Raw genomic sequence first — 288358 nt, 5'->3', positions numbered from 1 at the left:
CTGCTTGAGAAACCACATCCTGTCATGCATCATGTTCAGATGGTTTTCTGTCAAAAGACAGAGCCCAAGTTCAACAACCTTCCAGGACCGCTGCTGATCTCGTAAGAGTCTACTGCAAGCATTTCTTTGCAGCCCAACAGCTGGGTCAGATCTGATGAACTATAGAAGTTCACATCACCCAGGACTAACTCTCTAACCGAGCAGATGCAGGAGTGCATTTATGGGCCAGATACACTCAGCATCCCCTGGGAAAAGGATTCTCTTTTTTAAACACAGAACTTCTGTTCAGATGGACGACTGTTCATGTTCTTTTCTGTACGTCCAGCAGTGTCTGGAAGCACCGTGCATTAAATCCACTGAGGCTTACCAACCAGCTGGGCACTGTGTTGATATTCTGACTTGAAGGTGACTTTCATCCTACCTGATAGGGCCAGCACCTGACTGAAAGTCAGGCTCAGCTCCCAGTTCTGTGCAGACATCTGCCAGGTATCAGGTGAATGGGATTTTGCTGTAAAAAAGGAGTATGACTTGGAGGTCTGCCCCATCAATCAGTAGGAAACAGAGTTTTCAATGCACAGGCTGTGCCATCCCATCACAAGCAGCCTCAGTCAAATGTATCTATTTATGGTGGCAAGCTAAAGGTACTATGACTCAGGTGCCAGAACAGGGATCTCTAATAATACCTTCCAACTGTATGTGATATGTAAATACATTCTGTGGGCAGGAAATCTATGAAATAAAAAGGCATTTGTTATAATTATTTTAAAGGAACTTCTAAAATATGTAACTAGTTTAGATTTATTTACAGCATGGCCAAAGCTGGTGGAGAGAGAGCTGGACGAGCTTTTCCCCAAGGTTTCTTACAGGCCACCTGGCAACATGAGATGAATTCCACATTACTGCCTCAGTTTCTATATTCTTGCAGTTACGGCAGGAAATACTTAGCCACTTAATAGAGTGACTTGAGTTGATGAAAAGGAATTTACAAAGCATGACATACTTTATAACAATATAAATACAGGGGTGTTTAAACTGTGGCCCTCAGGAGAGAGTCTGGGATGACAGCATCTCATGACTTGAGTACCTGCTTAGTAGGATCAACACTCATGCCCACCACTGGCCAGGCCAAAGCTCCTCAGGGACATCTCATTCTCCTCCTCTGTTCCTGAAACATAAAATAGCAAACACCAGGAGATCCTCCATCCAGAACAGACATAATATGACTGCTCAACTGAAGGAGACTTCCCAGTGGAGTGGAGAACGTTCAGAGATATTTGAGTGGGCTCTCTTAAGAAGGGTCTGAGTCCAAGAGATGTTTTTGGACAGTGACTCATGATGCCCAGTGCACAGCTGGAGTAGAGCTGCACATAGAATTACTGTGATTAAAGTCAGTCAGCTACAAACAACAGCAGCTTCAAAGTGGGATCTGAGAAACCACAATTATTTCCCGTTCAAACTGTAGCAGAAAAATGTGGTATTTTTTTGGTAGTAGCATGCAGCCGTCTTTGCAGCAGCTGTACAAGCTCAACTGAAAGGGAAATGATGTTTTTTGATAAATTTCATCTCTGATATGAAAAACGTGGTCAGCACAAGAAAATCCATCAGCCATGATGCAGATGCCTTACAGATGCAACTTTCAGACTCCTTCAGAGCCCCTTGTTTGCAGGGGCAAGATTTGGATGGGTCTTGGAGCTGGCTCCTCTCCAGAGATGAAACTGGGAAACTCCTTGGATGGGGTTGGCATAAAAGGTTAATTGCAAGGTTTCCACTCAGAGGCCTTCTATCAGTCGCACTACTGAGAAAGAGGCTGAGCTGTCCCTCATACCCCTTGGGCTGGGTAGAGCTGTTGGACAAGAGAAGACATCAAGACAGGGAGTTATGAGCAAGGAGCAATCACACCCAGCATTCCTGGGTCATCTAAGCTGAGGTGTTTCTCATCCAGTTAGTAACTTGTCCAACACTTTGGCTTTATAAGCCTTAAATAGTTGGTCAGGCTGAGGTGGGGCAGGGAGGAGCAGTCTGACATAGCAGTTGGGCCTGTATCGCGCTTTCCAGTTTGCTCTGGTAGAAAATAGTGTCTTTTGGAGGGCTGGTTTGGTAGCAGTTACTAATCTAGACCTTTTACTCTACTAAATAAGTCCAGGATCTACTTTGGCTTGCTGGAGTAACACATAAAACAGGTAAAGGAAACTTAAGCTTTGAGAAAGGCTGTTCCAGGGTACCCACAGGAGAGTTTCCAGTAAGCCCCTGAACACCTTGGTAACAGACTGATTTTGGTGGAGTGATAGGCTCTCCATCCACTCAGCAGCCACCAGTTTCTATTGGGATTTCTCACTTTCTGGGGCCTGTGGAGATTTGAATTCTTTCTGAATTTTGAGTGGGAAAAACAGCACTTTCTCAGCACACAGCTCACTTAGGCACCACAACAAGGACTACAGTGCTCCTAGTGCAAAGTTCTAATGTGACAGCCACAGAAGTATCATTTTGCCAAGAGCAATGTCCATTTCCACCGACTATTCACATGGCAGACAACTCTGCTATCCTTTGAAGACCAAATGAAGAGGTTAAGTACTCTGCAGTTCTTAGAGCGGAAGGCAGGGTACCCCTCTGCCAAAACCACATTGGACCTGGAAATATCCACAAGGACCTTCTGTGGTCAAGGTGCAACCATAGTTTCCTCACCTGGTCCCATTTGAATAGTCCAAGATTTGGTGGGTGGCATTTTAACCACATTTAGTATTTCCATTCTATTATTTTTGTTATAGGTGGTGTCACAACCAGCTCTTTGTTACCAGTCCATAGACAAAACTGCTGGGCCCTGAGCTACCGTTGTGAAAGGTTTTCCCAAAAAGCATCATGGCACTCAGATAGGAAACCAAATGTTCCTCAATAGCTCAGATGCAATGGGAGGACTCAAACACCTGCAGTTTGCAAATGAACAACAAAAAAGCAGAAATTAGCACAAACAAAACTCAACTGAGTTCTGATAGAAGATGAAGTGCAGAAAGTAATTTTGCCAATATAGAGACAGTGCAGGGATTGTGAGCTGTTGGGCCACGCATTGCTTACCCTTACCATTGAATTGACAGCCATGGGTAGGCTTGCCACAGGCTCAAAGATCTGATCTTTACAGACACCTAAACCAGTTCAAAAATCCCCTAAAGAAACAGATTTTAAAGCAACACTCAGAAAGGCAAAGAGAACGAAACATTTCTAAATACTGAGGGCTTCCAGTTGTTGTAGGATGAAAGAAAGTCTATCACACTAAGAAACTCAAGCAATAGACAGTGTGCCTGAACAAAATGGGAGGGATAAGAGTGACTAAACTTCAAGAAGAGGATCAAATTACTTGGTTTTGCACACTGTTGCCATCCATTACAACTGTTAATTACTGTATCTCACCACAGAAAATCAAAGCTGTGATTTAACACTGAGAACCATGTGGCTTGTGGACTGAGGGCAATGGATGAAGCTGACTGAAGAACTGTGAGCAGGAACATCACACGCTGCCTATTGAATCAGTGGCACTGACTGGCAAACTGCTGTATTGGACAGAACTTGTTGCAGCAAAACAAATCTATCATAATAATACACACAGTCAGAGCTAGATCTTTTCTAGAGAAGACCGAGAAGCCCCTTTGAAGTGACCTGAAGGGAACAACAGCGCTGCAGAAAGTCTCCTAAGCAAAGCTGAAGGAGCTCTCTGCTCAGAATGCATATTGCTAATGGTTTGGCTGAAGATATATCACCTCTACACTACAGAGAGCAGTGCTCAATCATCCTTAAAGGCAATAGAGCAGAGTTTCTCTTGTACGTGACAAGGAGGATGCCAGAACTGGCCCCACTAAGACAGAGGAATTTGGTCTGCAAGCTCACTCACAGAGGAAACAAGCCAGGTTTTCTGTGAACTGGAAACTTCTGGCTATGAGAAGACAGGAAAAGCTTCGTTGCTTCATGGGGTGAAATATGTAGGGCTGGCCATTCTCTTTCAAGTCTACATCAACCCTCGTGATGGCCCATGGGTTTCCCAAGAAAGCACTGGACAGCCCAGCCACATTCAAAGCCTGAAACAATCCTAGCCTGCTTAGGAATGGGAACTGTGAAAGCAGCAACATAGTTGGAAACCTGGACCTCTGGAGGGCACCAATGTCTAAGCACATCATATAGTAAGGGATGACCTCTTGGAAAGTGACTTCCAAAGCATCTACCAAGAGCAGCAGCCAAGTGTGGTGTTTCAGGGCACTACTTAACTTTTCTGGACAACTGTATCTCTGGAGCTGGTGCCAGTCTTAAATTCCTGCAAGAGATACCAGACACAGAAATTCAGGAGGTCTTAAAGTGATACAGATACCAGTCTTGAAAATGGTTCTTTTGAAACTTGTGCTGAAATTATTTGCAAGTATCCTCACCTCCAAAGTAACATAATCTTGTTGAGACATAGCATAAGGACTGATACCTTGAAATATGGAATCAAGATGAAGATGAAACTTTCCAAGGGGAAAAAAATTAAAAAAAAAAAAAACTAATTAAAAAGAGAGAGAGAGAGAGAGAGAAATTAAAAAAGCTGAAGCTGTTGATGTTTCTTTATAAGATCTTGGCTTAAAAACCCTCATCACAAAATGTTCCCCGTGTACTTTTACCTGAATAACAAATACTGGCAAGATTCATTTGATGATGTGAGATGGCTGACATCAGGAATAGCTTAAAGCCTTTACGCAAAGCCACGCACACCAAGACAAGAAAGCTAATTTTTATTTATCCAGAAGTTGGATAACCCCGACTCAGCTGAGCAGTGAGAAGAACAAAGGATGAAGGTATCCTACAACCACAAGCACACAACACATTCAGTAGACTGAGGAGCAGAGAGGAGAGAACTGACATAAGTATTGTCAGGAAGAAGTATTTGGCTTAAATATTAGGCACAAACATGCCCTTAACACGAATGGTCACATGAAGGCCGATCTGAAAGTAACACATTCTATTTTATTATGTTAGCCCACAGTGTCAGAGGCAGATGGTGGTGGGTATGGCAGTAGAGGTTGAACCTTCTCACCAATATCCCATTACATGCCATTGCTGCATGACAGATGGCAGCAGAGGGACAGTCTGACAAAATGGCGTCTGACATGGAAGTGTGCCTGAAGCAAAAGTGTGTCACCGAATTCCTCCATGAAGAAGAAATGTCACCCACCGACACCAAACACTGATGGAGATCAAACAGTGGGTGTGAGCACAGTGAAGTGGTGGGTGACATGTTTCATCAGCAGTGACAGTGAGGCATCTCCACTGATGCAGATGTTTATGAGCGTGGCAAGCAGGCTTTTGCTGCACAGCTAATAGTGGTGACTGTGTTGATACATAGTGTTGGGTAGCTGGGAGTCTGTTCTATCGAATAGTACTATTGTGATCTTTGTTGTAGCTTTCACAGAAAAAAAAAAATAGGAGGCATTACTTTCAGAATGACCTACATACAAGCAATCACTTGAAGGAAAAGTCTGTTTTTTCTCTTCTTGGCATATAATGAAACTGAAGACAAATGGTGTATAAATAAAACTGCGTGCTTCAGTAGTACAGAATGATAACAATCTCAGCAATTCATTGGCTCCCGCCAGGAAATTCTCCACACACACTACTTGCAGGTTATCAGCTTTATCAGATTGGATACAGAAAAAGACAAAAGGAGTCAAATACAGTGCCCCCAAAACAGAGTTTGCAAGGAGAAAAAAAGCACTTGACATGGGGAAATCTCACAGTCTGGTTCGACAAAAGGCTGAGTTGTGAAATAAAAGGCAAACAGCACTCAGAACCCTACATACCTGCATATATTGTATGTGTCACGTCCACAGCAGTCAGTTACCACTTGAGCAAAAACTATCACTTAGATACTGAGTGGACGCACACCTACCTCACATCTCCTCAGTGAAGGACGAGTGTCAGACATCCCCAAATAACACACCTGTTCTATTATGCTGCTTCTTGCTAGAGCTCCAGGTCTTTCACAAATGGCTCGAATATTGTCATTCTTACTTCACTTAAGGGAAACCTGAGATAGAGAATAGGACAGCGTCCAATTCAACCCACATCTAGCAAGTCCCAATTTAAGTAGCATTTTTTTTACCTTAAAGTTAGTCTCCAGCTCTTAGAACTGACATGAATTCTACACTTCCCTCCTTTCAACAGATGAGAGCTACAAAGAAAAGTATTCTGAAGATCAGAGACCACGTAAACAGCACTTGCTATTCTCTTAAGAGGCTACAAAAATCCCACTGTAGGTTTATAGCCTTGACTTCCCAGATTTCACAGGACATCTGGTGGGACAGCAGAGTGAGAACAGTCAAACAGGTCTCGTTAACACCGTTTTTCCCACACCTAATCAATCAATTCCTGGGAAACCTGGATGTGGAATTGTTTTAATGCTTCTCAATACCACCAGCTGCTTCAAAAGTAAATCAACATCATGAGCGCTCCTCACAAACTCATTTGTCCAGGTCCTCTGAGTTCAGTGGCATTAATGCTGCATCAGGAATCTCATGAGCAGATGTGGATGACCACATATGTAGACAACTAGAAGCCCCAGAAACATCCCATACAGGTACACGATCTTTTTCACACAATTACTGCACATTGCCACGTTCATTCTAACATCTTCCCCACACCTACCGCATATGCCATATGTTCTGCAGCACATAACTCACAGACTATTGACATACCACACAGGCCCATGAGCAGCTGAGATGGGCTCCTAAAATCCCCTCCTCTCAGGAAAATGACACAAAGTATTGATGACACAAAGCTTCAGACCAGCTGCATTTCTAACTCTTATGGAATGTTTCTGTTAATTTTCAATGCAACACTTGTACCTCATTTAAATACCCCAATGATTTAATCACTTCTATTAAGAATAACAATCTCTGCAACAAATATAGCACAATTATAGTCTCACATTTTAAATATGTCACCTATAAGAGGCAAGTTAATTTCTTTAATTTTCAATGATTAATCAATTATCAACTCCTTTTAGCAGAATTTAAGAGGATTAACCTGCAAGTTTCAACACAGCTAAAACCACAAAGGCAATCTCCACACAAAGCAGCGGAAACCAGTTTTGTTTTCTAGGACTCCACTAGTGATGATAAAACTCTCTAATGTGCAGCTCTCACAGTTGGCAGAAAACATCTCAGACTGGTCCCGTCTGTGCCAGTGGGGCTGTATGCACCAGTGCATGTGTACATAAGCCCATAACAGGGGGCGGGAGGGTGGGAAGATCTTGAAATCTATGTAAAAATCCATTAAATTAAGCCCTTGCAGAGATCTCTGAGTGTGATAAAACTTCTAAAGAGGATAATTATTGTTCTCGATCCCTTTGCTCAATTATTTGAGATGCAACAGAAGCAGACTGAATATCAACATGAGTTGATTATTTTCATCTACCAGCTACTTATCCCTTTGACACGTACAGCGGCTAAATATATGCAGAAGTATCCATTTTAAATTATGCTGCAAATAAACTCATTACACCCACAACTTTCTGCTCCCAAACAAATATAGAAGGAAAACAGTACAGTAGTTCATACCCCATTTATTAAGACAGAGCCATCTATTACTTAATACACCAATCGTGTAGCTATAGATCACATAATTTTCTCACTACTAAGATGCAAGACAGTTTGGCAACCGGTTAACAAAGACAAGTTCGGCAGCATGGAGACACATGGAAGCTGCAGAGGGTAAAGAACCACCTAAGCCCATGCGACCCAGAGAAGCTGGCACCAGGCAAGTGCCATCGTGGCACACAGCAGCCGGGTGCTGCTGGCATGCTCAGGAGCCAACTCCTCGAGTGCCCCACAGGGCTGCCAGGGCCCCTTCAGCTGGAATGTTGGGAACGGGTCCAGGGACTGTCCGGGTGCTGCTCTTCTGGACACCTACCAACGAGTGAAACACCGAAGCTACAGTTTTCTGCGCAGGGATGGCATAGTTTTGTAAGAACGAAGGCTTCAGGTAAGGAAGTTTATAGTGCAATCTGCATTCATTTGTGCCCACAGTGTCATTATTCATTCTCCCCAAACAGTTTAAATAGAATCACGTAAGAATTTGCCACCTGCATAAGGATACTACAAAGTAGTGCTTATACGGTTAGTGACTACACATACTCATTTTTAATAAATTTCACTCATCATGCTTTTTCAAAGCCAAGGAATGAAAGCAAGAAGTGGCAAAGCAGTCAAGAACTTCTGCACCTTTCAGAAGCTATTAAAATTCCCCGGGACTCTGAAACAAGGACCATATCAAAACAGGAAGTGCACAGCACACAACTGAGAGGCTTCTTAAGAGTTTTAAGAACAAAAGCTAATCTTGCTTCCTCTTTGCCACTGTGCCACCACACTGTAACTCCTGCTGGGAAATCAGAGCTTGCCTTACTCCACATGAGCAAGTTCAGATATGTTTCTGCATGTCCGCGTAGCGGTGTGCTTCACAAGTACATCTGTCACATGACCTACATCACACATACACAATTAAGTACTTTTTCCTTTCTACCAAAGATGGGGGGAAGAAAAGGTCAAGCACCAGGAGCTTCAGCTCAAAAATGCGCTGTGTTGGCCCCAAGAAACCTGTCTGATTAACGGCTGGAGTTTTAATGCAAATTTACATAGTGAACATTTCTTCCCCTTGAAGTGTGTATATACACAAGAGTTACCTGGGTAACAATGAATGGACAGACTTCATTGCATTGATGCCCAACTGACATACAACTTTTGTAAATGGAACATCGTATAAAAATAAGAAAAATGGCAATGCTTCATTGAAATACCAGATTTAAATCAGTATGGCAACATGCAAGCAAATTAAATGAAAGGACACGTTTATTTCCATTCTCTAAATGTAACAAGAGACAACTTCCTTTTAAATCTTCAGACATAGCAAAAGGGCTAACTACTCTTAAAAAAGAATCCTCGGCAGATCATTACCTCATTGCAACACATTTGCTTTAACCATCTTAATGTTAAGACATCGAGGTATTTCCTCCTCAAAGTTCTCACTGCTATTTTTTTTTTTTAATGGAAAATAATGAAACTTCATAAAATACAGACACCTTAAGTCAAGTGCATTTGGCACGTGCAACCAATGGTGAAGCTAAATGAGTCTTCCTATGTCACTGCAAAAAGGGAGAGCAGCTGTGTTACAACGCACTTTGTAAGAGTTAACACTTTAAAAGCCAATCAATTTCATTTCTAGCCTTCCTATCATTTTTTTTCAAAGCAGTTATGAACAAAACAATCTCCTTCATCCACAGCCTGTAGAAAACTGCCTATGTATTGTGGCAACTGCAGCAAAACGCAGACTGAGCTGTTGGCCACAATACGCAATTACAGGTGAAGATAAAAAGAACACAGCCTTTCTCTATTTGGAACACGTTCACCAGACAGGAAGTTCAAAAGATTTCTTCAAATTCCATTACATTAACACTCACCATATCAACGTACTTTGGGAAGCTTCAATAAAGACCATCAGTGCACATGTGCCTGGAGGCATCTTACTGACACCACATACATTATCTATCTGCGGGCTACGCAGATTCGCGTAGACCAAGATTTGGCACAAATGAAATTACACAAAAATACTTCAGGAAAATAAGAGTTACAAGTACTTCAATTATTTTAAATGTGAATTGTTTTCAAAATGAGACAGGCTTATTTTAGAAACGCTAACAGAAAAATCAGCTAATATGTATCTACTGAACACTGAGTTTCATATCATCTTTGAGAAAAAGACGCGCGCTCCCTACAGATTAATCTCTGTACAGTACTCAGCACCTCTTAACTTTACAGTTTCAGTCTTGCATGCAATTTCACAGCAAATACAGGCTCCAAGGCATTCTGCAAATATTCTGTAGAAGCCTGGCTTGCACATGAAGACTAAAGCAAACAGGTTTCTCACTAATGAAGCACAGAATATTTGCTTGCTTCCAAATGATGCAGAATCTTAAATACAGACTTTGCAAAATGAGTGACTGTCAGTATGAAGTCTAGTATAGGAGAGATACTAGATACACACACAGATCTTTCGAAGGCTGTATGCTTCTAAGTCAAAGACTATCCCGTCATAAGCAAAAGGTCTTCAAATACACAAAAACTGAAATACATAAATGCCAAAAGATGGCTCTGCAATTTATTTTCTTAAGAGAAATTTCATTCTGTCAAGAAAATTGTTTGAATCACAGCTGCCTATGTCCTTAACAAAACTCATCCAAAACCACCAGCAACAAAAGGCCCTCCGTTACTGTCAATAGATTACATTTCTCCAATTCCAAGGGGATAGGAAAAGAATTCTAAAAAAGATTTAGATTTAATATCTTTTTTTTTTTTTTTTTCCTAATAACTNNNNCCCCCCCCCCCCAGTCACACCCCCCAACGGTGACATTGTTCTACTTACTCAATACTTTTTCGATGTTGGGAAAACACTGAATGGAAATTATGATTATCACGATTTCCATCTTCTGGTGAAGTAGAACTGCCGCTGACTTCCTAATGTCTTACAGTGCACTTATTTATATGTAACAAAACCCCCAAGTTGTGCTAAACATTCAAAGATCTGAATTCCCACGTAGCACCTGTTCATTTAAACCATGGCAAAATATCTTTGCAAGGTTTTCGCAAAATAATGCCACTGAGTAAACCCTACCTCTAGCCCTTTCTACAGAGATAAGAATCACATCCAAAGAATACTTTGCATGATTATTAAATACTCAACTGTCATGTAAGCAGATTAGAATCATGCAAGCATACCTTATTACATTGAATCTTACAGTAAGAAAAAAAAAATTAGTTGTGCTCATATTTTGATGAGGACATTTACAACATTTTCTACAGCAGATCAGGATGCCAAAGTTAAGCTGAAGTCCTCAAAGGAGTCAAGTACTTGCATTCTCAACATATCAACGTTTCAGTGACTTTAGAACTGAAATCATCAATTAGAAAAATATTCAGCAACACGAGTAGCCAACACTCCAGTCTATCAATCTTTAAAATTATGTTTACATATTTTAACATAGGCACACTAGCAAGTTATTCTGTATATTTCAGTGAAGCAAAGCTTTAAAACGGTTGTAGAGAAATATTCTTGTGTGTCTGTCTGTCTCAAGGGAGCAACAAATCCTCTCCATAAAGACCACTTACACAAATACACATTTTGCAAGGTTAAGGTTTGAGTTGTTTTTTAATTTTTTTTTTCTCTCAATATTTACTACACAAAAATCTGAAATGAATGTGTATTCCTGACCACACTGCTAATGTTACAGCGAGGATCTCATCAGCCAGTTTATGACTAGCAATACTGCAACTGCTGTAAACAAAAGACAGGTCCTTACATTGGGATGAAACTTGGTTGCAGGTTAAACTGTGTGCTATTACTACTAAAAGCAAGGTTTAAAGTAATCTCATCTGGAATTCAGATCTGATCAAGGGAACAGTGAGAACGACACAATGAAGGGACACTTGGGTGCAATTTCATGCTGGTGAATTTTTTCCTCTTTCAATGCTAAGAGTAGGTTTTAAACCAGGAGTTGCATATCCAAGGACACACATACACTTTAAAACTGAAGTGACCATTAGCACATTTGTACACATACCTACATAAACTTAGTATTTACATACAAAGTTTCACCGTAACAGTTGAAGTCTTAACAGATAAGAAAGAAGATAACCTACTACAAAGAATGTGTAACGGGATCACAGGTTTTCCACGACCATACAAACACATTTTAAAGTGCTTTCTGGGTGCTCCAAATCAACCCCTTTCAGTATAATGTTCTACGTAGTGCTGTTCCAGTCATTACAAAATTATTTAAATCATTCTTCTTCAGATACATTGCGTATTCAAGAAACAAAATGATGACACTCTTGACGTAAAAGTTTCAAGCTCCACCAATACAAACGTATACATTGCTTAAGTTCAGATGAAGTTGTCAACAAATGCTTTGGTTTATTATTGTAGCTCAGGTTAAATATTTGATAGACCAGAAATTGCACCTTTCCACTCTCAGTTTTTCACTATAAAAATACCCCAACATAAATTGACAGTATTCTTTGGTAAAAACAGGACATTTGGCCAGTTTGTGTATACATCTATTTATTAAAATAGTCTAAAAGTGAACAAATGCCGCTGCTGTACTGTCAATTTACAGGAATAATCATTCCTTACTCATTGGGGAGTATCAAAATCCTAAGCTAAGCAGTTAGCTACGTAACAGGCTAAAACACATTCAGCAACTATTACAGGGGACCGATAATGTTTTAAGAATATTCTTTTGCTAAACACCGATACTTTACAAAACCTTCAAAATGCTGGATGCCTGCAGACAAGTTCATTATTTCGCAGTGACTACAGAAACATTCAATGATGTACACTGTCTGGTTTCTGATACACAACATAACAGAACTCAGGAATACGGTGTGCCGACCAGTACTCAGCTGCACAGTATTTGTGCATTACCTACACTAAGAAAAGCCTATTAAAAATTCAGTTAACTGCTACAAGTTATGTGAATATATAAAAACGGAGCAGATATACAAGTATAACACTGAACATACTGTACTTTATTAGCACAAAAAGCCAGAACAAGGCACAGCAAGCAGAAAAATACATCAATAGAAGGGTTAGTGTAGCATACAAGAATAATGTTTATTGTACTTGCAGCCAGAATGTTCCCTACCTCACACAGGTCACTGCCATAGAGAAGTAAGTAATAACATACTGTAGCAGCTGGTAAAGAAACTAGGGAGCACTCATAATTCGTACAAAACACTGAACAGGGGACAGGGCATTCCAACAAAATTTTAGTGCAAAAATGTCTAAGATGGAACTATTTGAAGTTCCATCTCCAATTAAATAAGCAAACAGAACTCAGAATTTTGCTTCCAAGTAATCTGTTGAAACTATTATCAGTGCATATTACTTTTAAAACATTTTTAAAAGCACAAATTGAAAGATATTTACAAATAAAGTGTAACAGTACCTTTGAAATCCGACATTTCAGATATGTCAGATTATGTATTCTGATTATAATTCAACCACTTGTAATTTTCTCCATAAAAATATCAGACAGTTTTAAATAAAAAAAGCAAACATTTTCTCTTCACTATTACCTTCCATTGTAAATTACAAGTAGTTAGGCTCTAGAAAAATACAAAAACTTTCATTTCATGGCTATAAACCAATTCTGCATCCTGCCACTGAATCAATAACTCACACTGGAAGGTATTCAGCTGTCCAAGACAGCATTACTTTTGCTAACAATGCCACTTAAATCTCCAAGTGTTTAAAATAGAAGTACAGTACTGAGCAGGCATATTCAAGTCTTAATCATTAGGAAACCCTATACACTGAGAAAAGCATGATTCATCTGCTAGCATCCAAAAAACCCCATTAACTCTCAATGGACTGCAGGTTATCCCTGCTTCTTGTGAACTGCTCCTGATAAAAAGAGAATATACTCTTATTTATTATTGTTCGGAAACTTAACTGTGAGCTCAATTAGTACTTTGAGTAGTGGAAATATTTAAAGACGGTGCTTAAAAAAATACTTTAAATATGAGCAAAAATGCTCCTCCAATAAAGTCTTTCTTCATTAGCATTACACGAATGCCCCATGGAAAATGCCTCATAGTTTCTTCATCCAATTACTACAGCTATAAAAACAAAATATTTAGGAATTAGCAAAAATATTTTCACTAGGCCTTAATGAAAAACGTGCAGAATTGTGTCTGCTTATTGTTTCCAAGAGGCATCACGACTTCGTTTGATTAACAGCAGGCAGCATCTGACAGGATACTAACACTCAGCTTCAATAGGATATTGCAAAAAAGCTAGACGTTGTTGGTGCGTTCGCTGCAGTTAAACTGTAACACACAAGAAAAAGCATGTTCTGTAAGCTTACTGGAGACTCTGATTTCCTTTTACTTTGTCTTTATAGGTTCCCGCTCCAGCCATCGCACCCTGACTTTTTGTTTATAGTGATACTCCTTTAAAAAGTCTTGCAACATTGAAGGCAATGGAAGGTCATCAATTCCATCATACGTAGTGCACCTGCAGATTACTGCCCGGCAGATATACTGCAGACTAAAGGGAAAGGTCCTGTTCAGAGATACAGTTAGCAATGGTTCAAAGAACATGCAAGAGCTAGGGTCTTTGTAGTGTTCCAGAAGCCCTGTAACAGTGGAGGAGTGAAACACACAAGGATCGTGGGCATCAAAACTGAAGTTGTGATTCCACTGCTCAATGCGTGCATGTAGCGATCGGTTATAACGACGGAAGCTCACAGAGAAGAGGTAGTCCTCCTGCGCAGAATCCCTGAGCAAAAAAGTGCCTTCGGGTTTACCCTCCAGAAGTGCTTCTGCTTCGTAACGGTCCATTACACCCCAGTAACACGGGTTACCTGTGATCTGAAGTAAGTCTGGCACAAGGCAATGGATGTAATCGATCTGAGTGTGCACCTTCCAAGCCCCCTGCTTGCTGATATGGCCGTGGCTCTCTCCAGACATCTGGCGCTGCTTCTGCCTGCGCGACTGTAGACAAAGTGTTGTCGTGTCTTCTTCAGAGTCGCAGTTTCCTGGAGGAGTTGCATTTTTGTCCCCGGCCAGCTCAGTCATACCGGGGGCTAACTTTGGTCCCAGTTTATATAACGGATTAACCTGTGCTGTAGCTTCAAAAGTATGTATTTGGGCATTGGGAGGGGGATCAACCCCTTCTTCGATACTGAGTCTACGCCTCTCTCTCAGCCTGTCTTCTTCGTCTTCTGTGGAAACCAAGGAAGGATCAAACGTATCAAAAAATGTTGAGTGCGGACTCACGGGAGCCGTGTGCTGTTTAATCAGATGCCACTTCTGAGCCAGGTCTGAGCCTGCAGGAAAAGGGCATTTCTCAAGCATTAGTTCAGAGAGATGGATCTTTCTTTTGTTAGAAAACAGAGGTTTGGACTGTTTGCTGTAAGTTCGCATGGGAAAACACAGTCCAACAGTATCCTGTAGACGCTGTCGCAGAGAACGGCTGCCTACTGTCCTGTTTGACACTGCATCCATATCATGGACAGAACTGACTCCATACCTCCTCTCTCTCCTCTGCAAGCCACTTCGCGTTCTACCAAATCTTTTCTCAGTATCCAAAGAGCTCTGGGTTTTGGTAGAGCAGGAATGTTTCTTCTTCCCACCCCAAGGAGCATGACGAGAATAAGAGTCCCTTCGAGCAAGCCTAGTTCCTGTGGTGACACACGAGTCGTTCTCCTTCTCAATACTTATTTCAACAATCTGAGGAATCTCTGTGACACAGTTTTGGTTCCGCCTGACGGAATTCTTCGAAGGACTCAAACCTAACTGCAAAGCAATGTTTTCTCTCAGAGGGCTGCTGGGTTGCTGTTGAGCCAAACCGGTTATCTGGACAGTTCTGTCTTTAGCAGACGAGCAACTACTGGAGTTAACAACTATGTTTTCGTTTTGGCTTCCACCTTCATGACTGAAGAGATTCTGGCACCTGTATTTGAAATTGTTCCACATCTTTCCCACTTTATCCATGGATTATGTTATCTAAGTTCAAGAGGAAAAGAAATATTAAAATAAAAACAGTTTAAAAAATGAGAATAAGCCCTCAGTTATCAATTAAGTTACAAAGATGACTTTGCTAACTGAACACAATATAGTTGAAGAAGTGTCCTCAGCACTGTATAGTTGTATAGCACTGACATGCAGCACATCATTTTGTGACACAGAAGAATCACCAAGAAAAAAAAGCCTTTGGGAAATTATAAATATAGAATTTATAAGTAGGCCCATCTTTGTTTCTATTGCACTATTAAAAACTTAGGCAAAACTGCAGATTTCTACCTGATAGACTGGAAATATGCAGTTTTAAATGCATCACTTTAAGTTGTCACGTGTAATGTAAAGCCAGATAGGCTTACAGTAAGAAGCAGTAAAATTCTGACAAAAAACAATTCAGATAACTCCCAACAATGAAAACTGTTAGCAAAAGCCAACAAGCATACTACAAAGCATCTAGATATACCATCCAGAATTGAAAGCTCCAGATGCAGGGAAGGAAAATTTCGAGCTACAACAAAAGAAATGTGGGGCAGGGAGGGAAAGAAATGTTCAGCATACTTAGGTAAGGCAATTACAATTAAAAAAAGAAAAAAGAAAAAAAAAAAAGAAAGAAAAGCAGTAAGATATCAGCAGAACTTCAGAATTCTGAAGTCTCTGATACGTTAGTAAAGCCATAGATACAAAACATCTAAAAACCATCTGGCTTTATTACTTAAGCCATGAAAGAATGAAAGAGCCCAGGGAGCTTTTCTATCTTTAGCAAGGGCACTTAAAAAGAAAGCAGCTCTGCAGCAAAAGCACAGTGACAGTGAATCACAAAGTAAGAAGAGAAACATTAGTAGTGTGTATTCTGCAACTGCTTCTTCAGAAACCAAGTCTGATAATTGGAACAAGACTGCCAAAAATCACAAGACTGCCCCAGGACACAGAGAAATAGGCTAATTCTGTACCAAAAATTCAGGCAATGCCAAGCTAAATTAGATCTAATTAAGCTCTGAGAGAAGTGCTAAACTTAAAGGACTTAAAACATGTCACCTTGTTTAACTCCCAGTAAAAGCTGCTCTGTTCTACAGATACGCATTATTCTGAAGCAACACTTCTGTTGCTGCAGTTCTTCCCCGTTAAGAGTTAGAAAGAACTCTAAAGCAGTGATTAAATCTCATGAAATAAGGCAGACGATAGACAACAGCCTTGTGCTGTATTCCAGAAGTTCCTAAAGCACAGCTGAAAACCTATTACTGTGGCAGAATTTACTGAGATTGAGAAAGAGATGGAGGTACAGTTTACAAGAGATTCATGATTACATAATTAATTTGAAATCCCTCCTAACTGATACGTGAATGGAAAGCAAAAGGAACAAAAACTTATCCGCCCACCTCTTGCTCAAGTTCTTTAGCAAAAGCAGTAAGTTAAGCATCTACACCTAATTACATAATCAAACATTAAGAATCTAGTGTAGACTCAGGGAAGAGCACAGAAGCGGAAAAAAATAACTAGATCTTAACCATATCTGGGGCACAAGTTACCTAGAACATGGTGCTAATGCTGATCTCAATTACATCCAAGCAGTTATTAAGGAAGACACTTTTTAAAGTAAAATAGTTTCAGATAGAGAAAATTTGCAAAGATACGAAACTTTACATGCAGAAGGCACTACAGAATTCTCTGCATATGTTAAAAGTGAATCTATTTGAGCACATGAGCAAGAAACATCTTGCTGATTAAGTAAAAAAATCCTACATTAATCTTTCTGGGAGCTGTTTGGACTAAGCTGGTAGACTGAGGGAGTCTTAAGAGCAACAGAAGTAGTTACAGATCACATAGATCTGTAGGTACTATTGAACCAGGTGTCATGCCACCACAGCCAATAATAGCTGCTGGTGGAGTGTCACAGATTATCCACGTTTACAAGGAAACATATGTCTGATGTGCCAGCTTGTCAACACAGTATATATAAGGTTAAGTTCTACCCACTGTTCTTTCATGTTCTCCATTTCTTCCTCTTTCAAGTCAGCAAGATACATAAATTTATCACTGTGATATCTACTACCTGACTGAAACCAAGAAACAAATTTTAAGACTGGAGAATGTGAAAAGGAAGAGACGATGCATTACCTCAATTCCCTTTGGAAATCAGACTAGAAACTGAAATTTTTGTGACAGTGAATCAAAATTGCTTTTCCGACCAGTCATACACTGTTCAGGAATGTATTTTATTTGAATGTTGCTTGCTATTCCTCTTCCTTTGCACTGCTATTCTAAAGCATGTTTAAGCTGTTAAGTGGGTTGGAAATCCTCTAGACTTGCCCAAAAGTCTCCAAAACCCAATTAAAACCCAACAAACAAAAACAAACCATGAACAAAATAACCACCATATCACCCACATTTTGTCATAGTTAAGAGCATATAGATATCTTTCTTACCCAGAAAAACATGAGCCACTGGATCTCAACTTGAGAATACACCTCAGCGTGAACTTGCTGGATTCTGAGTTGGAGGCATGATTACTAAAATGAGAAAAAACAGTATTTTTTTCTTAGTTGTTAAGAGTAACTTTTCGCTTTGGTACTTAGAATTTGCTAACAGCATCAAAGGAATATTTCATTAATTATATTTACATGTGCACACAGAACTACCTGCTTATTTTATATACATATTCTTATGCTTTTAATATAAGAAAAAGGTTTCTTAAAACTTTTTCACCCATTGAACACATCTGCCAAACAGAATCTAGAGGAAGATCCTCAAACGAAGTTTTTAAGAAATAAGGGCAGTGTCACAGCATCTGGGTCATTCAAGAGCCAGGCACAGTGAGCATACTTAGGCTTGTAAAAATGGTTTCCCCACATTATAGTTCCAAGTCCGAAGCGGCAGTTCCCAAGTCATGACTGGCAGCGCTGTCAGATCACCTCATACTGCCTCCCCTCCTTGTTTTCAGCTGCTACATCATATCAAAAGGCTGCTAAAAATATACACTTTTCTAATATTACTTTTCCAGGTAAGCAACTGCTGTACTTGCCACAAGGATGTTATATGATTGTGAACCAAGAGGAATATGAACCATGATTCTAAAAATGGGAAAGTAAGTGGAATGCAAGACAAGTTCTTTAGGAAAAGAATAGGTCAGCATTTCCCTAAAATAATGACCTATTGTTTTTCAGGAATCCAAGAGGCATTATGGCATTTTAGTACAGTATGCTCATGCCACTGTTAAATCCAGCAGGAACAGGAGAAAATCTGCTTCTTCACATTAGAAGCAAGCCTAGGACAGCGCTTCCAGTTAACAGGAAACACTGAGAAGCTATGCTAATAGCTAATACACACAGACCAGAGAAATGTATTTGGATATGATGCACATTTACTGCAATAAGAAGCGTAAGCTTGAGTGATCACTGCATGGATATCAGAAGTTATTATTCCTAGGCAGAAATTCCAGAGTAATGACAGACAAGTAGTAAACTTTATTAGCTTTGATTCACCTGTGGAAGCATTAAAAATGATGAAATGCTTTTAAAACTAGGCCACATAGCTACTACTGAAAGATTCCATAAAAACAAGCTTCCCAGAGAGCAACAGAGTTGCAAGCACAAAACTAAGTCAAAGGCACATGTGAAACTCTTTTGCAACATTAATGTTCATTTCCCTCCCCCCATTCATTATGTCCCTAGCAGGTCTACAACACACATGACACAGAAGCAGTACCAGACACAATGCCAGTTACGCTGCTGCACTGAGCACTGGCTGCACACTAAACTTTTCCATTCATTAAAAACCTAACAAGTACACAGAGAATTATCTTGAAATTTCATGCTTAACTTCTTATTTTAAGATTTAGTGCCCTTCTTATACCTCAGCTGCACTCAGAAACGTGAGCAGTCCAGGGCACTGCCATCATAGCACAGCAGCAGGCAGCCACACAGCCTGCTCCACCAGCTGCCTGCTGCTTCAGTAACCATTTGGCTTCTGGAAAACAGTTTCCTGAACTCAGGCAACCATCTCAGTTAAGACTCTCAGTCTTGCATTAGAATAAAACTTGCGTCATTCTTCAAGTATTTTATAATCCATTCGGTGATTTCAGACAGGTTTGAATCAACGCACAACAGCAGATTTGTGGTTTCACAAATTTCTTGTGGCGGCACCAAGGCCCACAAAACACAAATTACTTCTAAACTGGCCCTAAAGCCATCCTGGTATTCCAAAGTAATTTCTCTCTACCCTAAGCTGACATAAATGACCTCAAATTTATGCCATATTCTCTGACCATTCTTTCCAGAAGCAACACAGCACCTTGCTAGAGCTTTCTGCTTGTGATTTCCTACTGGGAAGGCTCCTAGAGGCAGCAGTGTCTGTCCATCCTCATGTTACTTGACTTGAAAATTAGATGATACATTCAGTTACACTCAAAAGAACCCCCAAAACCCACAAACCCTGAACTACACCATCTTCCCAAAGCTGTAACTCTAGAGTGCAGTACACATTAAAAACATGGCATGCCTATTTCCAAAACAAGTGCCTACAAAAATCTTGGTTTGGCATTTTCACGCTATGACAGCTTCAAAACACCGTAAGGCAACGATGACAAAGTCAAAACAATCTGTAACCTGAAGGAAGAAGGGGAGAAATCAGAGTCCACTGTCTGCAAGCTGTTCAGCTCACCACTAGCGTTAGCCTTGTGAGGGCACACAGCCCAACATGTTCAGCAACACCTGGGCCCACTGAGGTAGAAGTAAAAGGAACAGAGAAAGGCAACAGGAACTGTTTTTACTGTTCCCTACTTTAAAGCAATTCACTTAGCAGTAACGTGAGACTCCATTAATGAAGGTATCTTCCTCCATTAAGGTGCACTTGCTGAAGAGGTTAATGCTGTCATGCTGCTAAACGCCAGCTGCAGTAACAACCTTGCTCACATCATTCCTCAGCCTCACTCAGCTGCAGTAACACCAGCCAACACCCAACACTTGGCGTAACCCACCTGAGGAAGGTACAACAAGGTTACATGGGTTACAAAGCCATTTCTTCCTTTTCAAGACACGTTTCATTAATAATGAGTTGCTGCTGTAATACTAGAAACGACATTTCTTAAAAAACAGAATAAATCAGCTCAAGTGGAGCCATACATTTTTCCACACGCACAAAGATGTGGCTGCTACAGACAGCCCGAAGAACCAACCAGAAGACACGGAAAGAAGAGGTGGCTGGTATATGGATACATATTTCTAACAGACACAGTAAAACAGCCAAGTGCTTCAAGTTTCATGCAGGTTTAATTAGGGCAAAAATACTGTTATTTCTCCTAGCAGGCTCTAGGAGAAACTTTCTGGCCCCTTCCTGGCCACTTGTGCTGGACCATGTAGCATGAATCAGCCTGCGGAACTGATCCTGCCTAAAATTAGCTATCAGAGTCTCAATCTTTTGCTACATCTTGTTTATGACTTCATAAATATTTGTGTTAGCACAGGAGAGGAGTGGATGAGAATAAACCAGTCAGGGCAATGCTGCTTCCTCACACATCAGCACTGGCATGCTCTGCTCACAGCATTAAGACTTGAACTTAGAAGAGTAATTTCAGCCAAAGCCTGTATGTTAATCAGAAATGGTTTTCTGGCTGCAAAGGGAGATTAGGACTGTATTTAGGATACTTCTTTGAATGTTCAGGTTGAAAGTTCAGCCGCTGAAAACATTCATTTCCAAACCAAAATGCTGAGTCAGCTTGATGCATCCTGCTAGAACAGTGAAAGCTACAAGTCTCAAAGACTTCAGCTGGCAGACTGTCAAGTCAAAGAAAAATAACGGCATTTGTCGTTGTTTTAAATTGAAAGTAAGAAAAAAAATCTCCTTCTCAATACAAATTCACAATGGGTGAAAAGCGTTCTTAGCTTGCATAGCTGATGTTCTGCCAGTTTCTTTCTAAGCAATGCCTTGGTTATTTCAGAAACACCACCCAAAGGTATTTTCTGTGGGATAAGCCCTTGCATCCCCTTGCTAGGTTTGGGGATTCAAGAAAGTGTCAGGGCTACACGTGTTTAGATTATAAAATATCATTCAGCTGCCATCTACTTCCTTTGTTTTCACAAACTCTAAAATCCCTAAAAGAGAAAAGCATGAATGAGGAACAGAACGCAAACGACGCTGTACCAAAATAGAGATGCTTGTTTCTGAAGTACTTTTTTAATTAGACAAGACTAGCAGATAATGTTACAACTGTGATGAACAAAGCTAGGATTGCTAATTATGTCAGGATCAGGGAGCTGCACACTGCAAGCATAAATTTCAGATATTAATAAAGAACTAATGCTGCACAGATCTACTGAGAACTCTGCATACTAATACATATCCAAGAAGCTCTGGAACTTCAAGACAACGGTGTGTGTGAATTCCAGGTAAAGACACCCTTCAATTATTAAGGTATTATTGAGATGGCCACTCATCATAACACATAAACCCACACAAGCAACATTACATGCGAGCATTTTCCCGTAAATGACCCCAACACACCATAAATATGTAACTGAGCATAATGCCAGCTTCATAGAGAAAGAAGAAAGAGTATTAAGATAGCTAAGGAAGCTACCTGCTATGACAGAGAACTCTAGGCGGCCTGTTGAAATGATGCCTTCTTTACTGCTATATCTAAGCCTCCTTGAACATAAGCTGCCAACATATTTGGGTTTTTCTGTGTGGTTTATTTTCCTTTGTTTTTAAACGTGTGCAGAATAGCTCCAGTCGGTGCTGAGTTAAGCACAACAGCCCTCTTGCTGACCTCTGCAAAAGCCATTAAAAGAATTCTTAGAAAAAGTTAGAGCTCTCCTGTAGCAGGACAAAATTCTGCTCTACTTTTAAGATCACTAAAAAAGCATATTCTTTTCTATCAGATTCTAAAATACAAATAAGTCTCAATTTGTTGTAAAACAATCTAATGCTTCGTTGTAATTTCAGGGTATTCTATGTCAAGGAGCAGCAACGTTAATAGTTCTGCCTCAGTAAAGCAAAAGAAATAGGAAGCAAAGCTGGAAAGGAAGGATGGGTCAGTCTCATACCACATACCCTTTACTAGCACCGTAGAAACATCCACTTTCAAATTGAGCATTTCATTAGATTCAAAACTGGCTATTTTCCAAATAGATGGTTCATCTGTTCCAGGGCCAATTTATACTGTTTTAACCGTGTTACTTCTTATCACTTCATCCTACAGTTTTCAAGACCTCCACAGCTTGCCTAATGCCTCTCACAGTACCTTTACCAATCTCCCTACAGCTCTCTCCATGCACCCAGCCACTTCCCATGTTACCTTGCTACTTCCAAATGGTTTTTAAACACATCCAGGGATGGTGACTCAACCACCTCCCTGGGAAGCCTACCCCAGCACTTAACTACCCTTTCTATAAAGAAGTGTTTCCTGATATCCAACCTAAACTTATCCTGGCACAACCTGAGGCTATTTCCCCTCATCCTGTCACCTGTCAACAGTGAGAAGAGACCAACCCTGCTCTGGCTGTAAGCACCTTTCAGATATTGGAAGAGAAAAATAAGGTCTCCCCTCAGCCTCCTTTTGCCCAGACTAAACAGCCCCGGTTCCCCCAGCCTCTCCTTTAGAGCATATTCTCCAAGTCCTTCACAAGCCCTGTTGCCCTTCTCAGGACCTGCTCCAGCACCTCAGGGTCCTTTGTGTACTGAGGTGCCCAAAACTGAACACAGTACTCAAGGTGAGGCCTCACCAATGCCGAGTACAGGAGCAGAATGACTTCCTTAGTCCTGCTCACCACACCATTCTTGATACAAGCCAGGATGCCATTGGCTTTCTTGGCCACCTGGGCACACTGCTGGCTCATATTCAGCTGACCATCCATCAGTACACCAAGGGCCCTTTCCAGCCACACCTCTCCAAGCCTGTAGGGCTGCCTGGGGTTGTTGTGACCAAAACACCTGACACTTGGCCCTACTGAAACTCATACTATTTGCCTTGGCCCATCAATTCAGTCTCTCCAGGTCCCTCTGTAGACTGGATCTATGGGCCAAGGCACCAGATCAGCCCAGTGCCTTATCTAGCTGTGACCATGCTCTGTTGTCAGGCAGAATGTTGGTCTGGGATGGGAAACTCTGATAGCACCCACAGATAAACTCTAGGGCCACCAGCATAAAGCCTGTTTTCATAAAACAGAATGCAACCGTGCCACAAAACCTGCAGAGCATTTGGAAATCTAGGAGTTAAGCTTCTGCCTAGGCCTACCCCCAGCTGCTGTCAGCAGTCAAACGGGGCCGGAGGAGCTCTGCCCTGACAGTGCTAATTGGCAGCAAGCACCTGGCTCCCCAGGCGGGCAGGGGTAGGTAAAAGAATACAAACCCTGCAGAGGAGAAGCAGCTGGAAGGCTGCCAGGAGGTCTAGCCTGTTTCGTACTTCTACTTTGATCCACAGGCAACTGCATCCTGGCCTACATGGCCTACAAGCAGCCTGAGCAGCAGAAACACTTCTCTGCAGCTTTCCCACTGCCAGGGGCAGGTGCCTTGCTGCTGGGTGCAGGTGAGCTCTATTACAGAGCACACAGGCTCACGCTGCAACACCAGCACCTATAAGAACCAGCACTACAGTGAGCCTGAAACCACAGGTACCACTGGAACAAAGCTGCTCCAACAGCCATAGAGCGCACTGCTCAGTTTTTAATCAAGCACCCTGCATAAATAGTTGTGCTTTAGCTGGTAGTGATGTTAAACAGCACAAATACACAGGTCCATCAGCAGCCTTTAAAATGAAAAAGCTCAATGTAGTGAGATTATAAGATACTAACATTAGAATTACTTCTCTAACAAAAAGAAAAAGTGCTGTCTTAGTGATAGCACAGCAAGGAATTCAACAAGTTTGCAATACTTGCCCTACTTCTATATTCTGCACCTTTACACAATGGCAACATTTGAGTTTGCACTCAGAAATAAGTAAGTCTTGACGCTGCCAAAACCATAAGACTATCACTTATACATCAGAGGCTGAATAACCACTGATAAGAAATGCCAAGTCTCTTTCCTCTCCAGAGTATCTATTACCTCAATCCATTACAACTGAGGCATTAACTGAAGTTTTATCATTACGTTGCTGTGTTATCTCTCAGGAGTTGGATCTCATTTCATAAGATACAAAAGAGGTGATGATGCTTGTCAAGGTGTGGCTGTACCTTTCTTCTTGGCCCTACATAATGCAATCAGCTACATCAAAACCAGCTGAATTAAATGCCTGAATCATTGCCGCACATTAACAGAGTAAGCCCCTATAGGATGAAAGGTCTGTAAGAGAAGACTAGTAAGACTTACTCTATTTTGCCCTGATTCATAAAAGCAAAGATTCAGGTGTATGAATGGCTTAAGAAAAAGCATTTCATGCAGAAAGAGCTAGCGGCACTACTTCAAACTGAGCAAACCTAAATCCAACAGTGACTACCAGATGATGAACTTGTTAAGAGCATGTCCAAAAAGAAACCAAAAACAACACAAACCCTCAACTGACAAGAAACAAACCACAAAGTGGGTGACTGATGCTATTCTACCATATCAGCTTGAAATGATAAACTAGCCTTCTACAAAAGAAACAGAAGAAGACGACAGGCCTTTCTTGGCTGTTTCTCATTCACAGTTTAAATACAGCCAAGGCATCCCTGGAGCGACAGCCCATGGTAACTCACCTAGCATCACTTCACTGCTATGAAAAGGGAGATGCCTGCTTCTCCCCCATGCCTTTGTATCTGCGCTAATAATCACCTGACCTCTGTTTTTACTACCACAAAGGTACTCAATTCACTAGATACAAATATAATGTTACCCAGGGAAAAGCAGTCAGAGGAGGCAAGTGATGGTGAGGCCAAGAGAAGCTTCAGGCTCTCAAAGCAAGAGCAGAAAGAAGCAGCAGCTCACCCAGCAGCAGTGAGCTATTAGTACTGCATTTCTGGGAAACCTTATCCTTCACTGCTAAATCAAATTCTTATCTTAGGAAAAATATTTTCAGCCATTAAAGCTGAGAGGTCTGAATAAATCAAAGCACTTTGAGAATTTCACGCTGATGTCTATGTAACGGATGAGGATTTTGCTTGAAAAACAAAAGGCTACTTTGTGCTATATGGCATCAACAAGCAATGACAGCTTACCTCAAACTATGAACCACCCAACCACCTTAAAAGCAGCAGAGAAATTCAGTCTGCTCAGTGAGATTGAAGTCTTCTTCCCAATAAGAGTGATAGTACTATAAAAAACAACAACAAAAATGAAACCACAGCTGTAAGGAGTGTGTGGGGGGCTGATGGGAGAAGGAAGAATGGGTCCTGATTGTGGAGCTGCCACATGTTAGGCACATCTCAAGGTTTTCCTCCTTGCTTTGTGCTGTTACCGCAACCCCAGCCCTTATTTAACTTTAGAGGAAGAATTCCTTTCCTACAGTTCCAGCTCCCTGGCTCTGCACCGCTCACTGCAGCCTAAAGATGCACTTGAGAGGAAAATCCTGCTGAGCACACAGACTGCAGACAGTCTCCACAGCATTCCATAAAGAAACATTGGCGTGTCAAGATAGAAAACATTCAAAAGGAGATTTGGCTCAGTTTTGGCAGATTTTCATCTAAAATTTAAACATTACATCTGTGCAGAGGTCATCCACTGACAATTGTTAAGCCCTTCTCCATTTCAGAGGTGCACTACAATATTTCAGACAAAAGAATGCCATTAAAAAAAGGCACAACTCCTCTAGTTCTGTCTCTGGAAACAGATGAAGAATTACAGCTGAAAGATTTAAACAAAGTTAAAGCCAAGGTAAAAAATAAAAAGAGCACGAAGTATTTCAGTCCAAAAGACTGCAGATGAGCAAAGTTATAAACAACTGAGTACAGCATCTCTTACATTTCTAAGACTTCCTATCATCTGTGGAAATAAGAGGTGGAGGAAGAACACGAGTGTGAACGACGACTCATGCATGACCTTCCATTCTCACTTATGCAGCAGTGTACTTTGTATTGTACAATTGTACATTGTAATTGTACAATGTACACCCTAGGCCATCTTTTTTCTCTCCAGAAAACATCATATGAAAGACGAATCAGAACGACCTCAGCAAGCCTCAGAGACACTATAATCAATCTGAAACTCTAATGACACTGATCTTGTACACTGACATAGTCCGTCCTATGAGCAGTGCAGAAGATGTCCACACAGAGTAAAGACTCCTCTTAGTCTGAAGATGAGAAACCTTCATCTCAACACTAAGCAAAGACAAGGACCAGAAAACGTTTCTGACCCTCCTCCAGACAGTCCCAGACATTATATTTAACTTCAAACTATATGGAAATAATAGAGGAACAGCCATGGCCACCGACTCTTCACCTCAGTTACCACAGCTCTATTTCTACCAGGGACAATTTCAGGCAATATGAAGTATCACAGTATTAGAGAAGACCATTACTTGCGGCCACCCTGGGTTCACAAACAAGGCACCACCACCATCAGCTCCTGCTGTTATGCTGCACACTTCAGCTCAGCAACACACTCCACACCTTGATTTTCCACCCAGCTCTTCCATTACGCAGCGATGCTCTCGTTGCTGCTGCTCCTCACCAAGGAGGCTCACCTCCATCTTCCTGGTACAGACTCCTATACTATGGCTGAAGTGTACAAGTACAGTTTACTCCACCCAAGTCCTGCACATGTAGGATAACTTCAAATACTTTTGACTAGCAATTTTCTGCATGCATGTATTTCACCTTCAGCACTGGTTCCTTTAAAGAGGCAGAGATTGCATTTAACTACTTGTGCTGAGGTACTCATCCCAAAATTCAGACATGAACCCCCTGAGAAACCCAAAGTTATCCTTAAATACCTTTTGGGAGAGATTCATCAGCTGTTACATACACACCCCATAGCCTTCAGAATCACGCTAGAGGATACGAGCTTGGTATGGTACATCAGTTATTAATAACTTCTGAGAGATCATGCCAGAATTTTCCCAAACTTCTGATGCTGAAGCACAATCTCTTCCCTCTAAAGAGCTAAACACACAGTTCAACTCTAAAATCAATACCAAAATTGACTGTAGAATATATATGCAAGGCTAAATGAGTAGTTAATGAGCATCAGGAGCTTTGCAGATCCCTTAAGCAGAGGTGAACCCAAAGGGTTCTGCATTGGTAGGCCTACCTTGTGAAATGTTTTAACAGAGAGATACACAGTTAACATTCCTTTCCAGATTTGGCTTCCAAAACAAAACCAAGAATTTTTGCAGATATGGGTGTCTCTGTAACACCACTTAAAATCCTGCTATAAGCAAGACACGAGGGCTTCTGACAGCAAACATCAAGGCTAGTAACATTCAGCTACGCGTGCAATGAGTTTATCTTTAGGTCCCTCCCTATAACAGCACTAAGATGTTTTTTGGAGAAGTGCACACTGAAGAATAGTGCACACTAAGAAAACTTACAGCTACTGATGGAACTGCAGAAATAAACGATCATTCAGAACAGAGGCACCTGCTGAGTACTTCTGTACAGCACACAACAGTAGAAGTGCCGCTCTGCTACACAGGAGGCTCAAATCCTGGGGGTTGGACTCAATGATCTCTAAGGTCCCTTCCAACCTGCACGAGACTGTGATACCGTGATACTATGATACTGTGAACAGCTGGAATGTGCCATCCTGCGCCAGACTACAATGGTGCCTCCATAGCCCCTCTGAGATGCTGCGCTGTGCACATAAACTAGCAGAACCAACCATATCAAATTCCATTAAGTTAGTAATCTATGACATCAGCATACTCTTAAAGCAATAACTGTTAACTTACTGCCCTCTCCAAATTCAGAATAACGTGAAAGAAGACAGCATACCCCGCTTCAGGGCTGACAGCCCAACCCCCTGCTGGCAGGAAGCTTCCTGGCTGTAAACTTTACATTAAGGTTTTAGCATCAACTTGCTTCTTGAAACTGTAGAACTTCCACCAAATTGCTATCAAGCTCTGTTTGTTTTTTAACAAATGAGCTGTATCCTAATACATTTCTCACTAAATTAGAACAGTTTCACACTTCCTTGAGTAGAGTTCACAGTAGATCTACAAATGAGTGGGGTAACAGCTTTGAAACCTTTCCTAGCACCTACTCCTATGTTTGACTTTGGCAGGAAGAAGGTTTTGACTCCAGTTTTTGTTTCATTAATCCACAGCCACATTCTCCATCGAAGGACCGCTGGAAAAACTCAACTTGCTGGAAACTGTAACTATAATTACTGACTTTCACCAAGTTTGCCAAAATTAAATTGCAAAGCACTAAGTTCACAGTACAAAGAAAAGCATGTCTGTGAGTAACAGAAACCGGGTCAACACTTGTGGGATCTCAGAAAATGAGATAGGAACAGTGAATTTACAGGAATAAATTGAAAGCGTTCCCTGACCACAAGTCAACTGCAACGTGACAGAAAGGACAGAATTGCTTTGTTGTCCATCACTGCTGAACCAGACACTGGATCAGTAGAGCATCAAATTCAAGACGTGGAATATATTTTTATGCAATCTCATAGAAATGAACTAATTGTGAACCACAGCTGTACATTTCACCTCCTTACACAACACTCTCCTCTCTCCAGATGCACTTTTCACCTGCTGCTATCAGGGATTCTGGGGGTAGAATTCTCTTAGTGCTTCTGCATTTCTTGGGGAAACCAAATGTCATTGCAGATGTCCCATTAACAAACCTGCATGTGAAATTATACATGCCTCAGTCAATTATGAAACTGGCAAATCTGGATTCTTTCCACTTATTACAGGCTTTAAAGCAAACATATGAATGACACAGCCCTGGAACTATGCATAGATACACTGTAGGTATGTCACGTTTCTACCATTGAGATGATGAGCTTATCCTGATACAAAATTGATTCACGTTTGACTAAAGTTTAAAATATTCTAGAATTAATTCATGGGCTCTGTGGATCTTTTGCAGCCTTTGTTTCTATTGCCAGCCAGGAAAAATACAGCAATAATTTGCATAACTGTAATAAAATGTGATTTCCTAACATGACAAGTATTGAGTCCATAAGCAAGAACTTACAGGACTAGGACCAAAAGTCATTTATTTCTTACAAGCCATTTACAAAATAGTGTAACAGCAAATCTGTCGTCAACTCTGACACTCACCAAGAATCCATTTTGTCCCCAAGCACACCAGTTGTATTACTGAATCAGGGCTGTGAAGCGGCACTGGAGCTCACTACCCAGTGAAGACTTCCAAATATCAGTTAAACACAGCTCATGTCAAAAAGATTTTTTGCTATACTAAGTCCAAACCTTAATCTAAATACAAGACAACTTTCTCAGACAAATCACTGCACTGGTAGGAACCTCAAGGCCTCTATGCATCTCACTTATTCAGCTCTTAACTATCAGTCAATATCTGCTCTATTAAACTAGTGATAGCAAAATAAAACAGTGGTCATCAGTCACCTGTATAACCAACTCCGAGCAACTGCTGAGTGCAGTTCCTAATAGTTCTGAATTTTAGTCACACCCCTGACTGAAAGACTAAAAATCCATTAACAGACACTTCGCTCCCAAAGGAATCTGAGAGAACAAAACAATCTCATACACACGTAGGACTTACAGCCCTACTGACAAAAACACTGATATCTTCTACAGATGCTCCAGAGCCCAAGGAGTTTGAAGAAAGAACTGCATCGTCTGCACATGAGAACTGCCACTGCTCAAGCCACACTCAAGAGGCAAAACAGTTTTCTCACTTCTTACTACACATGCCAGCATCTTATAATACACAAACCCAGATTCACTCGTTAGTTTCAGTGAAGGGAAGCAGTAGATCAGGCCGAGCTGTAAATCTTCATATTTATTCATACAAGTTTTGCTAGAATACAGTTCAACTGATATATAAATGTCTCTAGGATCACTAAGACATCAAAAGAAACCAACAACCCTAATGGTGTAACACAAGGTGGCTTCAAAAAAAGAAAAAGCTAATGAAGGCAGCTTTGAGTCACATTAGAATTTTGTTTGCAGCCAAACCAAAACAAGGTATTGACATATCAGCACATACTAACATTTAGACCTGCCAGGCCAATACATGGTGCCCAACACAGGATACAAGAACTGAAAAAAATATTTATTATCGCATCCCCAACATCTTTCCCCGGTGATGGATCAGGGCCTTTCAAGTCCAGAAGCATTAATTTTGCATTATTAGGAGGAGGTTTTTCACACAGAGAGTGGTGAAGCACTGAAATAAGTTGCCCAAGGAGGTTGTGGATGCCCCATCCTTAGAGGCATTCAAGGCCAGGCTGGATGTGGCTCTGGGCAGCCTGGGCTGGTGGTTGGTGACCCTGCACATAGCAGGGGGGGTAAAACTACATGAGCATTGTGGTCCTTTTCAACCCAAGCCATTCTACGACTCTATGATTATTAGATTCAAATTTATCTTAATATAATCTCAATCTAAGTTATAGGTGCAGAACAAACTTTATACAGTAGGAACCAGAGGTCCTGCTGTTAAATTCCCTGCCTCCATAAACACAACATTCAGACTCTGAGAGCTGAAGTTCCTCAGAGCTATTGCAGAAAAGCCCCTTAAACACTTCTAAAGATAGAGCTGGTCTGATACCTTAGTTTGAAATCCATTCTATAACCAAACGTAACCTTCTGACAATCATTATTAATAGCAAGTCAAGGCCTTGATAAACAAAAATAAAACACAAATCAAAGCAGCTCGCACTTGTTGCCAAAGCTTTAAAGAACATTAAACAGAAGAACAAGTAGAAATCACTGATGAGGAAGTACAGAATACCCAAGGAGATGGCTTGGGATGGAAGGGACCTCAAGAATCATCGAGCTCCAATCCCCTGCAGCAGGCAGGGCCGCCAGCCTCCCTATCTAATACTAGACCAGGCTGCCCAGGGTAAATGTTAAATGAGAAATGGACCTTGATAGAATTGCCCTTTTAATATTAGTCGTACATCTGAAGTAATTAAACCTCGCACCAATTTTAAAATGCTACCTGTGTATTTAGTTGAATTCTACTTCCTATCCAAGTGAAGTTTTTAACACAAGTTCAAAAAGAAGCATGTAATTCTGCAACAGGAAAGTGAAAATTACTGACGTAAGAACACAAAGCATCAGTTAAACAGCACAAGTCCTTGCTCAAATCTATTATCACACAATGCTTCCACACCACCCTGCAGCCTAAAATTCACTCACTTTATCCACGCGCTCTTTCAGAGGAATAAGAAACCTCTTGCTGCACAACTGAGATGACTAAAATACCGCTGTCTCCACAGAGGCCAGTCAGATGTAAAAGCTCTCCAGAAACAAAGTTCTGTACTGGGGTACTTTTTCCATAAGTGGAAAAGTCAGTCGGTAAATCAAACTGCCTCACAGGCCTTGCAGCAAAACCCAAATCCTATGGGAGGCAGGCAGAGCATACAGTTAGAAATGAAGGCAGATAGAACTCAACACACCGTAAGTTAGAGATGCCTTGGCAAGGCAGGCCTGGTGTGCAAGTTGTGCTCAAGGAGGGCGTGCGAGTCTGCCCAGTCAGCACTTTCATCCTCATAGCCAAGTTTCACAACGAAGGTTTTGTCAAAATAGTTTAAGCAATCTCTGTGACCTACATTTCTGCTGTTGAAGGACAAGAGGTTTAAGAGAGAACCATGATCAGTTTTTGTTGTAGTCTTGATCAAGCCCAATTCATCCAACTGCAGTCCTCGAGCTTCCTCTTCTTTTAAGGGGATGGTGTAAAAGTTGCCAAGTGCCAGGTCTTTGTATCCCAGAATTACAACTCTTAGTCCTATGACTAACATAGAAGTCTCAAGTAATGACATCCAAGTGATTTTACCTGTGTGCCACACTGCTTTCTGAGTTACTGCCAGAATTTGTACTGCTAGAAAGGTATTTATATTGCTCCTAAGTTACTTCAATTGTTAACAATCTTTCAAGTTCCATTTCTGTAGGTATACTCCAATCAAACTTCTAAGTGCTTCCCAACACCGGACAAATTTCCTCCCCTCAGAAATCACTGCTTGCAATAGCAAGTATTGCACTACAACCACAGCCTAAGAATGTTCCATGCATCTTCAGCAGAGAATCTTTATAACAAAAGCCTGGAGCTAAGAGAGAAGCCTTATGGAGTACACTGAACCCACCTTCTCACTTGCTGCACCAAGAAAAGCAGATCCCTGCACTATTTGATCCTCCACCAACTACTGTAGAGACCCAAACTTTCACACAACAGGATTTGTTTGAGCACTTCAGCTGGTCGCTCAGTATGTAACGTACTCAACTAATATCATGATAACCATGAGTGCACCTTACACAGCTACATGAGGACACTGAAACATTGTCTTTAGGAAATACTGCTTTTCTGGGTAGCCTTCATCTCAGTTTCCTTCTTATCCCAACCTTTCAAAGACAGGCTGCAGACTGCCCAGCGTTCCCTCTGAAGAATTCAACCATGGCTGTGTAAAATCACAGGTGAGGAAGAACAGGCTCCCATGAGAAGCTAGTCCCTAGATCAGGACTGGCTGCAGATCCAAAAGCGGTTCCTGACTCCAAATCTCTTCAACAAAATCCAGTTAAGGCCCAAGAGCAGCTGAACCGCTACAATTCCTCTTCCAGATAATTCTTCCAAGGGTTTTCTACCACACAAACTAGCTCAGACTATGCAGAACCACACTGAGTTAAGGCCAATCTCTCACAGCCAAAAATATCAGCCACCACCACTGCACACATTTTCTTACCGAGATTTTCAGGAGGTCTGCATAATCTTCTAACCATGAAGTTAGTGAGCCATTCCGTATTTCCTGAAACTAAGCTGCACATTAGATGATTCACCAATTAGTGTATTCATGAAGCTTTAAAAAGCAATCAAAATTTCATTTCTTGTTGAAAATGTTAAGAAAGATGTCCAGCTGTAGAAGCACGGGGAGAGCATGTGGGCTTTTCTCCCTAACCAACAGCTACGTGAGCTGCTGAAAAATATTCAGTGTGTCAGAGTTAATTTATAGAGCTGACAAAGTATAAGGGCTCCAGAAGGTATAGCATACATTTACTGAACTTTAAATATGATTTTTAAGCTAGATATAGCTCCAAGATTAAAATAAGCAGCCCAACAACTAAACCGCTGAGATGCATATCATTTCAAGGCGCTTTTTATTTAATGGAGCAACTGCACGTGTGTTTCAAAGTAGCAGACAGGTTACCATCGCAGCGCAAGAGCTGATAATCCTTCTGATCCCATCGATGGAAACATGTTTCTGAAGGAGGCAGGCACCTGTGGAAGCCAGCAGCCATCTCATGCGGAGGGGAGGCACAGCGCATTGCTCAACACAGCCGAGCAGCCAGGCCTTAATGAAGCCTCCAGGCATAAATACCACAACATAAATACTAAGTGTTAATTTCCCCTTAAGGTTGAAGAAACTACCAAGCATAGCTCTTGGGGAGGCAAGTCAAATAGCTATCTACGTTGGCAGCTCTCAAGAATTATTTAGCTATCCAGCTTATTCCAGGAGTCGGTATTTTAGGACTCAGGGTGAAACCTTTACATCAAAGGTTCTTTCTTTTACTCTACAAAGCCAGACTTGCACACTTTAGCAAAGGAAAAAATACATCCTTTTTAGATGTGATGGGTTGGTTTCTTTTTTTCCTTGCTATTCATAGGAGTAAACGAAACCACTTTAAACCCTACAAACCATATACCCACTGTATGGAAGATGCGTGGAGTCATCTGCATCTTGTGAGGAAGCCATTAAAAACCTAGCTGTTGAGCAGCATGCTAGCACAGCACATGCTAATTTACAGCAATCATCACTACCCTCTGACGAGCCTAAAATACATCTCCTGTTTAACTTTAAGAACGAGACCAGAAAAATTCACTTCACACCATCTTGGAATATTCGTCCACTATGGAAACATGAATTGCCACATCAAATTGGACAAACAGCCAGCTCTAGAATATGGTCATGGAATGACGGGTTGCATATCAAAGAACACCTTAAAAATATTTGTTAGAACACAGTTGATTTCTAATCCCTTCCACCTGCTCTACCTTAGACGTAACCGCCATCAATACAAGAGAAATAGAGAAATTCTGCCTGTTCCTCCAAGGACTACAATACACCAGCCATTTCTTCACTGCTCTCATACATATGAAGTCATGTCAAGCTCCCGCGTGCTGCCAGCTGTCTGCACTCACTGTTTCATTGTGCTGCTAATGCAATTCTGAAACTAGAGTAGATATGAGACATTGAGGCAAAGTGGAAAATCAGAACACATTGCAGCAGCTCAGTCCATCGGGTCTCAAACTCGCTTTTTCTTTCTTGTAGCTTCCTTCAGACTGCCAGGGGATGCAGTATGCTTCATTCATTCTGCCACCGTTATTGATGTACAAAAACAATATGAATCAAATCTGCTCTTACACAGCCTCCATCGCTAAGGCTACTGGTTTGATATCAAATCTATTGAAATATCCCAGTTTGTAGATTAATAAGTGAGTGAATTAGCAGATGTTAACTTGAAAACCCACCTACTTTCAATAGTTCACCACAGCTACCTATCTCCTCTCAGTATCTCACAATCACAACATCAGATGTCACCATCTGACAGGGCTAGGTCAAGGCTCGGGGCAGTATAACAACTTCAGCAGGAAGCCTTTAACGGCACAAACCCATCCAATGAAAGATAATATGATTTCACCCCAAGATTCCTATAGATGTAACACATTTTAACTAAGAAATAGTCTTAACATCATCTGTGTGCGCTGTGACCCATAAGAGACCTGAACTCAGACGAAGGTATGAGACCTGAGTGACCAGGTTAAATGGCATTTAGGGCTATGATGTACTGCGTGGTCATTACCTGGTGACACAACCCTCATTTCCCTTCCAGAAGTGGACTTAGGAAAGGACATTCCATCCTCCTCAATAACGCGTTGGACTCAAGGCTTCTGGCACACAAATTAGAGTCTGAGTCGCACAAATACACTCTGTGGGGAGGAATGGGACTAAGAAGACCTTTTTGTAAGAGTAAACTTGGAATAACATTCCTAAATTGAAGTTAACCAGGTTTACATGAAAGGATGTCAAGAATTACATCCCCATCCTGTAATAAAATAAAATCAAAGCCTTTCTAGGAAGCCGTGTTAAGACACTGGTTCTGTATAGAAGTTCACACTAAAGGTACCGGCAACTGGTAGAAGAGGGAAGATTTAGGTTGGATGTTAGGGGCAAGTTCTTCACTAGGAGAGTGGTTAGGCCCTGGAACAGGCTGCCCAGGGAGGTTGTGGATGCCCCGGCCCTGGAGGTGTTCAAGGCCAGGTTGGACGGGGCCCTGGGCAACCTGATCTAGTAAAGGTGTATGTTTGGTGGCCCTGCCAGGCAGGGGGGTTGGAACTACATGATCCTTGAGGTCCCTTCCAACCCGGGTCATTCTGTGATTCTGTGAACTGAACAGCCTCCTTCTGGCGCTGGGCCCCAGCTCATACAACAGCAGCAGCATTATTAAGGAATAAAAGCACCCTGAAATGCAGGCTTTTGCCTCTAGGAGAATTACACATTTAAAAAATAAAAACACAAAGCACGTTATGATCAAAAGCTCAGAAAAACAGAACACTGAAACGTATCTGAAGCATTTCAAGAGTCCTCATAGCCACAATGATGTCAGTGGCAGTCTTCTTTCTGCACAACATTCTAAGTCTAAGAAAAACCTGACAGGGCTTTCACATTCACCCTGATATCCAGCACACATTAACTCACCTCCCTCCTGAGGGAGACGGGTCACTTTGAGATCCAGTTCTCTGTGCACATTTACAGCATGTTTCTTTTCAAAGCCATTTACACAAACACAACCCTTCGGAGTCCTTTCCATTCATACAATCACCTCGCAAATAGTTCGCCTGGGCTACGTTTACCCTAAAAATATTTTGGTGTTGCAGGAGTACACCACAGCAACAAGGAACTTCTGAAGTTGTCACAGACTACGTGGGAAAAGCCGTATCTTTACCAAAGCAGCAATGTCACCACCAACAAAGCACTGAACTTCAGTGGAAAAGCACTGGGTTTCTGGTCACAAGGCCGGCACAGCCCCATCGGGGGCCATACCCACATCACAGCGGTACGGGACCTCATTTGTTGGTTAAAAGCTGTGGACAGACTTCCTAAGAAACTACGGTTTGCAATCACGGGTACATCGCGTAAAAGCTTTTGAAACCGAGGGGGGAAAAAAAGAGAAGCGCTCTGCAGGCGCTCGGGAAACGTCAGTGCAAGCACAACGCACCGCATCCCGTTCTCCCAGGAAATACACGCCGGAACGGCCCCCGGGACCACATTCAGAGCAAGCACTGAGTTGCGAAGTTAGCACAGGCAGAAATAACGCCATTTCTCGCTTCATTTCTCGCTTTAAGTCCAAAATACCGCTCGCAATTTGGACTTCGCGCAGACGCCCCAAGTTTCGCCCAATCTCTGTCTCAAGCAGCCAGCTGTCCCACACACACACACAAACACACACACACAGGGTTAACGCGGGGGCCGCGTGCCCCGATGCGGCTCCGCGGGGCTATTCCCACTCTCGGGCCCGTCCCGGCCGCCCGCCGAGCGCCCCCCGCCCCCTCAGGCCGCGCCGGGCCCGCCGCCCGCCCCCCCCCCCCCCCCATGCCGGCCTCCCGCCGACACCTCCCGCCGCGTCCCGGCCGGCCGAGCCCCGCGGCGGCGGCGGCGGCGTCCGCCCGTTCCTTCTCCCGGCCGCCCCCCTCACGGAGCCGCGGCCTCAGCGGGGAGCGGCCGCCTCCCGCCGCCGGGGGGCGAACGGCGCCGCGTCCCGGCCCGAGGCACCTACCGAGGCGCCGACGGCGACGCCTCAGCGCCGTCCCGGTGTCCCGCAGGAGCGCAGCATCCTCCGGCTCCTGCCGCTCGTCCAGCAGCGCCCGGCCAGCGCCGCACCGCGCTGCAGCCGGAGCCCCCGGAGCGGCCCCAACCCGCCCAATGGAAAATAGTTCTACGGGCCCCGGAGCGGAGAGAGCGGGAGCGACACCTCAGTAGCCAATGAGAGCCAGCCCGATCCTCCGCGGAGCCAATGGCGGCGGCAGGATGGCCGAGGCGGAGCGTCGCGCAGCCAATGGGGACGCGGCTCTCGGACTGACCCGCTAGGATGGGATCGGCGAGCCTCCATTGCCGACCATGTTGGAGTCGGGCGGTGTGCCCGGGCTGGGAAGGGGCTCGGCGGCCATTTTGGGTTCGGGCGCGGGGCGGGGCGCTGTGACGCGGCGGCTGCTGGGCTCCACACGGCGGGAGGGGTCGGTGTGGTACGGAAGGACCAGGCGGTGTTGTCAGTGTGCACCTAGCGGTGGTGGCACTATGGGAGCTGGGGTTAAAGCACGCTGAGCCTCATCTATACTCTGAAAGCACAGGCTTTGTTCTGCTGTCAGAGGACAGTGAGCTCCTGCACTGACAAAGTCATCACCCTGAGTGAACTCCAGAATATCGCAGTCTCCTTTCCACAGGGACTCTGCCTCCCCTCTTTTCCCCTGTGGTTACTATACATCAGAGTGATGTGCTTTGATTCTGAGTTCATAGATATGCCAACCACCGATTTAGCCAGAAGGGCTGTAACTGCCCTTAATAATAAAATAGTAATAAAAGAGGTTGAAATGAAAGAAAGGAACCAATTTGTTCCAAAAACCCCTCCACACTGTACTTTGAATACCTAGGAATACATGGCTTTGCAGAGCTTATTTTATTCCTCCTGCTGATTGACGGTAGTATTGCATGGTTGCACAACCTATGTGGCATATTTTGCATGGCTGTTATGTTTAGTTTCATCCTCTGTTCAGATCACTGCAACCAAAGTGAACCGGAATCAGTGGATTCAGGTCCAAGGTGGATTGAAAGACAGTGGGGACAGCACCTTCAGGTGGTGGTAGCCACTGAAGCTGTTCAAAAAGGACAGTAAAGAGAAGTCACAGGAATGAAGTAATGACTAAGACACATTAGAGAGGACCCCCAGAGTAGCCTTACAGTAACAGGAGATTGATACGCAACCTGCAAGACACATAGAGCTCAAGCTAATCGAAGGAGAGGTCATGAAGTGCAGTGTATAGGTAAATATCTAGGAAGCAGACTTTTCTAGAGAAGGCTTTACAGTATCAATCATAGAAAGGTACAACAAGAATGATAATGTGGAAGTTTAACCTCACCGAGTTCAGACCAGAAACAAAGCTCTTCCTTTTTCACAGCCTGAAATCATTTACCACACTTTATATGATGCTTCTCCATCACCAAAGGCTGATTTCCAAAATGCTGTGCTGCAGTGTAAACAAGAACAAACCGTGGCACTCCTATGGTCTGTATTACAGCCTATTGAGATTGCCCCTTCTGAGCCGTGGATCTTTCAAGCTAGGACTGGTTGGCTGGACTTCAGCTGGCTTTTGTTGGCACTCCCAAAAGCCGTAACACTCTCCATGTCTTGCCAAGCAACAACTGTAGGAAGAGGAAATTCCTACCTGACTTTGCAGCTCTTAAAAAGAAAAAAAAAAAATCAAGTACATTACTTCTTTTGTAAGCCTTCGAACAAAAAGCTTTTTAATCAACAGGAGGGAAAAGTAGCTTTTAGCAGTAGTAGCAAAAACAGCACAGAAAGCGTGCTTTGACAGCAAGAGTGAGACCTGCACTGCCCAGCTTTTAGCTACTCAATACTCCAAGAGGCAGCTGTGGGCAAGAGCTGGGGACAAAGAATAAGCATCAGAGAGCCAGAAATCTGAGAGCTGTTGTTGGTAGGGAGGCCAGAAGTAACCACGTAACACTGTGCCAAGAGTGCAGGAAGGAGGCAGGTGGGTTGGCATTCATCTCTTTTTATACTGCTCTGCTTTCTTGTCAAGGCAAGTGTCAAAGACAAGCCTGATTTATGTCAACGAAACTCAATTCTTCTACAATTTTGAGGGCTAGTGATATAATCTTCCACCCCTCACCTAATATGAATTAGCGGTAATGCAACACCACTTCTGTTCCACTTATGCCCCTGCCCTCTGAATACTTTTGAATGAGGGGGCCAATTTTTACTGCATTTGATGAAGAGATAAGATATGTGGCATTTCATTTCCTGCAGGTTTTGGTAACCTGGGTAGGCAACTGGGTAGAGGAAAAAGACAAACAAGACTGATGCAAAGGAAAAGACTGTTAAAAATGAGACCTTTCCTCATCTCCAAGAGGCAACGTTTTGCCAGCCGACAGGGCAGCACACACATACATACCGTATTTGTGTAACATATCCCTTACCTGATGAGGTAAGCCATTATACACGTGAGCAGCTGGACCCATCTGAATTGGCTGGTAAGCACAGTTCACGTCGAGCTTTTCACTTGACAAGGTGGTTGCAAGTCAAGGTCTTATCTTGTAACCAACCTCTCATTAAAGCACATTGACTAACTTCAGTGAATGAAAGGAAGAACCTGATTGTTCTGTACATTGTCTCCTATGTAATTACTTACACTTCTAAGAAAGGAATGCAAATTGTTACTCCTTGATTCAATAGCATGTTTTACTCTGCAACAGCATATAGAAAGCATCGGCATGATGTACATTATGATCTCTCTTACTTCATTTCTGAGCAAAGTAACAATCAAACCAAAATATAATAGGCCAGTCTCCCCTAACGTACTCTACTGTTTCCAGACGTGTTAGTGAATGGTTCATTCCGCAGTGATTGCCTCAGTATGCAAACTCTGGGGGAATGAAGGGGAATTGCATGGGAGCTCCCTCATCAATTGCTTGCATTGGCTGCATTCCTCGTGTATGGGTACTGAAGTCAAAGTTCACTGCCTGTTTCTTAGCTTTAAACCCACATAATTATGCCTTTATTGCAAACACTTTACTTTTTCTTTGGGTGGGCTTTTTTGCTTTTGCACACTTACTTGTTTTTCAGCATTACTATGTCCAAAATGTTTTATTCAAATTGGGAAAGGGACACAGGAGTATCCCTCACTATTCGTAAAGCCACTGAAAAGTCACCGTCAGAATGAGACTAGAAGTGAGTTTTTGTTAGAGCTGGGGGGAAATTGTAGTGCAGACTCTGAGGTCCATCACGGTTGATCTTGCTTTTTCTTTCAGTACATCTGTGAAATGGAGTCAGATATATATGCAGCATTCCTAAAGGCATGTTATTTCTCTATTACTACAGTGTTTCAAGGTAAAAAAATTCCAAAGTTTCAGGAAATATGTTAAATTTCCCTGACAAATGCAGTTGTCGTACACTCGGCAGGGAATCAAAAATCCTATGGCCACTTCAAGGGAAAAAAATCATGTCAGTAAAAAGCTATTCCAGATCTTTTGGAATGATAACTTGACGTCTGTGTGCAGTATAAGATTTGGCATGGTTTATCCACACTCCAGTAGAACCAGGTCTATCTGTGACTTCCCAGGCCCTTTTACCGATCTCTAGCCCTCCTCCAATTCTCAGAACCACGGGTTCCTTTTTAAATTGATGCACTTTGTCGCTAGAATACCAGGCTTCTATCTTCTGTGTCCTGCCAGACCACCTGAACTCCTCCCTTTTAAGAACAATAAGCTCAGCTTGTCCATATGAACACCATTATGGTGAGTCAGATCGGCATCTGACTCAGCTGTTGCCAGAACTCAGCAGGATAAGGACTGTGATTTTCTTCCCCATCTACCACATACCCAGCCTGATACTTACAGATGCTGAAGTTATGTATATTCTGGAAGCAAGCACTGATGCATCAGGCCAGTGCTGAGGCTTCAGCACACAATGCTATTTCTTGTGATACTTCTATAGCAATGCATTAGTATGGGCATCTTAAAAAGCTGTAGGACACTGAGAAAGCCAGGGACAATTGTGGATGCTCCAGACTATGAGGATACAATGTGTCCATTAAAAGAAATCAGATCACATCCTTTCTCAGAATGTGCACTCACACTCCAATGCAAAGCAGTTCTCTGGGGAAACATCTGGGCAACCCCCTTTTTTTTCCTAAGGCAATTCATTTTCCTGAAGTAGAGCAATGGTCCATTCATTGTGAGTGGACAAGGGGATACTGCGTGGAGGTAAGGCTTGGAAGAAGGTGACCAGAGGCTGGAAACCAAGCCGGCTGCTACCTCCCACATTGGCCTGCTTTCATCTTTCCACCTTTATCTCCCAGACTTGCCACCAGCAGCTGTGCGCTCTGACAGCAATGCAGTGCTGCACTGCTGCACATGCTGTGCCCTGTGTCCCCAGGCTGTCTCTGTGGGTAATGCTGTCCATCCCTGTTCTGTGAGCTGTCCTGGATGCCAAGCTGCCAGGCTAGCTGTGTTTCCCTAGCCCACCTCACCCTGGTTGTTGTTTCTCAGTGTGCTCCTGAACAACTGTGGTTCTGCATAAAACATTTCCAGTCTTTTGCAAGCTCTGCGTCTCTGGCTCTGAGCTCCTTCTCCAGGGTTTATCCTGTCTCCACCTTAGAGCAGTTTTGAGAAAGCAAATACAGGCAAAGACCTTAAATCAAACTTTTTCTATTCCAAACAGAATTTCATGAAGGGACATGAAGTTAGGCAGGGCACATGTTCTTCCCTCTCTCCTAGCAGCTCATCAATCACATTGTAAACCTCAGTTAGTGCACTGGGAGTTGTAAAATTGAATTGTAGTTCAGCAAAGCAAAATAGTACCCTTTTAATTTTGGATGGAGTAGAAGCTTTCTCTGCATACTCTGCGCCTCTGCTTCATGTCCAAAAGCCTGTCAGTCTGCGAAAACCATGGTAGAACAGTTGTAGGATTTTCCAGGCTGGAGAGAAGTGCTTCTTCTAGCCCACAGGACACAGCCCACGCACTGCCCATTAAAGTCAGAGCAGTCATCCATTGGAAGGGTGGTCATTTGATGTTCCTTCCTTACTTCTAGGCGTTTTGTCTTCAGGCTGGAACTAGACAAACACTCCTCCTCTCTTCAGCCAGGCAGAAGAATCAGTGATGGAAAATCTGGGATAATTGCAAGGTAAGATAGCTGGAGAAAAGCAATAATCAGTTCCAGTATCCTGCTTAGGAAATCTTTGGCATCTGATGATAAATCCTGTCAGGACAGGATACCTTGAAGCAAAAAGGATGATGAGCAAGTACCACATAAACCATGGCATTGGGGAGGAGGGAATTCTGCAAAACAAAAATGGACAGTTCTGGTGAGGGAGCAAACTAAAGCAAGAGCAGAGCCTTCCCTGGTGTCTAATTCAGCAGAAATAATCCCTACATCAGCCGCCTTCATGCAGCTGGGCACCTTGAGCTACTGCTATGCTGCACTGCCCTCACTGACATCCATCTGCTGCCTCCAAGCAAAGGTTGCTGCGGTGTGGTCATCTGCTGGCTTGCAAGTACACTCACTAACCTCACAGGATCAAAAGTTGCATCTCATCCAAGCAGACAGAAAGTGAACTTGCAGTTAAAAATATGAAAAGCTCAGATAGCAGAAGAAAACTTTTTGTTGAGCTGAAGATCCAACACACCTGCCCTGTCCAGGGACTGCCTCTCAATAAAAAAAAAGAAAGGCTTCTTAATGCTGTAGAACTGGGGAGACAGACCCAAAGCAGGCTGCTTGTCTGGACTAACTGCATGTAACTGGAAGTAGGGGGGGATGAAATAGGGATACACTGCTGTTTACACATGCAGAGGAAGAGTTCAGACATAGTTACTTGCTTTCTCCTTCTGCCCTTGGCTTTCTTCTGCCTTCTGAGCTGGGGGAAAAACTGGATTTTACTGAAGCTGAGTCATTTGGGTGGATGAAATAAGGACATTAGGGATGCTCCTTTCTCCATTGCTGAATGCCTTGAATGAGCATCAACACCAAAGCTGGAACACCAGCTTTCTGATTCAGTTGCAGGTTCTCCACTTTGCACTTTGTTAATAGTGATTTGTCCTGCTGGGCAGTCAGGCTCCAGGACAGCTTCAGGCAGGCACAACCCATATAGAGATATTCCAAAGAACTCTGGCATGTCCAAGCATGACCCAGGACTGCAGGATGTGGTCTTGATCTTTCCTTTAATAAGCAATACGAAACAACTGCTAGAACCGGTCCCTAGTCTACCTACTTTTGCTTTTATATTTGTTAATTAAGTAGCTTCCAAGCATAGAGTTTTCTGAAAACCAGGTTCCCTCTTCAGGTATTTTAAACTGAACACATCCAAGCAAAGAAACCCCAAATCATTTGTTACTTTTGATAACTTTAGCCAGGGAACGCTTTTTTAGTGCTGTGTGAGGAGTCGTTAATTATCATTGCATGGAATGTAGTAACAACCCAGACCTCCCCAATGGGCAGAAGCAAACCACGTCTCTTCTAGTTTTGCTCTTTTTTTTTTTTTTTCCTTCTTTTTTTTTAATAGCAGTAATAAAATGTATCATTACGCACCTCCAACCATGGATGTTCTCCAAAGCAACTTGATACTAAAACCCAAACCGTCTGATTGGATGAGTTTTAACGGATGGTTATAGCAGGGCAAGAAAGGAATGTTATTAGAGTGGCCTGAGGCATGGTACTATTCCATGGAAACCAAATAACAGCTACGAATCCAAAGTGTTCCAAAATTCATTTTCTCAAAGGGGATTTGTGGCACTGCTGAGAGATTAGAGCCACTCCTATTCAACCAGCTGTATTCCCTGTGGGACCTTCACTTGTGCCTATTCTGTCTGAACAGTCGGGTTTATTCCACTGTGACAGAATACTAATGGGAGCTTCTGTTGTCTGGACTCGCTGAGTTTTTCCTCCTTCCCTTAGCAGCAATGCATTTGCATAGTTTTCCAGGCTACAGCAGCAGTAGGAAATGGCTGGGTTGCAACTTAGTTAATGCCATCCAAATGCGTTCCAGGTTCAAGACGCTATAGGTAGTGCAGATCTGACATTAGACTGAATGGGGTTGCATTTTGTTTTGCATATCTCCATGAGTTCTAGAATGAAATTTAGATACAAACAGGTCACTTGTCTGCCAGCATAAGAGTATGAACAGGAGCAGCCAGTCAGTCTCCTGGGCTCTGTACAGGCCAAATGCTCTTTGTGGCATTACCTACCAAGAGGTGGTTTGAGAGGAATTACAGTTGGTGGCTACAGTTCATTTGGAGACCCCCAAACTTGCAGCAAAGAATTTTGAACATACTCTTGGATGTATTAACCTCAGGAAAATCTGATTATAATTAGTGACGTTCAGTGTTAGTGGCTACTAATGTGATTTCTGAAGGCTGGCAGCTAAACTTAAGGAATAGAAAAAAAGTGGTAAGGCTGCCCATACGGTGTCAAAACACCTGAATGATTTAAACTAAATGATTCTTTGCCCGTGTCTGTGCATGTGTGTGCACGTGTAGATAAATGTAAATGTGGATAAGTAATCAAAAGCAAGAATGTAATAAAAAAAATGAGAAAGCGTCTCAAATTTTCTTTTAAATCTCCATAAGGAACATAGAAAATACAGTGTTGCTGTTTGTTTCTTCAGGATTTTTATAGCTGTTGAACGAAAAATATGAACTGGGATGCACAACTAAAACCATAAATGAATAGAGCTGTGGAAATGAAAATTAAAGGCAAATGAGAGCAAAATAGGTGAAATACTAACAAACATACAACTGATCTGAATCTAGTGTCATTGACATTTAGAATAAACTAGGTTTATGTTAAAATTGGTGCCTATAGCCTGTACCAGGGCTGTCTGGATTTGCTACAGATTAGACACTGTAAGGATATTACCCTCGTGGTACCAAATCAGCAACGTCTTGAAGCTCTTTTCTTACAGCCAGTTCACAGCATCACAAAGTCCCCAAATGCCTGAGGTTGGAAGGCACACCTGGAGGTCAATAGTCCAACCCTGCTCAGGCAGGGACACCTAAAGCTGCTTGTTTAGGATCAAGTCCAGTTGGGTTTTGGGTGTCTCCAAAGAATGAGACTCCACAACTTCTCTTGCAAACTGTGTCAATGTTCAGCAGCCTTCAAAGATAAATGTGTGTTTTCCATTGTTCAGACAGAGCCTCCTGGGTCTCAGTATGTGCCCACTGCCTTTTGACTTGGCAATGGACACCACTGAGAGGAATCTGGCTCCATCTTCATTCCCTCCCACCAAGTATTTATACACACTGTTAAGACACACCCTGAGCCTCCTCTTTTCCAGACTGTCTCATCCCTCTCAGCCTCTCCTTACATGAAAGAGGTGCCAGTTCCTTCATCACCTTTACGGCCCTGTGCACTCTCCAATAAGCCTACAACTTGTACTGGGGAGCCCAAAGCTGGGTGCAGCTCCAGGTGCGGCTTCACCAGTGCTGAGCAAAGGGGAAGGATCACTTCCCTTGACCAATGCTGCTCCTAAACTCCTCCTCCTTGGGTCATTAGGTTGACTAAGGAGGGGTAAAACAGCCTAAGTTGGAAATTAAACAGGTCAAAATTCATTGCAGTAAAAAGAGAATTTGAGAAAGTATTAGCTGTGCATTTCAACTCTAGAAGGAAGAAAGTTGTTTGAAACATGCTGTGTTTTTAAACTACTTCTTGATAGCTTGACTTTTTTAAGTGCATGGGAAGACTTCTGTCACGTGTTCTGCTAACTGAATGGTAGCTATTTAATTTCTGAACTAGTTTTCTATGCTGTAACCCTTGGTTAGAAGAGGATGTGTTACACTACCTTGCCATTGTCACAAAGGGAGCAGGCAAGATACCTAGCCTTCAAGTATAGAATTAAGACAAACTTCCTGATCCCCATGTCACACACCCACATACAAATACACTGGTTTGGTAATGTAATTTGCAATGACCAAGCACATACCTCATCCCAAGCCTATGCAACTGGGCACCGTAGCCTACTGTTGTGGCTGTTCTTGCTTGAAGACAGCTTAGACACTGCTTCATCCTTTTGTGTGTCACCTTGTGCTTTTGCAGTGACAGTGAGAATGGTGAACTTGGGAGCACTGCTGTTTCCCACAGGCGTACCACACTGTTTGGTAAATTTCTTCAGGAGTTTTTCCAACTACTCTTCTGGGCCTCAGATGGGTAGTTGGGATTGACTTCTTTAAAATCACCAAGGCTGCCAAATGGGCTGAGCAACAAACTGCTTGTCTCATTAGACCTTCACTTCCCCAGCAAGTATTTCTGTGAGCGCCATGCTCCACTGCCAACTAACTACACAGGTCACTTTTGCATATAGGGTAGAGTCTGCTTTTAGGACATATCTATCAGGACCAACATCAACACCAGGAATGTAGACATGGACATGTCTGAAGAAGCAAGCAGCAAGTTATGGTTGTTTTCAAGCCTCTTCTGAGGCAAGAAGAGGCCTTAGGGGTACATCTCAAAGTGTAAAACAGTGACCAGATTAAAGGAGATTTAGAGCGCTGATTAAAGGAGCCCTTATTAGAGTACACATTAGAAGAAGTAGGACAACTAACACATTTTCTCAGGATACGCTCAGAACCACACAGGAATCATTTCAAAGAGCAGTGGCTTATGACTAAAAGAGAGAGTTTAAAGGTTTTTTTGGATATCATATGTCTCTTGTCTTTACCACAGGCTTAGCCTTGCATGGACAAACAGTCCAATTCCAGCACAAAGGGTGTTTAATTTCTGCTCTTTAAATGTTGGCATTGTTTGAAGCAGTGGAAAAGACTGTTATGCTCTGTTACCCCTCTTCTCAACCCTCCTGTGTTGAATGCCCTTTTGGGTTAACTTACATGCGTTGGCTGGGTGGGAGCGAGTACTATGGTCAAATAATACTATTGTTTCCAGGGCTTGCTTTTTTCAACAGTCCTATTGTCTTCAGTCAGGCTATTTACATAGATGAAGACTATTCTTGTATTAAAAGAATCTACTATTCTTTTTTAAAAATTATTACTATTATTTAAATTTATAACTAGGAGGTATATGGCCTTGTAGCTGGAAATATCTCTAAGCTGTAAGTAGCTCTATGATTATAAGATATACTTGAAATAAACATCCATACCAATCTCTCCTTAAAGCAGAAGTGTCAGAGCAGCTGAGATAACTGACTCCCACTGGTTCAAGTTAAATAGATACTAATTACCCTTCGAGGATTTGAAACTGGAGCGTAACAGAAGGCAAAATGTAACTAAAAGAAATGCATAACACGAAAATAATTATCATAGTATAAAAATAACTCGTATGGCTTCTGTACCGAATAATCTGCACTTACAGGTTTCCTTTAAAAGGATTTACAAGATTTATTAATCTGGTTCTACAGCTTTTTAGAATGCAAATCTGGGATGCACCGTATCAATTATATCGCAACAACCTCCTGAATTGAGTTTGAATTGGTTCTCTTTACAAGAAAGGGTGCGACTCTTTCAACAGGTTCTATTTTTTCCTACAAGTATTTGATAATACGGTCTGCAGAATCATTCAACTGTTACTATAAAAGGTGGCTCTTCTGCAAAGTTCTAAAAGCTGGCACCCAAATCAGCATATCGCAGTGCCTGTTGGAGACAACACATCACTGCCTGAACTTAGGAACAAGATGTGTATTATTAGGAACAAGATGTGTATTATTAGGAACAAGGTGTGTACTGAGCTTTGACGTTAGTGCTGAGAACCTTTAGAAGAAATTGGCAATAGTCAGCATTTACCTCGATAAGATGAGGAGATGCATGAGGCTGGTCCCTCATATAGCAGACTTTGGCCCACAAAGCCAAATCTTCATTTCTAGGCACCCAACAGTGCAGTTGCAAACACCCAGCTTGTACCTGCAGCCAGGCATTGAAATTCCAGTTGCCGACACAACATAACACTGTTGGTGTTCTTTGGAGCGAGGTGATTTTAGACATACTGGGTTTACCACTGAATCTGAATATTCTTCCCTTGGATTCAACAGAATGTAACAAATTCTTAGGTGCCCATGTAGTCTCACTTTGTGAAATGAAAGCATCTGGGAAGCTTTTCATGCTGGTTTTGTTTTGTTGGCTTTTTTTGTTCACATCAAACGTATCATATTATTTAGCAACCTACTGAAGGTTATATATACCAGAACCCTTAGAAGGATTGCTATGTCTCACATGCCTCGGAATCTCCGCAAGCCACCGGGGTAAAATTTAGGTGCCAAATCGCAGCTGCCCATTCAGAGATGGAGGTGAGTCCATCCTTCCCCGTGTTCGGCCTGGGCTTTTTGACTGCGGATAACTACAGTGCCATCTAGTGCTACTTGGCTGGTGCTTGCATGTGCAGCAACAACATTTCTGAGGACATCGTTCTGTATTTGTTATCTCTAGCTCTGAATACTTGTAAATCATGAAGATTCAGTCCATTTCCTCGGGAACATTCCCTCCCCATCCCACTTCCATTTTTTTTTTTCCTTTTTTTCTTCTTTTTCTTTTTTCTTTTTCTCTTCCCTGGGAAATGATAATGTAGGTTATATATGTATTTCTATATCAGATCTTTCAGCAGTGCCATGAAATAAAATTGGCACTGAGCAGCGTGACTGTGTGGAATGGGGAAGGAACTGGAGATTATCTTGCAAAGACCATGTGTTCTCTTCTATTCGAGATGTATGAGTTTTAAAAATAGGAATGTGGAAGTTGCTCGCTGGAGTGAGCTTAGAGAAGGGGCCTGGTGGCTTCTGGCATGGCCAGTCTGGGTGAAAGGCTGGAAAGTACCAGGGAGGAGGTAACCCTGAATGCAAAGAGGATTTCTACAAACGAATCCTAGCCAAAACAGTAAAGAAACTGTAATTTACCATATATATTTGGGGGGTGATCTCTGTTGAAAAATCGAGAGGGGACTTGATCTAGGTTTATAAATACCTGAGGTGTGGGAGCCATAGTGGTGGGGCTGGTCTCTTTTCAGTAGTGCATGGGGATAGGACTAGGGGTAATGGGATGAAACTTCAGCATAGGAAGTTCCACATGAATGTGCGGAAGAACTTCTTTACAGTGAGGGTGACGGAGCACTGGAACAGGCTGCCCAGGGAGGTGGTGGAGTCTCCTTCTCTGGAGATATTCAAGACCCACCTGGACACCTATCTGTGTGACATGGTGTAGGGAACCTGCTTTGTCAGGGGGGTTGGACTCGATGATCTCAAGAGGTCCCTTCCAACCCCTACAATTCTGTGATTCTGTGACAGAGATTCCCACACACCAGGAGATGAAAAAGACTTCAACACTTTCTGTGCGACTCTGTTAACTAAGATGAAGCTGATTCATGTAGCAGTCACTCCCATCCCAATGCCCAGGGCACTGCCAGACTAGGAGCACTGAGAGGAGCTTGGTACACACATGGGAGGACAGCTGCCCTAAAGGTAACCATAGCTGAAAAAGTTACCCAGAACTCAACTTTTGCCTTCCTGCAGCTTGGAGCAAGGCAGCATGCCTCCAGACAGCTAACACTGGATTTCTGAACTGTTTTTAAAGTAATCATACAAAGAAAGTCCTAGTGAGAAACCAATGGGAAACAGGCACTTAGGGACTTGTGAAAACACTGCTGGGTTCCTGTCTACATCTGCAGAAGCTTTTAAATCTGACCTCAGGACATCTCGTGGCCAAGGAAACATGCTTTGCTAAATGTGACACTGATTTTAGACACTGTTGTATAATGTGACCTGTGGCCTGTGTGATTAAAAGTAGCTGCTGTTGCCAGATGTTCCACGTGTCTCCCCAGGCTGCTTATTTTAAGTGCTGGCAGCATCTACCACCAAGCAGTCCAGCACCAAGTGGGCCAAGTGACTATTTCTGTTTTCTCAAAGACCTATAAAGTTGAGGTGTTTATTTGAATCAGTTTGAGGCCATGTCCATGACAACAGATTTCAGGAATATAGTAGGTTCAATTTAAACCAGCAAAGTTTGTTCCGTGATTTCTCTCATCTTACAATCATTGTATTTCAAGAACTATACTGGGATTGCTCTTGAAAAGTCCTCCTGGCACTCCCAGCATTCTCATTTTAATAGCACCTTCAATACTGCTCTAAAATTAGACTCTGTTCCTGAAATGAATATGTCGCTCTTCAATACGCAAGCCACAAATACAATAAATTCTTCTCTCATATACTTAGTTCTGAATTAGTTCAAAGCAAGACAGGAAGATTTGTTTTTTGCCTCTTCTAAGGTCACAAAGTAAAGAATAGAAAGTGTTTTCTGTGCAATCTGATTGAAAGTTTTGGCACTTTATTAGCCAGCCAGAATAAATTTTGCCTGGTAGCAGAACTATAGGTAAGGTAGCAAAATAGACAAGACAGGTAATGTTATAAAACTCAAAGTTAAATACATATGTATCAAGAAATTAATGCAACATACAAATCTAGACCTATTATCGCTCAATTTTTCAGCTAAGAAGTAAGCACAAACTTCCATATACTTGATCCAAATGTCTAGACCTTATCTTACGTGAGTGAGTTCATGTCTGTCTAATAAGCAGAATGGTGCCAACAATTTTATATAGAAAGCCCCACGTGTTGTTTTTTTTCCTCTGGAATGTCTCCAAGCAAGTCACGCTCTTCAGAAAAAAAAAAGCTTGGCCCTGATCCTGCCAAGACTTATGTATGTGTCAAGTTTTACATGCTATGAAGAGCCCCATTGATTTAAATGGGACTATTCACAAAGCAAAACGTTCAGCATCTGCACACATTTCACCAGCTTTAGGATCTGTGTTTGAAATACACTGATATGTTCTTAACCTTCCTCTCTAATGGGCCCTTTGTTTCTGTGCAGTGAGTACAGCCCTCTGTTCAGATTTTGTGTATCCAACACCTTCTGGAGCTGTTGCATTACTTCTCCAGCCTGACTTTCCTGGATCATTCCTGTAAACTGTGCAGGAGTGAACTGCAAGCAGGGAACCTACATAGTCAATATTTTTCACAGATCAAGAGTGCAGTACATTATCCTTAACGCAACATTAACAGATCTCCATCAATTAATGACAGATAGAAGAATTTCATCCAAGAAAAATTGCCTAAAGTTCAATCTGCATGAGTAAGAATTCCCTCCGCACCCTAACCCCCCTACCCAGTGAGCATTAACAACTAGGTCTTATAGAACAACAGTAAATCTAAGGTCTAAAGCTCTGAAGTGACTGCATAAGCTGTCTCAGAGATGCCCACTGTCTGGCTTGGACGGTGCTCAAATAGGAAACAGAAAACTGACTCCTAACCACATCAGACTGCTTCCCATTTGGAACATAGCACCGAAACTGGGGGAAAGACTGACACAGTTTAATTTAGGGATATTCTTACTAAATTTTACTTCACTTTCTATGTTGGCTCTGATAAGAGCCTCAGTTTTAGGACTTTGCTATATATGCTAGCAAACTACGTACACTTTAATCCTTTCTTAAAAGTCAGGACAGCGTTCCCATTGTGTCTAGGTAACATTTCACATATTTAGTGAGCGCTGTCTATGATATATAAAAAAGAACTGACTGACAGTGTCACAGTTAAGCACAGTACACTGCTGTCTTATTCTTTTAAATGTCAAATAGATGTTCCACTCTGGTATATTTCAAACCTGTTAAGAGACTAAGATAGAACAGGTGTTGATCAATTTTTCACTGTCAAGCAATAAATATAACTGAAGAAACAATATAGAAGGCTTGAAATAAAAATGTTTCCTTCACCTGGGAGCTCTACCAGAACATGTCGACAGAAGGATTTCAAGTGACTTCTGAAGAGACAGCGACATCTCACTTCACATTTTTTACCATTAAGTGGTATTTTGCATATAAAATCTCATCTGTGATAGTGTTCCTAATGCTAAACTTTTGATCTGGCCTAATTTCTGTCAGCAGGACTTGGTCTTGTCTGCTTTCTTTTGAGAGAGTGAAAACCAAGAGAGACGGGGAGAGCGAAATGTGGGTGTATGAATGAACTACTGGAGAAGAAATAAACAGCAACGGGCCAAAGAAATAGAGGCTGGTGCAGAAGTAGCAGACATCCGGACTGCAGAGCTCAGGGCATGACAGTGCTAAAAGATGAGGCCCTCTTTAGATGGTGTGAGAAAGTAAGATTTTTGGAGGCTGTGATTTTACATAACTCAGCCTCAGATTTTGCATAACTCAGCCTCAAGTGGCCGCTTTGAAGCAGAATAAGTTTTTAAACTGTTGAGAGAGAGGGAGGGAGGAAGAATAAGGGAGAGAGAAATAGAAGTTGGAAGCTCAATGCAGCTTGTTATTTGTTTGCCAACACAGAGTTTATTTTTCTGGCTATTGTTGGATAATATTAAGACGTGTATCAAGCTGTGACTTGTCAAAGGTGTTCAGAAGGCTTTCAGTCTCAAGCAAGGAAAAGATTTTGCCACTCCCCAGGTTCAATACTTAACTTGGCCACAGGCTGTCTGCCAGTGCAGCGGAAGATCCAGCTGGAGCACAGGGGTTTGCACATGATCTCTGATAAAGAGAGGTGAGATCAAACTGAAAACCAAGCTGTGCGGGAGCCTGTAAATGTCATCGGCAGCCTAATATCACATTGAAATAAAATACACTCATAATGAACTCTTCTGGCTTTAAGAAAGACTCAGACATCCTGACGCCCTAGAGCATGGCTGATCAGTTCCTGTGATTTCTTTGAGCTGCAGGGGCCATTCCCTCATCCAGCGGTGCAGCCTGTCCTGCCTGTGCACAGAAGCTGAGAAGCTCTGCTAAGCACCCTTGACTAGGGTTACATCTGCTGGCTCTGGGCAGCCCCTTCTACCTCTCTCTCACACCCCATCTCTCCCCCATCCCTTATCCTAACAGCTTTAAGTGTGAGGAAGAAATTGGTAACTGTTTGCTGGATAACATCACTAAGCTTCATGGGACTTGGGCTCCAGTGGGAAGGTGCTACAGCGCCCATCTCCCTAAGGAACAGGGTCTTCCATAAGCTTTCACTAGTACAGCAGAAGGCTTCCAGGGCCAGCACTTCAAAGCAGCTTTGATGGCTAGCCTGCAGAACACGGGAAGGACAGAGGGATTTATTTGATCTGTTCTCTGTTTCCTATTGTCAAATATCAGCACATACACCTGTCAATTTTCACAACTCACTACAGATGATCTGCCGTTTAGTAGGAGTTGCTGGATTTGCTTTTATTTTGCAAGGTCATGTGCTCTAGAGCCAATATCTTGCAAAAGGTGTTGCATTTAACATTGTTCCCTAACACACCCCTCTCTCAATGGTAAGGTTTCCTATCCTAATCACTTAATAGTCACAGATTCATTTACATTCTCTTTTACAATTCCTTTAGCTTGACACATTTCACTGATGTAACTCCAGCTACTCTCCATCTGGACTATCACTTTGGCTTTCTATTTCATCTTACTGGGAATTCATTTAGTTTTGTCAGTATTTAGGTTTTGTTAAACTCTGCCTTCATATATATATATATATATATTATTCTTTTAATTTTGGTGGTGAGTTGCTGGAAACTGTTAGCTGGCTTTCTGGGTGGGTTGCATTAATTTCTCGTTCTCATTGGAAGTACCAAATGCTAAAACTTAACAGGTAGTGGCACAGCAGAGATGTAGCAGTTTTTCAGCAGCTGTGAATAATGCTTACAGTGAAGTTCCTTTCTTGTCCTCTTAATTCTTGTGGTATACTTTTGTTAGGTCTTGTCAAGAGAACTAGTTTTGATATGAAGGTTCCTTGGGCCCAAAGTTTGGCATATTCATACTGTACTCATCTCAGAAGGCTTTCTGCAATGAGACCGAGCTGATGAAGTGAGCAGAGAAAAGAGTTAAAAAACAGTTTTTCTTTTCTATTCATTTAGCACTGCTGAGTGATTTGAGGTTCACTGGCAGGAAAAAAAGTACTCAGGTTGTTAATGTGACTTCTGTGGTCTGCAGTAAACATGGAAAAGTTTGAAAAGGAATTTTCCTTCTGGAATTTCCAATAGTCTTCTCTTGTTCAATAAGACAGGCCTCATTCTTGGCTCATATGTGCAACTTGAAGAAATTCTGCTTCAATAAATTCAAATTCAATATTTGAAACTGAGAGAGAATCTTCAACCCTTCTATACTTCACAAGTAACTCATTATTCACAGGCAGCCTCCTTTCTTTTGAGGGTTGTGAGGTTATGGGGAAGTTGGAGAAACTGGGCCCCTAGAGTCAGCCATTTCTAAAGCCAGATGGGTTATCTTTCTACTAGAAGTCGTGGATTCAGTTTGTGAAATTCAGCTGCCTGTGTCACGCAGGAGGGAGTTAAGATGATAGATGATTCTCTCTAGCTTGAGGGCTTATGAATAAAGGAAGATACGAGGAGGCATAGAGAAGGAACATTTGTTCTTGGGGGGGTCCTCTGTCACGTGAGGAATGGTAATTACACCCACATGCACAAGAAGCAGAGTCAGAGACGCCTACAAATGACCTCCAGATTATCATCTCCTAAGATTCGAGCGCATTGTTTTATACCTTTTTGAGGTAAAAGTTTCCCATGGAATGCACCTGTAATCTGAATACTTTTGACACCTTCATACTTAAACTGGGAAAATCTGAAAAGATTATTTTTGCACAGTAATGGCATTCTTCTCTGACAGGATGGTACTGACACAGTACTGCAACAAGCCTGACACCGGAGCTGCAGAATCCCCGCGTGTCATTCATTCTGTCACAACACATTATTCCAGCTCTGAATTATTTCCTTCCAGCTTTTACTGACTAATCTTATCAATGTGCCACAGTAAAGATGCTGAAAAACAATTGTAAACTGTGGTGTTATGTGTTGGATTACTGGAAATACTTACTCTTGTTGCGAGACGTTTACTGAAAGCCAATTAAATTTCTTTTAGAAAACATATGAATTGCATTATTGTTTTTAAAAATTGCAGCAATTTCAAAAGAAAGAAAAAAGCCTCTTTTTACAGCTTCTGGGCTCTTAAGGAAAGTAAGTTTTCCATAGAAAAGCTTTACTTTTCAGAAATAGTTGTTTTTAGTCCAAATGCCAAAAGCTCAGATATTTGAGAATGCAAAAATCTTTTTCTATTTTCATTGGCAAAGAATCCTCATTTAGAGGAAAAATCAGGAGGAAAGAATACGGGGCTTTGCAAGAGAGCAGAGAGCATTTGAAGTACATTTATTATCCTGGCACTTCTAATATTTCTTCAAATATGTTTATCTTAGCCTTCCAGCTCCATCACAGCTAAACGGCCGCCAGCTTTTCAGCATCCTAATACTATTTTTAGGACTCAGAATGATGTGATATGAACTTGTCTCTCAGAAACCCATTGTATATTTCTGCAATGGAGTTGATTAGATAACCACTTACCTTGCCTGTTCTTAATCACTGCCCTTTCTTTTTTCAGAAAAAAACTAACAAACCACGAAACAAAACCATCCCAACATTTGAGCTAATGATGTCTACAAAACCAACATATGAATGTAGTTGTTTGCCCAGGGTCCCATCCAACCTGGCCTTGAATACCTCCAGGGATGGGGCATCCACAGCCTCTCTGGGCAGCCTGTGCCAGCACCTCACTGCTCATAGGAAAGAACTTCCCCCTGACATCCAATCTAAACCTTCCTTCAACTTAAAACTATTTCCCCTCGTCCTGTCCCATTTTTCACAGGTTCTTTAGGCCTAAACTAGGAGGATCCCTCTATTTCTTTCAGGAGAGAAGGAACATTTTGAGACAGAAAAAACATGTACATGATGTTAAAAAATAAGAGTGATGAAAATGAAGCCATTCAATAGGCTGTTTACATGCAAAATTTCTCCACACACCCATAGTTGATGTGAGAGGGAACCCTAATAGTTTGCTTCAGCTTGCATGACTTGAGGCACAAGAAGCAAACACATTCCAGACTTGTTGCTTCTGTTATCTTTCCTCTGTACATTTCTGGATGAACTAGTGAATAAGGTTATGAAAGTCAGCTTAGTGACTCACAGAGTGTGTTTCCAGGCAATTGGAGGTGGCAGAACTAAGCCTTCCTGGATACATCCATGTTTTCAAAGGCGTGCTGTCTCTTGTTTGATCCTTTGCCTTTTACTCCCTCAAGGACAGCTGAGGTAAAACATTCCCAGGCCACCCAGACTGGAGGAAGAAAAGCAGCAGGACTGGGACCCCAGAGGGGGAGGTGTTAGAGAAAGTGTAGATGAGAGGAATAGGGGGCTCCTGTTGCTTCACAGAGATTAATGGAGTACAGAGCAGGAGAGGTGTGTGGGATTGCTGACACACCAGCTTTGCTACTGTACGTTCAGCCTGAAGCTGCTGCTGCAAAAAATGAGGAGAACAGTGGGACAAAACATAGAGTATGCTGTGCTTCAACAGCCATGAAGACCTGAGGAACCAGAGAATCTAAACCCCAGTATTTTGTTTCTGTATCGTTAATGACAACAATTCAACATTCATGAGGCAGCCCCCCCAAATCATAACACTTTGTTGTTGTTGTTAATCCTTTTGGGGTTCTTTTTACTTTGCCTTTTAGAACGTGTAATTTTTCTTTACTGTTACACAGGCAGGTGTGACACTGTATGATTTCAGGACTTAGATTTAGGAAACTCACATCACCCTACTGTTGTCAGTTAGTTATATGATAAGATTATGTGCTTTTAGAGCAATGGTGAAAGTTTCAGATCATTTCCACTTTATTTATCTCCACTTTTTTTTCATGGGATTGTTTGGTTTACATGGCACAAAGCATATTTAAATCATGTCTGGAAAGAAATCTGCAGATGTAGAATTGAAACTTGCAGGTCACACAACCAGTACATTCTCCTCATCACACAATGGCCAAGGTACTCACAAGAGGCTTTGGTACTATTGAAATCTCATGAATTCTTAATCAAAGCACCTCAATGCCTTGCATGGCATGAAAGCAGTCAGGTGACATAAGACTGACACTCTTAAAATCACGGCTTACATATGAGATCTAGACACACTATATTCTTACAGTTTTCAGTTGCATGTGAGAGCTTGTGACTTTCTGGATTTTCTTTCATGTGTAAAAACATGAAGGGCTGCTTGTTCTTCTAATGATCCGTTTAAGTAAGACAAAGGAAACCCTTTTATTCTTTTCAGAAGACACAAGCTTTGAACTTCAAATGTATTCCATTTTCCCAGCTAGGCAGACATCTTGAGAATGATCAGGACGCATCTGAACTAGGGATCTGTGCCATTCAGACACCCTAGGTTGTCCAAGGCATCTTTGTTAGGTTGACAGGTATACTACACTTACAGACCTGAGCACTTCTACAGCAGCAACTGGAAGCCAGTCAGGACATAAAAACAACTAAATGCTTCTGAATCAACTCACATCTAACATTCAAAGCAGTTCCTAAACAGCAGAGCTGACAAAATCCATACACTCTGTGTAGTTCACCAGCTCCTATACTTGTATATGCAAGCTATGATTTTTAGAAAAGCTGTTGATTTTACACACTGAGGGATATCTCAGGGACTGTGCCATATTCTGGAGCCAGCAGTGATCGGTTGCTTCTCTGTCCTTTTGTTTTTCCCATTAATAGTTCATGAAATCTTGCAAAGGTGATGGAAAGCACAGACAGGAGCCAGAGACTGAAGTAATGAATGTCATACCACTGAGCAGACATCAGAAGTGGTATGCGACAGAGCAAGATTACTTAGGAGACATAAGGAGTGATGCAGGATTGGTAAATCCTTAGGCAACGACTCCAATTTCTTTACTGGGATGTTCCATGCCAGTGCCAGGAGGAATGCTCATAATCCCTGCTTGACAACAACATCGCTCTGGCAGCCTCTGTCCTTGTTATGGGACTGCTGAGTGAAACAGTGCCTCCTATGGATGCCACTACTTGCTGAGAAGAATCTTGATTCAGAATGATAGAAAAACTCTTTTTGACTTAGCATAAAAAATAAGTTTAATCGTCGGAGAAGCCAAAGAGTAGCGTTGTATTTCAAGACTAAGCAGCTCTCGTCCCAAGGGACTAGAAAACACTTCAGCTCCTCAGTGGTTCAGAAGTGGATGGCTCAGACAGAGCTCTCTGTTTGCTTGAAATACTTCATGGAAATAGCCAGAATCTGGCCTAATAACAGTATATAAAATTGGGAAGTTATTCCTGAACGTTGAGTACATCCTTTTTGGTCATAACTAATGACTAGAGTGGGCAACCTGAACTAAAGTGGGCATACAGCTACAGAGAAATCAATGGTCATCAACGTTCATGCTGCTTGTATAGTCACATGCCTATTTTAAAGTCTTAACCTCTTTGAATGCAAATACCAAACAGTCTGAGGGTATGAAGTGTGGGGGGAGTGATACAGACATCTGCAATTGTGATAACACAAGTTAAGTACTTGCTCTGCCTTCAGCTTCTTGATGACAGAAATGGAAAACAATAATCCCATTTTCCCAACTGGATTCTGAGTTTATTGTCCTGGGAACATTCCTTGCAGATGACAGCTAAAAGGAGAATAAAGTATCCAAACAGATGTAATTCTAGTTCTTCTACTATTTATCCCTCCTGCCAATTTGGAAGCCTGTTTATTTGGTTTCTTAAATATTACAGCTTACAATTTTAAATACCATACAGCAGGACTGGAAAAACTACATATTTAACCACTGCATTATCCTTCTTTCTTCATCTGTTATCTGACAAGGTCACTAGAGAGTGTAGGCACTTGTAATGTTCAAGACACAACACAGCAATAAATTGTTCTCCTTTTAGTATCAGCTGTAAAATCTGCAGGATGACCAACAATTATGAGCACCTCATAAAATGGGGTAAGAGGATGTGAGACCGGATTCTGTATCTATATCCTATGTTGGAGGCATAGTCTTTGTAGCTTAAGATGTGTAAGCAACTTATGGAAACAAGACATTACACTGATCAATGACCATGCGATAATAAGAGCTTTGACATGACTGATCTCAAACCTGCTTTTAAGCATACCCTAAGGGGGAACCAGAGGGTGAGCATGCAAGTTTTCGGCCACATTAAATATCCACCAAGTGCTAAAGTTAAAATCACAACCCAATACTTTGCTTTCTGTGCTCTGAAGGATGAAGGTCACAGAATTTCACCCATTTTGGTATCCCCTATAAAGACCCTTGCTGGTAATGCTAATGGCACAGCTTTGGGCTCTCTCCTACTCCCAGCCATATTCTGCCAGCTTTCTCTCTTCTCCCATCTCTGCTGTTACTGCTACGTGCTCTACTGGACATGAGAGGACAAGAGTGAAAGCTAAAATATGCTGTTTTCAAACTCAGAAAGAAGAGAATGATTCTTTTCTAAGTAATCATCAATTCTTAAGGATAATAAAAGTTTGCACAGAATTCCCAGAAACATCTTCCTTCATCTTCATTGGAGCCATACTAGTGCCAGCATTCAGTCATATTCCAATAGGGAGATAAGGGGCAGGAAAGTGTGTTTGCTCTTTTTAGTTGAAGTACATAAGCGCATAGACACGTTAGATTAAAGCTTCTTTCCAGACAATTAACAAAACACAGTCAATGAAACAAGGAAGATTTGCAGTGCAGAACTAAACTTGGCAGTCCAAGATCATTTAAGAATAATCCTTGAGAATTTAGGAAGGAGTGCAGTAAGAAAAGCAGTCATTTATATAGAATAACAGTCTGACACCCTTATACGGTCCTGCTGTTAATCACTTGATCACCCCACAGAACCTGTATTGTTTGACATTGTCTGACACCAGTGTCATAAGAGTATGTTCTGTTTATTTGCCAAGGGCTGAATTTAAGTGGATAACTGGTGTCTTTCAAGAAGATGTTTCTGTTCAGGTAAAAGAAAGGCTAGATTTTCCTGGCTAACATCAAATGTGTATATAAATACATGCCAATCAACAGTGACAAAAGGTATCCTCTTCCTAGAGCAGCTCAGATGTTTTCTACCAGCTTTGGAAGTCTTACAGCTTTTTGGAACAAGGGGAAGGCTTAAACTTGAGAGTTCCCCTTTGCAAACTGTTACCCACCAGACCTTAATGTCTGAAGTAAGGAACTAAGCTGATCTCACCAATGTAAGAGCCAGAAGAACAAAATCCCCAAAGGGTGTATCTACTTACAAGCCTAAACACCCTCAGATGAGGTACAAAATATGGTTTTGATTAGAGTGTAGTTGTATCACCATGGATCTAGCTGCCATACTCAGCATCTTAGATGGATTCTGCAGTTTGCACTTAGGTGCAAAGTACAACTGCTTGCACTTCTGATAATAGCAAAGCTAACTGCATGAGCCCTGAAGTTTATAGTCACTCCAGCACAACTAAATTTGGTATCTTCCTAAAAAGTGGGCGCAAAATGTGTGTAAGTAGAGATTAAATGCTCTCTATGTATTACACAATGCAGAGCACTGGCACACCCTCCTTTTCTGTTAGCTTGGATTACCTTTGTTCTGATGAGGAGTGTAGCAATACAGAATGGAAGTGAGAAATGCATAGAGAGATGCAGCAAGATACTTGACCAAGGCAGGTACTCACTGCCTGCTGGTCAGGCACAGCGAGGTCCCAGCCTCCACCAGCATTTGCACATGTAGAGGCAGATAGGGAATGCAAGCTCTAGGCATTAAAAATATAATAATAAAGAAAGAGGTGGGTATATTGCTAAACTGATGGGAAGGGTCACATATCTGTCACCTTGTCTGTGTAAAGTAGATACAATTTGTCCTGAAATTTGACAGCATTAATGAGGCTTAGAGATCTCTATAGCTGGAAGGCATTTCCTGGTATCCTTCAGTCCACTCCCTAGCACTGACACAGAGTGAAGTATATCAAGCTATTCCTGACAGATGCTTATTTCATAACGGCTTCCAATGAAAGCGATTGCAAAATTACCACAGACAGCATCCTCTCACAATATTCCACATCTAACTCTTCTAACTAGAAGTTTTTTTCTAATGGCTAATTGAAATCTCTCATTGCGATGTCAGATAATTTGTTCTTAACTCCTTACCTGCACTGGGTACAGGCTACAGTTGAATCAGAATCAAAACAGGACTCTATTCTAACAGTGGAAGAAAAATCCGACACCAAACAAACCAGAAAAATGACCTTTGGTTTAAGTGTGGCCCTGTTATTAGCATTTCCCAGAACATCATCTGTCTGTTTTGCAATCCTGTCACAGAACTGACTCATATTCAGTTTATGATCCACGTAACCCTGGTTTTCTTCTACAGAAAAGACTGTGTGAGGATTGTGAGCTCACTCTGAAGGGCAGACTATGATAGATCATGTTGTGTTGTGACAGCTGTGAAGAGAGCCTTGAGGCCTGGATTTGCCAGCCACAACCAGACTGGACACAGCTTTTAAAGGGTGCTATCAATTAATTTGCACCAAAAGCTGGGAGGTATCAGCCCCCAGAAAAAGCCTTGATCTTGCCACCTGCTTTATAGGTAAATTCTTTCACTTATCAGACTACTTCATACTACAAAAAATGTGCTGAAATAAATATAAATGGAGCCCATGGGCAGAGGGCAGTGAGGAACAGAGATGTCAAGCATATGCAAATCATTTTATCCACTTACAAGACTCCAGTCTAAAGACTGTCATGCCTATGAACTTAACCCTGAGTATGATGAATAAAAAACAGCAAAGGGAGTCTGTGCCACTAACTGTATGTTTTCCTTCAGGTCTGTTCTCCTCACTTCACTTCTGCCTCCAACTTAGTACAGGTCTCATCCCATCTAACTGTTCTTAATCTAGCATAATCTCTAAGCTTGCCTTTTAGGCCTCCTCTACCATCTAGGAGTGGAAGAAATACCTACCAAGCTATAGATTCATTCTACTCCAAAATTAAAGTCTTAGAGACATGGAGTGAATCACCTTCTGAAAGCACTGTCTTTCTCCATTGACTAGCAAAGAGTGTAAAAACCAACCAGATGTCTAATTCTCTGACAGCCATAGAAAGGCAATCACAATTACTTCCTTAACGGTGGTGCAGGCTCTCTAATCCAGCTGATTGCTTTTCTAAGAAGGCACTTATAATCTGTTCTGTGTATAGCCAAACTCACTATATGTATGAGGATCCACAAAGTTTAATTTAAATGCTGAATATCCTCTCTGTTCTCTGTCTTCCACACATCCTCTGCCTCTATCTCTAGTTAACTATGGCAGATTGTTTTTTCCCAGCCATCCCTGGCAATACATCAACAACCAGCAGCTGGGTCACATTCATGGACTCACAAGAACAAGAAGAGCTATCAGTTCAAAATGATATTACCTCTCCCTGACTTTCATTTGGCCTGGCATAAACTGACAATGGGAGTATATTTTTTTTCCCTGACTACATTTCTCATAGCACGTAGAAGGAAGTGTAATTTGCTATCACAGCATTATTTCCCCTTCACACTTGGCTAACCATACTGCACTTCACACTGATCTTTTCAGTCAGCTGCTGCAAGTCATGGTCTCAAGATATCAGAAATCAGAGACTGTGCTGCCTCAGCTTTTTTAGAAGCCATAGCACTCTATGCTAAAACTACAAACCTGTCACTGATTTTATTAAAATAAAGTCTTCATAGCAATCTATACTCATGAAATACACAATATTGACAGAAAATCTCTGCTGTTGCATTTCTGAAGAGTAGCATTTCTGAATTGATATAACAGTTCCAGTGCAATATTATGAGAGAGGCACGGGACTGAAAGGCACGGAATCACACAGTCATAGAATCACCACTGTTGGAAAAGACCTCCAAGATCATCTAATCCAATTGTTCACCTACCACCAATCACGCCCCTTAGTACAACATCACCTACCCCACTAAATCACGCCCCTTAGGACAACATCTGAACATTTCTTGAATGCACCCAGGAGCAGTAACTCAACACTCTTTCAGAGAAGGAATTTTTCCTAATACCCAACCTGAACAACCCCTGGTGCAACTTGAGGCCATTCCTTCTAGTCCTAAGTCAGAAGCATGTACAGGCTTTTGCATATCCTGCCCTTGTATATTTCTATTCTGTAACTGGAAAAAATTTAATTGCATGAAATTAATTAGATGATTGTTCCCAGCACCAGTGTTGGGTTGGTTTTTTTTGCAGCTGAAACCTCTCATAGAGCTCAGTGGTCTAATGTTGGTTTACATTTTCAAACACTAGGTGGTGCCAAGGGTCCACGCATAACAAAAAGCTGACTGAAGGAGCAAAAATATTTAATTTAATGGCAATATTGGTGTAATTGGTTGTTTGCCTAGTTCTGTGAATTAGTTCTTCGTCTACTCTTACAATGTCTTGTTGGCTAGGAAATGATAGGAAAAAATCTATACGAGTTGAGAGTAACTCAAGTAAGCTCACAAGAAATCTAGTGCTGCAGTATGTAGAGAGAACAGCAATTCAGAAGCAAGATTTCAATACAGTGATACTACCTGCATAGGCCGGTCCGGATTCATTTGGTCCAAAACCTTTTCTCTGGCAGTATTCAGTACAAAGCGCTTCAAAGGAATCTCTAAGAGCCTCTGATATGCGAATAGTGACACTCCTAGACATAGTGACACTCCTAACCATAGTGACACTCCTTGCCATAGTGACACTCCTTACCATAGTGACACTCCTTGCCATAGTGACACTCCTAAGCCATTGTGATGCTCCTAGCCACTCCAACAGCCATACTGTTTCCTCAGGAAAGTGAGTACAATTTCTTAAATCGTTCTGACCCAGTTTCCTGGATCTACTTCTGATGTGTGATTATTATTCTTGATGAGCCAGGTTGTGATATCTGCACAGTGCTCTGTCTCGGTGTCTTGTGGAAGCAGTATATATGTAAATAAATCAGTTTGCTTTTAGAAGGTTGGTCTTCTGCAAGACTACAGATCTCTCTTACAGATACCACTAAAGCAGGTTCACAGAGAGCAAGGCCCAGTCCACAATTAACAGGAATGATGTGGTATAGCCCATCTTAAAGCAGGAGAATGGGCAAACACAATGCACTGTGCCTCTGTTGCTTCTGTATCTTGCATTTATTAGAACTATGCTACCTCAATAAACTCATGTACTGGATCTTTATTGGGAAGGTGCACAGGATAGACAAATGTTCTTCTGGACTTGGCAATCAGCTTACTAAAACAAAGGAAGAACACATCACAATTTTCAGCCTGCAAGGCAGAGCTAATATGGAGCAGTGAAATGGCCCTGGGTGTCAGAACTGCATTTCCTAGCTGCTTCTTTTTCCCAATTAAAACCAAATTTATAATCATGCCATACTTTTCAGCTTTAACAACCTGAGCTTTATATACATACTGACCTAAGAAAGGGTGATTAAGTGAAAATAAGCAGGAGTTAAGCTCAGAGTAGGAAATTGATTCAGATCACAGCTCATTTACCAGATTATGACCATTAGTGAATTTTATAAGCTATATCTGACTTTGTCACTTGGAAGAAAACCTCTTAATACCTACCTGTTTCATAGTGGAGCTATAGAGTCTAATCTTTTAAACTTTGAAATGTGCTGAGAGCCCCAGTAGAGGTCAGGAACAAAGAAGATGTATCTGAAAGTAAAGAAAATGATCTGAACAAAAAAAAAAAACAAAAACGGATTTGGGTAAATTAATGTGGGGAATATATACTTGGTTTCACTCTATTAGAATGAATGGCATTTTGCCTGGAATATGAGTCATAGGAGAACTTTACATTCTAAGTGTAAGACATTGCTGGGCAAGATAGAATAGGGAAAAGTAACCTGGAGGATAAATTGCAGGAAGAAATAAGTAGAAATGTATCAAAATGGTGGCAATAACGCATGAAGACCAATACTAAGACAAAAGGTAAATTGTATCTTATTACTTTGAAAGCCATTTAGCCTCAGTGATTCTGCTGAGAGATTTCCCGAGCATGGAATATAACACGTGAGAGCTTAAGACAGTGTGTCTCAGTCTGGGAGACCTGGCTCTGGAAAGAATTTTCAGTAGAGGTTGGATGAATCACAGCCTGAACTCTCATGAGTCACTGCAAAACCTTCATTAACTCCTGTAGACCCAAATAAACAGCTGCAGTTCGCAGAGAACGATGATGGAAAAGCAGAAACAGTCTCGTCCAAACCAAAGCTTTGAAGGAAGTGAAATGTGAGAAAAAACAGAAACTCAAAATCCATGAGAAGACTCAGGCCAGCCAAGGCATTATACAAAAAAGGCATTCTGTTGTGATCCTGCCATGGCACAAAGGCTGACAGCAGGTTAGTACTTTCAGCTGAAAAGTAATGATTGAAGAGAGAGAGCTGCAGGTGGAGAGAGAAAGCCCAGCCACAGTGAAAGAGCCTTGCTGCATTGTGAAATTCCTGTGATTTAAATCAAATATCAGGTTGTACTAAGAGAACTAACAGCAAAAAGGAGCTTGTGGCTTGTGAAGTCCTTGGTGCTGCGGGAGATCAAAAGGCCAGCACATTCAGCTGTGCTCTATACTGTGGAAAGGCACACAAAAGTCTCTGGTGCATTCCCTTGGGTGCTGCTTATCAGTACAGGTCTGCTGGCTGCATGACTCCAGCCCAGCTCCAGCTTTGATGGGCTGTGCGCAGGCAGGAGCAGCAAGGCCAGCTGTAGTGAGGTTCTCTTCACTCAGCAGACTCTCAAAGGCAAGGAGCCCAATATAATCTTAATATTACTATATAGCACATTTAACTAGTGCTGTGCAGAAGTGTTTCAAACATCCAAGAAGATTAATTCTCCACCAAACCCGATAGCTGCCACAGGGTTAAAGTGCTTCTGGACTGCTACCACATTTTTCTACTCCATGGTAACTTGTGATATAGGACTCAGCAAAGTTCCATGTATATCCCTTGGAGAGATATGAACATCTTTTTAAGCCCTGAATTTTACCTATTTATCTTCTGGCATGCTAGCAGTGATGGCATTTATGGCGACATGTTGTCTTTTGTATTTGCTTGAAGCATTCAGCTTGCTTAGAGGTTGAAAATCCGTTCGTTTGCTATTGAAACATTATTCATTGCTTCTATAAAGGATCTCACAGGACTGGTTTTGCCATTTCCATCTTCTTCTGTGAAACCATGTCTGCTCCTGTGGTGGCTGGAAGAGATCTCTGGCTAACAAGTAATGTGGCAGTTGAATCAATGCAAGTGAGTAATGATATCATGAACAAGGACATAAAGGCCAAAAGAAAAGTAACCAGAGATGGTCTTGAAAAGAAGACTCATGAAGAAGAATCCCAAAAGCAAAATGGGTGGGCTGATTTCCCTGATGGCATAGGAGGCAATCAGACTAAGCCTTAGGGGAGAACATTGCAGTCAGAGGGTATGGGAACACATCAGAAGTAGTGGAGAGAGAAAGAAACTTGAAGGTGAAGTGAGGCAGTGACACGTGGCCATCAGGCTTTTGGAAACACAGCAAGAAAAGTCTCAGATTAAAATACTGGATCATGCTGGAGGGTACTCTGTGTAGAATCAGAGATGTGTTGGAGGCAAAGACTGGGATTAAGAATTCGGTGTTATCCAGATCTCATCTGCTCTGGAACCATACCGCATTATAATAATCTCCTCAACTAATTCTTCAAAATTAAGGACATATGAAACACAGAAGTGTATCAGCCTGAAATAAGGAAAGCTGTGAGTAACATTTCTGAGTGACACTAGGACAAAGCAAATAGACTGCCAATGTACAACCACTACACTTTATCTTTATTGCTTGCCAAATGCATCCCTATGCGGTGTCATTAACAGAAGCCAGTCTTAATAAATGTCATTTATGTAGAGTATTCACAGACTGTTTCAATGTAGTCATTGCCAACATTACAGAAGTTCTGCTTTGAGTCATTTTTGATTGAACATGCTACAGACTGCCAGCAGAGCTGCAGATATTACTTCCATGGGACTCACGGAGAATTACTTCTTGCAACAATAAGCTGGTCAAAAGTGACACCTAGGACTTTTTACTAATTTTTTATTAAAGAGCCTAAAAATACGCTTGATTATTTAATCTAGGTTTGGCTTGCTGCTATATTTAAAATCTACCCACTTACGCTTGCAACAACAGAACAATTCCTCCACACACTTTGATGCTGTCTGCCTATGTTGTTTTTGAATGCAGCACACATGCCTTCTGAATTTCGGGCTGGCAATACATTAAGCTTACTACCCAGGATCTCACTCTAGGCTGTCAATTTTATTTAGATTCCATTCAGATTTTCAGCTTGATTTATCTGACTTGGTTCAGTGCCCAGCAAAGTTAATGGAAATTTTCTATTGACCTGAAAGGAAGTTAAATTGAGACATGTTTGTCTGTTTAGTTGTGACATTAAAATTGTTTTTCCCATTATGTTCTTCATATTTAAAACAAGTTAGCAAACTGTCACAGAGTCCCAAACTGCTTTGTGAATACAGAGTTGTGAGAGAAAGTACTGCTCAAGAAGTTCTGCTCCAGCTCTCGTTGACATGAGCAGAAACTGTTTCATTTCAGCAGTGGAAAATGAGCTGGGGCTGAATATCACAGTTGCGTTTATTCCAGGATTTATTCCAAAAAGTGAAAATCTAATATAAAAAACAGATGTTTTTGCCCTTTCTGGGTTTTTATTGAGTTGAAGAGAAGGTAGGATCTCAGTGCTGTTCACAGATGCATGAATTTCCCGACATGCAATCTGTTGGCTTCACGGATCCAGAGATCTATGAAACTATCAGCTTTCATCTTAATAAAGGACAAGGAACAAAATGTAAAATGTCATTTAACTGCTTTGAACACTACAGAGCAAGTGGGGAAAAATGTAAGTCCTAAGACCTGAAAAATAAGAAGACCAAATCCCTCCCACAAAATGACTTGTGATGAAACGTTACGATCTTTAAATCAGCTTCGTACCTTGGAGCTCTGATTCACTTTGAACTCTCGGGTATTGCTAATGCCTTTGTCTCACTGTGCTGGATAATTTATGCTCTGTGCCACAACATTTGCCAAAGACTCGACACAATCAGTACTTCCTTTGTGCCACAGGCTGTCCAAAAAGACCAGTCCTGATTTTTAAAAGGGGGAAGGCCATAGAGAATGTCAGTAAAATTAATTTTACCATGAGATAACATGAAAATCAATTGAGAAACTCTGGTGAAACAAAAACATGACGGTCTGCCTCGATTCTGGCATAAATATCCTGGAACAGATAAGGGATGATTTTCTGCAAAAATTCATAAGATAGAATCAGGATTTTTTTTTTTTTCTAGAGGGAAACACCTTTGTCACATATAAAATACAATGTAGTTTAAACAAACATTTCTCTATGTGAATGTTTCTGCATATATGAATAGCTATTTGACATTCCGAAGCTCGGTAACTGGTACAGATGTGATTACTTATCACCTCATATAATTCTGCGTATGATCCATTGCTCATCTGCTGTATCCAAATTTCTTCAACAGAAATTATTGGAAGAGCAGTTTCACAGTACACTGCTCATAAAAACGTCTAAATACTTTATTAGTTCTATATACCTGAATATCTTATACTATTTTGCCATGTTTTCACAGCAGGGAATGTGTGGTGCTGCCTGGGCAGTTGCAGTGCACTCTGATCCTCAGTGGGCAGGCAAACGGTCTCACCAGAGCAGGAGATCACAGATACAATTTCTAGGAACTTACTGCACATTGCCTCTCATTCTGATCACTCTGATTAACCCTTAAGTTCCACAAGTCAGGCTATAATATTTTATCTCATCCTTGCTAAGTAGACATGGATACAGTGTTAAAAGAACTACTGTTTATGGTACCTGGCCTGTTTTGTGATTAAGTGATAATCATTTATATGTTTAGCTTCAAAGTTCAGAAGAGGTAACAGACAACATCCTAGAAATCCATTCGCAGAGCCTGCTGCCAGATGATTTAATTGGCTAGCTGACAACAGATACACGCACAAAGTGGGGCATTACTATCTAAATATCCATCCATTACATGGTTTCATTATCTGTACACCTCTCCCTATCCCTTCCAAAACGCACCTGTTTTTTAATTTCTTAAGCCAGGTAGGGAATGAGAAGGGGAATGTGCGGGAAATTCACAGAGGGTTTAAAAGTTCAGTATGAAGATCTCCCTGAGATCCTCATTTAAACCTGTACTAGGTGCCTGCATTTCAGCCATGGGGTAATTACAAAGTCATCTTCTGGAGCAGTTACAGAGGGTCGCTTACGTCACACGCTACCAGCCTGCAGGAGCCATTACAGGGGAAAAAGCATCACAGGAACATCTATTGTGAGATGAATCACACCCTGGAAATAGATTTTTTCTCTCCACTGATGGTCAGGGGACTGGATGATCTTTTAGGTCTTTTCCAACCTTGGTGATTCCATGGTTCTATGATATTGCTACTAACCACTCACGCACTGGAAAATTGTTAAAATCTCTATGTGTAATCTTCTTTTTTTTAAGAGAACAAACTCATTCCTCTAGCTTTGCTTTGTGCTAAAATCTGCCATCAGAATTTTCCATCTGAGTGTTTAAGAGGATCAAATAGAGCACAACAATTTCTTCCTCTGTTTACAATATGACAGCTCTGTCCATTCAGCCTAGAACAATGCTATTTAGTTGACTCAGATGTATTTGGTAAAATACTTTGCTCCCACAAACATTCTGTATTGCTGCATAGCTGGTTATTTGCCCTATATATGCTACTGTTTCTTCCTTTCTTGCCAAGCTAGTTATTCCCTTAAACAAGAAAATTAGGCTGGTTCATCTAATGACAGATTACTGTGGGAGGCCTGTGGGTAGACTGCTAGCAGTGTCTTATCTCAGCACTCACAGATATTGATTCTTCGGTGTTTTATTCCAAAACTCTCCATGGCACAAAGTTAGGCTGATGAGTCTGTAATACCTGACTTTTCTTTGCATCTAGATGACTACCATTTCTTTATTCCCAGACCTTGCAGGTATCCTTGCAGATACTAAGTTCAGCTAATTGCTTAAGTAAAATGAAAGTCGATTATAACACATGTAAGGTGTACAGCAAAATCAGTGAGCAATTGTGGATAATCTACTGCTGGATACAGAACAGCCACTGCTCTCTACGTAAAGGTAGTACCTTTATATGTATCAAAAACAATGACAGTGATGTTAAAATATATACATATTTCTGTTGAAAATTAGAGCTTACATAATAGGATGCTGTTATACTTTATGTAGTTACTTGCAAAGGTTTCATAACAGTAGTTTTTCATACCATGGAAATGTTGTCAATTCTAAACCTGTTTTCCCTTCGGACTGTTTGAAAGAACACTTGCCATCATCCACAGGCTGATATTGGCAGGAGGGTGTTCACTGTGAAAGGTGCTCAATTAAGGAGTTGGCACCTCAGCCTGAACTGAAATAGCCTCAGAAGCATGCTGCAAATATTTTCCTATTGCCCAGACTTCTCAGCAGGGAGGGACTTGGCAGAGAGCTAAGGTCTGTATGAAGGGTAGGTTCTGTGATCTGTGTAGTTAAGAGATAACACCAAGCACATTTATTTTACTGGCAGCTGCTGATGGCCCTGCTGGTCACTTGCTATGTTGGCCAGATTAGTTTTGTAAGCAAAGCAAGGAATACCTGTAACTTTCACACTAATCAGTCTTTTTAGATAGAACAAACAAGATCCCTGCAAGTGAGTTACTTTCTTTTCTGTTGAACAATTTAAGGTTATCAAATAATGAGCAAACTCCCTACATCTGGAAGCAAAACAAAACAAACAAACAAAATCACATCACAGCTCCACATCATAAAGAGCCAAAAATAAAACTAAATGTCAACAATCTTCTACTGTATTCCTACTGCAACTCAGAGGTATTAGGAACTGCTTTGTAATTGTGATAGCATGCCCAATAATGCAGTAGGAATTGATCATACTAGTAAAATATGATCTTCTTGTTTTGGTTGACAGATGTCTCACAGAAAAAGCAGTTTTACACATACTGACTTCAGAAGACCATAACTACATTTATAAAGTAGATGGATTAAAACAAATGGGTGCTGGCTTACCTCCAGGGCTAGAGAGAGAAAGAAAATGGGCTCAAGCACAGCTGAATCACATCATGTGAGACACGCACTTCACTGGCTTATGCTAACAGGCCCTGGTGTCCCTAATGCCTTCTTTAAACAGAGCATACCTGCAGTGCAGCAGGACCATCTCGGCATTACTTCACAAGTGCTGGCAGTAGTAATGGGGTTTACAAGTTCCACTTTTCTCCCTGTAGTTTAAGAGCAGTTTACCAAGCAGTGCTCTTACAATTACTGAGGCTCTGAAATATACTGGAGTGCCCATGGGTTGTAGAATCACTCTACGTACTTCCCAATATCTAATCACAGTGCTTGGTATCAATATCATGAATAGCTGTGTAGTCCTGGTGTTTTCCTGTTGTTTCCTTCTGAGACAGCTCAGGTAACATTCTGAGTCAGCCCCGAAGATAACTCTGCTTATGACACTGATATAATGACCTTGGTGAAGTCATTTGCAGCTGGCTTTGCAACAGACTTTGGTGCTCCAGTGCTTCCTTGTTAGGCTGAGTCACGTGCAGTGGTACTTGAGGTGGGGCACTGCAGTTCTCCTGCACAAAAGTCCATGTGTTGTTGGGTGCTGAAGGATGAGATCCTCAAAAAGCAACAAGCTGAGTAGCTACGTAAGCAGGATAAAGGTCTTTTCCATTAAGGGCTCCTAGGTATCTAAGGATAAAGAAGGGGAACTTGTCTTTAGTCAGACTTTCCCCGTGAATTCTGTTCTGGAGATATCTGGCAGACACTGTGGATTTGTTTGGCAGAAATGGAGTGCAAGATAAAGTTCCTAAGTAGTATGGCAGAATATGTATGTGCCACACTGCTACCACAAATAGCCCTTTGGTAGTCTGGTGAGCTGCCCTTTGGAAGTCATACAGCACTGGAAAAAGAGCAAGACAATTACTTGCCCATTTCTAAAAGCCACTACACACGGTGATAGAATATCCTGAGCTGGAAGGGACCTCGATGGGCACATGTCCCCCAGAAGTGGTCTGGGTGGCTGTATCAGCTGCTATAGCCAGTGAGGCATGCACACAAATGAATATATACATACAGTCTTATGGAAAACTGTTTGAACCCACTTCCAGGAAAAACAACAACATAAAAACTATGCTCTATTTAGTTTCTGTATTAATCAGCTCCTGTGTTAAACTCTTATCATATTCTGCCCTGGACACATGGTAGATTATCCAGTAATACACATAGCAAAGACACAGGCACAAGTGACCTCCTAACAATGGCTTCCTTGGTAGCCTTGGTCAAATCAGCTGAATGGCTCTTATTTCTGTACCTTGCATGCTGCTGTAAGAGAAAATTAATGCTTAGCAAGTGCTCAAGGACAGAAGTGTGCATTCGTGCACCACAGTCTTTTACAGTTGCTAGTATTACAATTCCCTCCCTCAATCAAGCATTGATTGTTCATTACCAGCAGAAAGGCAGGAATAAAGCAAGAGCATATGGCCCCTGATGGTAGAGTAGTTGTTATAAAATTTCACTTCACAACCGTACACAACAGTCAAGCTTGGTTAATCTATAGATTCACCTCCAAACAAGTCACAATAAGGTTTTGCCATATACAGATTTATATAGGAAAGGATCTGAAAGCTTTATGGAATTGTTCAAATATAACAGCCTTCCAAAAACTTTTCCCTGGTACCCGGCTGCCGCATTTCTGGAAATGAACAAACCAAACAAGAACAAAAACCAAGAACTGTTGCCTAGATGCCAGCTCCCTAGCAGCCATCAAAGCCTTTTATCACACCTGGCCCAGTGACACTGATGTATTAGTGAACAGGAGTATACGCATCAGAACAATAAGTGCTTGGGACAATCTGGGATGAACAGAAACAAAATTCTCACCTTTATGTCAGCAACAGCGGTAACAGAAAACTAATGGCCAGGAGTGATTTTCTGTAAAATAGCCTCATAACCGCATTACGGTTACATGTGAAGAGACCCATTAGCCAGTAGAAAATCACAATGATGAGTCCTGTGTTTGTATATGAACTGAAACAGTTAAACAATAGCTATATTGAATCGTAACTACAACGAGGCACAAAAGAAATCTCCACACTTGTTTTCCCAATACCGCCTGGCAGACAGGCACACAGTAAGTGCATTTGCTGGAAGCACTTACACTTTGCTCTGAAAAACAGCCTTAATGGATCGCTAACATTGCCAAGCTCAGTCTGTGTCTGTGCAAAGAGAGGCTAAGGAAGGAGAAAGTTGCTTCTTGAGCCTTTCTACCATTTGACATCTAGTCTGGAAATGCCTGCTTAAATGAGTAGGTTGACCATCATTTCTGTGGCACCTGAAAACTGAACTTGCTATTTACTCCATTACAGAAAAGCCTTGACGAACCATGTCAGAAAACAATCTTCATCAGCAATATCCACATGGAGAAGACTGCCCTCAGCTTTTCCCTTCAGGTTTTTTTTTTTTGGCAGGATTTCAAACAAATTCTTCCAGGCCCCTTCATCACATCCGCTCTCGTTGCCCTGATGTGGGTGAAATGAGCACTCCTTATCAACAGAGAATTCAAGTCTTCTGTTGATGTTAGACAGAGATGATGAACACATGGATGCCTCACGCAAATCTTGTTAAGTAAGCTGCAGCTTCCATCCATAAAAGTTAATGAAAAACCAGTTTCTGATGAAGTTCAGATGATAACTCCTTCCATAAAAGCAGAAGTTCTGAGAGAAACAAAATACTTTAAAGCCAACTGCTTTTCACAGCAAGGCACATTTTTAATCCTCGCTAACAGAAACATTTGGCCCTTATTTATATATGAGGGCTATCCTCATGCCTAGTCAGGCTGTCCATCCAGTTCTACCATTGGGGATAGCAAAAACATTTTTGCTTAGTAGCAAACCTCAGCTGCAGTGTGACAACAGTGTTTGTTCTCTGATGATATTCAAGGCCAGTTTTTCTGTTATCAGCATTCAGTTTGGCACTTTGCAACCTTCCTAAACCAGTGGAAGCAAAAGACACAACCATGATCCCATGCCAAACCACTGCTCACAGAGAACATACTTCTAGTAATATCTATTGAGCAACCAGTGGGCACAAAGGCACTGGAAACAAAACTTCTTCAAGTAAGCAATAACCTTTCAATAATCAACAATAACCTAACAATAATCTCTTTCAACTAACCAAATGCTGCTTGCATACAGCAGGGGCACTAAAAGGCTGTACTGAAATTCAGAAGTGTTATCACTGCTTAGCTTCAGTAGCACTCTTGGAACAACCAGCACAACAATTAGAGGAAAAGAAGTTCCCACTGTACATTTCACACCCACCATGAAAGCCTTTTTTACTCCCTGACACTAAGAAACCTCACATTGCCTTTCTTGTCATCTACAGACAGTTCACTGCCCTTGGATGTAGACTTTTCTCCTCTTAGGCTTACTGTCCTTTAGTGAATAATGAATTTCTCATACTGTGGTCTGTTGTTTCCATGGCTGAGAAATGTACAGCTCTGTTAGGAAAATACAGTAACTTGGTTCATTGTGTTACTTCATGCAGCTGCTTAATTTAAGCTGTCTATTATTTTTTGCACATAACTCTTGTGTTTACTAATACAAAGGCAGCCCTAAGATACTCTTGAGTAGAACGATGCCCAGCCAGTACAGAACCAGGTAAGAATTAAAAGTCTTTATGCCTTGGACCAGCCTAACCCGGGTGGTCCTTTCTCTAGTTGATGCAGCAATAGCAGTAAATCAATCAGAGGAACAAATGGGAAGGATGGGAAGAATACAAGGGCTCAAAAAAATCTCTTCAATGGTTTCTGTTCAGTTTTCATCTGTTTGGCTACATAGAAATGCCCTTATAGCTATTCCCTTCATTTCTCTCAGAAATCTGCATCAAAATGCTTCCTGTACATAGTAATACCTCTAGCCAATAAACATGCAGAAAGAGCAAGGCCAGTAGGAATTCAGCAGTAGTGAGGAAAAATCCTAATCCAAGTCAATTTGGCAGCACAAATCTCTTACATAACCTGTGAACTAGAGGACAGTCTGACCATCTGGGAACGTTAATTTGTTCTTCTCAAGACATTAAACAAAAGTGGCAACTTTCCATGACAGATTTTTCTTTGCTTTTCAAGGCATAATGTTGCAAGAAAGGCATCACATGCTAATGAGACATTCCTAATGTAATAAAAAAAATGCTTTTATATGACAATTCAATTATATCGGAGCAGTATACAAATTTAAGCCATAGAGCAGAGAGGCAGAACAGGGCCTGAGATACAAACTTATTGTAGTAGGTCTCCAAAACAATGATTTCTGAAAGAAAAGGGCGTTTCTGAAAGCTGACTAAATACATCAGAACATCTTACACAGACCACAGGAACTGAACCTCTCACGAGAGTAAAAAGGTCTGAGATGAGCATGTGCAAACCACTAGAACAGGCACCATCTGTAACCACTTGAAACTCTCTCCTTTTTCCACCAACAATGCAGCCTTTCAATACCTGAAGGGAACCTACACCCATGAGGGGAGTAAACTCTTCGAAAGGGCTGACAATAGCAGGACATGGGGAAATGGTTTTAAGTTGAAAGAGGGAAGATTTAGGTTGGATGTTAGGGGGAAGTTCTTCACTAGGAGAGTGGTTAGGCCCTGGAACAGGCTGCCCAGGGAGGCTGTGGATGCCCCGTCCTTGGAGGTGTTCAAGACCAGGTTGGATGGGGCCCTGGGCAACCTGATCTAGTAAAGGTGTATGTTTGGTGGCCCTGCCAGGCAGGGGGGTTGGAACTACATGATCCTTGAGGTCCCTTCCAACCCGGGTCATTCTGTGATTCTGTAACAAGCAAAAGCAGCTGCCCGGTAATAGGTTATAAAAGCTCCATTCATAAACCAACTGTCAACAAAGAATCATAGTATTTACATGTTACAAACAAAATACACATTTACTCGATACAGTATTTACAGTGTAAAATAACCTTGAATGGATACAATGCATTCAAGAATTACAAACAGTCATATTTTTGAAACAAAGATGCTGGAAAACATTAGGAAGGCAAGAAAAACTTTATATACAGAATGGCCAAACTAATCTTATAGAATAAATACACAAAGAATGAAGAGTTTGCAGAATATCAGAGGATCTTTCAGTTGAAATCACCTTGAATAAGTCTGATCAAAAAGCTAAAGCTGAAGGCTAAGTTGGAAACAAGTTGATGAAAACTGTTTAACCCAATTATGGGAGGATAAAACAATAATAATTATATATTAACCACCTTACCTGTGATTTTTAGATTTCTTTCTATAAATGTAGGATTTTTTACAATTGTTTTAAAATACCATTTACTGCCTCTAGAAATGACTTGCTCAGATGTCCAGTTACATTCCCCCAGTTAATCCTTTCACATGGTCGGAATTACTTGGTTTACAACCATCACTTCTAATAGTCTTCATAAATTTAGTGCAATACAGTCAGTGCACTAAGTGATACCACTTGCACAGAAAATACCCTACAGCTGCAGAGGACAAAAAAGAGGCAGAAAACAAGTACATTCAAGTGAGCCCCTTCAGCACAACCACCTTACATAAATCCAGCAGGCAGTAACCAAATTCAGTCACCTCACTACAGACTATTCTTTCCAGCACAACAGAAGAGATGTTCTTATGATGGTCTTATTTTGGGCTCTCGATGGTTGCCAGGGTATTGTTGTAACATGGGACAATGATCCGTACATATCTATTCACAGGGAAATTCCTATTGATATTTTCTTCATTATGGTTGAAAATAAGTTGCAAAACTGTAAGAATTTGCTAAGAATAGATGGCAAGAGGGATAAACAAAAAGGTCTAGTTAAAATCCTATCATGAATTCAAGTTGTTATTCTTTGTAAGAGAAATTGCTTCCTTATGTAGAAATTACACAAGGATAAGAGAAATGCAGTCTCACATGTTCACAGGTGCATGCTTCAAGTCTCATCTCCAATCAGTGCTAAGGAGAAGGCAGCCTGTTTTGATCTTTCCATCTGACATTTATATAACTGATTACAGCACAGAATTCAGGAGCCAGTTTCAAAACAAGTGTTTAGAAAGCACACTAACTTAGGAAATAAGGAGACTGAGACCTGGCATTAGAAATTGATGCTCGTTATTTTATTGCCTTGGGCCACCAGATGCCATATGCAAAATCTGCTTAGGATCTGACAGGGGAATAGCTGATCAATCTTGCTGCAGGAGTAAGAAGCAGCAGAGTAACACACTGCATTTCAGTAGTTTAACAGCTTGTGATTCAACAAACCCTACTGCTGGATCAGAATAATGCAATTAAACTCTGAAAAGCAGCACTTCAAAGCGCAGGACATAACAGTTAAGGATAAGCATAAATATAAATACCTATAAGCACAGAACTAATTAATGACAGTACTTTAATGAGGTGATACAAGCTTATATTTTATGTATCTGTTAAGTATTACCACCAGACAAGCCGAAGAACTAAAATCAAATACCACGTTCATTTCTACAGAAGCATCCAGGCTGTCGTCTCCCCTAAACCCATTCCAAGTAAGTCTATTATATTCCAGAAAGCAATATTCACAAACAACATTGGACAAAGGTAAATGTACAAAGACACAGAAATCAGCTGTTCATAAAAAACTGATCAATGTAGTTAGACAGAAGTTTGCTTGTAGTTCTTTGTATCCAAGACCTTCTTGCCACACATTGAACAGATGCCTACAAACACACAAAAGGTGTGTAAGTCATTAAACGATCATCATCTTTTCTTCCAAAACATACTTAATATGTTTTTGTAAGGATAATTTTCAATAAACTGTTAATTACTTCTAATTGCCAATCTACCGGTGCACCTTCTCATCAGATATTGCACATTCATTAGTAGTAATATGATTTTTAACACAAATTAATAATTGCAATATACATGTAACACTTCCACTTAAAAAATAAACTCTATTTTAAGAGCATTATGATTCACAGCAGCACCTGAAGCCTCGAATTTGCTGAACTACTGGAGGCCAGCCAGGAAAAGGATCCCAACTGGCAAACGGGTAAAAATAGCATATAACTAAACTTTAGAATTCCTGTAGCCTGAGATGGACAGAAAGTAGCAAGGTTAAGGAAATACAGGCGCCAAGAAACTGATTGCTAAATGAAAGATTAACCGGCAACTGAGAAAGCTGAGAAGAATACAGTTTCACAGAATTAAGTTAATTACAGTGTGCGAGAGAGAAATATAATGGACACCAAGAATAGCTGAGAGTTGAAACAGAGAAGACTAATGACCCAGAGGCAGCCCTCCGTTAGCAGACTTCCAAACCATGTACTCAGTGACACAGTGTGAAGTTGTAGAACAATTAACATTATTCCATAAACAAAAATCACTACCAGTTAGCTGTGACTCTACATCTAACAATTCATCCAGCCCATGTCTGCGTGCTGAGTGAATTCTTCAATAGTAAGAAGGTAACCGAGTTCATGTTGCACTATTTTCCCCCCATGGATTACAAGTTTGAGCCATTTTGCTTGCCCCCTGAAATTCACAAGACTGATAAAATTTTATATTCTCCAGTAGAGATTTCATAAGGGTTCTGAGTCCCTGTTATTACAATGTTTGACCACCCTCATGGTGAAAATTATTTTATTCACATGGAATTAAAGAATTCTGCACTCTTCTCCATCACTGTGCACTGTGATGGGGGCTCAGTGCACCTTCTATACCTTCCTATTATTAGCTGAAGACAGTAACTGAATCTCATCACAGCCTTCTCTTTTCCTCACAGAACAAAATCAAAGACTTCTACTTGGTCTCTAATTCCAAATCAAAGCGGGGTAATAAAGTTCTCAGTGAAACTCACCTTTTTTATAGGCACATCCTTGGCAATAGTGAGACCCTGGCTGATGGACAGAACTCTTACAAATTCGACATATTGCAAATTTGTTCTTTCCATAAGGATCAAACCTGGAAAAATGGAGAAGTACTTTGTTTATGCACAGTGAAATAAAGTAATTCCTTCATCTCATACTAAAAATGCTATGCGAGAGGAAATAGACAAAAACTCCAGCAAAAACTGCAATCAAAAACAGGGACATAAAGAGGTCAACTCTAATAGACTACAGAATTTCTACAAAAAACCTCCCATTTTCTCCATTAAGAGAGGTTTCTTGTGTTATAGAAATTAAATTAATAAATGATGAACTAAAACCACACATTGTTCTTAAGATACAAGCCTATTTCAAAGTCAAAATACATTTCAACAATGGCTTGCCCCTGGCATAACAGAATATCCTTTAGACATTAAGGAGATGCTCAAGCGTTTGAACAGGTAATGTTAGCATGGAAGATCACAGAATCATGTGAGTTGGAAGGGACCTTTAAATGTCATCTAGTCCAACTCTCCTGCAACAAACAGAGACAAACAGCCTTTTCAGCCCCTCTCTTAACACAAACAGCAATTCCTACCAATTTTAGGGATGCCCACAGCAATACAGCTGCCCATGCTCTGTAATTCCACAGAAAGCCCCAATGAAATACATAAATACACACTGCCACCAAGGATTAACATGTTAAAAGAAATGAATAAATTAAGTTGTATTTTGGACAAGTTTTGAGGAATTACCCTGCTTTGTGAGAATGCAAGGTCTCAGTTACAGAAAATTGAATTATTTTTTAAGCTGAAATGAGGATTAAATACTAACCTTGCTTTCTTTGAGGTCAACGCCTTGTTTTCATTCAGCTTACGGCCACCGCTTTCTATAAAAAAAATACAACCACAAGGCAATGCATTTCACAGTCCAGCTTCCAACTGCCACATGTGGGCATGTGTGATCAGAGCAAAGTGAAGCATGAAGCACATAGCATGGGCAGGCCCTGCATATCATCCTTCCACATGAGGGGAAAGATCATAATGTAAACATAGAAAGTGTTGGGTTGGAAGGGACCCCCCAGGGATGGTTAAGTTCCAGCACCCTGCCACAGGCAGGGCCACCAACCTCCAGATCTGGTACTAAACCAAGTTTCCTGGGGCTCCATCCAACCTGGTCTTCACCACCTCCACAGCCTCTCTGGGCAGTCTCCCCAGCACCTCACCACTCTGTGTGAAGAGCTTCCCCTAACATCCATCTAAACCTTCCCTCTTTGAGCTTAAAACCATTACCTCTCATTCTATCATTACCTATTCAAGTAAAAAGTTGATTCTCCCCCCCCCCCCCCCCCCCGGTAATGATCCCATTTTAAATACGGAAGGCTGCAATGAGATGGACAAATTCAACGCCAAAAAGCTCGAGGTAAACAACCCTTCACTGCACTCAATGGAAACTACAGCAGTGAAGGGCCAACCCGGTAACTCCAGCAGGCTTTGGGGCTGCCCCCCGAACCCTCCGGACGACCCGCAGGGAACACCCAGCGACCGACACTACCTGTGGTGTTTCTCGCCCCATCCTTCCACGTATCAGGAGTGATCACGGTGCCCAGCTTCCTCTCACCTACGGAAAGAAACACCACGAAATAAACGATTAGAATTGCGCTGCCCTCAGACCCCGCTTAGTGCCGGGATCCCCCCAATCCCACCCTACTCACACTTCTCGCACACCATGGCCGCCCAGCACAACAACCGCCGCTTCCGGACCCGCCCCGGAGCTGACGCCATCCCGTTGCCGGGCGGCCGGCGTCCCGGGTACGGGCCAGGTGGGCCCCGCACGTTGTTAGGCCGCCCCGCGGGGCGAGCCTGACCTAGGACGTTGTGCGAGCGTGAGGGTCGTTAATCTACCACTAAAAAGCCCTTTTCTCCCCCAGAACGCCCTCATTGCCCCGCTGGTGCGGCTGAGTCCCGCTGACCGAGTGCCGCTCGCTGTGTTGCAGGTGGCCGGCGGCACGGCGCCATGAAGGAGGCAGAGCTGAGGAGGCTGCTGGCTGCCAACCTGCTCTGCTTCGTCTCCATCGTCCTGACCGCACTCGTACCGGCCTTGTTCCTGGATGGGTTCTCGGTTTTGGGCACTCACCTCACGTGGCTGTGTGTTTGTTCTGTCTGTGTTAGCGTCCTTAACGTAACCTTGTGTTTAATCCTAAAGCCAAGTCCGTCTTCTAAGAGAAGCTCGCTGTCTAACAAGGTAAGATTTGTTTCTTTCTTAGATTCCTATCGAGTGATGTGGAGAGGATGCTAAGCCTGTCACTGAAATGATGTGATGAGAAAGAAGTTACAACTTCTGGTGGTGAATTCTTGTTTTCCATGAGTTGCAGAGCTTAACTCTGTCTGCACCTGCCAGCAGCCCTCTGGGCTGAGCATCCCTGACACTTCTTGCCCATGGGGTTGTGATTTGTAGTCACAAGTCTATCACTGACTGCATGCTGGTAGGAATTGGGGCACACCAGAGTGGGCACGAAATTCACTTTGCAGTCTAGGCCTGACCTTCGTTATTGCAGAGTATTGCTTTGTTCTTTGTGTAGGAACTGAGATGTAAAATTGGGAACAGCTCATTACTACTAAAACTTGATGAGGCAGTGGCACAGCTGCCCAGAGAAGCTGTGGTGCCCCATCCCCAGAGGTGTTAAGGCCAGGTTGGATGGGGGTCTGGGCAGCCTGAGCTGGTGGTGGCCAGCCCTGCTCATGGCAGGGGGTTGGAAATGGGTGGGCTTTGAGGCCCCCACCAACTGAAGCCATTGTGACTCACTGAAAGTTGGTAAACTATAAAAAGTGAAGTTGAAAAGTGTCAGAACAATTGCATTTCATTGAATGACTAAATCTGCAGAAATTAAATCTGGGAGATTTCTTTGTAGTTACAGTTTGTAATAGGACCATTGAGGGTGTGGATCCTAATTTAACAGGTTAGAGGAGTAAAACATAGCTGGGTCAGGAGTGGTAGAATACAATTTGAAGTCAGCTTAGTCGTGCAACCCCACCAGCTGTGTCAGACAGTGCTCTTACAGTGATTCTTAAAAGAGTTAAGCAGTCATCCAAGAAAGTAGTATCTTTGTATGTAAAACTGTTAATTGCTGACAGAGGGGATATAAAATACATGAAAACATCATGGAAAACAAGTCTTTTAACCATCTGTGATTTGAAAATGAAGTAGGCTTATGTGTTCTAGGTGAGGTTTCATCCCAGCCTAGCATATGTATAAATATCAAAGATGTGGCCAAGTGAGATATGGATTTCCATTTGTGACCTGATCAGAACAGGCCTAGCCAGATGTGCTTATCCAGTGTCCATCCTTCTGTATGATATAGTGAGTACCCAGAAGCTGTCATTTAATTTTGTAGACACTTCTATGTAGATCTACAGACATTTTTCAAAGGGACTTAGTGCGTACAATGCCAAGTTTCAAAACAGAGTGGCTTTAATTGCTGATGCTTTTAAATACTACTTTTGATTCTGAACATCATTTTTTAATATTATGTACTTTCTTACTTTGAATTTTTTTTTAACTTTGATTAAAAGGCATGTTTCACAGAATGTCAGACCATTTCTGATTACGTTGTCATTTTCAGTTATATATTTTATATTTGTTTTATTATAATAAGTTGGATGAAGAAACATTGGATGGAGTGTATGTGGTCATTTGAATTCATTGTTTAAAGGGTACCTGTTTGAATACATACTGTGCTGTAGCTAGAATTGAATATGTAAAGAATAGTGTGTGATGTTGTTGATTACATACATATAAGCTAAGTATGTTGTTGATATTCTCTTTACTTTTGAAACGTCATTCTGATATTCTATTGCTCTTTTTTAGATATCCAGATTTCTAAAATGCTGTATATACTTTTTCATGTCTTGCATACTATTTCATGCGATTATTGTTCTTTATGGAGCACCTCTCATAGAGTAAGTCAGAAGACCCTATTTTTTTCTAAACGCTTTAAGGGGGAGTTCTCCTAGCAGATATTGGTATCAATTCTTCTATATTATTTGGTACATAGGAAGTTAAAAAATAAGCTCTTGGCTGGAGGAATCAGGGTGGCTTTCTTTGTAGACGTTGGCTCTTATAGATGTTATGTATTTGGAGATCTGTTCTGTGAGACCTTTAGAAACAAGCTGTTTTACTTTGATATTTGTTCTATGTAGAGGGACAAGTATTTTCCACGTTTCACTCAGTCTTTGTGTGGGTACAAATGCTTGCTGAGTTTTGTTTAATTCTTTATCTCCTAAGATTGTAAAATACACATCTTGTATATCTTTCATCCTATTGATAGAAGTAAATTTTTAGGCATAGTTAAGTAAAGAAAATAAGAGAATCAGTATTTGGTTTCATGGCTGCTTCCACAATGTCAAACTAGAAAAATAAGCTGAATAATGAAGTGTATGTCCAAGTATTCAAAACTGTATGAGATAAACCTGTATTTAACATGATACAGGTATCAGGGGCTAATAAACTACATTTCAGTCTTAGCTGAGGCAACAGATAATAGTGATTTTCCTCTACCTTTTTGAACTGTGCTAGAATAATAAGAAAAAGCTTTATTCTTCTACATGAGGCTTAAGAAAGCACATGTGCTTTCACAGGTTGATTGAAGTTATTTTTTTTCTAAGACTTCCAAGATTTAGGAAAATTGGTATTTATAACGTAATTTTGTTATATTGCTTCTTTGTAGGTCAGTGACTGAGACATTTTTGTTTGCAGTTCTCCTGTCTACCTTTACCACTTTACAATGTTTATGTTTGCTGGGACCAAACATACAAGCTTGGATACGAGTATTTAGTAGAAATGGGTAAGTTCTGTTCCATTCTAATTTCTAACCAGAATAGAAATGGACTGAATTGATGTGAATATCAGGCAATTTTTATTACTATTTTATTTTGGGGAGGGAAACTCTCTGAGTTATGGATGTTGTTTCACTTTTGTAATGGCAGCTCTGTGAAAGCATTTCTGAGAGTGTTCTTTATTTTGAAGATGCAGATTGGGAAAAGTGGCCTTTTATTTCTGTTATCCAAAGACTAAGCCTTGCTTTAGGTATGTTTGGAGGAGGTAAAGTTTCAAATGAGAGTTCTGCTGGTCTGAAAGCATCCTGCTGTCCAGTGTGATGATTTTAATAAAGAGAAGACCTGCGAGTGAGCTGCAGAGGAAGAATTTGATCCACATTAGCTTTATAAAAACAGTTTTTAGAGTAGGAATAGCAGCTAAAAATCAGTAGTATTTTAACAGTATTATAAACTTAAATGTAGTTGTGAAGATAATGTATAGTCTACTGTCATCTTACTTATGTAATCTTTGCCCTCGTTCCTTTTCAGATTTCAAAGAAAGCTTTCCTCAGTGTCAGAGGTTTCAAGCGCTCTTTAAATATGCTCTTGGAAAAAAAAACCAATGAATGTAATTTATTATTTTGCCTAGTAAAAGCCATTATATTAGCTTGGGTCAAGGATAACACGGTCTTCAGAATTATTCCATCTCTTTTGCCTTTTTTCACACGCTAAATAACAGGACTGTTGAAAACTGGGACTGTGAAATATAAGAAGCTCCACATACACTTGAAGTTTAATAAGGCATTGGTGTTCGTTCCCTTAGTTTGTAAGGGTAAACTCTCGTCTCAAAAGAAGACAAAAAGTTGTATCATCCCACTGACTGAGGGGAGTTGCATTTAGTTACTCTGTGTAGAGAAGATTAGAAATAAGAAGCTGTTTATAGTAGTTTACATATTGACTTTTGTTTTCTATCAATTCTCAGCTTACTGAAAAGTATCTAAATTCTTATCCATGTTGGTTATGTTTCGTTTTTATTTTCAGTGGAAGGAGTGAATAGGGTAACAAAAATGATAACTCACAAGAACTTAATAAAATCATAATGTTATTTAGGCAAAACGAATCATTGCTGATTCACTTGTTCTTCCATGGAAGTTTTGCAGCTGGAGAGAACAGGTGAAATCAAGTAACAAATGTTTGGCAACGGCCTGTCTTTGTGCCTGGTTAGATTTTAAACACGTCTTTTTCTTTCCTAATCCAGAACTTCATGTTATTTCAGCATAATTATTGCATAGGAAACAGGATTGTCTTGCTATGATGTTTTGTACATACTTGTTAATAGGGAGCCGTATGACGTTATCTGATTAAAGTGCATTTAGTAATGATGTTTGATTACACAACCCTTGGAATGAAAATAAATTATGGGGAAATATTGTAGCAGGGTTTTTTATGGGTTGTAGTAAATTGCCCTTTTGAAAATAAGTCCATGTTTTTTTATTTGACCTCATGAATGAGTTGCAAGTACTTAGATGTTAACTGAGTATAGGAATGATTTATTCAAAGGTTATATCCTGCTTTAACCATGTGGAATGAGGTGGGGTTGGTTGAACAGGGAACAGGGCATTGAGGTAAGATCAGCGTGGCAGTTTGCCTTGAAAGAAGCATTTAGAGAATTGAATCGCACTGGCACAACGAGCTGGAAAGTCTGAGTAGGAGTGTAGCATAGAATGAAAGAGGAATTGTTTAAAAAAATATGTGTACGGCTTAAACTGAAGAAATCATTGACATTTGTGTTTGTTTATAAGACTGAGATCTGCTGTGTCTTTGTCTTTACAGAAACATAGGAGAGGGCATCTATATTAAGAAATTTTATCTTAATAAATCAAATGTAAACAAGTAATAGATTTTAATATTAACTAGCCAGCTGTTGCTCTGGGTAGTTGTGAAATCTTTCCGCTATGTTAAGGTGGCGGTCTGGTGTGGAAATACTGTTAGACCTAATATTTTCTTGGAGGCCTATTCATAAGATTACACCAAATAACTTGTGCTACGTAATCTATTGCATTGTAATAGCTCTGGTACAATTGAGTCATATAGCATAAATATCTTGGAGGCAATCTTGCCAAGTTCTTATTTGTTTCTGCAGAGGTGCTTAGCTTTCTCTGTTTGCAATTACAGCACTTCCAGCAAAGCGGTCACCTTGAGTAAAATCACTTTCAGTTAGAACTCAAAAAATCAAGTCTTCTTGCCTGTAAGGGTCAGATTCTATGTGCCATTGCATGGTATGGTGAGATCTGTGGCACTGCAGGTTTGTTTGTTACATAAGGGTTGGGGGATGCTGGTGGGTCAGGGACACATTGAAATGCAGAATACAGTTACGTGCAATACAATTGTAGCTCAGGTAGAAAATTTAAAGGTGGGCATCACCAAAGGAGTGTGCTGCTTTGTATTTCAGTCCTGCCATGGTGTAGAGTTCACCATCTTGTCTATCCAGGATCTATCTTAATACATCATTTTATGTTAACTAACCTCTTAATTCAAATATTACTTAAAACAGCTCTCAACTTGTGTTATGAATAAGGTTTGAAATGATTTGAGGTTTTACAGTGTTATTATGCCACTAGCCATCATTTACCATTGTAAATATTACTAGTTTTACCTGTAGAATCATTTCAGCTTAGTTTTATCAGTGGTTTAAAAATACTTAGTTTTCATTTGAGTGCATATAGATGTTTGTACATGTACATTTAAAGCTCCTAAATGTTGCTCCTCATACTAATGAAGGATTTGTGTGGTGTGTTAATGACTATCTACAAAAATCCTGAAAGCTGACACTCCATGCAGAGCAGTGAATGATCAGTGCGTTGTTACTGCAATATACTGTCAGAGGACAAGTTGTGCCAGATTTGAGAGTCTTATGTCCACGCTTTGTGTATGTGGATGAATTAGATGTTCAGATTGTTGCCAAACGACCGAGAACTGTTCTTCATTTGGGCACCGTGCCTTGCTCATTCTGTTATTTTGCTTTTAGACTCAATCTAGCATCTCCATATGGCACAGCAGTATGTGCGTACGTTTACCAGATAGGATGTCTTGTGTGATACAAACGTACCTCAGTCAGTCCTTAGTGTATTCTGCTGCCTCTTTCACTGCTTTAGGGCTGTAGTGAACGATTTCCTCTCCACATTGGCTCACAGCTTAGTTATTCAGCTTCTGGCCAAGGGGAAATGGTTTTAAGTTGAAAGAGGGAAGATTTAGGTTGGATGTTAGGGGGAAGTTCTTCACTAGGAGAGTGGTTAGGCCCTGGAACAGGCTGCCCAGGGAGGTTGTGGATGCCCCGTCCTTGGAGGTGTTCAAGGCCAGGTTTGGACGGGCCCTGGGCAACCTGATCTAGTAAAGGTGTATGTTTGGTGGCCCTGCCAGGCAGGGGGGTTGGAACTACATGATCCTTGAGGTCCCTTCCAACCCGGGTCATTCTGTAATTCTGGAAATAATTTACAATTTTTGGTGTGTAGACTAGCTTAGTGTTTGCTTGTTTTTTCCAAGTTACAAGAAGATATAATTGTGTGCTCAAATCTAGTGTTCTAAGTTACAGCAATGGGATTAGCGTAGAATAAATAGTGTTGTTTCTGCCCCAAATGTCAGCATTGCATTATAAATATTATAAGCAGCATGAGTTTTATATTATGCAGCAAGCAGTAGAATTTGTTTGTCCTATGCTTATAAATGGTTCTATCAATATTGAGTGCAGCAGTGAATTACATGCTTTAGACTTCTGAGTACTTTAGACTCTTCAAAATAAGGGTTAAAGGTTTAAAGCTTTCATGTCACACAGACTAAATGTCACTTGTAAAGTTTGGGGTTTGCAGTTCATCTAGACTTTTAGCTGTAAAATGCCCATCTTCTTTCCTTCATTGGCTAAAGCTAGATTTGTGTTTATAACCCGAGATGGAGCAAATTTAAGATCCTGATCTTGTACCTTACTGATTTGGAGTAGGGCTTTGAATTCAGTTCAACTCAGTACTATGCCCTGCAGTGTTATGAAATGCACAAAGAACTCAGAAGTCCATGGCTTGAGGGAAGCAAAAATATTCACTCAGTAAACAGATGATGGACAATAAGCATTTACCTAATAAACAGAAACCCAAATTGTCCAAAACTTTTGAAGCCACTGCTGGTGGGAGGCTATAAACTGAGAACCAAAGTCACTAACATCTGTTATCATACACTACATGTTTTGATCGGCTGTGCAAGAAATTCACCAGCATGCAAAAAATTCTTCCTGCCTCCTGTGCAGTTGAACATGAATGCAGTGTGGCTTAAGAGGTGGAACATGCAGTCTGTACTTACTTTGCAGTGTTTATTTTCATGTCATTTGCTGCTGTTGAAATCCTGTAACACGTTGTTTTTACAGAGCTATGTCCATCTGGGAGAACAGCCTACAGATTACTACAATGTGCAGTATACTAGGAGGTTGGTTTGGAGCATTTCCTATTCCTCTTGATTGGGATCGGCCCTGGCAGGTTAGTATCTGCGTCTTTATTGTTAATTAAAAAACACCTGTTTTCCAGATATACAAGCTACTCAAAATGGCTCTGAAACTGAACAGATGTTACTTGGATTTACTTGTAAGTTGTTTCTGCAGGGTAGTGCCAGACATTTAAAAGGTCATTGGAAGCATCTTTTCTTACAGCATAAGGATGGAAAATGCATATTTTTTTTTACATATTAAGATTCTTTCTTGTAGTTCTATGAGTGTGTCTGCTGCATGCAAATTTTAATCACAAAATAGAGTTGTAAGGATAAGCTAGACAAGGGGAAGGAGAAATGTGAAATGATAAAGATTGCTCTGGGTTTGTCTACTTTCAGTCTGGTATTTTTTCTTCCTTATGGGCAGGGAAGAAATGATGCTCTCCCAGTGTTTCAGATCCATACAAACACTTAAGAGAATACATTTGAAATAGATTTGGATTGATTTGTGGAGATGGTGTGGCCAAAGAACTGTACTACAGTCTTAACTTCTGATTTCAGAGGAAGGCAAGGATTAGCTTTGTAACTGCACAATAAAAAATGCTTGCACTGCAGATTCCGTCTTAATATATTCTAATTGTCTGTGTTATTTTCTTCATATTTTTTTGTCATGGAGAAATGATTATATAAAACAGTGAAAATCTGCATTTGCCCTAAAATGATGATGTCGGTACCAATTTGCACTGAAGATCCTCAGTGGGTATTTTCATTACCTCCAGTTACCAACCTCTAAAACTCTCTGCTACACAATATCTTTGAGGCCTGTTTGTAAGCAGATGGTTTCAAAGGTGTATTTCAGAAATCAGTATAACAGCCAACATGCTTTTTCTTTCTGATACTGTGGAGACTTAGAGCTGCCATAGAAATGTGTCGTCCTGAAATAGCTAGCAGCCTTATGCCATCATAAGTAGAGGAGTAGGGTAGTACCTTACATATAAAATGAAGTTTTCCTCTCTAAAACGGCTTGGAATTATTTTTTTGCAAGGTACCTACATGAGACTGATGGTAAAGTATGTGTTGGCAACCAGTTAATTGTTGGCTGACCTTCCCTGATACTGCCTAAAAGACAAGGGGTTCATTGAAACGCAGTGTTATGTCCTTCTGCATTGAGAGACAAGCAGTTCTCTTCTTGCTCAGCTATGTTTTTAAATGCTGTGTCACATCTGGCAGTTTTTATTTAACTCTTTTGCTTACACCCAAGATTTGTCACAGTATCTTCACTCATTGGCATTTGTGTATTGAATCATTCTATGTAAGTGTTGATAAAAACTTGGATTTATATGAGCATATAATGGCATGTTGTCCATTTCCCTACTCCATTGACATTTGTCAGAAAGAAGTACTGAATGCTCTGTCTCTTCTTTCTTTGGTGTCATTCACAAAAGAAAATCTAAGAGTTGCATTTCCTAGTATGGGACTTGGTCTTGGGTGAAAATTGTGTGTATGAGTGTAGCACAGTTGGACAGGTCAATGTGATGGTACTATTGGCACGATAGAAGGGTGCTATAAGGGAAGAAGATTGCTCACTTGTGTCAGGTTTGCAGGGAGAAACTCCACCAGGGAGGGATCTCCAGAAAGACCCTTCCCCAATGGCAGTCAGCCCTTAAATGGGGTCTAGGAGAGGTACAGCCAGGCTCCACCCCTTCCAGTCACACAGCTGAATTGCCTTCACCTGTTCACCCAGGGCTTTTTCTGCTTGAAAAGTCTTCAAAGTCATACAAGCTGAACATAACAGACTTACTGAAGTTGAGATCTGGAATCTGTAAATCTAAAAACTCATTATCTGACTCCTCCGGACAACAAAGAATTGGCAGAATCCTCAAATATTGTAACTTGTCACTAGTTGTTTCTGCAGGCATGAGTGCTCCCCACTCCATGTTTTACCTTGTGGAATTTAAAATAATGGGGTGGGAGAAGAAATCTTAATTTCCATTTTGAGTCTGAAGTGCTGGATCATTAGTTGAATCATCGTCTGAGTAATCCAAGAGGTCAGATGAATGGAGAAGTTTGCTTATCGGATCTGCAAGCTGCCATTTCAGCAGTCAGAAAATTTCATATTTAGGTGCTTTTTAAAAATTATTTTTTTTTTTTTTAAGGATCTGCTTTATAGGGAAAAATGAAAGAAGCTCTTTGTAAAAGCCTTTATATTTTATAGCTGTATTGCAGCGAAGCACAAAAATGGTAGCCAGTGTTGAAAGCAGGAGTGGAACTCCTTTAAGGAGGCTTCTTAGAGATCCTGTTCAAGACTCTCAGAGGTTTGCAGTTATTGATCTATTTACTTATTTATTTTAATGGTTTTGGCTTTAGTGTTTGGTTCTTTTTAAATTTGTTTTTCCTGAACATGAAGTCTTAAGTGTTGATAAATAAAGGGACAAATGTAGTTGTAAATTCACTTGCTTTAGGAAGAAAATATTTAGTGCAGGTTGACTTCCTGATCATAAAATTATCTGTACGTAACACAGTTATGGAAGAAGGTTCACTGAAGGAAAAAAAAAGACATGAGCTGGAAGTGTTCTGTGTAGATCTTAATCCAACTGGCATGCTTACAGGAACACCTACAGATTAAGTCCTAGGCAAGGTGTGGAAAATATCATGTAGATATTAATGTAGGCTCAAAAGTACTGACAGCCCAGTCAAAACTCTGCTGGTGAGACCTTACTTGGAGTACTGTATCCAGATGTGGAGTCCTTACTATGGGAGAAATATAAACCTGTTGGGTGTGTGTCCAGAAGAGGGTCACAAAAAGGATCCAAGGGATGAGACATCTCACCCTATACAAGGACAGGCTGAGAGCTGGGGCTGGTCAGCCCAGAGAAGAGAATGCTCTGGGGAGACCTGATAGCGACTTCAGTATCTAAAGGGGGGCTTTAAGAAGAAAGGGGCAGATTCTTTAGTAGGTTCTGTTGTGATAGGACAAGGGAAAATGGTTTCAAATTAAAAGAGGGAAAATTTAGACTGGAAATAAGAATAGTTTTTACAGTAAGGGTGGTGAGGCGCTGAAAAAGGCTACCCAGGGAGGTGGTGAAAGCTCCATCCTCGGAGACATAATAAAACTAGAGTAGTTTATAGTATATTACCTATATCTTGCCTTATCAGAAAACCAGATTTCAGTATGTCTAGTACATCTTTCACTGGAACTCATTTTCAATTCAAAAAGATTAAGATTTCAGTGGAGCAAACTTAATAAAAAACTGAATAAAAATTCAAAATCAGGAGTTGCAATCCGTGTCCTAACAGCTAAACCCAAAATGCTGCTTCATACTTGGTTACCAACTAAAAACATATTGGTTCTTTGTGCATACTTCTTGTGGCCCATAAGAAAAACAAGATAAATGCTGATATCTCAGAAAATCTTTGCTTTATTTTCCATGTTCATATTGTGAAAAATAATTGCATACAGGGGATATAGAGATTAGTGGCCCTATACTTAAATATAATTATGTAAAACACTTCTTTTGGCATATAACTGACAACTTTTATTCTAAGTAAATGAAACTCAGCAGGAACAGAATATTATTCTGGAAATAAAATGACGTTCATTGTCTGTGTAATGTTTCAGAATGGAAATGAAAAACATATAAAGTGTTTCTGCTAGAAGAATAAAACACATTGCTGAAAGTCATTTGGTATCCCGATTCGTTGTTCTTTATTATTCTGTTGCTATTCATAAAGTAACCTTTTAAGGTAGAGTTTGGCCACACCTGTTGTCTCTCTGCTACTTTTCAGTAAACTTTATTTTCTAACTGTGCGAAACAGTTGGTCAGGGAGACCTACCAGGTGATTCTTTCTGGTTATAGAAGAATTAAGAATGCTGCAGAATTAATCCAATCTCAGGCAAAGGTAAAGATGTAAGGACAGATGTTGTGCAGGAAAGCAAGTCCCTACAGCAGTTACATTTCTGTATTGAAAAAGAAACAACACGCTTTTCAGGACATAATACACTACAACATGTCAACGAGTCTTGCAGAGAAAAAAATGTCATATTGGTAGAATGGGTATTTTTTCAGTGTCTTGAGCTTACTGTCAAATTTGTACCAAGTTTTAGAAATCATTGTGGGGCTTAATTGTGATCGCTTGACTATTCTAGATGATGATCAGAAATTCAAGTGTATCCATAGCCAGTTGCCTCTAGCCATCTGATGCACAGTGGTTATGTGAGGATTGGGGTTGGTGAGAATAGTTTCAGCAAAGAAAAAGGAAATAACTTCCCTTGCTGCAGTTTCTTAGTTGTTGGGGTTTGTTTGTTTGTTTTCCCAGACTGACTGTTTTAGGTTGATGGTGCAGTAAGCACAAGCGATTAGGATCCGAGCTTTGTGTGTCATCTGAGAAGTGGCACCTCAAAGCACAACATTGCTGAAACAGAGTGGGATAGTTCGGGTGGTATTAGACACAAAGTGACACATCCTTTCTTTGCACAGTCTGAGGTAACTGAGTTGCAGAACAAGATGGTATAGTTAAAGATGAAAACCCTATCAATATACTCTGCATGCTGTAGAACTAGTATTCCAGACATCCAATACATCACTCACAAACTTTATTTAGCAAAGAGTGAAGTTCCTGGCTTTATTGCATATTTTGACACTGGATTTTAAAAACTGTTTTCATGGCCATCCCTTTTTCTCATCGTGTAATACTGATGATAAAATGTGACTTTTAAACCATATCTTGTCTACAGTGTTTTTGTATCACATGTGACAGTGACACTGAAGAATGAGTTCCTATTTCATACTGAGTGTCTGTAACATAACATGTAGAGCTGATAACAACTTGAGTTGTTCTATTAACTACAGGAGAAATTTTGTTGTAAAACAAGTTGCTTCATAAGAGTAGCTGGGATAATATCCACCGAAGTGGGGGAAGTGTTGGATTTGGGTTTTGGGGTGTTTTGTTTGTTTGTTTGCTTTAAACAGAGGTAGAAGCTTGTTCCACTTCAGCTGGGTTATCATTGTTTATTTAAAGGTATGTTTTTTCTTAGTGTAAACCTTAATGGTGAAATCAAAGGCAGCCATGCTTGCTAGAACGTTAGAACACAAATCAACAAAACCATCTTCTGGTTACAAATGCCAGCCAGAAAGAGTCTTCACACTTTGCTCTCTGCAGCACGTGCTTGTCAACGTACACATTCTGTACAATGTGATAAGACACTTTCACTTAACATTCACACAACCAAAATGGGTTAAAAGTATGTTTTGAAAATGTTAAGACAGTGCAGACTAAACAATCTGTAATTTAAGGCGTGTCAGAAACAGAGGGAAAATCATTATGTTCATTTATTCGGTTCTTAAGTGAAATAAAAATCTTACACAGCTTTCTAATTGACAGCCAGAAATGGATCTTTGGAAATAATAATACAAAAAAATCCTAGTGTAGGCATATGAGAAAAGCACTTATCTGCAGAATGGGACCGGTCTGTTTGTTTATTTATTTAAAGAATAAATGCAGTAGATTACCCCACTCTGTTTGTACCAGCAGTCATATGCTTACTTTACCCCTTAAAGCCTTTATTAGGCTTTTACTGCTCTGCTCTGCTCTGTAAGAATCTGACCTTTATGTCATTATCAGTACCAACATGCTTCCTACTGCATGTTGCGGACTCATAGTAGAGGACAAAACTGTCATGCGGCCAGAAATCTGCTTTAACTAGCTACATGTGTAATATAGCAGAGCAAGGATCTCTTTCCATGCAAGACATTAAGTATTCTCAAGTCAGCTCGTAGGTGTTCTAAAGAGCACTTAGGAAACAAGCTCATTTATTTCCTGAAAGGCTGGCAACTCCTTTTCTCATTCTTAGAATAAGTTCTTAGACTTTCTTAGACTAGAAACCTCAGATCTGTGAGGTTTCTGTGAGACCTCACAGTGTCTGTTAAGCCAGCCTAAAAAAATTCCTGTGAAGTCCTATCAGCACTGCCAGGTTAAAAGAACAAGGCATGAAGAAAATTGAAAGCAGAAGTCAGGGTTGCTTTCCATTAACCACTGGCTTCTGCTCTATCCCTTGAAATTTGTTTTCTGTACTTGCTAAGCATGCAGGTGGGATTTGTTGTTGCCGAGCTGCTATTCAGATTCTTAGCAATCAAATACACATTGTTAGGACTAGTCTGTTTCCACATGCATTTGGTACATACGCTGACTGTTTTTATATTAGGCTGTGAGGATGGTAGCAGGTGCTTCCCAGCTGCTGGGATGCACAAGGTATTTCACAACAGTTTCCTGAAGAATGTTCTGTCCTGCCTCCTACACTCTCCATATTTTTCTCTGCAGATCAACTTCCTCTCCCTCAAAAAACTGCAGTTAGGTAACATTGCCTAACATCTTATTTTCCTGCTGCTGACCCATGTACTCCACCCCAAGCATGACATCAGTGCTGGAATAGGTTATATCAGCTTCCTCATGGCAGAAAGGAGCACAAAGGAGGAGAAACTGAGCTGAGCAGTTTTCAGAAAGTGAAAGGAATACAATACAAGTTGGGTACTTTTAACAAGTGGGATGGATGGAATCTCTTACAATTGGCAGATGTCTATCAGCTGCTTAGATTTTTATCAGTCGGTACTAAGTCAGGAATGCCAAACCAAGTTTAAGAGAAAACATGGAAGACAGGGCAAAAGTAGATTGATCAAGGAAGTCAATTTCATTTAAAAAGGTTCATCAGAAAGTGACTGTACCTCAGAAACACAAGGCCAGCACCTAATGAAAAAGAAAGCAGGCTGCTTTCTTTGGTCAGCGCAATGCAGTACATTTACCACAGACTGTGAAGCATACACAGGGCTGTTATTTCAGCAGCTGATGAGCTTAGGAACCACATATTAATATTTCTTTGATTTGTTTCTTGGGTGCATCTGGCTGTGTGGCAATGGTCAAGAATAAAAGTTACAGAGCTTGCACCATTACTTGTTTATTGTTTTGACCTGCCTTGAGAGGTCAACTCAACAAACTCATAGTTGTCCTCATAAGGACAACTACTCTCTTATGTCCAGGCTTGTAGCTCCTGTGCTTAGGGAGTTTTTGAAAGGCCAAAGTGACTTCACAACTGCTTTGGGCCGTCTGACCAGCATAAGACACATAGGCCAATAACAATAAGGCATCTGGTAACGTTTGTTTTTTCTATGGTACTCTTCTATGCCACTAGAGGTGTTTTTTTCTATCACAGTTAATGAGATGGAGCATTGTACGGTTTTGCCCCTTACCTTTGATGTCTGCCATGGGTGAGGGATGGATTTCAGGTCATGTGGTACGACAGCCTGAATGCTCGCGAGATAACACTGATTTTTTTAAAAATCAAAGCAAAAACTGAATGTCTTGGAGGGCAGACAGAGGTATCAGCAATATTAAGTTACATAGTTCAGGAAAACTGTTGAGAAACTGAGCTCTAAGTTGTGATTCAATCAGGCAAAAAAGGTACAGCAATCAACAGAGATCATTTTAATGGTTTCAACAATTGCTCACTATACACAGAATACCAAAAAATACATAGTGAACGGGTCAGCAGAGATATTGACCTTACTGGTTAAGGGAACATGAAAAATTCAGAGTCTGACATCTGCTCATACTTCTGAAAAGCAATTTGGCTACAATAGATTCACCTAATGTAGGTAAAATTTAACGAAGGATCGTTGATCGCTCACAGAGAATTTGATGCAAAAGAAGACTGCAGAGTTATGAAGTTTCTCTCATTAGTTTTGTTAGAATAGTATTTGACTTTAACCAGTGGATAAGAAAGTCTGACTGCTGTTTCCACTGAACGTTACCAAGTAGCTGAGGTCTGGGGGACTTTTTTTGCTTTTGTCCTTTAGACACTTAAAATAGCCTGCAAAACGTTAGAAATAACTTGATTACATTTCTTTTAAAAGTCCAAAAGATCTACCTGAAGCATAGGTTCAGCCAAGGCCACAAAGTCATGTGAGTTTTAAATATACATAATATCCTACTGCGCCAAAGCATCTCAAGGCTTTATATAGAAGATCTACAACGCCACTGTTAACTGAATAGAAACAAACAAGTCTTTGGTTTGAGAGGCAGCAGCCAAAACATTCTAGCAACAAAACCAAGTAGCAGAGATACAACGTTTGGAAATGGAAGGATGAAACAAGGTCAATAAAGAGTACCTAAGGCACCTTGTTTATAGTCATCTTTGCTACACTCCTTAAGACCTCCAAATAATATATAAAACTGCAAATGCTAAGGAATGTGAAGATGAAACAGCAGAGGACAAAAATAAGTTACTCTTATTTCTAGTTAAAATTCCCATGCTTGAAGGATGTGAATAAATCTATTTCTCCCTGTGATAAATGAGAGGAAGGAGAAACCAGTACCGTTAAGAGTAAGTTCATTAGATTCTCATGAGTTGCCAGTCAAAATGAAGTAGGAAAAAAGGCTGGACACTGAGATGTGGATATTTTCTTTAATGTCTAGTGCATTTCTCAGTCTCAAGTACTATAGAAGGGGGAATATCCCCCTTAATTTAAAAAACAAAGAATAGGACAGTGCAGTCTGTACTAGCTTAGGGACTGTACAGCAGGATGTGCAAAATTGTCCCTGCAATATACAAAGGAGAATTGTGAAGAGAGGTGGGAATTCAGTTTATTCTACAATAAATATTTTTAATCACCAACTTAGTTGGGACCTTCATCAAATGCAAGTCGCAATTGACTTTAATATGCTACATCTAAGTACAGAATGGTTAAAGTTTTGCTTTGGACCATCCTCCCTGAAAATCAATACCAGTTTGACCGTGGTGGGGGGAAGGATTCCTTTACTTCTTTGCCTTAATACTAGATGCTTTGTGTAAGTGAGTCAGCTGTATTGACTCAGTTCCCTGTTCTTCTGTTAGGAAACAGGACCTACAATGAAAGCTCTCTTGGAGTCTTCAAAATAACTGGCTTATTATATTTTTCCTGAACTGGGTGCAAGATGTTCAGTCAGTTTCCAGCCTTAAGTTTGCTTCTTTCTTCCAGCCAGAGGGGAATTCATCCCTCTGCCTACTTTTCAAGCCTTAAAAAGAAAACAACCCCTCTTTTAATCTCAGTCTCTGGCCTTACTGGATTATTAGGTTACTTAGACACACCTCTGAAAGTTTCAGAATGCCATGAAAGACTGGAAGGAAAAATAGGAAAAGGCAGACGTAGAATAGAATAGTTTCACTTGGAAGGGGCCTACAAAGACCTTCAAGTCTAACTGTCACAAAAAAAAAAACAACACCTGTATGTTTTAAGATGTGTGTAGGCAGGAGGACACTAAGTCAGCTGAACATCTCAGGGGATATAAATGCTGTTAAGTTTTTCACGTAGTTTTGGGAATATCAAACTAAGGTCTGCAACAGCCAGAAGCCCGGTTACATTTTAATACGTATTAAATATAAAAAATAACAAAACCGTACCGCAGCATTTAGTGTTCATGAAGATGCGCGTATGATTGTTATACTTGTGGCATTTTTAGGAAAGCACGTCAAGCTTTAAAGTAGAATAAGACTCCACTGTCTTTCGGTACCTAGATTACACTGAGAATTTGTGCTCACAAAGTACAAAAAACACAAACCTTTTCCTCATTGTCTGCTTTTCCCTTGTGTTCTCCCCTCAGGTATGGCCCATTTCATGTTCCCTCGGAGCTACCTTTGGCTATATGGCTGGTCTGATTATTGCACCTCTGTGGATACACTGGAACCGGAAGCAGCTTACATACAAAAGCAGATAACTGGCGCAAAGAGAGACAAGGTATTTCTTTGTGCAGATTCCATACAGACTGTGCAGAAGTTTTTTTTCTTTTTTGTTGTTGTTTTTCGTTTGTTTTTCTGTTTTTTTTCCTTTAGATATATATGTATATGTGTAGTCAAAGCAGACGACTATCCAAATTCATTTAAAGCATTACAGGCCAAGCACCTCCACTCAATAGCATCGTACAGATGCTGCTTCAACATGGTGCAGTTTTTGCTTCCTCTAGACTATGTAACCCTGAGAGATTGTACCTTCCAGTCTGAATAAAACATTTGTAACAGATGTGGTGGCTTCTTATTACAAAGTTCATTGATTTTGATTGTATTCCTCTGGATTTCACCGGTTGTAGAAGGCAGAATCGTTATTTTAGCTTTCAAACAAGTTTGTTGTGTACTTAACGCATTGTATTTAAATTCAGTAGAATTTTCACAGTAAGCCTGGCCATTGTCAAATGTGTCTCACGTGATCAAACAGCAGTTTATGCATCTCGAGCCTATTCTCTTCTTCACCGTGTGTTTCTTTGGAGTTAGAATGGCTATAATAGCTTCATCAAAAACAGCCTTCAGTCCTTTCTGTGTTAAAGCTGAACACTCCACGTAGCAGTAGGCTCCTATCTGTCAAGAAAATAAGTTAATTCAATAGCAATATATTTCAGCTGTTCAGAACTGTGCACTTGAGCAATTTGTTTCTATAGTGAAAACCACAAAGTTTGGCTGTGATCTCAAAAATTTATCTGAATGTGCTTCTCCCTGCAGAAGAAGATTTGTATTCTGGACAAAGACAGGGCATTTCTTTAATTTGGTTCGTCTTATAAAGGAAGCATATTAAATAAACTCTTTAGACAGGCAGTGAGGTCCTCCAGGCATTTTCAGTAACTGAACAACGAAAAAAAAATAACATGACCAATTTATGTTTCAAAAGGAAGTCTCAACAGAAACGTTCACAGTATCCATGCAGGGTGTTAAAATGGTAGTACAGCATTCAGAAATAATTCCCTACAAATAGTTCCAGCATCTTGCATAGGGATTGGACAAGGTGACCTCTATGGTTCCTTCCTAACCTCAATCATTCCATGATTTTAACTATCTCTTATTAATGCTTACATAGTTTTTACTGAGTTTCTATTCAGAAAGTTAGAACAATTACTAATAAGGAAGTATTATTCCATAGATCTGCTTCTTAGCTGTATTCAGTGATACAAATAAATATTGCTAATTGCTGGCTACCAGTTCTGAGGTTTCCTATGCTAACTGGTAAAAGAAATGGACAAAGCTGTAGAGGAAGAAAAACTGGATTGAAAATAGATATTTCTTGCTTCTTTGCTATGTCATTTCATTTAGGAGTTTCTAATTTACCTCTTTTGCTAATTTCTGTCCTTGTTCCACAGATAAAGGCTTCTCTTTCATATCATTCAATCTCGCCAGAGTTTTGGGGTCATCACGAAGATCAATCTAACAAGAAAGATTGCAGTCATGTTGGAATAACTTTTTCTTAAGCAAAAGACAACTGATTATGTGAATACCTTCTTTTTAAAGCATAAAAAAAAAATGGAGTCACTGCTCAGATCCTGAATCCTTACTGATCCAAAAGCCCTTGTAAATGTAAGCTGCTAACTGCTTTCAGTCCAGAAGTTCAAAACATTTACTCCCTAATTCAGCTCTTCAATTAAAATACTAGAATATATATCCAGCAGTAGCAGCACGGCTAACTCAAACATAATAGCAACAAGTGGATCACTTCATAACTGGAGTCCAGTCCACTAGCTACAAAATGCAGGAGGAAACTGTCTCACTTCTCTGCTTGTTCCTTAGCTTCCATAATCAATGCATACCACTGGTAGTTGCAGACCAGTGCATTTATTTCAACCAAACACAAGTTGTTTATTAGGGAAAAACACAGACGTAAAGTTTTCTGCCAACTGATAGTTCTGCAAATCCATAAAGAGGGGCTGCTCAGATCCAGCTGGACTTGAACTCTGAGCCCAAAGAAAGGGCATAAACAACCAACTGATTTAAATAAACTAAAACAGAAACAGATACCTGTGTTCCTACTAGTAAAAAAGGAACATTAGGTGCATATTCCTTCAACTCCGGTACCCATTCTTCCTTCACATTTTGAAATGAAGCGGGGTTTACCACTGAGAAGCAGATAAGGAAGACATCGGTCATAGGATAAGATAAAGGTCTCAGACGATCATAGTCTTCCTGAGAAAGAAAAATTCTGTTATCTTCAATGCTAAGTTATTGCTTGTATTTCATTAATTTCATATTCAGGAACTATACTTGTATTTCAGGAAGTATGTTGAGGCAAACGTTCTCAATGTTTACAGCTGTTCCTGGTTAGCCAGTGTGGTACAAAATCTTGATATCAGAGTGATATCAATATCACTCTGATATCATATGTGAATATCACTCTGATATTATATGTGAGTATAAACAGAAATACAATCTCTATGTTAGTACTAATAGAAACTTACCTCTGTAATAGAACATACGGAAGAGTATCCTTAAAAAAAGATCTGACTGCTATAGAGTCATCCAGGTTATACAAAGCTAGGTTAGATTAAGGCTATTTAATACACTTAAATGTTCCCTTTGGATCATATGTAGAAGTGCTACTTAAGTTCTTCCTGAAAATTTTCTTTCAGCCAAAGAAATTGTACTGTCCTGTTGCTAATGATCAAGGCAGGGGAAGGAAGGATCAAAAGGGAGCTCCTTTGTCCAGACTCTGCTTTCCACAAACAAGCTCAGCAAACAGCAGCAAGGAACAGAAATTAAAGATTAAGAACCCTCTCAGGGAAACATTAATGTCCTTTTGGGGGCACGTGTCTGACAAGATTACTGTTTGGGTCATTTAGAGCCATAGCGTTTGAAGCCACCAGTCCTACTGCCAATGCATACAGGAACAGAGGTACTTAGAAACGTTATCCCCACTGTAAAACAGACATAATCCCTCTAGCAAGAGGAAGAATGTAGACTTTGCCATGCTTTCCAGCTAATGCCAAGATGGAAGACTCCCCAGCTTATTCTGCCAGGATTCTTTTGGTCTGTGTCCTACTATTCTTACCTTGGTTAGTTATTTGTTTTTTAGCATAGATAACTAAGACTGATCCCTGTTGTTGCCAAGACAGTGAAAAATGACTGTTTGGTGCCTTTTCCTCCACAATAAGCAACACTGCATGGTTAATCTGTGGGCTATAGCAGCCTCCCTCTTCCGTACATAAGCTCCCCATCTTAATTAAATCTCAAAGATACTGAAGTAATTAGTTCATTGAATATAAACAGAAATGTAATTCAACCCCATGTTTGAAACAAACCAGAAAATTCCATTTTTATTTCCTTGGCAGTTGCCACATTACCAGATTATTAACCTAGAGTTGCACCTTCAAAAAAGCGCTTCATTGATGAACTGTTAAGTTCTTAAGATGCATCACTAGAATTTCAGATACCATGTGAGAACTCCCTCAGCACAGTTTCTGCTTGAGCTCTCTGGTCATCTGAAAGTCAGCAGCTGCAGGAAGAAGACTGCTATCTTCATCATGAAGCGGAGAAAAGATGTGGCAACAAGTAAGCACCAGAGGAGATTCTGCACTAGTGAGGAGGCAACCGTTGGCCGGGCTCTTCTGTGTTCATGTGCCATTTTGGTTACACATTTAATGCCAGCCCTATTTACTCTACAGCTTTGTCAATAAGCCAGAGTAAGCTGAGCCGTAAACACGCGCACACAATTTCACAACCACAGTAGCTGAAACTACTGTGAAACATCTGACAGGCCATTTGAAGGTCTGCTCTTTCTCTGCTAGCATCAGGGTCCTATCTTGTTGCAGAAGTAAGACCCAGTACGCAAGTCTTTTCAGCCGCTGTGGCTGTTCATCATAGAAGGCAGAAATAACTTTTTTCAAACAAAAAAAAAATCACAATAGCAACATGATTTTGTTGTCGTTCGGGTTGAAGCGTACACTTTATGTTTCTCTTTTATTACTGAATGTAATTAGAGCCTGCTCAGAGTTACCACACTGTTTTTTAGGGTGGAGAAGGAAATCCTAAAAGAAGGTTCCCAACTGCAAATTAAACTGGGCCCTGGAGTTCAGAAATCTGCATGCAAGAACACTCGTATGGATCCATCAGTGACTCTCCAAACCAGCTCTGCTAAATCATATGCAAGATATTCTTGGAAAGGTTTTGGTTTGTTGTTTTTTTTTACAAAAATAAATCTAGCTTATAGTTGTAATTTCTACCGCTGAAGAGCTGCCTTTACTGAACTCTTTAAGTTTTACAAAAGCCTCACACCTGGGTTACAGTAATTAAGAGTACTACATGCATTAAATATTGCAATAGAGAAAACTGTCACCAGAAATTACTGTGAGCCCACTGACACTAAAATATGTACGACTTAACCCAATTCAAATTACAGACAGACCTTTAAACTCATGGCAAATACTCATTTGCTCATCCCAAAGACAAGTGACATTTGTTTGATTTACTTCCATACTGTTTAGGTTCTCTTTAAATCCCACTGGATACAAATCTTTGCACTTTTAGCCACATTTTGGTGTGGCATCTTTCTTCCTCACCATCTCTCAGTAGTCATCCAGGAGTGAGTGATTTCACTGCTCTTTAAGGAGCGTGCAGAGCTGATCTTCTCTCTGCCTTCATCTATTTATATGCCTTTTGATTTATACCCTGCTCCATCTGGGCAAGCTGTGGGTCCACCCCATTTAAGACGTTAAATGAGTACAGTGTGATTGGATACTTTATGTACCACAGCCAAAGATGTATGTGGTATTCACTATAGTGACTTCACCAACGTAAATTAACAGAGCGTTTGGCTATACCTACCAATCCTACTGTTTGAAACAAGTCAGTGCTGCCAGGCTGTCCTTTAAATCTCACCTGTGCTATGAAAATTATGTTCATATTGATAGCAATAATGGCCCGCCACCACTTGTTTTAGTAAGACACATAGTTAGACTGGTATTGGGTTCTCCTCAGGGAGAGCCTGGCTTAAACACTGTGAGCACTGTGTAGGCTGCCCGTGTATAAAGGCTCCTTCTGCTCCCCAGTAACCCCCTCTGAAATAATAAAATCAAATCTGAAAACTTGCTCTGATGTCTCAGGTCTCAATAACTGCTTGCACTCAGTTGAAGAATCTGAAATACCATATGAATTCAGAGTGAATATTAGAGAAGCCTGGAAAAAAATCTGATTGCTTCAATTATAGTTTATTTCCTGAATCTAGTGTAAGGGAAACAAGTGTGATTTATTCTAAAATTAAATGCAACGGCAAAATCTAATTATACAGGTCAGTCAACATAAATTCCAATTTGAGTGCAGGTACACACCATGCTGTGTGGCAATTAAACTTCCAATCCAAATGGGGGAGGCAGTGCTTGTGTGTTTAGGCATTACAATATGTAAAGAATTTAACTGGAATATTTATGAGTATAAATAAGGTGGGTAAGAATGCCACTAAGAATCAGAATATGCAGTAAAGTCTTAACTCCAGACATACAGTCCAGTCCTGTAATAACTTAAATTGGACGTAAGCGTGTTGGCTAAATTAACACTGTATGGTGCTGTCATCTTCTATGGACACTGATGGAAGATACTACGCTGCAACAGGAGCATTCATCTTTTATCTAGCATCTCCACAGTGAGCAAGGGCAGCTGCCAAAGAAGAGGAGACACAGGAAAGAAGATGAGATGGAGGAAGCAGTGATTCACCTTCTCAACTACAAACTGGGAAGGACTGCTTTTTGTTTGCTTGCTTGTTTTGCTTTTGGGGGGGTTGTTATTAATCACTGATTTTCACTGTATTTTGGATGATTAGCTGGATATGTTCTAATCTACAATCCAAAACTTGGCTACTCCTTTTCCTCACCTTTAGATACTTCAAAAGAGAGGTCTCAAAGAACTCCTTCCATGAAGAACTGCCTTGCAATTCTGCAACAGTGTATTGTTCTTCATCTCAAGGTTTTGCTCAGACTAAAAGAAGCCTGTGCTGTATTTTAAGTTGCCTAATTCCATGGATATCAGCAGGAAGACATAGTTAAAAACACACAAACTGCATTCCTAACTCTGCTGCTGACACAATTTGTTGCCCTGAGCAAGTCATTATCCTCTCTCTCCTTGCATCTTCCCATCTGTTAGGGTGTCCCATAGGGGTTTGCTAGCTTAATAATGCATTAGTCTTTGCAAAGCTTTCCGAAAGCTTTTGGTGTACACTGCTTGCAGTGCAATGGGTTATTTAAAAAACAAAACAAAACAAAACACCTAAAAAACAGCTGAGACAAACTGCAGACTCAATTTCTAGACAACCTTCTTGACCCACAGAAGCATAATATCCCTTTATTTACTAGAAAACTGAAGTCAGAGGAGTAGATATAGCTGAGAACTCATATCCCCCGTAGCTTCCCTGTTTTATGGTATCTGTGGCCAAGAGCAGTGGGGACATAGGTCCTTACCCTCCTCACCACAGTATGAGGCTGCTGGCTTCCTTCTCCTCTGGAATGGAATTAGGTTCTCTATTCCATTTGGAGACATGAAGGATAATTAGGGGAGCCTGCTTTGCAGCAAGCGCTTCCCCACACCCTGACCAAAACATCCAGAGAAATTCACACCTCTGAGATCTGCTGTTGCAGGTACTGAAAAAGACATGAACCCTGTTTGTTTTCCTTGCAGATATCTCCATGCTCTTATAAACAAAAAGATAAGCCTATTTTATATTGTGAGAAGATATGAAATAGACAGAGGGGAACAAAATATGGCTCACACCACGCTGCAAGAAAAACTGGAACTTAACAACTCTAGGTTTGCGCTCTCTGCATTGGCAACCATCTGTTGCTTTCACAGCTTACAACAGCCATCGTAAGAGGAGGTTCTCACTCCCAACCATCTGTTTTTAGACGAGAAGCCAAAAATAGATCTCAGGCGGAGCTGCTGGAGGAATCCAGCTTTCATGTAGTGCAGGGTAATGACAACTGCTGCTCGCAGGCTCTCAGCGCGGCACACACAGATCACTGGAGGTGGTAAGTCAACCCCAGCTGTATGTCCGAGTTGTAACCTATTACGTGGTAGGACAGATGAAAGTTTTCACTCCGTAGAAATGGCCACCCTTCAATTTTACCATTTTTGGAGCACGTTTCATTGCTATCCTTCAATATTGCATCGTTTGTAGTTTTCCTCCCTGAAATTCCCGTTTTGGAAGGCCCCTGCAATATTTCGTAAAGCGTAACAAGAACCTGAATAACTGCTGTAATGAATACACACCTCGGGGACTCGTCACAGCAGTGGGTAAATCCTGCTGTCTCCCCCAGACTGAGTTAAAAGTCAATCTGCAACTTTGCCATAGGCATAGAGCAGAGCCTCAGCAAGCAACAGCCTCCCCCAGAAGCACACCAGGAAGCAGATTTGTGCTGAGGGGCTGAATCACGCTGTGGTTTCTGATTGTGCTAGAAGCCCAGGGGGGAGGGAAGAGAGAGGGAAGCGGGCTGTACTGCTGAATACAAAGCACTTCTCTGGCTTAAAAAACTGAGCTGTTCAAATCTGGGCTGCACGTACTCTGTAACACTTTGCAGGGGCACAGGATGAAGTGTCCCCAGCATGGTGCCTGTGATGCAGCATCACCTAAAAGCAGCTGCCTGCCCAGCTCTGCAATCAAAGCCTGTCACGTGCATCTCTGTGTTCGATTTCTCTGCTGCCTACATCTTTAGCCCCTGGCTTCTGAACATGCACAACAAAGTCAGCTGATTGTTCCCTGCCTGAAGGGAAAAAGTACAGCACAGCCCCTCTATCTCTTTGCTGGCTGCTGGGGTTCCAGTGAGCGCTGCCAAAGACAACGGAGCTGTCCTGGTGTGGCTTCTAACACAGGTTTCCCAGGGAATGCAGAAAGTGGCTGATTTGGGTCCAGCATCTATTTTTTATTTATAGAAAAGGCTGCAAGAATACAAACTAAGTGCTCTCCCATTGTATGCTAAAAATGAAGTGAGCTAATCTAAATCCATCTCTGAATTCCTGTGAGAACTGTTCAAAGTATGAATTATACATTTAAAAAAGACCAGAGTTTGTGAATTATGATTTTTCTTCTGACAGAACTTCCCTTCTGGCATACCTGAGAACTGTGCTACTGCTTACAGGTCTGAAAAGCTTTTCTGCATATCGAGCAATAACCAGCTGAAAGATGAAGCCTATTAAGATGTATCTTAGAGCAGAGATAAGAAGGACAGAATATGCCCTTTATTATACATAAAATTGCTCTTAAGAGATCAAAATTGATCCCGGTCCTCATGTGGGATTAAACGCTGTCCAAATCCCACAACTTGGCATGAGGTGATGCTCGCTATTTCCCTAGACAGTCACAACAGAGCACTTCTCTCCATTACCACAGTAACTTCAACTTCCCAACTTCTCTCTAGCTTTCTAGAAGAAGTCATCCCTGGATTTTCTCTCTGAGACGTATTATTTAGCATCTTCCACAATGGATTCCGCTGACCACATGCACATTTTCACTTGAACACACCTTTACTAGTTGCTCACCCCTTACGGATCTCCAAGGAAGCAGCGCAGTGACCGCCTGGGAAGCCCTTTCACTCCTTATCCATGGGGAATCACCGGGCTGTGGTGAGCTGCAGTGCTGGTTTCCTCCTGACATTCAGTGACCTTACCAACAGCACTCTTCCCACCACAGATTTTCACTTTTTCCACATAAGGAAGTCATTCCATTTTGGTGACTGCAGCCATGAACAATTCACCGCTATTCACTCCAACGCTACATCCCAACTGCAAATCAGACCGAGCAGGGCAATAAAGCAAGGAGCCTACAGATCTTTCAGCATTCAAGGCTACATCTAATTTAGAGTGCAAGCCACTTGAGGCACATTCAGTCTGCGCTTTATTCACCTAATGCAATCAGCTCACCTAGGATGCTGACAGATGTTCCTTTGCTCTGAAGAGTCATTCTGCAACCTGCATCTTGATACGCACACCAGCAAGTGCCAACCACCGCAAAGAATTTCTGTGCACGTGCCACCAAATGGATGCAGCGGTGATTAAAAAAGATGAGGGTGGCAGCACCTAATGCTTGGAGGCTGAAATAAGAACTGAAGCTCTGTCCCAAAGCATCCATTCTCATAATACTGTTTTGTATAATTCATAGTAAAACCGCAGGATTTCCAATCAGTGTGTTTTATATTATCTCTTAAAGCCCAGGCTCCCATAGACTGCTGATTACATAAAAGAAAAATCTCATCCTTCTCACTTTGAAATGAAAGGTAAATCTCTACTCATCCATAAATACAGAAAAAACTTGAACTCACAGAACCCAAAGGCTTCAAGGAAAATCACTTCCAGCACAGGGCAGAAGTCTGAAACCATTTTCATTTCCTGTGTTTTCAGGTGCTCCATACCAGCGTGTGAGGATAGGATTGGCTGACTCAGCATTTTGAATGCAACTATGTTTTATGTCCCCTTAGTCCGCGTGTTCTCAATAAAGGAACTGGAACAAAGCACACTGAAATCAGCAGTGAGCACCTGCTGACATGAAGCTGTGGATCACACCTTAACTTACACTGTATGTCCCTTTGCGCCAAGGATTCTGACCAGCCAAAGGAGGTGATTGCTGTAGAAGCTTTCCTCTGGCCTGAATTATACTTAACTCGTTTGAAAGCATATTTTAGAGGCTGACTCGGGAGTCAGACTATAAGAGAAAAAACAGGGCATTTCTAAGATGGCAAAATATGAAAAACTTCGCAAATAAATTGTTTCAATCAAGAAATGTGACTGCAGAACTTCCAAAAAGTCCCATGGTCTTGTACAGCAAAGCCTGCCATCAGAAAGCCCCGCCAGCTCAGGCCGCTCAGCCAGCTGTCCCCTTCCATCACTCCGGCTGCCTACAGGACAGTTGCAGATTATATGACAATTTGCTGAGCACAGGTGCACACCGTCTTAAAGTGAAGTCAGGAAGCAGGAGGACAGACGGTAATATTATGCTAGAAAAGCAATAATTGTTGTGTTCAGGGTTTCTTTTGTAGATTGTGGTGTTTGGATTGAAACATGTCACTGTACCTCAGAGAAAGCAAGCAAAATTCAGAGAGAACCTCCTCACAAACTAATGGATATCTACTGATTCCTAACCCAGAAAAAGAGATGGTTTTACTTGACAACACAATTGGTGCTTAGCAATAGTTTCTCTATGCCAGTAGACTTCATAAAAACATGCTTGTAACATACCATAAACTGATGCCTTGAACAGCAGATGCTGTTGGAAACTCTGAGCAATATTCCTCATCCTGTGACTCTTCGCCTGCTGTTAACTTCCCTGTCTTTCTAGGGAAGATGTGATGCTTGCAAAGTGTGACTCACAGATAGCAATGAGGTGTTTGGATGCAAGTAAGATCTGCACTGCAATTATTATTACTGGAAGATCATTTGGCCATTCTAAAGGTAACAGACAATTACCATTCAAAGGGAACTCTATCATTGCTGAAGTATCTGCTGCTGACCTCCCATCACAGCGACCATCAGCTCACACATACTTCAACTTCAGAGAAGGGGTATGGACATATTTCTATTTTAAATTACCTACACACATCCAGTTGTTGCTGCAGAGCCCTTAAACCTGCATGGCTCTGCATCCTCAGGCACAGCAGCTTCAGCTGAGCTATTCATAGGGCTGCAGCCAGCCAGGCTGCAGTGAGCTCACAGCCTGCCTGCAACAGCGCAAAAGGGAGCGAGGCAAAATGCACGTGGGAGGAGGGAGGTGCAGGGACAGAATGGGGGTGGCTCACATTTAATGTTTAGATTTGCCAACATCACGTTGGAGGTTTCTGCATTTGTAACTCAGCAGTGAAGGCTTACAGGGTTTGCTTTGTGGAAGCGTGTTTGCATGCTCTGGGTTTGCATTTGGCGCTCTGACTGTGTGGTATCAGTGGCAGATGATGGCAGACCAGAAGGAATAATGCAATCTAAGGAGGGAAATTCCTATTCCACAACAGATCACCTCAACAGCCAGCAGCTGCCTCTCCTCCCAGGGTGCTGAAGTGCTACCTGCAAAACTGAAGCTACCTTCCAGAGCCAAGGCAAACAGTCAGCCAGGATTACAGAGATGACTGCTATTTCTTGTTTTATTTATAGCAACCACTGCAAGCTGTGTGTCCATCCACTCTAAAAGCCCTGCCTCCATCCCTCTCTTTCCCACAAGCTCATTCACAGTTAGAATTATTTGTTTTTACATCTGGCCTTCGGGGAGGTGCTGATCTCGCTAGTATTTGAGTTAGCTTTACACACTTCAGCTTGACCAACTGTAACAAAATTGCTTTTGACTTCAATTTTAACTCAGTTACAACACCAAATATATATATATATACATAGCACCGTGTCTGAAGTAAGGTGGATGTAGCTGCAACAAGAGCATCCATGAGAGTATGCAAGTTGAAAGAAGCCAGGACATGCACATGGTGGGGAAGGTTTGTCCGTGTATAGACTGAAACTTGTGAACTGTGTCATTTTTCCCTGCTAAATATAACCTGGAAAAAAATGGGATCTTAATAGATTTATTCTCAACCTACTTTAAACTCACAAAAACACAAGGCATTATGTGATTGGTGCAGTTACTATGTGTGATTCTGCCTACGTTGTGAAGCAGCTCACTGGAAAAGCAAACTGGATGTCATGAACTCAGCTCACAGCCCCCCGCCAAACAGAAGTCTGTCACACATTGCTAAATACGTAACCATACAAGCTAACAACACCCACAGACCGCTAAGTCAGTACTTCAGGCTGATGGGCCTGCTGCGCAACAGCTAGAAATCAAAAGGCTTCGGCACCTTGCTCTGCCATGGGCTTCCTTCAGGGATGCGGAGCAGGTGACAGCTCAAACCTCTGTTTGCACTCTCACCCCTCTTCCCCTAGAAGATGAGATCTGGACTCTGCCCAGGGCTGGAGTTGTATGCGCTCAGAAGGCTGCAAGTAGCTCAGATACCACAATAATCACATGCTGCCAAGCTTTGATAAAATGATACTATCAGGCTACTGTTTTGCAGTAAAACTATTTGGGGGTGACAGGATTAGAAATAACAACACTGCTGTATGCTGGCACTGAAATCCTGACTTCAAGCTGCAATGAATCAGAGCTGAACAGAAGTCTGTACAACCAGCAGGCATGTACCAGATGCAGTGTGCTGCTTCCTCAACACAGAGAAGACACTGGCAAGTCCTGTCTTTTCTGCTCTTAAATGCAAACTCTGATGAAGGAGCAAAAAGAACAGAATTGTCAGACTGGAAGCTCTATACAGGTTCCCATAAGAACCTCCTCAGTTGTGCTGGGTGCTGGAATGGGGCTTCCACAGGCAGCCCTGGATGTCCACTGCTCCCCTTCAATAACCTGGAGTGAGGGAAATGGTCAAGATTTTATGATTGCTGTAGGTCTGAGTTTGGCCAAGAGCAGATCTATTTGTGACAGCAGTCTCACTGAAACAACCTACAAGTCTAGATATACAATACATTTGCTTGCTGTTTGCTGCAAATTGCCCAGCTTACCATTAGTGTCAGAGGAAGCCAAAGGTTTCTCTGTGCAGCTACCCAGATGGACACCACAAAGCCACTTGAGGTAAGGTTACACAGAGCTCCTGTTAATAGCAACAAGCCAGCACGGGCTGTTCAAGACAGCATCCACAAATAAGCTCTGCATATGTACAAGTGCAAGGTGGTTTGGTTTTTTTTTTTGTCTTTTCCGATGCTTGTTATAGAAACTGGATGCATGTTAACCGATGCTTTATTTGCCTGAGCACCAGACCCTCATACTGTAGCACACCTGAGTGGTATTTTAAAGCCAGCTGAGTTGTGAAGCATTTACAACTAAAAAGCAAAGCTATGATGGGAATAACAAGTGAACTCAGTTTGCATCACTGGGACCAGTTTGTGTTTGTATCGGTGAGATCTCAATGATGAAGTCAGCTTGTTGGTAGGAACCTCACCCTCCAGCTGAAGCGAAGCTGTTCCCTGGAACTCTCCCTGAATGGATTCTGTTGCTGCTTTCAGGCCTTAAATACTCAAGACTGTCTGAGTATTGCCCCCCTTCAGTCACATGCACACCTAGAGAGGCACGCTAATTTAGATAGTAAATGTTCAATTAAGAGCAGGAATTGCTGGGTTACAAAATATGGCTTCAGCGTGTGCCGGAGCAGACAGATTGTCTTCCTCGCTGCTCCTTACCAGAGGGAAGCACGTCTGAAGTCATGTGAGACCCAAACACATGCTCACGCTGCAAGAAGTTTTAGTATAAGGAATATACAACTTTGCAAAAGACCACGCAGCATTTCTCTAGAGGCTCCACACCTTCTTAGCACCTCCTGCCCCCCACAGCCAGGCCCTTTACATGTTGTTTTGGTTCAGATACGCCACCTCCCAAGTACTTTAACTCCTAAGACTGTGCTCAGCCGGCAGCTGCTGGCTGCAAGTCGGGATAACTGAGCAGGGATGCAGATAATGGAGCCCTGTGCTGTTCGCTACAGTAGAGAGCCCTCTGAATATATCCAGCATTAAAACTGCCTCAGTCACATGCTGACATAGCATCTTCCACAGAGGGCTGTAATAACCTCAGCAAGAGAAATCACTTGGACTGTCTAGAACAGCTTAAAAGAAAAAAGAAAAACGAAGAGGAAGAAAAAAAGAAAAGAAAGAAAGGAGGCAGTTAAGCCCAAAACACACTCCGGGCTGTCCCCGCTGCGGCAGCGGGCGATGCGAGGCGTCCCGCTGAGTAATGCCGCCGGGGCGCCCAGCCGCCACCGCAACTTCGGCTCCGGACAGCGCCGGCCGCCCGTCGGCCGGGGTCTGGGGTCGCTCACTCACCTGCCCGGCGGTGTCGTAGAGCCCCAGCAGGTACTGCTTGCCCTCCACGGTGACGCTGACTGCGAGGAGGGAGAAACAAACCGGGTGAGGCCCCGGCGGGGCAAGGTCGGGCGGAGGAGGTGGGGTGCTGGGGAGCGCAGCCGAGCCGAAGCGAGCCGCTCCGCGCCGCCGCCCCCCGCCCCGCTCACCTGCATAGTGATCAAACACGGTGGGCACGTACTCCTCGGGGAAGGCGTCGTTGGTGTAGCTGATGAGCAGGCAGGTCTTGCCCACGGCCCCGTCCCCCACCACCACGCACTTGAGCATGACCGCGGCGCTGCCATGGGCCATGGCCGGGAGCCCGCCCTCATGGCCCCGCGGGCTCGCCCCGCCGCGCCGGGCCCCCCGGCATCGCTCCGCCGCCGCCGCTCAACGGGCGCCCCCGCCGGCCCCCGCCGGGCGCGGCCCCCCCGCCATCCGCCGCCGCGCTGGGCCCGGCGGGAGCCGCCTTCCCTTCCCCCGGCCGCGGCCGCGCAGGGGAAGTGCCCGCGGGAGGCGGGGAGGCGGCGGGCGGCACGCGGGACCGGAGAGATGCCGCCTTCACTCCTGATCGCGGCACCCGGGAGAGCGAGCTCGGCTGGGCCGGCAGGGCTACGGAGCCGAGGCGATCGGCGGGGTGAGGCGGTCTGCTGAGCGACGTGGATTTCGGATGTCGGGGAACCTGAACGTGTGCGCTTGGAGCGTGTTCGAGCTCGCACCTGAAAGGCTGAGGAGCGGGGGGCAGGTCTGACGGGGGGGTACCGAGCGGAAAGGAATGAAGTCATGCTTCCACGCGTGGTCGCGGCGAGCAGCGCCACGTCTAGCGGCACTCGGGTGTCATTCCAGCGATCCGCTCTGAGCTGGAGCGCTATGACGTGCTTGGAGTCAAAGGGAGAACAGCCGGCTTTTCTGGTTTGTGATTACTTTTGGAGACTGACCACGACAAAATGCACCACAAAGACCCTCTGTTGTGATCTGATGCACTTAAGGGTGAAAATGAATGCAATTCCCAACGTTGCACAAGGCTTATTCGAATATCCAATAGGACGTGGTTTTGGATCAGAACAAAGTATAACAGTTACTACTTGACAAGTCTTTCCCTCAGCCTTGAGAGCCCTGAGAGGAAACACGCAGGGTCACAGGACCAGGGGTTGGAAGGAGCCCCTGTGGTCACTGAGTCCAACTCCACTGCTAACGCAGCTCCCTACAGCAGGCTACCAAGGTGGGTGCCCAGGCAGCTCTTGAATACCTCCAGAGAAGGAGACTTCACCGCCTCTCAGCAGCCTGTTCTGGTGCTCTGTCACCCTCAGTGAAGACTTTCTTCCTCATGTTCATATGGAACCTCCCATGTTCCTCACTGTGCCCCTTGTCCTGTCGCTGCACCACTGAAAAGAGCCCATCCTCATCCATAAGAACTCCTACTCTTTGGGTATATTTATAAGCATTGATGAGATCCCTTCTCAACCTTCTCCAGGCTGAGCAGTCCCAGGGCTCTCAGCCTTTCCTCATAAGGGAGATGCTTCAGGTTTCTTCATCATCTTTGTGGCCCTCCACTGGACTCTCTAGAAGTTCCTCATCTTGAACTGGGGAGCCCAGAACTGAACACAATACTCCAGATGTGGCCTCACCAGGGCAGAGTAGAGGGAAGCAATCACTTCCCTCCACCTTTTAATGCCCCTCAATTTCCAGATGCACTCAGAGAGCATCGACCCAACCCCTTGAGCAGACAAAAAATGGTTCTATGTCGTCAGCCTTCCAGAGCATGTCAGCTGTACTTGGAAACAACCATCTGGAGAATCCAATGGGCTACCAGCACAGGGCTTGGGGCACAGGTGCAGTGGCCTCTTAAAGAGCAGCTCTGCCCAGCAGGCAGATGTGTCCCACACCCATCTCAACAAGGAGCAGGCCCAGAAGAACTGCTTCATAGCAATCTGGTGCATGCTACCCCTCAGTGCCTGCCGGAGGTTCTCCAGGTACCCACATGGGAGCTGACAGCATGCACACACACAGTGGCCTAGGTGACACCGCTTCTTTTCACTATGCTTGCTGAGGTACGGGCTCAGGAGCCAGCTCCCCAGGCTGCCACTACACAGGCAATGGGAAGTGCGCTTCCTCCCTTCTGGCACTTGCATAATTGCCAGCATTGCTTCACAAATCCCATAATCATCATTTTGCACTTGCACAATCTCAGCCAAATTAGTCTCCTCCATTCCTCCATCTCTCGCAGACAATGGGCGGCCAATCAGCTGGCACTAAATATTTAGGGCAAATGAAGACTCAGGGCTGGTAAACTAAAATGCTTGCTTGGATCTGCTCACCACATGGCATGGCTACAGGGAGTAGGACCTCATAGAATCTCCCAGGAGCCCCATGGCCTGCATGTTTCTAGGCATAGGACTGCAGTGTTCAGGCTGTGTCACCCACTGGGTATTCTGGGGGGAGAAATACAGCTAGGCTGCCTTTTCAAGTAGAGTCTATTGCAAGTGTTCAGGTCAGTAGTGGAGGAAAATGTGCAGAGAAGATCTGATAAACTGCGTGAATTAATAGGTGAGTTTCAGTAACATTAGTTGTACATAAGTCAGTCTCAGGATTCATTCCTTAGGCGTGCATGTATTTGCAAGATTGGAGCTATTTTACAATACTTACAGATTCAGAAGAAATAAAGTCTTCACGAAAGTCAGTAAAAAGGACATTGCCCTCTGAATGCCCTGTTTGCAGCATATTGTCTTTCAGACCACTCGGTCTGTCATTTTCAAACAGAGCTCCCCCTCACTGCTGGAAGCAGCAGAAGGTAATAGCAGAACAGATGTAATGCAAGCTGGTATTTCAGTCTGAATGATTCATTGTCATCATCAGCGGTGAGAACACTACTTCTGCAGTTTATGAATCAGATCATTACGTATTGCTTGTCTTTCCAAGATTAGGTAATGCAGAGAATGTTTGTGTATATATACATAGAGCTCATACAGAGGAAACAAACGACGTGTATCTAATGTGCCAAAAATGGATAGGGAATTCAATAGCTGCAGATACGATTCCTTCTGAATGTCAGCGTCTACTTCATCTCAAACATCTTTTCATCATTTACAAGAGCAGAGGTACTCATCTCAGTTTTAAGTGTCCCAACTGTATTCTTGCTTCTTCCATAACGCTTTTCATAAACACAGTGATGGTCTGCATGCAAAAGGTAACACATTGTAGATCATCAACTGTAATTAATTATCCACTTGTCCAAGCACACTTACCTGTGGCAGTCACTTTACTGAAATGGGACTGGCTATCACAAACAAACAAACTATATATATATATATATATATATATATATATATATAGTGATATATATATATCACTTCCTCCCTCCAATAAACCCAAATTAGTCTGTTCCATTATAGGGAAACCACATGCACAGGTCTCTTCAAGTAGCTGGTTTTATGCTACTATGCTATTACAGCTTCTGCTAGCATAGTTTTAGAATACCATACAATACTAAAGAAAAGATGATATCATTCAACATTTGAATCATTCCTCCCCTCTCTCTTTTTTTTTTTTTTTCCTTATAAGTTCTTTTTTGAAGGAATCCATTAAAATTTCAGGCTGCCTTCCCAATAATTGCCCAAACCTGCTGCAAATCACAGGAGGTGGTCCCTAACAGGGAGAAAGACACTGCAGAGATCTCATGCGAAGATTGATACAGTTGATTTCCCTTCAAAAAAGAGATAAAAGTGACTTTAAGGGGAATGTTACATCACTGTAAGTAACTTTCTTAGGCGAGAGTTTTAAACAACGTGGATGTTCTGGACAGGGTGTGAAAAGCAATGAGCTAGAGGTTGAGGTGCCTCTTCAGACACTCATTTCATCCTCTGAAAGGAAGAACTTTGCTGGCTTCCAGTGATATTTACTTAGGCATCTGTGATACCTATTTAAGTGTCTCCTATACCATTCCTGGTGTCACAGAGGTCACTTGTCTCTCCGCACTCCTATCTCAGCAGCATCTAGAGGCCACGTTTCACTGAGCTCTGCAACTATGATGCTGCCAAGACAGAGCAGTGAGTGCTTTATCCTACCTGATGTGTCCAACCATGTCATGTCTTTCTCTCAGTGCATCCCTAGCACATGAGCTGGGGCAGCCACTCAGTCTCCATATTATTGCCACCCAATCTCATTTCCAGGTGAGTACCCCTTGTGTTACATTTGCACTCAGCCAGTTGTTTTTGCTGCCTTAGGTATCTCAAAATACCTAGTTACTACTGTTCAGAGTTGAGTTCTTTTTATACTATGTTCAGGGAAGGAGTCTGAACAGAATAAATCACTACAGAGTTACTTAGAGCTGGGATAAGTGTCTAAAGGAAGCAATTCTCTTCCTCACACCAACTTGGTGATAATTACTTGCAGTTCTCCAAACATTTTGTTGGAAATAACATCTGCTTCACAGTGGAGTTTTTTGTACAGCTGCAGTTACCAGCATTGCCAGGCACAGAAGGGAGGATTAAGCAAGCAAGGCCTTCCTCTAAGCGTTAACATTATCTTTTCAGGCTACCTGTATGACTTCATACATCACTATAGTACCAGAACATCCCTTTCATCATTTTTCCATTTGGAAAACCGTGCTGTATTTACAGTGATACTTCCTTAACAAGCATACACTGACCCAATCTCCTAAAACCAATTCCATAGTAATTACATTTTCTCTTTCCTTCTAGGCGCCGTGTGACAATAGTTGGTCACATATGTATTATTAAACCCACGTTTATTTCCCTTACTTTAGTTTGCCCAAGTGCTAGTGGCTAAAACATTCCTGTGTCCCAGTGCTGACTCAGTGTATGCAGCTCATCAGTGAGAAGAGGCATATGGTTATCACGAGGTGCATATAGACACTGTTCTTCTGTTCCCCTCCACAGAAGTGATGAGCAGAGTGGGACTGAGGCTCCATCTGTGAGGCACGGCCCAACATATTTCCTGCTATCACAGTTTAACCAGTCTGCTACTGTTTGATATGGTAATACTCAACCGGTGCATGAGGCAGAAAGTACGGCAGAATGGGTGTGGGTTTTTTTGGTGTGTGGGTCTGGCTGCTTGGTTTTATAACATTTCCTTGCTGATGAGCTCTTTTATATCAGGTGAAGTTCACCCCTGTGTTATTATTTTCTTTATTGCTGTTATGGGTTCTATTTCCATTGGCGGCTTGAAAATACTGAGGTAAGGACAAGCAGGCTTCTTTACAGGTACACAGAAAGACAGCAGCTTGCTTGTTAAAAAACAGTACAAAGAAATGTTGTCCATTGGAAAACCAGTATTATTGTGCCAAGTTAGGAGTGACAACATTCCTCAGCACTTCATGTATTCATGAATATGAAGGAGCGCTTTGCTACCAGGTCCACTGCTCCTTCCACCCATTAAACCATCACCAGAAGGTGACAGTTGATGCTGGGCATTTAGAAGAGAGATAAAACAGATGTAGATTTTACCTTACAGCAATAGTTTGAGGGGGAAAAAATAACAGCAGTGGTGGCATGAGTTTGCATCAGTTGCATCAGCTTCAGCGGTGTCTGAGTTTGGACAGTGAAGGAATCCAAACAAAGCAGGTATTGCCTTAGAAATAAACCTTGCGTGGCCTTTGTACTATTGAGCAATGCAAGAGAGGGATAAAAGGATTTCAGGCACCGCTCCAACATCCCAAAGGAAGCTGTCTGTGGCAACCTGTGATTAAGTGTGATTGGAACCAGGCAAAAATAGGTTTCTTTTAAAATCAGCACAGTCTTAAGTGAAACCGAGTGTCTTTACAAATGTCCCGACTTGTGCTCCATTCCTCTCCCAAAAATAAGAAAGGCAATAATTCAGTTGCAATAATAACTGCCAAAAGGAATAAATAAATAAATAAATAAATAAATGAGCTGGGATTAATGGTTCTAAGTCTTTTGAATTTCAAGTTTGATGAGTTGTTTTAGATTTGTCTGCTGGCTCCAGGCAAATCTCAGTTCCCTTACTGTCTGTCCTGCTTCATGCAATCTGAAACACAGTAGAAAAACCAGCTTAATGTTTTCAGACAGAGGAACTGTACTGTGTGTGCCGCCCCTTAGCTGGAAAAGATACAGAAGTTGCTGCTTCCTTCTGCGTGGATCGCTGGTGTCTTACTGCCCATGAGAAACACAGAGAGACAGACGGGAACTTCAGGACGTTAGAATATGCAGAAATAACAGTCAATACAGTAAGGACATCAGAGAAAATAGGCCACCCAACCCCTAAAATAGTAACACTGCCAAATTATGAATGACCTTAAAGAGCAGTCCAAAATCGTGGAAAACTTTGTGTTCAAACTCAATTTCTTTCGTATCAGTAAAACTGCTTATGGCATAGTTATGTGGAAATCAGTTTTGTGAGTTTATGAGCAGTGATGTTACATTAACTGAAGGACAACAAAATGATTGGTACTGTCAATAAATGTACTTCTTTTGTAGCCACAGTGAACCAGTCCTGTTTGCCACATTGTGCGTTCTTTGGTTGGTAATCTATAGCAGCAAAAACACCTTCAGTCTTATTTGCATCGCCTGTACTTGCCTCCCAGATAAATCCCATGCCAGGGTATGATCCTCACATACTTTCAAAAGAGGTCAGAAAAGAGTTAAGTGCAAAGGGCACTGAAGGAACCAGAAAAGGGAGTGCGAGTGCTAATGACAGCTTTTATGTAAGTGCCCTGCCACCTGTCTGGCTGCCTGCAGGATGCCATCCTTTGTGCTCTGCTAGGGTATGCTTAGAACATTTTAATGGGACCTGGTCTTGTATTTAAAGAGCCATCATTACTGAGAAAACTTTGTTCAAAAAACTGAAACTCTGCTAGAGAATATCAGTGCAAATTGAACAAAGCATTTCCAAACCTCGGTCTGTATGTTCCATTTTACTTTGATTTTTTTTCCCCCCTCCTCCTGATTGTGAAGAAAAAGTAGAAAGGGGAATTGTAAAGCTTCAATCACTAGTTGAATTTTAAGCAGGTCTGAGGATGACATCTGGGGATCCAACTTTCAGTCTGGGCTTAGCAGCAAGGACACCCTGAAGACAGAAAGGCTTGAAAAAACTGGCTTAATGCTCACATGAAGGTCTGAGCAAGATATTTCCTACAAGTCTTCCTTCCCCAGTACCAAACCACATATATTGCTTCAGATTTTCAACATTTCCCAATCTGGATTAATTTACATTCGGAGAGAGGGTGTGAATTAAACTGTTATAAAATTCTTAGATGCAGCGCCAGCTTGTTACTATGCTTTTTCCAGCATTAAATGCTTTTTCTGTTAAGGAAGCCCTCAGAATTTCTTCCGTCTGGAAATCTCTCATTGCTCAGCTGATTCATAAATGCAAAAGAAGACATACACAAACAAACGCATTTGTGGTAATACAACAACTCCTTTTGACTTTGCTGTAGTTGGAGGCTCTATTGTATTGTGGCCTATAGTAATGCGTTCCCTTCTTCATGGAGCTTTTAATCTGAATAAAAGACAGCTGCTGCAGGGATGCAGAAATCAAGAGAAAAGTTAGAAGCAACACAGAAAAACAGAGCACAGAAGGGCACACACCAAACTGTACAGCCAATGCGGTGAGAACTCATAGCTTGCAGCCTGAATTGCACTTACAGTCCAGTGCGAGAAGATGGGCTTGACACCATTTCTTAATTCATTAGATACCAACTTCAGCTTGCATGCTTCATTTCACATGCCACAGACAGTATACATAGCCATGAATATGAAACTCCTCCTGGTTTTCTGGTGTCATTTTCTCCTGAATTCTCTTGTATATTAAGTGCCTGCATACATACAATTCCATTTTCTGCCAAGGGATGTGATTTAATTCCATTGCTCTGTTTCTTGCAAACACATTTATACCATGTGTTCTAATTAAAACAGAAAAGCACTGGATGAGGCTTTATTTGAGTCAAATTTAGCTATGTAAAGGATAGTCTCATTCTTTCTGTTTTTGATACCCTTATGAGAACTGTGTTAGTCACTAAGGATTTTGCTAGCAAATTGTATTCAAGGCCTGTTCAACTCCTCCCTTAGCAGCATTCATAGAAACTTCTCCCTTATATATTAATTTAATCAATTAGCCTCTTCCAATTTTTATAGGTTCTGTAACAATTTCTCTGGGATCCCAAATTTCTAGTGATTAATTTCCATCCTGAACTATTACCACCCAAATCATCCTCCAAGCACTTTAGTATGTTCATCTACTTGTGACTTATAGTCTGCTCTAACACCCAGCTAACCGTGTAAGCATCTTCCTTCCAACTAGAGAATATGGGAAGGAGCTTAGAGCTGAGCTCCTTTAGTTTGTCTCCACTGGGGCCACAGAAGCAGAAGGGACTCAGAGCTTTGAGAGGAGGCTGTGGTGATTTTCTTTCCTTCTTTGTTCACCCTTTTGAATTAAGAAGAGCCGTAGAGATCCTCTATTCCCTTTCTTCAATCCACTGGGAGTAAGTGATTGATACTGTGAGGTAGTTACAGACCACAGCTCATCTCTCACATCACCAGTACTAATATCAGAGACAGCCTAAATGCTGGCAGTGAAAACCATCATCAGTTCAACAGCTCGGTTACTTTTCTCTCTAACTCCTTGCTGAGTAAGGAGACAGTAAGTATGTGCATTAGCATATCATTCTTCAAATGTGACTAATAGTTGTATGGTGCCTAATATATGATATAAATGTGAACTCAAATGTAAAGAAATGATCAGACAGCAGTATTAAATCAACAGAAAACAACTGCTTAAACACAGTGCATCCTACTTTTGTGGAGCTTATAGCTGTCAGCAAAAATTGTGGCACCAAAAAATGCATAAACAGGCTTAAAAAAGATTGGAAAGATTTCCCTAGGGTAGTTCCATCCATGGCTATTAAATGTGCTGGTCCAAATGCACATTCCATCTCAGGAAACTATTAAACTTTGCCATGAAGTTACAAAAGAAGAAACACTCTGCAGAGATGAGTTTCTTCAAAGTGGTAGAAAATAGTGATGCCCTTCTGTATACCTTGACATAACATGCAGCAGATCTGGATGTTCTTGTCATTGTCAAATAACTGGAAAGAAAGAAACTAACAAAAACTACTCTATCCAGTGATATTCACCTAGGAAGCCACGTTGCAGCTGAGGTGAAAATCATGCAGCCACAGTTTGGAATAAGAGTCTCAGATTGCAGTGTTCAGTGCTTCTCAGATCAGCAAGATGAGAGCTCTCCAGAAGCAATGTGGTTAAATCCACCACTCCAAGCATCTCCACCCAAGAGGCTGCTCCGAAGCTTTCTACAGAGAAAGGATTTAATTAACTGAAGTCTCCAAATGTGATTTTCCTGGTATAGTGCAATTTTCAATATAATAAACTGCCAAAATGTATGCTTTGTGATTCATGATGCTCGTCTGCTTAGACAGCTTTTAAGCTGATCCCTAAGTACCAAAAAAGCTCAAGCATTGGAGGAGGAGAGGCTACGCTGAGCAGGTTTGAATGTCATAAATGCACTGTTGTGGGTTAGTAATTGTATCACAGTTGACAGATGCTGCAGCAATCATGTGACTAAAACATGACCTCATATTTCTGCTTTCTCTTCTCCTCCCCCAGAAGTGAGGGCAGTGCTATCAGGCCTTAAATAAGCAAAAAGCCTGTACTGGAAGGCTAGTTGATGAGTTACTTAAAGTAGAAGCCTGAATTTGGACACATGGATGTACTTTGTATGAACTATTAAGCAGCTTCTCAAACAGTGACAGTTATGCAAAACAATTTTTTTTTTTCCACTTGGGAAGTGCACTACATTTGCTATTAGGGTAAAAATACTGAATCACGAGTCACACGGGCTTAGATCATCCCTTCCCAATGAAAAAGCCGCAGAAGGGGCCTTAGAGGGAAGAAAATGCCTCAATGATCTGTTCACAGGATTACTATGCAGACAATTGGGCTGCTGCAGGCTCTGATGTCCTCCAGGGATATGTGGGAGGATACTGCAGCACAGAGGGGGCTGTCTCTGCCCTGCCTCCTCCCCAGGAGCCACTCTGCATGCTCTGTCAGGATGATTTGCAGAAGGCAAAAGCTTCTGCTCCTTTACTGGAGTCCCAGGGATGGGGGACATCCAAGAAGGATGGAACAGCCAAGGGCACTGTGTGTCCCCATAAGCTGCCTTTTTTTCTTTTTCTTTTTGGCTTAGATTTTGGATCATACAGGTCCCCAGAGGGGCTCTGTAAGAAGAAAACAAGATGATGCACTCTCAGCAGATGAACACCACTTCAACATGAAGGGGATCCCACCTTGGAAATTTCCACAGATTCAATCTGCCCTGAGGGGATAATTTTCTATCGAACTGTTACACAGGGATCAAAGCGGAGGCTGGGTGAAGGTTAGAGGTTCTAAATTAAAATCCCAGCTTTGCACTGACCTCCTGGCCCCTTATGCCATGCATGAAATGACAACAGCAATTACTTGCTCAGTGATCCTAACACAAAGCGTTCTAAAAGTGCCAAGACTTTTGTATTACTTTTTTTTTTTTTTTTGAGCTTTCTCACTAACATACCTCCAATTTGAAATGATCCCTAGAACACAGACCAGAAATTTTTCATGACAGTTTCAGTGCTATCAAATAGATGGGGAAAAAAAAGACTTTTTTCCATACGACTACTCTAATCCCTCTTTCCTTTTGCACTCTATTTCTGATCTTCTCACAGGACCCAGACGTGTCACAGGTATTATAATCTACTCAACTGCTGTAGCAATGCTTTGGATCAGAAACATCCTAGTTGGTCTTCTTCATGTTGACGGCATATTGGAAAGGTATGGGATTTCACTGCTTTAGATAATCAGGGTTTCAGTCATATTTTGGTTTCAGATCCATGAAAGCCTTTCCTGGAGACCTACACTCCATGGCCATGGCACTGCGTCCTCGCCCAAGCTTTCATGAGATGCTTTCAGCCAGCAGTTTCACTCTGAAAGACATTTCATGTCAGAGTGAAGCTCTACCGGTGTTAAAAACGAACACGCTCGTCAATACCGTAGGGAGCATCCCCGGCTTCTCTGCCCCCGACCCCCCTGGCGCGGCCGCCATCTCGGGAGCCGCGTCCCGTGCACGGCGCCATCTTGTGGTGGCTGAGGGCTGGAGCCGGCAGGCGTCCATCCACATGTAGATGACTGATATATTTTCCACATTCCACCAGGAATTAAAATCCTCCGTCACCTCTTTTCACTTGTAGCCTGGCTTGTGATAATGTGTTTTCCTGTGAACACCGAGCTAGCTGCGAGTGAGTACTGGGAAAAGAATCAGCCAACTTCCTCCATCATTCCTCAAATGGTGGTGATGGTGGTGTGGCTCTGAGAAAGGTGGGGAACAGAAGCTCATTTTTACAAGTTTCCAATAAGGCCAGTCATATTTTTATGTCTTACACACTAGACCCTCCCTGGCCAGACTAGGAAGGGAAATTTATTATAAAAGAGCCTCAGGATATGCCCCCTTGTATGTGGTACGTGTTGCTATATATGAAGTTTTATTTATGATGTAGATTAGATGACAGTATCCATGGCAATTTGTTTAGGGCTTTAAAATTTTCTCTTTCAACTTGAACTGGGAATTAAATTAAGCAGCTGAACTTTGCTTTTCTACTCACAATCTGTTTAATCAAAGCAGGAGATCCTCCTGAATGCCTAAATGACCAACTTGCTGGAAAGAGTCCCTGATAGATTTCTCTTTTAAATTTAGCACAGCCCAGAATAGTAACTCTTACATAACATATACACAGCAAATATGGGAGTTGCTATAATTTCAGTGATAGACTGCAGGTTTCCTGCCTTGCAGAGTAACCAAAGCAGACAGCGTTGCAGTCATCCCTCATTTAAAAAGCTTGAGTAAATAGGATTGTTCTTACAAAGCAGAGAATAGTGTTTCCTTTAGGAATCAGAATACTGTTGACGACCAAATGGACAGTGACACATCCCTTATCCGTGAGTGTTATTGTGGCCTCTGTTTACTTCAAAACCTACAGGTGCAATGGACCACCTGTTTCTGAGGAAAAAGAAAGACAGGAGGCAGGAATTTGTACTCTGCTGGTGACAGGCTACTGGAGTTACTCAAGGAAGTGCAGTGCTTAGATAAATATGATCCCTGCTTATTCACAGCTAATTATGTCTGGAGTATATACCCTTCCATGCAGCCTGTGCCTCGGGTGGGAGATTCTAAACAAGGAAGGAACAGGAATTAGACCTTTCTGGCACAGTGTGTTTGATAGACATCTGGCAAGAAGGAATGAAATAGACATTCAACCTATTTTCACCCTCTCCTGCTTTCCACTTTCTGTAGCTTGATACTTGTCGTAACAGTGAACCCCAGAGTAATTGCAGAGCCTGTACTACATATGGATTCATCTCAGGCAAATTCGTGCTGTGTTTCAAGGAGTGAGCCCATGAAATACTGCATTCTCTGAGTGATCTGTCTCTACTAAGCTGACAGCTCCTGGGGACTGTAGCTTACCAAGCTGGGTAGGATTCAAGTACTCCAGCAGGTAGGACACCAGAGTACCCATGCCTCCCAGAACTGCTTCAGTGAGGAAGCAGCAAGGACCTCTGTAGTTAATAGACTGGCAGTAAAGCTCATGAGGAGGTGGGGAAGAAGACTCTAAACAAATTGAACTTGAGGGCTGCAGCCTTTCTTGGGGGTCTGAAGGTCTTGTTAGAGTTCAGGCTGTGGCTGCATGTTTCTGACAATGAAGGACAGCAAGCTACTGGGTGTACTGGATTCTCTGTTGCTTGTAGCCTATGTCAAGAGCAGATGCCTTCCTTGAAGCTTAACTACATTTCAAAGGAGAACTATGTGCTTTTAATAGGAATTCCTTGGTCATTTTGTTTGGTCAGTCCTACGGAAGAAATTGTACTAGAGTATCGTAATTAATACAGTTGAATCTAATAAATATGAGGCAGCTTGTTAATAAAAGTGAATAATTTTGACCTCAGTGGGGGTTTAACCTGAATTGTAGGTGTAAGCAGCCACTGTGAAGCTTGGGTCATATTTGGAAGGACTGTGGAAAGACAGGGATTTTGGATATAAAATCAGCATTGAAGTATATAATCACAATGTAAAAGTTTAAAAAAATAATGAAAACTTGATTAAAAGGGTTAGATGAGAAGAAAGATTTATTAATAGCCCTGTAGAAGACATTTAAATAATGCAGGTACCTTTTATAAAGCACAGTACTGGAGTTTATGAAATACTTAAATAAAATATTTGGACTGAAGGTTTTATCTAGAGACCTTGGAGAATTCTTGGTGAATTTACTCAGGTCCTTGCTGGTGCTATAAATCTCTGCTTAGAATCACTTTCAATTCTCTTGCATGTCTAAGTAGCAGCAATATTAAATGTCTCAGTACTCCTTCTGTGTTAAAGTCACCTTTATGCAGACAGCCACTGCAAGGCTCTACTTAACAAAACTGGGCTTAAATGATGCATAAATTTCAGCTTTCCAGGTGTTATTTTTGCCATCTCCGTATGAGAAGAAAAGAAAGCATTTCCTTTAATCCTATGTGGCTTCTATATTATAATAAGCCTTAATACTTATCCCTGGCTATCTGGTTTTCAACTGACATACACCCTACTGCTTCAATTACCTGAACATCTGAGTTACCAATATGCGCTTAAACCCAGACTGTGTACGTATTGCATATATATGTGTATTAATCACATCAAAGAACAGAAAAGACAATATACTCCCAGTGTTTCCCTAATCCTGCAGTGGGTTCCTCCAAAAACTCACATTATTTACTTTTGATGCTGTATGTGCACCTTTCCCCATTCTGAAGTGAAAGAACATGAGTGAATATCACAAAGCAACACATCAGAGCTGACTTAGCAACTTGTATAACACCAACTGTGCAAATTACCGATTGGAGTTTGCACTTCAATTTCACAAAAAGCAGATGGCTTCTCATGTGTATAAGCAGAATTTCCTTGGTCAGGGAAACATACAGCTTCCTACTCCATGCTTTATAGGCCTCACAGATGAACTTCATTGCAGTCAAGCAGCGAGGAAAAGAACAGTGCAGAGGTTGCTGAAGTGATGACCACAGGTCAAGGACCTTCTTGTCCTCAGAAATTTTTGATTAAATACATTTGCTTCTATTTAGCATTAAGTATTTATCTGATCCAATTGCCAAGAAAGAAACAAAATCCACATCCAATATTCCACATGTAAACAATCTTTGTGTTACAGTATTTTTAGGTGATCATGGAAAATTCTGAAAGCAGATGGTGCACTGATTCTTCCAGGCTTTATTCGCTTTTCACTGCAGTATTTGACCATCTGTCTCCTCAGCATCTGCTGAAATTCTCCCAAACTAATCCTCTAATCCAACATTGTCACTGTTTAAGCCCTTCTGATCAGTTATTACTAAGAAAAGAATGGTAACAACGGTCAGTTTGGCAGCATTTACATACTTCCTCCAGTTTCACCTCTGTTAAAAAACACAGCCCACTGAGCACTTCTGTGACAGTCACGACGTGTCTCTGAAGTTTGAAGCGACTTGAGGTAAAGAACAGAAATTTTGGAAGTTATGGTCTCAAAATGCAGTCTGTGAGTGTACCCACAGGTAGGAAACGGGACATTTTTGGTCAGCTATGACTCGAGGATCACCGAACCACCTTATTTCATACGGAAGTGTTCCTGATCTTTCCTGTGTTCTGGAATGGAAAGAAAGACCAATGTGGATTTACTACACCAGTTCTTCATTGCCTGACGGGGCCCTTGGTACAGGCAGTACTCTCAGCAGATTACTTCTCTGTACTGTAAAGCTGCCTGATGTTGCCAGACAAGATTTCAGGACAGGAATTGCCCAAGTAAGATCTACTTTGCTCTTAAATGAGCCGGGTGATACATGCTAATTATTTACTGTTTTCTTATATGTATATATATATACACACATATATCATATATATATACACACACACACATATCATATATATATATATATATATATCTGATGTGTATATATATATATATACATGCAAGTTTCTTTTTGAAATGGAGATAGAGAACAAGTCTACTGGAACACAGAAAGTCATACTAAAAAGTGGGGGGAAAAATGCTGAAGGAACACATCATTTTACATCTTGCACACAACAGCTCAAATGTTTTAGGACATATAAACCTCTCAGACAGATGAATAATATATAGTTTAAAGTGACATCATCTTTTATTTAAATGTTTTTAGTGAATCCAAAACATATGGATATTTTACTGTGCTAGAGATAAATGAGTTTTGAGTCAAGATCTTAGTTATAAATTAACATATTGGGACACAGAATTATTTATTTGATGAAGGATTGTAGAAGCCTGTGGCATTTCAAAGGGTGGAATCTCAGAGCCCTGTCTGTTATTTCTCTTAGGCTGCAGCATCTTCACCATTGTTTGCTTCTTCATTGCAGCTGCAGAAAAAATATCAGCTCTGGACTCCGACACAGTTTTTGTGTTTGCTGTTCATAAGGAAATGGAGGTGCTGGGTCATTCGGGTCTGGTGTAAGAGCAGTGATGCTGGGCAGCAGCAACTGAAGCAAAGATTTTAACACTGAAGACTACAGTATAATAACCAAGTGTATTTTATGATGGATTAAAAAGACAAAGCATATATACATGCGTAGGTATATATATGTATATATACACACACACATATATGACTTTAATCCTCTAACCAAGAGTGGCAACAGACTCTATTATTTCTGCTAATAAATGAATTTCTTGTGCAGTACTAAAAAAAAATAACAAACACATTTTCACTTGATAGTCATACTGCCTTCAGCAACCACTCCAACGTCCTCAATGGACAAACCCACACGGATGATCTTTGAGTATCTGTCATGACTTCCAACCACAGGGATGCACAGACCACACTTCAATTTTCTTTAGAAAAAGTACTGGATAGTGCTTGGCATTGCCCGTGGAGGTTGCTTATGTCCTCTAAAGCAGTAGCTGTAAATGAAATTAATCATTCACACTTCCACACTGACAGCCCATACAAGCACCAGGATGTGCATGTCCAAGCAGCCTGTTGAGCAGTCAGGCACTGCCCCATGTGTGTAAGCATTGTAGTCTGTCCAGTATGTGGACATTCCTTGCAATGATGCAGAGGACATCAGCTGCTGAGTCCTCCTCAGGTCTGAGCTCTTTACGGAGTGGTTAATCATGAGCTGGTTTTTCTCTCTTTGTACTTTTTGGGTGCTGACACTGACCAGTCTCTACACTCTGTCCCACCTCAGTGAGTAATCAGGATTTACTGCCCTTTGTTCTCTCAACATGGTTGTCCTGAGAAGCTGCACATACGTGTGCAATTCGCTAATCTAAATACCAACAACACTTGCCATTCCCATAGTTCTATCCTACCTTGTGCCCCTTCTGCTACTTCCACAGCCGGACAATTCCTATTCATACCAGTCTTAGCATTTCTATTACAGCTCTCTACAATAGCAAAAGACTTCCCTCAGTCAAAGTATGCTTCTTTGAATCTCCTCAACACTTAACATCCGTGTTTTCAAAAGCCACTTCCTGCTCTTTGTTCCTTCTCTTTTACTGGGATTTTTCCAGGACTCACCCCCAGCTCTTACAGACCATTGGGTGCAGCCGTACATATCTTCTATGACATTCCTATTTAAAAGGAAGACTGTTAATGTCTTATGACTCATTTAGATTTATTTATTTTTTTTCTGTTTTCACGAAGTTATGTGACCAGCTGTGATAGCAAATTGCAGATTCTCTCTATCCTGAGCCTTTCCACGATGCAGCCACTTTATAACCTTCATAAATCCCAAATAAATAGATTTTTGCACCTGTCATTTTTAGATAATTAAGACCAGCTTTGACCCCATATAAGCTTACAGAATTATTTGATACAGACCTAAATGACTACTGCCTAGAAACATAGGGAAATTCTGTTCCGAAATGCCTAAATGGGCCTAATGTATGTGCTTATAGAATCATAGAACATTCTGAGTTGAAAGGGACTCACAAGTATCATCAAGTCCTTAACTGCCAATGTGCCTAAAATATACTATATACATATCCTAAGTATAGGATGCTCCACTGCAGTGCATTTGATATCATTTACAAAGGCCCCAGGAAGAGGTTCATGCAACCATTTCACTTGGTGGTTGCTGGCAGCGGTGTAAATGATTAAACATCAACAGTACAGAGTCCACCCAGACTTTTTATTTCTGTCACGTGTCCTTTGTCAACATTAAGAATGCCTCATAGAAAGGAAAAATGATAGCAAAGATAAAACACGTCAGTAATTGCAGTGGGAACTACTTTGCTTTCATTACTCAGGGGGAGGACTGAACTGTGGAGATTCATTCATAGAAACATACATTAACAACATCAAAAAGTAGGAGGTGAAACTCACCTGTAAGAAAACTGCAAGTAAACAGGTGCCACCCCGTGGGAGGCTTTTTCTCTCCCATAAACTGGTGGCGGCCTGTGATTCCTGGGTAAATTCATTATTTAGTGTATGTTCAGATACTTACTGAACTCAGATATAATGGGAGAGCGATGGTTTCTAAGGAAGAAAGTTTGTGTATGTCTTAGCTTTGCTCGAGGCAATAGTGTTGAGGTATGGAACATCTTTTTCCATACTGCAGATGAGCACCGTGATCAAGAAAAGTTTATATGTTGTACTAAGGGACATGGTTTAGTGGGGAAATGTGGTAGGTGGATGGTTGGACTGCCCCTCTTTACAGGCATATACTGAGGGCGTGGGCAAATAGCTGGGAAATACAGGCCATGTATCATGCTGATGCACAGCAACATTATTCATTCTTTTTGCTGGTGGCTGAATGTAAATGAAGACTTGCATTCACCGTGGTTATTAGAGAATTTAGGGTTATTATGGTTTCTTTCTATTCTGCCACTTATTCATATGGCCTATTTTTCAGTCACAGTATTCTTCAATCGGGGAGAACTCTTCCACTGCTCTGATGTCCTCGGGTGAAATATAGAGCTGTTTCAAGGCTGTTCTAATTGGCACAGCTACTTCTGATCATCTTTTATCTGCAGGGTACACAGAAAGCCTGTATTACAGCGCAACACAGAACACTTCCCAAAACCTCCAGGGACCTCCAGTCTTAAGAAACACTGTAAGAAGCAGGTACCAAAGCTCTTGCTGCCCTAGGGAACATGTCTACATGGTCACCCGCACTCCAGACCTTCAATTTGCCACTAGTTCACCTCAATGGTGCTCGGAGCTTTGTCATCACTGAAAAAAAAAACCCTTGGCGTGGAGCTATGACAGAAAACAGGACAGGAAAAAAAAAATAAATCCCCACATTTTCAGCCAAAACATATTTGCGACCCATTTACACCTTCGTTGTTTTTGTGCAAACACTCCGCCTTTAGTTTACACAGCTCTTGTCCTTCCCCGGACTACAGTCACCCCAGGTGTTTCTGCAAAGCGATCCTATCTGCTCTTGGCCTTTGTTTTGCAAAGCCGGGTTAGCCAGGCTTTTCTGTTCTTTCTTATTACAGGTTGCCCATTCTCCTCATCTCCCTTTTAAGCCTTCTCTGCAGTTGTGCTGTTCACCTGCATGTGAGGGACCAGAAATCGCAGGATCAAACCCGAACCTCAGCCGCGGTCTCATGAATGGGATACACCCATTATCCCTCCCACTATCACTCTCAGCAGGCTTCCCTTTCGTCCTGCGTGACGCCCTGCTCCTCACGGATGCCGGCTGTCCATCATAGTCGTACTCTACCGCTCCCCTCTCGCCCCAGGCCCGGCCCCAAACCCCTCGGACGGAGCACAACCGAAGCCGCTCTGCTGCCGGCGCTCACGTAGGCCGGTGGGGCGGGGCGGCGGCCCCAGGAAGCGGCGGTCACGGCCGCACGTAGCGGGGCTCCCCGCAGCGCCGCGCCGCCCCGCGGGTCACGTCGGCAGGGCGGCATCGGGGCTTAAGGCTGCGCCTCCGGCAGCCCCGGCTGCGTGACCGAGTCGGGACACGGGGCTCGCCGACCGCCTCCTGCTGCCAGCAGCCTTCATCTCCGCTTGTACCGCACGTGTGCCGCGCCTCGGCTTTGCCCCCTACTCCCCCTGCGCTCCGCTGTGTCTTTCCTGTCTTCATGGCACTGCTGCTGCTTCTAGTTTCTTCTCTCCGACAAATGTGATCTGAGTCAGGGACAGGACAGGAGACAGTTCCACAAAAGACACTGACTCAGTGAAGCGGGTTCTAATACCGAGCAGCTAGAAGAGTGTTCTGAGTCATGCCAGAGGCCAGACAGGATCCTTCCTGCTGTCAGCGTTTGAATATAAGAAAGTGCAGAATGACCCGTGTCTAACCTCTGCTCATCCTCTCATCCTGCCTCTGCTCTTTATTGCAGCATCTAAGTTTGGCCCTGAATGAATGGATATTGGCAGCTAGCTGACTGAGCTCTAAATGTCTGCACAGTGATCTGTGTTTGGGAGACAATCCTATAACTGGCACAGTTCAGCGGAACTTCAGTGTCATGATAATAAAGGGTCTTTGGGAAGACCTGTTTGGAGAGGGTAAATTGATTCATTCCAGTGTTTTCTTTCTTTTTTTTCCCTTTCTTTTCCTCTCCACCCCTTGCCCCCCCCCAACACCAACCCCCCCCTACACACACAGTAGCAGTAATATCAATGTGTTCTGAGTTTCACTTTCAGTCAGTTAATATCTCTCAGTGTTCAGGGTGGTTATGAAAATGTGCGGGTTTAAGTCTGGCTGGATCCCCTCAATCATGTCACCTGCAAAGAGAAGTGAATCAGGCTCTGTACCGCTCTATGGTTCCTCACCATACAGAAGCTAAGGCATTTGTTTGTTAACAGGCAGATCTTATAAGAAAAAAAGCTGTCTTTCTATTATGGCAAAATTTATAGGTACGTTTTTTTTTTTTAAATTTTTTTTTTTTTTTTCAATTAGGTGACAAGAGAAAAACCCTCATGTTCCATGGGTGGGATGGGGCACCTCTCCTACAAGGACAGGCTGAGAGGGCAGGAGCTGTTCAGCCTGGAGAAGAGAAGGCTCCAGGGAGACCTGAGAGTGGCCTTTCAGTATATAAAGGGGGCTGTAAAAAAGAAGGGGACAGACTCTTTGGCAAGGTCTGTTTTGATAGAACACAGGGAAATGGTTTCAAACTAAAAGAGGAGTGATTAAGATTAGATATAAGGAAGAGATGTTTTACAGTAAGGTGGTGAGGTGCTGGCACAGGCTGCCCTGAGCATCCTTGGAGACATTCAAGGTCAGGCTGGACAGGGCTCTGAGCAACGTGATCCATCTGTAGGTGCCCCTTTTCAGTGCAGAGATGTTGGACTAGGTAACTTTTAAGGGTCCCTTCCAACTCAAACAATTCTATGATTCATGAAAAAGGATTAAGATGCAGCTAAGACTGTTGTCCATTCCACCATCTGACCACATCTTTCTGCCATGCATGGTCTTCTCAATCATCTAGTTTCTTCTCATGCCCAGTAATAAATAAATAATGATCTTGTGTTGAAATCATTGTTTTTCTCTCCATACAGCAAATAATTGGGTTGTAGGTTTATGTTTTTCCTCCAAAAAAAAGGCCCTAATTATCCTGTGTAGGGAGACGAGATTGTCAAGGAAACCATGACTAACATTCTTCTTTCCTCTAGGATTTTAAGAGATCTGTGGATTGTAATATATTCATCTTCACTCTCACTTATCTATCCCCAGGAGAGAGACTTCAGTAGACAACAACTGAATGAACCAAAAGGTCACAGGGAAGCTGGAAACAGAGATTGTAGAGTCGTTAGAAGCCACGAAAACTCCCAGAAGGGGAGTGACAGAGGCAGCTGAAGGTGCAAAGGGATGATAAGCTTCAGCAGTGGTCGTCTTGCTTTTGCCTTGCAGTAGCAAATTAGTTGACATGAACTTTTTTGCTTCTTCCTGAAGTGAAGAATGCCAACTTAGCTGCAGAGCAAAAGCACCCAGATAGTTATGCAGATGTAAAATCCATTTTGTCTGCATCAAACTCTAAATCAAGCATGACACTCCTAATTCACAGTCTAACTGCCGTAGACGTTCTTTATCAGTTTGAGCCTAGCTGATAACCCAGGCTTGCACATGCAATAAAGTATAATTAAAAACCAAGCACTTGAGAAAATTTTGAGGATTTATAGCAATTCTTATTTACCAAATTGAGTTAAAGAGTGTGGAATGAAGTTTTGACGTATGTTTCTTCTTCTGCTTGCTCATTTTGAACCAAAGTTGAAGATAGCATAATCTGAATAGGTTTACAATGGTACCAAGCTCAGGCTCATAGAGGTGTTTTGTTTTTACTTTGCTTTTTAAGAATAGGATGATTGGGAAAGGTGTGGATATGCACTTTCTAAATGGTTTTTAGGCTCATGCTGGGGCTTTTGTCTGATGCAGACTGAACTAGAAAGATGAGACTAAAACTGACTTCCTAAGACTTATCCTTAACCTCTTGCAGGCGACTGTGTTCTGTCATCCTATCTGTACTCTTCATCTGGCTTTAAGAAGAGTGCCAGTGAGCTGACTGGACTCCCAGAACAACCTCTTGCTGTGTTCAGTTGATCCCAGTACTGCATTAGGGCTTTACCCGGGTATTTCAGTCATCCATAGATATTTCTTAGTGTTTTATTCCTTGTTCTATTTCTCATTCCCTTGATCTATTTATTTCCCTTTCTCTGCTTGTTTTACTTAGCAATTGCTTGCTTAGCAATCATCCAAAATCAAGTTTGACAGAAATCCCTTTAATCTGAATCAATCTGGTCAGCATTGTCTGGAGTGAGCACAGCACAAGTTCATGTCACTAGTTGTTAAAATTCTCTTATTTCCTTGGTGGTGGTTTACCACCATATCTGGAAAAGGAGTCATGAGAGCATGATGAGGGAAATGTACAATGTCTGATATTCCTGGCAGTATCTGTAATATTCTAGAATAATATCCCATGGGAAGGTTAGACCCTTTTGCTTCGGATATTTAGGATGGCATTGCACATAGCGTCAGAGAAGACAGCTTTTTACCTAATCTAATCTTTTGCTCATCCACTCTAGCCATACTCAGTTAAATGATATCTTTGATAAAGGATGTAATTTATTATCAATGATATTATCTCATCATCAGGAGGGTGAGATGTGATCTCCAAAAGTGAAATACCAGAAATAGACAGTGCCTCATATCACATGATGAATCCCTCTCGTAAGGTCCTTTTCATTCTCAGGTGTGGACACTGGATCACAGTCAGGAATTTCACTGGAGCCTAACATTGGAAAGGAACAACTAATAGAAAGAATATAGTTCCAGAGATTTTTAATTAAATGTGACATATCTAGCGCAAGAATGAGCAGCTGATTCTTCTCAACAAGAAAGAACAGCAGCTCTTTTTGCAATGTTGATAAGGCATGTGAAGATGAAACAGTACAAAAGCAAACCAGTCTGGTCCTGGGGCACGTGGATGTTCTGTAATCTTTTGACAGATTGTAGGAAAAATGGAGTAAAATTAGATTAAATATTGAGGAGGTAGATAAATCTAAGAGTATATTATATGTACTTGTTCTGCCCACCCTAGCACTGCTAGGTAATTTACAATAAGTATGCTAGAGTTGGGTTTTTCCTTGTAACCTTTGCCAATGGTAAATTACAAGGATTTATGAAATATGCGATGTCAGCAGAACTCCTTACTGCTACATCTTTAAACTTTTTCAGAAGAGCACTTTATGGATTAATTTTCCTATTTTCTTACTGAGTAATCCAAGAAGATACTGCATGACCTCAAAAGAATTCCTGGAACAGATTTCAAGTGGGTAATCCTGTACATAATAAAGTTATTAGCTGTTGTTACCTAATGCTTAAGTTACAACTCCGCTTTTTAAAGTGTCTGCTAAATCTGTGCTACTGGAAGTACAAGATACAGTAGATGTTCTTGTATGGCTCTGCATCAGGTGTGTCATAATCACGTGTGTCATAATAGATTTCTTACCATCACCTGCTTCATTTTGCTTTCAGTTGGATAATTGTTAACAAACCACCACAATCCTGAGACAACCAGAGCTTTTTATTCTTTCTTTTTTTGCAGTCAGTGGCTTGGATCCACCGCCAGCAGTCTGAACAACAGAAGACTCATTTCAGAGCTTGCTGAGTTTCACTACAGCTGTACTGCCATCTGGCCTGTTTCTTTTACATCATGCTCCATGTCTCATTATTCTTTTCCTATGAGCTGTCCTTGTGTCTATTAACCATCACAACTGCTTGTTTTTCCTTGCCCAGGATTTGGTCCTCTAATCTCTTCTTCAGTTTCTTCTTCATTTGTCTGGTAACAGGGTAACTTTGATGTGGCTAAGTGGGTATTCCCTTGCCTCAGAAAAAAAAATAAAGATGGCCTTTGTAAAAAAGATTCCAACCTTAGTTCTGCCCTGCTTATATTGCTCCTCAGGGGAATAAATTTGGAGCTATATACTCCAGGGTTGCAGTTATAATAAAGACATAGCTAAGTATTCTGGAAAGATGACTGGCTGAATGTAAGCAACTCAGAGAGACTGTAGGAGTGAGTGAGCTCTCCTCCTCCTGGCAGAGGCTACGGCTGCCTGTTGGAAGACATTGATGAGCCAGCAAGCATCTAGGAAGAATTTTGGGCGAGGAAAGCAGAAGAGACCTGCCTCCTTTAGGCAAATCTTGGAGGTGTAGATTGTGAGGTGCTAAAAAGAAGCTTCCTCCAGCTCTGTTGGGCTAGAGGGAGAAGGATGTTCAGATGAATGAACTTTTATTGAGACATGAAGATGCTTCAGGATTACATTTGGAACGAGTGAGTAGTAAGCACACATCTGGAACTCCCCACTCTTCCTCACTGCTTTTTTTAGAACTTTCTTTTAGATTTACATCTGCTGGTGATGACTGCAGACAGAGAAAACACATTTTCTCTTCATGTTGCCGTTTCCTTTACTTCTCATCGTACTGGCACTGCAACATGGTAAGCTCCATATCCAGCCTCATCTTTTCCAGGTCAGACTGAGGCGCTCGATTCAGCCTGAGGTTTTCCTGTTTTGCCTTTGGTTGGTTGGTTGTCTCACCCTCACTGCTGGATAATTTGGTTCAAAGATCATCATTTTCTCCCTGTGCCTTCATCTGCCTGTATGTTTCACCATTTCCAGCTTCTGGTGACTGGAGACTTCTAGTGTTCAAGCCATCAGGAAGATTTCCTACAGTTTCCCCCTAGTGCAGTTTGTAGGGAAAAAGAAAAAACAAAACAAAACAAAACAAAACAAATGTTATTCATCACCTATTACCAAGAGAAACAAATTACCATATTTGTACATTTTTTTCCCCCAATCTAGTTAACTACAGCAGGTTCCCCCCAATAAATCTCTGTGAAACACATGGAGCTTACATAGACTTACACAGTCTATGATAAGGGGTACAGCCTTGTTGATTTACTGTACCACATTCCCATGGAGAGGCCAAGTCCTTTGATACAGATTCCTGACATTAGAATGGAAAAGGCAGAGGAAAATTCACTGTCAGTGAAACTGAGGATGAGATAAAATTCAGATTTGTCATTGGTACAGATCTAATGAGTGATGTTATACAGTGTGCAGATTTAATCAGATGCTGTCCATTTACAGTCCTGGTATAGCAGGAGTCCATCATACAGAAGCCAGTCATACCTTCTCCTGAATATACAACAGTTTTATCTTCTTAAAACTACAAGAATTTTTTATTTAAACTGAAATAAGCATGTGTTTTTCAATTTCTTATATTTTTCACATTTTTTCCAAATGCTTTAGCATCTCTAGGTTGCACAGAGTAGAGCCTATCAATGTCAACCAATTAGTCTACTTTAATTATCATAAACCTAATTATTGATTTGAGAGTCATTCTTGCCTTTGCCTTACTCATTGCTTAAAATGTCCTTCCCTGCCATCTGCGTCAAATGCTAAACCATTAACGGGATATTGAGCTCTAAATGATGGCACAGACCTCTGTCTGTGTTAACTCTGACATGTTTACCTTCCTTTTCTCAAATAGAAGGTCAATAATACATATAAGTAGAAAAAAATAAGCTAGAGCAAACTAGTCTGTTTTCTCTCCCACTGTTATTTGAAGCTTATCTCACTTTTGGGTCTTGCTGTATCACATGGACTTCTATCTCCTACATTCTGCATTCCCATGACTAACCCTTTGTAGTTTTTCCTCCCTGTTTTTGGTAGAAAACAACTTTGTACTGAGATATTTAGTTATAGCTGCATGTAAAGCTTTAAAGAAAGACCTGCTGGGTACTTTCATCAGCTTTTGTGTAAACTTCCATAGTTCTGTGCCCTTTCAAAGCAATGTCAGTTGAGGTAAGTTGATGGATGTAGTCTGAAGGTCTGTTTATTTAGCAAGTAAGTGCAGGAAGCCCGAACAAGAGTTTTCATTAAAAGAAGAGTCAGACAGAAAAGGCAAATACCCCTGTCAGAGTTGTTAAATTCTGTCATAGTTCAAAGTCTACGTTAAAACAAGAGAGTAAACATGGGAAGAGACAGCATTACTCTTACTGCTAAGAAGTTAGGCACAAAGGGAAACTAACGCTGGACTCATAAATAGCGGCCTCTGTTTGTCAGGCCTTTCCTTCACTCTTGTAGAAGACCCAGCAAAGCCTGCTCAGTGCAGTGCTGTGACCTGGGCCAGCAAACACCTGGCAGTATTGATCTTACTGATGCTACTGTGCTGCCTCTGCCACCTGCCCAGCTGCACCAGGGCTGGCTACACAGGGATTTTGTCATAGAACCCTAGAATCGTGGAATCATTAAGGCTGGAAAAGGTTGTCTCTCCAGTTTGGGAAATTTGATGAAATTGAGTTTCTCCAAGCGAGAAAGCGAGGCGGAGCTGGAAACAGAAGCAAAAGGCAAAGTAGAAAATAGCAATAGTGTTTGGCATAGGATTGAGAGACAAAAGGGCTGGAGGCAAAAGTGCTGGAAAAGTGGAGTTGACAGTAGTCAAGCAACTAGATTATCAGCACATCCTCAAATGCTTTGGCAGTCTCTCAGGCAAAACAAGTCTTTGCAAAGTTGTGGAGGGAAGAGTGATAAGATTTAATCACAGCCAAGATACAAGGTAGTCTAGGAGAAAGGACAAGGAAATATGGTGTACTGCTTATGCCCTGATGAGTAGGAAGATGATGCTCCCATCCACGATGCAAATAGAAAGAGAAGGGAAAATGGGAAGAAATTTGAATGTTAGTGAGCTTGAAATAACAGATCTGCATCAAACTGAAGTGTTATAGTTAGCTATATAGTGAAAGCTTTTTAAGAAAGCCTGACAAACTATTTCTAAGGTACTTCTTTCTTCATGCCCATTCTCTACTCCCTGTGAGCTCAACAGCTGAGTGCAAGTGTATTTGAAATATATCTGATTATTTTGCCCCATCCTTGATGAGTCTTGATTTCACTGTTCTAATCAAGAGAAGGCCAAAAGAATGTCCCTTTTGCAGGAGATGAAGCAAATCAGACTTTGAGAACTGAACAGAGATGAAGCGATTATGAGAATCGGTCTTCATAGAAACTGAGGTGGGAAAATATCTAAGGACAGGCAAGCACTTTTCTCTTTTTGTATATGCTGAAGCAGATAGGAGGAACTGATCAGGGTGTTTGAAGTGCTTAAAGCCTATTGTTTTCCAGAGGGAAAGAAAAAGCCTAGGGTGTAGGAAAAACAATTGACTGGCTGTTTTTGGCTACAGTTTATAAAAGCTTAGACTTGGACAGCTGAAGTTGTTGGACAAAAAACTACTGATAGTACAAAAGAACTAGAGAAAATCTACATACAAAAAAAAAGAAAATATTGTCAAAGCCATTTTAGAACACAGTTTGTGGTACTTTATAGTACCATTACAGTGTAGAGGTAATATAAAAGAGAATATAATGAGCAACCACACACACCATCAAGAAAGAGATAAAACAACTAGTATGTGCCAGTGTATCCTTTCCTTGACAATAAAAAGCATGTACTGTCAAACAGATAAAAGGCTTATGGTGGATGTAGTTTGCCTCGTGCACCACAACATGCAAGTCTTACACATAAGAAAACGTGTATGAATTGTAAAATGGTTTTCACTCCTTTGCAGATACACTTCACAGTTGTCATGGTTTTGTAATTTTGTAATTTTGCTATCAGTATTCCACATCATAACATCATGTCACAGTATGGATACTTCCGTTGAATGTGCAGTCCACAGAAGAAGACTACATATCCCAGAGAACAACAGGAGTAACAATAAGTCACGGGACCAGGACTCTATATAATCTCGTTCCCAGCTGGAGTGCCCCCTTCTTCTCTCGAACTTCTCGGAGAGTGGAAGCGTTCGCACCGTGTCGCCTAGAGTTCACAGTAGGCCTCTCGGTTTTCGGAGACTCTCTCTCTCTGTTTCGTTCGATTTTGTTAGCCTTAATTATATTATATTGTGTTATCTTGTATTTCGATATCATATTTAGTAAAATAAGTTTTTCCTCCTTAGATTGTCGCTGTTTTATCCCACTCCCCTTTTCCCCTCCTTTCCGGGCCCCGGGGGGGGCGTGGGTGGCTTCCCCTGTCACGGGCATAGGTAAATCTAAGTAACCCGTGACAGATTTTTTGGTGGAGAATGTGGGCATAGAGCTTTTTAGCTTTTAGAACAACTCTCTCTTTGCTCTTAAAGAGCTTCGTTACGGGAGTGTTGGGAGTGTTATCTTTCCGTAGCTGCTCACGGAGAACGTGACCTTGAAATACCAGACAAATTGTCAACATTAAGGGCTGCTGCACATTCTCAGCATTGCTATCTAACTTTTGTGTAGAAAACAAGGGATTTCTTTCTCCCTTAGAGCAAAGCTAGCTAGCTCTGACTTTTACAGAGCCTGCCAGCTATGAATCCACTCTTCATCCAGTTGCTCTTGTTTAAGGGATTGAAAGCAATTATGATCTTCTTAAAGTATTGGTCAACTATTAACACCATAATTTGGGTGTTGTGGAATTGTGCAGATATATAGCCTAATAAGGTTGATACTGATGGAGACACCTGCCTGGTACTTTTACGAGATGTGGTATGGTCAGAATTTTGGCATCTACACCTCAGATGCAATTGTGAATCTTACAAAACACTTGCATCCCAGATGGAACAGGCAATTTTACAAATACTTGCATCCCAGATGGAACAGGCAATTTTACAAACACCCACTGTTTAATTCATTGTACAGGCTAAAAAAACCCTTTTTATTTGGTTGTACTCTCAGATTTCCACACGCTTTTCAATAACTGAGATAGGGTTCATACTTGCATTCATGTTATCACTATCAATGCATGCATATATGTTCCTATGCATTCGTTCTATGCGGAAGTCTCCTCCAGAACCAAGAGAATGATGACTGCAGGGAAAATGAAAGGTTTAGGAAAAGTCTTAGAAGCATGGGACCCGCAGTGTCATGGGATTTCACTCTTGAAACACTAAGGGACCCTAAGAAATTAAGTGAGTATTTGGGTCAGAGATCTAAGGAGGTAAACCTTATGTGGGGTTTGGCTTATGCATACCGTGCTTTGTATCATACTATTCTGGAGAGAGAGAGTTTCCGATCTGAGATTCAAGCCCAAGTTAATTCTGATCAGTCACAGGAGGCATCAGTAGCAATATCAGTTGCCCCTGTGGAAGGCAAGAAATGGAAACGGGTGTCCACGCGTCTAGAACGAAAAGAAGGAGAAGCACAGGGGGGGGCAGCAGAAGACCCAGGTGCCGGGCATGGAGCAGTACCGAAAAAAGCAAAGGCAAAAACCAAGAGGCATGAAGAAGAGACTGATGATGAGGAGGAAATCACCTATTGTCGACCTCTGAAGCTGACTGAAATCCCAAGGCTCAAGAAAGGAGTTTAACACGGCGTCAAGATAAGGTATCCTTGCTTGGTTGCTTCGCTGCTGGGACAACGGGGGCAACAGCTTGTCTCTAGATGGTAATGAAGCTCGCCAACTAGGAAGCATTGCCAAGATGCAGTATCGACAGAGGGATTAGCAGATGTTCGGATGGAGCTGCTACTCTCTGGTTGCGGCTGTTTAGAAGCCGTGAGAGAAAGGTACCCCTATAAGGATGCTTTGAAGCCTAAATTTGATAGTTGGAATACCGTCCAAAAAGGTATTCAGCGCCTGAGGGAATTGGCCATGGCGAAAATGTTGTACAGCCCTGATCCAAGCGAACTTGACCCTGAGAGAGTGAGGGCCGATCCTGACAATGTTGGCAGAAAATCACAAGTCACAGCACCAGAGAGAATTGCACAGTCATTGGTATCAGGATCTAAAGGATTCGTGGACAGATGGCCCCGAGTTGTTGAGCTGATTATAAATGCTTCAAACCATCGATCAGCAGCTCCCCCAACTGGCATGCCGCAGTTTCTGCGCATCTCACGGCTAGAAAAACCGAGTAGATGAAATGTGCAAAGAATTGTTTCCATCAACTAATTGTAATGATCCCGTTAATAGTATCAGAAAACAACTGATGAAGGTCAATCCTCGTACGGGCCACCAGGTCTAATGAAGGATCTGATCAAACTAGTCCAGTCCTACTCCCCACCTGCATCATCAAAAGTCTCAGCTGTTAAACGCACACGCTTCCCAGCTCGAGCAAAGAACAACAGTACGATTGCACCGCGTGTTTCCATGTGGCGCTACCTACGTGACCGTGGAGAAGACATGAGGAAGTGGCATGATCAGCCCACGTCTGCACTACGAGCACGGGTGAAAGAATACTAGACATACCAACCACCAGTGGAGTTGCTCCAGTCATCACAGGTAACCAATAGAGGGGCCCTGCCCTCAGTCAGGGGAGGGAAAGGGATAATAGAGTTTATTGGACTGTGTGGATTCGATGGCCTGGCACATCAGAACCACAGGAATATAAGGCGCTGGTGGATACCGGTGCACAGTGCACCCTAATGCCCTCCAGTCATGAAGGGACAGAATCAATCCATATTTCTGGAGTGACTGTGGGGCTCTCAAGAATTGACTGTGCTGGAGGCTGAAATAAGCCTCACTGGCAAAGACTGGCAAAAACATCCTATTGTGACTGGCCCAGGGGCTCCATGTATACTGGGTATTGATTACCTCAGAAGGGGCATTTCAAGATCCTAAGGGGTATCGATGGGCCTTTGGGATAGCTGCTGTAGACATGGACAACATTAAGCAGCTGTCTGTTTTGCCTGGCCTGTCAGAGGACCCGTCTGTTGTGGGGCTGCTACGAGTAAAAGAGCAGCAGGTACCGATTGCTACAAAGACAGTGCACAGACGGCAGTATCGCACCAACAGGGATTCCTTGCTCCCCATTCATGATTTGATTTCGCCCAGTTGGAGAATCAGGGGTGATCAGTAAAACTCACCACCTTTTAAAGCCCCATATGGCCAGTGCGTAAAGCCAGTGGGAATGGAGGCTGACAGTAGACTACCGTGGCCTGAATGAGGTCACACCCCCATTGAGCGCTGCTGTGCCAGACATGTTGGAACTCCAGTACGAGCTGGAGTCAAAAGCAGCCAAATGGTATGCCACCATTGACATTGGCCAATGCCTTCTTTTCTATTCCTTTGGCCGCAGAATGCAAGCCACAGTTTGCCTTCACCTGGAGGGGCATTCAGTATACTTGGAACCGTTTGCCCCAGGGTGGGAAACACAGCCCAACCATTTGCCATGGGTTAGTTCAAACTGTACTGGAACAGGTGGTGCTCCTGAACACCTGCAGTACATTGATGACATTGTTGTGTGGGGTGATACAGCAGAAGAAGTTTTTACAAAAGGAGAGCAGATAATCCGGATTCTTCTACAAGCTGGTTTTGCTATTAAGTGAAGCAAAGTGAGAGGATGTGCACAGGAAATTCAGTTCCTAGGTATAAAATGGCAAAATGGGCATCATCACATCACAGTGGACGTAGTCAACAAGATTACAGCTATGTTTCCTCCCACTTGTAAGAAAGAGCCACAATATTTCTGGGCACAGTGGGCTTTTGGAGGTGCACATTCAAACTACAGCCTCATTGTAAGCCCCCTTTATCAGGTAACGCGGAAGTAGAATGATTTTGCATGGGGCCCTGAGCAGCAGCAGGCTTTTGTAACAGAATTAAACAAGAGATAGCCCGTTGCTGTAAGCCCTGGGGCCAGTACGGACTGGACAGGATGTAAAGAACATCCTCTATACTGCTGCTGGAGAGAAGGCCCCACTTGGAGTTTGTGCAAAGAGCCTCAGGAGAGACCCGAGGCCGACCCCTGGGATTCTGGAGTCGATCATATAAGGGGTCTGAAGAGTGCTACACTCCAACTGAGAAAGGAGATCTTGCCGCGTAATGAGGGGGTTCGGGCTGCTTCCGAAGTAGTCGGGACTGAAACACAGCTCCTTTTGGCACCTCGACTGCCAGTGCTGAACTGGAGTTCAAAGGGACAGGTTCCCTCCACCCATCATGCTACGATGTCACCTGGAGCAAGTGGATTACGCTGATTACCACAGCCGAGCGCGAATGGGAAACCTTCAATCGTCCAGGAATCCTAGAGGTAATCATTGGACTTGGCCTGAAGATAAAAAGTTTGGAACAATCACCAGCAGAAGAGGTATCACGTGCTAAAGAGGCCCCCCATACAACGAATTACCAGGAAAAATGAAAAGAAATATGCCCTATTCACTGACGGATCATGTCGCATTGTAGGGAAGCATCGCAAATGGGAAAGCTTGCTGTGTGGAGCCCCACCACGGCAGGTTGCAGAGGCCCACTGAAGGTAAGGGAGAATCAAGTCAGTTTGCAGAGGTAAAAGCTGTCCAGCTGGCCTTTAGATGTTGCTGAACGGGAGAGGTGGCCAATGCTGTATCTTTATACTGACTCATGGATGGTGGCAAATGCCTTATGGGGGTGGTTACAGCGGTGGGAACAAAATAACTGGCAACGGAGGGGAAAATCTGTTTGGGCCGCTGAACTATGAAGGACATGGCTTCCCGAACAAAGAATATGGTTGTAAAGGTGCGTCATGTGATTGCACATGTGCCCAAAAGTCGGGCTACTGAAGAACAACAAAACAACCACCAGGTAGATAAAGCTGCCAAAATTGAGGTGGCTCAAATTGACTTGGACTGGCAGAATAAGGGTGAATATTTCTAAGCTCGATGGGCTCATGAGACCTCAGGCCATCAAGGAAGAGACGCAACAATATAAGTGGGCCAGAGAACCGAGGGTGGACTTAACCATGGACGCTATTGCGCAGATTATTCTGATTGGATGAAACATGTGCCATAATTAAACAAGACAAGAGGATGAAACCTCTCTGAGAGGAAGGACGATGGCAGAAGGTTAAATACAGGGAGGAGTGGCAGGTTGATTATATCACCTTGCCACCATCTCGCAGTGGTAAGTGTTATGTACTCACTATGGTGAGGGCACCACTGTGTGGCTTTGAAACATACGCAGTACCCCATGCAACTGCTCGAAACACCATATTAGGTCTTGAGAAACAAGTCTTGTGGCGACATGGCACCCCAGAAAGAATTGAATCTGATAATGGGACACATTTCAAAAATTCTCCTTAATAAATACTTGGGCAAAAATCATGGCATTGATGTGGATTTTTTTCATATTCCCTACCATGCAGCAGCTTCTGGTAAAATTGAACGATATAATGGGTTGTTTGAAAACTATGTTGAAAGCAATGGGTGGTGGAACATTTAAGCACTGGGAAGAAGAATCTGGCAGAAGCCACTTGGTTGGTCAATACTAGAGGATCTGTCAATGCGTGATGGTCCTAGTCAATCTAGCCCCCTACCACGTCAGAACTGTGACTATAAGAACCCGTGAGTATACATCTTCGATCTGTCCTCTTGCTATATAATACATGATAGATATCAATTCATCCTGATTAGAGTTAATATCTCAGCCCTCGCTTTGGGTCCTTATCGCCAGCCTCTACATCGCGCAAAGAGCGTGCGAGAAACCTGATCGAGATTCTCGTTCTGTCTAGCACCACTGGACCTAAGAATCGTAGCCACCTCTCGCCACCTTGGATTTGCCTAAAGAAGGCAGGTCTCTTTCTGCTTTCTCGCCCAAAATTCTTCCTAGATGCTGTGCTGGCTCATCAATGTCTTCCAACAGGCAGCCGTTAGCCTCTTTACCAGGAGGAGGACGAGCTCACTCACTCTACAGTCTCTCTAGTGCTTACATTTCAGCCAGTCATCTTTCCAGAATTTACTGTATGTTCCTTTATTATAACTGCAAACCTGGAGTAATAGCTCCGCCTGAAAATTTAGTTGCTCAACCTTGCAGAGGCAAATTGAGGTAAGGCAGTGTGGTGCAACAAGATATGCTAATAATGCGCGTACATATAGAAGTAATTTTTTACAATAGGCCAGTCTTTATTGTTTTTTTCTGAGCAAGGGAATACCCACTTAGGGACCAGCTAGTCACAAAGTCTCTACTCGTTAACACAGACAATGGAAGAATGAAAAACTTGTTAAGTAGATTGAATACTTAGAGGTGAATCCAAATTACTACTGGTATTAGGCATAATAGTGTGAAATGATATATCGAATGGCAGTGTTATGTGGTAAGTGGTTTTTAAGAGACAGTCTATTTAATAGGGATAGCTCAGTAGTGGAAAACATTGTAGTTATAATAGATTTGAGACAGTGCATAGAGTGTGAGTACCTAATTTTATAGCTAAATATAGCAAACGGGCCAGATGCAAAGTTTTATACTAAGCCATACGTGTTGTGGTATAGTGAAACTCAGCAAGTGACTTCTTGAATAATGAGTCTTTCATTGTTGTTCAGTACATGTGCTGGCAGTAGTTTGGATCCTAAGCCCACTGAGTATGCTCTGGCTCACACTCGCTAAAGAAAATAAAGGAGGGTAAGGATAAAAAATGCTTCTATGCGTTTTTGTTGTGGTGTCTCAAGAGGTTATTTGTTGAGTCAGGGTTATGTCCTTTCAACTATTATCCTAACTAGAGATGCACTCGCCTCAAAGTAATATGGAGCAGGTTGATGGTTAAGGTAAATCTTCACTTTTAGATAGATACGATGCACGTAGTGACTTCACTCATGACAACAGAAAGCCACTTAGACTAGTGTCACAAGCCAGTACAGAAGAAAACAGAGTCTACTGTATCTAGTAACAATTAATTGGTTACACTTTCCGCGAGATCGAGGGCAACTCTAGCATATATTAGCAGGTATACATTCATACAAAGCGCTTGCCCAGGGTTTGAAACGATTGATAGACGCACCTTTCTTAGGTGTCTCATCACAAGACAACTGTCTTATACACGCGTGAGTGAGTGGTTATAAGAATTTGCTCAACAGAAGTCTCCCATCTGTTGAATACTGTGTCTCAGGAAGTCTTAACTCTATGTGGCCATCGGTTCGATGTGGCTTTCGATGGTGATCTCCTTCTCTTGGCCACTCTCACTCAGACTCAACGAAAATAGGAAATTAATCCATTAAAGCTTGCTCTTTCTGAAAAAGTTGAAAGATGTAGCAGTCACGCGATTCTGCTGAACATGCATAGTCTTCTGAGTATTTTCCGTGTGTATTTCAGAATTTTACTCTTCGTTTAGGCAAAAAGGCTTTAAACTCATATGTGGATATAAATTATAGATGTCCCTAACTTCCTTGATGATTCATATCGCTATATGTTATATTTACCTCAAGCTCACTATGTCAGTTAAGAAGATAATTTTATGCGCACTGGAACATAGGATTGATACGCCATTAGTTATTATTTCATACCATCTCTCAGATTTATTTCCTCCACCCTCCTTTCTCCAGGGGCACTCAGGGTTTTAATGGTGAGGATCTGTTGTAGCTCCGATTTGGTCTCTCTCCTACAAACTCTTTTCAAACGGGATACGGGACATACGGTCTCCAAAACTGCTTAAGGCTCCAGCGACCGTAGAGACTGAGTTTGAACTATCATGTGTTACTAGTTGGCAGAAAGTCATCAATGGCTCGCAGCATAGGCTGTATCAAACTCGATTGCAAAAGAGCTTGCCGTTCTTTCTTGGTGAGAAGAATCAGTGCTCATTCTTGCGGTCGATAGAATAATCAGGTGACATTTCATAGATTTAAGAAAACTTTCGTGAGAATTCTACATATCTCACATTTCCTATGATAACTGTTGCTATCTTTAAGTGTTCCTCATATTTTCCGCAATGTTTAAGAGCCTTCACACAGGTGAAAACTTTACACAGTCTGACTGTGATCCAGTGGTGCGCTAAAGCTCATATGCGTATGATTCCTGATATATTGATAATAGAAGCGATCACCTTACGAGGAAGGGGAGAGATTCATCAGGTTTACCGTAGTGACTAGACACTGAAGACGATTATTAGCTGATACTGAGATATACTAGCCATATTTCACCTCTTGAGTGAGAGATAACATCTCAACTAGAGCATCGTACCTTAGCGACTTGTATGGAGGATTTAAATATCATTTATTAATTATACAATTTTGACTATCCTTATATATACATAAGAGATGGGACAGCTATCCAGCTCTCTAACTTTGAGTACTCTCGCGTGCATTTAAGAGGCTCGCAGAAAAAACTACATGTGTTAGCACAAAAGAGATAAGTAGATTTAGGGTGGTAATATACAGAGGCTATTTCTTTGGTCTATTACATGAATTCGTCATTAAAAACATTTCAAAAGCAGTTTCTACAGAATTTACTATGGAGAAAGAAGAATGTACTTTTTTGGAGTGGAGTGGGTGGAGAATGATCTAATGTGACTTAGTCATTCTCAAAGGATTTAAAAATAAATCTGATTTTGCCTCTTTCCACCATTTGTTACCATTTTTGACTTTGACAGCAAGTTACATAGGACTGCTAAATACAGCAGCACTATTGTCTGATTTTGTTTTCTTTAATGATGAATGTCAGCTCAATTATGGAAACTCTTAGGCAGGCTAAAACAACAGAATGGACTCATTTGTTTTGGATTCATTGTCCAAACCACCAGACATTTTGTTGAGCTTGGACAAGTTAAGGTAAAACCTGAAAGCACACAAAAATCAAGCGATTCTGAGAGATTTGCCCCCGTCCTTGGAGGTGTTCAAGGCCAGGTTGGAGGGCCCTGGGCAACCTGATCTAGTAAATGTGTATGTTTGGTGGCCCTGCCAGGCAGGGGGGTTGGAACTACATGATCCTTGAGGTCCCTTCCAACCCGGGTAATTCTGTGATTCTGTGATTTGTGTCAAATGTTCTTCGTCTATTAAACAGTGAATTAATTGTATTTCTCCTTAATCTTACCGACTTGTTCTAAAGATCTATGTTCATATGCTCTTCACCTGAACTGGTACAAATACCCAATTAATCATTTTGGCACCTTTGTTTTTCGTAGATAATAAGAGCCAAGTTTCCAACCTGGTTAGTTGTTCTTGAAAAAAATATTTTGGACAAATCTTCACATTATCATGGAGATGTCATTAGGTGCCCTGTTACTTCAAGAAATCTGCCCTCCCCCCCAAATTTTTGGCTCAGATATATGAAGGATAAACTCTGAGAGGGATATAGGAATTACAGCATTTAGTGGAATTTACAAGTTGGTGGTCAGTGTCCTGATACTTAGGAAACAGTACTAGAAGAAATAGATTTTGTCTTGTTTTTCTTCAGAGGTAGCTTTTCTCTGATTTCTATGATCAAGATATTGAATTTATGTATCTGAACTGGTTCTTATATGTTAAAGCAACGTCCATAATTGCCCCTTGCAATGATAACCCTGTTTAAGTTGGATTTTAAAGTGCAACTTTAATTAAAAAGTTCAGTATCTTTATTAATGTTATGCCATATCTGGTTCATATATTCTCTGTTTGGCACTTTGCATGCAGTTATCCACACAAAATAAAGCACCATAAACAGGACAGAAGAGAATTGATCAAGAATCTGGGCTGTATGGGAAACTGTTAATCACAGCCTGAACCTCTGATTGACCATCTGAGGTCAGCTGCAGGAGCACAGGTGAAAGTAATTCAGCTGTGCTCCTGGAAGGGATGGTGCTTGACTGCACCTCTCCCAGATCCACTAAGGTAGCATCTCTTTCTGGAGATTGTTCCTGTGTGGAGTTTCTACAGTGAGTCTTAATATTGGTGAGCATCTTGACTGTGAGCCTCAACATCAGTGAGTCTTTCCTATATAACCTCTGGTTATCCATCTACTTTACCTTTGTATGATTACAACTGTACACGGGACCAACTTTCAAATCTAAGAGCTAGGCTCAGGGATAATATAGGCATTGAATGGAATCAGAATTGAACAATTTTACCATGGAAAAACATATTTTTTTCCTAAACATTCCTGACATGAGTTCAGCAGGAAAAAAATCATTTCTGAAGGCTGTTGTACTCATAGGGACTGCATTGGCTTATAGGGATGTCTGCGGGTATTTGGGGCAAGCCAGAAAGTAAAAGTTCTTGTCAGAGTAACAGAGGGTATGAAGGTAAGATGACTCTCCTGCAGCTATGTTACTCAGAACTGTGAAAAGTAAAATATTGTATTGTCAATGTGTTGACAGCTGGACTACTGATATAAAGGAGATGATACTTCTATCCTATTCCAGCTGGGACCTACAGTCTCATTCCTATCTGTTTTTTTTTATGCAAAGCCAATGGGCATGAAGTCTGTGGCTGGAGCTGGGTTTCACTCATAGGTAAGCAAGGAAGTCCTCTGTCTTATTATCATTTTCAGTTTTAGTATCTTTTTCTTCTGAACTTTTAACCTTCCTTCTTCAGGCTGGAACTCATCGCACTTTAATAACCTAATTTGTCTACTTGAACTGCCCAAGTGAGAGTATTTTGGCATTGTCTGGGAATATGTTTGTGCTGTTGGTATGTTGCCCAATCAAATTTCACATGGGCTGAGAGGATTTCTGAAGACTGTGTCCTGATAGAAAGAGATATTTGCAAAATGCAGAAGCATTTAGCAATGGGGCCAGGTATGCTACTTCCTTATCTTACTTCCTTATGTGTTCTGCCCAACTTTCTGTTTCCTGCTCTTATTGATTTGTGGCTGACTATCCATGTGCTTCATAGATGTCCTCCTCCAATTCTTTTTACACTTTATTATCTCTTAAAATGTGTTTCTTTATCCCACCACATCCTTGCCAGCTATAATATCATCTTCTGTGATCTTCGGGAGACAAAAAGTTATTCCAGGTCCCTCAGACCGGCAGATAAAGCTTTACTTTCTGAAATCTTAAACATGAAGCTAACATGTCACATGTCTATGATCTGATCTGACATTTGTCACCAAACTGGCACTAATGTCAAGAGCTGTTATTTGTGGGAAAGATTTTTCCCATTCCTACTTGGCTGATTTGAAGGAAATACCGGGATTTACATAAAAAGAAGCACTATCTGAGATGGCTGTGGTACTATGGATAAAGATGTTTTTTTTCCTTATATTTATCAAATACTCCTCAGATCCTCTGATCTTCACAGTAACATAAATACACTTTCTTCTTCTCCTTTCACCACGATAGGTGGTTAAAATACACAAGATTTTCAAATCTTATTTGTGACACACTAAGTTGCCGGGTGTGTTTGACTCCTTCCTGGAGAAAAAAGCACATATACACAGTAATAGACATCCTACAGTGTTTCTTCACTCCTACAGACTGGCTTCTCAGCTCTGTATATGAGCCTGCTGCACCCACAAACTTCGTGCCTCTCCTCCATTCAGTCACACGTCAGCAGCCCACATGCTCCCACATCCTGAACCAGAAATGCAGCTCCCAACAGAGTTCCTGCAGCAAGCACTGCCATTAAAGCAGCCAGCCAGCATGGAACTGCTGACAGACACACACAAGTGAGCTGTTTTTAACTAGTGGGTTGAAGGTAACTCCCTTCATAGAGAAGTGGTGCCTGAAGCTCAGCTAGATGCTTCCCCATACAAGGAATTGAAACTGCTATTGTCTCCTGCAAGATGCTGTGAGCCTGTGTTCACAAGAGATATTTGGCTTATCTGGCACCAGCTCCAGAACCATTCTTAATGTGAAGAAGCTTTGCTTGTATCTGATCAGAATTTCTCTGGCTACAGCCTGTACCCATAGCCTCCTGACCTTTTCCTGCATGCCTCTAAGAAGAACCTTGCTTGTCCTTTTCACAGCTGTATATTAGGTAGTTAAGACTGAAGGTCTCTCTTCCCCCCCCCACGGCCCCATATTATCCCCCTCCTCCCAAACTATTCTCTTCTTTGTGCTTTCCAGTCTCCTGCTGGACTTACTTCTGCTTATCAATGTCTTTTGTGTTCTGTGGAGTTCAAACTGAGTACAGTGCTTCAGATGTGATCTCACATGCACTGAGTAGAGGCAATAAGCACTTCCTTCGACCTGCTGGCAATGTTTTTGTTAATGAAGTCCAGTATGCCATTGACTCTCATCCCTGTAGACACATTGCTGACTCACGTTCACCTTGTCTACAAACACCAAATATCCTGTTCACCTAGTGAGTTGGAGGCCACATGGCCCAGTGCTGCAGCAGATGCTCTCTGCTATCTTACCAAGACTCGTTTTTGTGGGTTTCCATTTCCTTTTCATGCTCTAGATGAGATGATTCATCTTTAGTGTCTATAGGAGAGGGAGAGGGAACCTTGTCTAATTCTCTTGTTAAATTATGTGTAGGAGAAATCTTAGGAACTTTCCTCATCTAGTGAATGAAGTCATATTGCTGTATATTCATAACGTATTATGGTGATGTAGGCAATATAAAAAATAACTTGGCATATTGTTTACACACCTACAGCCCCATTACCCTTTTGAATGTAGAGTGTTTTTGCAGAGAATTCAGTAATGGAGAAAAGTCTCCATTAGTTTGTTCCTGTCCTGTTACACATCTACTCTAGAGTAATATAATTGCTGTTTGACTGGAGACAAAAAAAGCCCCATGAGACAATTCAGTGTTGTCTATGCTCTGTCTCATAGTTTTATGTATTTGTGAAACTGGATCAGAGACAGGCACTTCCCTGGAGTTTTTTGTCTGTGCAGCTCAATCTCTTCATGCTGATACATCTCTGACTGTTCAAGCCCATTCACCATTCCTGGACTACCTCCAGAATAGTTTGCCAAGCCTTATGTCAGAGTGATGCATTTTCTTTGCTGTTATTATGTTGCCTTGGTAGTTTGGGATCAAGAAGGACAACTTCAGCAAGCCACTTTGGGATGATACAGCACTTAACTTCTTTATCCCATAAGTCTTCTTTTCCTCGTACTGGTCTCATTAAAATTTCAGGGTAAAGGAAGCTTGACTGCATATGATGATCAGCATCATTCTTGAGTTCTACTGTCTGGGCTGTAATAGGACCTTTCCACTGTTGTGTGATGTTGCTACTTAAAGAGATGGATGACTGCTTGAAGGAGCAGCAGCCAAACTGAAGGCTGGGGTCAAATTCTTTCTAGCTGGAGACCTCCCCCCTGTGAAGAATAGAGGAGCAGCTGTTAGGAGCTTTGGAGAAGGTTTGAAACAGAAACTCTGGGAGTTGCTTCTTGAAGAAAGTGTGTGCATAGGCAGTTTCCTTAGAGATTTTAGCTGACAGAGAATCTGTAGGTATTTGCCTTCAGGGAAAAGGAGGCTCATATTCTGGATGATAATGGTAAATTGTGCTGGTGGAAAACCTCAGCAGGTGTTATATTAAGGACTGATTATGCAGACCCTGAGCCATCTGCAGAGGGTGGATGGATATTCCCATGTTTATTGATAAGTGTTTCAGTAAGTGTAAGTTCCCAAAAGACAAATGTTCTCTAGGATGTGTCTAACTTGCTGGGAGAACATGAAGGGAGCTGAGAGACGTGGCGTTACCATCATTATGCTCTGCCAAGAGGATGCGTGCCTTGAGATAGAGCTGCGTTGCCTTTTCACCCATGCAGTGTGCACAAATGCACACTGAAGACAGAGACTGCCTTTGATATCAAGAGTGTCTATATTCAGTTAATATTTCTTTACTCTTTTGCTTCTCTCTGAGTCACCTATTGTTCTTTGTTCCTCCCTCAGTCCATGAGGGAGTTCAGTCTTCGTAATACTAATCTGTTTTGTTTTTCATGAGTAACTGCCGTGTAAAGCAACTTGCTAGCTCCCTTTCTATATTCTGTTCTTGTATTTCATTTTCTTCCTCTTGTGTATCTTTTTCCTCCAAGGATTCACACCTTCTTTTTTGCCTTGCTTTTCTAATACAAGCATCATCTCCCAGATTGCTTTTTATATGTGTCCTCTAAATTATCAACTTTCACCCACCAGACTAAGAATCATTGTTTGGCTTCTAATGCCCTCACTATAATTCTATTTCCTTTTTGAGAAAAAGAAGTAATGTAAAGTAAATAAATAACATGCACCATATACAGAAGAAGAGCAGTGCCAGGAACCACTTGGTCTTTTATCTGAATCTGACTTAGGTATGTATTTTAATTACGGGAAGAAGGGACTCTTCTATATGTTTACATCAAGGCAGACATATCATTGGTGAACAACCTCGGTGAGGTTCTTCTGGAAAAGGAAAGCACTGTTCTAAAAAATTTATTAGAATAGTAGATCTTAATAAAATAAACCATGAAAAAACATTGTCTGCAAGACTTGATAACTTTATCTATTCATTTATTTTCTCTTTGAAGTAATAACTGTTTTGAAGGAGGATTGCTGTTAACTGAGAATCGTATTTTGAACGTTAATATCAAGAGCGTTCAGACCATAGTGAATGGGAAAGAGCAGAATGAGTAACTAGGCTGACATTTAGTCTGAGTGCTATTAGTGTGGGGGCACTTCTACATACAGCTGTAACTGTGAGCTGCTCCCTAGGGTAGGAGGAGAACAAATTATGGCAAATCACGCTCTATGGTGACATCTCACAGGTTAGATTGCTACCTGCATGTCTGGTACCTGCCTAATTTTAAACCACCGGAGAAGGCTTCCCAAGCAAGGATATTTCCATCTCCTTCCTTCCTCAGTGCATAAACTAAGTTTTCTAAGCAGAAGTACTGCACAATGGATTCCTTTTCTGCTACTTGAAATGGTAAAAATCAGAGTCTTATAAATTTTAAATTTTTTTTCCAAATGTCTACTATCATAGATCTTAATGGCCCACTTGTTATTTCCATCTAACCATGCTTTTTATATTTCTTGGAACCACATAGAGCTCTGGTAATACCCAGATACTTTACTGTAAGCACTGGGTTAATAACAATTGAGAACTATCTTAAAACCTACAGTTCCTATTTTCCAGTTTTAGTAGTGTAGTAAACAAAAATATTTCCTTGCTATTAGGAATTTGGATAGTGTTTCTCAGTATTTACCAACTTTTTCTATGCCTTTGGGATGCACATTGTCAGAATGATAAAGCATGATATTTGTAAAAAGCTACAATTTCATTCAATCAATTTGAATGTTCCAAATCCATTTTCTTTAAAGGTTCCTTCAGCTGTTCCCAATGAAAACTGAACAGTACTGTCATCCATTTATTCTATAAACTTCTCCACCAGCACAGCTGTCAGAATAGCAGGTGTATGGGAAATTGGAAATCACAGCCTGAACCTCTGATTAATCAGCTGAGGCAAGTGTTGGGTCAGCTGTGGGAGCACAGGTGAGAGTAATTTAGCTGTGCTCCCGGAAGGGGTGGAGTTTGACTCCACCTCCTCTAGACCTCATCTACTTTCTTTCCTTGTCCCCTAATCCTTATCCACAGACTCTCATCCATGTCACTGCCAACTGCAAGGTCCATACAACCCAGCCCCTACCTCGTGCACAGAACCGCTCTTGCCACCAGGTTTTGCTTATTGCATTGATGCTGTATGTCTGGGATTGAGACAAGACTTCTAGCTCCTCTTATACATTCATCTTGCTGCATACATTGGTGCAGAAACATTTCAAATATTCTGTGTTGTGCCCAGGACCTTATGGAGCAGACTGAGGATCTCACTAGCACACAGCCCCTTAAAGTTTGCAGTGCCATCTGTCCTGACCCAATAAACCTGTTTCCCAAAAGGAACTAGTTAGATTGGGCACTGAAACATTCTGGGAGTCCCCAAATTCTAGCAATTCTTCACCATGACACAGAGATAACTAATGAAGATAACTGTAGCAACATAACATAAGATGGTCTGTGATCTCTATCAGAAGGAGTTATGCTCAGTCCCACTTAAGAGCCTGGGTGTTGCCTTGACCTTAGAACAAGGATTGTGACAGAGTATGGCCTTGCCAACAGAACCCCCAAGTTTGTTATGGCAACAGGGATGTTATGAAGTCAGCCAAGAGCAGGATCTCCTGTGATCATAGTCTCCTTTGAACTGGGACAGCTAGTTTCAAGTTTTCTATATGGGAATCTTGTGAAGAGAAGGTAATTGTCTTGTGTTAACCTGTCGCTTGTCTTTGGATATCAGTTCCCCATGATACTCAGATCATTTTCTTTCTTCTTCTTTTGCTCCTCTTCCTCAAACTCAGTAACAAAATAATTGCCCTACTTGCCTCAGTCTTTTATCAGATATGAAATTTATGCTTTGTATCCCCTTTTATAAAGTGCAGCAAATACTGTGAGACTGGAAGCAAGAAGCTGAATTCTTAGTTGGCATGCTGAATTTTCTGCCTAGCTCCAGTTAAGTAAAAGAATGGTATTGGCAATTCTAACTAATGACTTGCTGTAGCCCTACAGGTTGCGATTCTGCCTATGCAGAAAACAGTAAGAATCCCTCTAGATCAGGGTAGACTTTTCCATGTGTTGAACAGTACTGTGAAGAGAATTACTGACAAATCTTAAAAAGACTAGGGAGGAGATTTCCAGAAGATGTACCTGCATCACTACATATAGTGATTTTTGTTTTCATCCCCATCTAGGCAAAAAAAAAAAAAATCAAGTTAGGCTTCTTGACACTTTTATATATGATCCCTAACTATACGCCCTAAATGTATGTTCCCAAATTGAACTCAGAATCACACCCTTTGTTACATACAAGTCACCTGCTTCATACATATTCCCATTCTGTTCCAGAACATCCCTGGAGACGTTTTGATGTTGGCAGAAGTCCCCTCACATTCAGAAAGGATCTCTGTTTGCTAAAGACCAGGAAATGCAAGGTGATTTGAAAGAATCCAACAGTCTAAAGGAATTAAGATATTCATTCCAAAGAGCGATGGACAATCTAGAGAAAGATATTGAGCTTACATTACAGGAAACCCAGAATAATGACAACAAGAGGCAGCAACAAGTAAAGATGGTATGTGGAAAATTCAGTTCTTCCAGATGTAAAACTACAGTGAATCATGGAGGACGTAGATCAGCCAGGAAACTGTCTGCAAAGGTGTGTGAGGATCATGAGAAATCTGAGTTTCTTCTGAGAGAAAAAGAACTCCAGTAGCTCAGATTTTAGTGCATTATATCAATTTCACGAGTTGTGAGATCCTTCTACTTGGTTAAAAGGGTTGTAGTGTTTGATTAAGGCCACAGAGGGTCTAATTAAATAGTTTTTGAAAGTTCTGTAAAAGTTCAAATGAGACTGTTTTGATAGGGGGGATATTTCATGTTTTGTAGGGCAACTTTCAATGCAAGATTTCTTTTCAAAATCTGATGATTAAATTTAGAAATAATGGAAATTAGAAAAATGAGGGATATAAGAGAATTGGTGAATCATTACAGGAAAGTATGAATAATCCCTTGAACAAATAGTCAAGCTTAGATGAACCTGTTCCATTTGCATTTCTATCACTTTGAAAATGAATTTAACAACTCTCTCTCCAATCTCTAGCAGGGAGCCATGAGAGACATACCAACATCGTATTTCGTCTCGGACTATACAACTGAGAACACGGATGCTAGGAGTCACATGGCACACTTGGATGTGACGGGAAGAACCAGTGCTTTGCAGTCTGAAGTATCCACCAATGTGGAAGAGCAGAAAGAGCTTTGCTGCATGCAGGTCACAGCTGCTGACATTGAACTTCAGAGGATGTGGTGTAATTTTATGCTGGCTGGACAGAAATATGAACTTGAGGATAGTGACAAACAAAGGCTTCATGAGGAGAGAATGACGCGGATTCGTCAACAGGTAGTTAAATGAGCAGTTAAGTAGGAATAAGAGAGACGGTGGAACCCAGTAGAGATTTGAAACATTTCTGTGTTAAGCACTTTGTAAGGTTTTATTCTTTTGTGTGTTGTGTAGTATTGTGACTTCTTTTAAAGTTAAACTTCAGAAGGTGATTCTTAGAGCTTGTACATGTAATTACGGAGATGGGTTTTTCTCCCTAGAACATTCACTACAATAAAATGTATTAAAGAACAGCTAACTCACAGGTTAACTTCATGAGGTAAGGATCCACAAACACATTTTTTTCTTACACTTTCCCCTTGAATGACAGAGGACTTGATCTGAATGCCACATTAGTCAGTGTAGAAGTTTCCTGCCTCTACAGTATGATCAGTTTCCTGAGTTACATTTGGATGATTCAGATAGGAAATGCATGAGTAAATGCATGGATGAAATAATCTATCAAAGCAATACAACTAATCAGTTTTGCAAGACTGCTTTTTACAGAAGTAGCTGAAGTTATCATATGCTCAGTATTTAATCTGTTGTTAACAGCAGCCCAGTCCAAAAGAGACAACTTGCAGTTTATCAAACAGGACAGCTACAAAACCTGCTTGTCAGAACTTTCCCTGATAAGCCTGCAATTGTCATTGGATCGAGTTAGAGAATAAACAGAGTATCTGAATTTAAATCAGATATATTTCAGAGGTGCTTGTATATTTGACTTCACTTGCATGCTCTGGATAGAGTGGAAGGATGTTTTATGCAGTATTCATAGCACTTATGTTGTACATAGCTCAGATCATGTGCAAGGATGGCACTCTGGTCAACTCCATAGAAGCCCTGAAGATTTCTAATGTCAATTAAGAGAAATACACTTGGTTAAATTACATGCATCTGGACTAAACATCTCAGCTATTGGATTCTTTTCAGAAAAGGCCTGAAATTTTGCCCACGAGCCTGTGTAAATGTTTGAAAATGACCATGCAGTAAAGAAGCACTGGTTACAGTTTGTTCCACAGGTACAGAGATGGATGCAAAAGGTCTTACCCTGGGTGTGCACTTACCTCACATGAACTACTCTGTGTACTTGCAGACTCTTCCTATAAGTGAGTTCGCTTAACATTTACTTCAGAGAGAGAAAACTTAGTCTGTGTTATGGATATAGGTGGGAATGTAATATCTGTTTTTTAACAGAATAGCTGATTCGGTCTCAGTTCACGTGCTGCCTAACCTCACAATTATTTCTTATGAACTAAACATGCCAGTGGGTCAGGTGTGCTCAAGGAAGCACGTAGACTGGGTGTGAGTGGATCACAGTCATATGACATAACGTATATCTTTTCTTTTCACAGTTTAGCCAAGGACTCCAAGATCGGCTCCTGCCTCCGAACCAAACTGTTTTGTTCTTATACTCCTTCATCTTTATGTACATTATTTACATAGCAAAAGACCTGGTCTTTTACTTTTTCCAAAACCATTACCAGTTCTCTTTTGCTATTGTGTTCTTTTTCATTCTCAAAGGGATTTTCCAGGATTAAAAATCTAGGAAAAATATGCCCTTAAAAGAGGTGGCACATTGTTCATTTTTCTGCCCCTGATCTTACTGCTTTTTTGTTATCCACACCAATCAATAGTTACACAAAACTAACTGATATCCTGAAGAAAACTGGAACTGGATGACATCCTTTGACATCACATTGTTTCACCAATGTGTTTGGTATCATTCAGGGGCATTTGTCTATATGAATAAAATCTCTTTTGAACGTGTTTTTTTTCCTCTCCTCCTTGGCTTAACATAGTGGCTTGGGTTTATCTGTCTACCTATATATGTGTTTTTGTACGGAAGCTTCAGAGCTAGATTCATTAGCTGTGGAAAAATACTCAGGATAGTTTAATACTGCTATAAGTTCATTGCCATATGCTGGGCACATACCTTGCTTTGGGTTGAGGCTTTCTCTGCTTCTGGGATAGAAATATTCCCCTCTGTGCCGTGGCACTCTCTGTAGTACACACAGCTTCAATCAGCAATAAACCAGCAAGCACTGGCAGACACATACCTTATTTGTAATCGAGGTGGTGTGATTTCTGAAGTCTTCACAGTGATATGATACCAAATATAGCCCCAATAAAAAGGCATTTCGCCTACTGAGATGAGACTTTTTCAATGCTACTTTAATCATATAGAATGAGATATTTCTAACTAAGAAAAGGTGAAAAATCATCATAAGCATAAAACACAGGGTCTTCTTGCACTTCCACAGCTTCTGTATTTCTGAAGCTGTGAAGGATTACAAGGAATGTCCAATTGACATTTAGGCAAAAGTCTGCAGAAGACTGAGATGAGCTATGGCACAATCTCCATGAAAGGAAATCTGACCAAGTAAAGTGAGGTTGCTCTCTATAGATATCACCAACATACACAGATTTAGACAACTAGAACAATCAAAAATAAATGAAGGAAAGCTTTGATAAGCTACAGTTCCTCTACTTCCAGCAGAAGTGGTCCCTCCATCTGCTTTAGGATTTCTGTGGAAGTTGGCAATTAGACTTTATATTCCAAGTCACCTGCGAGTGAAAACAGTAAATAAGCTGCTTTCAAATCTGTATTTTTCTCACTGAAATCTTAAGAATGTCACCCAGATGGCTGCCCATGTCTTTACAGCAGCAGGCACTCATCACAAACTGTATGGTTTTATGTGCAACCACAGGAAACTTGGTGGTTTCAACTATTTTTAACCTAGAAGCAGGCAGTATTTTACAGCTGGTTTGGTTTCAAGAACCAGCAAAGTAGTTCTTGAACCAGTAGGCAAAGAAAGCTTTCTTAACCTTCAGGGTCATAGAACAAATACTAGTCCAAGGTTTCAGAAGCCCCCCACGAAGAGCACCAAATTAAAAAGATTATAAATAATGGTGTGATATTATACATATTTATACATCTGGCATCTAACAGGTGTTCTATGGGGACCTGAGCTGGGCATCACTAACGTGACAAAACAAAACATTTGCTAATTGTCCTACTAGTCAAAACTATGTTTCACATCATTTAATTTTCTTATTCTCCTCTAATGAGGGTGGCTGAACCAAATGAAAGAGCAAACCTCGGTTAGGTATCACCCTACTAGGTAAGCAAACCTAATTCATATTTAACAAACTCCTTTGAGGGTTTTATAGCTAAGAGCTTTTTCTAAAGATCACAGCTGAGGTGTTTTAGATGGCTGCAAGGTCAGCTGTGCTGCGAAAGGGCTCTTCTCTGTTAATTTGTGCCTTCAGACCTCAGATTTATGTTTTAAACTTAAACGAGCTCTTCCACGTACGTAGGTTTAGTAAACGTGATCCAAACCTTCCTCTACTTCTTCATTCGTTGCAACAAAAAGCAAAGAAGAGAGAGGAAAAGGAGACTCGGAGTGCAGCAGAGAAAATCGTGTCTGAAAACAATCCACTACTTTGAATGCCAACGAGGCAAAGTTCAGCAGGTCAGATAACCCCCAGCAGAAAGAAGGGAAACACAGCGGTAAGACTGCGTGCTTTCATTGCCTCCGCTGAGCAAAATTAAAACCACATTACACCGAACGTTACCGGCGACGTTGAGCAGAGGAACTGTGCGAGCCCTGCACTTGCTCACGTTGCCTCAGCAGGCAGAGAGGAGGGGAGGTGACAGAGCAGTTCCCCAACGGGCATGCGAGCTCCGGCGGTCCCGGGACAGGCAGGGCACCCCATCCCAGCACGGCAGTGGGGAAGACGCCAGGAGCCTCACCCAAGCCCGGCCCCATCGGGGTGCGGTATTGCTGCTCTTAGGGACGGGCTGCGAGCAAAGGGAGCGCTGGGTGAGGAGGAGTTACCCGCTGCCCCTAACGACATGGGACAAAGAAACCTTGGGGATCCTCGTTAAAACGTAAGGGTGAGTAATCTGATGCTCTTTGTAACGAAGGGAGGGGATGCTGCAGGTGGTTTTGCGTGCTCTTAATTTTCCTTATTTCTAGCTACGGAATTCCGGAAGACGCGTTGCTCAGGTAAGATACGGGTAATTTTGGAAGGGTGATTTGCAAATCAATTATGAGGGGAGTGAGATGGGACAGCTGAAAAATGAACTATTTTCACAGCGCTGTGGTGGTAGTGGATGGGCAACACCTGTGTGCTCAGGTGTGCTCCCTGCCCAGCCACTCAGCGCCTGCAAACTCAGGTGGAGGGGCTCCTGCACACCTGATTTCGATGAGAAGGGGGTTTGCCTGCGGCAGGGATAGGTGTCTTTCTGCTGGCGGTGAAATGGGTTGCTGTTGCTCTGGACTGGGAGCTTTTGCTTTGAATCTTTTGGGACAGGTTTGAAGGCTGCTACTACGCTTGCTAGCAGAGGTGAACAGCCAGCTTCCACGTAAGTTGCACGTGCTTCTTTTGAGAGCTGTTTTTTGTATTGTTTTATTTGTTTGGGGGTGGGGAAACTTTCAGGAGAGACTTCAGTTAAACACTTTTCTCAGACGCTTTTCTTTAGCGCAGATAAAGGTTCTTCCTGTTGCTTTCAGCAATGTAAACTGCTTTGTAGATTATGTGGAATGAGATGGGCTCCGTGTTGTGTTACAGTTATGGTAATGACTCCTGTATATACAAAACTAAGGAGTGAAAAGGAGTTGATTGAGCATACGTGCGACTTGTTCTCACCCTCTGCAGTGATGGGTGCGGGCTGATTGTGTTAAGTGCTTGTAACTGGGATGTAGTTGATCACAGCCAGGTGTGGGCTTGAGCACGTTTAAAGGAGTTTACTCCCTATAATCCCAGACTACTTAAATATTTTTATTTGTATTTTCCAGGACCAATTTGGCTTAAGTTACTGTAATGTTCTTGGATTTTCCCTTTTGTCTATGCTTTAGTTGTTCAAGGGGTAGTTTTGTCTTGTGCTGCAGGGATTTTTTAACTTGTCTGCAGGGGTGCAGTGTCTGTATGTGTTGCATTCTTGGCTTTTCTTTAAAACAAACAAACCCAGTGGCTGCAATGCCGTGGTGGGGCTAACAAACTTCATGCTTTGTAGGTGCCTTCTCATTTGACACTCAGGAATTTGTAGTCGCTTAGCACTTTATGAATTGCCCTCCTTTAAAACTAACCGGAATGCACAACTTGGGTCAGTGTTACTGATTATTTGGTTTCTGAAAAGGAGTGATTTCTTGAGACTTGTAGTTCCTTGTTGGTGAAGAAAACTGTGAAACTGCATTGGTACATTCTTCTAGGGACCTTACCAGCAAGACAGACCAGGCTGTAGCTGTGAGGGTAACTTTCACTGAAAGCAGAGAAAACCATTTTGCTAACCTCAGTGGTAGCTGGGTAAGTTGCTGTAGCTTGCTTATTTGGATGTCACTACTATAGTGGCTGTTGGGATACTATAGCTGTCGAGCCTCGTTACAGACACAAAAAATCTCGGATATTCACCTTGACTAGTGACTTAGACTTAAGATTTAGATCTTAGAGTTGAGTGTTTCCCCTTTTGTCTGTCTGTCAGCAGTGGAAGCTGGAAGGGTGTTTATTTGTTTTAATGGGCTTTCTTTTGAGTACTTAAGTAAAGTGAGAAGATAGAGCCTTGTTTGCTTTCTTTTACAGTCTTAACATCTCAAATAAGAATTTCTCATTCTGGCTAAGAGATCTTTCCCATTGTATTATTACTGTTGTGTTCCAAAAGATCCAGTGTTGCTTTTTTTCCTCTCAGTCTTTTAACTTAACTTTACACTGCAGAAATATCTGAAAACCCTGATGCCCTTGTGTGTTAGTTTTATTAGAGAGAAGAAGGCATGACCTCCTTAACCAGCTTAGTTCCCACTGATGATTTTTTTTCTCTGTCTCTCTCCAAAGCATTCACATGAAGTTGTCTTTGATGCTGATGAGCAGAGATGAGGTGCATCTCTGAGATGCTGAGGGACATTCTGGTTGAAGGAGCAGATTCAGTGATTGGAGTAAACAAACCTGTGTTCTGCCACCTGAAATGCAACAGCAGCTGTGTCTTGTAGGGCAAAGTGTGGTTGTGTGTAGCTGGATGGAAAAGCTCTATCAGGACAATTGTGTATAAATCAAGATGCTGTTACTTTCGTGGTGTAAAGTAGATCCATGCTCACAATTACTCTTTCAATCTTCGTTTCTTCAGCTGTTCCTTTGGTGCTCCTAAAGGATTGATTGGGTCTCTGCCTAGAGAATTGTAGTTGTTTTACTGCTGCCCTTGCCCTGAGTGCTATTTTGTGTGCTTAGCATTGGTCTAAGTAAAGATAAATACTACATGGGAGTTATTTCCAACCAGGTTGCCTTATGAATGTCCACACAAATAACCACATGAAACATGAGGTTTCTCCAGGACCCTATAACTACCATCAATCAGCTGGAGAATAGGCTGCTGGTATCACTATTGAAACGGTGACTTAAAAGTACAGAGATGCTGAAGCAACAGAATTCTGTGCAAAGCTTTCCTTCTTTCCAGAAGCCTCTGCTCACTGATGAGAAGGGAAGTATCAGACTGTATTTAAGGTTGACTTTCTCTTGATAGTCTTAATAAGGGTCTGAAGAAAAGCAATGAAGGCTCCGATCTGCTCTGGTTTTCTATCTCCAGTTATTTAAGCAGTAAAGCTTCTGCACAAAAGTGAAAACAGGCAATAGGGCTTGCATAGAAAAGCTGTTTGACAGTGACTTTAAAATAATCTGGTAGAACTTCTGTCCTTACATGAAAATGCTGTATCAATTGCATTTTCCCCCCTGCACTGGTCTTGCAGAATCTCAGCAATTGCCTCTCACACCAATATTCCTGCTGGTGAATTCAGAAGCAAGGGAAATTGCTGTTGACTGCTGTAGAATTAATCATTTATTTAAGATGAGCACGTGCCTAACTATACATTTTCTCCTGTACTGAGATCCCTATGCAGAATGCTGTCCCTTTCTGGAAAAGAGAAATATTTCCTTCCCCTTTCAGCCTTGCAAGAGGTTAGGTGATAAGTGTTGACCAGTGTTGTTTGTTTGATGGATGATGTTGCTTAAAAACCACCCTCCTTAGATACATGTGTGTGGGTGAGATGAGGCCGGAGACAGGCGTAACAATAAATTCCCCTGTGGATAATTACTAGTCTAAGGCTGCCCTCTCATGGAGGCTACCAACTGCTGCACGGTGCTTAGAGGTGTTTCTCACTCCTAGTCTTCCTTGCAACCGTTTGTGCTTTGTAGCGGACCTTTGCTTGTACATCGTTAATGAAGTGTTGGTTAACTTTTTAGAAGAAACACTCGAAAGTTTTGAAATTAATTTAATTTAAATTAATTTAATTTCAAACTTTTTACTGTCATTTTATCCCGAGGGCAGACGTTTGTCTACTAGTTGGCTTTTTCTTCCTCCCGCTCTCTCTTTTGCATATAAGGAAAGCTGATGGTGGGTTAGAGAAGAGACAAAGTCTTTCAGGAAATGCACATTAATGTAGCAAAAACAGAGTTGTGAGGAGGCAAGTGACCGGATTAGAATGATTTTCTTATTTATTTTTAAAGGAATATTGACATTCACCAACCTTAATACCAACAAGAAATCTTGCCCTGTTTTATTATGTAGCGTCCTAAATCTCCTAACTAATCACATACAATTTAAAATCATGTCTACTTTAGTGTTTCAGGTAGTATCTTAGTTATCTGACATTGGGACAAAAAGTTATCTTTGGCTAAATCGATGCTGTGATCATAGTATCATATGCATATCACAGTCTCGTGCGGGCTGGAAGGGACCTTAGAGATCATAGAGTCCAACCCCCCGGGATTCAAGACTTGACTGTGCTAATGGGTTAGGTTGGTAGACTTGTTATCCAGCCTAATTCAGGACAGAAGTTGTTAATTCAACTGTGAAGGATTTTTGTTTTGTGCTTTATTACCATTAGCAAACAATTAGTCCTCCTGGGTGATCTAAGGTGAGAACAAGAACATTAACTGATTAATTCTTGTCGGCTTACCTATGTTGTGATGCCTTTCAAAGATGTTCAAGCAGAAAGGGCGTTCTGAACTTCTGTCTCCAACAAAACATGCTTTAGTCTTTAAAAGCTAGTCATCGCGTGTTCTTCCACAGCCCTCCCTCTCTCAGATCTCTTGGTAAATACTACAAATGCTTGAGGAAGTGTTTTCCTGTGGTGGTAGGAACGTACTATTTCAGGAGCCTGTAGGGGGTGGAAAATGATCATGGCCTCAATCCTTAATTCAGAGGTACTGAGTTTGAAGCCACTCCAGTATCAAGAGTTTTAGGAGTGGCCTTTACTAAGACACTCCAAGTTAATCTGAAATAAATATCTTAAGATCAGTTGTTACAATTCTGATACTAGAAAAGCATCTTGAGGGTTTGATACGAGAAAGTGTATTTGCAGTGACTAAGACCAAACTGACTGGTTGCTACCACAAAAGTGTGTAACACTTTCCTCCTCAGCCCTCCCCTAATGAGGCATGGACCTTGAATGTAGCTCATCTTCTTGGAAATTGTAACTGGAATTTTATCTGAGATATTTTCCTCTCTATCATGTCTGGTTAAGATGGCTAAGAGATTCAAAAATAATTGCAATAGCGATAGAAGTGAATGGGCTACAGTGTAAAAGTACATCTTTTTGGGGGAAATATACTGTAAAAGAAACTAGCAGCAGCTTTCAGGGTCCCTCTTATCAATTTTCCTCTGTTGGATGTTAGCTGAGAATTGAATCGATTAGACTGATGTTCAGGCGAACACAGAACAAAGACTGGAAACTTACAAGAAAGTTGAAGCGCTCTCTTTTATGCTTGGCATCTCAAGCTGTTCCCCAAAAGGTGGCGGTGTCTGCCAGCAGGAGTGTCTTGTTCTGGCAGATGGATGCTTTTTCTTAAGGTTCATTCAGTGTTGTGTTCTGTCCTGGCTGGCTTTCCCCCCTTCCCTCCTCCTCCATAACCTTTATCTTTCAAATGAGACCAGCAGCCTGTATATTTGACAAATATTTGTCTAGCACTGTAAATGAACACAGACTTAAAAATGACCTTTGAGTCAAACCAGAGCAGATTCCCACACAAAAAGGAATTAGTTTTAGTTACTTTTTGTCTAAGCTGTATAAACAGAAATTATTAGAATGCATGCTATGAATACTTTATCTCTACATCTGTGGCTGGATGTCCACAGCTTTTTATAATGTCGTCACAGCTACAACTGTTCCCTAAAGACTGTGCTGAATGTTCGGTCCTTCACTCTCTACTTATAAGCAAGCTTTCCAACTTTTCCAGTGTTCTCTGTTGGGGTCAGATTCAAAGAACTCGGAACTGTCCCAGTATCATAACCCTGACTTTGTGTAGCTGACACTCTTTTCTTATCAGGGTTCTTCTGTTGGAGCTGTATTTTATTTCTTCTGCCTGGACCTGAAGTTACTCCTAAGCTACTGCTTTGTCTGACTGCAGCTCTGAGCCTGTTGATTCTCCCACAGGATCTGACCAGTGGCCATCATGGAATGAGGGGAGTACAGTTTATACCCTGAAACTTCCATCTCCCTTCCCCCATCACATCCTTACACACATGATTTCCTCATCTAGTTTTGTAGTCTTCTCCCTGGAGAGCTCACAATGAATCTGAGGAAAGGAGTGGAAAATGCCTGCAGAAACAGCTAAATCTGTCCTTTCATTTGGGGACAAGAAACCCAAGTCTACCTCTTGGGACACACTCAAAGGCGTACTGGCTGTTGCTTAAAAACAAATGAAAAACAAGCTTTCCAGAGAGGATTTTTGCATTTAGGAACCTGGTGATTGTGTGAGACCATTTGTGAGATAGGGGTAAATTAACATGGATATTCTAGAATTAAATTCACTGTGCCTGAATTGTTTCTACAGTCCAAGTACTCTAAAGTAGCATTGTCTTTACAGTATAATTCCCCTTTCAGGCTTGTTAGAATTAAAGGGTTTTCATGTTAATAATAATTCAAAATAATATTGTATTTTTTTTTAAAAACCCATTTAATAAGGCAGAAGAGTTTATGTCAGTGATTCTGCTTCAGGGCTGTATTTTTATTTTCTTTCAAGTATTCACTGGCTAACAAGTCTGACTCGCCCTCAGTCAAAAACTAGATGATATATAGGGATAAACTGTTTTTCTGTTTATTGTAAAGAATGCTAAACCTGGCAGAACCAATGGCTATAGAATCCAGTACTCTCCTTACTACAGGTTTTCTTGAAGAGCTATTAGTTCCACTGTTACCAACTGCACTGAGGCTTCAAGTGATTCAATAAATAGTCAAAAGCCAACAACAAAGAAAACAGCTAAGAGCTGCTCTGTATCAGAGAAGGTAGAATAGAACTGGAGGAAATACCCATCTGGAGTACTGTGTCCAGGTGTGGAGCCCTCAGTACAAAAAAGATATGGAGATTTTGGAAAGGGTCCAGAGGAGGGCCACAAAGATGATCAGGGGGCTGGAGCACCTCCCCTATGAGGACAGGCTGAGGGAGTTGGGTTTGTTCAGCCTGGAGAAGAGAAGGTTGCGGGGTGACCTCATTGCAGCCTTTCAGTACCTGAAGGGAACTTACTCCCAGGAGGGGAGTAAACTCTTCGAAAGGGCTGATAATAGCAGGACTAGGGGAAATGGTTTTAAGTTGAAGGAGGGAAGATTTAGGTTGAATGTTAGGGGAAAGTTCTTTACTAGAAGGGTGGTTAGGTCCTGGAACAGGCTGCCCAGTGAGGTTGTGGATGCCCCGTCCTTGGAGGTGTTCAAGACCAGGTTGGACGGGGCCCTGGGCAACCTGATCTAGTAAATGTGTATGTTTGGTGGCCCTGCTAGGCAGGGGGGTTGGAACTACATGATCCTTGAGGTCCCTTCCAACCCGGGTAATTCTGTGATTCTGTGAAATGAAGAACAGAGTAGTGGTGATTCTCAAACATCTTCTGTCTAACAGCAGATAGGCTTTAAACTTCTTTTATTGGGAAAGATGCAACTGAGAAAGGATGGATGAAGGTATCTTAATGCCACAGGCATGGAGAAGACAAATAGGACTTTGTTTGCTGCTGCTTATTGTATGAAGTCCAGATGTTTTAGGGAATTTGAGGTTTAAGCAAAGATGGAGATTTATAACAGTATCAAAGACACTAAGAAGAGATTAGAGGTGCTGGAACTTCACAAGAGTTCAAGCTGTGAGCTTCAGGATTCTCAGAGCTGTGAACTATGTTGTCCCTGAAAGACTGATCTTATGAAGGGTTGTTATACGTGCTTGTGGTAGCCCTGGCACTTGGTGTCAGAAGCAGGCTGCCTGGGCTACCATGACTAATGTGACTGAGAGAATCCCATACGCTGTGGGTGTAGTGATTGTGTTGTGTTTCTTCTTGAACACTGAAATAACTGATTTTTCACATGATAAAAACTAGCTTGAAAGCCAAACTGCTGGTGGTTTTAAAGCTTTTTGTCTTTTTAAATGTAATAATGACTTCTAAGCAACTTTCCTACTTCTAAAACAAATATTTTAAATGAGTAATAGGAAATTAGATTATCTGAATTATTTCACAGTCATTGTGTAGAATTTGTTTTTGTTTTTTTTTCTTTTTTTTTCCTTGCCCCTTGTCTTGCCTTGGTATGGGTAATTCTTCACTAGGGGCCAGGTTCTGGAAGATGAATATCGTAAGCCCTACAGAAAGCTTCCTGGAGGTGTTTGGTATGTGAGGGGAGAATTTTTTCTATTACAGAATGTTGCTTTTTGATTACTTGTTTATTGTCGTTCAGCTGATCACCTTCTGGAGCGTTTGTTTTGCTTATGCCTCGATTAAACCAAAAAAGGAAATAAAGAAAGCAGATGAGTCCTGCCCCCCACTGCCTTCACCCAGCAATACAACAATAATAAAACCAGATATGCTGGTTCTTCCCTTATGACTAGGTGTTACCCTAAGACCTGTGTTACCCATGCTCATGTTGCAGATATTTAAAAGCAGACAAATTGCTGCTGTTAATGGAATCTGTCACAACAGTATTTCCATTAAGCTTTTAAAACTACTTTTCCTCATAGGGTTCTTTTTTGTTAGCTGGCATTTGGGACTGGGACAGAGAGAAGCATGAAAGGAGTACATGGTTTGGTGCTGTCTAAGCTTTCTAGGGTATTGACCATAATCTTTGCCACATTTTAGGTTGAATTATATGACAATTTCTTAAAACCAAGGACAACAAAACAAACAAAACTGGCTCAACTGTAATTTGAGGCATTAATAGAGTTATGTAAGCATAGCATTTTTTTTTCCCCCCTTTCTTATATTTCTATAATCTCTTATGGAATAAATTTCCTAGTAAGATAAGGAATGAATGTTAAATGCACAATGCTTTTAAAGTAGACCTGGAGTTTTAGTTTCTTGGATCTCTGTTGGGATGTTTGGATCAAAGCTTGTTTCTTTAATGACAAATAAATTACATTAAACACAATTATATGCCTTTCATGCAGAATCAAAGACAGAGCTTGTCAGCCATGCAAATATTTTGGTACATGCATTACAGATTTCTTCTGGGCTGAGCAACTTCTAATTTAATTTAAGAAATGAGTGGGGTAGAGTATTTATAATAATCACTGTTGCAGAGGAAAAGAGTAGGAGCCTGTTTGCTGACTTCAGTGGGCTTTAGATCAGAAGCAAAATTATCGCTGTTATCTCTAATGCCCTTAAAATGATTGTGATAAACTTCCTTTTCTTCTCCTTAGTATCCACGTGCAAAATCTTGTAATCTCTGCTAATTATGAGGCAACAGTTTCCCTGACTTTATTAGAGGCTTTCCAGAACTGTGTTAATGAAACAATGAGACATGACAGGTTGGGTGTTATGTTTTAATCATGATTTGCCTTGGAGGTTAATGGCACTTGGCTGACAGCCTTGTGCTAATAGCCAGCATGTGCAGCTAACTGCCCAGGTGTAACATTATTAATTTACTTTGGTTTTCTCCAGGCTGCATGTACATAATTGAAACATGCAGTCCTTCATTCTTCAGCCCTAGTGTAGCCTGATTTTATTTATTTATTTTTGGAGGAGAATCATAAGATTTAGCCAAGTAGATCTAGAGCATCTTAAAGTACTGACTCACTCAGTGAGTTTCTGTGTAGTGTGTAGGGAGATGCATCTTGCAGAGAGGACAGGAGCAGGGATGGGGTGATGGAAACCTTCTCCCTTTTCCGGAGGCAGCCAGCCCAAGGCACTGTGAGTCCACAAATGTTATGTTTTATATTACCTGTTGTTACTGCCAAGAGAGATAATGTGACCACTGAATAACACATATACAATCATCTCAAACGATAATTTTGTTGAGCTTCTTGTTGGGTGTACTAGTTCTAGAAGAGGAAGAAATGCAGAGGCTTAAGGGCAAACTGCCTTTAGAAGTTCTTCAGGCTTTGGTTCAACCCCTTCTCCAAAATCTGCTGAGATAGACATAAGAAAACTGAAATCAAGCCGTCTACTTTGTACTGTGTTAACGCCACCAGACATGCAGTACATGCAGTAGAGAAGCAAGTCTATATGCTGCTGGGAGTGATGCAATTCCAACCTCAAATGAGACTCCATTGCCTACAGTTCTGATTTTTGGAGTAACTTATCAAAGCCAACTGCTGCCCTACATCCCATAGGAAAAGAGCCCAGAAGTGCTTTTTTGGATCTGGGTTCCTGATGATTTTTGCTCACAGATAAATAGACTTTGGACTTCTTTGTTAATTTTGGAGACTGCAAATGTAATTATGCTAAATAACGTAGAGAATGATTCCTTCTGCTTCAAGTAAATTTCTTGCTTATGTAAGAATCACTTCCAGGATGAAGTAACTGCAAGGGGATATGATAATGTCATGTATTTGGTTTGATGTTTTTCTAATAGAGTGATTTCTTGTACTATGTTTTTTATTGGTGTCAAATGACTTCTAAGAAAAACTCATATTTTTAATTAAATTCTGTGCTGTTGTCTGGTGATTAAAAATAGCTACGTATATGGGAGATGAAACTATGAATTCATGAGGGAAAGAAAATCCCTCAAATGCTATCCAGAGAAGTACAGACAAACCAATTAGGAGTAAAGAATATTGAAATACAGTTATTACTATGTAATAACTCCTGGCCTCACTCTTTCTGCTGAAACTGCTGTTCCTGAAAAGAGTACAGATGTAGCCCCTGTATGGCTGCTGCTGATTTGTTCTCTGCTGACGTGTGAAGCAGTGCTGCTGCATGAGCTTGCTGTCTGTGCCCTAACCACAGGGGAGGCCAGGTGGGCCGGGATGAAGGGGGCTCAGGAAGCCAGAGCTCTATTTCTGGCTTTGTCAAGGACCTGGTGCATGACCTAGGGAAAGGCACTCTGCCTCTCCCTGCCTGTGTTTCCTTTCCTGTTTATATAGGCTGCACACTCCTCAGGCAGTGTCTTCTCTGTGTTTAGTGTCTAGTTCTCATCTCTTAAGGGTTGTGGTTCCTGGCTCTGATAGTGAATAATTGAAGAGATATGGAGGTCTGTCGTGATTACTGGTGAGGAGTCGCTCATGAATAGTGAATACATCTGCTCTTTCCTGTGGAAAATAGATGATTCTCTCTGTTGTGACTGTGGAGTTACTTTGTCCCCAGTTAAATAGTCTTGATCCAAGTTCCAGAGGCTCATTAATACAGCAGCTACATTGCTTCCTTGTTTTTAAAGGTGAGAATGGACTTGATAAGAGCGCTGAAGCAGGGACTTGTGTATAGAGTTCCCTTTTGGAAATACAGCATATTAAAGAACACGCTTGTGGTATGGAGTAGTGCCAACAATTTCTATGCAAGTAGTAATAATTCAGAAAAATACACCTTGCTAGGGGAAAATACACTGTAATAATTGCAGTGGCCTGAGATTGCTGAAGCTACTGCATGTGCCTAGGTTGGTAGCAGGGCCTACATGGCAACCAGCTGGCAACGTGGCAACACATGCACCCCACATATACATCACCAGTTATACAGATCCCAGAGACACACACAGCACTGTAGAAACGCAGTACCATGGGCTGCATCCTGAGGCTGTAGTCCCAGTTCAGCATCTGATACACACTCCCTCACTGTTGCATGCACGGAGCTGACCACAGGTCTCCCTTGGCTCCTATGTTCTTGACCCTAAAGGCACCTCTGGCTCCCAGATAATTACTTATTTATTTATTAACTAGTCCAGCTTGCTCTCTTCTGGCCCTTGCAAACCCCTGTACCCACTGCAATTGTTAGTACTGTGGGCATATATTCCTCCCACTTGTGATCTTTCTTCTGTTGCTGGTACTCAGATTCCCATACAGGCATGTGAACCAATAACAGATCTTCACCCCTGATAAGTTATTAAATTCTTTTATAAGGTGGCACAGACAATGCTGATCAGCAGTGGCCAGACAGCTGTACCAACCAGATGTCTGTTTACATGTGACTAACATTTTATAGCCCTTTGTCATATTTTTTTGGCATATTTATTTACTCCTGAATCACATAAATCCATCCCTTTTCCACCTCTGGTGTCTTCCCTCATCATCCCGTAATGTCTGAAATGCTCTTCTCCCACTTCCCATACTGTCCCCAGCCCCTGACAAACAACCCTTCTCCATTCAAAGGGTGAAGTAGTGTTGGCTCATCAGCCATTGTTCATGGTTTTTGCACCTACCCACTGGATCTCAGTCCCTTTTGAGACATTCCTGGGTGCGTCCTGGGCAGGGAGTCTTTTCTTTAGAGTCCTTGCTTTGTGTTTCTGCTTGCACTTATGCCTCTATGCTCAATCAGACTGGCAGAGATCAGTTCTGATGTCTCCTAAGATGGGCCTGGGAGGAGCTGGGGCAAGGTGTCATTGGTCTCCCCTCCCCTTTATTATCTCTGCATTCATTTGTACATGTGCAGACATGCTTTTTTCACATAACATAACATACCTGAGGCCTTCATTTTAACTTCATAAATGGCTAGGGAAAATGTGAGTAAGCAGGAAAACCCAAATCTGTAGCTGGTTAATCCCAGGTCACCCAATATACCTAACATCTGAGAAATGAACTTATTGTTCTTGCCAAAATGGTGTAATGAAACCTAAGGCAAAACAGTGTAGCTACTTTTCCACATTAGCAATTCAACTCTCTCTCTCTCTGTCTCTTTTTTTTATTTTAAATATCATTCTTTGAACTATAAGCACAAAACTATAATTAGTAGGCAGAACAGATATACCGACTTCAAAAACAGAAATCAAGCAATGTTGCCCAAGGCAACACAACCACATCTTGGTTGTCACTAGCATGTTACAGAGCCAATAATCATGTACAGAAGTGAATGACTTCATGGGAAGATGAGATAGACATTTATGAAGGTTAACACAATTTCAGCACAGAAATTGAAGAGCTTTATCTATTGCTGATGTTGGTAGCCAACTCCCGGTTTTGTTTTCGTGGTTTATCCTGCCAGTTATGTCAGACAAGGCAAAATCTAACAGATTTCTCTTCCACTCCTATGTCATCTATTTATCAAACTGTCTGCAAACCACCGGCCTTCTTGTCGGTCTGGGCAAATGTCAGCCCTGAAAGCAAATGCTTTCTCCACCCTCAATGTTTGCAGAAATGGATTCTTATCTGAATAATCAAGCAAGCTGAAAGAAATGCAGCTGGTGATCCTTCTCCCATGTGATGCCTGGTGGTGGTTGTGTGCTCGGTGCAGAGTGGTCTTGAGTGAGGAAATGCTCTCTCTCCTATGAGCAGGCTGGGTCCAGGGCTGAGTCTGGTTAGAGCTCACGTGAGAGCTGTGAAAATATATATGGATGAGTCTAATGTGATCCCGAACCTGATAATCCAATTGCATCTTAGATCTTGTCCATGCTGAACAATTGTATTGCCCTAACTGTTCCAGAGAACTTTTCGTGTAACCCACGCGTACAGTTGAACTTGTACTGCCAGTGCTGTGGTATTGCATATTAGAATATCTTGGCTGTTGACTGCTGCATATGAACCACAGACTATGCTGGTACAAGGCACTAAAAGCTCCCTGTCTCCTATAAATGGCTACAAACAAAAGAGCCTTCTCATTGTCATGCTGGCTGCCTGCTAGCTGGGAGGATGCTTCATGATGGCGCTTTGCACGTATGCATGTGTGTGTGTGACAGTACACATAGAGCTCTACTGAAGTCAATAGACCTTTACATGACTGATAACAGAAGGCGCCTTTTAAGTGAAATCTGAGTCAGATGCAGTTGTCTCTGTGCACTGTGTTCCAGAGGTCCCAAAAGCTCTGCCTCCCTCTCTGCAGCCTACCAGCTGCAGCTGCACTACTGGGATGACCTGGGAAGGCAGCAGTGCTGCTTGGGAAGCGCATCTTGGCCTCTTCGAGGGGCCTTTTCCCATGCTGGCGCCCTGGAAAAGGAAGGAGCAGAGGTAAAGATGGGGTCAAACAAGTTGCTTGAAGTAACGTTAAGGTCATGAAAGCTAGAAATGAAACATAACCTGAAAAAAGAAAACAACATTTATGATAGTATTCTATGAGGCACAAGAGAAGGGAGAAACAGGGTAAACCACTGTGTTTTTGCTTAAAAAATCCCTTTTGTCCCTCATTGAGATTATCTTCCACCAAGAGTACAACAGAACGGTTGTAGTGCACTGACTGCTGCTCCAGCAGTACGCTGTCCTCTCCCCACATCAGGAAATAGTTGCATTGTTTTAAATACTTTCAGACTAATACTGCAGGGTTTACCTGTGGAGATATCTGTGATAATCTTGTTGAAGCAAGAACATTTCAAAGCAAAGATAAAACAGAGATTTTTTGTTTCCGCAGGTGACCCCATTGTCTACTTCTGTATTTGCTATTCTGTATTTTGATCAGGTAGTTTCTTATTTCTTCTCCCTTCCTCTGGTAAATAGTTTGTAGATTTTATTGAGGTTTTCTGAACTGAAAACTGATGCCTGGCACTTTTATTTTTTCACTATTTTTTTTCTTTTTTTTCTTTTTTTTTTCCCATGAGAACTTCTTACTTTGTGGTTGCTTGAGGAAGTTGACTTAAGCGATTTAAAAAGTAGTCGTGGCTTATTTAGAAAGACACTGGCCGTTAACACAAAAATACATGCCTAAATATGCTAACAGGTGCAAGAGATGTCTAATCACATGATGGCTACAGGAAGTCTATTAACCATAGTGTAGGTTAAAGACAGGTCATTCTGATAATTACATACAGAAAGTAAATTTTTTTGCTATATCTCTTTCTCTTTTTCTTCCTGAGTTTTTCCTCCATTTACAGCTGGAAGCTGAAATTTTCTGCGTTCTAGATTCAGTATGAAAGGTTGTGACACGGACTAAAATCAGCGACAGTCATAGCTGTAGTTGAAACAGAAATAGAGGTGTGAGGTTAAGCAGATATCAGCACTCTCTGTGAACTTCTGTGCTCTTTCAGTTTTCAGGTCACAGCTTCCAACTTCTTTCTACATGCTACCTAGTGTCTATAGAAAAAATCTTGTAGAAAAGACCAGGCTACTGTCCCGCTGTCTAGGCTGTCTTAATCTCCAGAGTCATCTTTCTACTATGCCTAATTTTGAATAATCAAAATATATTCATGAAACATATACAAATAACTGAGCATAGTGTCATTTCTTTTTGAAATGTTTCCTAATGGTCAAGTCCATTTTATGTTAGGAAGTACATACAGGCATACGGCAAAGCCGGTGCTTCTCAGAATTTAGATCCTCTTCATTTTGTCTGTATAGCAGGTCCAGTCTTTTGGTAACAAATGAGATGTATCCCTCTGTCTTGCCAATGGAAAAAGGTAAGCGACACATCTGGCTAGAATGTTTTTGCTCATCTTTTCTTGTCCCCAGCAGGACAGGACAATGTGAAGAGTGAGATTTTTGTTTTTCAGAGTGGCTTCATGCCCCTTTCTGCCTTTGACTAAACTGACCTGCATTGTACACATGGACGTCAGTTTGTAAACCTCTGTCTGCGGTCCAAACATTTGTGCTGTTAGTCAGCTCGTGCCCCTTTCTCTGCCTTTGAAATTGTAATGCAGATAGAGGTTGCTATTTTTTCTCTGTAGGGTTGCAATTCCTCTTCTCCTTTCAGTATTATGGTAGAAAGGTGTTGGTGAAGTAAAATCAGTTGGAAAATATGAATACTAAAATTCAGTGTCACATCTGTAGATGATGATGCTTCTGTGTGATGCTTACCCTTTACAAGATGGGAATGTCTGAACAGCAGTTCTGTAACATTCTGGAGACATGCAACAAAGATCTTGCCAATTTTGCATTATAATCCATTTCTCTTGGTGCAAAAACCCCATCACAGTAGCAGTGCAGTAGATGCTTAACTTCTGTTCCTACAGTCATATTTTTTCTTTAGACTGTTGTATAAGAATTCTAAAACTGTGAGTGTCTTAACTTCAGCGTTGGCAAAAAGTGATGATCCAGTGGTGAAGTGATTGAATTCAATTTCATTCTACAACAAATTTCCCCTGAGCCTTTGATGTTGCTTGGGCTGTGGCTTTAGAGAACATAGTCCTTGGCTGGCAAATTATCTTAAATGATAAACAGGCATAGCAGAACAGTCTATCATTCTTCCCATCTGATTTGTCACTCACTAGCATCCCAGGAACTTCTATATGTGTAGGATAACCCATTATTACAATGCTGTTTCAAGCATTAGGTTTTTAAATAATTTTTTTTAGTTAGCAATCATTTACACTCTTTGAATTTAACTGCTCTCTCTCTATAACATTATTTAAACATTGAATTGTATAGATTTGGTCCGCTTACCCCTTATTTTTAATGTTTCAGTGTGTTTAAGCTCTTTGTTTTAATCTGATGTTTTCCACCTTAGGTAAGGTTATTGTTGCTTGCTTTGTTGTAGCCTCATGCTATTCCTCATGTGAGCTAGGGAACAGACAGCCTTCTCAGTAGTTGTACTGATGGCACTTTGCTACCTGAGCCCTGTGCTCTGTTCTAAATGCTGTGGTTGTCCTCACTGCTTGTATTCCTGCTCAAATGTGGATTGAGTTTGGTGACTCTTCTACCAGAGCAGCAATAGCTTTAGAAAGGGGAGGCCAGGCATGGCACTAAACTTTGCCAAAAAGCAGCACACTGATTTGCTACAGAAGTATGTACATAGGATGGTATTTGAATGTTGAGAACCTTTTCAGGAATGATTTTGGGTATTCTCTTTTACACTCTCTTTACCTGTAGTGTGCCTCAGTCTGTCAGTCCTGCCCTTCTCACCAGCTACTTGTACAAAAGATAGTTGGAGAGCTGGGCAATGTTTTCTGATATATAGCTTCTGTACCTCTACTATTCCTCCCAGTTTAGATCATCCCAACAGTGGGATATTAGCATTTTTTCTTAAGAAAAGGCAGTCCTTGAGGATAGAGAAGGGACAGGTACAGCTGTGGTTGTCTTTTGATATCTAAATAAAGAGTGTTTGAAGATTTGCATGCAACTCTCTTGTCTGCAATGACTGCAGCATTCAGGAGGTAGATAGGAGACTAAAAACCAGTACACATTTCATGCTCTTGCATGCCTGAATGCAGTACAGGAAGCTTGATCCACCCTGAGCTTTGATCCTACTACTCTTACTAATAGAGGCACGGTGCTGATGTAGAAAAGTCAATATGAACAGTGAAAGACTGCCAGTGCATTTGGCCTCCTGGAAAAGGGAGGGTATTTTGTTACAGGGTGCACAATACAATTTGATTAAGCAATGTATGTGAGATAAGAAGCTTGGGGTAGGTGACCTCATAGATGTGTGGGATAACTGGTGAGCCTGAATGTGGTCATCTGCATAGGAATGAGTGAAGTTCACTTGGTTCACTGAACATGAATCGGGATTGAGACATGACTACTAAAAGAAAGAGATGTATCATAAGATGCCAAGGTACAAAAAATATTTGAACATTGCTATGGTTTGATTGACAAAAGAAAATATTTTGTGCTCTACTGAATCTATGCTATTCCACAATTACAGGCAGAACTGAAAACCATGGGTTTAAGAGATCATTATCTTGTGTCCTTGATCCTGTCGAGCTGCAATTTTTTGTCATTGTCTGGTAAAATATTTATCTTCTGGAGGCCTTTGTTTTTCAGTTTCATCCCTTGTCTAAAATAGTGAGCATTCATGATAGTGATTATACACTTGGAAGTAACTAGAAAAGCACTAAACAGATAAACCGGATGAAGTCCTAAGAGTCAAAGCACTGTGAAACACCTTACCTGGAAAGGAGTTGTAGGAATTCTTTTGTAGACTGATATCTAGGTGTAATTCTCACATTGCTAGCAGATTGAATAGTATTCACCTCTGTCCCATAGATAGGCACAATAAAAATAGATTGAAGTATTTTTCTTATTCTGTCCTGATGGCTATATTTGGCAGCATAGCTGCTCTTCAAATTTTTTGCTTTTAAACTTGCAGTGAAAATGGAAGAATGTTTATACGCATTATAATGAGGAATAATACATTTTAAGCTCTAAATGCTCAAGCACAGTTCTCTCTTGAGTATGACAGTTTTCACTCTATTCCCAGAGAAAACAAGGCAAAAATATTTCTATTTTTCCCCTCAATCTACCTGGGAACTTCATGTTAGTCTGAGGGACAAGTTTAACTTGTATTACATAGCATAAGACTGCATTACTGTCTTTTATAATTAAACTCAGATAATTCTCTGCTCGATTTTCATTTTGTTCCCCCACCATAACCCTGTTTTCAGTGAAACAGATGTGATTACTACCAAAGTCTACATAATGTTTTGGCACCATTTATGTTTGTAAAAGATATATTGAGACACGGCTACTCAGTCTTCTAGCATCAGTTAAACCAAGGGAAAATATCTAGATTAATTCAAGTGGTTTGTAGAAGTGAAATATCTTGCAATGTGTGAGAAGCCTTAGAAGACACAGAAGTGAATAATATCTCTCTTGCATATGCTCTCCACATATTTCTAGCAAGCCATGGTTACAGTTTGTGAAATCTTGAAAAGAACAAAAAAATCCATAGGTTGAATACTTCATTCTTTCAAGAACACCTAAATGAATGAAAAAAGAGGAGGATAGAGTCTTATTTGATAGGACAGTATAGTTTTAAAACTGGACCAGTAGTTCTTACCTCTGCATTAGAAAGTACATATTTTCCACAACGCATGTGGAAGAGAGTTGAGTGTAGGGGATTGGAGAGGAAAAGAAGGAACTCCAGCAGAACCTTTAAATCCTGTTGAACTCCAGTAACAAGACTACATAGCCTAATGAATAAAAGCATTAATGCTTTAGGGAGGCAAAGGTCCTGTGATTTCCATACAAAACAGTTGTATGTTTGGCTGTGATCAGTAACTGCTGATTGAGACTGGGTTATATGATTACTACTGACAAAGAAAAACACAAGCTCAGAAAATATGTGAAGGATGTGGATGGAAGCCTGCTTACTCGGCAGCAAACAATGTGGAAAAAATAAGAGCTTGCTTATGTGTCAGTAAATTTTAAACTATATAACATGGGGCCATTGCCCATCCAGCAGTTCCTTAGCAGTACTAGGAGACTTACCTGCTATCTTTTGAGGTTCTTCCTCTGCTATAAACTTACTTTCACTTGTAGAAGTGATTTACACTGCATCAAATATTACATAGATTCTTGTTTCAGAAGGAGTACCAGCCCTAGTATGATATGGAAAAACAGGAGTCAATCCTGTGTGGGACGTGCAAAATTTGAGTTGTCAGGTTTGGATGTTGTCTGGCATGTGAAGGATGAGAATGCTAAATCTAATAGAAAAAAATAGTGTACACTAGCTAATACAAAGACTTCTTTACTCTTCTTTCATTGTGTGTGTTTTAACAGGTCTTTTTATGTACCACCACGATCACAGCTCCTTCCTCTGGGCAGCTCAACAGTGGCTCTGAGTCGCCTTCTGTAATATTCTGCTTCTCATTGCCAACAGAGTGAGCCAACGGAGAGACTGGCTCTCAAAAACTGTAGTTTTGTCTTTGTAAGTGCTATGCCCAAAGTGCATATGAGGTCATATCTTTGGAAGACAGCTCTAACCAGCTGGGTCTAGAAGGAAGGGAATTTTCTGGTCTCTAGTTTCCCTTGGATTTGACATCCACTGTATAGATAAAAAAAAACAAACAAAAAACAACAGAACAAAAAACACCATACAAGAAATTTTGACTCTTTCCAGCTGCTCAGGCAGTTGGGTACTAAAGTGATAATTATCTTCCTGGCAACAAGTTAAGCCAAATGTCAGGAGTAGCAGCTGCTGGCAAAAGTAGCTGATTGACGGTATGATGGAGTGGTTTTTGGCATCCTTCTGGGGAAAAAAATGGCATGAGAGTGAGGGAAAGTTGCATTGACTATCAGGTGCAATAATATACTGTGATAAGAGAAACATAAGTTGATAACAGAGAATGGGGAAATTTGAAAATACTGGTAGCTCTGAAGAGGGTAGAAAAATACCTCTTGGGCATCTTTAGCCATTGATTTGTGTATATCAAGAAGGGCCATTATTAGTGTCAGCTGAACCTATATCAAACAGTCGAGCTCTGAATTTTGGGAATGTGACCTAGAGGCTTTTCTTCCATTGCAGGTAAGAAAAATTCAAGTGCTTGGATCTCTTTACAAGCAAGTTTTGTGAGGAAAAGAAATAAGTGTTACATTGCAGGGTAACAGATTCTTAACCACTGGGGCAGTGGTGGGGAAATGCGTGATGATCTCGGGTCTAAGATTTCTTGCGCTCTCATGTACTCGTGTCATTCTTCTGACTCTCCTTTGTAAGCAGCACCAAAAGCATCTCAGCAATTGTGGAAGTAGTCATGAGGTCATCATGTCACACTGTCATCATGTCTTCACTATCACAGTGAAGACTTTATGAGTTTCCCACAGATAGAGGGGATCATGCAAGGAAAACTTTTGAAAAACTTTGGTCTTATTTCTCAATAATGGATTCAGAAGCAAGTTTTTAATGTGCCTTTATGGACAAAACATATAATGAGTTTTGGGGTTTATGTCGTGCCTGAAGATGTTCTGAATGGAATGGTTTTGCATCTATAAGTAAGACTATACAGACCATAATGTCTCCATTTTATATTTGCAAAGATAATTAAGTCTCCAGACAAGAGATCATTTTATGTTTGTCCTTCTCAGGAATGACAAGACACTTAATTCTCTCAGTGAAACGTATATTTTCCTCAGCATCTATTAGGAAACTGAGCAGCACAAAGAAGAATAATAAGTGTATTTATGATTTTTCAAGTGATAAAACTTCAATTGGATAAAGTTTGCATATAGTGTGGTATATGTGTAACTAAATGTGATGTAACTTGACTTTATTTATAATTCAGTCCTGAGATTTAGGATTCATTTACGTAACTGAATAGTCAGCATTTATATATGTGGAACACTTGATATCAGGCATCTAGCCCAGCATATATCACGGGGTTGTGTAATCACGCTCGGTTTCTCATCATGAAAGCTTTAAGTTGCAGCACCCACCCGGAGCCTTTCATTTTAAGATCTGACTTGCTCTAAAGCATTATGTTTTCACTCAAAGTACTTTAAGATGTGATCTGAAGCCTCAGCCTTTGGTATCCATGTACACGTTTGTATATTAATTAGCCTACATAAGCATCATTACTCTACTTTTCTTATGTGAGTGCTTATGTGAAAATACATATACATCCCAAGAAAGGCCCATTAAAAACTTTGGGATTGAGAACCCTTCTTCAGGTCTCAAATTCTGCCTGAAATACAAGTGATGGAAACAGCCTCCCACCCTTTCACTGTTTTCTGGTGAATTCAGAAGTTCTCTGTTCTGAGATCAGACTGTACTGTCTGGGGACACGGAAGGGAGGAGTGAATAAGATGGGAGGGGTTAAGCATGAGAATTAACCATAACAATAATGTGACCTCTCTTGCTAGTGTGTTGTAGACTATCATTTGTTCTGTAAACCGTTTTGCTTGTCTGAGCAATTTGTTAGTTTTGAAATGTAATTGAGGCACATTACTTAGTTTTGTTTTTCTTTGCTCACTTCTTGCACTTCCTTCAGAGGGATGGTGGTTACTTGAGAGTATTTAAAACTACACGAATAGCAACTGGGCTATTCTATGAGTTCTAGATAGAATTTACATTTTTATATTTCCAAAGGCAGCTCTGTTGGTTTACTGTGAGCAGGTTCTGCTAATTGCCCTGGATCTCATTACATCTTATTCGAGTTGTGTGTATATTATGTGATGCTTGTACACTCACTCTTGACACTATTTAGCGTCAGAATTTGGGAGTTTAGCTATTAGTGACTGCTTAGTGACATAAATGCTGAAGACAGAGTGTCTCTCTCAAAGAGGGAACACTATTCTCTTGGAATCGTGGGAGAAGAGTTGTTATGGTACCATGATACTTTTGTCTCCAGTGAGGATGTGCTCCAACCAGCAGGCATGCTGATTATTGTGTATAAAATACTGCTTTGGCTGATATGAGCAAGACAGGATGAGCAGGAAGAGATGACCACAAAGTAGCTAGAGGTTTCACATGAAAGCATGTTGTTAAGCAAAAAAGAAGTACACAGCAGTAGTGTGAAAGCACTACTGGTAAATAGTGAATGCTTAGAGGTAGAGGTTGATTTAAACATCCCCTCCTCTTTCTCCTTCTGTGTATAAAATTCCTCTGTCATGCTTCACATCGTTTATATCTGTAGAGCCACAAATGGCATCGGGGTTTGTGTCAACAGAGGTCCCTTGAAAACCAGCAGAAGCAGAAAAATACTGCTCAAGAGATCTTCAAATCACCAATAAGACCAATGGGGATAGGAAGATAGGGGTCTTGTCCCCATGCTGTGCCAGTGGCTGCTTCCACACCCATGGTTCCTGCCCATGTGGCTGTATAGCCTCCTTCTTTATTGTGTTTGCTGCTTGAGAATGTGCTGCTCACCATGCAGCATACTCTCTCACTTATGAATTTTAGCATCAAGACTGATGTTCAGGACCTGTCCTTAGGAAGACTGCAGATCTCTGTTGCTAAAACAAAGGAAGGACTGCCATTTGGGGGTTATCTGCTATGGTCTCCATTTCCTAGTCTTCCTGCTGAAAATGGTGTGCTCGCTCTTGCCTTGGAACCCCTAGGTGTACAAACATGCGTTGGTGATATTGCACCCAGGAGACTCTTACTGCCATCGAGGGCAAAGACAAGGCCCTGAGGCTTCTTGGCATGTGTGCTGTCCAAGAAGTAGTGTGATGTGGCAGCAGGGAATCTTTGCCGTTCATTTCTCTGCTTTCTCCACGTTGTTTTTTTTGACCCTCCCTGCCGTGCCAGTGTGTGCCGGTCCCCAGCGCCCAGCTGGGTTGCACAGCTGGGGTGGCACGAGCAGGAGGTGTGGGCAGCCCTGTACCAGCTGTGCCCATGCTCTGCAGGGCCTCTGCACGCCACATCCACATCTGCCAGTGAAAAGATTTATGTGTGGATTCACTGGTCATCTGGAGTTTGCTCTAATAGCTGTGCAAAAGCCATGGGGCTTCTGAGTCCCTCAATCCCCCCACTGGAGCATGTGTGTCAGGGAGTGTTTGTGAGGCACCCTGGTATGGGGCTACAGAAGCAGCATAGAGGAAGCATTCTGCAGGTCATGTTGCATCTCCAGCAGGTCCCAAATCAGACTGCACCCAAAGAAAGAGAGAAATCAGGAAGTGTAGTGGTAAGGAAAAGGCTGTGCTCTCTCACCCCGAGTAACACAGGCATTCCTTTTCCATGACTCTTCCCAGATCTGTGGCATCTCTCAACCATGTTTAATCTTCCACCTTTGAACTCACTTGAGTTCACCTGCTCTTCACCCATATGCTGTAGTTTATGATCTTCCTGGAGCAGTCCCTCCAGCAATCTGCCCTACCTACCTCTTGTTTGTCAGGGTAGTATTTGTTAAATGAGATGCAGTCTTCAATTAACATCTTACATAAGCATTGCTCAAAGAAAATGGATCCCACCTATTGTGCAGCAGGTATAATGGGGCTTCTTACACAGCACGTCTTGGGATTAACCCAATTCTTTAATTAACTCTCTCTTTCTATGCCAAAGCCAAACTGCTCAGGCAGTTATATTCTTTTCCCATGTCTGGAAGGCAGTGTAGTTTTTGAAGATTTCAAGAAAGCTGCACGTTGATTTTAATGTCAGCTCTGTCTTAAGGCTGACAGTGAGGGATTGCTGTCTGTCATTAGTCAGTCACCCTGCTTAACTTTACTAATCAGTTTGGTAGCTTCAGCATATTTTGCCAAAAATGTCTGTTTTGGAGGAAATCTGACCCCTTTTGCTTTATTTATCAGATTAGCTGGCTTTTCTTCAGCTCTTGAGTAGAAGGAGTCTGCCACCCTGGAAAGAAGCTCCTCTTTAACATAACAGGTGTATGGCTATTGAAGTACTCATGAAAGGATCTGACTTTTTGTTTGTTCTTTATTTATTCCTAATGAAACATTAGAGGATCACTTGAGATAGTTGAAAGCTGAAATGTTTTTTCTGTATGCAATTCTTCAGATACACCCAGTTCCCAATGACTTGCCTTCTATGGTCCTGCTGAAGGTTGGCTCAGGTTTGTGAAAGAGAGTAAAACGAGTTGTCTGTTTTCTGCGGGTGGATGTAGGCACTGTCTAAAAGCCACCTGCATATACCACACTGATGTCTTTGAGATCAGTCTTGCGACCCAGTGCATGCTCTGGGTGAAGCTTAACCAGGCAGGACTGATGCAGAGACAGGGCTGGCCCCTAGCCCAGGAAAACTTCACCTGATCTCCGTGGATTGTTTGGGTAGAAGGTTTAGGCATATGGCACCTCTAAACATCGTACAGCCCTGCTGACTCTTCTCTTAGTAACTTATAGTGATGTGTGAAGGACTATGCTTCTGTTGTAGCGTAGGATGGATTAAAAGAGCGTTTCTCATGTTTGTCTTATTGCTTTAGGAGGAAATGTTTTACCTGGATTCTCTCTGCAGAGAAAAATATGCTTTGAATGAGAGCCATCCTTTTCCTGGATTTCAGCCATGGCACCACTTGAGAGATGGTGCTGCAAGCTGAGAGTTAACCTCCACCCCCCTGATTTCCGTGCCTTTGTAGGTATGTATCCAAGCATCGTTCAGCAACTCTGAACCATGTTTGAACCTCATATATACACACCGAGCAGCTCTAGTGACATCCCGAGTAACTTGGACAGAACAGGTGGAGTCCTCTGTGGCCTCTCTGCAGTCCTCTCGTTACTCTCTCAACAGTTGTTCTTAGCTGCTGCTTTAGGTGTTTAGAGAACCAGAATCAAGCCTTTCTCTGATTGCCATCATGTACTGACTGCTACTGAGCTTTCCAAAGCAAATGTGGGGTGGAGTAGGTGTTAAGTGATGATTTCATGTTCATTGGAATTGTGCGACAGTTGACAGTGCTGCCTTTTGTGGTGCAGGCTCATAATGGTGCGTATTCCTTTGTAAGTCTCCTTGTAAGTCTCTTTGTAGTCCTATCAACTCGTGACTCGTAGCACTGAGAAGCATTGGCGTATTTGTATTACAGCTTGTGACAGCTCTGTAATGAATCCCAGAGTGGGAATTTCCATCTCCCCTTCTAACTTCCATCTCCTCTAGTGGGTTACCCATATGCTTGTGGCTCACACTTCAGATGGGTTAATGAACAGATGGGCTCCAGGCCGTGTTGAGGTCCTACAAACATGGTACATGGACCATGGGAGGAATCAATCAATTTGTGTGGGAGATGGGTCAGCATGGCACAAACTCCCTGCTGCCTGCAGACAGGCATTTGCTCACTGTACAAACTTATACCGCTGATTTGGAACATATGGGTCTAATTTGTAGCCCAACAAAAGCAGATAGTGAGATTGTGTTCTCATTTAAACATGTTCTCAGAGTGGAAGGCACTTTGACTCCTACATCAGTGTGTAACTCTATCTCCTGTAGGTTGCAGGGTGTGTGGGAATAGGATGACTTTAAAGGAAGAAAGTTTAGCAGAAAACTTCAGTGATGCCATTTTATTTCTTTTTGCAATTGCTTGAAAACAGGAATTGGGTAAGCAGCAAAAGACCATTATAGATGTGATTTCAGAGGCTGTTCAGCTTGAAACAAAGGGATTTCTTCACATTCAACCTCATTACTCTGATTAGTGGGCTTGTAAAGTGGAGCATGAAAATGAAACATGACATAGACATGAAGTGATTGTACTAAAATCTACACAGACTGCTTCTTGGAAGTGAAAGTATGACATCCATCTTCTCTGAACTGTTAACAAAGTTAAGTTTTCCAAGTAGCTTGTTTCTAAAGCCTGGAAATTAAGTTACTGCAGCTGTTAAGGGGAGACATCAAAAACTAGAAAATCTAAATAAATGAGCAGGGTGATTTTGTGTGGTTTTTTATTCTTTAAGGGCACTGAAAAGATATGTAAGAAGTGATACATTTTCAGTGGAAATGAATGTTGAGCAGGAATGTGTTTTGATTGGGTGGAAATGGATGAAAGTCTACTTGTTTTCATGACAAAAATGGACAGAACAGTCTGCATTATTATAAAAAAGGCCTCTTTGTGTGCTGTTTAATTCTGCCTCCAAATGCACCCTCTCCAGTTTCCTTGGTTGATACAAGGATACCTGTTTAATTGGGTCTTCAGAGGTCCTACAAGAAGATGACTTCAGTGTTATAATGCTTTTTTGGTACTGTGTGGTGCAGGAGCAACACGGGCCGTTATATTTTAGCATGAACCATAGAGCTACATCACACTGTCTAAAGGGTTTGTCTTCAAATGTTGAGTTTTCCTAATGGAGCTTAATCCTATGAGACCGTACCTCTTTGGGTAGAGGCTGATTTAGTGGCACAGGCATCTTATGTTGTCAAACTGCATTGTGTGCTGTGCAGAATGCAAATCTTTTTTGTTCTGTAGCACACTTTTAAAGAAAAGAACTAAAAAAAGAACAAAGATTTGAATGCAGATTTTGCTGTTTCTAGAGATGACTCGCACAGATACAGTTAAGATCCCAGAACTCCTTATGCAATTGCATCGCCTTCATTTCCAATAAGAGCATCTGGAAGAGGATTTCCAAATGCTGTTGGGTATTGTGAAAAAGCAAGCTGGTGATACTCAGGAGAATTCAGCACCTTGGTGTTTAGGAAATGAAGGGCAAGGCTGCGGGATGCAGTAAAGCAGGTCAGGGTCTGACTGCTGTGAAGTCAGCTAATGTGAGAAAGGGAGAGTGCTGCCTTCCACTTGAGGGCTGGCTGGTGAGCGCAGTACTCCTCAGGGACTCCACAGTGCTGCTGTAGGTCCTTACAAGCTGCTGCCACTGTAGCTTGGCTCACCGGGGGAAGCAGGGTAGAGGATGCAATGCAAAGCACACTGGGTGTGCAATGCAGTTTGAAGGTGAAGTTTGGTGTCTAGCATGAAAGTGGAAAGTATGATTTTTTGTTTGTTTGTTTTGAGAGCTTTTTGGGAAAATTTCCCATTAAGCAGCTTTTGCCACAAACAGTATTGCCCATCCACTAGGTAGCTCCATGAACCTTAGGAGCATTGCATCTCCACGCTCACTTGCTCTTATTCCCACTATAAAGGGGATTGTGCAGTGGGTTTTCTATATGTATACACTTTTTGTGCACTACTGAACGTGAGGAGATGGGTTTTGTATATGTGACCTGTGCTGGTTTCAGATTGTGGAAGAGCAAACCTGGGAATGACCTGGGAGGGTTCCTACCCAGCCTGTGGGACAGCTGCTTTTGGGGCACCCCTCAGCCATCAGACTGTGAAATGAGCTGAGTAAGCATGTGGGATTTACTTCCTTGGCATGAGTTAGGACAGAGTTTTGCCTTTAGGACTTGAAATAAGCATTGAGAGATGTCCCTGGAAGGTAGAAGTGATGTGGGGAGAAGGGAGGAGTAAGAAGTAGGATTGCATTTTTCTCTATATTCTTGGAAATATCCTTGGGAATGGCTCAGCAGCAGCAGGCAGGAGCACTTCTTGTTCTCCGAGGTGGCTCACTTGGGACCCACACAACCCACACCCACCAGGGAGAGCATTCTCCTGGCAGGTTTTGAAGAGAACCTGCTGTGAGAATGGTTTGGAACACACGTTTTGGGTCAGCACAGTGGGCTGCTGTTGAACCTGTTCTGGTTCTTGAAACACTGAGCAAGGGCACTTTTCATTGTTTATTGTTTCCCATACACATGCTAGTGAAATTAATGCACTGAGCAGAACAGAAGAAATCCTGGATGAATAAAATTTTATTTAGTAGCATGTGTATGTTTGTGTTTCTAATACAAAACCCCAGTACAAATAAACTGCTCAGTGGGGCCTATGTTCCAAAGGGAACAATGAGAGCTCTGTTGACTCTTTCCCATCTTTCATAGGAACTTAAGTGAGTTCCAGGTATTCATTGGTTGCTGGTTACCCAGATGAGTATTTTAGTGACTTTCTGTTTTTCTAAAGCTGCTTTCTTCTTGTTTTTGCATGGGGGGAGGGAGAGTTTGTATGGGCTGAGGCTGGGGAAGTCGCTCTAAAAATGAAAGCACAAGTGTTTGTTCAGTATATTAAAGATTTAATTGATGGTTGCAAAAGCCACGTTTTTGTCTGCTTTTTGCAATGCTCAGGTGGCTGTGCACAGACTGAGGTATGGGTCACTGTGGACTTGGGGAAGGCAGTGTTGTGTTAGATAAGAGCAAAAACAGTGTCTATTTGTTCCAAGCGTTCAAAGCATTGGCTATCATTAAATCAACTCTTTTTCTGCAGAGGAGTGTTTTTGGGCAGGGAGAGGGAGGCTGCCTGAAAATTGACATATTTGGTGTTGGTGTTTCCTTTATCTTTGAGATGCCTGCAATGATCAGACCTACCCTGAAGGTTCTGATACCAAAACCTTACTGAAATTCAAAGAAATGGAAGCTGTGAACAGCAAGCTGTGCTAAAAGGTGTAAACAGGCTGATAAATACAAGCCTTTATGTAGTTGAGCAAAGCATGGGAAAGCTCATCTTTATGACCCCTGTAGGGTGTCTTCCAATACAAATGATTCTGTGATTCTGTTTGCAGTTGCAGTCAAAATAATGGAGAGCAACCTGTTTTTCCAGCACACCTCTGCTGTTTTGCTTGCTGTTAACTCCACGGAGTTTGGGGGGTTTGTATTTGAGCTTCAGTACAGTCCATGCTTGCTAGCAGTAAGGTGTTAGGCACCGTATTGTGTGCTCTGCCAGGAAGAAAGCCAGTATCTGACCTGTGACTTACCTAAAAATGAGTGGCAACGACATCCATTTTATGCTTCATTTGATCCTGAGTACTAATGTGGAGCTGCTGTGTGGAGGAGGGGTGAATTAGAGAAGCGTGTATTATTTCTATTGATCATAAGGCTCGTCGCAGGATGCAACTTTTTTGTTTTGCCACTTAGAAGTCATGCAAATTCTGCTTCAGAATAGCATCAGGGAACTGTGGGCTTTGGTCTGGGTTTTTGACAGCTGTGATTGTTTAGGATTTGTGCTTTCTCCTTCCGCCTTGGGTTCGGCCTTCATGAACATCTTGGGAAAAAGAGAACAAGGCTTTCAAGATGATGTGTTTTTTTAAATTAATTTATTTATTTTTACTGAGAATCAAAGTGAAATTCACTGGTATAAATATGCTCCTAACTGGGAAATACATCCTTGTCAATGTCTTTAGAAAGAGAATTAGTCAGGAAAGCTGCTGAATTGACATTGTGATCATTTGTTTTACCGTCACTGTCTGGCTGCTGTATGAGTCAGTTTAAGTTTAGTTGTGGGAATTTTAGCCTTCTATTTTTCTGACTTCTGGCTTATACAGCACAGAATGGTCCTTGTGAGTCACCTTCCTCCAGCACAGCCTGCAGTTCTCCAACTCCTACCTGCCTGGACAAAATCAGGGGGGGAGTTCATAACAATTGCCTGGGGCTGAAAACACAAGTGGGATTCAGAAATCACACCCCAAGCAAGGATGATAATGTCCATCAAGATTGCAATAGGCTCTTGAGGTGCTCTAGTGCATGTGTGTGTAACTTTCTAATCTGAGGCTTGATTTTTGTCCTGAACCCAAATCACCTGTGTGGGGGAACACAAATCCAGGTTTTCTTCCTGCTGGTTGTAGTTCTGTGGTGCATAACAGAACTAAAAAAAGCAAAACTATGCCGCATCTTGTGGCTAAGAAATCATTCAGGCTTCATAGACAGAGGTCAGGCATCTGGGGAAATTGCTCAATATTGCTCTCATTTCTGAAAGTGTAGAAAAAATTGTCTGTGCTTCTGACATTCATTGCTGGGATTTTGCTTAAAGCAAAGTGTCGAGATGATGATGTAAGAGGTGCCAAGGAGATGATGAAGGAGTAAGTGATGCTTCCAAATTAAGTAGCTGAAGTTTTTTCCCCCTCATTTTATTTATGTGAAGCCATTTTTAATGCGGACACCCCAGAAACGGGGTACATACAAATCTCAAGGTCTTCCAGTAGTGCTTTTACTGCTTCTGTTGACTAGGCAAACTGCACTGAATAGAGCCTGGGAAAGTCAAGGGTGACATTGCTGGGCTAATGTGTGGCTCCAGAAAGGTGGGAGGCATCTGGCGTGTGGTGGGCAGGGAGTGGAGCTGTGGCAGTGGCTGATGGCTTTGCCCTAGGAAAACACTGTTATGGATTTTCTTTATTTTTACTAGATTTTTTTTTTGTCTCTTGGGAAGCCTATAATAGGAGAGCTGGGGTAAGGAAGAAAACAATGCTGTTTACTTAAATGTAGGTGAAAATTTCTACTTCTCTGCAGATGAAAAATAAAAATAAAGAATCTGGCACGTATGTGAGTAGCTTTATAAAGCTCCACAAGGAGAAGTAATAGTCACCACCTAGAACAAGAGCCGTTGTGTGCCAGGCTGAGGTGTTGTCACCCTGCGCTCTGTGCACTGCTGCAAGAGAATGCAATTAATTACCTCATGCTCAGGGATCTCAGCATTGCTTGGGGACGGGTGCCTTGGCTGAAAGCGTAGCTGGAATTTGCTTTGAGTCTTCTTGGCATTTTTTGACTTCTGTTAGAATCACCAGACACTAGGATGTTCTTGCTATAGAATTCTATTGTTACCGTTTGCTTGAAGATCAGTATGACTGTTGCTTGCATGGAATCTGTTGTCAGTCTAGGAAAAACACTGGTTTGATCATTTTACAAGGGTAATATACTTGGAAGCCAGCCTGAGCTTGAGAGCAACCCAAATCAGGAGAGCTGAGCAGAACTGCCTGGTGTTCAGCAGAAAATAGTGTTGAACACAATAATTGTGATCAGTGCTGTTAGGGATGCAAGCTCAGAAAGAAATGGCGCATTCACAGCGAAGTTGGCGTACATTTAATTTTAAGTACTTCTACTGTCAAAATCTTGTTGTTTTTTAAAAACCACATGAAGCCCCTGTTCAGCAGCCCAAAGTTTTGTGTGAGGGTGAGGTGGATGCAGTTTGGGTACTAAAAAGATGCGTCAGAGTTTAACTAGCTAGATGTGAGCTACCCAGCTGTGTATAAACATAAAAGAATAAAGCTCTGAAGCTCACCCCCATGTGTAGTGATACTCTGTAGAAGTACTAGGTAAAAGGAGGAAGAGAAATTAAAAACAAACAAAATATACCCACAAACCTGAGGGCAACACTATTATTATTTTAGATATTTGGATGTAAGAGTTGAGACTGCTTGAAGGTTTCCAGAGTGCTAACAATTAGCTGGGTTTGGTTATCAACACCAATGGCACCAGGCAGCATTAGTAAAGGACAGCACCATTTGCAGTTAGTGACTGCAACCTTTAGGTGACAGAACTTACCTGAACAGCTTAATCTGTATTAGATTAGTTCTTTGGTTTTGCTTTGCTTTAAAACATTTGGCTAGGAAGGGTGTGACGTGCTGAGCTGGTTGTTGTGGTAGAGCTTTGAAGAGCAGGGGGTTGTTCTAAATGGTAGATGACCGTGCGTGCTTCCCTTCCCTCTTCATTGGTGGATATTCTGTGCACACTTGTGATTTCAACAGATTTAGAAGCTAGGAGTTACTTTTTATGTCTGGAATCACGTCGGGAAAACAAGGCACTGATAACCCATTTAGATTATTTAAGAGGCCTTACTGGTGAGTTTGAGGAACTCACCAGTAGTAATCAGAAAGGTTAAGCAACAACAGCTTTCATAGAGCATGTCTGAAAATGATGGTTTTAATGTGTGTTCTCTTACAGTGTGATTAGCGTTACTGCGCTATCAGAAATAGCAATTCCTACATGGAAAAGGATGGAAGTGTTGCACAGCAGCACTGCAAAAACAGGACCGGCTGAACCATCAGCTTAGATCTGCTTGGGCCAGCCATGCTCAGTTAGTTACACATCAGGACTGCCAGCATACAATGATGTCACCGCTACAGAAACTTAAGTGAGACCCGACAGCAGTTCCGCCTTGAAAGTCACAGACCACATCTCTGGGCAAGTACTTGTTTTGTTAAATTATTATTAATATTTTTTATTGTAGCACTGTAACAGGGACCTGCTTCAATTTCAAGAGTGTGTAACAGAAGTCCAAATAACAGAAAAAGTTTCAGAGCAGAAGCGTGGTCTGCAAGGTATTAATATCCCATAAGAGGAAAGCTGGAAGGTAAACTAAAAATGGAAGAATGAAGTTACCCATAGATGAGAGCTGGGAATTAAGCTGACAAAGGCCTGTACTGTCCACCTTTTTTTTTAAAGATCAATGCAAACCTTTATTTTCTATAAATAATTTAATAAATACTTTTGTTTTACAATGATACAATAAATGACAAATTCATAGCAAATGAGTCACAAAGAATTTAGGATCAGTATACTTTAATAAGGTATCAGTGTCAAAATACATTTCCTTATCAAATTAAAGTTCCCATATAATATTGTCAATAAGAATTCAGCAATATAGATTATGAAATAATTACGATAAAAAGTATGATTAATATTAAGACAGGGAATATTTTTCCAGAGTGTTTTAGTAAACTGTTAGGCTATATAACATTTTTAATGCTGAAACTACACAAATAAGAAACAGAATAAAAGCAGTATTCAAGTGTCTTTAGTCTTTGATGCCTTTAAGTCCTTGCCACTGAAAAATGTCAAATCTGGCTTGCCAATTGTCATTCATTACACATTGACTCTTATGCTATCCTTTTCCCATATAGGAATAAATGCACTTCATGAGTAGCTTATTTTTGGTAGAAAGAAAAAAAAAAAAAGAGCACAAAACAAAACAACTCTTGAAAGATCTGCCTGCAGTAAGGACTATTGTAAGGTTTTATTTTAAACATTATATACCACTACTAACGTAAGATCTTTCATTTTCAAAAGAGTGCACAGTATCTATGGTTAAGACTCACTTAACACAGCAATCTCTGAAGTGCTCAATGAACCCAAGGCTCCCTCTCTGCAAGTGTCAGTGCATGTGGAAAGCAAATTCATAAAACAGGCTTCAGTGGAACTGGATTTCTAAAACCAATTACCTTTGTTCTCAGTTTCTGGGCCAGATTTTATACCTTCTGTACATTGCCACTGTTCCATTTTCTTCAGTGAAGCCACAACGATTCATACCAGTGGAGGATACCAGATGGATTTCAATAAATACCTCAATATGTAGTTATTTCAAAGTCAGAACTGCCTACCTACTTTTATTAGTTTTAATATTTTTGCTGCTTAAATACACTCCAATTTTCAACCTTCAACATTTGAAAGCATTCATAGCCTTATTTCTAAAAATGTGTATGACAATACATCATAGTTGAAAAAGAGCCCTGAAAACATCTGAGTTTAATAACATTTCAGCACTTGATTAAAACATAAGGTAAGTTAAAATGAGAAAAACCTGTCTTTCAGTAATTCATCTCACTACACCATTCTTAATTCTTTTTCTCCACTTACAATTGAGTTAGCATAATATGCCAGAAAATACTACTCCTAGTTTCAATATTGAAATTATATTGCTAGCCAGACATACACCAGAAAAAAGGTAGCAGTATTCAGAGGTGTTACTACTGGCCATTGGTCACATTCCTGAAGTATTTTAACATTCCAAGAAATACTACTGGTTCTAGCAGAAACAGCTCTTAACTTTTTGTGTTCTAGATGTAGCAAAAGTACCAAGAGATGATGAACAACTGACCCAAAGAGAAACTGTTAAAAAAAAAAAAAAAAGATGTTTTGTGTAAAAAAAAAATGAAGGGAACAACAAAGAAAAAAACAAAACCAAAAGTAGAACAAGCAAGAAACCCCAACGCAAACAAAAACACAGGTCTGAATCCTCCACTGGGATAAATCTGTGGGACAGTCGTGTCCCTAGCACTAAGCTAGGTTAAGTCAGTAGAGGACGTGACTTGCTTCTGAGGAAAAAAGCTTACAGTGTGCAACCTTCACAGATACCCACAAACACTGTCGTTGACCATTCACATTTCTTTCACCAAGGTGTATAAAACTGAAGGGGAAGGGAGGAAGGCAGAAGGCTGGGATTTCTCTTTAGTATGCTTTTCCAGAAGTTATTGAAGTTAGAAAGCAATAAATGCTGCAAAATAGAAAGGCTCAAAGGATTTCAATTTGGCAAATGAACAAAAAACTGTGGTTGGAGATCAAATTTGTTTCATTTGTCTTTGGCAATAAAAATAAATCTTTGCAGTACTGCAGCCAAAGTATCATGCGACAAGGCATTTATACCACAGCTTTTTACTAGCATGAAAATCGAAGGAAATTTGAGTATAAATTACAGGTAACAAGATAAAGGGAAGGTAATCAAACTCTCTAAACAACACTTTAATTGGAATAGAGAAAATACAGTAGATGTATTTCTTTAATATGAATAATAGAAGTGAGTAACTTCAAAAGGCCACTATTTGGTAACGTGGACAGATTCAATATCTATGTAAAATCCTGTAAAAGTGTATTGGTATTAGAAATCGTCTACTTGCAAAAATATATTTAAAAACTGAAGCTGTTTTGAACAGTATAGGCCAATACTGCAGGATTGCTCAGGTTGTCTGGTCCAGGGCTCTGAGCAGTTCGCTGCCCTGCAGAAGCGTGGAACTGCCCAAAACAGGGACGTTTACCTCACAGTCATATCTTGTCAACTCAGGCAGCAAATATGGTTCATAGGAAGACCCCAGCAGACGACTCGTCACACCTGAAACAGTAAATCAGGATGCTGAGATTGGAGGGAGAGAATGAGGGCAAGAGAATGTTTCCTCCTCTTCTGTTTATACCAGTTACTACTATGTATTGTACTTATGCCAGCACACCTCAGACTACCAACAGTTAACATTTTCAGAGCAAATACAAAGCATCTCTGCTTTATGGGATTACAAGCACAAAGTTTTCCACTTCCACTCTAAATTCAGATTGTTCAGAGGAAAATGACACCAGTGAAAATGAAGAAGGCTATAGTAACATAGCTCATAAAATGACAGCCTTGCTCTATCTCCATACATCTCCTTTCATTGCAGATATTAATTTTTAGAAGGCAGATGTTGGTCTGTAATCCACAAACATGAGCTACCACTGCTGCACTGAAGTTGCTTAGTACAGTTTAATCACCTTTGTCACAAGACAAGAACATGCAGGAAGATGACTAGACTACTAAGGTAACAGAGGTACTAGTTGAAATGAAACAAAGGGAAAAAAATTGTTTTTTCACATATATCACAAATGTATGTGTTTAATGTGAAACTTTTAATAGCCAAATTAATTTTTTATTTTGTGTAACACGCATTTGACTCTTGGTTTAACATTCTCTTACTTTTGTGTTAAAAGCTTTATTCTCATGGAATCTGTAGTGGAACTAAATGCCAACATTTTTCAGCCCCTGTATTTGGTAACTCTTACCTGACACTTTATGAGCTGACTGCACAGTATAGTCCTGATAATGGGGACTGTAAAACTGAGGGGAAAACGCTCCTGCTTTCAGATTTTCACCAGGACTGCCACAGGTGGGTTGCTGCTGTTGCTGCTGCAGCTGCAGTTGATTCATTGGTTGGCTCAGACCTCTCGAGTTGCAGACAAACTCATCTGATTCATACAGGAGAAAACAAAAAAATCAAGCCATTGTAATTGTTATAGAAGCTAATACTAATTTGAAGCAAATTGTTCCTCAGTGTGACGATGAATCTATGTAGGCATATCTAAATTCAGTACTACCTGCAAGTTGTGTTGTACTAAAGATATTTTTGAATAATGAAAAACAGTGCTGTAGAAAGAAAGCATCTGTTCTAGCTTTAAATGCCCACACATTGGATCAGCGCTAGGTAAACCTACCTCTATTAAACTGATCCCTATTTACCTCCCAAGTAAGGGTATGGACATATATGAAACAATCTACTTGGCAGCTATCAAACATACTATAAATTGTTCAACTGTAAGCTATATGGGAGATGGAGTTCAAAGTAGCTTAACACTGCAGAACCAATTTCTTTTCTCTTACCAGTAAGAACACTTGTGCTGAGAGACTTCTTCTCCGTAAGCAAGGAACAGTTTTCCCCTTTGAGAAATTTCATTCTCTTCCACATTAACTGAGATGGGTTAATGGCAGATGGGTCTCCCTACAGTTTGGAGAAAAGCAAAATGAATTGATTACACTGATGATCTTGGTACATCCACAATTCTGAAATGGATGCATTTTCTTATGATTACCCCAGTCAGCTGTTGCATTGCCTGCTCTTCATAATCCAACTGTCGCTTCAGCTTCAAACTATTAGACAAAGCAATTCTTGCTGGGTTTATATCTATGCCTCGTTGCCCCAAACCATCCAGCAGCCTGTTGAAAAAAGATCTCTGGGTGAGCAAGAAGGCAAATCTAAACCATCTTTTTCATTTATACAGATTCTTCTTTCGTCTATTTCATTTAAGAGGCCTTTAGACACGTGACACTGTATGTTGAATGTCTTTGTTTCCTTTTGTTAGTCATCCCACATGCTTTGGGAACACTTTACTTTGGGGATCAAAGACTAGCATAAGTAGCCTCTAAAATCTCCAGCCAAGCGTAAAAATAATATGGAAAAGAGTCATGAGATTTTTAATCTTAGGATTCTGAAAGCTATGCCTGTCTCCTTGCTAAGCACAAACACGAGTTGTATGTATTCAAGATATCTACTGCTTTCTGCTCAAATATTTTCCAATGGAAAACATAAATTCTTACCTTTTTTTATATACGGGCATGTTGGGAGAATGTATTGGGGGTCCTGAGGGGGAACTTGATAGGGTTCCTGAGTATTTATCCATGAGTCTCCATTTAGCAGGAACATATTCTAACGGTGGATCAGGTGGCCACTGGGTGTTTGGTCTACCCCCCATCGAAGACAGCGGAGTGCTGGCTTGGTTGTGGTATGGTGGCAACGATGACCTACTCATATTGTTGAAGAACACAGATGATAGGGACCCATGACCAGGGTTAATGTTTTTATTTGATAGCTGTGGGCAATATTTCTCTGGGAGGAACTGATTCTGTGAAGCAGAAGCAACAGGTTGGAAAATGGTACTCATGCTACTTAGATTCTGCTGGGTATTTTGTGCACTTTCAGAGTGAGGACGCTCTTCTTGGCAGATAGGGCTGAGCTGGAAATCTTCTCCATCCATAGGAATGTAAGGAGCCAAGGTTTCAAGGTCCAGTTCATTGAAATCAGTCTGCACAAAAATGAAAGAGGTTCATGAGAAACCTGAAAGTTAATGATAGTTGAGGCACTGTGATGTGAAATACTAGTTGGGAGTTAGTTATGAAGCTAAAAAAAAAAATCACTGTATGCCAAATTTATGTGAATGAAAGCGGTCAGCTTCTCCATATTAAAATAAAAAATAACAAAACATTATTGCTATGAGTTGTACATATGTTGTACTCATTTTGGCTCAGATAGAGTTAATCTTATTCACAGTAGATCATACGCTATTATATTTTGGACTTGTGATCAACGTGTTAGCTATTGCTTACAAAGAGCCAAGCCTTTCTCTGTTCCTCACCTTGCCCCACCAGTGGAATATGCTGGTGGTGCACAAGAAGTTGGGAGGGAGCACAGTTAGGTCAGCTGACCCCAGATGACCAAAAGGACATCCCATACCACATGATATTACACTAAGCAATAAGAGGCGGGGGAAAGAAGGAGAATCTGCGAGGCATTCACAGTTACAGTGTTTGTGTTCCCAAGAAACTGCTACACGTGATGGAGCACTAAACAGTGCTGGAAATGGCTGAACATCTGCCTGCCAATGAGAAGTAGTGAATGAATTCCTTATTTTGCTTTGCTTGCATGTGTAGCTTTTGCTTTTGCAGACTAAGCTGTCTTTATCTCAACTGGAGAGTTTGCACAATTTTACCCTTCTAATTCTCTTGCTTGTCCTACTGGAGGGATTGAGCAAGTGGCTGCATGGGTCTACCTGTCTTGTGGCATTAACTGACAACATTTTTCATTTTGAGGTTTTACAGGAGTTAATTTATTTGTGTTTTGTTCTAGAAACAACATTTACTCATTAGTCATCACGGCAAGATATTAAAAAAACAGGCAGTTGCTTATATCCCTTATCCGGTCTACAGAAGCTCCCAGTTTCTGAAGCTCTGCTTCTTTCTTTTCTGCACTGCCACAGTGACACCTCCAAGGTAACTGCTTCAAATCATTAGGGAAAGAAGTGGACACCTCAGCTTTTCAAAGCATATGCTTGTGTTTGATGGTTTTGGTGTGCATGTTATGACACTGTATCTGCATGAATCTCTATTATTGTCTGCTAACGGAGGGCCAATTTTCATGGTTTTGGGAGAGATATTAGCTTCTTACTTACCTGGGAGTTGCACTGACTTTTTGATTCTGTGTCCATGGCAAAGAGTTTTTCAATCACCTCAATCTTAAGATCGTCATCCACAGAAGTGTAGTAATCCTCTGGACTGTTTGGCTGCACAGAAATAACAATTGGCTATAAGCAGCCAAGACAACTACAGTGCTGGCTTAGCACACTTAACTACATTTCTGTCACATAATTTCCTCCACCATCAGATTACTTGTCTCTACAAACATTGAGAGCCATAGTGATTTAACACAGGCATCCAATACAATAACTTAGTTGCCCCGTTAAATGTTTTTTTTTTGTTTGTTTGTTTTTTGTTTTTTTTTGGCACATCACACTAATAACATGACAGAATAATTGAATAGTACACATCTAAAGAAATAAAATGCTTTGCACTACGTCAGTGATTTTAATAAAATTGGACATAAAATTGTTTCAAGTTAGAAGGGACTGCTAAAAGCCCTGCAATGAACAGAGCTACAGCAAGATTGGGTTTTTCAGAGCCTGCTCCAACTTGACCTTGAATGTTTCCAAAATCCAGTAGAGTCCTAACCTAGTAAGTAATCTAGTAAAGTTCTGATAATAGTGGCTCTAGCTCATGAGGGCAGTGCCCTGGAAAGCTCACTCATTCTTTTAGCAGTAAACTCTGTGAAGCTACACTCAAAAGCCTGAGCTGGGTAAACTTTTTTGTTGAAGACTATAGTTTCTAGTAAACAAACAGAAAGAGGACTGGCCTGAGGGCAATTCTGCTAATGACCAGACCATTTAATATTGGAGTTTCACTTAAGGTTAGTTCCATGTAAGACGGTAGCAAGTTCAGCTACTAGCTTGTTTATAGACTATCATAATTGCTTAGTGAGATGGAGGAAAACAAGGAATGCAATATAAAGGCAAGATATAGCTTCCTTCTGACATTTTTTCTATCAGGGCTTTCCTACACAAACAGCATAGGATAAAAATACACAATACAGTAGGGATATAGATGTGCTGGGCTTGTTACAAACACTGAGACAGGAGTGCTAAAGTGAGAATGTCATCTTCATGTTCTGATGGGACTTACAAAGAGAACATCACTTTCGCATTATTTAAAGCTTTTCTTACCGTGGAACAGCTACTGTTGCTGCTTGCACTTGGAGTACTGTTGCCAGGTGGAATCTGAGGCATTGTAAAGGATGGCATTGTCAGCGTTTCACCTTGAGCAGCATGGCTTTTCACTTCTACTGGCCACGGTTTGTTTGGTGTCAAAACAGCACTGGTATAGTCAGGGGGTTCCTCAAACTTCTGTATCCCTGGATGGAGTTCTAACAATGTTAATAGTACAACATTAATGGATGCTTTTAGCTTGTGCCCTGTTATGATATAATTAAAGCTATTTATTAAAAGTAAACTCTGATCCTAGTTGCCATAACAATAAGTAAGTTTGCAAAGACTTTATCTTGTTTAGTCAGCAAAAAAGCCTGATTCTGCCTTCATTCACAGAAATTTTCCGCTGATGTGAGCACATGAGCTCCTATGACTGTTACTCCTCATTTATACACACAGCAAACAGACCTGGTCTATTAAGTTTCTAAACATAGGCTCATATGTGGTTCTTTGTTGCACAGAAATTATTTACACAAATACTAACCAAAATCCAGGGAAATAATGGCATCTCCAGGTGTTGGAGCCAGCTGTGCAAGTTCCTCCGGTTCTTCTTTTAGCTTAGTAAATAATAAGTCACTCTTATCCCTCCCTGAGATCCCATTCTCAAAGGCACTGCTCATCGTCAACAGGTGAGGCTTGAAGAGCGATTCCGTTTGGTCCATAGAGAAGACAACATCATTCTTCTCAATTTCACTAAGTAAGAAGAAGAAAGAGTTTAGGTTTTTAGCACCATAAAGGAAGATGTGGTAAAGACAGGTATTATAACTCTCGAAAGATTGCTCTAACAGTATTTTGGTCTCTCTCAGTTGAATGCCAGGCTCTTGACAAGAAAGGCACAGTTCCAGTGTTGCTGAGCACCACAATCTCAGATGACGTGGAGAGTGTGGTCAAGACTTCTGTGAGAGTACTTAGGGCTTTGTTGCTCTGGTTTTCAAAGGGATGTAGTCAGGGCTACAATGACCCAGACTATCACTCAAATAAGTATTTTATTTAGGACTCATCCAGGACCAAAAATACATGAGCTTTTCAGGACAGAGATTGATCTGTGGTTCCGATTTTTGAGAAAGAAAATGGCTTTTCCTAGCAACACAAATACACTTACTACCAATTTTTCCTTCTGTCACAATACTAGAAAAATAAAATGCATTCAGTAGTTGTGTTACACAACAAAATCTTTAGTGCAGCCCTTGTGTTCTGCTTCACCAGCAGAGCAGTTGCTCTGTAGAAGAAAAAGGCTATGGTGTAATTCAACAGCTTGTATGGGAACGGGCATGCCACATTCTTCATCAATGTCTAACATCAGTAAACAAGATTGAACAAACATGACTAAACTGATTCCAGCATAGCAGCACTGGATAAATAGACCCTTCAAAAATATTTCTCATCCTTGCATTTTTTCCAGCACAAGGACTCAGAAGTGTTTTTTCTGTTCTGCACAACTTACCTCAGCACATAGTTGACACAGATGATACACTGAGGCTGTAGGTTGCGCGTGTTGTAAATGACGGTCCCTTGAGTTTCCAGCCACACGTATCCACCATGCTTGGCAAGCATACGGTACTGGCCAGTCACTACTTGACCTTTTGTACACACTAAGAAACAGGAGCAGAGAGATAAAAATGAGGTAGCAGCACAAGTAAGAATGCATAATACGTAACACTTGTTTAAATACATCCGCTCCCAACTTTTCTTTATGCAAAACTGCATGAAAACATTTGTAAACAGTGATCACAGAATGGCTTCGGTAGGAAGGGATCTTAAAGATCCATTTAGAACCAGTCCCCTGCCATCAGCAGGATGGCCAGTGATGCTCAACTTCTAGAAAAAAATCAGCTATTTTCAATATAAATAAGTCTGTGAAGCTGAGCTCTCCACTCAAGACACCTGGCATTTGAAGCCTTTAGATTGTCTTGAGTATTTGGATCAATGCATGAGGTTTTTTGAATTTAATACAAAATTCTAATTACCCTAAAAGTAAAGTCTGCTGACTGCATATTTCTTGAAAGTTCCTGTTCCAGTAGAATTGCTCTCAATTTACATTCCCAAATTGATATAGGAAATTATTCAATAGTCTCCCTAATTTAGGTGGTGGATAAAACCAAGGTAGATGATTTAAGAGCAATACCCACAGTAAAGTAATTCTTGTGCTTTAATTTCATACCTCTCTCTTTTCTGTGCCTAGAGTTAGGAGCTGAAGGCATCAGCAACACAAATAAAGTGAAAGGAGCCTTAGCACAATATTTGTTTTAAGTGGCTGAAGAAATGACATCACTTTTAAAAAGGTAACAATGTTAATAAAGAAAAAGCATCTTATTTCCCTTCTTGTTTGCACTGTTTTGGTTCTCTGTAATAGCTTGGAATTAACAAAGAAGAAGGAACTGAGACTCGTGAAAAATCAAATATTGTTAACTCCAAACATTTTATTTGAACTGGCCTGTGTTTCTCAAGCAATAAACTGATGACAGTACAATTCAGGTTTAAAGTTTCATGTAGGTGTTCAAAAGGTGAAGGTTCCCTGAGGTGTTTTGTAATATTTGAAAAGAATGAGATTTCAACATGGAGCTCTGAACATCTAAAATGTAGTTTTATGATGTCTGCCTCGTGCACACTTTTCTTAAAAGCAAGGCATATTGTCATGCAATTTACAGCTGTTTAAAAAAAAATAGGAAATTCTAGTGATCAATAGCAGTAAAATTAGGGCTGGAGTACACAAGCAGTACAAACAAGAATGCATTTATTTGTATGCAGACATAATTATACTGAGTGCCTAAATAGGAACTGGCAAACTCAACACTTGAACATGCTGGCAGTTTTTCCTTTTAAACAGCGTTATGTATGAAGACAGTATGCCATCAAAGTAATGCCCTAAAAATAAAGCAGTTTTACTCACTAAGACAGGAACTTATTTCTGCATTCTTTGCACAGAGTAATTCCTTGTGAATGTAGCCACTCAACAGTGACTATTTATTGTCGCTCTCTCCTACACTGCCACAATAGAAACACACAGTCCAACCCTGTGAAACACAACTGCACTGCAGATAATTGTTTCTGTGTTTATCTTTCTATCTCTGAAGTTTGTTTGTTTGTTTTCTTCCTAGGAATATTTAATCATCCTTCATTTAATTTATTTAGACAAAGTAGAACATTACCTTTATTGATTAAATACTTCTGGCAGAACAAAATCAAAAGGCTTTCATTTCAAAGTGTTTTAGTGACTGAACTGTTCTGCTCTGCTTGTGAAACACAATTACACAGCTTCCTAATCATCAGCTCATCAATAAGAGTCACAGTGTAGGCGCCTGCTACATTACAAAGAAGCTTTTTACTGCTTTAATCTTTTTTATTATTATTACTCAAAGCATGTCATGTTCTGATATAATAAGGTACAGCAGAAGCACTCCTTGGGGTAATCTCATAAATTACTAATACACTCATAACTGCTGACTTTGTTATCAACACTGCATTTAAGGTTCTGGATTCAGAGTGAACTCTTTTTTTTTTTTTTTCTTTTATAATATTCATTTTTATACAGACATATACACACATGCCTGTATCTTTACAGAATTAGTAACATTTCAATGAAATACATTCACATTATATACCATATTGTTGGGGATGGAAAGGGGGAATTGTATTCTAGGTGTACTATCAAGAAACATATGCCAGACAGTGACATTCAGTTCTTCACTGAAGTCAACAGTGAAATTCTCATTGGTTTTAATGTCAGCAAGACCAAACACTAAATGGAAGTAATTACAGACTATTAATCACTATATTGGAAAATATAGCTCTACAGTCAATCATTTGTACACATTTATGCAATAAAACAGATTTCCATCTTGTTTGCATAACATGTGAAAAACAGGGTATGCTAAATACTGCCACTTTCTAATCTTCTACTAATGATGACTTAATTAAGACTTTCATATTGTATATGCAACTATTCTTAAAAACACAGGCACTACTGTGCTTTGCTTGAATGAAAGGCTGTTACTGAAGAACTTTGGCAGTGAAAAAAAAAACTGCAGTACAGCAGAACTGCAATGAGCACAATTTACAACTAAATTTAAAGGAAGAAAAGGGAAGGAGTTCTGCTTCTATTTATTAGACTCATTTGAGGTTTCTCTCTCTCTTGCTCTTTAATGGACTTATGCAAGGCATTTGACATGGTCCTGCATCACAACCTTATCTCAGAATTGGAGAGATATGGATTTGAAGGCTGGACTGCTTGATGGATAAAGACATGGTTGGATTGTCATAGCCAGAAGGTTGCTGTCAACCTTCTATTTCCAAGTGGAAGCTGGTCACTAGTGGTGCCCTCCAGGGGTCTGTCTTGGGACTGGTGCTTTTCAGCATCTTTATCAGTGACATAGACAGTGGGATTGAGTGCACCCTCAGCAAGTTTGCTGATGACACCAAGGAGAGTTATGGTTGACACAACAGAAGAGAGGGACACCATCCTGGACAGGCCCAAAAAGTGGGCACATGAGGATTTAATGAGGTTTAACTAGGCCCCTGCCCACAGCAGGGGATCAGAACTAGATGATCTTTAAGGTCCACTCCAATCCAAGCCATTCTGTCACTTAAGCTTCGCTCTTCTTTTTTCTCCACATCTCTACAATACTGTATCAGAATTGATCACTATACTGTTGTATATTTCTAATTAAAAAAATATTGTTTGATACATACAAGTGTGCTGATCATGAATGTTGAGTTTAGTTCTGTATTCTTATTTACAATCCTTTATATAAGCTACAAGGTGGATATTTTCATGCATAAATGAATATGGCCAGGAGGAAGCAGTTAAGTTCTGTATATGCTACGTGCTTGCTTGGTAGCCTTTTGCATTAGACAACATCTCAGTAATAATGGCACACTTTAAGAAACCTAGGGATTTTCTAATTTGTCATTGTGGTCTTCTTCTGAGTTGCCTCCAAACATCAACTTATGCCATTTGTGAGATGATTCCAATTGCTACATTGAGAAGAAGTCACCATCAATACCCGGGCAAGATTACTAGTAGAAGCAATCCAGAAACCCTTACACAGACATGTCTTGATTCAATGGTCCTATCTAATTAATTAGACAGGGATAAACAACATGGGCTCTCTCCAGCCACCAAAGAATTTGCCAGCTCTCATTTTAATTCATCTAGAATTGTCCTATTCTTAGAAATATAACTCCATAACTCAAAACCAACCGTAAAGCATAGTCACTAATTTCCTCATGGGATTACTTTTAGCCCATCATGGGCTATGCACATTCTATCTAATAAGCCTAACTCTTTTTCACTATTAAAAGCATGAACACATTTTCAAAGAAACAATTTCAACAAATATATTCCCAGAGAACTCTCTGTAAGTATGATGTGATTATTACTATTTTATTTTTTTCAGCAGCTCTGGAAACGGAATGATTCATACCAACAGCACACAACTTTAATCACTGCCAAATGATCTTTCAAATAACATTCAACTCAAAGCTGCCCTGAATCCTTGCCATTTCAGCTAACAACACATATTATATGTTCCCTTTTCTCCCTAAAGTCAGACAGCTACACTTTACTGATGCTTTCCTCCAAGATGTACAGAAAATACTCTAAAAGCATTTGCTGTAATTCCCTACATACACGATGTAAGTCCTAGTCTTTCCTGAGCCACAGAGACCTTGATCATAATAACTACAAGGTGCTTTATGTTTTTGTTTATAACTTGTGGGCTCCAGCCTAGCAGCTCTGCCTTGTTTTTATTAAAACAGCAGCAGCAGAAGTTTTAGTGATTCTTTGCTGAGTACTCTCCCAAGAACTTCTAGTTCAGTGGTTGTAAAGCCAGACCTAGAGAGCATAATTTGTACATTAGGGCACCATGCTGTCTCTAGCCATTGCGCCACCTTTAAGGACAGAGACTGCAGGTTTGAATCAAGAGGTTTTAAGATATATTAAGACACCTGCCAAATAGGAGGAACAGGCTCTGATCTTTGTTACCAAAATGATTCGGGTATTTTACACCAAAACCAGCTAAGGCTGGCAGTTTAGTCATAAGAGTAACAAGAAGCAGCTGTTTTCTGGCAGTATATATCATCCGTATAATGAATACCCTGTTTAGAAAGTCTCTTTGCACATCTCTTTTGAGTGAAGAGAGGGGTTTTTTGGTAGAAGGACATTCAGAAATATGCTGTATTAAGCTCTTCCTACTACTCTTTACAGCCATCTTTGTTGCTGAGCCCAACAGTACACTAGAATGATAAGCTAGTAAATGCACTTCTCACCAAGATAATACTGCCTAACTCAGCTTTTCTCAGCTGATCTTTGTATTACTCCTGAAAGAAAGATCCTCTTTTAGCTATGATCCAAATTTAGTTTTAAGTCTGGCAAAAATCAGACCGTGTAGAAAGAGCAGCAACACTCTTCAGCAATACAAACATGGTAACATGTAAATTTTCTTACAAAGAAAGAACCTATTTTCTAAGAATACATGCATATAAACACCCATCCTCACACACAGGGTGCACTTATATTTTCAACAACTTATTGAGGTATCTACTAGTTGTGGTTTATTATTTGCAAACTATGAAGAAAACTAAGAGTGTGACTTACAGTTCTGATGACTTTTGGTCATGTTCTCCGAGTCCAAGGCATGGTAGAACTCATATACTGAACGGCCCAGCAACTCCTCTGGGTGATATCCAATCAATTCTGTTATTCTAGGTTAAGAAAAGCCAAACATTTAAAATTCACATCACCTGACAGTACATTACAGCACTCAGTTCTAGTCTTTAAACAAAAAGGATTAAAACTACAGTGTGAGAAATCCCGAACTTCCCTACACTTTAGAAGCTGTAGAGGATATCCAATCATGTTCTTAAATATTTTCATGTTAAGAATAGGCTGACTTTTACTACTGTAATTCTTAGTAATTTCTAAGGTGGTCATCGTTGCAAGTGTTGCAAAGTTTTCTATTCCCATTTTACAGTATCTTCTATAGAAGCTCACCACAGGGAAATTGTTGCTGACCAAGTTCTCAAGCTGTTCCCTACCCATAGCAACTCCCACTACCATTCAAAAAAACAAATGCACACAAGGCAAGGGAATAGTGGCTGGCACCATCAGGTTTGAAAGTATATACTGTAAAAGCTTACAAATATAAAAGTTAATTCACTGCTTTTGGTACAACATTTAATAAAAAAGCAAGGTGAGTAATTAAGGACAGTTAGAAGAAAAAAAAAATCAGCTCATACTTAGCGTTTCTCAATTATATGAGAACTTTACCATGTGGATTAGGTTACTTGGGTGACTAATCCACAAGCTAAGTAGGATTTTACACAAAGAAAGCTATGATCTGAAAAAAAAATGGACTTTTTTTCAGAGCTTTTCTGAGTACTCAGGCAAGGCACGGTTTGTCACAAGTTCCTGAGTAAATGAAAATAGGTCAGCAAACTGTGCAGATGAATTTCTCTAATGAGGGGGTGGAGGAAAAGGGCTCTTTTTTTCCTAAATTAAATTTGGATTAAAACAGTCACATACTCACATTTACAGAAAATACAGTTAGTAAAATAATAATTATTTTTAAAAATCCTCTATATGCACTCAAAAATTAAAGATATCACCTCTCCTGGGAAAACATGGAAGCATTACTGTTTTTCAAGTTGGCAACAACACTCTTGGATGCCTCTTCCTAGCTTTGAAACTGCAATAATCATCCACAATGCTACCCAGAGCAGTACCAAAACAACTACAGATCAACTGCTTGGCTGTCAGAAACCTGAAAAAGCCAGGAAGCTTGGAAAGAGGGCCACATCTTACTGCACTGCTATGAACAGCAGTGCCCAAGTTTTATGCCTTATAACTAAACACCCCCGGAAGGATTTATCTGCCGCCACATTTGTTTAGTGGCATTACCACACTGCTACTTCCAAGATGCACATCTCCACTTTTATGTACTGCTTGGAAGGACAGTCGTGGCCCAGCCCTCCAGACAGAAGCATGTCTTTACAAGACAGACATGTAAATACTGTAACACAAACAGAACAAGAGCATGGCAGTCATCTGGATACCCCTCAAGCGAGGAAGATGAATCAGATGTAGCTATTTTGTGTACAGTTTGAAAGCCAAGGTGTTGAGTCAGCTTTTCCCTCACCTTCACAGAAGCTCATACCCCCGGGACACCTCGGTTTGTCATGCTGAAAACTGCTTCCTGTCCTCATCTCCATGGAATGAACCTGAGCTCAAATAGCTTCAGCTAAGCAAAGACAGTTGCTGATTTTACTGGATTCACCCAGACAACTTGGTCTTCTGTTTGTGTTTATAGCTTTGTTTATGCTTACCACTGGACCAACAAAAGGGGAATTCTTGAATCACTCTTCACTGGCAAGTTGCTGATCTTTTAAACTGCGACACAGTTTAATCTTAACTTTTCTCTAAAACAACAGATGCCTTTTCTTTTTAATAAATGCAAGAGTCCTCATAACGACTGGGTCAGAAGAGCTAAAATGTCAGAACACATTGAATGCAGAAGGAGCCCTAATTTAGTTAAGGCTCCCAAAGTACATTTTTTGCTTGCAGTTGTGCAGACCTACTGGAATAAAGAGCCAGAGGCTTTTTCTAGGACCAGTGTAAATACTTGGTCTTAAAAATTGAAACTATGGCCTTTGGTTATACAATGGCACAGTACCATAAAGCTAGCAGATTAGTTTGGAGCACAGCACATGGGGAAGGCTTTTACAATGCAGGAAGTTCAGGATTTCATCTTAATCCACTCATTCCAAGCTCAAGAGCAAGTAGGGATTGCTTGCAAAGAAGGAAAAGGAAATAAAAGTAATGAAATAAAAGAAGCACCCAGAAGCTCCAATGCAAATCTAAAACCAGCTGTAGTGGATGTCAACAATGGGACTGAGATAGCAAGCAAAACATATGCATTACAGCAAGCTAAGGGACTCTTAACTCCTCTCATATATGAATTGCAATCTCTGTGCCAACATTGTCTACTCCAATCCTGTAATTCACCTCTCAAATTACTCCTTTCTGACAAGCTCCAAGCAAGTATGTGTCCTCACTACAAAATTAGCCTTCTCCTCACTCCATGGCACATGAAGACTTGTGGCATGGTCCTGCTGTGATAATGCCAAGTTTGATTAGATCAAATTTTGTCTTGGATTCACGTTAGCAGTGGTAAATAGGTTTTTACTATAACCAGCAAAAAAGTATACGAAAAGATACAAACCTAACAAGGCTGACCAAACTAAAGCCACATCAGGCAACAGCCTGATTTTTGTCTTTCTCCCAGCCCCAAACACTAAAGAGTTGGCTGGCAATGTTTCCTACATACCCTTTCACATACCACTATCTTATAACAAGTATCCTCTTATCAAGAACTGCCAACAGTACTGCTTTCTGGGGCAAGAGTTGGCAGGTCGCACGCTCCTTTCCTCCTCCTCTGGTGCTGTTAACTCCAGTAAGTTTTGATGCTCACAGATGCTGGGATCAGCATCTTCCCCTGAGTCCATCACACAGTCCTGTGTCTCTCCAAGGCTTTTGTGGAAGAAGTCTAGCAGAGCAGCACCAAGGCTGAAACACAACAAGGGCTACAACAACCTCTGCACTGATAGTGTTAGGGCACTGCATTGAGTTTGGCTATTCTAGTGCAGCCTCCAAACTCTGCACGCTTTCCATAGCAGTCTCTCAGCAATATGGAACATCAAATGTGCATGCTGAGGAGGAAACGCAAAGCAAAAAGCATACTACAGAGCTATGAAGAGTACCAAAGCAAAACAAGTTGTGGAGAATTATATGGATTTTTTTTTTCTGTAGGACAAGTGGGTCACTCACAAAACCTGAGTCCAGAACTCTGCTTTTATTTAGGCACTAGATGGAAAATTGCTTTTTGGACAAGTTGTGGAATGACAAAATTGGAACACAAACTGTACAGTGATTTTGGATGGCTTTCCTGCCATGTTAGGCTTTGTGTTTTCTCTGTGTCTGTTAAAGCTGAATTGGAGGCATTAGAAGAATGCTGATTTTTGTTGAATAGGACAGGTGGGCTGAGAGGCTGTTTGTGCACCTGCTAAGCAGCCCTCTATGGAGCACAAATAGCTTTGGGGTAATCCTAATTTTGCCGAAGTGGCACTTCAGTTTTCTGAGCTAAACTTGTCCCCATAATGCAGCAAGGTCAAAATCTCAAAGACCACATTAAGAGATGGGCAACAGCCCCCCAGTGTGAGTCTGCCCCAACTACCACTATTTAAGTGCTCTTTGAGTACTAGTGTAGTTTATCTTAATACCACCATCTCTTGAGATAGAAGGGGAGACTTCTGTGTTAAGGAAAACAATGGATCTGAATCCTATACCTGGATAGCCACTACTTTAGCCTTCCTATTCATTTCAAGACACAAAAAAGCATAAACAGAGCTCACTGTTCAAGGCCACAGCTCTTAAGAGACGAGTTATTTCAGTTGTTTTTATTTATCTAATTTTTAATTGTGCTTTGGTGTTTTTCTGTCTCTTTGTAGGAGCACAAAGCCCTTTATTGTATAACATTACTTGAGTTAAAATAGTATAGTGAGAGCTAACAGGACCGAGAAGCCAGGCTCTTTGTGCAACTCTACTGTAATGTTTACTGCTCAGAGAAAATAGCTGGGTGTGTATTCGTCAGCCCTTGTGTGGACTCTGTGTGTGTGAGGGTGTGGAACCCTTAACAAAGCCTTTCTGTATTCAAACTGTTACCAAGTTATTGAAGTTAAATTGGTCTTGCTGGGAACTAACAAACAAACAAAGTTATATTTAAATTTGAATGAGCTGCAGTCCAATGAGAATGAGAATGAGCCCAGACGGCCATTGCCTCTAGGGTAAAGGTAAGCAAGCAGTGTAGTATGGCACTCCTGTTGAGCACCCCTGTTCCCTCTAGTAAGATGGCTCCAGATGGTGCTGTCACAGAAGGAAGTAAGACACAGTGAAGTGTTCATGGCATCTCCCACTCTAAGCCATGCCAACCTAATGCACAAAGCTGGGACCCCCACCCACTCAGAGGCAGAGCTGTCCTGATGGGGTGTATCTGTGCTGCTGAGCAAAAAACCAATATGGGTACACTGAGAACTGCAGGAGTACTCTTTCTCCTCCTTGGTCTATCTAAAGCAAAGTTAATTTATTAACAAAAGTTGTTATTCCTGTTCTATGCAATAATTTAGGGAAAAAAAAAAAAAAAAAAAAAAAAGAGCTAGTTTTGCCAAATGTAGACCTCTGCTTTCAGCTATCACCATGCTCCTCTCCCTGCTGCATTACCCCTGAGCAGGGATGGAGGAGGGACAGGACATCCTTTCACATGCTTGTTTGCTTTCTCACCCAATATGAAAATATTCTCCAAATATAGGTCAAATGGCAAAGCAACTTAAAACCTCTTGTCAGGACCTGTGCTTGCATATTTCTGTTTCACACAGACCTAACTGGAAGCACAACACAATCCAGTGTTCTCTCAGCTGGGCGCAGAGTGGACACCACGTGTATGCTCATGTTAGAAGAAACCTGATTGGGACCAGCACTATTGGAATTGCATCTTCCTGCACAATCCTATTTTGAATCACTGTGCATCGCTCCCTTTTATTCTTCAACTCTTCCATTACAAAGTCCCAATCAAGAAAAAGTGTAACTAATTAGGTTTCTTGTAACCAGAAACACACAATTCCCCAAAGCAGGAATGCCTTCATAGTAATGCACAACATATGGTTTCCAATGTATTGGTGCCAGGGAATGGGTTTGTGACAGCCTCCAGAATGGCTCCCTGCATGTCCAGTCCTATACAATCACAGCAAAGCTGTGCAGAACAGATCTTCTCCCTTATCCTTCTCTCATACATGCCACCCACAGCCACTGGCAGCAAAGAGCACTTCCCCCTGCACACCACAGCACCTTGCAGAGGTTGTGGAGGTGAAGGTGGAAAGCCAGCATCACCTACAATGCCACATCACCCACTGTGCTTTCAAAGCCCTGGTCCCCACCAAGATACAGTGCATTCACTTCCTTATGGGCACCTGAGGTATTTTGGGGGTTTTTCTATCAAAAACAAATTTTTCATCTTTGTTTTGTGGATTTTTCCACCACAGAAACATGATGCAGTTATTTCTGTCTACCCACTGTCCCAGTGGCCCTGCAAAGGAAGATATGCCGAGCATCAACTCTGCACTGAAGTAACAGAACTTCTTTCACCCAAAGACTTGCCCCTTTGACTAAAACACCCGCTCTGGAGATTGTCCCTGACATGAAGCCTCATGCAGCTGAACTAAGTCCTCACTTGGATTACTGAATTTTGCCACTGATCAGCATTTCCGTATTACAGCTAAAATAATCCTTCCTGTAAACCACTTAGCCAGGATAAGTGGAGAAAGGGAATGTTTTTAAATCACTCTCCAGGAATGGCTGAAGCAGGCATTTAGAAAAACAAGAATTTGAGTTGTGGACCGATTTTTAGTATTTTATGTCTCAAAACCCCCTTCTTAAAATTGTTTTAAGAATACAAATCCTTCCCAGCTAGCTACAGACAACTGACGGACCCATACATATACACACTTAATATTTGGAAGGTAAAATATATAGGCTACTCTCTCAGACATTTCAGCGGAGGGAAGGCCAGTCTTACTCACTTCGTGGCTTACCTGTGTCATGTCTTCCCTGCCCCTGCAACCCTCCTAAGGAAAACCCTAAATAACCGAGGGACATTATACCAATCACCTAATTTTTGTTACTCACTGTTGAGAGGTAATCAGTGTATTCATTTGTCACATGAAAAGACAATGAGCTTTCCTAAGGAGATAACTGATGCCATCTTCATTTTTCTGCACAGATACATTTCAGTTGCACACAGCCATCTTTTGTATGTATTTGAGCTTCACACTTAGCACAGATGCTTCCATGAGCAAGATTGGGCACAACTGCCATTTATTACAACATGTCTCAGCAATCTTAGAGCTTTTGAACTAGATGCTTCGCAAATAAAAACACTCTGTGGAAGAAGTCCTGAGGGCGGACCTCATCACACCAGATGAACTGCAATGAGGGTCTTCAGACTATGTGATGAGGCACACTGCTACCTTGATATGAGCCCTGAGCTCAGAACACACAATGACCTCTTATGGTGAAATGATCCATGTCAGCCCTGTCACACTGCTGCAGAAAGGCTGAGTGCACTGAGCAGGGTTTAGGCATCCAACTGGCACATGCTGCCTTTCCTCCCTCGCTCCTCAGCCTGGATTTACATTCCTGGCATAAGCTGCTCCGTTAATGCCATTCGTCTAGCAGCACCAAATTTGATAAGAACAGCTGAGTGTTTTACATTTTTATGTGTCTGCTGAGGTGTCACCTGCTGGAGAGAGACCAACATCCCTCTGGGAGAAAAGAGAGCCAGAAGGACTGACTGAGAGAAACCTTAAAGGTGTGCGAAGTTTTTTCCTTCTCTGGCCTGGCTCCCTTTTCATGTCTTCATCATAATTTCCGTAAAACATGAATGAAACCTCCTGAGTAAATTATTTAGCAACAGACATGCAGTTTGGTTGTTTTGTTTTAAAGATAGATCTCTGAAATTCCTTACAAGTTATGTAACTCAGAGGATGCTGTTGCATTTCACTGCTACGTGAAAAGTTGTCCCTATACATCGTCTCCTTGTAAATCAAAGCCAGAACATAATATTTCACTCTTTTTAAAACAATCATATATATCTTCTATAGAAAAGTATCAGTCCTGAAAATTTGCACTTGTAATTGCTCAAGCATCAGGTCTGGTAGAGATATGAGAATAATACAACATAGCAAAACCTTCTGTTAGACTCTTGAAACCAACCGCTGAGTGAGTTTACGGCACCAGTTATTCTGAGTTATGTTCCTTTTATAATGGATCGCTACTGTCTTGCTAGACTTTTCCTCCCAATAGCAAAATCCTACTGATACCTCAATACTCTCATCCTAAAGTACTAAAGAAAAAAAAAGTATATTTTACTGCAGTTACACCATAGCACATTTCTAATTACAATAGACTTGCTGCTAAATTCCCAGAGAGGTCAGAATGCAGTCACGAGCTTTACACTTGTAACCTTGCTTTCACCCATAGCTGCTAAACCAGCTGATTTATAAGGCTGCTGCATCAAGATCAAGAAAATAAACAAGAACTCAATCCTGTGAGTTTTTATTAAGATTCAAGCATATGTATAAACCCACTGACAACCCTACAGATCTCAGTGGCTGCAACATCTCTAAATGAGAGCAGGGTCAGACAAAGCCATCAGAAAACTTAAAATTAAATTCAGGGATCATTGACTCCACCTCTTGGCTCCACACAGTACCATCCAGCACCCAAGACCTGTGTTTGAGAGTGCTGTCCTACTGCTGCTTGAACTCCAGCAACTCAGGGCTGTGCCCACTGCCCTGGGCAGCCTTTTCCATGCCCAGCGCCCTCTGGTGCAGACCCTGTCCCTCACCCCCAGCTGCCCCTCCCCTGGCACAGCTCCATGCCATTTTCTTGGGGCCCTGTCACTGCCAAAAAGAGCAGAGCTCAGCGCTGCCCTCCACTCCCTGTGAGGAGCTGCAGCTCCTCTGCTCTGGGCTGAACAAACTTAGGGACTTCAGTTGCTTGTCACACACCTTGCTCTCCACATCTTTCACCATTTTTGTAGCCCCCCCCTTGGATGCTCTGTAACAGACAAACAGCAAAGGGTAATTGCTCTACATTGAGCAGGACACCAACTCTTTTCAGATCTCTGGGTGCCTTAGCAGTTCTTAGTTAATCCAGAGCATAAACTACTTTTCCATCTAACTGATAACAGTAACCTGGGCCAAAACAACTATTAGACAGTCCTTGACTAAGGTCCATAAGGCATGTCCCTAGAGGTATTCCCTAAAAACATAACAGAAACTTTCTGTACTCTTCAATTTAAGACTCAAGAAGCTAATGTTTATGGCTCTAAGTTGTCTTGTCTTCTGCCAGCAAAGTTGAATTTCTCACATGGAAGGGGAAGAAATGCAGCAGGAGTTCCATTTTGTCTAAACTGAGATTTAAGACAAATTAAGTGAGCTACTGAATAGCTGTCTTGGTAGCTGTCTTTTAGTCCTTGCTTATCAGGTCTACAAAGGAGGGCAGTTTGACTGCTGACTGACTGCTGACTGCTTGTTTTTGGATAAAACTGAAACGTCCATGAAAAGGAGAAATCAGTTGAGTTTACCTGTCATCACAGTAGGTGAATTTCATGTCCATGCTATGGCGACTCATGAAGGTCTTGCTGTCCAGAGGGATATCAATGTTTGAAGGATGTTGAATAGGCTCACACATTATTATAAGGCAGGTGAGAAGAGGTTCTTTATACCCACACAAAGTGTGAGGAGGGCAAGTGTTGTACACTTTAACTTGTCCAGTGCAGTGCAAAACCTGAAATAACAATTTTTAAATGAAAAACTGACTCAGAATATTTGTTCTCTACCACCCAGAATGTCTTCTTAATAATAAAACAGATAAACAAGAAAACAACAAATTCAACATTTATGGCTAAAATGGTACCTTCCATGTGGCAGATTTGAGGTTAACAGTTCTGCCTCTGTTAGTAACGGTGCATTTCATCCTCATGAAGAAGTCACGTTCAGTTGACATCTCCTTGTTTTTCTTTCCAAAGCCTGGACCTGAAAAAAGAAAGTGGCAAATGAGTGTTCTCAGTTTTGCTTCTTGACTTCTCCTATCCATAAGCACAAAAGATGCAACAAAAATAATAGACTAATTCTCAGGTAACATAGCTACAGAGACCATCAAAGATGCATAGACCACTGAAAAGCAGTTTGTAGAACATAAACTTTAAGTGAAACTTAAATGAGACTTTTTGCATCAAAACTTATGTTTCAGCTTGCAGCACATAAATCTTTGCAAAGTGTTACAAGAAAAAACATTCCGCCTGTTTTAACTTGATGCACTAAACAAGCAGCTCTGAGGTCTATCATACATAAGCAGTATTTAGCAAACCAAACCAAAACAAATCTGCAAAGTACTGAATAAAAGTTGATGATTGCTCTAGGAACGAAAGTTCCCTTTACCATGACTAACAGATCTCTACTATCAGCCAATTACTTCATTTGGTTATTTAAAAAGAAAACTCTTTATTTCTGTATTACCATTTTTCAGACTCAGATTCTCTCTAATTTCCTCATGATCACATGGATGAGTGAAGTCAAAAATGCTGTGTCCAGTTAATTCCACCTGTATAGAAATAAAAATGGTCCTTATTTAAATAAAAGCAATGCACACAGAAAATAATGTGAATCAAAGGGATCAGGAGACAGTTTCTTGGGGGAGTCATCTTTTCTTGATGGGAATTTTAGTTGCTCATTTATAAGCTTTTAAATATCATTTTCTTAGAAGAAAATGTTGCTGTAATTGCTATAATAATGAACTTTTGGTTCATTTCCAGTATCCAAAGACGCTATAACTTTGATAGAAATGGAGACAGAAAACAACAATGTTTTCCTGCATTTAGGCATACACCTAGTTTCTAGGAATTGTATTACAAAGACAGGAAAGTGTGAGGGAACAAGTTACCTGGGTGAGACCCATGTATTTGTTGACATTCTCTGACAAAAAGATCATGTCTCCATCCTGTGTCACCACGGCAATAAATCCCTCCAAAGCTTTCAGGTACAAGTTGTCCATCTGCTGATCTGCTTCTAGTTCATTCTCGTTGTCGGCACATACTGAGAAAGAAAAAAAAAGCATTTAAAATCTTCAGCCAGCCTTTTTCAGCACCATCATATCTAATAACAAGGCAACAAAATATTTTTCTGCTCTTCAAATTTCCTTTCCATAAAAGGCCTTTTCTTTCTTCTTCTTTTTTTTTTTTTTTTTTTTTTTTTTTAATAAAAAAGTCATCTCCCTATGGAAAGGCAGGAGATAATTTGCTAAACCTTTTGACAAACACAACGGATTCTCTATTGACCTTGTTTGCTTTTCTGCTGGATGTGTTCTTATTGCATAACACCTCCAATACTCAGACATGAAGCGCAGATTCTGGGCGTGCATCCTTTTGGCCACACGTTACCTTCACATCTTCTAATAAATGCCAAATGCAGGGTAAATCTCATGGAAGAAAACTGAATGGTCTTAACAAGGAACATTTACATCAGATCAGGTTTTCTAAGGAGTTTAAATACTCTTCCTATGAAGTGTGCCTATATACCTCTGTACTCAGAATGGAGAGGTCTGTTAATACTACCTTTAGAAGAAAAAGAAGAAAAAGTCCCTTGGAGTCCTTTCCAGGGCATTTCTCATCTAGCAACTCTCAAAATTCCTGTAAAAAACACCGATCCATCCCACTAATACCTGCTTTTACACCTGCAGGAGTCATAACTCCATTCACCTCTGACGTGTGTTGTTACCCACTTATGTTCCCTCCTGACCCACAAAGGGAAAAGTTTCAGATCCCATTTGCTTGCCTATGAAGCATTCACAAACTCAGTGCATCTTAACATTTCTGAGGAAGAGTACTACTGTTGTGCTGAAATCTAAGGCCTAAGGCCTGGAGAATTGAGGACATCCTTGCTTTGTTTTGTGTTTTTATTTTTGTTAATCACTTTCCTGTTTTGTTTTGTTTTTTGGCTTGGCTGTGGAGATGACTGATGGCACTGCTATGCCTTCAGTGAGTGTGCTCCACCTCCTGAGATGGGATGCAATAGGTAGGCATGACTGCAGGAGGGGAGGGGAGAGACCCTACTCTTTTTTAACGCCTCCTCTGCTTTCTCAGGTTTAAGTCAGCCATCCAGCTGGCCATACAGCGCTCTCACCTTCTCATCTCCCACACCAGTTCAGCTTCATAAATAGGAAGCCTGTAGGAGATGATTTGTACATGATTGGTACTGCAAAACTTCTCTGTAGGAAGGGCTCAGGCTGAGCACAGCAGGGCTGTGCTGGCCAGAGGCTCCAACCCAACTGCATCAGTCTGCTTTGCAAGAATAGGGAGACTCAAAGCACTTGCTCAGAATAGTTGCTTTGCTTTGCTGGTTAAACGTTCCAATTTCAACACATAGATTTTGTCTGTTAGCAAACCAGAGAAAAGTATTTCATTTTTGTGTTTTTCTTTCCCACCCCAAAACAGTACATTCATCTTCTCATGAAAAGGTTTGTTTCAGGAGAAGTCCTGAAACAGAACTGGGGTGTTGCTTTGCAAAGTACATTATTGGAAGTGACTTTTGTTCTTGTTGCTTTGTTTTTTCTTCTCTGATAAGGAAGAAGCTAAGCCAAACTAATGTGGTTCATTCTTTTAAGTATGAAACAGCTATGATTAAAGGATGAATCTGATCTATACACCTCCTGCAACTGCGCCTCTAGCACCTAAATCTAAACCAGGAACAGTTGCAGAGGGATGAGCACTTGCAGCACGCAGACCCTGGCTGGAACAGACGAGCACTGACAAAACACATCAGCTGCTGCTTCTGCACCTCTCTAGCAGCTGCCCATCAACCATTCTGCAAGCACTGGAAGGAGCTGGCCCAGCTGCAGAGCCATCAGGAGCACTTTGTGTCCCAAACTTTGCTTCTCAGCGTGGCTGTTTGGGTAGAGGTGAAGAGGAGAAACTGGGGATGGGCAGCACAGGCTGGCAGTGCATTGCTTCATGTCCCTGCATGGAGCATTGAACTACACGCACAGGGGCCAATTCCTCCTCAGTACAAAGCAACTGACTTCAGGAAATTACATCAGGGCCAGCATTTAAAATACAGAAAATACACAATAATATATTTGAATAGTACGCACTTTGACCATAATGACATTTAGGTGGGGAAAAAAAAACGGTAAGTGACCATCTGCTCCCAAGCTTGTTTCTGCTGTGTAAAGAATGTCAAGGGTCTTTTTTAACTTTTCCGGATGCAAACAAATGGTTTATTCAGCAAGGACCATGGCTACAGCCCAAGACAATCAGCCAAGTGTGGGTTTGGAGAAAAAATGACTTTTCAGTTCTAACCCCAGACCCTCCTTTCCATTTTTTTTTCCAGCTCATTAAGTTTGCATTAACAAAACATCACCATTCAAAGGCAGGAAGGCTATTCAAAGCATTTGTATTCTTAAATGCCTCCAACAGTGAAAGACAAACACTTTACTTGTATTATCAGGTGATTAAGTTTGCTTTTCCATGTATATAAATTATATTACTTGTACAAACACACAGAGAGGACATAAGATCATTCACATCAGGGCTGCAGGTTCAAACCCTTAAGGTTCTAGTCCAGCAAAGCACTTAGAAGACATAGACAGCCTTAAAGCACGTGGTTACAGGGATTTGTTGGATCAGAGTTTAACCGTATTATTAAAACTACCTTCGTCCAGCTGGAGGCATCTGTGATGTGGGCTGGGAGGAGGAAGGGGAATGGTGTGTGCTGCCGTGCCTCCTCATGCTTGCCAGACTGTGGGTATCCCCAGCCGCTTCCCAGAGGAAGCGTGGGCATGGGGAGAGGTCCCTGGGCTGGTCTGTTTTCCCCTGCCCAGGTTCCTTGTGGTGGCCCCAGTAGGTGCAAACAGTGCTAAACCCCTGAGCAGCACAAACTGAAATCACCAGTCTGCAGCGAAGACGGAGGCTGACAGCAGTGCCGTGCCCCTGCTAGGCCCTGCATCGGGGACTTAGCAGTATAATTACATTAATACAATGAATACATAAGAATCCCTCCTTTGGCTACACTTACAATGTTACAGCTTGTTCCCTTTCTCCTGTGAAAATCACTGGTTATTAATACACAAAGGATATACACACCTTAGGAGATTGATACACTGGACACAAATTATTTCTACCTGCAAAAATCTGTTTTTCTTTAGAACAAATCAACTTATTAGCAGAAGAAAAAATAAAGCCACTGCTGCTTTGAGCTGGCCCCAGAAACCCCTGTTATCTTTCACTTTGCTTTGAATTTTCTTTACAAGTTTATGGTAGGTCTGGACTGGAGCGTTAGCATATGGAATTTCAGATGGAAGGATTAAGTCAAATGAAAGCAGAAGTTCTGCACAAGGAGGAAGGGACAAAACTTCAACCTGAAATTTCCAGTAGGTCTGACGCCACTTAACTGGGTAGTAGCAGCCCATGCAGACTTGCCAGTCTCTTCCAAGTCTTAAAGACAGTTATCTGTGGATCCAATTTACTTTGATTTTTAGGCAGAATTTTTACTGTCATCATCACTGCTTCAAAGAGCTGCTATATTAACTCTGCAGTAAGGATGAACTTGTCTTTTTCCTGCAACTTTTTTCATTTCCCCACTAATAACCAGATTATCCCAGTTCAGGTAGCATGACAATGGATGAGTGGACTGCAGATATTCCAGTCTAGCTATAAATTAATAGCACGTTCAGCAGAATAAGGCATTGTAATCTAACTGTTCATATTATAGTTACATTTATGGACCCCAGCCAAGATGTTCTCATACACCACTAGGAAAGCCTATACAGGAGGGAGAATCCCTGGGGCTGCTACAGCACACCCAGGAGTATAGCAATGGTGTCCCCAGTTCCTGTGCAATGCATTTACGTTGCCTCAAGGCAGTATTTCTTAGTCTGTGTCAAATTCTGACATGGCATTTTTGCAGTCTGTTTCTCAGTCTGTATCAAATTTTGAAAAGCATTTTTAACCAGCTCTATTTTGAAATAAATTTGCACCAACTATAGCAGAATGTATTCATCAACAAGAAACTTTGAACTGTAATGGCAAATGCTTATTGCAGTGTTTATGATAACCTTTAATGCTAAAAATAGCTCGTGTAAACAAGCTTTGATTAATTCCCACTGTCAGGATGTGCTCTGTTCCCAAGTTTAAGAACACTTTTTCCGTAGATGCTTGCTCATTTCCTTCAGTCCAACCTCTTGGAATGAATCTGAAGCCTCGAACTCCATGCTCTCCTTACTGTTCAGGTACAAACACTCCTAGCAAACAGCTTCTGCTCCTTTCAACAGCTTTGTTCTGACCAAGAGATGCATTTTTTTGTCAGTTCAGAGGTACAAAATGTTTAAAGGGGCTCTTACAAGGGGTCACATCACCACCTCTACAGACCTGTCAAGGTTTGTCTCTTCTGAATCCAACAAGTGCCAAAAAAACTGATCAGATATTGTGCATAGCAGACACAAGGCTATAGCTGCAAGTTTACTAGAGGATTGCAAAAACTGCTTGATGCCAGTCGTCAGAAGATAGGGAAGATGTAAGAGCAGCTTTAACCTGCATTAGAGAGGGCAACTTTTGTACAGACCTCTCTCTTCCCAGTTTCTTTTTTTGCATTAGAGGAAAGCAACATATTCCTTCCCACCCCCTCCCACCTCCCCCTTCTTGACAGAAGAGTACATCCTGTTCAAGGGGTTATTTTCAATATATCCAATAAATGCTTTCAGTTTAGATACATCACAAAAAAGCTACTCTTAAACTTGAGTCTTCCTGAAGGGCTCTTATCTGTAAGAGCACAAGCAATTTTGATAAAGAAAACACTTATGTTAATGCTGCTTTGCAATTTTACTGCAGTTTGAATCTAGCCACATCCCTCAGATTCTGCTCTGAGAAGGTGCTTTGAGTCCTGCTGCAATTGGTGATGAGCAGAGGGATGCAGCATCACATCAGACCAGGCTTTCTGAGCACATCTTCCCCAAAAAGGGATGTCACTTCAGGCAGCTGAGGGCACTCGGTACCCATCTCCACTCATTCCTACCAGCACAGCTGGCATGGAGCTAGTTTTCCAATCTAATGAAAGCAAACAAGTGGACAAGCTATTTTTAAAGCACTGTTTTATGCCACAATGGTCTGAGATTAGATGCAGCTTGTCCAGACATTCAAAAACAATGCCCACATCAGTTCTCCTTGCAGTTTGTGCTCTCCCTTAAAAGCACAGAGAAAAGCTATTTTTTCCTTTCTGCTTCCCGCTGGCTTTCCTGCTCTGTTGTCTCCCTCCCTTGAAACAACTGTTTCAACTGGCTTCCTTGTGGCCTCCCTTCTCCCAAACAACTTCCCGTCTGCTTCCCTGTTCCCTCCCCATTTCTTCTGCTGTCTGACTGCTCAGAAGCGACTCCCACCCAGCTTCCTTTGCTGGATTTTCTGTGCAGAAAAGACACCTGGGTGACTATACAAGTAGGATGGGATTGAAGCAAGATGATAAAGCTGTGCTTGCCTGATTAGCCTAACTAAAAAGTCATCAGCCCTGGCACATCGGTGCCAAGGAGTCCTGGTTGCAGTAATGCTTCTATCACATGTGCGGTCCAAGTAAGAACTTAAAATTATCGGTACCCCACATAGGCTTCCTGAAATGGATTCTCTTTCTAATATTCAGACAGCAACACACTGAGTAAGCCTTAGAATCAGCCACAATACTAAGGGAGACAGATTTATTGTTCTGTGGAAAAAGACAATTTCTTTCTTTTTTTCTTTCTTTCTTTTTTTTTTTTTTTTTTCTTTGCCATCCATTCATACTCAAAAAGCACAAGCTGTACTAGGGAATAGTAAGATACAAATACTGATATCGGTCTTTCTGACTACACTAAAAGACATAATATCCTAAATCCAAAAACAGCCAATTTTTATCAGCAACTTTCTGGGATGAAAGCCTTTACTTGAACAAAGATCGATTCTAAATTTATCCCAATGACATTAATGCAGCGACGGCAAAAGGTATTACGCCAACAGAATTAGAAGACAGCTTGAAAAATATTTAAGAGGTCATAATTAAATGATATTTCTACTAACATTCCAATTATACCGCGTACTGTTGTGTGCACAACATGGAAACAGTATTATAAAGCCATTGTTTCAGTTTGCTTCCTGTGATACTAATCTCAATCAGGCCGTGAGACTAACAGCCTGCATTTCTAAATGTTAAAGGCTTCCTCTCCAACATTCCCACACAGAATTGCCTACTGTGAAAATCAAAGGGAAACGTGTTACTAAGTAAAGAAGCAACTTTTATAAAGCAAAGCCTGGTATTTTTTACCCTTTTGAACTCTGAGATATACAACCAGCTATTTCCTATTATGATAGGATGCAAGGGCCCTGCGGAGGCCCCGCCATGGCTGCAGGAGAAGTGCGCCCGCAGCCCAGACACTGGGCCTTCTAGCGGCACGTAGCACTGAGCTCAATGCATGCTCAGACTCCAGGCTCTGCCTTTCACCTGCTGGAAGAACATAAGTATAGATCTCCCAAGGTCTCAGCTTTCTGCTGGCTAAATAATCATTATGCAGGCACAGCTAGCCAAACAGCTAAGTTACACAAGTGAAAAATTTCTGTTCCAAGTCTGGGAACAGTACAATGGAGCACCGGGCATTCAGTGCCAGGGGACTGAGGCTGGCACGCTGCCTGAGGCCATCTCCAAAATGAGATACCCCATGACTAGAAGTGTTGAGGCCAGGTTGGATGGGGCTCAGGGCAGCCTGAGCTGGTGGGGGGCAGCCCTGCCCATGGCAGGGGGTGGGAATTGGTTGGGTTTTAAGTCCCTTTCAACTCAAGCCATACAATGATTCTGTGTGCTTGCAGAAAGATGAGGATGCAGAATCAGGAAAACCCTCACTTTCCCTGTTTCCAGTAAAACTGCTGTGTATCGAGATGTGTCCTCTTTTGAGCATCATGCTCACAAACAGCATTATAAAATATAATGTCTTCTACCAGAAGCTTTTAATATAATTAAAAATAAGTAACAAAAATGCTAATCAAGCAGTATGTTTTTCTCTACTAACTTTTGAAGTACTTACCAAGCTGTAACCCAGGCCTGCTGTAGTGACATAGTGTGTGTATATATATATATATAAATGCAGTAAATGTTATTTCAGTGTCCTAATTAATGACAGAACATATACTCCCACTTAACTCCTGTTTACACAAAGAGTCTAGCCAAAATAATCAGTACTGTTCCATGAAGACAACATAAAGCAAAGAGGTCTCCCTCATGCATGCTCCAGTTCTCTACCTCCCCATAGTTCCCAGTTAATCTGTCAGAGATGACAGAAGAAGTTCTGTGCTGCCCAGCATTGGAGTTAGGCTCCTCAAATGCAGTGCAGAGCTAATGCTAAATTCCAGTCTGCTAGGCATGACTGTCAAATGGGGGTAGTTTTGGTTGGTGCTTGGAAAGAGGAAAGCCAACAGGCATCTCATAAGCCACTTCCATTTTAATCCAAGCTCTTGCCAAAATCTCTTCCTATGGGAGTCTAAATCTGCTTAGAAATGCCTATACTCTGTTTTACAGCTTTATCTCCTGATGGGAAGAAACAGTACTCAAACTGATAGAAATTGCTTTTGTTAGAATAGTACTCTACCTATGTGAATTTCAGGAATCTCACCAAGTATACACTGCACAATAATCAAATGAAATAATGTTTCAAAATAATTATTCTGATAAAGAAAGTTCTCTCTTTGATAACCACTGTATTCCAAACCCTGGTACATGTTGTCTTTCAAATATTCGGAGCTAAACAGTTTCAGCTTTCTTGTTTAGCTTGATTTATTTAGCCAAACCCAGAAGGATATAAGAAGCAAATGAACAAGAAATTACAAGTACTCAGTAGTTTTCTAGCTTGAGTTCTTTCATTTCCATGTATTCTCCAGGTCAGAAAATAATATCCAACTCTTCCACAAAATCAGTCCTTTTAGACTAACTTAAGCTCAATCCCTCAAAAGGGAAATATTTAAGGATTTTGCAACTGCGATTCTAACCTCCATGGACAAACCTGCATTAGGTGATTTAATCCAAACCAGTATTTTAACTGGGGAAGCAGATCAGACTACAGGCTAAGGAAACAACTAACACAGAATAGATTTGGAATATCATTAAGACAGCCTGTCACAACTGTAATGTTTTATTTCCAGATTCCTTTCTAACTGCTTGGTCATGGTGATACCTCAAGCAAACATAAATTGGCTGCACAAATCACACTGGCCTTCAAACAGTATTACAGAAAATACCCCCAAGTATGCAGATGTATGAATATTATATCAATATACTGAGTTGTCGTCACTATCAAACAATATGATCTTAACCCTCAACACTAAAGAAGTGCTGAATCAAATATTTCGTCTGTAGAACTTTGTCAATAAGTGAAAGTGTATTTGAAAAGGTCACTTCAAATTCAGCAATTTTCAGGTCAGCAAATATCTTCTCACAATGACAGCATCAAAGTATTTTATCTGAACAGAAGCATTATTTATATTATCTGTTACAGTCCTGCACAAGTTTGCTGTTCCTATTCTGTACCAATCACTAGCTTATCTCATGTAAATATTTGTAAAGCTGAAACTGTTTTTTGTTTTTGTTTTGTTTTGCTTTTAATGAGAAAGCCACAGACAAACAGTCTTGGTGTACAGCATTTTAAAGAACATTTACCTATTTAATGCACTTCAAGCATTAACTACATGGAGATATCAAAGATGAGTTCCAAATGCTGTTTAGCAAATAAACTTTTCTTTTTACAGGAGTAAACATTAAAATCCAATTCTATAAATAAAGGTAAAAAGCCCATAGTTCATAAAATAGTCATAGTGGAGCTCAAAATAGCTATAAATAATATGGGGCATATGGACGTAGAACTGAATCTGTTGTATCCTTCAGACTAAGAACAACAAACCAACAGCATACTTTTCCAGGGGATGAGATACTTCCTAATGGCATTTATTAAAGCAGTTGTTATGGTATGACTCAATTTTTCTAAAGAGAGGGAGGGCAATTGTGACCTTATTGGGAGTTTTGCCATGAATGAAGTAGAAGAAAAAATTTTGGCTTTGCTTTTCACAAATAGTTCAACGTTTCTTTTAACATATTCTTGACACAAAGTCAGTGTAAATATTTCTCCAGATACAACTGTTATTTTCATTGATTCTATGTGCTATTCAAACAACAAATTTCTATCAATGTGATTATGCAAATATAGGTGCAAAATAAGAATACTGTTCATTTTATCAGTTTTAACAGGCTAAGAATGTAACGCTGATTTAACATTTCAGATTAGTCCAAAATAAGCAGTACTGATTAAATAGAATCCATTCATATCAATGATTTAAAAGTTGTTTACTTTAGCTCTCTCACTCTGCCATATATAGACAGCCTACTACTCATTACCAGTGTGCAGAACAATCAGGCCTTTAGAACAAAGTATTGGACCTTTGGAACTTCCCAGCGGCCTTCTGAATGCAGTGGCACACACATGCTTGCCACGCTATATTCAGATGTACTTGTTTCAGCATGGAAGCTTAAGGTATATGTCTAAGTTCTGATTAAACTCCTGAAAGCTCAAAACATTGTAACTAACTGTAATAGACTGCATTCAAAACAAAAACTGTAAATCTATTTGTATTCTCGCAATACAAGCGACTGTGTCCTGTTCTCCTTTTAGGACCTTCCATTCAGAGAAGACCATGCACATTCCTACCAAGCTGCTATCAACTAGCATCAACAACTTCTTTTAGCCAGACATTACCTGAAGACAGAAGCTTGTGAGTGCGTAAGAAACTGATTGCCAGGCGCATTATAGATGCCTTGTCCAGGTGGGAACTGACATTGTGGGGCAGGGGCAGTTCATGAGCCAGTTCGTAGAATACTTCCGTCTCTTTGCTTCTCCTGCATCTTGCTGCATCTCTTGATTTCTCCTTCCTCCGCTCAGAACTGCTCCTAGCAGGTAGAGGAGAGAAGGGAAAAAAAGCATTTTTTGAAATGCAATTCACAACTTCAGAGAGGCATTTATGCGAGTTAGCCTTGTCATCAATGAATGCACTCTGTCAGCTGGTTTAAACTTCACTGACCAAACATTAATATTCATTTGCTCATTTAAAGTGGGAGTTAGGAAGGGGACTACTGCAACTGGAAAATCAGCCTTCACACCAATTGAGCCCTTGCTGAATGCAACAGGTTCAAGATCTATCTTCGCTGAGATTAAAAATGAAATCACCAACTATGATTCCTGAGATTCAGTAAATGTTAAAAATTGCATGCAATCTAAATTTGTTTTGTTCAATCTACAATAATTTACTAGAAAAATAATCCAGAATTAGTGGACAATTCATTTTTAAGCTGGAGAAATTGCAGAGCATGTGTCATAGATAAAATGAATTGCAAATTATAGTTCCCTGTACTAAAATAAAGGTAATAATAGGGTATCCAACTGTATATGTACAGCTGTTTCAGCTCTTTACACTACTCTGAAAAAGCAACTTTCCTTGACCATAAAGAATATAGAATGGGAAAGGAAATACTGCTGCAAGAAATCTCTCCATAGTAAAAGCTATTTTAATGAAAACATCATCTCTCCATTGTCCATGAGAACAGACACCTTCTTGAGTGAAACAACAAGACAAATAAAGACAACCTCACTTAAACACCACAGAGAACAGAAGAGCAGGAAATAACAAAGGGGAAGACATTTTATGAAGCAAGTATACAAAACTAAGCCACCAAGGGACACAAAGCTAAATTTAACGTGAGAAACACAAAGGCTACATTTATTATGGATTCGGGACACAATCATTTAAAAGAAAACTTCACTGACTCGTGTTTAAGAAAAAAGAATTTTTTTATTTCAAAGCATGAGGAACCCAGTGTTATTGGGAAACAAAAAATGCTTAAAAACCACTAATTGTTTCAACTTAATGTAGCTCTGTTGATACTACAAATTTCCTTCACTTGCACAAGCTGAAGTTTCACACTGTAATTACTTCCATACAGAACAGATATATTTTTCTGTCATACTTCCATAACCAAGTATCAGTGCAAATTGCACATCTCAGATGAGCACATGTTGTGGAAAAGATTGACCACATCATTTCTGCTGATAGACATTCATTTCCAGAATCACCAGTGGTGGGTCTCTGCTTGCCAAGCCTTATAAATATTACAACTTCTCCTTTCCAATGCTAGTGTAAAGTTATGAGTCCTCAATGCTTAAAAAAACTCCCCATCAGAACAGGACATTTCACTAACTATACTCTTTCATGTGAAGAAGATGAGAAAAATAAATGATATGGCAAATATTAACCACATCCCTTAATCCTATAGGCTGTTCAAATTACAGTTGGTATGAAGTAAAACAGCACAGAATAGAAAGAGTTTTAAAACACGGTAATGCATTTTAGATAATGTGACCACTTCTAGAAGATCCTGACTGACTGCAAATTTTCTAGCATGGAAACCACAGGTGGCTTAGAAAATTATAAGTAAAATAGGCAGGGTATGTGTTAAGTGCTAAGAGCAAAGCTACAGTAAGGTGTGTGTTGGGGTCCACCCAAGGCTGGGGGTTCAACATCATCTTTCAAAGCAAAAAAAAAAATACTCAGAGCACATCAGTAGAACTCCTACGCTTCAAAATACTTGAAGCTGGGCATAAGCTTGAGGATCAGATAGGTGGGATGGCAGGTGTTCATTACTGGGTGTGATAACAGAGAACAGGGCCTCATAAATGCTTATGGTATCTTCTTAACATCCATGTTCAGCCTTTGGCAAACCTCTTTCACAATTCTTTTGCCTGAGGTGAATATTTTCTGACATGGTATCTGTTACAGCAGATATGTACAAGATGAGACCAACACACTTTTAGTTAGGTAGCAGCAGAATCCAGCTTGATAACAAGCGGCATTACAGGAGCAAGCACCAACCTATCCAAGTCTGAATCTAAAGTATCAGATGTTTACAAAGTAACATTAGCTCCTTATTTTAATCTTTGCCAAGTAAGAGTCAGATTATATGCACATAAAATAAGTCCCTTTACACACAGGTGTCCTTGAAGGTATAACAAAAAAAATGTGCTATGTCACCCTGGAATGGGAAAGCTGAGTGAATGTTTCTTTTATAGGTAACTTGCTCTCTTGAGAAAAATGCATCTATGCAGTGTCTATAAAGATTCCAATCTGGGAAAAAAAATTCTTCCCAGTTTCTAATGCAACCACTGAGATAAAAGGTTAGAAACAAAGGAAAAGCAAACCAAACATAAACTATGCAGCAATATTCATGAGAATTTCCAGTTGCAGCTTGGAAAATCTAATTTGAACCATGAACACTTAAGCTCTGCTCTAAATCTAAACCCTGTGATTTTCATATTAGAACCAAACTGGACAAAACATGGCCCAATCCTGTCTCATGTAAATACCAGATTTTGGGAACTAAAGCCAAAGCCATGTCGCAATTCATGCAGGGAAAAAAATGGGTTGTTTAAGAGGATGGGGTCTCTCAGGATGCCACTCCAGCCACAAAGAAAAAATATTTAGTTTTGCTAGCATCTGTAAATATTGTTGCCAATTGTGGCTAATAAGACAAGCTGGTTTCATTAACCACAGGTTGCCCAAGGTTTCTAACAAGTAATGCTATGAGCGGAGAATAATTTTTCTCCTGTGCTGCAGATGTCTTCCCCTAGCACTGCTTCCAACAATAAGTAGTTCCCTGCTCATCTGCAATGAGATGTTGCTCAGCGCACGCCACCCCAGAGTCCTCTTGACTTGGAAAATGAGAGGAAGAGTTGGCCTGTTTGGCTGCTTTCAAAAGAGTTCTTGCTCGCACATTATCATTTTGAATAAACAAACAATTTGCTTGTTAAGCATTTCCCTGTGTGGTTTCCTGCACCTCAATTTTCCTCCTCTTCTTTCCTAGCTCAGCATACCCTCAAGTTGGGTGGTTGTTGTCATCAGGTAAGTACAAGCACACGGAGACACAAAACAATCCCCTGGCCTCATGCCTCACACCATTTCCCCCAAGCAGAGTCTTTCCCTGCTTAAAAGACTGTCATCTAGTACTCATTCATCTTGGTTGCACAAAAATCTCCAGAACCTTCAGCCAAGCGATACAGCTTTGCAGAATGCACTATGTTCATGGTTTTCCTTTGCAGGTAGCAGGATATTTCATCTCCCTGCAGCTGCCCTCCATTTTATTCACAGGGAGAGCTTTTCACCCTAGGCAAGGCTTGGTTACCAGCAGCCAGAAAGTGAAAATATAACTCCTCAACAACTTTGTCTGAAGGCCAGGCAGAAAGGTTTACGCAGAATCCTGCTCACACATCATTAGAGCAATAAAGGCATAGGCTGTAGCTAATTTATGAATCATTCCCTCCCAGCTTATAAACCGCCCACTTATGTGGCAAAAACGAGTAAATGTGTGCGTCACTGCTCAGAGAAAGTGGAGCAAGCAAAAGCAGAAACCTTCCTCACCCCAACCCATGTCACATTTTTAAAAATGCAGGGGGCAATGAGAGGAGAAAGCCACTTCAGATCAACCCATCCATGCTCACAAGGTCCTGCAGGGAAGCCTCCATTGTGCCTTGTACTTTTGCGAGTCCCAGGACCTGCCAGGATCTGGCCCTGCTCCACCAACACACACACTCACACTGCAATCACTGCATGATCACAAACTGTTCCCCTCAAGGAATGGGAAAGCCCAAGTGTTCACTGGAAACAAGGTGATGGAGCTCAGGAGCAGGCCTGGGGTCTCTGGTTAGGACCCAGTCCACTTGCTCCCAGCCACATTCAGTTTGCCTTCTGAAAACGGAATTTAAGGGCTGCTGCCTGTGACACTAACAGTGCTGGCAGTTTCAGGTGGAGCTCACAGCATGTCACAAGCTAAAGCTCTCCATGTTTTCTATCACCAACCCAGACAATGAGCCAGTCCAATGGCTATACCCACCACATATGCCACTTCACCAGTGAGGAGAACTCAACTGGGAGCAAGAGCACCTGGTGAAGACCACAGGGGTTGGATTCCCATCCCCTCGCTCACCTCGGCAGCCTTGCAACACAGCTGTGCTGAAATCAATGGGAATGCTAGCAGATGAAGGTCTTGCTTGGGGTTCAGATCATAATCTGGCTTCCAGCAGCCTCTCCAGCTGCTGTGCTGTGCTGGAGAGGCTGCTGGAAACTTCAGGCTGGGAAAAATCTGAAGCCCTATATAACAACCCCTGCCCAAACAACTTTGTAAAACTGTCACGTCATCCTGGGGACCTGTAACCCCCAGCAGCTCCAAGCCTCAGCAGGTGGGAGGAATCCCAGCCTGCAGTTACCCAAGGAAGCCCTTAGAACTTACTCTGCAGATGATGCCGAGTGGTCAGCCTCAGCCATGCTCCCGATGTCGAGGAGGGTGGCGACCTCCTTGCAACTCGCGGAGTGGATTGCACTGTGTCCCAGGCTGAGATAGCAACTTCCAGCTCAGTGTTTCACTGCTCTCAAGTCCACATGGATCAATACTTTGCTCATGTAAGACTAGGCAGCACAGTAACTGTGCTGAATTACCTTTCTACCTTGTAGGCCCCAGATCACAGGAGATTTTAGTGAAACCACAGCCTTCTCCTCGCATGAGAACACCTTAATTGCAGTCTGGTAGTCTTCACTCATACCTACACACTGTGTGACACAGACATAAAACCTTCTGAAATACATAGCTCAGACTGACTTCCTTCAGTTTCCTTCCCTATTTTGGTGACCCTTGGACTTTGCTTCAGACTGCCTTCCATGCAAACTAGTAAAACAGCAAGCATATTACTTTATATCCAGCGGCTGGTTATTAAATGTTTCTAGTTCCAGCACTTTAAAGGTCAAGAATCCAGAGTTAATTAAGCTGTCATATGAAATTTCTGAAGTAAACTCTCATAGCCTCAAATGCTAACTTGTAGAGCAAGAGAAATACATTCGAGGGATGAAAAGATAAGAAAATATTTTACAGTACACTTAAAACAAATTAAAAAATAGAGTGGATGTTTAACATAAAAAAATTCCAATTTGTAAAAATATTTTAATGGGCAGTACTATCTTAGATAACAACAAAGATTTATTTCAAACCAGCAAATCCACTTTTTTCTGTGTGTTTACATTTTGCTTTACCTTCTGCTTAGCAAATCCTTAGATGATTTAAGCCACTACCATATCTAAAAAGGAGTTTTGCTCCATAGCTATCTCGGAACCATAACATCTGACAGCCCAGAGATGTGCCTGTGTGGACACCAAGCAGCCAGCAGTCGTGCTTACTTAGCCTTAAAATTCCTTTAAAAAGAATTCACTCAGCTTTGTAACCATTCTACCCAAAAAGCAGTTTAATCTGGATGGCACACTGTGCTTTTCGAAAGTCCCCTCCATTAAAGTAATAAAAGTGACCATCAGCAAATAAAGAGTATTACAAACAGCAATTTACTCGCTCACCAGGAAACCAGGCCCAAATATGTAAGCTGTCAACGAAATCCAAACACGGTGCCATGAAGATCCCTCCTTATACACAAACACATTCCAGTGAAAATAACTGTTTCTTAAGTCTGAAAAAGCACCAGGTGAGCAAGGTTGGCACACCAGTAGGGAGGGGAAGAACACAGTTATCCCTCAACTGAGAGGAAAAAGAAAATAATAATAAAAAGGTTTGAAAACATGTGTAGTGTTCATGGCTGTAAAGTGCTGAAGTGGCATAGTTGCACACTGGAAGATGGTACTCAGTAGTCGGGCAAAATGAATATGAACTCCACCAAAATAAAGAATTTGTTAATAGAGGAAATGAGAGTTCGAAGGTAACAAGAAAAGCTACTAACAGAGAGGGCTATTGCAAAAATAAGGAAATGAAATACCTTCCACCCTTCCTTTAAATCTACTTTGACTTACCACTGACTCCTTGGTTTCACTGGGGGGATTTTGTATATTTTCCGCACATACCCACTAAACAAATTGCTGCTGCTAGTCTAATAAACAAACATTGGCACCTACTGCCATATCAACTTGTAATGTGATTCTTTCCTCCAAGTTTAAAACCAAAGTGAGTTAAAACCATGTGAGTCAGAAAATACAAAAGACTTAAAAGTAGATCAGAAAAAGGCTTGTGTTAAGAGCAAGAAACTAATTTCTGTTCTTGCTAGGCCTTTCCAAAGGATGTTTAGCATGATATTGTGGAACTTGGCTAGTCTGAGTAGTGTAGCAAGAGATGAAGCCTAAGAGAACACCAGACTTCTAGTGTTTTTAAACTGAGAATACTGACTCTACTGTCACTATGTCTTACAGTAACATAGTTGTGAAAATGCTTTCTTGAATAGAAAATACATCAGATCTTTGGATGGGTACAAGGAAGACAGAGCCAATATCTTTTCAGTGATGCCCAGTGACAGGACAAGAGGCAACAGGCACAAACTGGAAGATGAAGTTCCATCTAAACACCAGGATGCAGTTCTTTACTATGTGGGTGCCAGAGCACCGGCACAGGCTGTTCAGAGGGTTTGTGGAGTTACTCTAAGATGAAAAGCATTACATCCATACATTTTAAAAACATTTATACCATTTACATTTAATACAGCTATTAAGATAAACTCTTTGCACTTCCATTTTTTTTTAGTACCACCATTAATACTGGTTATCACAGCAGCTAAAAAGTACTCATGGAATCTGACATTGAGAACCTTACTGAGGTTGCTGGATCCCTTATATTTTTTTAAAAGCATTTAGGCTTGCAATATGTCACCAGAGTCTGATAAATTTAATCACAGTAAGCAAAACAACGTCCACAGGATTTACGTCCTACCATTTTCTCTCTTGTTTTATGAGTACCTTGAACTGGAGAGATAAGTATTAGGATTTCATCAACCATTAATCTGGCCAAGGATTATTTTACGATGTTGAGAGCACAGCCCATTCGTCATTCACCATGCCAGCGTGAACCTGGCACCTCAAAGGATGTGCCGAACATGATACTCTTAGGCTAGGCTCAGCCACCAGGAACTTCATAAGGCTTATGACATGAGAAGTTGTCAGTCTGCTGTTTGGTCAGCCAGTAGAGCAGATGTAGGCATTGACTTCTTGACTTTTCAACACATTCCTTGCATTAAGGCTAGAGGAGAACAGTATGATGGAGAAGCATTTCTTATAGCTTCAAGTCCCTGCACTCAGCAAGGTCTAGTATTGGCCTCAGAAAGTGTCAGGATGGCTCTGGACCATCCTGTAAAACTTCAGCAGATGAGAGAATCATTTCCTCAGTCTTCTCAAATACTAAGGAAATTGTGAGAGAAACAAAATTCCCAGCACATGGCCAAATTACAACTGGAGGAGCACAAAGATTTCTAAACTCACTCTTCCCTTCTGAGATTGGTTTTGCACTATTCTGCTCAGTCAAGATATCAGATAATGGATTCCTTCCCTGTGGCAAGCAACTCTTTGGTACCAGCCAGGACCTAGCAAACTTCAGAGATAACTTGTAGACTAAAAAGAAAAACAGAATCACTGAACAACACAACAGAAAGACTGTTTCTAAGTTGGCTGAAATTGAACATGCTTGAAACCAGCCATTTTTGTGGTGAAAAATGTACAACTCTGCTTTTCTTCACAGTTTCTGCTCTCACATTCAAGACTACCTGCAGCGCAGTTACAGCTGGAATTGCACCGTGACCGTGGGGATAAGGTTATGACAATGCACAACCCAAGATCTCAATCAGTGATTTGTGTTCTGAGAGATTACAGATTCTTATCTTGTGGCATTACTTGTAGTAATCAGTCAATTTTGACGGCTAATCTAAAGATCCATAAGTATTGTTGCTCAGAAGCTCAGCAGGTATTGCTGATAGCCCAACTATTTACCTACTCTAAAAAAACACATACCAAAGGATGTGCTTTATCTCCTCATCAGTGGTTTAAAGCTAAAGGTGAACGAAGTGCAACTCACAGGCCCAGGAGTTAAACCCCAAACCAACTTCATTTTTCAGATGGGACACTGACCACAATGAAAATTATTTATCAAGATGATGCAACTGCGGGTAAACAAGGACAAATTTTCAATCATGCTTTATTTCAAGTCTAAGGGACAACTATTGCCATCACATGATGATAATATGACCAGCTAACATACCTGCCCTGGTAGCACTTCAGCCGCAAACACCATCAACTATAAACAGCTGAAAGTGTCACATTGAAACTTGTTGACAAACACTGAATTTTACAACCCAATACCACAAAACGATGTGAGCAATACATGCTGAAATTTATGTAGCCTGTGGTTAAAATCTCTGGCATTTCACCAGGCTCAGCCTTATATCCCGTGCCATTTTATCTCGCCACACTGGCACATATACTTACAGGTTTGCATAAGGGGCCTTTGTGGATAGGAACAATGAGAGAGGTGCGCACAGAACAGGAAAATGGGTGGTGACCACCAAGGACTGGAAAAAAAGCTTCTTTCAAAGGAAGGTCTTTGAAAACATTCATTACACCCCACCCAGCTATTTTCACTACAATATTTCAGTACATAAAACAACACAGGGAAAATAAACAGACCACCCTTAAAAATGCTGTAGGTCCCTGAAAAAAGACCAGCGAGCCATAATGCCACAGATATCTTCACCAAGCACAGTTGTGTAAGTGGTCTGCAAGCATCCAGTGTAACCTTGGTCCAGAGACAGTCTCAAGTGCATCCAGTTTCTCCACATAAAGAGAGTAAATTAGGCATCTTTACTTTCAGAATAAAGCCATCAACATTTCAGATGGCACTGGCTGGTAAATAAATGACAGCAAGCATTCATAGGGATCACAAAGTAAAAGTACTGCGACAACTTAAAATCAAAAAGTTACATAAGTGAATGGTTTTCCACAACGCATTCCAGTTGTGCTTTTTGTTTTGTTGTTCGCTAATTTCACCAGTTAAAGTTAGAACTAAAATTAAAAAAAAATGTTTAGGGTAGAACAGCTGCAACACAGAAAAGGAGCAATGAAACTGATCCACAGTGAAATGGTGCTCTGAAATCAGCACATATTTAAGGGTAGAGCCCAGGCTTTCACTTGTCTCCAACTTGTCCCTCCTTGATTAGGTTGATAAGGTTTTGGGCTGCTCTGCATTGATGCATTCCACAGTGACCTGAACCCTGAATTCAGGCAGCAGGGTATCTTTAAAGGAAGTTCAGCCAGATTGATGATCACACTGCACTGCTTCAAGCATACAGTCTTCTCACTGCATGCTCAAAAGACGATGCACAACAGCGCAAAACAAAATGTTTTTTCTCCTTTAAAGAATGTCCAAAGCAATCATCTAAATTACTTTGCTTCACTGATAAGAAGCCATGTCTTGTCTTTCCAAAGCATCAAATCCTTTAAACACTTCTGCTAATAAAGCTAAGAAAACAGCTCTTGTAATAAAATCTTTATGAAATTATGTTGACTCTTCTTTACTTTTTGAACCTTGTTCATTTTAATACGTGCTCAGTTATGATGCAATTTAATGGTCTCCCTGTCTCTTGACTTGTGGCCATTTGTAATTATGCACGATAAGATGGATGTCCAGAGACCCAGAAAGACCGATTTAACAGCCACTTCTCTAGCAAGGAGGGAACAATAATTCTTAAGAACAACAATACAGACATTCCTAAATTTTGATTATTCCATGTCACACAGTTTCCTCAACTTCCTGAAACAACTATCCAGCATAAATCCTTAGAGCCAGGCTGCATTTTTTGCACCATGGAATGCAAGTCTGCACATGCATCCTGGGACACAGGTCATTCTCAGTTCCAGCTTTTCTTTCAGATTAACAGCTAAAATCAGAAACCTGAGGTCTTGTACCTCAAAGGAATTGGTGCCCTGACTGCCCACTCTTGTACACACACCTGATTACCACCCATCAGTAACTGTCTGGGCTAGGTTCTTTCGAACAACTGTAGTGGGAAGAGTAAAGAAACCACTGATCACAAAGTAGCACAAGTCACTGAGATTTTACTTATCCAAAAACAACCTTCATTGTTTCTTAGTAAAGCCTTTTCCATGGCTACCTTTATCACTGTGATGAGCACTCTCATGGCTGACCTGTCTCTCAGGATCTAGGAGAAACAAGACATGGAAACTCTGGTACTCAAGGAGGAAAGAGTTGTGGCCTCTCCACACTCAACTACAGAATCTCAAGTATTCTAAAAATTAAGGCTTGGTTCTGTCAGGAAATGGCTGCCAGCACATCTGATCCATGGCCCTAAATAATTAATTGCTCCCTACACAAAAACTTGCAAAGGGAACTGATAGCAGTAAGGGCTGTCTACATTTTCTATTACAAATCAAGAATAACCGGACACAGTCATTCTTTTTCAGCATTCCTTGCTTTATCTGTGTTTCTTTTCCTACCACTGCCTACCAACTCTTTAAATTCCTGTGTACCTAGAATCAGAGAATGGCTGCTTTAGACAGATATAGAAGGTGATGATGAGTGAGCAGCAGCAAAACTGGGAAGGCATGTAATACCAGATTCCTCTCTGTTTTCTTATTTTTACTTTAAAATTATGAAGTAACAAAATCAATAATTTGCCGTTATTCTTTATGGAGCTTTTATCTTTCTTGAAGATAACCAAACAAGGCACACATTGCATATATTGTGATTGTGATTCCCATCTCCATCACCATCCCACCTCTCCAGAAGGGCATGACTGGATGTTCTACAAATGGCTGGGTTTGAAAGAAGCAGAAAGAAAAAGAAAAAAAAAAAAAAAAAAAAGAGGGGAAAAAAGAAGAAAAAAAAAGAAACACCACAAAAAAAACCTCTGTAGTTATTGCCCGAAATAATAATTTTGTCATTAGGAAAGACAACTGGGATGGCACGCAGGCCAAAGATGAGGTAACAGATGTACCACAAGCCTACTCCAAATGCTAGCACAAAAGAATGACGAGACAAGCACAGAACAAGCAAGATGTACCTGTACTGTTCATGCTGAATCCAAAAGACAAAATTGCTTGCATGAGTTTTGAGTTCTATTTTCACCCCAGTGTGGTTAGATACATTTGTACAAAACATGCTGCCATGGCCAAGGGTAGTTATATGGATTTTTATTCCCCCACAGGAAAAAAAGAGAACAGAAAGTCCCTCCATACACAATACAGAACATGAATAAATACTTACATCTTTTACTGGAACAGCCAGTGTGAAGTGCATTTAAGATTAACAAATTTAATAATGCAATGTGTATGACAAAAAACATCAGTAATTACTTTTAAAGAGCAGGGCACAGCATAGTGTTCATCTACATTGTAAAAGCATGCTTTAAATTTGACTTGCTACAGTTTTTAGTCAATTGTGAATAGTCAATAGTGTTATTTATGAAATAACAAACCTCAAAGAAATACATCTTATGTATGTCATCTTACTCCCATTTTTCTTTATCTCATTCACCATTGTACAGATCAACTACTAATTATCAACTTTTCCCCCTCTATTCTTACTGTTACTTCCTTAAACATGTATTAGACTTCCACCAATTTCTGGGGATTTTCCCATTAGTCATTCAAAGAAAACTTGAAAACATTAGAATAAATAAATAAATGTAAACCTCCAAAGACTGTTACAGAATAGTCATTAGCACAGCAAATTCACACTAGTGAACATTCAATGGCAGGGAGATCCTGCATAAGAATTAAATAGGCGATCTTTATGAATGGCATTAAATAAAGCTTTATTATCTACCATTAAATGTTTATGACAGCTGAGAATACGCTGCTTAGCTTTCACTAATGAAAGCTGGAAAATGCCTTTCTGAAAGGCCAGCAAGAAAACTTGCCCATAGTGTGACAAGAAGCAGGAAAGCCCATTGACCTATTATATTTTCAACAAAACTTCAAATCAGAGTAGAAGTAGAGTGTCAGCCTGTGCCTCTGTAGATGCAGAGATTTTATACATTATGATTATAGCATGTTTTATTAAAATCCTGAATGAAGACATGTTTCCCTGAAGCTCTGACTTACTAAGAGCTTGGAAGAAGGATGAATGACAGTGTCAAACCTCATCAGTCCAGAAAGGATGAATAACAACAACCTGTCTAACCTGTAGATCAGAGGTTAAAGGATTCACTTGAATTAAAACAATTTGAATCTGAGCATTTCTTTAAAAGAACAACCTGGATAATTTATATAACTTTCAGGGATGGAGACCCAACCCATTCTAGTATTTAGTAGGTTGTTCTACTGGTCAGTCACCTTCACCGCCAAAATATTTGCACAGGTTTTATTTTTCCCCCATAAGAATTAACTTCTCACTGTCTATTTTTATAGGTCTGAAGTTATTCTGGGCATATAGGTGTGCCAAGTGGATACCACTTGACTTTTAGCCCCTGTTTTATATTCTCAGAAAAATCTTCTAACCAGCAGGTCTTGCGTCACCACAATATTCTGTGCAGAAACATCATGCAAATTGAAAACAAGCATTTAAAAATCAGAAAACCTCAGGCTGAGTAGCAAAGAATGCAGAATTACAAACTGGAATCTGGCCAAAGGGGAGAGGAAAGACAGAGAAACAAGCAAGATAAGCTGCAGGGTTTGGAGAGGGGGGGAAAAAAAACACACAGTTCCCAGAAAATGCAGTGTTTGCACCTACTCTGTTGACTGCAATTTCTCCTTCTCTATTACACATGTATCAGTTACAGCAAACTGTTATTTAGGTGCTTTTGGAATTACACCATGCAGCATCACACATGATGGCAGGAATATTTCTACAGATGAGCTGTGACTGACAGTAAAACCTATGAGCAGCTAGATTGCCTGTAAAACCTGCTGCCTTAAAAAGGCTGAATTGCTGTGGAGCCATGTCTTCTGGCTTAGGGTGGACTTAGAACAGTTCTGGACAGTCAGCCTCCATGTCTATCATGTATATGGGGAGCTACAGCTACTTAAATAATCACTTTGAAATATTCAAGTCCTCACTTCCTCATTTTAGCATTAAAAAATAAAAAACAGCAACTAAACAACTGGGAAAATCATCCTCAACATAGGAAGGGAAATGTCCCAAGCCTGTAAACCACTGAACAACAATTTAGGGTCCAATCCAATACTGACACTCATCCTGCACACAAAGAGGGAACCCAAACATGCCAAGGAACAGAAAAAAAAACCCAAACAAAACATGAAACTCAATGGTTCTTGTTGTATTGTGAAGATGAGGACCCAACAGGGACCCAGCAGAATCTTGGACAAAGGACAAACATGATGCTACAAAATCAGTTTCTCCATTATGTGATCCCCCACAGGTGGAATTGCGGCCGTCTTTGGGACTGATTCCCACCTCACTAAATCAACTGAAAATAAAGTTATCCTGATGTCTGTATGTAAAAGATTACAATTCAGCTCTTCAAAATGAGTTTTGGTTTCTGTTTTCTTGTCTTGTGTCAGTGACAATAAAAAGAAAATGCTTTCAGATTTGCCTATGACATGCAACGATTTCTGTATCAAATCAGCTGCTAGAAGAAGACAGCCTCTGTTTGGCAAGGGAAAGACCATCCAAGTTTCTGCATAAGTTCTGTTACTTGGTAGTCAAGGAGATGAATATGAACATTAAAAAAGAAAAAATAAGAAAAAAAAAAGTAGGTAGAAACAACAAACTGTGGGGAACTTCATACAAAATAAAAGGCTTGCATGGAAAAAGTGGCCCTTTCTACAAGTCTGTTACTCAGAAGCAACAATGAAAATGTCATGGAATTCTGCAGGCCAAGAAATAACAAATGTCTTGCTAACTTATAGTATTTCCAATGTCTCAAAAATATGCATAACATTGTTGGAAAAAATAATAGAAATACTGAGGAGTATTAGAAACTGATAACATTTTCAGTAAAGCAAGAAGGATCATTAACTGAGCTTCATTAAATGATCTTCTCTACCACAAAGAGGTCCGAGCATGGAGAGAACTGGAAACCAGATTTTTAATCAAACCATCTCTGGAGGAAGTAGATAACGCAATTCAGAAAATGGGAGAAAGATCTGGGAGTGCCGTCAGCAGACTTTGGGAGAGGAAGGGGAAAGGAGACAACCCAAAAAAATCCCATGGGCGCAGAAAGACTTCAAGGGCATGGAAAATATGTTAAAGCACAGACACGGAATTAGATAAAAGGCAAAGTGGAAGAACTTTTCACCCCAAGTGTCTTGCTTCACACAGGGTGAAAGGTGCAAGTGTGGCTGAAATACAGGAATATCTGGACTCTGTTAAGTCCCAGTTATGCAAGCAGAGATCATCCCAATTAACTAAGCTTTGAGAACAGTCAGAAGGACAAAGATAAATTCTGTTGAACTCCATGAATAGCATTTATGATGAAAAGGCTCCAGCCTGCCCAGTAACTTCATCAGCCTTGTCTACCAAGACTTAGACCAGAAGTGACCTAGAAGATCCACTTCTCATCCCCACGAGGATAGTGTAAAGAAGAAATGTTACTGCGAAAAACTTTTAGAAAGGATAAAAGTATCTACTCTGTAGTACCTTTGAAGAAATATACAAGACTACAACTGTGCCAATAAAACTTTACATTGAGATCTATTTTCTATCTGCTCAAGTATTTCCAGCCCTCTTACACTGCTGAACCAACTTTGCTCTTTTCTCACCCATGCAAATTATTCCAGACGGCTCAGTAGGCCTCATGATTGCACTTGTGCATCCAAAGTTCACAGTCAGCCCTTCTCAGAAAGGTCTCTGCTCCCTAAGTAGGACATCTCTCCCTTCCAGAAGCAACAATTTCATTTACTGAAAGCCTTTGGCAACGTCTTTCTCACCTCTGTCCTGAACAAACTGCTGCAGTCAGACCACAAAGCTCAGGTCTCACATGTTTTACCTCTGGTCTTACTGCTTACCTAAGCTCTCTAAAATAGCAAATTTTCAAGCATGCTTCTACTTAGGACTACAGCATAACTCAGCAGACCTAGAGGCACTGAGCACATGCAGCCTCCTCCCTGTAGACAAACTGAACGTGCAAGAGTTCCCATGCATTTTACACTGACTTTTCAGCGCAGAGAGTATCTTTCTAAAGCTCTCAGTGTTTAATGCTGCTGTTTTCAAAGGTTTTGTGGTTTACTCCCCATTTGGAGTTCTCACCAGGGAATAGGAGATTATGTTTTTCTGCAGTGAGATAGTTTTGCCCAACATCCATTCCTAGCTACAGTATAACAAATCCATATGTAGATAAGACAGCAAAGCTACTCCTCTCCTATTTCTGCATGTGTACTAGAGCTTACCCTCTGGCCTTTGTTTCTACATGAGCACCAGTTTTGCAACTCCATTCTGTTCTAATGTGTGTTTGTCAACCAACAGACAAACACTGTGCTCATGCACTAGACTGCTCTGCTACCTAGCTATGGTGATACAGCTTTGATGCTAACTCATCAAAGTTTTACTTCACTGAAGTTGTGTTTGCTTGCCATGAAAGGAGTCAGCTTGGTGCATCACATCCCTCCCACTTGCCTATTAATAGCCAGCTGTGAGTAACAGCAGCACTGCCGCTGGCAAGCAGACCTCTGCCATCCCAGTTTCAGGTTGTTTTCTTAATTTTGTTTTATATCAGTAAACTAAGATTTAGATTTTCTTCCATTATGGTGTTCTTATTGTTCTACTACATTTATACCTATTATACCACAAAAAATAAAATAAAACTTAAAAAAAATTACAACTCTGAAGGCCCCTCCACGAAATACACTTCATGTTCATCTATTTGAATAGTACTTCAAATAAAAACCTAATTATCTGTATTGATATATCAACATGTTTTAACATTATTTTTCCTAAACACTTGCTAAACATAGAAGGCATAAACACAAAATATTGAATAAAGAATCCTCAGTATTACAACATCGTAAACTTATGATGACAGTGTTCAGATGCAATAAATAGTGAGGCACTTTAGAACAACTGACACACATCACCTGAAAGGTTTTGTTGGCTAAAAATACTCTAAGAATTTCCGAAATGTGATACTTTCTCCTATGTTAATTCTTGCACAATAAAATAAAGCAGTAGCTTTGTACTTCACACAAGGGTGCACCTTTCTGACGTTGTCTGCCCAGGGCTGTGTGTTCCAAGCTGATACTCTGCACAGACACACTGATGAATAGTTTCCTTAACTCCCACAGTGCCCTTGCTTTATTTTTTGGGGCAGGGAGAGTGAGTACATCTGCTTTCCCAGGCTGCCTGGTCCAGCAAGGCCCTGCCTTCCTCAAGATTATAGGCATAGCCATGAAACAGCAAAATAGCAACTGGCAGCAATAGCTGGAGAAAGAGCACTGGAGAAAGGGCAGGTTTTTTGAAGGATGGTCAGGAGCAGGCCAGTCAGGAACATGACAGCATAACTGTCCTTGACATTTTCAAACTGGCAAGCACTGTATGGTGGTAGCCAGGCTGCAAACATAGAATGCTTTTAGATACTACAATAAAGAGTTGAGAAGTTGCTCCAACGTGGCCATTCACAACCAAATGTCTTTAAATAAATACTTTTACAAACTACATATGTACCAGTCAGTATGTTCAGCTATAACAAGAAATCAACCCTTTTTAAAGTATTCCTTGGCTAATGTTCAGTTTTTACCCTGGAAACTGGCTTTTCGTCTTAAAAATAGTATGAATTCCAGTGATTTTTTTAAAAACTGATTACTCAATTTCAATACAGATAAATAGAGATAAAGCTAGTTTAAAAATAAATTCCAGGATTTAAAAAAGGTTTGTGTACATTTCCATACACAGACATTGGAATCACAACATGCACGCAAACACACGAGGCTCAGCAGTCTATACATCTGCCTCCTCATTTTTGAGGTTTTGTGAGCAACTGGGGCATAGCTTCAAACTTGATTTTTATGGTTTAATGATAGAAAAAGGTAAACAAAACAAAGAAACAATAAAAACAGACAAAAAACAGCTATGAGCCTCACTCACCTAAATACGCCTTCAAGAATGAATTAAGGCTTCCATAGTAAACATCACATAATTCATGGTAAGTTTACAAGAGCTACCAGCACAGCAAGGATTTAAACCATTTACTCATTTTTCATCATTAGCAAACACATTCTTAAAGTTACGTTGGATAGAATTATACTGATACAGCACCTCAAAGCACTAACGACATGCTTTGACTTACCAATATTATATTGTATATATATGTATAATAGTTAGCTCTCAGAAAGGTACTCATGCTTGGATTTAGTGTATTCATAATTTTAAAGGCCCTTCCCAGCATGGGGGGAAGGGGAGCAGACAACAAAAAACAGAGGACAGAAGTATGTTAGAAGCACTAGCGAACATTATCCATTTAAACTGCTAATGGCAAGCTCTGCTGTTATATTTTTATCATTGCTTTTCTGCAAATTACTTTTATCAGTGATAATTTAGCTTTTATTTCATTATCTAGCACAGCAGAAAAAAGGAAAACAGATTTGTTTTACAGCAGCTCCAGCACTTGCTCTGTCCATTAACATTGACAGATGAAGGTAAATTAAAGCTCTTAGACCACATTTTCAGCATGCATGATAATGAAACTTCTCTATCTAACCAATGTGTGTTTCTAAAGGAGTACAGAGTGTGTGCTAATGCTTTTATTTTCTCCACACAGTGAACCAAAGTTTTCATATTTTAGAGAAAATGACATAACATAGAAAAATTTGAGAGCATGCTATGTTCTATCAGCCTCCAAAAACATCTCAATGCAAACAGGGAGAATCAATGTTTTAAACAAGGAAATTATTGTATTTCAGACATCTGAACAGTGAAATGGCACTTTCCTTCCTTTCAGTTTTCTTAAGACCACAAAACCACAGAGAAATTGTGTTTGATTAAAATATTCTATATCCATAAAGAACCCTGGAAGGATGTTATTTGTTCAAATGTTGTTCTTCATCCTTAGGCATATTTTGAGCTATTCCACTTGCTTCCATAGAGGTAAACAGAGCGCTTTATAACTTTCTTCTAAAATAATAAACTTATTTATAGAAGCTAATGTAACTACACAGCTGTTCTGGGCAAATGCTGGCCTTTCCATTTAAGTGATAGCATAATGGCTTTGATTACAAACAATTTTGCAGGAAAGAAAAAACCCAAAATATTATTGACTAAAAATGCAACTAACAGTCATTAGTAACAGCCATTCTCTTAAGCAGTATAGCCACTCCCATTCTTGTACAAAACATCTTTCCACCATAAGCCCAACACAAAGCCTTACTAAGAATTCCAAAAAGTCTGCTAACTTGCAGCCAGATGTTTGGACTTCAGAAGAAGACCACCTAGGCTAACATTACAGAAAATAAATAATTCCTTGAATTTCTCAGTTTTAGATACTTGGGATTGTTTTAACTTGTAGACCATGTGAAAAGGTTCTCAAAAGCAATAAATGGTGTTAGTGTTTGCTCACTTTGAAATTGCCACCACAAACCAAACATAAACACTTATTAACATATAATGGAAAATTAAAAGCTAGTGACAAAGAATTTCAAAGAGAAGAATATTCTACGCTGTAAACACAAAATGAAAGAGTTCTGCTACCATAATTTCTTTAATGATTTGTGAAACAAATTACCCACTGTTACTTGTCAAATTCCATTTCATTGTCTAATAAAAACCATACTTTTTCTTAGAAAAAAAAAAGTATAAATCTTTAAGTCTGAGATTAATTCAGTTTAACTCTTATGTCCCCTCAGCAATCATTATATGACCAATTACAAACAAATTTTACTGCTGGGGCAGGTCACTGATGAAAATAGATTAATATTAAAAAGCATGGAAATTTGGAAGAGCATGAAAATACTTCTTGGACTTGCACCAAGGCAATTTCAAAGCACAAACATGAATATAATTTAATCATTTCCTTACAAGTAGGCTTGGGGACAGGGCTCCCAAAGCAATGATAAAAATGAAGTCACAGAGAATATATTTTAAGAGGACCTTTACTGAGCTGGGGGAAGAGGAAGAACATGTTAAATATTTTTAACCAGCTTTCCACAGATGGGTCTAAATCCAGCTCTTACGATTCTTCTCTGTCACAACCCACTACAGAGGTCAAAGGCTGAAGCTTTCCCAGAGGTTCACTGTGCATAACAAACACTAAGAGTTCCCCAAATTTGGGTTATATGTAATGGCCCGAGTGCTGTGGCCATTTACATCCCATACAGACCCATTAATATTGAACAGGGCATAAGCAAGGGCAGAGAAATGCACAAAATCTTCCACATTTTCAACTGACTTTGCCTTTCATGCCTCCAAGAAGTTGGTGCTTTAAAACTTGCTATGAATGGATGACAAAACTCCTTCACTGCCAGTAAACAATCATGTTGTTATAAATAGCAGAGGGTTTTTTTTGTTTGTTTTTTTGTTTTTCCTAACGTATTAAAACTATTAGTGATCTGTTTTCATGCATTACAAAGATTTTTTTTGTTGTTGTTATTTTGATTAGAGGTACAATAAGTGATTTGAGATTGTCAGCTTTCCAAGCTGGACTGGAGGAGTAAGTTCAATACCCTATGGTTAACCTGGAGAAATCCTGGAGATATTTGGTCTGTGGGAGCTTGGCTGCTCTGCCAAAGACGAAGTCTCAATTTCTTATGCCAGGCATCTGACCTACATGGTGTTCCAGGTCCATAATTTATCATAAAACCAACAGAAGGGACACCAGTAGAACTGGGAGGGCTAAATAAGTGTGTTAAACTGTCTAGGAAATTGTTGTTCCAACTGCAGTGAGGACTCCTCCTTCTAAAACTACAATCAAACCAACCATTTTTCCTTGAACTTCTTGAAACACTTAAAAAAAAATATGAGGAGCCAACAGGCTGGATAATGTTCCAAAAGAAGCCACCAGAATGATCAAAACAGGAAAGAGAAACTACTAAGTTTCATAAGGCATCGGTGACATCAGCAAACTCTGTTTAAGGTTCTTTTTTTTTCTGCTCCAAGCTGTTCATACAGCACTAGGGAAGAACAAAGGGACCTTAATGATTCCCCTTCACAGATTGCACAGCCCGATCAGCATGACCCACCCACCACCCATTGAGGCATGTGGGCTCCATGAGCAGGTGTTGCAGAAGCTATAGACAAACACTTGAAGGTTAGTGTCTTCACAACATCATGTGAATGAGAATTTAGCTCTTGTTTTTCTTGTGAATATGGCAGGTACCTGTAAATCAATACTCTTCACACTCAGTTGATCTTTGACATTACTGTGCCCTACAAATATGCAGAACTTGTTTGGCACACGACGATGTTCCAAAAACAAGAACTTCATTGTAATTATGGTTTTGCGTTGTATGTAAGTATCGGTGACCACAAAATATATTTAAGGCTATTTGCAGTATATGCAATTCTATTCAGCGTGTAAACATCTCTTTCTTAAACAAAACTCCACATTAGCTATGCTGATGTCCCCCAAGCGTTTTGGAGCTTCATCACCACATGCTCTCCTCATCACTCCCTGCCTACAGTAGCACTCATATCCATCTGTGTACCATCTTACAAGTCTCCATTACAAATTTTACACTTTCCAAGTTCAATAGATGCACAGAAGAGACTCAGCATTAGCATATGCTAAATGTCTTCTGTTCCTTAATAAAGTCACCCTACAGGAAGCAAATGCAAATTGCTGTCTTCCATATACAAGGTGTGGTCTCAAAGATCTTGTTATTAAGCCATTGATCTTCAACTTTAATTCTTCCTATGTTTCCAGTACTCAAATTCTGCTTGAAATAACTAAGATACTATTTCCCCATGCTGAAATTTATTACCAAGTAATTCACTTCATTGATTTAACAGTAACGAACAACTAAGAGCACCAATTTTTAAACAACAAGAAAGGGGTTTAATGATTATTGCAAAAGTTAACAAAAGGATTCCTATAATCCTTGCAAAAATCTGTTTGCTCATGACTCTTATTCAAGAGTCCTACATGCTGTTTTCTCTGTTTTCCAAGGCCATAGCTTTGCACCCTAATGATGCTCTGGTTTTATCAGAAGATTACGCTAGCCATGGCTAGTATCTTATCTAAGTAATCCCCCTGTGCTTGACCAAGGCTAACGCTATGTTAAGGGTATGAAAAATGTGCTTTGCTGAGGAATAATATACATACCATTTGGAGAAAAGGAGCAGCAACGTCTAAGGAATAATTAGTAGAAAATGTTTATTTTCCTGAAAAACAAAGCAAAGCAGAAGCAACAAAAATACTCATTTTGTAGGAACCCTTATTAACCATCAGACTGAAAGCTGACTCGTATTAATAATGATATAAAATCATGAGGATTTCTGCTAAAAAAGTATGTATGGTCAATGAAATCAGCAAGGCAGACTTTTGCTGAGGATTTGGATAGAGCAAAAGCGAAGCTGGTTGCCTGTTAAGGTAATTTGTGTGTCTATTTCTTCAATCCTTTCAGCCTTCTTGAAGTATCCTTATCCTTACCTATAGAGATACGTAGGGAATAGCCCAGGTGGGCCAGGTGAGAGGTGGATGTAGCCCAGCATCTTCCCACCAGCTCATTTCAATCAGCGAACTCCAAGATGGGCAGATAAAACAGAGTGATGGTTCCTAAAAACATTCTCCCAGCCTCCGTGTGTTACCCACAGTTCTTTACTGAACCAGTTTGGTCCAGTGGCTACAGTTGCTTTTGATTGCTAGCATACAGATGAGACTCAGTAAAAACCTTTTAAAGTACACGCTGGTAGGCGAGCACAACGCTTAGAGCTTAAACTGCTCATTTCCTTTGCTCACTGCTTATGGTCTGGTCTGTCCAGTCAATACAGTCCTGCTGTATAGCAGGCAACGTAGTGCAGCCTTATCAGGAAAACTTTATGCTGTGGAATTGGGCTCTACAGAAAGGGCAGAGCCACCTTGTCCCTTCCCAGCCCTCAGGCACCATTAGGGTAATACACACCACCTCGCCCCAAAAGGTAGCCTCACCAAGCCTAAACAAGCACTTACATCAGGAAAAGGAAAGTATACTTCTCTTTTTCTGTGCAGCTCACATTGCACTGAGCTTCTCTTTGCCTTCATTTCAGCAATGTTCCTCATTAAAGGAAATAGAAATTTCCTTATTAAAAAACCCAGAAATTTCCTTATTTTTGCAGTTAAGAGAAACTCAAGTGTATAAAATTTGTGAGACATCATTGTTCTGACACTTTTTTTGCTGACTTCTCAAAAATGTGCATTTCTGCAATTTGATTCCAGATCGCCTGCAGGATTCCCTAATGCTTTTAAAATGCAGACAAGATCCAGTGCAACATAAGCAACTGTAATATTTGCCTTTTGTTTCTTCTTGATTTGGCAGATCTGACAACCAGAGAGCTTTTCAGATCTCTATTTTGTATAGTACAGCTAAGACTAGACTTCCTCACTGTAGCATTCACTGGTTTTCACTGTTAAGATTACAGTTCCCTTAATTCACTTTTTCAAACCACAAGCTTTTAAAGCCTACTTAGACACACAAGTGCACTAATTTGCGCCTTTAAGATCTATCCTCTAAAAAGTAGAGGGCCATGACTATCTGACAGTAGAAGCTGATCCAAAACTCCCGAGGCCTTCAGTATTCAAGATCAGATTTTATGGTAATACAAAGAAATGATTACACACCTATGTCATTACCTCATGTGCAAAGATCCCTAATGACAGCATACACTCTGTAAGACTGCATGAGACACGGCATACTTTGCAGTGGCATCACAAATTTGGCTTTCTTTGGGGACAGACTACAATCTAGATCTAAGTTTCATAAAGAGAAATTAACAAATTTTAAATAAATACGTATATATCACTTATTCTTTATCTACTGCAATACACATAAGGAGTATCTAAATAGTCATGAGCACTTCACATTCCTCTCTGCACAATATATACAAAGAGATTTACAGATATTTTTGTCAGCTGCAGGACACAATTCACAAGATATGCCCCAATCGTTTTTGGCAGCACAAGCATAACCCCATTTTTCTAATGCTTCTAGTTGGTCTGTCTGCAGCTTCTTCCTTAGATAAGAAGGTTACTCTTGCTCCTGCAGAAGTTCAGCCTGAGGAACAGGGAACAAAATCTTATGCGTCACAAACTGACGGCCTTTAGGACTGAAAACATCCAGCGTTAAGCAAGCTGCTCCCCTCTCCCTTTATCTGTAAGCACAGGCATTTTGAAAGTGCCTATCTATCTGCCCTGACATGTCCTTCAAAGGAGAGCAGTATCTTACTGCTCCAAAAGCCAATGACGGAGGCCTCTGCCCCTCCGAGATTGCTATCATTCCCTTCCTGCGGCGAGGCCCATGTGGATTGGTGATCATGGCCCTCAGCACCAGGCTGCACAGCGTCCCAGATGTGGGCATGTGCACAGCCACGTGAGGGACACAGGGTGTTTCCCGGCTCTGAATGCAGATTGCTGTGTACAGCTACATGCTTGTTTACTTGACTATGAACCATATTTAGACATGTGTACAAGTGCACAACCCTGAGCTGTTTATGCAAACAAAACTCCTGCTGAATGTGGTGGGCATTTGCCCCCCTAAAAGCTTCACAGCAAACACTTGCAACTAAATCATCAAAGAAAAACAAAGGCAAAGCAATATGGAAAATAAGAGGGAGAGCCTCACAGACACCCTGCTACATTTTGATCAAAGAACATTTATAGTGATATTTACTGAAATCCTTTAAAACAGTTCAGATGGTTTACACAGTAGAGACAAATCCTCTTAGTAGAGACTGCCAGGTACTAAAATGCATTCTCACCAGCTTCTCTATAGAAGGGGAATCTCTCTTCCTGATTGTGGCCTGCGTTCTGCTTTTGGCTAAGTTACATCCAGTCCAGCATCTTTTATAGTTCTTAGGCTTCTTCCTTAATCTTAGAACCAATTCAGTATCGGTCTACTTCTACAATACAATTTCTATTTGTATGGTCTCTCCACGACCCCAAAACCATCAGAGAGAGCCCAGCTTTGTACTGGCACATAAAGAATCTTCTCCACCATTTGCAAGAAAAATGCTCAGATCAATCTGGTTTATTGGACATCCATGTGTCAAAAATGTAGTATATTTATGTAATCCTCCCAGAAATACTGTTAAAAATAGTGTACTAGATGTCAGTAGTATTGCCATTATGTTACTCAGGAAATTTTCCAATCGCCATATCAATTAGATTATAATAAAGCTACTGATGTTCTGATGTTAAGAATACAAAGTAATAAACCACTCATAACCGATTAGAAAATGACCTTCTAACATGGATTAACTGATAAAAGTGTACTTTTAAAATTAAATTAACCAAATTAATAAACAGTGTTGCAAGAAGTTGCATGTAGGCAGCATGAACTTTTCTATGTCAAGGTCGCTATGCCAAAGAACAGGATTAACAGCTTGAAAGCTACACTTAGAAGGGGACAGCTGAAGATGCTGTGTTGGATGACCACCTTTTTGAAAATGAGTTACTGACACAGATCATTTAAAAGAAAACAGGAAGGTCCATTGCACCCTGCCTTGGCGCATCACCACACAGCCCCATCTCCCGCCCGCAGTCAGGCATCTCCACCAGCGTCACAGCTCCTGAGGCGGAGGCCACTCACCCGCACATTTGCAGGGCCGGCCTTTTAAAAGTCAACTGTCTGACGGGGCAGTGACCAGATCGAGTCACAGTTATACAAGAAGCAAGGAAATATTATGCAAGACCACAGGAAGTCAGAGGAGACAGTATTCTGGGCAGGCCTGGCAAGGAGTCTGTGTGAACTCCAGCTAACAAGCAGAGCTCGGTCATTGGCGCCAAATTCAGCAGAGAACATTCCCAGTGCTGCAAAGGATAACACTCCCCATGTTTTTGCCAGTGGGCTGCCGTCCAGGACGCCATGTACCTGATGAGATGCAGATAAACCCAGATCTTATTTTTTGCCAAGTCTTCATTTATTTTTAAAATTTTGAGCGTATTTTTGTCCAACATTTGTTAGAAGTGGCAAATGGTTTGTTTTCATGGCTTTGCTAATAGACCACTTGCTCTTATGCTCCCTATAATTTAACCTACAATAAGCAACCTACAAAGAAAATGTGTGGCAGAAGTTTCACTTTTTCCATGCATTTTGCCCATCTCCACCTGAACACACCCTGTGAATAGGGTTTACGAGGGTCCTGGATTCTACTTCCCTTGGCATTTTGGAATCATCGCAGCAAGTGGACCTGACAAAAATAAAATGACACCCACCTCAAACAATGACAGTACTTCAATCTGTTTCCATGCAGAAGGTGACTGTTGGGGTGTTTTTTCGTTTGTTTGTTTAATTTTTGAGAACTACCTCATCCAGGTTTTACTTGACAAAGATATCAGTTCAAGTGCAGTGAACTTTGTCTCCAAAATGGTTGGCAAAATTGGCCTCAATCTGGCAAATATTCACCATCTAGCAATACAAAAGTGCGGAGAAGTTTCATGATTCGTTCTAGGACCTACCTTGAAAACACCAGTGGTTTGATGTGGAAATCTGTTTTGAGATTTACACACATACTTCCAAATAAGCAGTGCACCATGTAAAGTATTACACAACACAAAACAATTACCAATTGTGATGAGTGTAGACAAAGCATTCTCAAGAGAATCTGTTTTATGTTTGTAATCAACCTCCTAAAAAACAATAGGGCTCTCCTTCCAGCAAATACATAGTACAAACAAAACCCAAACAGTACACTGCTGCCTTGATGGAGGAAAAGATTCTGAGAAGTAAAATAGATCTTCAGCAGATATGAATTGCCATCAGCAATGAGCTGATTTGAAAAGTTTTCCTCATTACCATCCCTTATGGGAATGATGAACATACGTAACTCCTAACATGAGATTCCCGTCTTCCCCATGCTTTAGGCATGAAAAGGTTCCCATATCCTAGCACTTTTGCAAAAATAATTAAATGAGCACCACAGCAACACAGGAAAGTGAAAATGTTACCGGTGACAATGGCTTCATTGTTACTTTAGCATAACAATGTCCAAGATTAATCATGAACCTGACAGCAAACACCAAACGCATACATACACAATTGGGCCTCTCCAACCAAAACAGATCTTTCTACAGCCAGACCCAAAGCTATCACTGCTCAGAAGTTTACTTGTTTCTCCAGCTGAAGACAGCAATTCCTTTCCAGAACAAAGAACTCCAAAAGTACTGTGCAGGTCTTGATTCAAACTCACACTGAAGGTTTTAGTCTGGCCAGCATAAAATATTCTGCACTCTCTAGTGTTAATACTAAAACATTCTCACATTTGTCAAAACTGGTGAGGCTTAAACACACTGAAACACCCAGAAATGCTGAGGAAAAGTATCTCATAGGCATCTATTTCAAGGAAGTATTTCATGAATTTTGAAATGCCGCTAGAATTAAACTAGTAAATCATTCTACAAAGGCAACAAGTTCTGTGAACTAAAGTGCAAGTATAATCTTGCTTCTCACAGTTCTGCAAACTCTTGATGTACTCTGGTATCTGTACCATAATTTGCTGCAAGAATGAAGATGCCTGGATTTACTGCCACTGGGAAGGAAGAAAGGAAGACCTGGGCAACTACAGGCTGCTGAACTGCAGTCTCATCTCTATGCCTGGGAAAACCATAGAGCAGGTTCTCCTGGAAGATATGTTAAGGTGAGACAAGGAGGTAATCCAAGACAGTCAGCACAGCTTCACCATGGGCAGATTGTGCCCAACCAGTTTGGTGACATCTATGACAGAATGACAGCACTGGTAGACCAATGAAAGGTAACTGATGTCATCTACCTGAACTTCCACAAGGCTTCTGACACGGTCCCACTCCAACCCTTCATCTCTAATTTAGAAATACATAGATTTGAAGGTTGATCTATTCAGTCTATTTGGCACCGGAACAGGTTACCCAGAGAAGCTACAAAGGCTCCATCTCTGGAGGCCAGGTTAGGCACCCTGATCTAGCAGGTTGCAACTCTGCCCAAGGCAGAGGGTTTGTAACTGATGATCTTTAAGGTCCCTTCTAACTCAAGCCATTCTATGATTCTAATCACTATCTGATTTCTATTCTAACAAAATTCTACATTGAAATTTCTTTTGATGACTGCATTTCCAACTAATTTAAAGGCAACACGCGCCAATCCAAAAATCATACTCTGAACTTTATGTATCCAATTCACATTCATCTACAGCAAATCAAAATATACCTATTACCACAAGATACAAAGCATTTTCTACCTTTGGGGTAGAAGGTGAGATGTTTTGGCTCTCAACAGGCAGTATAGAATCCAAGGGAATGGCATGGAGCTGCGTCAGGGGAGAGTCAGTTTGGGGATTAGAGTGGCTGTGCACTGGAACAGGCCCTGGGTGACAGCCCCAAGCTGCTGGAACTCAAGAAGCATTTGGACAATGTCCCCAGACATAGGTCTTGTATTTTGGGTGGTGCTACATAAAGCCAGGAGTTGGATGTGGGATTCCTTCAAATACAGGACACTCTAGATATGTATGTATATATTTGTTTTCCCCGTGGTAAGGTAGTTTCATATTCCAGAGACTTCCTGTAATCTCTCTAACAATTCCTGGTATGTGAGCAAACTAAATACTTTCAGTACAGCATATTTAAATAGATTTGCACATTAAATGTTTCCTTCTATAACTTTGAGAATCAGAAGTTACTTCCCACACAAGTAACTACGTAAGAACTGATTGTTAGTTCACTTTTGTACTTTCTTGAGTGTTTAACCACATTATTTACTTAATCCACCACTTCACCAAGGTAAAAGCCAAGTAGAGTGATCATGAAGAGGGATAAAGGCTCATACTCTACGCTGTTTATCTTATTTTCTTCAAATGCATTTTCACAAAGTAGCATGCAGAGATCTCAGACAAGAACTGAACTCTGTTTTGCAAGAAGTATTATGTACATAGGTTGCTCCAGAAGCAACACCTTCTATTTATTTCCATGGAAACTACAACAGATACAAAGAGCATAATAATTTGATAGAGCAAATTCTCATCTAAAAAACACTATTTTTCAGCACACTCACCACCATTAGCTGAGCATTTTTGCTAGTGATGAACAAGAGCTTGCAGGTCATGCTGGTAAAAATCTGCATGGCCATCCAGAACATGGCTTGTCTTTCATGTTGCTCTCACCACTCACTACACCACCCACTGCCTCACTTTCACAGACATTATTTGGTTTCCTTAAATGTTCAGCGACTGTTAATGAATGTCAGCGGGTGCAGTTTTTTCCTAGTGGAGTAATTCAATGACACACCTTTGCTTAATATGCACTTCAGTATCAAATGCCACTTTGTCAGACTGCCTCTCTTCTGCCATCTGTCACACGGTAACAAAACATAATAAAATATTGGTGGGAAGGTTCAACTTCTACTGCCATACCACCAACATCCACCTCTGATGTCATGGGCCAACATAATCAAACTGGAGGCACTACTTTCAGAACAGACCTCATTGACTATCAGGCTACAGGAGCTGGAGTTGTTTTGGTATAAAGACACAGTACTCAATCAGCTATGTAAGGTACAAATGCAAACTAAGAAACACAAAGAAAGCAGCACACATCCCAGAACAGTAATGACTTGGTAGGTTCACTCCATGGTTGCAAATTAATTAAATCACAATGCAACACAAAATGGTTTTTTGCTTGCACTGTGTCCCTTACACTGACTCACTCCAGAGAAACATTATGTCTTCATGCTGGCATGATTTGCTCTTGAAGTTTTTAACAACTCAGGCTCCAGACACTCAAATCATTCAGCTTTGTCTTTAGCTGGAGCTCTGCTCCACATCACCCATCCTTACTCCTGAAACCTGAACTGCAACCTGCAATGTAGACTTTGCTCCCTGCAGCATTCTGCTCACAGTATTTCCCAGGTTTGAAGAGAAGCCACTACTCACACAACAAGCACCATCTGTCAGCCTTAAATAAATAAATAAATAAATAAATAAAGCTCAGAAAGTAAAACTACCAGTAACTGAGGTTCATGACTTCATTTTCGAGAACCTGGCATTGTGTTATGCTCTGTTTATGGTGTTTAGTTTTGTGGGGAGGGGAGTGGAAGTTTTTCTAAGCTTTGGCAGGCAAAGAGACAGGAGTGGTGCTGCACAGATAACAAGCTTCTTGCTTTATCTTTTTTTTGAGGCCTGCTTGTACACTATGCAAAGCTGCCAATAAAAGCCTGTTCAAAATGTTATGCTTTTCTCACTCTCTTCCTCAGCCTCAGGAAAGTCTGCTCCCTTCTCCAGGCCTGCCTGTCATGCACAGGCAGGAGAACCTTATCCTGAGCAAAGACCACAGGCCCATGGAAGGAGCTTGCTCATGCTCACCTATCTACAAGCAGTCCGGGCTGACTGTAATTCAGCACTACTCTCCTCCATTGCAGCTCTTAGATCAGAGAAATGGAGACCAAACAGTTGATGTTTGAAGTGCTGCCAAGCCCCCAGTCTGTGAGGAGCTTTGGTTTCTGTGCAACAGTTGGATCTTTCTTTTTGTCCTTGTCATGCTGTTGGGTTGCTTACCGACCCACATCTAGAGAAAAACTGAAGCAATCTACGTGGTTATCACCTTCCAGACATGTTTAGGGCTGTACAACTCCCTGTCCCACCAGCACCCCATCTTCTGACCTGCATAATGATCTCATATGACAGGAGGGCTCAAATCGAAGGTGACGTAAATTAGGGCTTCAGTCACACATCAGCACATGGGTGTAACCTGTATATTGAGGGATAACATGTAGCGGTGCAGTGAAGAAAGCAAATAGCCAGGAGAGTGAGAGATAACCTAGCTCCTTCCATTTGACAACCTCCTGTTTGTGTGTTTTCAAAGCAGGTTTACTACATGAGCTTCTTGCTAAACACAGCTATGGCATTGTGTGGGGCCTGGAAATAGAAAGCTCTCACTTCAGTAAGTTTACAGACTAAATAAATCAGGGAGGAAGAAAGGATACAATACCACACCAGTTTTCCAGACTGGGGAACAAGGACTGATGACAGAAATCAGCCACCCTGGCTGGGCTACACTACCCACTATCCACTGGCCAATCCAGTTGGGCAACAGGGCCTTCAGAGAGAGTATGGTGGAGAAAGGTAAGATCACAAACTGCAGAGGTGACATTCACTTTCTCACAGCAACCTCATGCAACAATCAGTTCTGAGTGTGAAGAAGCAGATTTGGAGATGGAATTAAAAAAAACAAAAACATTTTATTCAGCTTAGCTGTGCATTATGTTGTGCTTTGGCCCAGGTTCCCCGTTCCACAGAGGCTTTGTTCAGGCCAGTCGTGTGGTTAACAAACAAAAGTAGGGTTGAGGGGGTTGTTTTTTCTTAAGCGCAAAATAATGGGCATTTCGAAACACCAGCATTAAGTTTCCCTCAAGTTACCTGCACTTGCTTCTATTCCACTTTCAGGTCAGCACATGCCTAAGAGAATAGGATAGTCCCTCTTGTGAATCAGTGGGAAGGCAAACACAGCTTTGCTGTTATGTAAAAGCCAGTAGCAGTGTTAAGACAATTTAAGGAAAGGATATACTCATAAAAATGTCCCTCTGATTAGTAATGGCAGTAATACATCCTTCAAATCATTTACAGGAGGAAAAGAAAAGTAGAACTGAAGTTATTAAGTGTAACTGATAACCTTACACCTTTAGCACATAAACAGCCCGCCCTCAGCTGGATCAAACAACCAGAAAGACGTTCCATCAGTCAAACAAATATCCCTCCAAATCACTCATGCACAAGTGCAGTAGTTAGCTGCTGAACACATAGGGTAGGAAAGCAAAGGAGGAACTAGCTTCCTCCTCTGCAACTGAAATTCTCTTATCTTGCTGGCAAAAGTTGGCTAACTCCATCACTCCATGTTCCCCAAAGTATCCACTCTGAAAGGACAGTGGGAAAAGAGTAATGCCAGTCAGCATGAGGAGACAGTAAAGTAGTAAATCCCAAACCTAGGGTCCCTTGTGAGGTTTCCTTCGTGACAGAGATTCTCTTTAAGAAAGGATGGGAAAAATCACAGCCAGCCAGAACTAGCAGTGCTCCCTTCTTGGATTGCTCCCAATAGAGCCATTCAATGTGAGAATTTCTTCTTGCATTTGTGTCTACAATCATGGTCCAAATGTCATTAAAAAAAGTCTTCGTTCTCGGCAAAATTCATACTGGCTTCAAAGTCAGTGCTCTCCATAATTATGCGAGCCCGATAATACTTTCACTGACATCCCTCAACAAGTATCTTATTTTATCACAGAGGCGTTTGAAAATCTAAGCAGGATCAACAAGGCACAGTATCAGAAGACATCCTGGTATTTGCAACAAATTTGAGATACAAAGTCCGTAACAGTTTGGTACATTCATAGCGACATTCCACATTTAAATATGTAAAAACTCAGACAGGGTTTTTTTCCTAGTGTTTGTTAACACCACACAGACCTTTGAAGTACTGTGACAACAAGCAGCCTGTAGCACCAAGAATTTACTCACAGAGAGGGTAATACAATGGTGAATAGACAGGGCTAAAGGACCAACAACAGCTGCTACAATGTCCGAAGAACAATGGCTGAATGGGGCTGCTTTGTAGTTTATCATACAAATGCAAGTGCGAAGACAACAGCAATACCAAGAGTTTAAGTACCATTTTATAGCATTAAAGACTTTAGATGTGCTAATGATCGAAACAAAATACAAGGAATGTTCCCTAAGCATATTTCCACCACCTTTAGGAAAAAGTCCTTCGGAACCTGACTGCCTACTGAAAACACACGCTCAAGAGCTGCGGTGGATGTCACCTACTAGGATCAGTGCATTTCAAGATACTGTTGCATCTGTTACTGAAAGCAACAGCTTTCATGGGAAAGACAAACATTTCTATCTCTCGACATACATAGGCAGGTTCTCAAGAGCATGACTCTAAAATTATCAGTCCTTTGACAAAAACCGAGTTAGAAATTCAGCAACGTGGGTTTTTTTTTTCCCCCCATCTCTTCCATATTTTGACTTTCCCATTTGTAACATCAAGAACTGCTGATGTAGGGTGGAGTGTGGGAGTTTGCCTTTACTGCTGTGTTTTCCCCCATACTACTGTTTTTCAAAAGCTGTTCCCATAACAAAAGCTACAGAAGATATTTGTCATCTACAAGTCACTCTTCCTGCTTAAACCAAAGACAGCAGAATATTTTCATTGCACACAGTATCTTGTTTGAGCAATTACCAGTTTTGATGGACTGGGCTTGCTCTGAGTGTAAAGCCCCAGGTGACAAAGGCTCCTCGAGTAGCCTAGAAGGGACTTTTTAGTATTTTGGTATAGCAGACAGACTTAAAACTAATCTTCCTGAAAGGAAGGCAGGAACTTGATTCGGGTCAAGCCACCAAAACAAATTCATACACGTCTACCATGGCTTTCAGTAGAAAAATAAACAAATAAAATCTTAAAAACAAAGAACTGAAGAAATCAATCAAATAAATACCAGCAAAATATCTTTCATTATAAGAAGGATGAACAATACCTAAGTCTCATTCAGACTAAATTTAAATAGACCAGTTTGGGATGATCAACATAGTGCAACATGGAAATTCAGTTTGCTTAAAAGTTAAAGTGAAGTGAAAGGTAAAATGTTTCAGCACACTACAGATGCTTTGACAATTTCTCAATCCCATCTCTTTACTTTAGTCTAATATGAGCTCTCATTTCCTCCTTGGGTAGTTATTTACCAAGAAAATATTTTACAGCAAACTTGAGTCTTAAAAAAGTGCACAGCTCCACCAAGTATAACTACAGCTTTTCTAGTTTTTAGTAACTCATTCCTAGAAACTTTCATGTTGTATTTTGCCTTCATTTCCCCAACTCTGACTAATGCATTTTGATATACTATAATGCAAATAACAAACATTTACAGTAGATTAAGTTCATGTTTCACCTGTTTCAAATATTTTCTAAATGATCCTGGTAATCTTATTGCGCATATATCTCCAGACTGCTTGTTATCAAGTGTTGAACGTTACACCCACATGATTCATCCATACAGAGAGCTGCTCAGTTTTAAAATAGAAAATTAAAGGAAAAAAAAAACCAACAACCAAAACCAAACACGCACCTCCCCATACTCTATTTTTAGCTTCTTGTTAAATAATACATTTTACCCAAAACAAACAAATAAACAAAAGAAAAAATAATAAAGAGAAGGTCAGCCTGCACATACTCTAATTTTACAATGTTGTAAAATTTTGTCAAAATACTTGATCACATGGCATTGATTCACATCCAGATGTAAGGGTTGCTGCTCTGCTTTTTGAGCTTTCTATCCTGTTGGAGACGCAGGGAAGTGGAAGAGAGCAACAGGGACAAAACAATCTTTAAAGGAAAAAAGAAAAAAAGCACTGAGGCAGACAGTAGAAGGCACTCTGGCACATAGCACTATTGGCTTTTCTGTAGAAGCAGCAGTAGGGTAACCCAATGGAGCAGTTCAGTAGCAGACAAGATAAATTAGATACCAATGGAGTTCATCCTGTACCCCAAGACTGATACAAAACCAGAGCTGGATGTGTGACAGCTGAGCCTTCCCCCCTGCTACTGCCCTTCCTTCCCCCTTCCCCCCCCCCCCCCCCCATATTGTGGCCCTTCATTCCTGGGAGTGGGAGGACCCTTTCCAAGATCAACAAGACATCCTAGGTGAGTCATGGACATGCAAAGTGGGAGGTCAAGAACATCTATTTCATAGGGTCTGAATCATAGAATCATAGATGTGTGATGGCCAACAGAGCAGCCTCCTTCAGCAAGGAAGAGCTAGAGTTATGCTAACACAAAGGTGGCAGTAAAAATTATTTTCTGAATCCAAAGAAATTTAAGCCTAGATCAATAAGAAATAGCATCTTCTTCCCATCATGCATTTGAAAGTGTTCTTTATCTTGCAGATCTGAAGTGCAGATGCAAATACTTGTCTGGAAGTCATCACTCTTAAAATCACCTTTGTTCCACCACAACTGTAAAATAAGCACTGCTTTCATAGAGAAACATTGGGTGACCTAACCTACACTACTGCTAGCTGGAACAACAAAAAAAGCTGAGAAGACACTTCAGTTCCTGTGAGTTATCATAAGATCTTGGTGGGGCACCAACCCTTCTGCTTACTGACAATATAGTAAGAAAACAAACAAACAGGAATATCCCATCTATATAGCTCATAAACCATCACAGCTGGGTTGTGTCTACTTTGCAGCCTTCATGTATACTGGCCAGGTTTGAAATTCGTGTGGGTCACCACTGAGATTGAGGGATGGATCTCAAGATTTGGGGGGAGGTGTAGACAAGATACATTTATAGACATGCATTTACTTCTCCTGCAACTTGTTTGAAACACCAATAAATCATTGGAATCATTATGAAATAGTCATTTTGGTTCTACAGAGATACGATAAGCACTTGACATTTAGAATAGGTGCTACTTAATGTTTATTTGCTTGAAAGCAGATCACTACACAACATATACACCACAGGATGAAGAAACTAGAGGGGCACGTTTCAACATAATGGTTTCAGGAATGAAAGAGAAAAATGCTACAGATCTCTACTACCCTGTTTTGGTTCCACTCGGAAGATAAATAAGATAACAAATAAGAAAGTCTTTTTCTTCTGCATAGATGTACAGAGCTTATTCACAAAGCTGGAAAATAAGCTGGTATTAATCGCACACCCACAGGCTAACATAAAGCATTTCTGAGTTTTCTGAATTTTTCAGACAATCTTTTTGGAGGCAACACCCTAAACATTCTAATCAAAGAAAACTGCTGATTCCACATATTCGTGCACAGAGGAGGGGTCAAGACCGGGGCACCTCTCTGACTGAAAAACAGGCATAAAAATTCAACTAAAGCAACTTTGCTTCTTGCCTGGCAAAACATTTGGTGAGTTTCTATAGAATAGAATGTTGAATGTTTGCTGTGTCATGTAATGCAGTGGACAGGGAAGCAAAATGGATGTTTTAACCTACCCTAAAGTCCACATAATAACAGTCAAGTGAATTAAATTACAAATCTAACTGCTCTAAGACCTAAATATGTGCATTTAATCAAAATATATTACGGTAGGTTTAGTTTCAGCTACATTTTCTAGGGCTAAATAAAGTCACAAAGAAAAGAACCAAAATCACAATTAGATTTGAGCTCAAGAAGTAAAAAGCATAATTAAATGAGAGTTACTTTGGAACATCACTTATTTATCAGCCAATTGGTTTACTTTGCTTCATTAAACTACTTTTTAAAGGCACAGTAAAATGCAGTTTCCTATTTTACTTACTGAAAAGAGTCCCTGTGAAAAGTAGCCATGTAAATTCAAGGAGGCAGTTATTTGCTGCTATATAAGCAGTCAAGATTTAACACTGAGCAGATAACTATTATATTTCCATTCAAGCAAATGGAGCACAAGACTGACAAATGAGAATTAAAAGTACCAGCTGCACAATAACCATACTTACTTCTGTCTAATTTAAGAGAAAGATTCCATCTACACTGTGGCAGGTACCACAAGTAAAATTATTTATAACTGCAAAGATGACACTACATACAAGACACTATGCATATTGGTGTCATTAACAGAAAAGCATCACTGGATTTCACAATTAGCTTCAGAGAAATAAAACCATTCCATATATTCAAATTATTTTAAAATTCAACCCCTTCATCATTAATTTGCTTATTCTAATGCTTTTTCCAATTGAAACTAAAGTGCATGTTTCTGTACCATTGCTCAAGTGGTGTAACAGATTTAACTTAATACACCTCAATAGAGTTCTTAGCTCTTCACACAGAATGTTAACTTTGTACTACACAGAAAGCTTAACCAGTGCTTTTGGAAAAGGTACACTGAAATTTGACACAGTGTCAAAATGTCTCTCACATCACTGAACCTCTTGATGGAGGTCAAGGGAGCAAATCCCACCCCACCATAAGAGCACAGCAAGTCAGAGACAGCTTCATGAGACTGAATGTGTTCAAGCCTACGGGTCCTGAAGGAACTGGATGATGTGGTTGCCAAGCCACTCTCCATCATATCTAAAAAGTCACAAATGAGAGGCGAAGTCAACAGTGACTGAAATAGGAGAGGAGAAGGTGATCTGAGAGCCAGCAGCTTCACCAAGGGCAAATCATGCCTGACCAGTCTGGCAGCCTTCTATAATAGAGTAACGGCATCAGTAGACAAAGCAAGGGCAACTGATATTATCTACCTGGACTGTGTCATGGTCCTGCACCACATCCTCATCTCTAAATTAGAAATATATGGATTTGACCCTAATGCATTCCACGATTCTATGATTATTGCTTATACTAAAGCATCATCTATGCAAACCAGTTTTTTTTTGTTTGTTTTTTGTTTTCCCTAGATAACAAGCATTCCAGGTTCTGTTGCCACCACTGGCTGTCAAGACTAATTCCATGATAGCAAACAGTTCTTAGAATGCAGAACCATCAAGAAAAATATTCACAGAACTCTTGCAGATGTGACAGTCAACTTCTGGAGAATGTGATTTTACACTTGCCTGCAGATAGATCAAGTTTTTTATAGCAGTTAAATAATTTAAACTTTCTATCCCCACTACACCAAGCAGCATATGTATAGCATATCTTACATATGACCCAGAAACAAAAGTACTGAAGAGTTTTATGAGTTTTACGTCATGTTAAGATACACTACAGAAAGGCAGAAAGATCAATTTTTAATACCTCTTGATGAAACTCCTAAACCAGCAGCATAATCTTCAAATTTCTATTAGCAAATTACACTAATATGCAATATATTCCCCAAGGTCCAAATAGGGTAAACACTACAGAAAATAACCAACAACAGGAGGTGAAACTAACCTATTGTCAAGATACTTGCTACACACATGGAAAACCATCCAGTTGCATCAGTGCAAAGTACAAATCCTGAGGAGTCCAGATATCTTTTGGAGGGCTGCACACACCAGGAAGCATTCACACTGCACACCATGCTCACTGTGAATGCCACCTCATTAAGCTCAAACACTTCAGCTCTGTGGATGGAAGCTCCAGGAGCTGGGCAGCTGAAACTGAGCTTTCCAAGCTGACCAGGAAGCCAAATCAGAGTTCAGCACAACCTGTTACAGGCTGTTGTGGGAAGAAGCAAATGTGGACACTGCAGCCTGGCGTTCCTCATTCAGCCCTTGGGCTGCTCTCTGGTAGAAAAACATCTGTAGAAATACAGCAAGGGTGGTGAATGCAGAAACCAGAAGGACCAAAATCAAATGTCACACTTAAGACTTCTCAAAGCAGTGGCAATGTCATTGCCAATAAGGCTTTATTACTTTTCAGTATAAACCTCTTCTTGGGAATTTATAATTGCCATAGCAAACCTAAAGCAATAGGCACCAGCTCAGGTGTCTATTACTCACCACTTAACCTCCTTCCAAAGGGAACTAAAACATTGATTTGTTTTGAATTAGAATGAGAAAAGGAAATTGCTGGATCCCTCCAGCTGGTAACTGGGCTATAGACAGAATACACAAGCTGCAAACAGCTCCAGCTTCCTAAGTTATTCTACAATGCAGAACAACACCACAATGTATAGAAGCGATGTGGATCAGAAGTCAGTATTTGTTGGCCCCACTCCAACACAGCAGCATAAGCCCAGTCACTCCACAGCTGAATTGGCCACAGTCATTCAAGATGACCTGTACAAGTCAAAGTGCTTGCCTTTTTGTGCTGAGGCATAAATCCAGACATCATATTGTTAACATCCAACAGATTGCTCATCGGAAACTTAGGAGATTACATCACCTTTTGATAAATTCAGTAAGAGAAGCTGTAGGGCAAAGGTTAGCATAGAAGTAATTGGGAGTAAATTAAATGTAAGGGCTATGCATAGGGAAATGCTGAGTAATAACAAAATATGACGTTTTTTTCTTTACACAGTTGAGTAATCTCTGCAATAGTCTACTAAGAAATGAGCTCAAAGCTCCATCTTGAAGTAAATACAGCGAGGTTTACAAGAATATAAGGAAGAATACATACTGGCAAGTAGATGATCTAATCCATCGTCATCACAGCATAACAGATAAACAAGAGGCAGTATATCTGACAATCCTGACCGACCTTAAAATAGAAAGCATACTGGGTGCTATAAAACTGAGACAGTACATTTCCTGAAAACTGCAGTTTAACGCCTTGGCCCATCCAAACTTTTGCATTTCCTGGCATCCAAATTCATCCACTAAAAGCAAGCAGCTACCTGAGCTCTGGAGCGCAGGGTGTCAGGGCCATTTCCTCATCCTTGGGAGGAACAGCCAAGAGTGATTTCAGCTTGGCAGAATCACTTTCTTGAAGTAAAGGTAAGTGGAAACTGAGGCACAAGCTGTCTGTCAGAGGGCCTCAATATCTAATAAAGCCAAATGTGAAAGAGGAACTGAAAATAACCACTTATTTAGCCGATGATGGGAGCAATCTCATTTGTCACTCACTGGACATGAAGAAGTTAAACAGTTTTACACAAACTTACATCCTTCGGGTCACAATACAGACTGCTTTTGAGCTTCAGGTCCAAAATGGTAATTTGTTATTATGTGGGAACCCCTAACACAGAATCTCCATAAGCTGCAAAATTGGTTTATTTCTCATACTACTAGAAAAATCTAAAAAGCCCCAGACAATACAGTTGCAAAGTCCAAACCAAATTATGTATTCTACTCAGTGGTACCAGATCAGTCCTGGTCTCAGACTCTTCTCAAACATATACTGCTGTCTGTCCAGAACAGTCCATTTAACAAACCATCTAATCCTAACAAAATAATAATGTCCCTCATATTAAATTTACAGGAACAAATGAATAGCGAATAATTTAAAAATATCCCAAGATATTCTTAAAAACTGTTCCGATTAAATTGAGACTTATTTACTACTTGTCACCGTGCTACAAAATATTCATAGGTACAGGTTTGTTTGTTTTTTCCCTCCCCACCTTTGATTGTTTAATCAAATTGATTTTCTAGCTTCACCAATTTCCTATATTCTGTATTTAAGACAGCATAGATAATGAACTTTTTGTTAAGTTAAAAACAATAATCGCATTAATCTCAACTAGTTTTAAACGTAAGAAATGACACAATATCGTTAAATGTGCTCGTTCCAGCGAAAGCAACTGCTCTTTCTCATTGACAGACAAAGCTCCAAATGAGAGCCTGAGGATGCTCTTCAACTTAAATGGCCCATTAAAAGAATCTAAGATTATCTTCCACAGAGCATCTGTTTAACAGTAAGAGAACTGCTCTTCTAAACATATGCGCCAGAGTTGCCTGCAAATCCGGTAAACCAGATTACCACCACCACCTTTTTTCCCTGAAATCGATTTATAAGTGCCATTAGCCAGTCAGGTTAGAGTTTCCAGCTGTATATCTAGATAGAAATTGAGAGAATAACACAACAACTGTTGAACTCAAGGCAATAAATCTATTCCACCATAGTAAAAAAAAATAAGAAAATATGTCTCTTGCTTCAACATGCTACAGAGTGCGGTTTTTCCTACAGGCTGAGGTACGTATTCGGACAGACAGAGAGACACAAGCACGGTATCTTAAATCACTCATGTGATACGCTCGCCGTTCTTTCACAAACACCAATTTACACAACAATCCCACGAGCCAGATAACAACTGTTAGCCTACTTCGGAGAGAGACAGAAAGCTGTCACTGGAATGTCACAATATTTACGGAAAATCGAGGACAGGGCAGAGATTAGCAATCAAACACTCGGTTTCTGGTTCCGTGAACTTTCTACGTTGTACCATAAAAGCACTTCTCCAGAGCACTTCAGCGTACTGCGCTGCAACCTCAGGTACCACTCACCCCCCGACTGTGTTTGAATGCTAAACCCAAAGAGATTATGAGTTTCTCATGAAAAGAGGCAATGCAAAGAAGGCAGGGAGTGTGCGGATTGAGAATACACTGCTGCTTCATTCTTCTAACTCCTACAAACTCCTATAAGTTTTTGTAAGCACACCTTACAGTACTGCCATTGTTTGCTCTCTCTGACAAAAGAGGACACGCAGTGCACCCACGTCTTATGCTCTGCACAGAGCCCAGAACAAACTACACTGAAGGTAATTCGCTAATTGTAAACCATTCGAGTTTGAGAAACGGAGACAGGCTGCACGGGAAACATATGGGATGTACGACGATCACTCCCCTATTCCACGGTCACAGAGTGACTCAATAAAAAGGCAGCCTTTCTACAGACCCAAACCAGCGTTTAGTGCATCATCAGCTGGAAGGCACACATGACAAATAGCGAGATAAAATTCTTACTTGGCAAATCACATCTTTTATGAACACGATCTATAGCCAGAACAGAAGTGCAACCTGAGCCAATAATAGAAGCAGCCTTGTGACTGCCTGCTGTAGAAAACAGGCTGAATAAACACCCTGTCTGAGGTTTCGGGGACCTTTATTCCCTCGCTTAGTGCTCACCCTTATAAACTGGCAATCGTGCTGAGCCTCAAGAATCAGCGGGGAAAACACTTTGAAGCGACTACATATGCGTGTTAAATTGCTGTTACTTCTTCATAGAATAGTTCACTGGGGCGAAAGGGAGACGGTCGGCCAGTCCCGGCCCCCGGCTCGCACTGAACGCTGCCTGCCGGGCTCACTACTCGCACCGCCGACCCTCTAGGAAACGTGTGGCACACGAGGAACTCCACGGAAGCTGCGGGTTCTTTCTGATCGAGTGCCCAGCACGAGGCGGCCGCGGGGATGTGCTGAATGAAGTTTATTAGGCTTAGCGCCACTTGCGCACATTCTCACGGTGCGCCAACCGCCTCTAGGCAAAAACGTACGAAGCGCATTTAGCTACAAAGATGCTTCCGTCCACTTGCACACTGAGAGGCCAAAACCGACGGCAAGCCAAAGCGCCTCCGCGACCGCGCTCCCAGGTGCACCTGCCCGGGAGCTCCCGCAACACGGACACGGGCACAGCGCCTTCGCTCCGGGCGGCCGGGCCGGGCCGGGCCCCTTCTCGCTGCTCCCGTCGGGACCGCCCGCGGGTGCTCAAACCCAGCCGGGCCGCCGCCTCCCGCCCGGTCCTCGCGGGGTTCAGCCGCGGCCCCGAGAGGAACGGAGCGGCCCGAGCACCTCGCCCGCAGCTCCTCACCTCTTCTTCTCCTTGTCAGCTGTCATCGCGTCGGCTGTCGGCTCCTGCGCCGCCTCTCGGGCCGGGGCGGGCTCAGCACCTGCACGCGGGACGCGAGACTCCGCGGGCGGCCGGTCGGGGTCGGCTGGGGTCGGCGTGGCCGGCTGTGCCGGGTCGCCCCCGAGGCGGGCGTACAGTCTCAGGACACTGCCGAGGATTGTACGGCCCGCCCGGGGGAGGCAGCGGCGGCGACACGGCAGACGGCAGCGGCTCGGCGGCGGGCTGTGCTGCTCGGCGCCGCCCGCAGTAAGTTCTCACTTTAAACCTTGGGCCGCCGCCGGCCGCGAAGACAGGGCCGGCCCCTCCGCTCCGGCCCCGGCCCGGCCCCGCCGCCGCCGCTGCGCCCGCCAATGGGGGCCGCCAACGCCGCACCCGGCCTCCCCGCCCCCAGCCCCGGCACCCGCCCGGCCGCGGGGCAGCCGAGCTCCCGGCTCCGGGATGCCTTGCGCACCTTCCTTCCCCCGCCGCTTCTTTTCTTTTTACAACTTCTTTCTTTTCCGTAATAAGTCGGCTGGAGCCCTCTACCTCCCCGCGTGTCCCTCCGACGGGGGTGGGGAGGGGGAAGTGCGGTCACACCTGCCCCGCCTAGGCTGAGAGTGCCGGGGACGACCCCGATCCCTGCGTGGGAAAAGTGTGCGTGTTTAGCAAACATCAAAAATAATACTAATAAAAGAAAGGAAAACGAGCAAGCAACACGCACGGCTGGCACCCGTATGCACTGAGCTGCTAGCTCGGGCAGTGCGCATTACGACTGTCCCGGCGTGCGGGAGCAGCGGCTGGGTCGGAGGGCTGCCCTGGGACCGGGCTGCCTGCCCCCGGCTCGTTTGACAGAGCTGTTTTCTACATCATGCTGCCTTCTTGCTATTTCAGCTTTAAAACTCTCCGCTGCTGAAACACAACGAGGTGCAGGCTGTAGCGAGCAGTGGTACAACTCAGCTCATCCCAGCACCTGCTACAACGTGCTGCAGCATCAGTACAAAAACCTGAGGGCTCTCTTACTTATTTACACTAAAGCAAATAATCTTGCTGGACAAGGGGTGATGAAGATTTTTCTGAGATTATCTTTCATCACCATACAGAGTGCAGTCTTATCCTCATGTTTTCTAATGCGTGCCTTACATTCTTCCATCTCAAACCCAAACATACACCTTTGCATGAAGCTGTGCCAGGTTTCTCCTGCTTCTGGAAAATGGCAGACTGCAAGCCGAGTGAGCCCAACTAGATACTGTCCTCGGTCATTCAAATGAGAGAGATTTCCCTATGCCGTGTCCTAGGCCGTTTTGTTTACAATGGGTCAGAGGTTTGTTCTCTTTTATACCATATGGATGTTTAAAGAAATGTATTTGGGTTTGAATTTGCATATTCTGCTCTTGGCTCTGAATAGGGCTACACATGCTTACACAGCAACAGCTTAATTACGTGGTAACAGGTTTGGTTTTTGTTTTTGTTTTCTTGTTATACAACAGAGCCTAAACAAAAGAAACCCACAAATATTTAAAACCTAAATAAACTTAGTTAAACGGAATTTGTGTATGCAGGACTAAATGTAGCCTTCTGGGAATAAAAGAATGCAACAGGATCAAAGAACCAAGTCACTCATTTCCTACATTAAATAGACCTCTTCGTCCTGCATTGATCTCTGCTGATGTCAATGCTCCTCGCTGCATCTTAGACTACTTCACATGGATAAACAACTTGCCTTCAAAAATCAGACAAGACAAGCTTTTCAATTGGCTAACTCCAAACCACGCAGTAAATTTCAAGTATTTCAGGTCTATCCCATTGGCCCAGCTCCTGTGGGCTCTGTCTGTGTGGATATAGCACAGCTGAGCAGCAGCCTCAGCCTCTTGCTCTCTTACTAGCGAGGCCTGGAAGTGCTTTCCCAGTTGCAGCATCACATCCAAGATATTCTCCAAACCCCAGCCTGCCCTTCTCTGTGGGGACACTAGTGGTTACAAGGCAGGGCAGAGCCCAGCACAACCAGAATCTGTCTGCTGCGTCACTAAGGCAAAGCAAGCAAGCCTGAGAGATTCTCACAGCTCCATTACAACTTCAGTTCCTAAAGCTGCCTATACTGTTATTTCTGGCAATCGAGCTCCCCATCTTGACCACAAGGAAAACAAATGTCCTGCCCTCTGGAGCCTGAGCTGTGAATTCCCTCCCTTTCCCATGACTACTCAGAGAGGGAGATTTTTAATAGCATCGTTACTCTGTTTGATGCATTCTGAGACAATCAGGCACCTAGAGAGAGGAAGAAAGCTTTCTCTTTGCTGGAGAACAGTAGAGAAAATCATTTTATTCTAGCTGCACCTCATTACTGTTTTAATCTCCTTTACTGTCAACCAATACTTATTAACAATGTTTTCCATCACAAGGTAGACTTTCCCTGTTCTTAGACGCTTACAGGTTTCAAGGGAAGCCACGCTGTGAATGCATTTACTCTAGAGATGCAATATATAATCTACAGGAGATGACAACTGCCAGGAAAGCCGAGAGAAACCTCAGACAGTTCTGGTTCAAGACAGTAAACACAGCTTGCCTTCTCAATTACTGTCATCCACTTACGGGTTCTGTTTCATACTCCTATATTATTCCTTACATTTTATATCCCATACTCGCCACATTTTAGAGCTAACTTGTAAAAGGTAGACATCATTTGGAGGGAGGCTCGTGGAAGGAGGAAAGGTACTCAGGAAATTTCATGAGCTAACCTAAACAGCAGTTAGCTACTGTTAAACCTACCCTGTCAAGTTCTGCAGCAGAATCAACATAGCATCAACATAACAGGAATTCATCTAGATATGCTTCCTCACCCTTAGTGATCAGGTTAAAAATAAGTAGTTATGTTGTCCTCTCTGTTTTGGAAATTACAGGAGGTGACCCACATTGTTCCCTTGTGAATGCCCTAGAGATGCTATAGGAACAGTAAGTTCTTGCTTTCCCAAGAGCAATCTTAAGATGACAGGCACTGAAAACAACCTGTTATCATCTGCCAGCGCACCAGTGGTTTGTTCCCAAAGGGCCCCTCAAGTTAACAGGGGATCAGCTTATGTCAATCTCTCTTGGACTAGACTCTAGGGAGAACACAAATGGAAGACTTACAAAAAATAAAACCACAGACAAATTTCATGATTCACTCTCAGGTCAAACTGCAATAATTTAGAAAATCTGCATTTAGTAGGGACTGGGCCACTGGAGCTCAGCTCATCCCAAGGCAGGATGCTCTATCACCTGGACAAGAAGCCAGCAGGCTCCTGCGTGTTGCCCTTCATTCTGAAACATACCACTGATTTAAGACCACTTATGCTATATCATATATTCTCAGGCTATAGATACACATGCAATCAACCATCCAAATCAGCACACGTCCTGATTTGAATGTGCATAGTTATCAGCTGTGAAGGAACACCAATGCTTTGTGTTATGTATGCATGCTACTGGCACCTGTATTTACTGAAAGGTTATTGGTAAAACATAGCAGACAAGATTGTTCAGCAGTTAATGCTCCGGGGATACATGACTACTCCATCCCTTACAAGGAAGGTATTATGATTAAAATTAAAAGCAGCTTGAGAGGAGGAAGAGTTTCAGATTCATTAATAATCCCTGGTTATTCACTTTTTCTCCTTTTTCCCCCCCACTTGGCTCCTCAATACCACCAAAAAGCAGAATAACAAGATAATTGTTTATTATCACAGGCATCAACTTTTTATGAGAAATGGAAGGGGAGGGACTCCTGTAATTGCAACACAGTTGGTCCCTTGAGGAAAAGGGATGGGATTCTTCATTTATTCATACCAGAATAAGGTATGGCCTCAAAATATTTGTTACACATGTTAGCCAATGAGAAAGGTATCTGACTTTTGAAGAGGAAAAATGAGCAGCCCATACCTGCATCTCTGTGTAATTACACTTCTTGCAATCAGTAGCTGTGCCCCTTTTCTGCATGGTGGCACCAACCAATTCTCAGGCTAGGAAATAGGGGCACAATTTGCACACATGGAATTTGTGGGATTTCTTTGCCTTTTCTCTAGTTCTATAACAAGGAAAGAGAAATAAATAGAACAACCTACAGCTTATGACAGCTGTCACTCCTGTTTACCTGTGCTGAACACAACACATAGTCTACAGGCATTACTAGAACAGCTGGTTTCAAGTGTTGTTTTGAGGGAATACAAAAAGATGTATCATAGGGCTTCCAAATACTAAGTGCACACCTTTGATCAAGGCTCGCTGATAAGCTCAGGTATTTTGAGGCATTGATTACTTACAGACACATTCCAGACATTTCAGCCATCACACTCCCATAGAAAAATACATAACGGCCAAAATGTAGGAAATGCATCTGGAAGTTTTTAAAGGCTTAAAATTGCTTAGCTCATCTTTTAGCCTTTTTCAAAACGATGTACTGAGGATGCCTGTGGCCTATTCCAAGCAAAGGTCAGGAAACAAAGAAAGTGATATGTTGCAACAGGGACAGTTAAAGAAGAAAACTGATGATGAACGAGTGCTCAGAAATAATTCTGTCATGATACTGGAAACTGTCCTTTTGAATTTTTGGGAAAGCTCAACCAAAAAACCAATCCAGCTTTCTAAATGAAGGAGGCTTTTGTTTTGGGTTTTCCCCTGACATTCAATAGCTTATTACTTGAGAATACTGTGAAAATAGTGTGTTTCACAGTAACATTTTTTCACTTGCGTATCACAGTTATAATAAGGAGTAAAAGCTAAATACATTTTCTAAGGCTAAATGCATTTTGCATGCAAACAACACCAAGGTAGCCAGAACAGCCACTCCAAAGTTTACATGCAGCGGGCTTAATCTAGGAGCACAGTGCATTGCTGAATCTTTATTGATATATAATGCAAACGTAGTCTAACTTAATGAAAAAGAAGTACGAAGCAGACATGGCCTTCATTTGCAGAAATTCTTTTCTAGTGCTTCTAGAAGATAAGCCCTGTATAGATACAGCATTTGCTGAGTTCTCCACATGTCCCCCAGCAGCTGCCATCGCCCACACCAGGCCGCAGAGCCCGGCAGCCTCCTCCTGCTCCACAACAGTAGCGCTCCAAAGGAAGCGTGGCTGCAAGACCAGAGACTTGTCTTCCTCAAAGCCAACAAAAACAACAGCAGCATTCAGAAGGGAAGGGAGAACATTCCTCTCCCTGGATCTTAAAAGCCAAACTTTGCAACAACGTTTTTTAATGCTCGTTACCCCTATGCTCATGAAACAGCTGTCTGCACACAGCAGGAGGAGCAACATAAACATTAGTCTCTCCTCACAGAGAGCTCTGTGCACTGGATGAACGTCCAGAGAGACGGGAAGCTGTGACGGAAGATTTTTGCAACACTGAAACCAATACCGTTGCCTAGTAGTTAACATTCAGTCACTCAACAAACATTTATTTAAAGACGGTGTAACACACTCATTACAGAGCTTTGGGTTTTAAAACCAGCCAGGTTACGTTTCTTTTATGTATGTGTGTGTTTTATTTTAGGAACATAAATACCATTGGAAATGCTGCTCCAAAATCTTTTCATCTCGGGCAGTTACTCCTACAAGTTTGGGTACTGTTTTTGTCCCCCAAAGACTCTAGTTTACTTAAAATGAAGATCTCAAAAACTGTTTCTTTTGAAATAGTCATTCTTAAATTCCCAATGTTCAACAAAAGCATTGAACCTGTTAACCCCTGTGGATACCTGTCACCTAAAGAATGTGACAAATTACAGTAAAACTGGATTAAATAATAAATTCTCCCAGTTACTGAAATACGGAATGATACATCCCTTACCAAAATGCCATCACCTTTACTGGGAATTGGAAACGGTCAGAAAAAAATATATAAATAAAAATGAATTGTTTATCATTGCATCATTTGAAAACATTACTAGAGATCCTAGACTTTTTGACCTCTAATTGCTCTAAAAAACAATTTTATTATTTATTTTTTTTTTTAGTATGTGCAGTTATTGAAATCCCAGCCCAAAGTTACTCTGTGCAACTCCCAAATGTATCCTGGATAATTTAAGCCTCAAGCAGTTCCAGAAAGCAAAAGATACTCAAAGAGGATAAACTCAATTAAGTCTCCCTTAGCTCCCCCTAAGTCAGTGAAGAAACATTACATCCATGGAAGAGTTCTTCAGAGCAAAAGCCTGACTGGGGTCTCACTGACACGTGGGATGCAGCCTACACCTACCTTCTGGAACAATCAAAATGCTCCTGAGCTGTCTCCTCAAACTTTGTGTGATTACTGTTTCCTGATTATTTAAAGTGCTAGTAGCATTCACCTTCTCCTTCACCCTGAAATCTGTTCTATTTTGGGGAATCACTGCAGGACCCATTTGTCATGGGGCCTAACATCTAAAGTAGATCTGCTCCTGGAAATATTAATAGACTCTTAAGTACTGATAACATGAGATAATGGTAACAGTGTAAGTGATTTACATGAGGACAAGGAGTTCAGTAGCTGTCCCCAGTTGCCCCCAAAGCCCACTCCAAGCTTTGCATTTTTCTTCTGTTTCCACATGCCATACTCTTTGCATGAAGCACTGGTAACGATCTCGACTATGCTTACTGCTTTTCATTAACACTGTTAGATAACAGTATACAATTTATGATACCACATACCATTTTGCAAGAAAGAACAAAAATTTCCACTAGGAGAAAAATGCAACTATTGCATCTTGTCGTTTATTTCTGGGAAAAAAAAGAACTACTTTCATTGCAGGCTGATTTAGTAAGGAAGAAGGCGGCTTTGCTGTTCACCAGTGCTATAGTTTAATCTGGCAGGTGACTGAGCTCCACAGTTATTTGCTCTCCCTGCCATTCCACTGGGATGGGGGAGAGAGTAGAAAAAAACCAACCAAGTAGAAGTCTTGGGATGAGATAAAACTAAGACAGTGAAAAGGAAAAGTATAATAGTTATGACTACTTATGTATGAATGTATATAACAAGTTATTATATAACAAGTTATGCACAAGTAGTTGTTCACCACCCTCCAACTGATGCCCAGCTAGCTCCCTCAGAGAGTGGAAGAGAGTGAGATGAACTCCCACCCCCTTCAAAACTCCTTCTGCATGATGTTGTATCATATGGAATATACTTCAGACAGCTTAGGTCAATTGCCCTTATTCTGTTCCCTCCTAGCAACCTGGGCCCTTTGCTGAGAATGGCCCTGGCTCTGTAGCATGCTGCTTAGCAGCGGCCATAAACTTCAATGTATTATCAACACCATTTTTCCTCCTCTAACCAAAATCATAGCGCTATATGAGATGCTCTGAAGAAAAAAAAAACCATTCCAGGTTGAAACTAAAACACTGAAACACTTAACTCTTGGATTGCAGTTGTCATAAGACTGAAAATGAGGAGAATCATTCCAGCTTAGTTTCATTAACAATGAACTCAAAACTATTTAATCTAACAGGGTATTTGGTCTGGACACAAACATTCAAATAAAAACTAATAATTCCAACTTTGCAATACTAAGCAACAGCACAAACAAGAAGAAGCACTTAAATTTCTACAAAAACAAAACTAGGGATAACACAGATATCATTTAAGTCATCACTGGTTCCAAGTCACTCTTCACTTACATTGATCCAGACAACTGCAAGTCTTCAAGTATCTGAAAATCCTGCTCGGTAATATGGATTCCATACATGATTTTTCTTCTGTTTGCACTAGTAACAGAAGAACTGGATCAAAGACTTGCATCACCCTTCAGCCATCTTTAAATTAAGTTTAAAAAAATGCTCTAAGCCCTCCAACTCCTGTAAGTTTCCCAGTGTTCTACATCTACCTTTCCATATGACCAGGTCATGGGAGTTGTTGAGGTACGGATTTTACATGTCCCATTTATAACACAAACATGGCAGCAAAAGGAAGGAGAACTGTTTTCCAACAGGGAGACTGAACCCAGTTAAAACCTCCAATTACATTTTTCAAATAGCGGACAGAGCATGTTAGGCCAGTATGGCCCAAAATCTTGGCCAGCCTGACAGGCTCAGCAGGTTTGCTCCCTGCATTGTGTCACCAACCCTGAGACGAGTATAGCAGAACCACAGACATGGCTTGCATCAGAAGGGAACAATAAGCAACACTTAAGTTTTCAGAGACTCACGGGTGGAAACTTTGCTAGAAGAGTCCTATGGAACATCAACACAAATTATGACTCTGAAAACAGCCTGCCTCCTACGCCTACCCCCCTCAAACATTAAAGACAACTACCTCAGCCAGTTTAAGACTTTTCCCACTACCAGGACAAGTCATTTTCATTAGGCTAAATAACTACAGCTGGGATTTTCCTGAGTCCTCACTGACACAAGCTTTCAATAAAAGCAGTAGGATTTTGAAATTACAATACCAACTGGTATCACAACAGTTTAGTTCAAAACCACTTCTGATACAGAATTGTAGAATCATATGTTTCCATGTGCTGATTTAGTTATCCAGGCACACACTTTACTAAAATCTTTCAAGCTGCATTACACGATCCACCTGAGCCTTAGAAAAGCTTTTGAAAGTCTGTCTGCACATACTGTATTGTCAAAAAGAATAAGACATTCATATTTTGTAGCAGTGTCCAAAGGTAAGGTAACAATGGGGAAAACAGCATCTCAAATAAACCCTGATTTATTCCAAGCAGAGGAAAGAACTTAAAAACTTGAGTCCTTCATTGACTGGAAGCTCATATGATTTGGCTTAATGCAGGGTGCTGGCATACCTCCAAAGTTACAGGCACATAAATGACTTCAGCAGTTCTCTGAGAAGCTGAATTATGCAAGTGTTCTCTTTAGTTACAAAGCAAAAGCCACATAAGTCAGTATTTTAAAAGTGCATGTAATTTAAATTTCCTCTCTACGTTCTGTAGCTTTGTCTCCTAAATTATTCTCAAACAGAAGTTACTTATAAACAGAAGCTTTTTGATGTAAACTGTATTTTTTTCACTCTGAATACATGCAGTGCAGAAGTTTACACTCAGATCACAAGCTAATTTACGTAAAAAGTACTGCATATTCTCTAGAAAGTGATTTTCCCCAGGAAACACCTGATATCCATGCAACCTAAAGCAGTGAAAAACAGAAAGACAAGACTCAAGTGTGTCTTCTAAAGGCAGTTTTCAATTCTTTCCTAGTAAAAGTTGGGATACAAAATGAGAATTAATCTCCAGAGAGGTGAAAATGCAGCTTATTTCAAAACTTAAATTTCTTTACTAGATAATAAACATAGATTACGAAAGATTCTGATGAAAGAGCTGAGACCAGAAGTTGCGTTAGCATGAAATATATTTTTTTTATGGGCAAGAATCACAATGAAAACAGGCCTACTCCTACACTCAGAGATTAGTGCTCATACCCCCTACTTATATGGGGTAACTTTCTCTTTCTAGCTAAGAATTTTGGTCTGGAAACAGCATGGATGGTTAGTTCCCATTAGTTTCAACCAGAAAGCAGCCTGTGAAATACCACTTTAGCCACAAAGTAAGGGTTCAAGCAGGTAGTGGACTCAGGAATATAACCACAAGGTAAAAAGAAACAAGAGAGGAAAAAAAGAAAAAAAAAAAAGAAAGAAAGAAAAAAAGAAAAAAAAAATCAAGAGAAGAATGGGATCTTCAGCAGCTTAAAGTCGCACCCAAGCTGGAAGGAAGAAAAGTACTCTTTAGAGATGGCCACAGGACTATCCCTTCAAGCCTGTCCCATGGGTTTGTTTGCCATCTGACCCTGTCAGAGCTAGTTTTTATGTCTTGCAGGAGTACTGATGAGATGCCTGCAATCAGAGCTGGCAAAAAACTAGACTTTATCAAACCTTTCCAGAAAGAGTCCCTATGCATGGTTACATTTTGAGACAGTTGAGCAGTTTTAACCCATTCAGTGTTTGCAACTCAATTAGGTCACTACTAGTTTATAACTGAAATGACGTATGGCAGAATTTGAGCATTTTATAGGAAGCAGAAGACTTCACTACTGCATTACTGCTTTTTTAAGCAAAACCTGCAGGAAGATTTTGTATGAGACATACATCACACTGCAGTGTTACTGTATGGCGCTGACTTCTGTTCTTCATCAATCTGCATACTGTTTATTTTCCCTCAGAATACAACCATAAATTATGTTCTAAAAGTGATGTTGCAATGTTTTTGGTCAAATCACTTCATCTTCTCCATGGTTCCAAAAAGACATTTGAGGAGGGTGAGGGGGAAAAAATCAGTATCTCAGAAACCCATTCAACTCTCAGATGCAAGTCATATGTGTCTGCTAATGTCCAAGTCAAGAAACTGCTTTGTATCCTCCTTTTGTTACAAGTGATTCTGAAACACTTCTGATTTCTTCCTGTCATTTTTATATCACCAGATTTCCCTGAAGAAGAGGACAATAATATGAAAGTCCGTTCTTTCAAGATCACTGCTTATTCTTGCAATTTCTTTGTATTTAAGTGAATAGCTTTTTTTATTATTATCATTCATATTTTTAGATCCTCTTCCTCACAGGTGCTATCATTTTCACTTTCTCTTCTTGCACTACTCTGTCATCAGCTTACTGATACGCATTAGTCATTAGCTTTTTCAGCACAGGCAGTCTCCTTACTGTAGCAATCTGTGGTAACTTTTTGAGCACTTAGCAACACTTTCTTAGGGAAATCTCACCAAAACTATGAAAAAAACAGGAGTGATGACTCCAGACGATGAATCAGCCATCTGATCTGATGCCAAGGAAGTTGAAGTGTTTATCAGCATCTTTGCATCAGCCAAATACCAGCTTCAAGTTGTTTGCTTGTATAGCAACACTAGTGAGAAAGATTATGTATCTAGTAGAACAGAGAAAGAATCAGTAGGATAATACTTAAATTAAAAACCTTTCACCTCATCTTCATCCTACAGTGCTTACAAATTTGGTTAATGTAAGCTTAGAATTTCCAAGGATTATCTTTTGAAGCTAACGGAGTTGTTGCTCTACAAGAAAACTGGGAAAGACAAGCTTGGTGGCTGCTTCTAAAAAGGGAGTGTTAAGAAAGAAAGAAGTGAGATGCTAAACTATATGCAGATTGCTAGGCTTAATTTAAAACCCCTGAATATGGTAAATAATTGAACAAATCTTCTGTAAGAGCAGCAACAGTTCTTTTGGATCTATCGGCAACAAATCTTGCTATCCTAATAAAGAACTCAATTGCAGATAGGAAGTCATGGCCATTATGTTTCTCAGAACTGGACTGAGCCAGAGAAAGAACAGCAGTCATCAATAAGAATGATCATGTTAGAAGTTTCTTTTTTGTTGTTGTTTGTTTTTTTTTTTTCCTTTGTTCTGTTTATTGTTTTGTTTTGGTTTTTTTTGTTTGTTTTTTACTGCTAACCAATTATGTGCTTCAAATATAGAAAGGCTTCTGCAAAACATAAAAGAGAAAGAGATATTGACTGCAGACACAGAGTCATTTGTCCATGTGTGTTCCAGAAAGGACATGCATACAGGCCTCAGTAGAAGATACACATGTAACCAACCTTCCTGAAGTAATTCACTGCTTCACAAGAAGTCCAACAAAAGCATACAGGTGTGAGCTTTTGATTTTTCTCAGATGGTACAACAAAGTACTTACAAAAACAGCAATAAGCATTTATCATTGTTACTATGCAGAACTACCTTTGAGCAGAAGCTTGCGACATACAGATAACTGCATAGGATAGCCTAAACTAAAAGTTATGACACTCACGTGTTAATTGAGTTGAAATTGTCTGGCAAGTTTTGCCAGTGGTGTCACATACTTCCTTCACTGCCTGCTCTTTTAGAAACAACAGTGAAGAATTGGTTTTGAAGGGAAGACACAAGTGTCAATGAACTACCATATACCCGAGTACAAATGAATAACACTGCAGTGACCTTCTGTCCTGCTGAGAGGATATCAGCCTCTGAGACTTCGCAGCTGGTTTCAGAGTGTGTTAGCCACAAACCTCATCATTATGAAGTTCTAGCCGTGACTAATTCCACTACAAGCTGCTGCCATCAGTAGCAACCAAGGTGATACATATCTCTCTATATTATCATGATGTGCCAAGTTACGAGTCAGGTTTCCTATTGTTCCTGTTAAAATAAAAATATACTTATTAGGGAGTTTTATATTATTACTTTCTCTGCAATAAACATCTCTATTTGCAAGCGTAAATATTTGAATACAGGGAAGCAAAAAAATAAAAATAAAAAAAAATCCATAAAACTTTACAGGAAGAGCAGCATCAAATCTGTGATGTAAATAGCTGTAGCCCCAGACTCCACCTGGTACTTGATGCACAAGGAGCTGAGCCAGTGGAGGGAGGAAGCTGCTACAGCTGGGCTGAGAGAGTCCAAAGGAAGAAAAGGCAGTAGTTGTACTCCATTTAAATGTAGACTGCTTGCCAAGTTCTCCAACTGCACGAGGAAGTATTCTTTAATCAGTTAAAGAAAAATTCAATGTATGTGTGTGGTTGTTTGAAATAGGGTGACTCCTTTGTCAACTGGTGTTTTCCTAGAAGGACTGATCAGCTCTTCAGATTAGTTTTCTAAATGTTCTCTCAGTCATAAGAAAAATTCTAAGAAGGACTTTAATGGAGCTGTCTCACAGAAGGTTATCTCTTGTTTACAGTACGTTTTGATACTGCCATTTTAGGACTAAGACGGAAACAAACAGGCATCTAAATACATGTTACTCGTGGTTTGCAGAAAGTGATGAATTATTAAATATTTCCTGTCATCTTTTACATTGTTTTTCTCATAATTCTTGGATAGGAGGAGAAGTGAGAGAAATGCAAGAAAAAAAAACAAATTAACACAATTTGTTTAAATAGCAGTATTCATACTCACATACAAACACTATCTGTCATTCAGAAACAGAAGGGCAAATCTTCAAAGGAATTGCACTGTTACTCTGCCTTACAATCTGTTATTTAGCCCACACAACAGATCCTACGGTTCTCCGCCTCTACAACAAGTTTTTACCATCACTATCATCCTTTTAAAAATAAATTGTTTTGAAGCTAGAAATTCAGAAGTTACTGAAGTTGAACTTCTATTACAAAAGTCTCTTGATATTTTGACTATATTTAGGATCATTTTCAAGTTTATTTCCTTGCACAGCCACGTAGCTAACGGGGGAATAACGAGGAATTACAGGCTTTAAGCAATTCTTGAATTAAAATGTCAGATTTTTTGCTAACTGCAGTGGAAATTAGATCAAATTAAATATCACACAAATTACAGAGGCAGGCAACAGTTCCAGTTTGTATGCTTGATTAGCAGATAAGCTTTTGTCCTGCAAATTCCTGATTTCATAATCAATACTGTACATTCAGAGACTCCTAAAAGCCAGTTGCTTCCAATAACAATACAATAAACTAAACTTTTGCACACAGCATGTACTAACATAAAGGCAGAAATTGGCTTTGGCGGCCAACAAATGTGGTTACAACATAAGAAACCATATTCTTCTATTTTCATGGGCCACATTAGATACTTCCTGGCAGAGAAAGGCAGGGACATGCTGATGCTCAGGTGCTGTAGATCAGATGTCTCTCATCTGCAGAACATCACGATAAATGAACTCAGTCAATTTACACTAGCTTACAGTTTCCTGCCCTGGAAACATTGTATAAAAATTCTCATAGCTCTGTAAATAAGACTGAACTGTATACATGTATTGTCCTCTCAATCTGAAAACAATACTGTGTTCTTTATCTGTTTACAGTATTATGGTATGTAACCAAGAAAGCCATGGAAATCCTACAAGTATGATTAAATCCAATCATTTTGTTGTTATCATGTTTTACACAAGAAAAGCACATTAAGATGTACAAGGGAAGCACAATGAATCAGTGATTCTGCCTGCCATGGAAATCCTAATGTATCTTCTTTCCACAGAAGTCTTCAGCATTGTTAGCATTGAGTGAACACCAAGTGTGGGGATGCTTCAACTGAAATCAGTGTACAGGATACAGGCTGAGTATTTCTCTGGACTGAGGTCTGCTTACAGGAGTCCCCCAGCTGCTCACATCTTTACATTTTGTGTATGCTATCTCTGCACACAGATCTCTTTTGAGACTCACAGAGAAGGGGTATGACTCAGAGGGATCTTGACAGTCTTGAGAGGTAGGGTCATGCCAACTTCATGAAGTTCAACAAAGCCAAGCGCAAGGTCCTGTACCCAGGTCAAGGCAACCCCAAGCACTTATAGAGGCTGGGGCAGGGACTGGTTTGAAAGCAGCCCTGAGAGAAAGGATTTGAGGCTGTTGGTTGACAAAAAACCTCAACATGAGCCAGAGACATACATTTGCAGTTCAGAAAGACAGCCATGTCCTGAGCTGCTTCAAAAGCAGCCTGATCAGCAAGCTGAGGGAGGTGGCTGTCCCCCTCTACTCTCCACTGGTGAGGCCCAATCTGGAGTACCTTATTCAGCTGCAAGGCCCTCCAGCACAGGGGGGAGGGATCTTTTGGACTGGGTACAGAGGAGGACCACCTGTCAAACAATAAAATACTCTACTCTTCCAAAATTTGGAAGAGGATAAAGTCATCTAGCAAAAACACAATTCTACTCCTATTGTCTTCTTTGTCCTGAATCTTTTTTTATTCATCAACAAACCAAGGTTTCAGCCACCTTATGTTCAGATCTCAATGCATGGAGAAGATTATAAATTAGTCTTTTTTTCCCCATAATCTTTAATACAACACACTGATCAAGAGAAAGTCATTTAGGTACTCATAGAAGATCAAAAGAGCTAAGAAACACAGTTCTTGGGAAAAAAAGGATTAGCTAAACCATTTATGACATTTAGTTATTTATCAGCAGTTCAAGAGACTGACTACCAGGCAACAGAACACGAATGCTGGTCTGAGACTTTAAGAAGAATAGGTTTGATAGCTCTGATGTGGAACAACTGATACGCTTATGGCTAGATAAGAGTATATGGCTGCTGTTAATGATTTGCTGTATGCCACCACACAATTGTTTCTTTTATGTGTGGGTTTCTCTCACTACTAAAAAAAGGATGCCTATTTCTTCTTTGTCAGTACATATGGTAGTGCAAGAAACAAGAAAACTGGGACAAGCTAGCAAAAGAGCATGCTTTCTTATATGTGATTTTAAGATAGAAGTGCCATCAGGCTGCATGCATTACAGCAGGCCTCACATTTTCATTCACTGTGGTGGTTTTGCTATTGCCTCAGGGGCAAGCACATGTTCGACCATCAGAGCCCCATTGGCACCAGTCACTGTCAGGCCAGCCAAGGAGCAGGGTTGTCTCAGACTGAGATACCGGCAGCAATTAAACCCTTCACATTCCTGTGATACACTCTGTATTTACTTTTGGCCAGATCATTAGCCAGAGACATGAGGGGATAATACCTTTTTTTATCCCTCTATGAGCAGAGCAAGTAAGGAACAATATTAGGGGCATGTAGGGTTAAGAATCTTATATTTTTGGTAGACCTGTTCTTACTTTTTCATGAGGAGATTCAGGGTTATCTGCAATCAGGAAGAAACATACGTGTCTGTCTCAGCACTTATAACTATGCTAGTTAACAGTTTCATTGGCAACCATCCCAAGAGCTATGACAGCAACAAACCATACAGATATATCATCTTCAGTTCAAAAGGGCCAACTCCTTCAGCTGTTTGTAACAAAGTATGTGCCTAGTTGACAGAGCATCAGTAAGTCCTGTAGCAACCCGTGGCTGAACACGAATATACACTTCAGTACTTGCACTTGGCTGGAATCTTCATTTCTAACCCAGTTGTGTAAATGTGCTGGACATTCCCTAAGCAAAAATAAGTTGCAGGAAATTACCTGCCCAGTCTCCCAGTAACAAAAAAAACACCAATAATTTTCCATTCTCTTAACCCTCCCACTTAAAAAAACCCATCTCAAACAGTTATACAACATTCATGTAAACTGGAGCACTTTAAGGCAAAGAAAATAAGATTTGTTTTATTGAGCAAACCAGATGAAACAGTATGTGACACTCTGCTTCATACCTAGGTTAGAGGTGAGGGTGTGGCAGGCATTTGCAGCATTTTAACTATGTAAGTAACAGTACTGGGCTTTTTAGCTCCTGGATTCTTTATCAGGTAACACATGGATGAAATTACTGTGCTCTCAATGTGTCATGACAGTTTCACCTCTACTCTGGACTGGCAGACTGAATTCAAAGCTTTCCTTGACTGGATGAGTGAGGTTTATTTTCAAAAGAAACCAATTAAAGACAAACACTTTACTAAAATTTCAGAAGCTAAGAGTTAAGGTTCCAACACCAGTTAATTGCTATTTTCAAAAACATTTCATGGAAAGTATGTCCCATAGAGCCTATCATGGAATTCCCCCATAGACTCTGGGCTTTGGATTTGGAGTAGGTGGATTGAGCACCAGCCATCAAATCATGAACATTCCCAGACTCTGTAATTACAGTCATTTAACAGCGACCCTTCTTCTTCCCCTTCCCCCCTCACCCCCACCCCCAATCTTCCCTACTCCACCTTCTCTTAGTTTGGCACCAGTGTCTGGCTGTAGCCACTTCAAGGATGGATCACTTCTCTCCTCCTCCCACCCTGCAAGATGCCCAGAGCACAACCGGGTGATAGGAATGCAGATCCAAGGGAGCCTTCATTGCAATCGTTAAGCAGCAGATTCCTATGTTTCATCATTTGTTAAATATGTGCCTACAAATCAAATGGAAATGCCACTGCATCAACACTTCCTTCTAGCTGCATATTTTTCACAGGCTGACTGCAGTTCCCAGATAGGCTTAGCCTTGCACCATCCTGGTCTAATGGTTGGCGACCCTGCACATAGCAGGGGGATTGAAACTAGATGATCATTGTGGTCCCCTTCAGCTCAGGCCATTCTATGATTCTATGATCCTAGACTAGATTTTGCATATAATACACTTGCAATAATATTTGATGAGAGTTGCAGAGGACATAATGAAAGTTTTTAAGTATTTTAAGGCACCGTATTAAAATACATTCAACAGTAATTATTATAATGCAAAGGTTTTCTATTTAAAAGTTATCCCCTAGTGTTAGTAATTATATTCTTACAATCACACCAGCAACTCTTGAAAAATTCTTGAAAAACAAGTCTTGACTACTGTGGGGATTTTGCTGTTTCTTATATACTGTTTTTAGTACTGATTCTCTCAGCTGTTGGCAGTTATAGATAATTGTTAAAAAAGAAATCAAATGCCTAAAAAATTAGTTAGGCAACATTGAAAATCCTCCATTCTCCAACATCTGCACATGAGTTCTTGTAACACATTCTAGTACTTCAGCAGAGGTCTTGAGCCAGCAGGTGGACAGCACTTTATTTTAGCGAGAGTGACTTGGGGGGGCCAAGAACTGCAGCTACCCTAGAGGAGGAGCCCCTCTCTCCCAGCCCTCCATCCCATTCCCAGGGTTCATCCAAAACACCAAGGAATAGTCCTGTAGCTCTATGACACCAAATCAGCCAAACTGCACATCACAGGTGAAGAGCACTTCCACCTTCCCATGCCCATCTTACATTATTTCACACCTGATGCTCATTAGATTTTTATCTGTTACTTCAGTTTATTAATCCAGGATGAAATCAACCCACAAAAATAAGACAGATAATTGAGTCTAACTATCAGCAAAAAACCTCATGAATCTGTTCCCCTTTGGAGTAGCCAACTCATGCATTTACTTTTTTCTCCTTCACAGAGCTAAAGCCTTGCCTGTCCTCTTGCATACCTGAATAAGGCTACAGAATGACCCAGCACAGAAAGTTCTGATCAAGTTAAAACAAACATCTGGCTAGTGATTCCAGCTGTATGACGAGAAATGCCAGCAGTTCCTGACACATGAATGCATGCATTTGCAACTTCTTCCTCAACAAGAAAAAGCGCACAGGCTTCACTAAATTGCAATGCTGAAAAAAAAAAATAAAAATCACAACTTCCATTAATTTTTCTTAAGATCTCAGCTTTTGGGTTCCCTGGGATACCTCAGGAAATGTGGGTTTCCTCATCCAAACCAGCCAATCTTGTAAATTGGTACTGCAGAAACCAGCAGCTGGTGTGGTTAGCTCACAAAACCACTGGAGAAACAAACTGTGGAGGCTCTCTAGCAATGCCACCAGTGTTTGTACACAAGAGCAGCCACAGACACTGTACTGAACTCTCTCTTCTCAGAGGGAAAAACAATACCAGCCCTGATCTAAAACTAAATTGCCTTACATCAGCTGCACACCAGCCCTGCAGTGATGGCTGCTTTTCCACCAGTCAATTGGGCTTATTGGTATGTGGGACCATAAGCTGGCACTTGGTCTGGTGCCTCTTCCAAAAGGGTCAGATAAACAGGGGTGAGAAGCCCTTGGCCTTGCTGTGCAGCATCTACTTGAGCATACTTTGAGCCAGAGGAACAGTACAAAAGAAAGTTGTGCATGTGCAGGATGGTCCTGTCAGATGCATTGACAAAGAAAAGGTATTTTCCTTCAGACAAACCCTGAGACAGTAAACCACTTACCTCTCACAATAAACCAACCCCCCCCCCCCAAAAAAAAAAACACGTAACATAGGAATTCTGGAATTTTGTGAGATGCAACAAACATTTTGTGAGTTTCCTGATGTGACCATCTGCTGATGGCAGGTAGAGATGGGCTGTTTCTAAGACTACAAAAGGCTTGGGAAAGCTTGCAGCACCCTTACTGATATCACCTGGCATAATGCACTGAGATAAAGCAGTAATGCAGTTCATTGTGCCTTCCACAATCATCTGCAAGTTTGCTGGCTTCTCTGCTTTGCTGTGGTTATCTTTGTTGCCTAGGATTACATTCTGCCCTCGTCCTAGAACACTTTCTTCCTTGGACAGTCTCAATTTCCACAAAATCAAGCATATGTTCATGCTTCTACAAAGAAGAAAAGTGGCTGACTGAATGCACTGAGTATATAGTAGATACAAAACTTGAGATACTCTATCACTGCAAGTGTAAAACCTTTTTCAAACCATAATAAATATTCAAGTGTGGTCATTAACTTCTGAATTCACTTTAACACCCTTGTTCACTGCCACAACCACATACTTCACTTTAAAAAATGATGCCACATAACTAACATTAGAGAGTATTCAATTAAATTGCTGAACTGGAGATCAGAGAGTTGTTGCACAATAGCTTTGTAATTATTCCAGCACAACAGGAATACTAAGACTTCCTGGAGTCCAATATGAGTAGAAAGAAACAAATCAAGTATCAACTCCTATAACTTTATATGGGGACACTGCAAACCTTGATGCAGTATAAGCTGATGAAATAAAACCTCCAGTGGGCATTAAGAATTTGCCCTTGATTAACCATTTGGGTTAACAAAGATAAAAGTGTATGAATGTATGAACAAGAAGTGATGCTTCACTAACACACACACACACTCTTTTTTGTTACTGTTCTTGAATGCTCTCTTTGGGATCAGTGGCAACTTCATGATTAGCTTCCCAAGAAAAGAATGAAATTCACAAAGAATTCACCTCATCTAGAAATTTTAAATTATATTGAAAGCAAACTTGAATAGCATCTTAATTATCATCTACAGATCACACAGTGAACAGAAGAGGAAAGAAAAAAAATAGAAATAAATACAAACTTAAGTGGAATAAAAAGAGAGAAAATATCAGATACAGAAAGGCTTTGAAAAGAAAGTAATTTGTTGGATATTAGACAAAACACAGCAGCATGAAATACTGACCTGGGCCTGTTTCATCCCTGCTGCAAAGTTGAATTTTTTTAAACAAAATTCCAGTGTGAACCAATTCATGCAAAAAGAGCAGCAGCATAACGTGTGACCAACACAACCAGTTTCATCTTTAGAGTCTTGAAACAGAAAGACCAGAAAAGCATTTCTTCGTAAGCCCAGAGACAACTTAACAGGATTTTCGTCTTTGGAAAGATGTAAACAATTGTGAGGAATTTTGGAGGAGAACTTCAAAACAATTATGTGGTTGGAGGAACTGACTAAGGTTCCTTCACAAGAGCTAAACATATGTTGTGTGGCTGAGCAGTCTCCAGCAGCAATGGGAGACAGACCTGAGAATTTTTGAGAGTCTTTGCCCAAAACCAAAGTGAAATTAATAAATAATATTAATTAATGAAATAATGAATGCAAAACTAATTAGTATAATAGGTTAAAACAAAGCAATGGAAAGTAGGCTGGTAAGGAAAAGCATTCCCAAGAGGAAGATGATTCTACTATGAAGTAGAAAAGCAGTTATGCTAGTCCATATTGTCAGGTAAGGCCCAAATTTGAGGGGTTTTATTTATTGGAATCATAAAAATATCTGACTTGCAGTATATTTATTAAACAGATAACAGAAAATGAGGAGAATGAGAAGAGAGGATATGAAAACAGACTTCTTGGTGTTTACCAAATTCAAAGTCTAAAGTGTGCCCCTCTTCATGTTCCTGAACTTAGCAGCATTTTAATTATTTCAAACATCTAGCAGATTGCTTCACCAAAAAAATGGAACACTTGACCTATTCTACACAGAAAGATCACCTTGAAAGGAAAGAAGCAGTTACAACCAATAAAGGAAAACCATTTTACATGCACTGGATCGGCAGTAAGCATGTTTCATACAGTCTGTTTCAAGTACTGTAGAAGTCCTTGGAACACAACTACAGCCAGCACATTTTGATCTCATTGTCAGAATCTGAGG

The 288358-nt window shown here is 41.1% G+C and overlaps 6 protein-coding genes and 5 long non-coding RNA genes across 28 annotated transcripts; 6 read left to right on the top strand and 5 right to left on the bottom strand.

The window, feature by feature from the left end:
* Positions 1-11195: 11195 nt before the first annotated feature.
* SOCS5 (suppressor of cytokine signaling 5) lies at positions 11196-37616 on the bottom strand. The gene is made up of 3 exons (XM_015857532.2): positions 37426-37616; positions 18014-18097; positions 11196-15575 (listed from the first exon to the last, which is right to left on the bottom strand). Exon 3 carries the CDS (start codon positions 15561-15563, stop codon positions 13953-13955), a length of 1611 nt encoding a protein of 536 aa, XP_015713018.1. The 5' UTR covers positions 15564-15575; positions 18014-18097; positions 37426-37616; the 3' UTR covers positions 11196-13952.
* A 691-nt stretch (positions 37617-38307) lies between these two features.
* On the bottom strand, positions 38308-63867 carry LOC116653166. Its single transcript, XR_004306587.1, has 2 exons — positions 63784-63867; positions 38308-38518 (listed from the first exon to the last, which is right to left on the bottom strand). It is a non-coding gene; the product is annotated as an uncharacterized LOC116653166 (long non-coding RNA).
* A 110-nt stretch (positions 63868-63977) lies between these two features.
* On the top strand, positions 63978-67117 carry LOC116653165. The gene is made up of 3 exons (XR_004306586.1): positions 63978-64042; positions 65387-65585; positions 66367-67117. It is a non-coding gene; the product is annotated as an uncharacterized LOC116653165 (long non-coding RNA).
* Positions 67118-76240: 9123 nt separating this feature from the next.
* Positions 76241-81013, bottom strand: CRIPT (CXXC repeat containing interactor of PDZ3 domain). Its single transcript, XM_015857485.2, has 5 exons — positions 80911-81013; positions 80751-80816; positions 80031-80085; positions 79190-79293; positions 76241-78050 (listed from the first exon to the last, which is right to left on the bottom strand). Exons 1-5 carry the CDS (start codon positions 80978-80980, stop codon positions 77986-77988), a joined length of 360 nt encoding a protein of 119 aa, XP_015712971.1. The 5' UTR covers positions 80981-81013; the 3' UTR covers positions 76241-77985.
* On the top strand, positions 80953-103344 carry PIGF (phosphatidylinositol glycan anchor biosynthesis class F). Of its 8 annotated transcripts, none has more exons than XR_001553897.2 (8): positions 80956-81018; positions 81193-81440; positions 83064-83155; positions 83923-84039; positions 88422-88530; positions 98108-98241; positions 99629-99842; positions 102268-103344. XR_001553897.2 is itself a non-coding variant. In XM_015857477.2 (7 exons), the coding sequence occupies exons 2-6, from the start codon at positions 81213-81215 to the stop codon at positions 98219-98221; spliced, it is 660 nt and encodes a 219-aa protein (XP_015712963.1). In that variant the 5' UTR covers positions 80956-81018; positions 81193-81212; the 3' UTR covers positions 98222-98241; positions 102268-103344. The 8 variants fall into 8 exon arrangements, 5 of the variants coding, with proteins under 5 accessions (XP_015712963.1, XP_015712962.1, XP_015712966.1 ...); XR_001553896.2 differs by having other exon boundaries at positions 99629-101807; XR_004306824.1 differs by lacking the exon at positions 102268-103344 and having other exon boundaries at positions 80953-81018; positions 88905-98241; positions 99629-99801.
* On the bottom strand, positions 93784-112497 carry RHOQ (ras homolog family member Q). 2 transcript variants are annotated; one of them, XM_015857483.2, is made up of 4 exons: positions 112086-112492; positions 100281-100445; positions 99597-99692; positions 93784-98855 (listed from the first exon to the last, which is right to left on the bottom strand). In XM_015857483.2, exons 1-4 carry the CDS (start codon positions 112413-112415, stop codon positions 98700-98702), a joined length of 747 nt encoding a protein of 248 aa, XP_015712969.1. In that variant the 5' UTR covers positions 112416-112492; the 3' UTR covers positions 93784-98699. The 2 variants fall into 2 exon arrangements, with proteins under 2 accessions (XP_015712969.1, XP_015712970.1); XM_015857484.1 differs by having other exon boundaries at positions 98743-98851; positions 112086-112497.
* A 1160-nt stretch (positions 112498-113657) lies between these two features.
* Positions 113658-127731, top strand: LOC107311196. Of its 2 annotated transcripts, XR_001553916.1 has the most exons (3): positions 113658-122468; positions 122794-126941; positions 127530-127731. It is a non-coding gene; the product is annotated as an uncharacterized LOC107311196 (long non-coding RNA). The 2 variants fall into 2 exon arrangements; XR_004306665.1 differs by having other exon boundaries at positions 122794-127731.
* A 22104-nt stretch (positions 127732-149835) lies between these two features.
* On the top strand, positions 149836-158866 carry TMEM247 (transmembrane protein 247). Of its 7 annotated transcripts, none has more exons than XM_032443837.1 (4): positions 149836-150030; positions 156063-156148; positions 156820-157116; positions 158451-158866. In XM_032443837.1, exons 1-4 carry the CDS (start codon positions 150003-150005, stop codon positions 158634-158636), a joined length of 597 nt encoding a protein of 198 aa, XP_032299728.1. In that variant the 5' UTR covers positions 149836-150002; the 3' UTR covers positions 158637-158866. The 7 variants fall into 7 exon arrangements, with proteins under 7 accessions (XP_032299728.1, XP_032299727.1, XP_032299726.1 ...); XM_032443836.1 differs by having other exon boundaries at positions 149839-150030; positions 156817-157116; XM_032443835.1 differs by having other exon boundaries at positions 149848-150030; positions 156063-156372; positions 156817-157116.
* Positions 158867-160628: 1762 nt separating this feature from the next.
* Positions 160629-226307, top strand: LOC107311163. 2 transcript variants are annotated; one of them, XR_004306474.1, is made up of 5 exons: positions 160629-160996; positions 192176-195573; positions 198430-198572; positions 202080-202179; positions 226230-226302. It is a non-coding gene; the product is annotated as an uncharacterized LOC107311163 (long non-coding RNA). The 2 variants fall into 2 exon arrangements; XR_001553900.2 differs by lacking the exon at positions 202080-202179 and having other exon boundaries at positions 160630-160996; positions 226230-226307.
* Positions 192690-267963, bottom strand: EPAS1 (endothelial PAS domain protein 1). Of its 2 annotated transcripts, none has more exons than XM_015857486.1 (16): positions 230891-231648; positions 226314-226504; positions 216450-216601; positions 216026-216110; positions 215424-215542; positions 215092-215294; positions 206493-206599; positions 201342-201489; positions 200382-200590; positions 199856-200055; positions 198752-198862; positions 197124-197608; positions 196619-196742; positions 196410-196527; positions 195815-195997; positions 192690-195116 (listed from the first exon to the last, which is right to left on the bottom strand). In XM_015857486.1, the coding sequence occupies exons 1-16, from the start codon at positions 230923-230925 to the stop codon at positions 194965-194967; spliced, it is 2622 nt and encodes an 873-aa protein (XP_015712972.1). In that variant the 5' UTR covers positions 230926-231648; the 3' UTR covers positions 192690-194964. The 2 variants fall into 2 exon arrangements, with proteins under 2 accessions (XP_015712972.1, XP_015712973.1); XM_015857487.2 differs by lacking the exon at positions 230891-231648 and adding an exon at positions 267644-267963 and having other exon boundaries at positions 194749-195116.
* On the top strand, positions 226504-235966 carry LOC116653109. The gene is made up of 2 exons (XR_004306475.1): positions 226504-229506; positions 234155-235966. It is a non-coding gene; the product is annotated as an uncharacterized LOC116653109 (long non-coding RNA).
* Positions 267964-288358: the final 20395 nt, after the last annotated feature.

The sequence above is a fragment of the Coturnix japonica genome, chromosome 3, assembly GCF_001577835.2.
Source record: "Coturnix japonica isolate 7356 chromosome 3, Coturnix japonica 2.1, whole genome shotgun sequence".
Classification (NCBI taxonomy): domain Eukaryota; kingdom Metazoa; phylum Chordata; class Aves; order Galliformes; family Phasianidae; genus Coturnix; species Coturnix japonica.
Note: the sequence above shows the minus strand (reverse complement) of the source record. Positions and strands in the feature narration are given on the sequence as shown.

Coding starts and splice junctions, on each gene's coding strand:
- TMEM247 (XM_032443835.1), top strand. CDS start 156,142: ATGCAAGGTGATTTGAAAGAATCCAACAGTCTAAAGGAATTAAGATAT. Junction 156,373..156,816: donor CCAGGAAACTGTCTGCAAAG/GTGTGTGAGGAT, acceptor TCCAATCTCTAG/CAGGGAGCCATGAGAGACAT. Junction 157,117..158,450: donor TGACGCGGATTCGTCAACAG/GTAGTTAAATGA, acceptor TTCTTTTCACAG/TTTAGCCAAGGACTCCAAGA.
- SOCS5 (XM_015857532.2), bottom strand. CDS start 15,563: ATGGATAAAGTGGGAAAGATGTGGAACAATTTCAAATACAGGTGCCAG.
- EPAS1 (XM_015857486.1), bottom strand. CDS start 230,925: ATGGCTGAGGCTGACCACTCGGCATCATCTGCAGA. Junction 216,111..216,449: donor AATACATGGGTCTCACCCAG/GTAACTTGTTCC, acceptor ATTTCTATACAG/GTGGAATTAACTGGACACAG. Junction 200,056..200,381: donor CATTATTTCCCTGGATTTTG/GTTAGTATTTGT, acceptor TAACATTGTTAG/AACTCCATCCAGGGATACAG.
- RHOQ (XM_015857483.2), bottom strand. CDS start 112,415: ATGGCCCATGGCAGCGCCGCGGTCATGCTCAAGTGCGTGGTGGTGGGG. Junction 100,446..112,085: donor TCTACGACACCGCCGGGCAG/GTGAGTGAGCGA, acceptor TTTCTTTCTCAG/GAAGACTATGATCGTCTGAG. Junction 98,856..99,596: donor GACAGAAATTAGCAAAAGAG/GTAAATTAGAAA, acceptor TTTTCTTGACAG/ATAGGAGCCTACTGCTACGT.
- PIGF (XM_015857477.2), top strand. CDS start 81,213: ATGAAGGAGGCAGAGCTGAGGAGGCTGCTGGCTGCCAACCTGCTCTGC. Junction 83,156..83,922: donor TATGGAGCACCTCTCATAGA/GTAAGTCAGAAG, acceptor GCTTCTTTGTAG/GTCAGTGACTGAGACATTTT. Junction 84,040..88,421: donor CGAGTATTTAGTAGAAATGG/GTAAGTTCTGTT, acceptor TTGTTTTTACAG/AGCTATGTCCATCTGGGAGA.
- CRIPT (XM_015857485.2), bottom strand. CDS start 80,980: ATGGCGTCAGCTCCGGGGCGGGTCCGGAAGCGGCGGTTGTTGTGCTGG. Junction 80,817..80,910: donor GGCCATGGTGTGCGAGAAGT/GTGAGTAGGGTG, acceptor TTCTTTCCGTAG/GTGAGAGGAAGCTGGGCACC. Junction 78,051..79,189: donor AGGATGTGCCTATAAAAAAG/GTGAGTTTCACT, acceptor GTGTGTTTGTAG/GCATCTGTTCAATGTGTGGC.